We start from the raw sequence: 276,419 nt of genomic DNA, 5'->3' as shown, positions 1-276,419 counted from the left end.
TTAGGGACCATTTAGAATGCTTACGACCTCATTTCACAGATAATGCAATTTTATTTGGCACTCGGTTCTGGTTTTTGGGAATTTATGGATCGTGTACTTGGACTGATTGCAGTTGGGTTTCCCCTGGCATGGGAGCATTTAAAAATCATGTTTTTCAGTTGCAATCAAAGGATTTTTTTTTTTTTCCAGAAGTACTCACTAGACTAAATTTACTTAGAGAATTAAACTCAGAGTTATTTGGAGTCTGATGCCAAGTAGCAAGTGGCAAGGAGCAGTAAGTGCTGTCCAGCCTAGAGGAGAGCATGGACAAACTGAAAAGAAAATAATAAAGAAACGAAACTGAGAAAACATTTCTAGTTTGGTTTGTCCAGGTATGCTGGTGTTTTCACCACCCCTCTGCCACCGAGGCAGTGTTACCTTCAAACAGGAGGGTGATCAGTGCACTGCTTTTTTAAACTGCTGAGACTAAATTCCAAAGAAGGAACAAAAACTCTGCAAGTGTAATGCTTCAGCATTGAAAGACACATTCCCTGCCACAGTGAACTAATAATGTAATTTAAATTACAGTAAAGGATGTAAGAAAGACAAGGCACAAAAGGAAGAGGAGATAAAAATGTCCTAGTAACAACATGTTCTTCCAAACTATGAGCATAATCATGTGATTTAAATTTCAACTAGATTTGGGGAATTTTTTTCATGTCATTGTTCTTCTCTTTCTGCAATTATGTGGTTGTATTTCACTGCATGGTGGTAAGCAAATAACACTAATTGTTATTCTTATTGGAGGGTAGTGGACTGAAACCATGAATTCTGTTTATCAGCTCCAAGTAATAAAAATTGTATGAAAAGATCTATTTCAGGCAGCTTTCGCATCTTTCTTCTCCCTCTCTTTTTATACAAAAGAAGCAGGTCTGACAAGCAACATGACAGTGAAATCCTTCTGCTGAGTCTGCTGCTCAGTTTCAAACTTACATAATTGGGGTGTATTTCCATATTCCTTCCCTCCTTTCCTGTGCTCGAGGCACAGACAGAGGGAATGTCTGCTCCAAGGCTGCTCACAGTAGCTGAGAGTGGAAGCCTCAATCTTGCAATTTATTTAAAATATCATAACATCTCCACAGCAGGATAATTAAACACTGTACTAAGTCAGCACAGCAGGGTCTGCTGCCCAGTGACACTGGAGCCCATATGCTGCATAGGAGCAGGTGAAACTTTTTTGTTTCAGGGAACACTGAGTAAATGAGAATTTGGTCAAACAGTATGTATGTCATTTCCTCATTTTCAGAAAAGCAGTTCTAAAAACACGCAGGAAAGAAAATTTAATTATTCAAGGAAATCTGATTATTGCAGTGTTCCAATGCAATTTTCTGACTCTGGTACATTCTGTGATTTCTCAGGCTGTTATTTTTTGCAGTGTTATGGTGAAACTGTCTGCTAAAATCCCAGGGCCCTATCACACAAAACTAATTTACTAGAAATGTCATCTGGCATGTAAGCATTTTTGTCCGTAGCAGAAATTTCAGTGGTGTATTTGGAAAGAAGTGCCAAGAAAAGAAAGCTTCGTGCTCACAGATGGCATGTTCCTCATTGACTGTTTCAACCACAAGAGATGTGTGCACAGCTCCAGCCCTGTGGGCTGTGTGCTCTCAGAGTTGCAAGGGTTTTTTTTTTTTTGTCTTTTTTGTTTGTTTGTTTGTTTTGGGTTTTTTTTTGTTTTATTGTTTTTTTTGATTTTTTTAAAATAAAAATAGGTACAAGTATAAGAAATACTGAAAGGAAAACACAAACTAAAAAACAAAGACCAAAGAGAAAACAAGAAGGCGAGAAACACAGCAAGCTGTAAGTGCTTGCAGAGGAGATGATGAGATGAGCTATCTCAGAGATGCAAATGGGAAACTGAACCTCCTCCAACTTCTTGGAGAAGTGCCTTTATTACTGTGTTTCAGGATAACTGAAAATGAGTAAACAGCACACCATTTGCTTTCCTTTCTAGCTCAGAAAACTAACAAGCACCATTTCAGATTGAACAACGTTTTATCTGATACAAGTGGCGGGGGGGGGTTACTTTTTCTTACTTTTTCCCCATACTCACAGCAAAGGAAGAAGAAAATATTATTTATTTTGGCTGTCTTCTGAATTATTTCCCTCCCTCTTATGGCTGCTCAACTGAAAAAGCAATCCTATACCCATTCTCCATTGATCTACTTCCAGCAGGGTTCCCTCCACATCCCTCTGGGTTTGGCAGCCACAGAAACGAATTCAGCTAGGAAGTCCTGTAAGCCACTTACTACACTGTAAATCTTCTCACTCTGCTTCCACTGATGAGGAAGCCTTCCTTCTCTTGGACTAAGTGGCAAGACACAGACTGTGTTTTGCAAGGTGGTTTGCAAGATGGGTAGAAAATTGGCCAAGAGGCTGCACTCAGAGGGTCGTGACCAATGTTTTTAACTCAGGGTGGCAGCCTGCTGCAAGTGGGGTCTCCCTGGGATTGCCACTGGGCTCCATGCTGTTCATCTTCACAAGGATTTGAGTGATGGATTTGAAAGCACCTTCAGCTAGGCTGCTGATACCACACAACAGGGTGGTGAGGACAACCTGCCCTGTGAGGAAAGACCAAAGGAGTTACATCTTATCTCCCTGGAGGAGAGAAGGCTTGGAGGCTGGAGGCTAATCTCAATATACCAGAGTGCTATAAAGAGGGTGGAGGCTCTCCTCAAAGGACCGCATGGAGAAAACAAGGCACAACATAAATTTTCTTATGGTGAGAACAACCAGTGACTGAAACACGGGGATGTGGTGGTATGGTCCCCGTCACCCTAGGGAGGTTTCCAAGCTGCCAGGGTGCTCGATAATCTCATCTAGTCTCCCTCCCACAAAAGTCGGACCAATGATCTTGCCAGCTCCCTTCCAGCCCGGGTTGTTCCATGGCTCTGATTCTGTGCAGACAGGCAGGGGCTCCTGTAGCCACCTTCACCAACATCGCTCTGAAGAAGGAACCTGCCCAGCCCCACCATTTGCCAGCAAGCAGACGTGCATGCACTGCAGTGCCAGCTGTCCAGACAGGGCTCCAGCCCACCGAGCTCGCAGGGACCACGCCATGGCCGCTGCTGTTTCTCACCCGCTGGACACCGGCCCCCATCGGCCCACGTGAACCAGCACCGGCTTCTTGCTCGGGGCCGAGGGCCAGGTGTGGGTGGTGAGGAGCGGTCCCACGGCTCACCGAGGCCTCTGTGACCTTGCTAACTCACGGCTGCCGTGGCCCTCGCAGCCGGGACACACCGGCCGCGCCGCTCGGGGCGGACCGAAGCGCCGGGGTCCGCGTCCCGCGCTGCCCCATCAGCCGGTGGCTCTAGGAAGGAGACAAAGGCGGCGGGGACAGCCGGAGGCGGTGATCGGCAAGGAAGAGGCCCCGGGGCCGGGGGCGCAGGGCGGGCGCTGTGGGACCCTCCGAGCGTCTCCCGCCGCCTCCCCCCGACCGAGTCCTCAGGCACCGCGGCGAGGGGGCTGGGCCGAGGCGGCCCCACAGCGCGGTGACGGGCACGCTCCCCGTCCAATCGAACAGCGCTGTTGCCTGATGGACACGCCTACTGACCAATCATCGTGGCGCGCCCGTTCCCTCCTCTGTTTAGAGCCAATCGCGACGCCTGCTGCGGGGCGGGAAGGCGGGGCCGTGTGCCGGCGCGGGGCGGGCCGTGAGCGGGGGCCGGGGCTCAGAGCATCGCTCGGGCTCGGTGCCGCCGCCGGCTCCGTCTCGGCTCCCGCGTCCTCTCCCTCGCCGGCAGTCCCTTCTCTCCCGCGGACATGTCGTCGCCGTCGTCCGGAGAGCGGTACGAGGAGGAAGAGGAGGAGGAGGAGGAAGACGGCGCCTACGAGAGCCAGGCCAAGCGGCTGAAGCCCAGCGCCGCTGCCGAGGAAGGCGAGATCGAGTACAGCGGCGCGGAGGAGAGCGAGGGCCGGCGGGACAAGCCCCCCGCATCGCGCGGCGGCGGCAGCTTCTCGGGCGGGGTGAGGGACGCGGGACTGGCGGGCAGGGGGCGGCTCCCCTCAGGCTGCCGGCGGGGGGAGGGGACCCGTCCTGCCCCGCCCCTACCGCGGGCGAGGCCGCGACCGCCCCCGCCGCTGTTCCCGGGCAGGGGGCTTCCCACGGCCGCGAGGCCTTCCTGGGGTCGGGGCCCTGCGCCCGCTTCCCAGGCATGGAGGCGCTTCCGGCGGGTGGGAGTGGCGGGGGCTCCGGGCCGGGTCCGCGCTGCCCGCCGCCGGCGTGCGCTCGTTCCTCACGGCCCGCGGTCACGGGCCGGGCCGGCAGCCCGAGGGAGGGATGGGGGTGAGGGGTGCGGGTTCGGGGGCTCGCGGATTGCCCCCGTTCCGCGGGCAGCTGGGCGCCTCTCGGGGTATCGCCATTGCAAGTTTAGCGCCGGCCCTGTTGCTGAGTGTAACTATAGAAACACCGGGCGGGGGAGCGGCGGCGGGGGCTGAAACCGCGGCCGAGCGATCCTTTCATCCCCCGTTCTACCTTTGTGTCTGGCACCACACGGCGATAAGGCTGATCTTAAACCTTTGCCTCCTTTTAAAATTAATTTCTAATTCTACTTTCTCCCTCCCCACTGCTATGAGCACGATGGTTCACTTCGGAGTTGTTGTTTGTTTGGTTTTTTTTTTGGTTGTTTTTTTTTTTTTTTTTTTTTTTTGCTACGTACCTTTTTCTCGTGAATTTGCATCAAGGTAGTCCTTGACCCATAAATTTGAGCTAAGGAGACTTTTCTGTCTACTCTTTGATTCCTTATCTAACTAATTGTCCATCTAATTACAACCATTTTTCTCCTTGATGGCTCTTTCTGTTTCTTACTTGAATAAGCCAAATCAAGAAAACATTGATTTAATGTCAAAGCTTGTTTTGTGATTTGTTAACATGAACTTGCTTATCACTGGGATGAGTTAATGAGGGAGCATTTGCTGCTACCATTTCTCTATCAGTTAAATCTACTGATAGAGAAGGTGCCTGCTAAATTTATTGTCGTGGTTTAACCCTCTCCTGCAACCAAGCGCTGCGCAGCTGACTCCTGCCCGGGCTGATGGGGGAGGGAATCAAAAGGATACAAGTGAGGAAAATCCTGCTCTCCTTTCTTCTTCCCCCACTTTATATGCTGAGTGGGATTTCATAGGGTCTGGGATATCCCTTAGGTCGCTTGGGGTCACTGTCTCAGCTGTGGTCACATGTGGAGCCACAGGAGAAGCAAAGAAAGCCTTGATTCTTACTCAGCAGGAAGGAAAACCTCTGTATTATCAACACTGTTTTGAGCATGTATCCAAAATATTGCCCATACTACTATGGAGAAAATTAATTTTGCCCTAGCCCAAAGCAGCACATTATTACAAAAGTTTCCTGATAAACTGTAACAGAATAAATTTCCGGAGAGAAGTGTTTTAACTCTCAAGTTTCTTGTGACAGAGCATCATCTCTGTTGCAGTCAAGACTTAGTAATGTGCTCTGTCTTCAAGGCCAGTGCTGAAAGAAATCCTTACACTTGCTTAAGTTATTTGGGAAGTTTGTCATGTAGGAGAGCTGAACGCCATGCAGTGAGTGTTTCAAGTAGAAAGGAAATTCTGCTTTTACCTTTCCTCTTTTCTGCATCTTTACGAAATCAGCTGGCTCTTACATGTCTCCTTTTCCTTCTTTCTGGGCTCTGGCTCAGAGTGTCTTCATGATGTCTCAATGTCTCAGTTTATTCAAGTTTACCCTTCATGGTAATGACACCATGGGGAATCTGATTTCACCTTTTGCATCTTGAGTATGGCATGTGCTGAGGCTTGTGAGTAAAGAAACTGAAACAAATGTGCAGCAATTGGAGAACATGAGGGGTTTTCGGCAGCTGGTTGTGTCAGTGGCAGTGTCATTGACAATTTATTGGCAAAACTGTATTCACAGATTCAGTGTTGGAGAGGCAGGAGTTGTCTTGATGGAACTGGTTTCTTAAGCATAAGCTGTAACATCAAATGGAGATATGAAAAGTGAATGACCAAATGCTTTTGTTAGTAATTTTATGTGAAGCTTTTAATAACAAAATGCCAACTTCTATTAAGTTGAGTTAGTTAATGTGAATTTTCATGGTTTTTTCCTCTCTAACAGATACAAAAATGTGCAGGAAACTTACGTATTCTGTGATGTATCTTACTGATTCCTCTGCAGGGAAATGTTCTCAGCTTATAAAAGTTGTATGTGGTTCAGACATACAAGATGAAGAAGGTAGGCTGAGAGGAGGGAAGAAGTGTCAGTGTCCTGGATTCCTCAGAAGAGAGCAGAATAAGTAGGAGGAACTATAGCGAATGGGGAATTAGGAGGAGAAATGGGAAATGATGGTGAAATGATGATAGGGAGTGGATGATCAGGGTAAAGAGTGATATGAGTCTGGCAGCCATATGAGTTGTTGGGTAGGGGTTTTTTGTCCTAATTATTTTTTATTTTATTTTAATTTATTTTTCCCTCACTTATGCACTGAAATATCAGTCAACTGTACACTCATATGGATTATATGCCCTTGTATAAAAGCTCTTTTGTGCTAGGACTCCTCTGGCAGGTTGGTGGGGTCATCCTCCTGGGCTGTATTTATTATTGTGGCAGTTTCCTGTTCTGGGATTGTTGCATTTGGCTGAAGAATCCCTTCATGCCTCTATTTTTTTTGTTTTGTTTTGTGTCTTTTGTTGTTGTGGGGCTTGTTTTGGTTTGATTTTTTGAAAAGGGTACCTAGAAATCTCTATGTGAGATCCAGAGGGAATCCAACATTTATTTTGCTCTTTGATTTTCTGTTTCCCACTTGTGGGGAGACTTCTCATAAGCCAGAGGTGTACCCTTTCCTTCATGGCTCATCTCCAGGCTGAGGAGCCAGGAGAGCCAGGAACAGGCCAGGATGTTGACCAGGGAAGGAGCAGGATGTGTTCCTGCAGAAGTATTCAGTGGGAGAGAGTGTGATTTGGAAGAATGACCTTTACAGAAGCACTGTTGAGTGGTGGTAAAGCCCTGTCAGAGGAATCAGAATTGCAGTGTAGCAGAGGGTCAGGACACTGGGATAATGTCGGCTGAGAGCTGTGTTTAAGGGAATTTTGAGGGCCTTTCAGCTCCATCCCCTGTTCCTCCCTTAAATGCTGGTTTTATGGATTAATGTCATATTTGTACCACCTGTAGCATTCACTTCCCTCACTGTCTCTGGCATACTCCTAAGCATTCTTGTGAAGTCAGGAAGATCTGTTATCTCTGTTCTTACAGCTGGGGAAGTGAGATGTGGTGTCTGAATACACAAACAGAGCTATCAGCTGCTGCAAGGTAAAACAGGGATGTGATCTTGCAGCTTCTCAGACACTCTGTTGAAACCTCCTGGGTGCTAAATGAAAAGCAGCTCTCTTTGCAACTGTGAAAAACGCCAATCACTTGTTTTTAAAATTTTAAAGTTTTATAATAATAAAATGGTTATAAAAATAGCAATATAATTAGAGTAATAATAATTTGGACAGTTTGGATTTGGACAATATGAGACAACAGAAACAAAGAATTACAGACATCCGGGTACCTCTTTCTGGGCAAAATAAGCCTGAAAAAGGACACACACGTTAACAGAGGATTAACCCTTAAAAACAGCAGCCTGTTGCATATTCATACACCTCATACATGATGCATAAATTCCATTCAAACACAGGATTCTGTCTGGTCAGTGTCAGCTTCTTCCTCTGAATCCTGACGGCATCTTCAGGGCTGAGTGAGGCAGGAAGAAGTTCCCAGTTTTTTCTGATAATGGGGCAATAAATTCTCTTTCTCTGAAAGATTTAGGTGTCCCATGGCTGCTATCTTGGTGTGAGTTCTTTCTTTAAAAGAAGTATCTTACATAGCATAGTTTCTATTTTAACCTTATGTTATAACCTAAAATTATATTTAACACACTACTTAAGAGAAGTATTACAGCATAACTTTCTAACACAACACATACAATATTCATTTTAATATTTGCAAAAAGCCAATCATAAAATACGTATTTTTCACACAACTCAGTTGCTTCGTGTCTAACACAGGCAGTGTGGTAACAGCAGCTAAATGCAATGAGTTCAGATCTTCACCTACGTTGTACTGACTTGTCCATTTCTTCAATGAACTCCATCCTAGGAGCTATTTTTGAGTAAATGTAAATAATTTTCCCTCGTTTGTCCTCCCTCAAAAAAAAAAAAAAAAATCCAAACTATTACCTTCAGGCTGGTTCTTCTCCCAGTATCTCGGGCTGAATCTCCTGATGGTGTTGTGTTGTGTAGGGTTTTCGTCTGGGATGATGTTTGCTTGGTTTTATTTATTTATATATTTTTAAGGATATTGAGATTGTCATGAGCAGAGATGAAAATAGAATAGACTGTTTCAGTTGGAAGGGACTTGGGACAATGATATGGTCCAAATACCTGAGCATTTTAGGTCAAATTCAGAGGTAACAGGAGGGGTGATAGTGCAGGCATTCTTTCTGTAGCAGTTGAAATAGTTGAAAGGACACACTGGTAGAGAACAAAGAGAAATGATACCTAAACCATCCAAAACAAAACTAAATTGCCAGGTAATTTTCCAGAGTATGGGTATGCATAATCTTAACCCCCTTCTGTGTAGCCCTGCCCCCCATGTCCCTAAACCAACCAACAACAATTAAAAAAGCAAAATCCAGGATATACAAAACCAATAGATTCTTCCACTGCTGTGGAACCTTAACGTAGTCTTGTCTGCTTGGTTCTTCTGAGACACTTCCCCCCACCCACCACCATTTCGGTTGTATCTGTAAAACAAATTTCAGACCAGTTAAGAGGGATACAGAGAGGGGAGAAAGTTGAGAGTGAATAAGATAATCTAAGTGAGAAACTAAATAAGAGTATATTTAGGTACTTGGCAGAGGGAATATGAAGGAGAAGTGCCATCCTTTTGCAGCGAGGGGAAAAAAGAGAGATGGAGGAGGTAAATAGTGAATGACAAAGAAGCAGATACTCAAGAAAAGGTAGTACAAATTAATGGGGCTAATATGAGTATACTGACTGGAAAGTGTCTGACTGGAGAAAGGATAAAGGACACGTTTTTGTGCAAACAGTTGGTGAGAAAATTCTAATCTGGAGTTGATGAGCAAGATAGGCATCATCCTACAGCCCATGATGATTTTCTTCCTTTTTGGAATGGCAAACTGTAATTAGTTGGCAAGAAACCATTGATACGTTTCAAATGTTGTCTAGAGGTATGTAGGTCACAAAAAAATGGATGTTAAAATGCCACAGCCATTCTCTGTTGCAGTCTTAGGTATGTGAAGTCACTTGTTTGTACTTCATCTGCTTGGATATGTCAGTGCTTCCCTTTGTGCCTCAGCCTTGTTTCAGGGTAAGGATTTTTATGCTCCTGGTTTCTTTCTTGAGGGAAACCTTTTCTGTCCTTGTTACTGGTCTTGAGCAGGAAGTCTGTTCCATTATTTATTTAAATTAACTGTGTTTTCTGTCCAGCCTAATGATTCTTCAATAAATCATTGCTGAGGTTTCAAATCCCCTTAAGATATATATATACACATATATATATGTATACATTAATGGTACAGTTGTAATATTGGCTACTCTGTTCTGGCTTTGGTGGAGTGCAAGTGTGGTGTTGGAGTTTTGCATGGGGCTTTTGTGCTCTGGTGGGAGCTGAGTTACTGAAAGACTCCTTTGTAGGCAGAGAAATACTGGTGGTTGTTAGTCAGTGTGTGAGCAGATGCTTTGATGTAACCTTTGTCTGTGTGCCAGCAGTAGCACATGTAGCTTTCAAGATACAGTAGCTGTGAGATCTCGGTCAGAATCCTGCATTGTTCTTCTCTGGGGAGAAATTCCATCAGCAGATGGATGAGCTGTGAATGTTCTGACCTTAGCTGTGCACTTTACACTCTGCAGACACATTCGATTTTTCAAGTGGTCTGGTGGTTTTATTTCTCCTCATAGAGGAAATCCAGAGTCATTCTAGATATTCTAGATTTGCTTGATACTGCAGCTTTGTAGCTGCAAAATTTGTTTGACAATAATATGTGTGTCTGCCCCTTGTGAAGACTTTTCTCGCACCTGTGTCCCCATCCTTCACCAGTCCATGTGCTCTGTGAAGGTTAGTTTGAGGCTTTCTGGCCGATTTGTGCTTGGTTCTTGTGCTGCTGTTCACTGCTGCTGGCTAGAAACTATTTGGAGTAAAGCACATCCCCTCTGATTTGGCCGCCTCAGTGGTTTTCTGTGAATAAGAGTGGTTTTGAAATACTCTGTAGGTAAGTCCTTAAGTTCTTAGCAGGTGGCCAAGATACCACTTGTTTGTGTTTGGCATTTTTTTTGGGGGGGTGGGTGGGTTGTTTTTCTGTTGTTTGTTTTGGGGGAGTTTTTTGGGGTTTCTTAATTCCATGCTTCTCAAGCTTCTGTTGGCAGGTTTTGGTTCTTTTTAAATCTCTTGCTAAACCTTGCTAAAAAGAATGTCTTCTGTATGGTGTTTTGTGAGAAGAAAATTTGGTTTGGAAAGCCAAACATTGCTTTAACGATAACAGAAAGCAAAATTTGTATTTGTTAATTTTCTGCAGAAGTGCAGACACTAGTATATGTTCACATAATTCATGGATAAAGGATTTGAAGATGCAAGTTAAAAGTCTTAATTTTTGAGAAAATTTGCACTATTAGAAATATTTGTATCTACTAGTACCTGCTAGTAGATAAAAATACAAAGGGATGTGCATAACAAAGAAACATGAACTGAGACTAAACCAGAAGTTTGAGCTGGGAAGGGAAGGGAGAAATACTCTTCTGAGCATCCATTCTCTGAAAAACTTGATGTGATTTATGGAGATATTAGTTCAAAAAGGTAGTAAGTAGCTAGTAACTCTTCCTTGTGGTGAGTCTGCTTCAATAAGTAAATCATTCACCATGTGATTAGACACACATAATATTGGATGGGATTTCTTGAGTGTATTAAAGGAACCTAAAAGGAAAATGCATCCCCCTAGCACTAACTGGGGTCTTAATATAGTAGCAAGTATGCAAGGCAATGAATAATTGTAGTAATCGTTTTTGATTGTTCTGTAGACTGTAAATAAAGGTGCCTGTTATTTCAACATCTTAGAGTAATAGGGTTTGCAGAAAAAAAGTGGTAGTTATTGTTAGTTTTCTCTTGAAGATTTCCTCAGGTGCATTTTTCAGCTTTGAAAAATGTGTATGTGGGTTAAGAACATGCAATCTGAAAATAAAATCTCTCTGTAGTTCTGTTCCTTCTGCAATTGCCTAAGCATTTGCAGTTCAAAGTATTAACCTTTCCTGACTACTTTGATCACTGCTCCTGCTGTACACTGGAGCTGATTGATTCAGGATACAAGGTAACTTATACAAATATCACCAGTGCTGTTCTCCCAGCATTGCCACAGTTCTTATTCAAAGAAATGTGTTGCCACTTAAAATGCTTTCCTACTGCAAACAAATAAAATGTAAGGTAAGCTTAAAATATTACACAGCTGATTGTTCTGATGTGAGGAAGCCTGAAGTGCTGGTTTTTGATTCAAACAGAATGGTCAAATCCTTGATTTAGAAGAAAAATCTGTAATTGTTCAGTGACAACTGTGCATGGAACCACAGGAGTTAAACACACAAGACTCAATTTGTAGTTATCTGGAATGTTTTTTCCTGGCATCTGTAGTTCAAATGGACAGAGAAGAGAGGAATGTCTAACAGTAATAGCAATCATTGTGGTTACTTAATTATTGGAGCTCAATGCTCCTTTGTGCTACAAATGAGAATCTCTCTCATGTTCCAGAAGATGTGCTGCCTGCTTAAGTGAAAAATCAACAAGACTTGATCTGTTAGATGGGAACACATTGATGTAGTCACTAAATTTGAGTACGTCAACTTCACACTGCTGTTACGAATATGAAATTTGGGTGCTGGGTATTTGCAGTATATTTTAGTGTGCCCTTTATTATCTCTGATCTTTTTTTGACCATCTCTCATTATTGGCTTTTTTTTTTCCCCTCTGTGTCCTAGAATATTTAAGGTAAAATTCAGCCTTACTTCAGGGTTTTCATGGAAAGATAAGCTGATTCCAGCCCAAATTCTTCAGCTGCATAGAATTGAGCCTGTCTGAAAGTAGCTCTGAAAAATATTTATGGTGGGAACTCTGTGTGCTAATGTATGATGTCTGGATCCATTAATAATAGTCAGCCGTGGGGTGAAAAGAGCCCCATATGTACAGAAACTGTGAGTTTTTAAAAATGTGTGTTCAGAATTAGAAGGGAGGTTGGGTTTATTTCAACTGTAATCCAGAGCTGGCATTTTCTTGCATTGTGGAGCATTGGAAAAATTCTCAATTTGTGTTCAGTTTACAATGGGGGGATGGCCCTTGTTTGTTCTTGCTTTTTTATTCTCCTAGCCTGTCTCAAAAAAATTACCAGCATCAGTAAGCAGAGTGTCAGAAATATTTTAGCTGTTGGAGATGTCCTAATTTTTTTTTTAATGCTTCTAATGAATAGGGTGTATGTAAGACCCCCTGCAATTCAATCAGTGTTAAATGGCTGCTTTTTTTTTTAATCCAAGAAAAATCCAGTGTGTGCAAACAGATTAATTAAGTCTGAAAAGCTTTTTATTTTAAGTAGACTTCAGCAAGTGAACTTGGCAATCCGTTTGGAAAGGAAAGTTAAATTATTTAACACTTGCTTAGATTGTGCATTTAGATGGCTGCTTCTGGACCCAGTGTAGTGTCTACCAAGTATTTAATTTTAATTAATGATAGGAGTGTTTCTTGCTCTGTGTTGAATTTTAAAATGTCATTTTGTTGCTAGGATGCCGGGGGAAGTCATCACAAAGTCTCTGTTTCTCCTGTCGTCCATGTCCGAGGGCTGTGTGAATCTGTCGTGGAAGCAGATCTCGTGGAAGCTCTTGAGAAGTTTGGAACCATATGGTATGTCTTTGTTGGGAATGGTTTGGAGAAAAACATGTCATAAATGACCATCATGGGGCCTGGCAGTTGTTTTGGGTGAGCAGGAAACCTTAGTGTGATGTTTCCCTCACCAGCTATGTCATGATGATGCCGTTCAAGCGCCAGGCTCTGGTGGAGTTTGAAAACGTGGAGAGTGCAAAGAAATGTGTGACCTTTGCAGCAGATGAGCCTGTGTACATTGCTGGGCAGCAGGCCTTCTTCAACTACTCCACAAGCAAGAGGATCACTCGGCCAGGGAACACTGATGACCCATCTGGTGGGAATAAAGTTCTCCTGTTGTCAATTCAGAATCCTCTCTACCCAATTACAGTGGTATGTTTTGTCTTCTTCTTTTGTTTACTTTTTTTGTATATTCACACAGGTAGCACACATATTCTTAAATAAAGACAATTCAGTCTCATACAGATGTTTTGCACTACATTTGAAGACTTTGGAAGTGAGGATTTTGAAATGTTTAAGTTGCTGCATGCTTCTGGAATACCTCCAAATGTGTTGCTACAACATCAAGATTGTTATTGAGCCTTTAGGCTCTGAGTGGTGTATGTTTAAAGAGCAAGGATTTTTTACAGTAGGGAGGGGTTATTTTACTGCAGTCCTTCTTAAGTATTTCCTTTGCAGAAAGGTGAAACCTTTATCTTCTGCTGATCAGCTCCAGCTTGATGGAATCTTCCTCACTTTTATTTGGGCCAACATATTTTCCTTTTTAGTATTTCAGGTTGTACCATTTATACAGTTGCATCCTAATTTATTGCCATTTATTAATGGCACGTGTACATGGTTTTTTAAGACACAGGGGTCTTTGTTGTTGTTGTTGTTATTATTATTTAAGTATTTATGTTTTATCATGCATTAAATGCTTATATTTTTCATAGGAGATTTTATAGTAGATGTTAAATTGCACAGAAATATTTCAGGAAAAAAAATTAAATTGTGTACTATGATACAAGTATGAGTCACTTTTCTTAGGGATGTAGGATGGTGTGGATCAGTCATAGTGTTTGGGGTGTGTGGAACCAAGTAACTTAATGCAAGCATTAAGTTTTATTTAATGTGCTGTATATTATGAGAGCAAATTGACTGCAACTTAGTATTCCTGAAATTACCTCAAGTAGTCAGTTCCAGTCGTGCTTTCTGCTTCACTCTCTTGTGAGTATCGGTACCTTTTTGTCTGTTGATTCATCAGTGAATGATGAATTTTGTTTTTCCTGTCAATTTTCTTTATAGAAAAGCATGCCATGGTATGAGTTGCTTTTTAGTGTTTAAAAACAAACCTGCTCTGAGCTGTGTGAACAAATCCACTGAGTTAAAGTACTCTTTGCGCATCACTGTAATACAAATTTTGGAAACTCTGTTTCATTCACACATTTTAAATTTGCCTTGCATAAGCTGCTCAGTTAAAGGTGGATGCTTGAAGAAACTGGGAGCAGAAGCCTGGTTCTGGGCTAGGAGAATTCCATGGGAATTCTGAGGATGAAGCCTCTGGCACAGTAGCTCCCTTTTAAAAACAAACAACCCACCCCTAACCTCTTCCTTCCCACTGCCCCTAGCTGTTTCTTTAGCATATACAAATGAGTGCTGGGAGCAGGCACATTTCCAGAATTACTGGCAAGCAGCAGAGCTCATTGAAGGCAGCATAGTCACAGCAACTGGGGAGAGCAGCTGTGCCCATAACAGCTAAAAATGTGATGAGAAAAATACAAATTTTGCACTTGTCCAGTGGGTTAAAAACTAGTTAAATTTAAGAATGCCTCAGGCAAAGTCTGCATTATTTAAAAAACCCACCCCCAACAAAAAACAAAAATCAGCAAAACATCATTCCCTCTCAAAAAAAAAAAAAAACCCACAAAGCCCAATACTGCTTCTTCCTCTTCAACACTCTTCTTAAATTTGAACTAGAGTTAGAAAAAAGAGATGAAAAATTGCAACCAGTTTTAAGTGGTAAGTCTGAATATCTGCAGTAAACTGTTGTAAAGTTTTTACGAGCTTTAATTTAAAAACAAGATTGAGTTTTTGGAGAGAAATTGGTCTGTTTAGAGGCCTCTTGTGGCAGAAGCAAAATAGTCCTAAAATTACAATTGTGATCAGCTTGTCTCTCTCACAGAACATTTTTGGGTTTTTTTGAGGGCTGTAACAGCAAAGGGCAAGAAGGGAAAACTAACTGTAATTAATTCCTAATTGCTTTTCATCCCTATGTGATAGTGGGTGTTGGTGTTTTGAAGAGTTTTGCCCAAGATGTCATGTACAGGTCTTTGAAGTTCAGTTTCCTTTTTTCCTTACCTGTGGGCAGAAGTTTTTCTGAGATTTGTCTATTCAAAGAGACTTTCCCACATTCATGAGGAAGGTGTGATGTACCTTGGAACTGAATTATGAAATTCTAGTGTGTATATAATACAAGTGCTTAAATTCTTAATAAATAGCCCTCGTTACTGTGTCTGGGTGAACCACTTGATTGATTTGGTAATACAAAGTAGCTGAATTATGAAACATAATTTAAAAAATCCAGCTGTGTGTGTGACTGCTGGCTAGTGACACTGATAGGGTTTTGAGTAGACCTTATGTTTTGAAAGACAATTTTTTTGGTTTTAATTAAGTGGCTGTGAAGAAATTTTTTGAGGGACAAACTGTGAAGGAAAGTCATATGAAAATTATTGTCACCTGGAGCTGAAAAGTTTCTAGGAATCTTTTCTCCCAAACAGGAGAGATGGTGGGTAGCCTTTTGTGCTGCCAAGAGTGCTGTAAGCGATGTCACAGGTCTAATTTTTTATGGGTTCAGGCTGTGTGGGCTGTGTTTGTTTTAGTTTTAAGAAATCCACATGCCCTCTATTCCTTTGCCTCCCACTTGCTCCTCTACTCTGAAAAACATAATAATAAATATTATACCTACTTCCTTTGCCACTTCTCCCTCTGGACCCCCAAATAAACTTGAGGATGTACACCAAAATCTCGGAATGATAATTCTGGAGGTATTTGGGTTAGATAAAAAGAAAGGAAGGAGCATAGCACCCACGTGCTTCAGGTGGATGAAAACTGTTGAAATGCTCATTTTGATAAGCTAAGTTTACATTTTGAACTATTTCTGGTTACTCTCTGAAAAAGAACATGAGCTCAGCTGCTGGAAACCTACGAAATGTGTTACAACTACAAGTGTCACTTTGTCTCTCTGCTGTGGTAGAACTACTGCAGGGCAGTGCTTCAAAGGTAGCAGAGCTTGAGACGTGGATGCAGTTACTGGGTTTTGACACACTTGAAGATACTTGTTAAACCAGTATTTGCTTGAGTACTTCTTATGGAAGTCTTTTCCTGGTTTTCAGATTTGATTGCCTGTAGTATGATTGATAAAAATGCCAATCATGAATGTATTAATTGTAGAGGGGGAAATAAGAAATAGAAAGTTAACAAGCCTTTTCTTTGCTCTTTGGCACTTAAATGCCACTGCAGGAGAATGTTCTGTGGACCATAAGTGATTGGAATTTCACATCTGACTAAAATTTTTTTCCCTTCTTCCTTAGGATGTTTTGTACACTGTGTGCAACCCTGTTGGGAAAGTTCAGCGCATTGTTATATTCAAGAGAAATGGAATACAAGCCATGGTTGAATATCCTTTTTGAGTGTGATTTTTTTTTTTCTGTAGGTTCTTGACTCCAAATTGGTTTAACGTGCAAATGTCAGAAAAATGTGATTTTGCCAAATAATTTCTTAATTTCTGTCTAAGATATGGTAACTTCTAATTTTTGTATGTCTATAAGACAAAGTAGTAGTTGCACATACCATCTTTTTAGGAAAATGGCATTGTCAACAGTGGTTGATAACCATGTTTATAGTCCCTCAGGCCTAATAATTACAGACATGACTTATATCATAGATTTGACAACCCCTTATATGCACTTTTCTACACAAAAGTTTCATGGCTTCTGCCTGTGTTGATACTCAAGGAATGGGTAAGGGATTGCAGAGTTGCCTTTTGTCTTCTTCAGACTCTTCTAAAATAGTCCCAGTATGTACTGCTTGTCTTGCTATTTTGACTTCATAAAGCAAATGCTAACTTAGGCATCCTTGACCTTGATTCTTGGGCATCATGTGTTGAAGAAATTCCCTGCTCTATTATCCTACTGTTTACTCTATTTGCAGTCTTAAGTCATTCTTGGATTGAATGTTCAGAATTGTGGTGTGTTGCTGTGGTTTGTGAAGTCCAAAGTCTGATATGATTAGGCCTTAATTTATGAAACTCTGTCAGTCCTCTTCCTAAAGCTTTATTTACATCCATTTTTGAACTGTTATCTGGACAGAATTTGCCAAATTATTTGGCATTATTTTGTGATTTCAGATGCTATCAATGTGATGGCTCCTGTGATGATTTTCCAGGCAAGGGGAACTACCTAACTTATATTAAATCAAACTAATTGCTATTTGTCTATGTGGAAAACTTAAACTGTGTGTCCTAACAGACAATAATTTGACTTACTGTATATGTTAAGTTTGTCATAAATGGAATTGTCCCATCAGATGACTTGCACAACTGGGGGTTATTCTTCATCTTGTGAGAGATTAGGGAAGTTTGGGGAGGGTCCTGCACACACTCAGAAACTACCATCCTTATGTTCTGTGAATTAAATTCTGTAACATGCCTTTTATTGAAAATGAAACCAGCCAGCAATTGAAAGAAAACTCACAAATGTGAGTGAAGTAATGCAGCAGCAAGGTAAACAGTTGGGGGTGGTAAGGAAAGTGAGCTTCAAGACAAGCCTTATCTGAAAAGTTCAAAAATTTGCTCAAATTTAAATGGTACTTGAAGTACCCATTATTTCTCCAGTTCTGGCCAGTGTCAGTTCCTTATAGGTCTGGGAAGCTTAATTTTCCTAATTTTTAAGTTCCCCAGTGAACCTGCGTCACTTTGGAAGAAGCTAGGCAGCAGGAATGTGGTAAAACCAAGGCACATCCTGTTGTTTCAGACTTTTTCTAAAATGTCACAAAATGATATCAAGACATGGTGCAAAAGGTCTGTTCTGCTGCAAAGTTCAGGCTTTCTGACACCATATGTTATTGAGTATGGGTGAGGTCATGGGTTGTGATGTGCCAAGGCTCAGGCACATTTTTCTGCTAATCACAAAACTAATCTTGGAGTATGAGCAGCATATGAAATAACCTGGGTGTTGGAGCCTGGTACATGCATCTGCCTGTTGTATTTTTTTTTAGGCAAGATGAGTATTTGTTCACTCCAAGTTTCTCTTTTAGTTATGTGGGGTTTTTTTGGCTAATGAGTTAAAAAGGGTGTACACTTAATCCTTTTTGATGTAAAGTTACTGTGATGAGCCTCTGTGGAGTTCTTGTAGTGTATACACTAGTGAAATACCTGCAGGCTACAAAAGTAAAAAGGCCCTATCAGATAAAAGGGACGTGAATGAGATACCTGGGGAAAAAGATCCTTAACATGGTGTGTATGTTTGAATCAGTGTTTTGTGCCCAGAAGGCGAAGGCTGCACTCAATGGAGCAGATATCTATGCAGGATGCTGCACACTAAAAATTGAATATGCAAGGGTAATGCTTGGACCTTCTCTTTTAATTTTACTAAAAAAAATACATATAGTCAAGGCTTAACCTCTTTCACTTTTACTTTATTTGAACAGCCAACTCGACTTAATGTCATTAGGAACGACAACGATAGTTGGGACTACACTAAGCCATATCTGGGCCGCCGAGGTAGGTTCTGATCCATTCTCCCTGTAGCTCTTTGACTGTACTAATGCCAGCCCTTCACACGTGTCAGGCCGTGTGGCAGCAGTCCTTCCAAAGCAGGCCAGTGCTGCTGGAGGCTGTGCCACCGCAGGGAATTAACCCTGAGCCCTAGTGCCCCCTACTGCCGTGTGCTTGAGCCACTTAGTGCAACAAGGAGCCCACACCTCCAAGCACCTTCGCAGTTCTCAAGGACTTGCATTTCTCCAAGCAGCTCTCTCTCTTTGGAGGAGAGGAAACCTGGCACAGACTATTCCTTATAAACTACAAACTTGCACACTGCTTCTCCTTCGAAAGGACTCTTTTCCCCTATGTTGGACAAGGCATTAAGAAGGATAGAGGACTTCAGCAGGCTGACTCTACACTTCATCATGCACCACATCGGCATCAGCAAAAAAACCCCAAACAAACAAAAAAAACCCTCTGAAAAACCTCAGACTTGCAGTTCACCTTGTCTGCATACTGCATGCACCACCACCACAAGTTTTTAAAGGAGGACATTTTCAGTACTTCAGATTTGTGTGGGATGAATAACATGATAGACTGTACCCATTCTGTTGAAGTTTGTATGTATGCTGGTCTTATTTCCCTTAAAATTACCACTGAAAATCGAGAACCTACAACATTAAGAACCTTTTGTTGATATCATTGACGTTGTAATCTTTTTATTACTTGCTGTATATGAGAGTTGCATTCAGACTTAACAGTGTAAATATTGTTTAGTAGTAGGGAAATTCAATCCTTTTATGCAGATAATTGGAACTGAGCAGTGCAATGCCAATAAGTCCCCTCAGCTATACTTAAGTAATAAAATAGGGAAATTCATAATTGGTACAGGCATACTGTCTCTTGAGTACTCAGCTGTAAAATTCTCAGGGCTTAACTCATGTCAGTGGAAACTATGATTATATATGTACAGTCAAACTGCTGTCTAGCCTAACTCCTGTTAAGTGTTTATTTAAAAATAACCAAAAATCTGTAACTACTGAGTGCAGTGTTCAGTAACCTATGTACAATAATATGTTCAATGTAAAGTTAGAAAAGTGAAGACAATGTGACCAAGATAGAATATCTACTTATCAAAGGCTACATGAAAACCAGGGCTTTGGCTGTCTCAAGAGATTTGCACTTTCAGAGTAATTCTGCAGAGACACTGGGCTTGTGAAACTGTTGTACAACTAAAAACTTAGGGCTTGGCTTTTCAAAATGAAGTTCTTGTAAAAAGTTAACAAGGGAGCTACAGTATTGGTTGCAGCTTCTAGATTATGACTATTTGTATTGGGATTAAATTTTTTTTATCAAATTTTTGAGCCAAAGAAAAGGGATTCTGAAGAAATCCAAGGGCAAGAAAAAAAAATCTAAGGGTATGATTTTGAAAAATTGAAAGGATTAATTTTACCCTTGTATCCTTTGATAATTGCAGTGTTTGGAGGCTGACTTGTAACACTGTGCATCTAAATGCATTATGTAATTGGCCTGCAGATAGGTATGACTGTATGAACTGAAACGTCCCCAAACTTGAGCAAACAGTGGAAAATGAAAAACTTAGGATAGGTGTGGCTTGTTCTTTTCAAGAACTCTGCTCTTTTGTTTTTCTTTTATTACTGCCTCTATTCTCTATACATAAGCACCCTACTACACATAAGAGGAAAAAAATTAGACTTGTATTTTATATATATATCTATCTCAATCATTACATATTGTATGTAGTATGATTTTTCATTTACTATGATCCACATCCATTTATGTGGACAATGGGAATACAAATTGTTGAATGAACAGTAAAATGTACTTGACAAAACAGGCATCTAGAGCAGTTTTGCTCATAAAGTAATCCAGGAGTTGGGATTTTCTTTGAAAGAGTTTATGTATTTGTCCTTCAACTCACTCTTGCAACAGCACTATTTGGGTTTTGGACATAGAGTGACCTGAGCTGTAGGGCTCTCACTGCAGCAAAGATCTTATCCCAAGGGAATTTCATTCCAAGGACAGACATGCCAATAAATCCTTTCAGAATTTCACACCTGCCCTTCAAATGTTAGGAAGGAAATGCATTTTACTAATGATTTCTTTTAAGAACTGTTTTTAATTTTTTATGGTAATAAATTGCCCATAATCTTTCTCCACTAAAGTAAACTTCCTAACATGTGCCTGCTGCTGTGAACACATATTGCATTAGATCGAATGAAATAAACCCACCTGACTTAGTATTCTACTGGTCTTTAGCCAGAAATCTCTAACTGGCATTTGGAGCATTTCTTTTGGTGCTAATACCAGCTTGCTCAGTGACTCAAGGACCTGATGTAAAAACAAAACTAAAAATCAAGGAACCCAAGCTTAAAGAAGATCATAAAGAACCTTTCCTTTCAAAATTATTTTTAACACAGGTTGGTTCTTGTGTTTCAGTGCTTGTTTACACAAGTATTTGTACTGGCACAATCCAGGGGCTTTGTTCAAAGAAGGAATAAGCATGGGGCAAGGAGAGACTTGCACCACCATGAGGAGGAAATATTTGTCAAACTTTTCTCACAGAATTCTTTATTTGAAGAATGTGATTCTTGACTGTATTTTACTGTGGGCAGTTTCAAAGCATTTAGTTTCATTCCACAGATTGGAATTACAAAACTGATTTTTCTGAAAGATAATTAGTGGATACAGTTTAAATGCTCAGAATACTTGATCTGACTGCTATTTGCTTTTTAGAGCCAAGAACCAGAGCCGTTACCCTGAAAAGCAAGTGGAATAGTAAACTTGACAACAGTAATCTTTCTTCTATAGATTTGAAAGTATTCAGGACTGCTCTCTCTTCAGATTTTATTGCCAAAGTAAATATCTGACTTGGAACCTGGCCTCAAAATCCTGAGCAGAGAGGGCCACATGTGTTTTCATCTACCACTGTTGTGTAATCAAATAGTTCCTGGTTTTTGGGGAAAATACCTCCAAATGCTTTGGGCTGGAGTCACTCTTTTCAGCAGTCATACTCAAATTTCCTGAGAATTGTTGTAAACTGATAAAAACTGATAAATGCCTTGCCCCATCTTTTCAATGTGGCTTTTTTTTTTTTAATTTTAAGAAAAGAATTGTTGCTTACCATAAAGAAATCTGGTAGTTTAGATTTTTTATTTTGTCATGCAGCATGGATCTGATTGGAAAATACAGCTTTGGCTGTGAGGCATTGCTTCCCTCCATTAATGTAGACCCCTTGCTTAACTTTATATCCTAGAGAACTGGGTTTTCTTAAAGGATTGACTGTTGCGTAAGTGCATTACTCAGTGATGCTTTCCCCCAGTTGAACTGTTATGTGCTGCTGGTAATGCCACAATGTACAATCCTTTCAGCACGCCCATACATCAGTAGGTGTTCTGTAAATATATATGTACACATATGTAATGCTCTCTGTTTACTGATTATGAAACCATGTAATACAGGTTGTTGTTGGCTTATGCTGAAACTTCTTGAAAGAAGCCCACTTTGAAAATGTGTTGCTGTTGAAGCTAATATTATGATTCAGGTACTGTCTTTCAAAAGTACTGCATTTCAAATTTGTTTTAAGAGACACATGGGTAAATCCTGCTGTATGGTGTTTTCTATACTAATGTGTGATGTCTGTTTAGGAGAACTATTGGGTATCTCCATAAACTTTAAATGTCTGCACCTCCTCATTGGCCACTGCCCCCAATCAACTTAAGTGCAATTTGTTATACAGATGGCAGTCTTTTAATTTTGGTGTCCCAGGGCTACAGCTTGTATTTTTAGACATAGAGTGAATGAGAAATCGTTTATAAAATTAACAAGGACTCAAATTACTTTTTCACTTCTTAACTAGAAGCTTTGTGTCTTAACTGGAGAAATCAAGTGCCTGGTTGTGCATACTAAACTGATTTCTTTCCCTTCCCACGTTAGACAGAGGGAAGGGCCGGCAGAGACAAGCTATTTTGGGAGAGCACCCATCATCCTTTAGACATGATGGCTATGGTAAGTAACATGGGGTGACAGCTGGTTATGATTTCTTACATGCTCTGTGGAATTCTAAATATTTAATCAATGCTTGGCTGTGGTTCCCTTCAGCATGAGCAGTTCTGCAGTCTGCATACCTGCAGTGCTGTCAGTCTGCCTACTGAAACACTGCTGGTTCAGTGAAATCCATATGCACTCATTGCCTCACCTCTTCTTGTCACCCAAAGCATTCAGTTCTACAGGTTTATTCCTTGGAAGAAAGTTTCCTTTCAGTTGCCATCACTGTGGCAATGGGTAGAAAATGATATCTGGATTGGGAAAGCAGTTTTCTTCTAAAAAATGGCAACATAGTGTGAACAGTGCTTTGGTACAACAGAGAGCTCTGATGTTTTTGCATGCAAAGCTATGAATTGTTGGCATCTGCACCTAATTTAGGTGATTCAGAAAAGGTACAGCTATGTGACTCTAGAGGAATGATGTTTTGGAATCAGTACTATAAAGTACTGTGTTTGTTACCACTACTCTGTAAGGCAAGACCTGCTGTCACTTACATGTGCTGAGCCAAGACCTCAGGGTGGAGAAACAAATGTCCCCACTCACATGTGACTTCTCTAGTTAGTTACTCTCAGCTGTCAGGTGCAATGTGATTTGTCTTGCCTCTTTCTTTGCAAAGGTATTTATGATATTTTACAATCTAGGTTGATATCCTACCTACTCCTTCCAAAGGTTCTTCAAATCTCCAGCATTTCCAAGTCCCACCTTGATTCAGTGGAGTTCTTTTTTCATTCTTCTGATACATCCTTCTACCTTAAGTAATGTGTCCATCTCCTCCTATACCACTCTTTCCCTGTCATTACTGCTTTTTGCTGAAAAAAAAAAGACAAAAGCTTCCTTTTATACTTGGCTTATGTGAGTTTCACATTATTTTTGTCTCAGAAAAACAGGGATCCTCCCCTTGGTCTGTAATACTTACATTTTCTATGAACAGAGGTATTGCTTACTAGTAGTGTCTCATCACTAAAAGGAAAAAAAAAAGAAATTACCTATTTCACTGAAACTTGTCACTTTATCTATAGTGGAAAATAGGACCACTTCATTTTGCATTAGTGTGGAGGTTTAAGTATTCCTGTTTCTTCCAAATGAGCATTTTGTATAAAGGCAGGCTTCTGACTTAATCTCATGTCTCGGGGAAAAAGAGCTGTGTCATCTCCTGACCTTTGTCTCGCTCCTTTTGGTTTGTTATTCTGACTTTGTAATATTCTTTCTTGGTGCCATGTAGCTCTGTAACTAGGTGGGAATATTTCTGAATGTTGATTTTAATTATTTCCTCTGATATGTTTTTATGTTCAAATATTTTGCACACTGCAGGGAAGATAATGATTTTTGTAATTAGTGGAATATCTTTTTTCAGCATTTGCTGTAACCTTCTACCCCTCCTTTAAATATACATTATGTATGTGGGCTTTGATGCATGATTAAGTAGTGCAAATGATTTCAAACAACATAAAAACATGGTCTCTCATCTCCTTAGGCTCCCATGGTCCTTTGTTGCCCTTGCCAAGCCGGTACCGAATGGGATCTCGGGACACTCCCGAACTCGTTGCTTACCCATTGCCACAGGCATCCTCCTCTTACATGCACGGTGGAAATCCTTCTGGGTCAGTTGTCATGGTTAGTGGGTTGCATCAGCTCAAGATGAACTGCTCAAGGGTATTCAACCTGTTCTGCTTGTATGGAAACATTGAGAAGGTAAAGGCATAATTGATTAGAAACTTGGAAACTGCTATAGTTCTTTCAAATGCTTTGGAAAAAGCATGCCTGAGGTTGTCTAAAAATATAATGTTTTATAAAACTATTGGTTGAGTTCTTTGTTGCAATGTATATATATATTTTTTTTACCTTATCTGTCTTAGGTGAAATTTATGAAGACTATTCCGGGCACAGCACTGGTTGAAATGGGTGATGAATATGCTGTAGAAAGAGCGGTCACACATCTCAATAATGTCAAGCTATTTGGAAAGAGACTCAATGTCTGGTAAATATGTTTTATCAGATTAATAGTCCACCAGTGGGCAGATGGAATGAGGTTTCAAAGGGACAATATCACACTACTCTGTTATCATTGTTGGAGTTATGATTTCCAATTTGCAACTGTTTATTTTGGCTTTCAGCTGAAGGAGGTGAATTTAGGTCAGATGTTAGGAAGAAATTCTTTACTGTGAGGGTGGTGAGGCACTGACACAGATTGTCCAGAGAAGCTGAGGATGCACAATCCCTGGAAGTGCTCAAGGCCAGGTTGGAGGGGGATTTGATCAACCTGGTCTAGGAGAAGCTGTTCCTGCTCATGGCAGGGGGGTTGGAAGGAGTTCATCTTTAGGGTCCCTTTCAACCCCAGCCACTCTAAAATTTTTTACTATTTAAAATTTTATTTATTTATTTTATTTATTCATAAAGCATATTGTCATTACATGGATTGGCCACTGATAAACTGTATTCCCTAATGTGTCTTACCCATTCTTTCTGCATTTTTTAAGGAAGGTGTCAAATCCAACCCATCATGTTCTTACTTTATTTATTTCAAATTATTATAAAGAAACATCAGGTCTTTTCTAGTTAGATAATAACCTGCAAAGTATGATAGCCCTAATTATTTAAGAAATTTTATCCTTAAATTCCAGTGTTTCCAAGCAGCACTCAGTAGTTCCAAGCCAGATATTTGAACTGGAGGATGGCACGAGTAGTTACAAGGATTTTGCCATGAGTAAGAACAATCGCTTCACCAGTGCTGGCCAAGCATCCAAGAACATCATCCAGCCACCCTCCTGTGTGCTGCATTATTACAATGTTCCCCTGTGTGTGACTGAGGAAACATTTGTAAAGGTAAGCACTTGGACTGACTGACATGCAGTGCTCTCTGGGCCCTGTCCTGGTTTTTCCTGGTGCTGCTTTTAAAAACAAGTAACTGGGAGGCTTGTAGCAGAGCCACTGGAAGAGAGCTGTTCCTTAAAATATATTTATAGCCCATCTGGATATGTTTACAATTCTGGAGTTACTGTCCTAATTTTATTTATTTATATTTTTTTTAATGTGAGAAACAAAATCTTGAAAATAGAGTTGAGGAGCTTAATTTGGGGGTTTTTTGGAGGAAAGGGAAAAGACACAAAGCCAAATACATGAAAGTTAGGACTACAACTCACAAAGGATTTACTGACTGCCTGTAATGACTGCTAGGATGTTTTGGGATGGAGACAAGCATGCACCTGGGACCCTTGGCACAGTTGTATCCTGAAGGAACTCTGGATGCTTAAAACATGCAATACTGGGCCTCTTTAAGTAGAGGCAGTGGCAAGATTGCTGACAGTTGAGTGAGTTCTTTTTCAGTTCCATAAAATATGTTTTTCCAACTCTATCTGAAAGTGAACTCTGGTTCCCAAGTGGTGTCCTTGTATGAACAACTTCAGAGCTACTATATTGGAGTAGGAGTGCCAAAAAGGAGAACTTGTTATTATATTAATATGTTTTTGGAGATAGCAGTGATATCACAGATACAGTGGCCTTGTTTTACATACTACAGAATGGTATTCTAAAGAGTTACCAATCGAAACATATTTTTTTAATGATTTGCTGTAAATTCTTGCAAACTCTCTTAAAAAGTTAGAATCTTCCTTTTTGTGTGTCTCTTCCAGGAACTTGGAATTTTTGCTAATTTGTTTATGTGCACTTTTGCTGGAGTTTTATATCTTATTTTATTTTTGTGACAGTTATGTGAGGATCATGAAGTTCTCAGCTTTATTAAATACAAAGTGTTTGACCCAAAACGTAAGTAAAATTTGACCTGTTTGGGAAGTGCCTTGATTCCAGTTTTGATCTGAGTATCCACTGTCAGACGTTACTGATCCCCCCCTTTCCGTTTTTGTTTCTCATTTTGACAGCTTCTGCCAAAACACTGTCTGGGCTGTTGGAATGGGAATGTAAGACAGATGCAGTGGAAGCTCTCACTGTACTTAATCACTACCAGATAAGAGTCCCAAGTAAGTAAATTTTCCTGATCTTACTGCTGGAATTTTTTTTCTGTGGAGAAGGAGTTGAGGGTTCTGGTAGCCAGGACAATGATCAGAGGGCTGGAGCACCTCTCCTGTGAGGAAAGGCTGAGAGAGCTGAGGTTGTTCAGCTTGGAGAAGAGAAGGCTCCAGGACGACCTTATGGTGGCCTTTCAGTGCTTTAAAAGTGGGCCTGTAAAAAGAGGGAGAGTGACTTTTGACATGGCCAAGTAGTGATAGGAGAAGGGGTAAGGGTTTTAAACTCAGAGAGATTGAGGTTTTAGATGTTAGGAAGATTTTCCTGACTCTGAGGCTGGTGAGGCACTGGCACAGGTTGTCCAGAGAAGCTGTGGATGCCCCATCCCTTGAAGTGTTCAAGGCCAGGCTGGATGGGGCTCTGAGCAACCTGGTCTAGTGTGTGGCATCCCTGCCCAAGGCAGGAGGTTCGAATGGGATGATCCAATGAGATGATCCCTTCCAACCAAACCCTTCTGTGATTCTTTCACAATAAATACAGAGAAATCTGCAATGTCTTGAACAGAGGATTCTTTAAGTTACTCAGCTCATTGCTCTCAATTTAGTGCTCCTGTAGCACGTTCCCTTTGAAGCCAGAAATTGTGAAGCCAAGCTGAATTTAGGTCCAAACTAGCAAGAATAGAGTGGGGTGAGTTCACCTGCTAAACAAGTACACAACAGGCCAGATTTGCACTGAACAATTAAGATAGTTTACTGAATTAAATGGAATCTTTCCAAGTGTTCCCAGACATAATATTGAATCCAGGCCAGTGTCTAATATTATTTTAAATTACCTCCTCCTAACTGTTATGAATTTGTCTCCCTGTGAAATGTTAACAGGTTAAATCTTTTCTATTCCCCCACACCTTTGGTCCACCTTCTTAATAATGGACCTTAAGGGCAGGATATTTTTGAAGATAGTATGGATAGCACACTGTTCACAATTTCAGTTTTATCTCAGTTTGGAGAGTTGGTAGCAGCAGAAAAGCTTTCTCTTTCAATGTGAAAAGGCAAACCCCAGAGGATGTGTGAGTGTGCAACACACAGAACTGGTGAACGTGCCAGGGTATGGAAGGTGGATCAGCAGGAGAGCTGCGCCCACGGTGTGTTCTGTGTTGTCTCCTCACAGATGGCTCCAACCCTTACACCTTGAAGCTTTGCTTCTCTACTTCATCCCATTTATAGAGAAGAGGACAGCATGTTAAGAGCTACGTTCACCTGGATTTGCAAGTTAAAAACTACACTTCGTTCACAAAGCTCTAAAGTGGTTGTTCTAATGTTGCCTTGTTTCAACTTAATTCTAATATCTTTTATCTTGTTTTATAATAAATGGATGTTCCTTCATAAATACAAACCAGATTTTTTTTTATTTTTGCCTCTGAGAAGTACATGTTGTAAGCTTACTACAAAGTTTGTATTTTGTTAGTGTAGTATCTTCAAATGTCTAAAGAAGCACCAGTAGGATAAACAAGATTGTTTCTTTTCAAAAAATGAAATATATTTGCATTTTCAAAATGTTAAAGATTAGCAAGTATTTTTCCATTTGTAGTCTTAATTGGCAGATAGAACTATTCTAGCAGAATTTTAAATGTAGAACTTGTTTTTCAGTATGTTAAGTAGTGAAGTATGTTGCAATACTAAAAAGGAGCTTGTATTTATAAAATGCTTTGATTGGGTTAATGTTGCACATACTGAACTTTTAGTAGTACAGACTTGATTTATAGTTTCAAACAGAGCTAACGTAGAAAATTATTAAGTATGTACACGTGTATGGTATGAATTCATACTTATTTAAAGTGGTTTTGTTTGGTTTTTTTTTTTTTTATCCTATTTTCCATTTGCATTAGCATGATGCCATCTACAGCTAGTCCCACCGTAGGGGCCTTTTAAAGATTAAAATTGCAAGCCTGTATCAATGTGTTCATCCTCATTTTCCATGATTTAAGCTTAAATCTTTGGTGTTTAACATATCCTTCTGACTCTGTTTTTAAAGCAGTGGTTATGACATACTAAATGGTAAAAGTCATGGGGGAGGTGACAACATGGATCACAATAGAAAACAAGGTGGTAAAAATATTTAAACAAAAAGAAAACCCCCACCATATCCTTTCATACCTGGACAGTTTATTCAACGTTTTCTTCTGTCTGATTTACCTTAACCATTTATTATGACCATGAAAGAATTCATTGAGTGAATAGTCTTGGCTTGTCTGTAGCTTAAGATGAGTTAATCTCAGAGGGATTCAGGTAAAGTAACTGACTGTGTGATGTGAAATTAATGAGGTGAGAAATCTTTCACTTTGGAGAAGATGATTTGTTCTGTCCCAGTACTTTGAAACCTCTCTTCTGGAACTGGAGTTGTCTTGTTTGGGCTAAGCCCCCAGAAAGAGGAATCCAAGCAGTGGAGTCTGGGAGCTGTTGTCCTAGGCTCTGTGTGTGTTCTCCTTTCTGAATTTGCAGTGGATTGCTGAGGGCTTCTTTCAGGTCTGTTCTTAGTCATTGCAGAGAAGTTACTTTATCAGCTATTTTATGCTTTCTCCTACAAGTTCTTTGTTCTGTCTTTATGGATTTATCTATATCCATCCTTTATGCAAGGTGATTTGTGCAGAGTGCTTGTCCTTGAGAGGTTATGTTGTAGGATGTTTACAGGCTGTGAGCATTGCACATCTTTCAATAGACTGGATTTTCCCCATTCTTAATTTCAAGGCAAATATTCCTTATCATACAAGGGAAAATATGTCAGATGTCTTTCAGGTTTTCTCATCAACACTGATTCATTTTTGCCCTGTGTACCTCCATGTTGTTCATGCTTCAGGTAACGAGTGTTTTAGGTATTCCCATCGGGCTTTTCATATGTCTGAACTGGGAACTGAAAACCAGCTGCTCTTTGGCAGGTCTTTCCAGCACAGGGTTTGGAATAATCCCAGCCTCCTGTTTGTGAGCTAGCAATGAGACTTTCATTTTAGGGGTACTGCTGAGACTCTTTCAGCCTCAGTGCTCGTTCCCCAGAAATTGCTTCCAGACAGCTCCAGCGCAGAATCCACGTGCCATAACTTGCTGCTGGTGAAATGCTCTCTGCTGCTTAGTGTTTTAACTGTAAAAGATCTCTCCTAATCTCTCATTTCTCTTTTATCACTTTGAATGTTGTGTGGAACCCTGTTTCTTCTGTCACAATTTCCATTGCTGGTTGTGTTAATGTTTCAGAAGTCGTTTGTAGTTGAGCATTAAAAGCAGTCTGTTTTCAAATTGCAGTGTGGGATGAGTGACCCTTAAAAGATTCAGGTTTCATGAAACAAAAAAAGAAAAAGAAATGCACTTTATTGTTTTGGTTTCCTCAGAGGATCACAGCATTCAGTGCCTAAGATGTTCAGGTGAAAGGCATCTTTCCTGTGTCTTCCCAGATCAAATGGAGCATGGTTCTGGGTGCATCACAGAGAACTTGATAGCAGCTGGAAAGCCCACATGCAAAATGAGTAGCCTGTGACATGTAAGGCAGAAAAGAGAGGAGAGTGAAGAATTGTGCAAGCTTCTTTCTCCACAAAGTAATCATCTTATTCATGTCTTCATGAGAACAAGACAGATTTTTTTGTTGGTGTTTTGCTGTTAAAAGAAAATAATGTTTTCTCTTGGGCCTACAAGAGTGGATGCTTGTCCTCAGGAAGGAATGAGGTTGTTATTCTTCCGCACATGAGATCTGTGTTCACCTTTAATCTTGCTCTTTAGACCAGAGCCCAAACAGTGGGGCAGGTGGGGAATCAGTTGCTCCATAGGGAATGAAGTTTGTCTCTCATTTGGCAGTGGTATTACCATACTTGTTAGATTGAAATTAAACCTTCAAGGTCTCTTAATGCAGGGGTTTTTTCCTGTCTCTTTTGCCTAAGTCACACAAGCAAAACATTGAACATTGCTATGCACGTTCCCTGCTTGGAAGCAGCTGTCATTCACAATGTAATATCTTCATGTCTGTCCCACTGTTTGTTTTGTTGGGTTTTGTTTTTTGACAATGTTTGGTTTGTTTTTCCAATTGATCATCTTTCATTGGGGGTAAAGATGTGTTCAGGTAGAGATATGTTCCTCTTCTCACCATACTCTAATTCTTGTTTATATTTATTTTTCCTTATATGCAAGAAACATAAAGAGTTGTTTTTGACTTTCTATACCACCACAGCAAGATAGAGTGTATTGCTAGGGTGATGAAAGAGAAGAGTTAAAAGAAAACGTGGAGGTCGTGTTTGGGTGTCCCACTTTGTGAAAGGAATGATACAACTGGATGTGGTGTCACTAAGTCCGTCTTTTAGAAAGGGATGTTTGAGGCAAGCTGGCTTGTTACTGCCTGAAACCCTTTTGTTGTAATTAAATGCAACTTGCTCCTTTTCCTGCTGTGTGTTTTCTTGTGAACAGCTCTTGAACTTGTTTGAATGTGCTGGTGGCTTAGCAGGAGATATTCAGTCTCTTCTGTTCAATAATGCATCAAGGTCTGGGAACATGAACACTTTTTGCTTAATTATTTTTTTCATCTCAGGGATGTGTTTAAACATATTTGGGATTCTTTTGTGTGTTCCTTTTTTTTTTTTTTTTGAAAATACCTGGCATTTCCACATCTGTAGCTACATGTGGGTTTTTTAGCCATTCCAGGGTTTTGTGTCTATTTTATGTCAAACCAGTTAGAGAGAAGTATGCTGCATGCCTGATTTGTTGTGAAATTCAAATATCTTCTCAGTTGCACCATTAATATTGACACTTGTGAGGAGAGGTGATCAGATGTGCTTGCTCCTGTGATAATATGATGTTTCTAGGCTGCCATTTGGTTTCCTTAAAACCAGAGTCAGATAAAAATAACCTGAACCAAATAGGTGTTCAGGGTTTTTGGGATGATGAGGCCCCCAAGTTCTACTGCTAAAGCATCTGATTTGATAAAGGGTCAATCCATTTCTAGACAGCTGCATGATCAAGTTAAAAGAGCAAAATATTTGTGTTCTGTTTAGTCTCCTAATGCATAATGGCCTTTCCCTGTTAAAAATAGAGGATTTCTTCCTCCAAGGACTGTAATTCTCACAGGATGTGGAGGAACCTAATGCAGCCAGATTACTTGTGCTGTGCTTTGACCATGGCTCTTTGAAGGAAGTAACCTCCCTCAGTCCCTTTTCTTGTATTCAGAAAGCTTTATCTGCCCTGTGCCAAGCTTTCCTGTCCTGGCCTTTCCCAGCCAGCTCCGTGGGTTGGAGCCATACAACTTCAGATGAGTTCCCTGCTCTTCGTTGTCACTGCTGCAGCTGCTGAAGCGTGGTCTTAATTTCTGGCATGATTTATTTAACTTTTCCTTCTCGGGTGTTCATGAAGCAGCTGCAGCCTCAGTGGGTCTTCATGCAAGGGAGTGAGTCCTGCAGGAATGTGCCAGGAAGCCAGCAACTATGGCATGATAATTAACCCTCTTTTCCAAAGCATCTGGGATCCAGGAAAACAAATTAATCCTGGCAGGGGCAGTATAGCAGTATTCAGAATTAAACACTGGAATGGGATTGTAGGATGGGGGATGGCTGAGGATGGCAGTTGAAGCACAATGCAGGATGTAATTACTCAATTTCATATAAGCCATTATCTGTTTATTTTCTCTTGCCATCTTTTCTTTCCATTTGTGGTTTCATCTTTCTTCAAGCTACTAAAAAAATTAAATTGCTTGTGCTCCATTCAAAATTCAAGTGGGTAGTAGTCAAATAAGCCTCCAGAAGTTATTAGAGTGCTTCTTACTGAAAATCCTAAATTTTCTGTCTCTTAGGCTGTTAATACAATAGACTTTGGATGTTTCAGGAAGCATGGTTTGTATTTTGGTGATGCTTTCTCTATCAGCAAAGTGCAAACTTCTGGGCATTTTAAACTGAATGGCATGGATGCAGGGATTTGTATGTAATATAGATTATGCTTCTATTTTCTCTTCTGTTAACCACAGCACTGTAACTGCTAAATCAGATTAAATCAGCGAGCTTTAGATAACCATCCTGTCAAAAGGCTTCAGAAGTGTCTAAGAAATAGCCTGGTCAGACAGTGACCTGGCAATCTTTTTTTGAAGTTGCTGCATGGCTTCTAATTGAACCACAGTAATTTAAAACTTCAGTAGCTGAAGGTGGGAATCCCACTTACTGAACTTCTCGTTCTCTTATCTTCTTGGGGTGCACTTTAAATCCAAAACAAACTCCTGAATTCTGAGGATAGAGCTCAAACTGGAGTATTTTAGTTACACTTAATTATGTTTCCCTTGCCCAAGATTTCTGTAGTGCTTTTTCCATCTCTTTATTGCTGTATGGGCAAAGACCTGTCTGTGCCTTGATAAGGATCCTTTATATGCTCCTAACTCCTCCTTTTTGTGTCCTTTTAACAGGAAGCAATGAGAGCTAGCCAGAGGATTCCAGATTAGGACTAAGCTATTGGTTTATTTCAAAGTAACATGTTCTCTAGTCTTACTTTTTTCAGCTCTTTCATGTAATAACAACAACAATAATAATAAAAACAACCCTACCTGAAGTAGTCTGAAGGGCAGGCTTCTCTCATGAAGAAAAAAAAGGTGATAACACTTCACCAGGTCTTCAAGTATGTGGTCCCCAAGTTCACAGCTGAGTGCAGCTCCGCTTTTCTTGCTTTCTTCACCACAGGCAAATAACACGTTCATGTTCGAGTGCTGCTTCAATCTGCCCCTGCCATTACCTCCAGTGCTCCCACCTTTGATGACCCTGGCATTGCAGAAAAAAAAACAAAAAGAAGAAGAAATTGAGGCTTTCCTCTTTATCTCCCATAGCTTCAAACGAAGCTTGTTCTTCTGTCTTCTGCACAATTTGAAAACTCCCAAGAAATAGGGCAGGGATATTCAAGGATGCAAGGATAACAGAACCTAATCTTACTCTTTGAAACTGGCAGGAAGAAGCGAGTTGGAGCTCCTGGCCTGAGACTGCCAGCACAGCTGCCATTTTATTTTATTTTAATTTTCTTTTTTTTTAATTTTAATTTTATTTTTTTAATTTTTATTTTATTTATTATTTTTATTTTATTTTTTAATTTTTATTTTATTTTGTTTTCTATTTTATTTAATTTTTTATTTCTATTTAATTTTATTAATTTCTATTTTTATTTTATTTTTATTTACATCTTATTTTTATTTTTAATTTAATTTATTTATTTTTAAAGTTTTTAATTTTTATTTACTTTATTTTATTATTTTTATTTTAATTTATTTTTTAATTTTTATTTCTAGTTTATTTTAATTTCTTATTTTATTTTTTTTTAATGCAATTTTTTTTTTTTTTTTTTTTTTTTTTTAATTACTGAAAGCAGACTCAGCTTTCCAGGAACTCTGCTTTGTGGACCTTTCCAGAGAACATCCAGCCAAGGACAAGGCTCCTTTCACAGGGAGGACAGAGCGGCTCCGAGGCCAGGATGGCACACGTTCATGGGTGGAATGTGTGGGGTGAGGCTCCCTGCTCCAAGGGGACACTTGTTTCTCTCCTGTGGCATGCTGCCATCCCAGCAGCCTTGGCAGGAGCCCTTGCTGCACTAAGCTGCTCATAGCTGACCAATGTTTGAGAGGGGCTCGTCTTTAAACTGCTTAAGCAGCAGTCACTTTCCATGTGAAGCTGCTCTTAAGCCATTTTGCAAGCACTTAACCTGCTTCTATCTTGTAGTCCTCTTGAGATGCTGATATTCCCCATTTCCCCAGTCACTGTGTGACTGCCTGTACCTTGCATTAGCCTGGTTCCTGTTAAGGACTCTAGATCAGTATTCCAAAGAGTCACTCACTGAAGTGCCTGCTTTGAGTTGTGTGTGTGGGGTGAGCTTAGGCTTGCCAGCTGTGAGGTTGGCTCCTGAGCCAAGGAGGGTGGGAGTTTGCTCTTACATTTTAGGGCAAAAGAGCCCTAAAAACAAATTGCCCAGTGCTCCAGGTTTCACTGGGAGCTCAGACACTTGTCCACACCTGTCCTGCAGCTTGCTGAGGAGTCTGTTTGCCTTTAGCCAAACACCCTGCCAAGAACCCTGAATCAGCCTTGTACCCAGGGCTTTGCAACACGGAGGCCAAGCTGATAACAACTGCATTTTGCTTTGTGTCCTTTCCAAGCCCAGACCAAGTTTCCCTGCTGAGATCTGGGGGAAGGGTGGGTGGAGAGGCTGAGCTGTGTTCACCTGGGAGATAGCGTTTTTATCTGCTCTGTGAACAGGCAGTTGAGCAAAGGAGCAGGGGGAACACGAGCACACCTTTGGCTCCTGGTTGTGGCAGCAGCACAGAACTGACACCAGTGCCTGTGCTGCTGGCCTGTAAAGCAGAGAAGCTTTCAGAGCCAGGCTGAGTTTACACACAGGTGGCTGGTAGATTGATTGTGGCAAAATGGATTTTATGTATGCAGTTTAGATAGCTTTGGGTTTGGTACAAGGTAGCTCTGTGGCACCTGGCTTGCACATGGTGAATACATGAGGCCCAGGATCTTTGAGTTCCCTGTTTTCTTGCCAGTTCCTCCTGGTTTCCTGATGAAATGGAGCAGCTTGCCCCTGCAGTGTGCCCATGCAGCTTGCTTGACCTTGGAGATTGCATTGGTCCTCACAGGTACACAGCCAAGTGCCTGTCCTTGTCCTCCCACAAGTCCAGACTTTGCTGGGGAATGTCACTGGACTGGTTGTGCATTGTGTGGAGGTGACACTGAATAACCTACCTGTGCCTGGGTTTTGCCTGCAGGGCTTTGTAAGGCCAGGGGCTGCCAGTTTCTGCCAGGAATCTGGTGAGAGTGAGGACATGAGCTCAGTGAAGTATAAGGCAGCTATTGCTGCCTTATACAAAGACATTTATCAACTACGTCTCCACAGACCTTTCACAACAGACCTCTGCCTCTCCTGCCTCTCCTGGTTCCTTTCATGGCCTGTAGTTCTGCCTAGAAATAAATGATACAATATTTTAAACAAGAACGAAAAAATTGTCTTAGATGATGTGTTGTCAAAAATTCCTTTTATGCCAGGCACAGCCCAGGTGATAAAATCCTGGGTTGCCCTGTTTATCTGAAATACAGAAGGCTGCCGTGGAGGAAAGGGCAGGGTCCTGCAAAACCAAGCACCTGCAGCTCTGCTGTTGTCAGGTTTCTGCAGCATTTTACCTGATTTGCATCGCTGGACCATACACCTGATCATCCGAAATGTGTCCTGGCATCCACTCAACTTACTTTTCTGTCAGTTGAAGCAGGAAACTTACTATCTCAAAGTAGCAGGCATAGATTATGTTGTTGTTGTTATTATTATTGTTGTTATTTCTTCCATGTCTGCAGCGGTCACCTTCCCTCCCTCCCTGTGATGGGCTGAGTTAGGAGGGAGGGAGCTCCCCTGTGGGCCTGTCCTGGCTAAGAGCAAAGGTGGGACACTGTTCCCCAGGGCTGTGTCCTCCAGGGGGAAAATCAGGCACAACTGTAGTTTTGGAGTGTTCTTGTAACCAGGAGAATCAGGACACACAGACCACTGCTTTTGTGTTTCTGTACATATCCAGGCTTTGGGTCTGTCTAGTACTTCCCAGGGAACGGGGCCTGGGGGACAGGCTCAGGGGGTCCTGCTGTTTCCTCCCTGGATCCAGGCGGAGGCTCTGGGGCAGAGCTGGCAGGGAGCAGGGCAGGGCCTGCCCTGCTGATATGGGACAGCAGGTGGCAGCAAGAAATCCACGTCCCTTGGGTCTGAGTTCAGCACCGGGGACTGCTGTGCTGGCTTCTGCTGAACTGGGGACAGTGAAATCTTAGACAAACTCTCTGAAGTAGATCTGGCACGTGCTCGGGGTCTGTGTGAGGTCATGGGATGCTGTCCTGCAGCGTCTGCACTGGATCACCCTCAAGGACCTGCCAAGACGTGCAGAAGGACTCCCAGGTGCTTGAGTTTGGACTCTCATTCACCAGAATGGCCACTCTAGAATTTGCTGAGCTGTCTGTGGGTAAGGAGAGAGACTATGTAGGGCACAGCCAAGGGCAGCAAGCACATGTGGCTGAACACAGCTGTGCTTTGGAGAGGGCAGCGTGTAAGATTGTTTCTGCAGAAACCCATCCTTGACGTCAGAATCTCCTCTGCGTGACCAAGAGGCAGCCAAGGTGGAAAACTCCATGTCTGAATCTCTCCTGCAGTCTTACCAGCTCTGGGGTATGAGCTAAGACATCTCCACAACCCCTGTTCCTAAGAGGAGCATTGCAAAAGAATCCCACTGGATAATCCAGAAACCTGGGTTTGGTTCCACTTGTGTAAGCAATTTATCAGGCAAGAGGTGATATTTCATCCCTCCTCCTTGAGGGAGCTGGTGTGCTTCTGAACATGTGCAAATGCCTTTGATACTTCAATAATAATGGATAAATGGCAGCCTGGCTTAGCAAGAACAGATCTTGCAAGACAAGTGTGATTGCTTCCACTGGGGGGACAGAATGGGAAAGGATCCAACGGCCAAAGGTGTGAGCAATGCTACTCCTGAAGAGTAGTAATTAAATAAATGCAATGAGGCAGTGAAAGGCATGAAAAAGTGACTGCCATGGCAGCATAGGTGCAGCTTGGAGGGTCCCCCGTGGGGTGAGACATCTGTCTCAAAGGGCTCACAAAAGAGATTCAGGGAGAGGGTGGGACTGGGTCCCATCCCTTTCCTTCTGCTTTTCCTTTGGGCTCTGCTTCTCCCACTTCTCACGGTGGGGGCATCAGGGAAATAATGGCAGAGGTGGGGCTGTGACTGTCTCCCTGGCTCCTGCCTGGCTGCTGGAGGGTGCCACTCCTGAGCCATGCCCTGCGGGCTCTGTCTGGAGCTTACCCCCACGCAGGGAGCAGCAAGCCCAGCCTACCTGATGAGGTCTTTGGTGGCTTTTTTCAAGGAGGAGCCTGTTTTCAGATGGTCACGGGGTAGAGACACCCCCTCTCACCACACACACAGCAGGAGGTGAGAGCTGGGTTGGAAGGATGCTGAGACCATAGAGGGTGTGGGGGGTGGGGGGGGGCAGGGGGCCTTCAGGAACTTTACTGCCTCTGACACATCGGCAAAACAAGTGGGAGATTCAAAAGGGAGACTGGGCTGGGAGGGAGAGGCTGTGGGCCTCATATTTCCATAATGATGAGCTGCAGAAGGAAGACATAGGTGAAGGAGAAGCCCTAACACTGGTGGAGGCTGCCATGGGCCAAAGCAGGAGCTGGGCAAAGTCTTGGTCCTGCCAGCCGTGTGCTGTCAAGCTCTGGCTGTTCTCTGGACTCCCTAGTGTTATCTTAACTCCTGGGAGAGGGTGGGGGCAGCTTCAAACTTGGAGACAGTCCACTTCTACCCAGAGCAAAACAGTTGTTTTGATACCACATTAACCACGCTGGTTATTTTGGGAATTTTCCACCTTCTTTTTGGTTTCTGTCCTCATTACATGTAAGAAAAATTTGCTTTAGATGGCATTTCAGAACAGGAATGTTGCAACAGTCGTAGAGCAGTTGCGTAGTTGTGCCTAAAGCTGTTCCTTTGCCCTCCCCTCTTGGCTTCAGCTGGGCTTGTTTCTGCAATGCTTTCCTTCTGGATTTGCTCCTTTTGGGTTCTTCTGTTGTTTATGCTCCTTTCTTTCAGGCTAGGGCACATGTTTCCAAGGGTCTGCCTAGAGCCAGAGGTCACAGTCTCTTCGATGTTTAAACTCAGCCATGGATTTTGTAACACTTGTGGGGAGAAGAACCAACAACCAACCTTGGTTTGGTATTTTTGGCAGCCCTCTCTCTTCAGATTCCAGGCTGCTCTCTGTGCCATCCCTGCTGCCTTGCTGGGGACAGGAGTAGCCTGAAAATGCAGGGCAGCTGCTGGCATTCCCACTCCCACAGCTGTGTCAGGCAGTGAACTCCATGGTACTTGTCCTTCTGGCCTGGGAGAGACCCAGGGCCCGGGATCTCAGCCTGTTCCATTCCAGGACATCCCTGATCCTTGTGCCATGGGGAACACACAGCGTGGCCAGCTCTCCTTGGGCACTGCTGGGTCCATGTGATCCAGATGGCAAAATCCAGTGTGAGCCCCTGCCCTTTGAGCAGGGTAGAAACTCCAGCTGACAGGAAACTGGAGGAGCAGCCTGGTAAACACAGCCCCATGAGTGTGTGATAAGGGAGCACTTGCCCCCAGACACTCCTTGGGCAAACCTTTTGCCCAGAGCTGTCACCCACCCTGCCGTGGGCACTGAGCTCTGGTCCTTCACCCCCAGCCTCCTGCGCTGCCTCCCGGGCGGGTTTGCTGCCAGCTCTGCTTTCCTACTAAGGCGAAGTGCAAAGGCATCTCTTGCATCACTCCAGGGGGGAGAGGGCCAGGCAGGGCTGTCCCTGCCAGCAGCAGCACTGCAGGCACCAGACAGGCACAGGAGGCTTTAAAGATCCACAGACCTGCTCCCATCCAGTTCCCCATTGCCTGTAAATGAAATAGACCAGCTTTGAAAAATAAAAATCCTCCTAGCAAATGGAAGCCGCTGCTTCCAGCTGAGATTTGTCTCCTCCAAGGGGAGGACAATTTGCCTTTGAGACAACCAAAATATTTTCTGCATAAAAGGCCTGGCTCTCCTCTCCATGGAAGCACTGGTATCTTGTGTCACCTGTTTGCAAGGCAGCTTTGAATGTAACTGTTTATGTAACCTATTAAAAATACATTAATGTGCCTTCTTATTCTTTTCTTCCCTGCCAAGGAGTTGGTCAGACAAGGTTTCAGGTGAGTTCTAAGAGCTGGTTGCTGCTGGAGGGTGCAGAGGGGTCAGACATGGTAGCAGTTTCCAGACTCAGAGTGGGCTCTGCAGGAGCATCCCTGTGCCTTGCTGCACACCCTCTCCCAGTGTTGGCACACACAGACCTCAGGCACAGCACCCTGTTTTTTAGAGAGCATCACACCTCTCTAAGCCCCCTGGTTAATGGTTAGACCCACATTGCAGCAGCTGCCTCCCTGGCCCAGCTGTGGAATGAGTCACAGATTTTAAATATTGTATTTTCTGATCTTGCCCTTTGGACTTATTTTTGCTGTGGCTGTTGGTAAACTGTGTGCTTCTAAGCTCAGCCTGCTATGGAATGCTCTCTGCACTGCTCACCCCTGAGCAGGTATATTTTGGTAAGTTGTACAGGAGCAGTGCCTGATGGAAGCTGGCACAAATGGCTCAAGGCAGGAGGCTGATTTTGGCTCAGTTTGGTGTAGAATTGCCTCTCAAAGAAAGTGCTGGTGAGAAGGGGCCTGTGGCAGGCTCAGATTCAGCCAGCCTTTGGAGCAGGATTGTTGCCAAGGCTGGGTCAGAGCACCTAAGGCTGGAAAATTTGAAAGGATGGGAACCCCTCCACTCTGGGTCCATGTCCCAGGGCTGCACCACCCTTCCAGGGAAGGAACTTTTCCTAACACCCTGAACCAACCAGGCTGACTTACCTCCTGGAAAGGCTTCAGCTTAATCCTCCCTTCTAGCTGCCAAGTCACTGTAGACTTCTGCTAAATCACCCCAACCTCCTCTCCTTCCCAACTAGCCAAGCCAGCTGCTTCCACCTCTCCCTGTAGGCAATGTTCCCTGACCTCAACCAGCCTGGTGGCCCTGCTAGTCCTCTCCAGCTTCCAGCAGATCCATGCTCACCCTGGAGGGGCTGTTCACACCCACCCAGTCCTGCTGAAAGGGAATGCCTAGAGCCAGGACATGCTGAAGTCAAGCTCAGAAACAAGCTCCTTGTTGTGTCTGCTCCAGTAAGGCTTCAGGAGAAGCTGGTTTTGATGGATTTCTGGATGAGATGGGTCTGAGCCACCTGGCACGTGCCCAGCGCTGATAAGCAAGGCCTGCCTGTGCCCATCTCCTTGCAACACCACAGCATCCTCCTGGCCACTGAGGGCTATAGACTATTGCCTTGAACTGTCTCCTGAGCCCCATGGAAGAGCAACACAGTTTGGGGATATCACCAGCACAAGGCTGGCATGTCCTGGGTTTTGGACTATTCAGAACAGCAGGCACCTCTCCACTGGCTCCTGGGCACTGTCCACCCCTACTGGAGTACGTCCAAGGGGTTCAGCTGCTCCCAGATTCCAGAGGCTGTGTGGCTGGAACCCAGGGGAGCTGGTGGAGCTGGCTTGCCCTGCTCAAGGCCAGCTCATCCATCTTCACCTTGCTGAAACAGCTCACTCTGAATGGAGAGGCGAGTGTAGTGCTTCATTTAGATGAATAGCTGGGAGCAGAGGGACTTTGCAGTGTCATGTTGGGCGCTTCAGCAGGGTCTGGGCTCCAAACCTGAGCCTTTGTGGAGCATTAGGCTCCCTTCTCTTTTCCCTTTTGTGGGACTGAGAGGTGCTGGGCAGCCCATTCCTGCCCAGAGCTACCTGGTCCCCACTGGTCACTCCTCTCTGAAGGATGGTGTCACATGCCTAAGGCTGCTCCTCTAAGGTCTGAAAGATTAGACTGGAAGTTTTATGGGTGGGAGATGTCCCAGGGCTGAGGTCAGAGACAGAAATGTAATGTCTGCCCTGCTCTGTTATACAATCCGCTATTAAATAATCACTCGGGGTCACTGCGCCTGCCAGGCCACTGCAGCTGGCAGTGGGGCTGCTGGAAAAACAGGATCACTGTCCACTGGACAAGAAGGAGAAGGAAAAGCAGTAACACACTTCTGGGCAGTCCCATGCTCAGACCCTTCCCAGCCTTGGGGTTCCTCATTGCAAGGTGCTTTTCAGTGGCAGAGGCACTCTGTGAGGACACAGCCTGTTTGTAGGATGGTGGCAGTGGGGAGGTGGCTGTGGCTGGTGTTTGTCTGTGGGATGCTGTGGCTGAAGCGTGCTAGCAGGGAACTGTGCCTGTCACAGGGACACTGGTTCTCCGCTGAATCTGGGCAAGGTGAACACCCAGCATCCATCCAGCTCAGCTCTGTGCCCCCCAGCCCATGACTGCTCTCTGCATTTCCTACACCTGCAGTGGAGCCAAGGCTGGGGCAGAGCCATGGCCTGCCATGAGCTGCCAACCAGCACCCAGGGGCTGGGCCAGTGCCACCGTACCAGGTTGTGCTGCCCACCTGGGACTGACACCCATTTAACAGCGCTGCATTAATGATTTCAAAGGTGCTGCAGAAGGAAGTAGCTGAACTGCACACTTGGAGAACATCACGGAACCTGTGGGAATGGCTACTGATGATCTGTGTTGGCTGCAAGTGAGCAGGCTGCAAGGGAGCTGGATCGTTTTCCCTAGGAGATTTTCCCTTTTTCCTGGCCAAATCCAGGAAAAGAAACCACGCTGCTGGGGGAAGCTCACAAAGCAAAGCTGGGAAGCAGCCACACTGCACTCAGAGCCTGAGCATTGCTGTCCTGGGATTCCTGTCCTCCAGCACGCATTTACAGCTAGCTAGCCTACTTCTGCTGGGTAATCTCTTCCTAATAAGGGGTTTTGGCAGGTGGCTGTGCTCCCCTCAGGGTGAGGGAGAGCAGCTCAATACAAGCAACAAACTGGTGTGGAGCAGGGCAAGTTCTTTTTGATTTAACTCACAGGGTGGCACTGAAATAGGAATGCTGGGGGATGACTGAATGGTGCTGAGGAAGCTTGAGCAAATCCCTTACTTGGATTTGCTGCCTATGATCAGGGAGGCATTCTGGCTTAATGCAGCTGTTTTGTTATTTAATGCCACTTGATTTTCCTTTACACTTTCCCAAATGTTTTAAGCTATTCTTTGTTGTGCTTATCCACTTTTTAATCTGAGGTCAAATGATTGGATCTTAATCCCCGGATCTCAAATGAATTTGCCTTTTGGTTTCCAGCCCTCTGCTACAGCCAGGCTTGCTGTCCCCTTTTCCTCCTCTCCTTGTTTCTCTCTTTCTTGCAAGTTAGCATTACTTGAGAAGAACAAAACTGGTGATATCCCCCTGAATAATATTTCCAAACAATTTTATGTTTTTTCTTGTGATTAGTCCCTGGAGCCTTTTTCTGTCAAACTACCTAAATGTGATCATAGCCAGTGCAATACTGTGCTTTTTGAGGCTGACTGGGTACAGAGACAGCTGTCATGGAGTGATCCTACAGGACAGTACTTAAATTAATTTTACAGTCTTCCTGGGGGAGAGGGGGCAGGACAGCTTCTGAATCAGATTCACAAATCCAAAGATGACAGGATGCTGATCTCAGCCCCACCCTCTGGGTTTTGCTAAAACTTGGTTTCTCATTCCATTGCAATTGCCCTGTGCTGCAAGTTTCTTGCTCAAATGTATGCAAAAAGTCTTGGAGGAAGATTAAATACAATTTTTCAACAGCATGTTCTAGATTTTATTGAGAAGAGATGAGATCCAATTAAATTCACACATTAATCCAGCCAGATTAAATGGCACATTCTACTTTGTGTCCTTAGCTTGGCCCAGGGGCCAGACTGAACCTACAAACACAGAGCACAGAACTGGTCTTGTCCTTCATGTCTAGACTCAAACCTAGACTTTGCTTCAATACCTGAGACTAGATCCAGACAGTTTCATTGGTGTGTTAAGGATCACAAGCTACATCCAGGCCTGACTGGGAGCACAGAAGTGATCCCAGCCCTGAAGGGTGCTGCTTCCCCAGGTACCCTCTCATAAGCCCATGGTGCTGCTGGGGGCAGCTCAGGTCCCCACCTCACCTGGCTTTCCTGGGTGCTGCCATCACTGGGTCCTATGCCAGCTCCTGCTGGCAGCTATCCTCTCTTTGAGAAACCCAAGTTAGCAAGGCAGCCTGTGCTAGTCCAAAACTTCTCCTGAGATGGGTACAGTGAGCTGCAACCATGTGGTTTAATTACACCCAAACCCATCCTATCCTGACAGACCCTCATCCAAGGGTGTGTGCGTGACCATGTGCTGGAGGGATTTGCCTTCCAGAAAAGGATAATGAGAGCTGCAGGTGAGATTCTGCTGTGGGAATTCAGCAGGACTCTCTTAAGCACAACTCATCTCTATGCAGCCAGTCTGGACTTGCATGGAAAACAAGCATGTGAAACCCTGGGAATAAACCACCTACTTCCTTGTGAGGACCTGTAAGTCTCACCCAGCAAGCCAGTCATGTAGCTGCAAAGGATGCAAATAAACTCTGCTGTGTAATTAGCACCCTTTGTTTGCCAGGGCAATCATTCCTAACCCCACATGAAACGAGGAGCCAGGTCTGCCTGCACAGGGCTCAATCCCAAACACCCTGCCCAGGTGTAAAGCTGCGCTGCTTCCCTCAAATCAGGATCACATGGTGATGCCTTCCCCCATATGGGAGGAGCTGCCTTGTGATATGGGAAATCAGTTATGCTGAAGGACAAATATCCTCTTCCAAAGCACACAGCCAGTGCTGATAGGAGTGTTTGCTGGTAAACACCTACAGCACGCTGAGCTAATTAGTCTGATTTTATTGCATTAAAGAATGAAATGTCTATGCAGCATTTTTCCTGGTGAGACTCTGAACTGCCACTGAGGCCTCTGTGATGGTGGAGTACTTTCCGTCCCAAATTGTTCCTCTAGCCTGATTTTTGCATTCTGCCCCATGCAAACAAAGCACTGGTAGTATGGGCTGAAACACAGTCACTGATCATATGGGGACTCCTCCTCCCTTGAGCCTTGCTGTTTGTACCAGAAAAACAGACACAGCTCTTGGAAGGAGGCTGTGTGACTTCAGGGGCTGGTGTGATTGTCTCTGCAAGACATTTGATGGGTGTCACAGTGACAGCTGGAGCAATGCTTCTTTTCCTAGGATGAGAAGTTTGGAAAAGAGAGTCTGGGGGTGTGGGAAAGTTCTTTCTCTGTGCTGTTCTTGAAGGCCTAAAGGGTCATTGGGAAATGACACCAATGGGATCCAAACCCAAGAGGTGCTCCTTATTTTTAGAGCTGCAGAGCAGGCAGCAGGTGGGTAAGCAGAGCTGGCCTCCAGATGAGGCTGGGAGCAGTGTGCTGGCTGTAGACCATCTCTGCAGTGGGGCAGCCCTGGGGTTTGCAGGCATACTGGCACTCCAAGCAGCACTGCAGCCTTCACAGGAGTCAGTATCTAAGCCAGACTTTAAAAACAGCCTCGTCTTGTGCTGTCGCTTAAGAGTGAGATGGAAATCTCGCTGTGTTTATACAGACTGAAATGATAGGACTCTGCTTGAGCAAATGCTTGCAATGAGAGATTCAGCTGGCTATGGAGCTTTGCTTCCAGGAGCAGAAGAAAACCACTTAGCCATTTAATCCTTTGAAGACTTCAGTCACCCTGATAAGATGTAGACAGGGCAGGACAAAGGAGATGGCTTTCATGTGCCCCTGCAAGACTGTCACTTCCCCAGGCAGGCTGCATCCCTCCACCCCAGGGAGCCACACAGGCCAGCATGGCTCCTGAGCCTGCCCCCTGCCCTTTCCCCAGCTGTGACACAGTCCCTCGATTTAAACCCTTAATCCTGGGAAGATTGTGCAATAGCTCCTTCAGGCTGAGAACGGATTATGCCCGTTTCAAAGGTATTTGGCACTCTGGCTGCACCAGGAGAGCCCAATCAACCAGCCCAACCTCTCCTGCAAGAGCACCTGCAGGCAATTCTTGCAGCTGGTGCCTAGCAACTTGCTCTGAGTTGCTCTCACTGCTAAAATTCAATGTTATTTCCACCTTCCTCCCCAGAGGAGCAGCTCCTGGGTCAACATCAGGGAAGAATGAGACATTTCCCACTCAGCTTGCTATAAATTAGTGGTATGGGAGGGGCTGCTTTCTCTCTCTCAATCGTGTAGCCAGCTAAAAGGCATCTCCTCTCAGCATGTGGGACAGCTTCAGGTTGAGGAGATTAAGTAAATTGGGTTTTTTCCGTTCCTTCCCAATTTGTTTTCTGCTCCCAAATGCCTCTGCTTTCTTGCAGTTCTCTGCAGAAGAACCAGGCTTAGATTCATGCTGTGTCTCACCTTGGCTTTGCTTGGGTGAACCCCAGGTTATGGCAACACACACAGGTAGCTACAAGCCCGGGGCTGTGCTGAGCACTCTCTAACGACACACAGCGACTTTTAGATCACCTATGTGACAGGTGAAGGCAGCCCTGAATCTGAGAGAGAGGCCCTTGGGAAATGGCGGGCATCAGAAAAAAAAAATGCATAGGAAACCAAGATTGCCTGTTTATGGGACTGAGATGTTTGCCGAGGTAGCGAGGCAAACATCAGCCAGCCCGGGCAGGACCAAGCAGCGTGTTCCTGCTTGTGGGCAGGGCACAGGAATGGGTGCTGGGAAGAGGGAGCCAAAGGGAGGATCCAGCTGCAGAGTGGGCAGGGGCTCAGGGAGCAGCATATCCTCCAGGCGCCTGCTGGCACCGTGCACAGGGAGGAGCGCTCCAGCTGGAAGAGTTGGGAAGCTGTGAGTAGAGAAGTCCATAAGTAGTAGGGCTGTGGTACGGCAGCCTGGGTGTTTTTCAGAGAAAAGCAAAACGAGGTGCCTTGTAGGGCATTTCCAGTCCCTGGGAGGGCACGTGTTTGCCTCTGGCAACAAGCCCGACATCCAGGGGGATTTCCCAGTGGGAGTCCGTTAGGACATCTCAGACTTGCCTGAATGGCACAGCTCCCTTGGTGGGGTCTGGTGGGAGGGCAGCTGAGCACTGCCTGCCCTGGCTGTTCCCAGTGCTAGCACTGGTTCAGTGCTGCAGAGCTCACCTCTCCTTGCCTCCCCAGTTTTATTCCTTGGGAAGCCCTGGGCGGTCCTAGCAACTACAGCCAGAGAGTTAGAGGTGCCTTATTGCTGTGCACAGGGTGGTTTTCAGAAGAGCCACCTTTATCTCACAGCTGTCTGTCCTCAGCTCCTGACTGCCTGCAGCACTGCACAGTCGGGAAGGAGGAGTGGGAATCTCCTGGTCACTCGTTTGGACTCGGCAGCCTGAAGCAGATGAGGAGAGGGGTTGGTAAGTGCAGAAGCACCAATGGAGACGTCTCCAGCTCATCCCAGGACCCTCAGCCCTCCAAGGTGGGACATGGCTCTGTTTCCCAGCCCAGCAGTGGTGCTCAGCGTGCTTCAGGTAGGTGTTTAAGTTAAGGATTTGTCATCATACGGATTACTTTAAACAAGCTCAACTGCATTGCACAGGCTGGCTGATGAGGATTGAGAAACACTTTATAGAGAAATGCATAAAGGACCCAAGTCTGATTCAGCCTTTCCTGGTGTCCAGTGGGTGCCTCTGGCCTGCATGGCTCAGGAACTGGCCAGTCCCCTGCCAGGCTGTGTGATGCCTAAAGGCCAGGAGACACTGTGGTGGCTCTTCCAGCTCAGGAAGGGACAGCTCTCCAAGCAGCATGGCTGAGCAGCCTTTGTCTCACTGCATGGGTGACACTGGTGGTGTTTGTTGGCTGGCCCAAAGTGGGTTTGGGACAAGCTTGGGACAGCAGAGTTTTCAGAGCAGCATGGCCAAATCCAGTGCCTGTAGTACAAAACTGTGACTCTGGTGGCTGAAGGGACTACTGGCCCAGCCAGCACTTGTGGGTCAGGAATCCTTCTGCTCCAGCAATCCCTTCCCACCACAGACTGCCTGTGGCTTGCACAGTTGTTCCCAAGCTCCTTCCAGGCCAAATCCACAGCCAGCTTAAGCAGTTTCAGTCCTAACTCCTTTCCTAGCCTGGCTCAGAGGAATGTAGGTGGGACTGCAGTGGAGATGGGGACCTTTGCAGCCAGGAGAAGAGATGTTGATAGCAAAATCTTCAGCTCAAAAAATGTCTCCTTCCTTCCTGCAAACATAAGGGGACAGAATTAAGGCTGAGCTTTCTGACCTCCAAGTTCTTGACTTCTGCTCTCACATTACACCAGCAGCAAATCCTGTTGCATGAAGCAGAAATCTATCTGTCTGAACACGCACTATTTCAAACTCTTCTCTGTGTAAACTGTTTCAGAGTTGACCAGGAACAAGGCTGTTTACTAACAGCAGAATTAGGAAACTTCTTTAGTATTGTGGTGTTTTCCCTGTTTTTTTTAGTTTGCATATTGAGCTGCTGAAGCTTAAATTTGGCAGCTAACAGTGTCAATGTGTTTTACCTCAAGTTGTTTCCCTTTGCCTGATTGCCTGAATATCTCTGCAATTCCTCTGTGTACAGAGTGTGCTCTGCCTTCCTTCCGATGGAAAGAAAGGTTTTCCTTCACTTGGTATGAGGCTTGAAGGACAAGCAATGGTACGCTCATTTCAGCAAATAAATAGAGGATGTTAAACTGCAAAAGGCCCATGGCAATATTTTTTTTTTTTTTTACAAAAGGGTTGAATCCTGCTTCCATTTATGCTGACGTAAATCTACAATAATAAAGTTATTTTACAGAACTGCCTATTTTATTAATCCAAGTGTAATCAATAACTAGAATTGAATATATGATAATAGTTTGATCATTGTATCCTTCTGCAGTTCTCACTTGCTGTGATTGCAGCATCTTTTGGACATTTTACTTTCTTTTTCATATGTTGTAGATATTAAACTTTCTGGCACAAGGGCTGCCAGCATAAGCATAGCAGGAGGTTCATGAACCCCTGTGTTAGGAAACCCCTAATGTGCTACTTTGATAGTAAAGGAAAGCAAGGTTTGGAAAGCAGTTGTAAGCGCTTCTGTGATAGTTGGTTTTTACTTTGAAAATCTCTTTTGAGCTTTCCCTCCACCTCCATTTTGGCAGAACCAAAGTCTGTTTGCTTTTAGGATTGCTGTCACTCACAAGCTGTCTCTCCAGGACTAAATAAGTTAGCATAGCTAAAAACTGAGAAAACTGAGAAAAATGGTTTCTACAGAGAGCATTGCCAGGGTGAAGTGGGGTTTTGCAAGCCTGTTGCTCACTTCACATGATTTATTGGACATTGTGTTCTTCTAACAAGTGACAAGGTCATACTGACCAATTTGCCTGAGAAAGTTTACACAACCTTTAGCAATAGGAAACCTCACAGACTTAAAAACTTCATGCAGTAAGGGCAGCTCACTTTCACAGCTGGCCTTTTGAAAAGGATGAAGCAAGGTCAGTTCGGATGGAGAGGAGCAAGACTCTTGCAAACCCCAGACACAGCAGGAATGTTTGGTTCCTTGGAAACTTGTGTGGCTTGTTCTGATTTAGAGCAGTCCTGCGTGTTTCCAGCCCCAGTACAGCAGCGGTGCTACGGTGAGGAGTGAGGAGCTGGAGTTAGGGCTGGAAATGCAGAGCGGTCCGGTCGCTCTCCTGGCTGTCCCCAGGGCCCAGCAGGGTGAGGGCGCAGGGGGACACCAGCACACGGGTGACGCTCCGGCTGTGAGCTCTACAGGAGCGAGCTGTGGCCGAGGGAGGGAGGGACCCCTGAAAGATGCGCTGCCTGAGGAGGTGTTTGTATGGCCTGGGGGCCTCCTCGCCCTGTGCCCCGCTGGAGCCCCACTGCTCCACCTCAGCGCACGCGGGTGCCGTGAGGGAGGCACTCAGCCCGGGGGCTGGGCCGGGTAGCTGGGCCTGTGTGCACGTCTGTGTCTCTGTGTGTATGTGTCTGTCTGTCTATTTGTTTGTTTGTCTGTCTCGCTCTCTCTGTCCGCTGCCCTCCCGCCGCCCGGCCCCTCAGCGTTTCCCCCTTCCCGCTGCAGCCCCCGCTCCGGTCCCGCCCCTCCCGGCGCGAGGCCCCGCCCCGCGCGCCGCCGGCGGGCGATAAAGGTCTCGCGGCGGAGCTCTGACGTCACGGGGAGTTAATTTTAAACCCGGACAAGATGGCGGCGAGGGACGCGGCGCGGCGCGCGGGCCCGGCCCGCCACCGGCCCGCCCCGGCAGGTAACGAGGCCCGGGGGCGGCGGCGGGGCTGCGCTCGCGAGGTCGGTCCGGAGCGTGGGGCTGGGCGGCCTGGCGGCTCCGCGCGGCGCCGCGGGAAAGGCCCCCGTGTCTCCCCCCTCCTCAAAATGGCGTGGGCGGCCGCCCGCCCCCGAGGGGCGGCGGGGAAATCGCGGCAGCGGCCCCCGCGCCCGGCCCGCGGTCGCTCCCCGGCGGGGTCACCGCGCTTTCCCCGCTCCGCTGCCGGGGCCTCCCCCGCTGCGGTCGGCGGCCCGTGCCGGAGCGGGGGCGGCCCGGGGGCCACTGTCGGTGACCTTATTCCCCGCTGCGGAGCGGCCGGGCCTCACCGTGGGTGCCTCAGCCCCGGGAGCAGCGGGGGCTGCGGCCCCGGGGCCGCGGGGCGCTGGCGTTGCACAGTGCCGGGAGCAGAGCCAGGCAGCCTGGAGGGCGCCGACTTTCCCGGGGCCGCGTCCGCTCGCGGAGGGAGCAGCCCCGGGCAGCTCGGGGAAGGAGGTGACCGATCCCTGTCGGCACGTCCCCCACACGGAGCTGCTGCGCTCCGCTGTCAGCGCTGCTCCCGCCTGTAATCTATCCCCCGGTGGGGATGGGACATGGCTTTGGCTGGGTGTTCAGCCTCGGGTGTGCTGGAGTCTGCGCAGTGTGCTTCTTAAAGTATGGTTATTTCTCAGGAACGGCTTAAAATCTCAGAGCTCGTAGCAGTCTCCCTGCCGTACGCTTGGCGAGGGGGCACCTGGGACTTGTGAGGCTTGTACTGCCTCGAACGCTGAGTTTGGATCATGTGAGGTTTTTAGCACTGCACTGGAACACTGAACTATTTTAACATCTTTGTTGTGTAACTCTCACTTAATTTGGAAGCAGAAAGATTGGGCTGGGCACAATTAAACAAAACCTAGCAGATGCCATGTGCCACAATTGATTTCAATTGCTTGATTTGCAAGCCAACTTGCGATAGGGAAATCTAGCTGCACTATAAACTGGGAGATACAGAATGACAACTCACCTGGCTTGATTTACAGGGAGGAAAAGGCAGTGGTTCTGAGCATCAGGAAAAGTTTGATTGTGTTTGGGAGCATTGCAATTTGAATAATTTAAAAGAGCCCAAGAGATTGAAGTCGAGGATACAATACTGCTTTACTGCTCAAGGGCTGGTCTCTCTGTCTCCCAACACTGCTCAGTTTTCTTTGATTTCAGTTTTCTGTGTTTTTGCCACTGTGTCATTTAATTATCTCCAAGCATTAGATTATTGCATAGTTTTCTCAAGGTCATAAAAGTTCCAGCACACCTGTAATAAATGGCCTTTAATTAGCTATGTCATCATCAGCAGTGGAAACATGCACATGTCACTCTTAGTTGCATCTGAACTTTAGTCATGGAACAGCTTAGGTGATAGGGTCTGTGTGGATGGTCTGTGCCTGCCTGCAGAAGGGATTTCTGCACAGTGAAATAAAGCAGAGGGATGGGTTGGAATAGTTACAAGAGCAGCAGTGGAACAGGAGAGGCCTTTAACTCCTCCTTTACCATTACTGAGTGTTGCTTAACAGCTGTTATGTCCTAGCTTACCCTAAAATCAATAATCCTGTTACAGCACCTCCTCAAATAATAGCACTAGCACTAGCTTTTTGTTTTTTCTGCTGGAATTATTTTGAAAGCAGGGAGTGGAGTTGAGGAGGGCTGTATTCTCTCCTTTTCACGTTCACTTGCCTGCAGCTCAAAACCTAGCAGAGAAATAGTCCCAGCGCAGAAGAGTTTTACTTGAATTGTTGTTCAAGTAAAAAGCATTGTTTTTAAACATGACAGTCTGTCCTGGTTTAGGACGCTGGGCAGCTCTTGTTTGTGTTGGGTGCACAGGAATACTTGAGCCACGTCTTAAAAGAGTCCTAATACTTCTTAGATACCTTGTGTCAACTGCAGTCTCTGTGGTTTGCTTGAATATCAGTGATTAATATTTGCTTACTGGCTGTACGAATAAAGTAGCACTGACTGGAGTGAGTGCTGTGATAGATGAGGAGTTGTTTTCTCTTCCTGCCCTAATAATGGAAGGTACACTGCCTCGTGCTGGCTAGCCTGGACAGGAGCAGCTCTGCTGGGGGAGAAGGGGTTTTTCTCCAGTGTAATAGAGGAGCACTTCTCTCCTGGTGGCTGCATCGCATTGTCCCCAGCTTTGAGCTTCCCAACTTCCGAACCAGATGAAATAGGCAGATGGGAGTGCAGGTGTGAGTTCTGTGTCCTTGTTGGCTTGGTAGTGAACCATGGTGGTGTTGGTCTCCAGCACCAGCACAGGCTTCACTTCAGCACGGTAATAAAAGTACTTTTAACTTTGTGCCTGTTGTTAGCAGACTGTTGTACATCTTATCACAGTCCATGGGAGTTTCAAGGACATTCATAAAGAAAACTACCAAATTTCACTCAAATGTTACCTTACGTAAGTTAGGCTTGAATTTGCTTTTGTTCTTGTATTGTGATTATGAACAGACCCCATCCCTGGGATGATTTTTGATATTCAAGGCAGTCTTTGAATGGGAAGTTTTAAACTTTAAAATCAGGCTGAGTTGTTGCCTTGTCTTTTAATGTACTTAATTTCTTTTTCTACTGTTGCTGCATGCTGTGCCTACAGTGTGATCTGTGAGCTGCCTGAGTGCATTTTTTCAACTTCTTGCTGAAGGCTGCATTTACTTCATAAACTTACTATACTAGTTGTCAGTATTTTAGGTTTTATCTTTAACCTCAACTATCTAAAGTGAACAAGGCATAAAAAATTTTTCTAAGTTTCTGCATAGGCAGATGTGCTGATTTTGCCATTAGTCAACAACTGAAAAAGTTCAGAAATACTTATGTATGGTGGTTCTTTATACTTTACTCTTGCTGAAGTATGACTGGGTTTCTTTTTTTAAAACATTTTCAGCAACTTGATCTTCCTGAGATGTCCTGGAGGAAAGATAGAAGTAGCTTACCTTGGTTTTGGAAGGTTGTTCTTGATGTGATACAAAGAATTGTTATCTCATCCTGTAGCTGATTTTAAGGTCATGGTGCTGCGTAGGGAGTTGATTTACGTGAATACATTTCTGGGGTTGGGATTTGTGTCTGAAAGACCAGAGCAAGCAGATGAGCAGGTTTTAAAAATATGTGAAAACATGGCTCACATTGATGTCTGCAGTTTCCGTTAACTGCAAAGAAATGACTGATAAGAAATGGGTGATGTCTTTGAGGATAAGAATTACAATCAAGGCATTTTTAGGAGCAAATTAATACATAATAGGAACTTATGTTTTGAGAGCATTGGTAACTAACTTGCCTGACCTTTAGCTTCTGTTCATTTCTGAAATACTATGTTCTGTATAGTGTTCATTGTCAGGAAAACAAGACTTTGTTTGCTTGCCAAGCTTTTTGAAACACTTTGAATATCAAACTTGGAAGGACTGTTGAAGTTCCTTCCTTCAACTGCCCAAGTTGGTGTTTAACTGGAGTTCTTGCTCTGCAGCAAAGCAAGGAGCTCACTGTCTCCCATTGTGTTTGGGAGGGAGCCCACATCCCTGTTCTAGGGCCATAATTATCTCTACAGGATGTGTAAGCCTGTGAACATCCTCCTAAAGTTATCTGTTCAGTTTGTCTGGAATCTGTCGCTGAGAATTTTGGCTGCTCCACGGCAATGTTACTCCTTGAAGTAACAAGACTGCTTTATATCTCAGTGTGAGAATAGTAGATCTTTGAAGCTATATAAGTATCTTCTTCAATTAACTAAACAGGAAAAAAAGAGAAAAACTATGCTAATTTAATTATGGTTTGTAGCTGGCTTCTCTTTAAGGTTGGAAAAACTTAGAGTAGAATGTTTGCCACCAAAGATGGCACTACTGAGCATCCAAGGCAGTCCAGAGGAACTTACAGGAGTAAATGCAGGTAAGATGGATGGTGGGATTCCTGTTTGATGCCCACTTGATGAACTTACGAGGAGGACTAATAGGAAATCAAGTATAGGGTGAAAGAGAAGTCCATTTGAGCCTTTGCAGAAATGATGAATGAAAATACAGCTTATTTGAAGAGTGGCCCTGCTCTTGTCTATAATGGAGTAATAGGTGAAAGGACTGGTAAAAGTCTTTGTAAAAGACTGCGTAGTGTCTTTTGGGGCAGGATTTTTTGTTCATAGCTTGGTTACTGGCCTCTCTTTACCCTTTGTATGGGGAAAATACTGATATGCTTTACTAGGATGAGAGATGTCTCATGTAGTTTGTTGTTTTGTTTTTTTTTTTTCTAAATGTATTTTCAGCTTTATTTTCAGTGCAGATGATGAGTAAATGATGATTGCATTTCCAGCCCTATATATTGGTGATTTTTGCATGGCAAGGTGGGATTTGCTACTGCAGGTCATTGCAGATTTCTTATAAAGGACTGGAATAGAAGCCACAATGTTGAAGACTTGAACTGCTAAGATGTTGCACAGATTGCAGACATGGAATGTAGAATGCAATTCCCACTGAACTGATATTTGAGAGTAGAACCTAATTTGCTCTTACGCAGTTGTTGTTCCAGTGACATCAGAATCAGGTTCCAGTCTGTAGTTCATGTCAAATTATAATGCATTTATTTTTCCACCGTCACCTCAGAGATAAGCATGTTGAATTTACAAATTCTTATTGGTCTCAGTAAAATATTTGGAATGTCTTTCTGAGCAATGTATTGGATAATACCTCCAGGATAACAAGGTGCCTTTTTTTTCACTTGGATTGAAAGTTACAGAAACTTGTTGGAGAACATGTGTCAACCGCTTGTACTGGTGTGTTAGGACTGCTTTCCCTGTGTTGTGCATACTTTGAAAAGTTGTTCTCACCTCTTATCTCCTCCAGCAGGGTGGTACTGCTGAGTGGAAGACTAAGTGCTGTTATTTTAGCTGTTTCTTTAAACCCAATCCTGTGCTAATACTGCCTGCCAACTTGCTGTCTTGTTCCCCTCCTCAACCTCTTCTGTGTGAAAGAAAGGATCTTCTGGCTTTTTCTTGTAGGTGTTCATTTGCCTTGGTCCGTGTGGTGGGATCTACTGGGGGAGCTGTAAACTTCTGGGAAATAAAAGGTTCAATCTGTCAATCCTTTACCTAATATGGGAATCATCACAGCCCTGATTTCAGGGGAGGAACAGCCACTTGAAGTATGTGAACTCCTAGGCATGGAGACAGAAGCTTGGCCTCCTTTAATGTATTGCTTAGACATAAAATAATAGTGAAAATAACTGCTGTAGAAAATGAGGTTAAGGCTCTTGATGTAATCAAATCACTTTCTTAAAGCAAGAAGTCATCTTGCTTTTAAGAGAATTAAGTTTCTTAAATACTTTGTAATCTTGAACTAAGGAACTATGTTTAAGATTTTAAACATTGCCTTGAAGCTGCCCTCAAAGCAGTTAACACTTATCTTTCAGGGAGCAAAGTCTTAAGCTTGTCATTAGGATAGGAAGGGAGAGCAGTTCAAAATTCTTAAAAGGAAATCTTTTGAACTGCTGGTATGTCAGACTTGTTGCTAATAAATTGTTTGGAAAAGTGCAGTAAGTAATGATTTTGAGGGTTAGGACGTAGAACTGGAGTATTTTCTAAAGCTAATAGTACTATGGAAATAGCTGCTGAAGATCTACATGTTATGTGTTGAGATTTAAAAGGCAAAAACCCTTTCAAAATAAAATACTTCTGGTATAAACATTCAGAAATGTGACTTCTGTTTTTAAACTTAATTTTTTTCAATGGAAAAATGAACACGCTGTGAACATTTGGATAGCAAATGTGGTTAAGTGCTTGTAAAACCTTCAGATGCTATGACAAATCTTGCTTGTTTGAGAAGACCCTTGAAATGCAATTTGGTGCTTTTGAAGAGGTTGGAAGTTGGCTTGTGAAAATACTGAATATTATTCTTAGAGTCTTTCTCTAAGTACTTTGAGTGGCAGACGTATCACTGTGTCATTAATCAAATATCAAACTGAGTTGTTCTTTAGTCTAATCTTTTGTTGATTTATTTCTTGGTGCATTAGGACTAGATTAAGCTTTAGTGAGCTTTGAAGAGGAGCACACTGCTATCTTTCTCTGTTTCAGTTCATCTTATAATCCTAGCCTTTTCTCCCCAGAGCTTACTCTGTCTATTTTAAGGAAAGATTTCATGGATCCACCAAATTAGGACAGTAAGTATGATCTACAGAGACTACACTGTTGGTTGGAGGGTTGTGCTAAAATGTACACACTTTTTAGAGTTGTATTTGCCTCTTTCTTCTTCACCTAAGTGGAAGATGTATATTAAACCATTGTGGTCTCAACATAGGGTAGTCCTGCAGGAAAGCAGTTTGATTGTCCAGATGTATTTAGACAAGTTGAGACCTTGATGTGAAGAGAAGTAGTAAGCAGCCCCCTCTGTTTGTTCTTGTTGGGATGATAAGTGTGGCTTGCCTTACACCTGAGGTTGCTGACTTCTTTCACTTCTGTACCTCTAGGCTTGCCTGGCCAGCAGCCATCAATGTACACATGACAATGGCATTTCCTGTCTCAGGAAAATGTGTTTAAAAATTAAAAATGCTCTTGTTGAGACTTGTTTTGTAGCAGTGGCTGATGTTTCTGTGGTGACGAGAGTTGTGAATGATGTTAACAATTGTTAGGTGACTGGGTGAGCCTTGAGCCCTTTGAACATAGAAAGGTGCTTGTATGGAGCTGAGCTGCTGAAGTGTGTGTTATAATGTCCTTGGGACAACTTCACGAGTGATATTGAAATCAGTGTTTTTCTCATCTCCTCTGTAGTAGGCCCAGCTCTCAGCAGGTGCAGTGCATTCCCTAGGTGTGTTCAAGAGAATATTCCTCCTGTGCAGGAAGGACTGTGCCAAGCTCGAGGTCTTCCTAGCAGACATACGTCCTGGCCTGTAACACTGACAAACTGAAACCTGTGGCAGCCTCTATTTGTAAGGGAAGGAAACCTTGTTCTTAAGTGAAGGTTAACAAATGTGTTGGCTACCCCAGCCTAAATCTGGACTTTATTCAGATAGAGACAAGTCTTTGGCAACACACAGTCAGATCCAGTTACAGCCCAGTTGTCTACCCATCTTTGCAGTGTTATCACGTATCACCAAGTCAGTTCTTACATGAATATGCTTCTTAACTGTACTTGTGAGTTTTGGGAGTCTGGAGAAATTTTCCAGCTGAATTGGGTTGTAGTTACAGAGCTGAACTTTTCTTTTGGCACCGGTGCCCAGTGAAGCAGTCTGTGCCTCCCCCTCAGCGGTGCTGTGTGGCTGTTTCAGAGGCTGTGGGGTGCAGAGCACATCTCTTGGTGTCCAGGATAAGCTGGTGCTGGACCTGGGACAGCAGTGCCAGCACGGAGGGCACCAGCCCATGGCTGTTCAACAGTGCAGCTGAAGTGTGCCCTGCAAAGGAGATTGTGTGCCTCTGCTGTTTGTTTGTCTTCAGTTCTAGTGCTGGTTGGATTTCTGTTTGAGGTGATACAGTCTGTAGGAAACTGCTTGTATTGGGTTGCTTTTTCTGCTGGTTTGGCTTCGGTAGCTGACTCGACTCTAAGCAGCGGTGGATGTGTGGCAGAATTAGCAGGAAAGACAGTGTGGTGCTGCATGGTGCTGGGAATGGGAAAGAGTGGGAGAGCCCCTGTGAGTGGGTGGTTAAGACTCAGCTGTGCTATTGAAACAGGCTTGAAGAGGCAGCGGGGAGAGGGGAGGAGGCAGCTACTGGCACTGTCCTGTTGGCAGAATTAATGTACCTTGAGCTGTTGCCTTAACAAGGGATTTGTGTGTAGCAGCAGCAGCAATGATGCCTGGCAGAGACTCAGGAGTTGTGGCAGTACGTGTGGGGCTTTGAAGTGTATGGACTCAGGTACTGTATCAGTTATTATGGGTTAATTGCAGGAAAGGCATATGGCAAGCCAAGGCCTGTTTCTCTACATGCTTAGTAGCAGGGACCCTGATAAAAACTATTTTTGTTATAGCTGTGTGAGAAAAATCTCTTCTTCCTGTGGAGATAAAGTGAAGACATACAAAATGTGATTTAAATTTTTTTTTTGTTTCAATTCTGTTTAACTGTGCCTTGTATGGAACATTTTTCCTGTTTTGATTCCCATTGTTGATCTGGGTGTTGTGTTTCATGTTGTGTTTCTCCTGTTATGCTTCCCTTTCGTCTGATGGGTGCCAGTGGCCCTACCAAGTTAAGAACAGTTAAGAAGGGAGAAGAAGAAGCTGAAATACTTCATGGAGTTGTCTGCAGCTAGTTACTGTATCAGTTTTGCAAACTGTGTGATCTAGAGAAGACAGTTTTTTAAAGAAACCTACGCTCTCTGTACAGTCCTTTGTTCTTTGAAATGAAATGTAGGATTCTGGGGTTCAGTGCTAGAAGAACTGACTGGAAGGCTCTGTTAGCTGCAGGAACTGAGAGATGGGAAGCTGAGTGTGAACTGAGGTTGGGCTGAAAGAGCACCTTTAGTTGGAAGCTGCATTGAATTGTTAAGGTTAGAAAATATCTCTAAGATCAGAGTCCAGCTGTTATCCTGGTGCTGCTGTGTTCACCACTAACAGCATGTCCCCAAGTGCCACATCCACTTGTTCTTTGAACTCTTCCAGGTATGGTGATTCCACCACTTTCTGGGCCAGCCTGTTCCAGTGCCTGACTATCCTTCCCATGAAGAAATGTTTCCCAATATCCAACCTAAACCTTCCTTGGCACCATTTGAGCCCATTTCTTCTCATCTTGTCGCTTGTTACCTGGGAGAAGAGACCACCTCCCACCTCACTACAGCCTCCTTTAAGGGAATTGTAAAGATTGCTGAGGTCACTCCAAGCCTCCTTTTCTCCAGGCTAAACTCCCTCAGCTGCTCCTGATCAGAGTTGTGCTCTGACCCTCCCCCAGCACCTCTGGGTCTTTCTTGCAGTGAGGAGCTCAAAGCTGAACCCAGTACTTGAGGTGTGGCCTCACCAGTGCTGAGTACAGGACATTGATCACCGCCCTCGTCCTGCTGGCCACACTGCTGCTGCCATTCAGCTTGCTAAAAGCAAAAATGAAAGGTTTGAGCCTCTTTGGTTTCCTGTGTTTCCCTACACTGGTGTTTGTGAGTGACAACTTGTTTATGCTGGAGATGAGTAGGACACCTGACCCTCTGGCATACCTTGAGTACAGCGAAAGGAAGCACTCGCTGCTTTCTGCTGAGCTCCTCTGTGGCTGTGGTGCAGATGCACCTCGGTCACTAAACCACCTCTGACTGGCAACTGAGAGACCAAACATGGGGTAATTGCAGTTGGTGTCTCTCACTTCATTCTTTTCTCCCTGTTCTAGCTCAAAATACCAATTTAGGTTAGCTGCTCGTTGTTTAAATTACTGGCTGCTGACATGAGGGTACATACAAGGTACATAGAACAGAAGTTATGGCCTAAACCAATTAGAAAATACTGACTCCTTGAGTGAGCAACAACCTTGAATAAAATCACTCCGAAATACAAGCAGAAGTCTGCCTGGTTTAAATGTGTGTGGCCTGCAAGGATCCAGTTAGCTTTCAGTGTTCATGAGGAGCTGTCACTTGCCATTTCCAGAGTTCATGGTGAACTAGGGCACTGTCAGATCTGGAGTACTCTCATTCTCATCCTCAAGAGCCTGCCTGATGGGTAAGAAAGGGGAGAAAAAGTGAGCAAGAGGCCTTTTAATGCTTTAATCTGCCCTTAGTGTTTTAGTACAGCTTTCTTTGAGGGGGCTGGAAAAGTACTGGTGAATCTTACTGTGGGTAGAGATCCTGTTCGGTCCTTCAGTGAGTGTGCTATTAATAGCTGTGATTTTTGGGCAGAGGGGAAGAAGGATGAGAAGCATGCTTTGCCACTGTCCTTACCCTGCATGATTTTTCTTGTAGCTATGGTGAAACATCTTTCTTACCAAGTTCATGATGTACTTTCTAAAATGCAGTCATTTTATATATTTTTTTAAACTTAATGGGTTTGTACTGCTTCTGTCTAAGCCTCTGCTTATTGGCATTCTCTTACTTGTATTGGTTGAGAAGAGCTGAATTTGAGGGTTGACTTTTTTTGCTACACACTTTCGTTACATGAAGTTTCCTTCTTGCTTTTTTGTCCCCCTAAAGGGAGAACACAAAATGCCAGCTTATCAGTACTTTGTGTAGGGGAGAGCTGTCTGCTCCTGCATGCGGACCATCGAGCAGAGGAGCAATTTAAGGCACTTAGGAGTAGACAAGCCTATTGTTTGATTAGTTGTGGTGCTTCAGAGGTATCTAGGTCATCAGAATATCATCTTTTTCCTCTTTCCTGACAGAATTGTAGCTTCAGGTGCTTTTTGCTTCAGCTCACAGTTATGTAACAGTTCTAGATCTGTCCCTTTAACATCCCATTGCCCTGAAGGAACACAGGGAGTTAAATGTGTCTTTCTCCCTGTACCCTGCCCCCTACTCCTCTATTGGTCTTATTGGATGTCCAAACAAGTCTTTGGAACTTAGCTCACCAGTCCTATTTATAGCTGAAATATTCGAAACATTTAATTATTTCTGGCCTTAAAACTAGCTACTTGGCACTATTTACTAGTCAGCAATAGGAAAGCAGCGATGCATTAAGGTCTGTGGCAGCCCCATAGTTTTGTGTGAGTTTATTGCATGGAGTAGCACTGCTGGAAAAAGGGGAGGACAATTTTGTGGCTTAAATCTAGAGTTTTGTTTTGTTTTGGTTTTTTTTTTTTCCCAGAAGATGTGTCCAAATAAGGTTTGAAGGTTAACATATTTTCTTTCTGTGCTCTGGAACTCACTTCACACATGCCTACACTTTCCTTCATTCACTACATCAAAATAAGAAATGTTTAAGCACTTTGTCTCCCTTCTCTCCAAGGAAAATTTCCTACGTGGAGCACTGAGAGAATGTCTTACTTTGAAATACAGTGCAGCAGTTTCCTCATGATAAATTATTTTAAGCTTTTGATTCAAGCCATGAACTCCCTCAGCATGTGGAGGTTGAACAAAATTTCAAGCAGGACAGCTTGAGCTTAGTGTAGCTCACTTCAGCTTGCTTTTCACCGTTCAGGTGATGGTGGGGGAGCCTGTCAAGCATCTGTATTGAAATGTGAACAGGAGATTTGAACTGCTGTTGTAGTGAGGCAAATGTGTGGTGCTGTAGAGCACCAGGAAAAAGAGTTCAGAGATGCTCAAAGCTGAAGGGTCTAGGGGTGCTGGAAGTCTTGATTTGAAGTTGACTTCTAGCAAAGTGCAGGTTTCTGTGCAAGCAAGATATTAAGACTACCAGCTAGAAGATTTATGGCTTTATACTCTTTAAATTCCTTGTGATAGAGCAAATGGAAGTACTGATGAGGGACAGCTACACTGATGAAAGTGGCTTAAAACTAAAAAGCAAATGGGATTTAAAATATTTTAATCTTCTGCTGCATTTGTGGGCAATTGTGTTCAACTCACTGTCCACAGAAGCAATTACTAATTGTGATTCAGTGCTTGTTGATCAAAAATCTTTACTATATCTAAAACCAAATGAGTTTAGCAATTAGTATGTGCTTTTTTTCTTTTTTTTTTCTTTTTTAAATGAAAGGATGTGGATAATATGTTCAAAGAGTTCAAGCTGTATTTAGGTTGAAACTTAAAGGTAACTGTTTGTATTTTCTGTCAACTAAAGTGCTTAAAGGGAAGAACTTGCATTTAAAGCAGGCTGTCTCTTATTTTCATTGTGTGCAGGTGTCTGAGTGTTTTCACGCTCGTGTTCTTACACTGCAGGACAAGTAGGTCAGCTGCTGGCTGTGTACTTAGGGGAAGCAGGAATTGGCTTTTCATTTTACCTCGTGGTTTAAGAAATGGGTTATTTAGTGGGTTTGTTCAGTTGAAATACTGTCTGCATTAACAAGAAGCTACTGTTCTCAAAATCTGGCTTAGTATTTCAACAAATGGTGCTTGTTCTGGGTACTTAGCTGGTGAGAATAAATAGCAGTCCTGCTGTAGTTGTTACTGAGTGAAATGAGGAGTTTATAGGGAAACTGAGTGGTAGTATCTTCTCTTGGCTATATTTGCTCCCATTCAAATCTGTCTACTTCTGTGTCTTGCTGCACAGTGTTGCTTCTCTTGTGTTTCCCAGCCTGTTTGACCTGGGTTAGGAAGTGATCGTGTCAGTCAGAGCCATACATTAGCCCACAGGTTCTAATGGAATAATTCAGGTTGGAAGAAGCCAGAATGACATAGGGACTGATAGGTGAACAGCCACAGTAATAGGTGTGAATGGATGGCAGAGTTCAAGGGCAAGTCCAGTTGATGATCTTTTTGCATCAGCTCCAGACAGAGCAGCAGATCTGACCTTAGTCTGCAGTCTGCTAGGTCAGTACTACAGAAACTTCAAAGGTCAGGTTAACATCCTGAAAAAAGAAAAATATAGCTGTGACTTCCTGGGCCTGCACCACTGTGCTACAAGTTCTAGTGCCATATGGTTTGACAGATGAGGACTCTTATGTATGTACTAAAAGCCTGAGGTTCAGATCTTCTGTGCACATGGGAGTTTCCAACAGCATATGATCAACCCCATGAGTGAGTGAATCGATCAGTCTTTAATCCTGTGGTGGGAGGCAGCATTGCCTCTCTGTTGTGTGTGCAGAACATGGAACATTCCTCTAAAACAACCACTCCCTGTGTGAATGTACTGGGTTGCTAACTCCATTACTGGGGAGAAACTGGGCTTAGCAAAGTGTTAAAATGTACTATAAAAAACAAGCAAAACCCCCAAACCAACAAAATTCTGTTGTTTTGGTTGCCTCTGTAGCAGTACTGAAATGTATTGTTATAGAGACCTATAAAGGGATGCTGCCTTGAACTTTGCAAGTCCAAAGTACAGTCCAGCAGGCTAGAAAGTAGAAGTAGTGTAGTAGTAGAAGTGGCCATTCTGTGAATGCCACCTCTTCTAAAGGTAGTAATCATGTCTTTTATACTTGATTTGCTGGGACTGGACTATTGCAAGAACCTAGAGCATTCTGTGGGATTAGAATAAATCAGATTAAATTCTGAGTTTTAAGTAGTACACTGTGACTGTGCTGGGGCAGGTGAGGAATGGGGGACAGCCAAGGGACGGGGCTTTGAGTTGTGAATTACATAAACTTTTGGCCTGAGCTGACCGGACAGTGCTGTCAGCATGTTTATTATTATTCTACTTTGAGAATTTCCACAGTGCTCTTGCAGAAAACCGGACTTTGAAGGGAGTTGTTTCTTGTCCTGACCTTTGTTTCCAGAGGCTATACTGAAAGTAATTCTTGGAAGTGTAATGTGACCTTTCTGGCCATGATACTGAAGCCTTCTAGAAAGGCTCCCTAAGTGCTGCCTGAGACAGCAACTAGCCAGAGTGACAGGGTAGCAACCCCAAATCAGGATAAAGGATCAAAAAAGGGTGTGACATCTGCCTAGGACACCTGACAGGGTTGCATATGCTGATTATGCTGCTGGGACAAGCAGTGGCACTTGTTCTGTAGTTAACATGTTTGACCTGTGCAATGTGTGTCCTGTTAATTGCCAACTAGTTCAAAATCTTGAAAGGAGGGGTGTTCTCTGCCACTCAAGCACGAAGTTATCAAACCAGCTCTTCTGGATGGATCAAGTTGCTTTCACAGCTGTCAGCACTGTAGGTCTCCACCCTCTAAAGTGCTTGACTGATGGCCATGATGGTCTTTTCTGTAGGTAGGTTGGGAACTTGTAGATATATTAAGCTGGTTAGTCAAAGGGGAAAAAAAAAGCCAACAATCCAACTTGACCCAAACCAACCTAACAAACCCAACTTGGTGCTCTGGACTTGACTCCCAATTTCTGCTGCTAAGTGAAATCTAATAGGAGTTGAGTCTAGGATGAATCTTCTTTCCTGTTCCCTCTGAGCTAATGAGCTTCAGTGGTGCAGAATGCTGTTAACAAGATGGGAGCTTTTAATGGGCATATTTTGTGTAAGCTCTTGATAGTACTATCTCCTTGTGATAGGGAGAATTTGCTTGTTTATAAATAACTATTGATAAAGGTCTATTCCACTTGTTTGTTCTGAAATCTCCTTGGCCTGAAGAGGTTTTGTGTGGCTGCACTCTGCGCTGGCACAAGAATGCTGCTACAGCTTGAGGTCTTTGGGGTCTGACAAGTTTTGATGACTTCCAGGTAGGACAGGGTGGTTAATGTCAGGCTCCAAGTGAATGAAGAGAAGCTGCAGGTGTGGCTTCAAACCATTTTTCAGTCTGCCCCAGTTTACAGACCCAATCCCTTACTGCAGCTGTGTATTTAAGTGAAGTTTGTATTTAAATAAAAGAATAGGAGGCTGTTCCAAGTAACCAAGTCGCACTACCAGGAACATACCTTGAAGCAGAGGCTGTGAAACATTGTGTGAATGTGTTTGCTAAAACACAGGCACCTCTTCTTGGAACTATCTGACTTCAATACTTTTATCAATAGAATATTCCCTTTATGTTTGTAGACTGTGATGCTGGAAGCTTTCTTTCTGATTGTCAAAATCTTTGTCCCTCCATTCCTGGGCTATCCTCTCAAGTTTTCTGGCCTCCAAAGGATCCTATCCTTTGCCTATATGAGGCAACGCCTGTATAGAAACTCTTTCAAAAAAGAGGATAGGGTTTGTTTAATATCTGGGAATACAAAACCTTGAGGCCAAAAGAGAGAGACTTTCCTCTGAAGTGCTGACCAGTCAGTGTCAGTGTAGTTTGTATAGTTTGGTGTCCTGTTGATGGATTTTCTTTTCAAAGTTACTTCTTCCAGTTGTCAAGCCTGCTAGTATAATCAATTTTTTGGCCTGCTGTATTAATCACTTTGAGCTAGGGTGATGCTGGGGACTGTTTTGCACATCCACTTGGATAATGTTGCAGTTTAGTTCTAGCTGCTTAGGATTTAGGCACTCAAGTGTACTTCCTGTTCAAACCAAGCACCATGCAAGCTTAGTATGTTCAAACCAATTTTTTTCAAGATTTAATACCATTGGGCTTTGGGACAGAACAAGATTTGATGTTTGGAAGTGGAAACATTCTCTGTCATTTTGCAATTAAATGAGGTGTTGTCAGAGCTAGGTAAGGAGAAAATTGCTGGAGAAACTTCAGGGTCACTGTGTTAGCAGTTTTTCAGATTTATGGTGATAACTGCAGTGTCTCATTACATCCACAAAACTGGAGCCCTGCTCATAAGTCTTTTGCTGAGAATGGTATCTCACATGCAAAGTCTGACAGGAACGACTTGGCAGGTCCTGTGAGCATTGGCAGGTTCTCTGCCATGAATGAATGAAGCTGTGTGTTCCATGGTGCCTCATGGATGCATCCTGCAGGAGAACACTCCTTGTGGGCTGCTGCCACAGGAAACCTCTCTGTGAGCAACACATCAAGGGATTGGGGGTGGCTGCTGCTGCCTTGGCTGGGAAATGGAAACATGACTAGAAGGACAGTGTACCGAAAATCATATGTGATAATCCCAGATAAGTAACTGGTAGGAAGGTGCCTTGGTCAGGTTTTTGCACATGGGCTTCCAATAGAACATGGCAGAATTTAAATTGGGAGTGGGAGGCAATTCAGTAAGCACAAAGAAGCTTTCCAGATGCTTGTCAGGAATGGTAGAGTTGATTTGTGGGACAAACTTCAGTGTTGTGGTGCCTGAACAAGAGAGGAGACTTCCCCTTGGATAGGGTAGTTTGGTTTTCTTTTAGGCCTCCAATCCAATTAACTCCTGAATTCTAGAAGTCAGGAATATAGGATATTTGCACTGATACAGTGTGTGTCTGAAGGGCTATGTTACCTTACATTCATTAGTAGCTTTAATCTGAGTTATACTTTTTTCAGCTACTGTTTTATCCTGAAAGGGTATTAATTGTTAAATTGTGTATAAAGTAGTCTCTTAACTGTTTTTAAAGACTTGATACTTACTGTTGCTAAATCTTGTTTAATAGTGCATTATGGGAAGAATATGAAGCCAGAAACTGCTTCAATGGGTTTTTTTTGTTTGTTTGTTTTCTTATCCCAGAAGTGTTAGGGCATGCACATGTTCAGTAGTTTATTGTCTTGCAAATAGGGAATAGGTATTCTGAAGTCTGTGCTGTATTGAGACTTGAAACAGTGTTGGAATTAGAGAGGAGTTTATTCATCTGGTGTTTGTTATCCGGGGCTTCCATTCTAGATCCATGGTCTTGCTTGTACCTGTTGGCAAACAAACCTGTTGACAGAAAACATTCATTTCCCCTGACACCCTTACAACAAGAAGGTGGTGATATAAAAATGCCCTTTTTTAGTCCTCTTTCAAGCTTCTTTGAAATGATTCTTTTTTTACCCAGATAAAAGGTCCTTGACTTAAGATGCCTTTAAAAGGGGTTTTGAAGCTGAAAATCAGGGTTGGGTTTTTTTGTGATTCCTTAATACATAAAGAATATCTGAAAGAGAGCAGATCTGAAATACAGGCTAGACACAAAGCTGATGAAAATGGACAGGGAGCTTCTGTTGACCTCTTGGCATTCCCAAGAGCATCACCCTTGCTGCTGGAGATGTAAGCCCAGCTCAAGGCTTCACAATAAAAGAAAAAGTGTTGTTCCCTAAGCTGTGCCTCACTAAAGTGTTCTCACCTGTCAATTTGCAGGTAAGCTTTATGAAGAAGAGGAGGACGATGCCCTGCCGGACTCGGATGCCCTGCCGGACTCAGATGACGAGGTGGAACTGGATAAGCCGCGCCCCATACAGATTGTCCTTGCTCATGAAGATGACCATAACTTTGAATTAGATGAATCAGCTTTGGAAAAAATCTTGCTTCAGGAACATATTAAAGATCTTAACATAGTAGTTGTGTCTGTAGCAGGAGCTTTCCGCAAAGGAAAATCTTTTTTGCTGGACTTCATGCTTAGATACATGTATAACAGGGTGAGTAGTTTGGATTTGTCCTGCAGGAGAAAAGTACTTTGGTATTTTAGTAATTTCTCTTTGTGTTTGTTAAATTGAGCATAAATATAGCAAGTAAAAATTTTCTGATATATTGGGGGAGGGGAAGTCAGCTACTCTGCTTCTACACTTGAAGAAGGGTATTTAAGTGACATGTTTTCAATGTACCCTATCTTGCAGTTATCAAGGGAATTCATTGGTGTCCCAATGTAAGTGGACACAAGAAGAACTTGAATAGGGAAGGGCTTTTCCAGGTGGTGACTTGGAGGAGCCTTCCTGTGACTTTATCTCCTGAAATCATATTATAGCACTCACTTGCCCATTGTTGCAAAAATAAGTCTTACCAGATAGCTAAATCTGCTTAAATATAATGTATGACAAAAAGGAGAGAGTTTCCTTTTTGCTGCTTAGAATACATTTCTGAATGCAGTACAGGAACTTAAAATCCTTTTTAAGTTATTGATTGATTAAAGCCTGATCCAAAATTTAATTTTTTCTTTTAGTTTGTAGCTTTTGGCTAGCATTGTCTTGTTTTGAGCCCTTGGCTTACATGGAGAAGGTCACGTAGGGTGTTCTGTGAACCATACACACTGTTACAGTTTGTGGGGTGTTTCTTTTAATCTGCTTTATGAATATTGACAGGTCAGTGTTTTGTTCCTTTTCGAAGTTCTTAGAAACTCAGAACTGATTCCTTTTTTAAAGTTCACTGTTCTTTGGAGCTAATTTGTGCTAGCTGGGTTGAGGGGAAATGAAGATGAACTCTGCAGTTACAAGAAGTATGAGAGTGCAGCAGAAAAGCTGCTGATAGTCAGCAAATGAAGATTTCCTTCTCTCAGTCCCAGTGGTGCCTGTTATTGAGTTCCTCTCCCTTATTTTGCAAGAGCTGTGGAAGAAGGACTCTGAGGATAGGGTCTCAGGGTAGGAGGAATCCAGAGTAGCAAGCTGGTACTTCTAACTTCTTGAGACTCTTTTAACCTAGGAAGGAAGAAGGTTTCATTTATTATGGATGGTGTTCAAAATTAACCAAACAATAATACCCCCACCACTCCCTGCAAACAAAGAAAAATGCAAACTCCTGCATCCAATGATCTGAGCAAGGTGCTGGGCTGGGCAGAGGTAGTGTGAGTTTCCTTTTGAAAACAGAAGGGCTGGGCTTTAAACAAATACTCTTAATTTTCAGATTGAGAAATAAAACAAACGTTCATATAGCAGAACCGATTGAAATGCTGTTTCAGCCTTGTGTATCAGGCCTCTCTGTTTCTTTTATTGTGCACTTATAGAAAACTTTTCTCAGTTTTCTATAAATGTCCTTCAAAATAGCATTTGTTTCTCTTGAACTGAAGGTGAAAGCAAGCTTGCCCATCTACTCTAACAATTGTTTCTTACCAAGAGCAGAGGAGTCTTGCTCTCCATGTGCTGCTTCTGGCCAGGTATTTCCGTTCTGAAGATGTATGGCTTGCAGACCCTTAGTTGAGCTGATCCAACTCACTGATGCATCAGAAGACACTGCGCTTTGCTGAATTGTTTTTCTGCCAGCTCAGTGACGTAAATTGGCTTAGGGAAGGAGTTTGTCAAGCATCAGAACTGCTGCAAATTGATTGATGGGAACTGGGGGTGATGGAGGATAAATGCAACGCCTCCTCTTTGGAGCACTCTTGAGTTGTATGAAGTCAAATGATATCCTCTGCTTATCCAAATTTAGTACAGCAGGAGAGATCTTGGTACAGTACTTACTCTGAGCCCTCCATCTTTAGTCAGGCTCAATTGCAAGTCTGTATTTTCTGTGAACTAAATATTACACAGAATACTAAAGCGACTGCATTCAGTTCATGGCCAATCAAGCAATTTTGGGCTGTCCTTTTATGTGGACATTAACATTCATAATGAAAAACTCGCCAATAAAACCTTCAGAGTCTCATTTTCTTGTCTTAAACTGAATGCCAGAGGTCATGTGGAAAGTTGCCATTGTAAAAATCTCACTGGTGCCAGCTGAAGTCACAGGTAGGATTTTGGCATGGCAGAGGTTGATCACTGCCTTCAGGGAGGTGGACATGTCATTTCAAGCACTGATCCTTAGTGCTGTGATTACTCTTTTGAAATGGAACAGCAGCACTTGTGTACTCAGCAAGCTGCTGCAAGGATCCTGTGATCTTAAGCTTTAGTAAGAGTTGGGTGCAGCAACACCTGTAAGTTTAGATGTAAAAGTTTATTTTGAATTAATTCTCAAAGTGTACTGTGTATTAATGCACTAGGCAAATAAAGCTGCATTGGGCTTTTCCTTAGTGTGGACTAAAGTTCGAGAAATTACCCTTTAGGGGACTGAGGTAAAATTGTAGAGCAGCTTCTAGCTTGATTTCAGGTAGGAGCCTTTTTTCCCTCCTCCCATCTCCTGAATATCTTTCAAGCCAGCTTGATGGATGGATACTTAAAATACTGAGGTTTAGCTAAGGAACGATGCAGGTAACAAGAGAGGAGTGCTTCAAAGTGATGCAGAGGTCAGTCAGAAGCAGGCTTAAGTACATCATCCATAAGATGAAGCAGCTTCAGGTGAAGCTGAGCCTGTTAAAACACCAAAGTCTCCTGTGATAGGAATCACTTGTGAAATCAAATGAGGTCATATCTAGTGCTCATTGAGGGACTTGTCAAACTGTGTAGTTTTGATCTGATTTGTTACAAATAGGAGGAATACAAATAAGAATAATGTCTGGACCAAAATGGGCTAAAGTATTCTTGTAGAAAAGAAAAATGGAACGTACGGAATAACAGATTCTTTTTGAAAAGTAGAAAGCTGCAGCCCATTGACAGGTACATGAGATATGATACAGATTGTCAAACTGCATCCTGGAGTGTGCTGCAGCACAAAGCAGGCTTGGAGCTTTCATTTCTAGACTGGTCTGTGGAAGCATAAGCATCTTCTGGGATAGAAAAACTACAGGGAAAAGCTGTTCAGGTTTTGCTTAGTGTCTCTGGTAGAGGTGTGTGTGCCTGTCAAAATAAACAAAAGAAAAAAACTCCAAACAGCCAAACCCGAACAACTGTACAGATCTGTAGAAGTCTTTACTTGCATACCTGTGTTCATTTTCTGAATTTTCATCTGCTTATCTCACCTTTGTCTGATCTAAGTAGCAGAGTTGAGTGGTACACTGTTAGCATTTGGAAGAATGCTGGTGCAGAACTGCTAGATTGCCTGCATGCTGCTAGGCATGAAAAAAATGTGAAGGTTTTTTCCCATCCCCCTTTAGAAATAAGCAGTTTTGCTTAGTTGTTTCAAGTATTTTTATTCTGTACAGTCCCTGGGTACTCATGCTGTGTTCTGAAATGTGAAGAAATGTCTTGAGCTGTTATCTGAAAACTGCCAGTGTGGAGTCAGCAAGGTAGAGCCCTGAAGTGAATTGAGAAATCTCCCACTTTGACCTTCTCAGTGGACTCTTTCCTGGCTGGTAGTCTACTCTGGGCAGTTCAAGGCAATTCATTAAATGTCTCTTATGCCAGCTTGCTGTGTTCTAGCCTGTGAAAGAAAGCTTTGTATACACTGAAATCCTCCATGAAAGAAGTGGCAGGCAGACAACAGTTTAACTGATGAGGGGGCTACAGAAAAACCTATCAAAGTGAAACTTCCTTGGGGTGCCTGCTCATCCTCCTTACTTGCCAGTGCATGAGCTGCATTTCTGGGTTAGATATGCTCATATAATGGCTGAATTCTTGTGGGTGAGCTGCTGCTCTGCCTTGTCTGTCCTTGAAGACCTCATTACAATTCCATCAGCCAGGAATGTTAGCTGCCAACTGTACTCACCTCTCAGATAGCTTCTCAGCTCTAATATGGGTGGGTTGTTTGGCATCTATCAAACTCTTAAACTGACCTTTTCTCTGTAACTGGCAAGTATAGACTGTGAATCTTTTGGTTATTGTCTGTTCTCTGTGGTTTCTGCAAGATGGCATTGGGAGTCTGGTGCTGGCTTCTGTTAGTGCAGGGACTTAAATGCTTGGCCAGCTGTTAGTGAGGGGGAAGGGAGAGGATTAGGTTAAGATCAGGTGTTTTGTCTCTTGCTGAAGTTTAGCTGTTCCTGAGTTGAAATATCTGCTGTGACTGTCTTCACAGGGGTTCTTGGATGAGGGAAGAGACGAGAATGTTGACTCTATGATTAGAAGGCTTGATTTATTATTTTATGATATATATATATATATATATATATAACATTATCACTATACTAAAAAGAAATGGAAAGACAGGTTTCTTTAGATGCTAACTAAGCTAAGAATAGAAAAGAAAAAAATGATAACAAAGGCAGCTCTCTTGGACTCTGTCCGAGATAGCTCGGTCCTTGATTGGCCATTAATTATAAACATCTAAGATGAGCCAATCACAGGTGGACCTGTTGCATTCCACAGCAGCAGATAACCATTGCTTACATTCTGTCCTCTGAGGCTTCTTAGCTTCTCAGAAGGAGAAATCCTAAAGAAAAGATTTTTAGTGAAAAGATGTCTGCGACAATCTGCTGTTGTGTTTGAGCAGAGTTTTCTCAGCTGTGAGAGTGGAACTGGTGGACAAAACTGTGCTGTTCTCAATATCTCTGAGTGCTGGAGACTCAAAAAATTTGCACTTATATTCCAGTGACTAAGAAGTTGTGCAGCCACTCTAATACGTGGGGTTGCTTTGTGGATGATCTTGAAACAGCAGAGTAGCACTGTTGTAATATTTTGTGTAGTGTTGTCAGCTGGCTCTGAGGAAAATGAAAAAACAGTGTGAAAGTCTGCTAAAACATAGCATGTTAAAAAAAAAAGAAATCTCCTCCTTGGTTTTACATAAGTTTTTCCTTTTGTTTTGTAGACTTCTCCTTGTTGGATAGGTGGAAACACCGAGCCATTGACCGGGTTTACATGGAGAGGTGGATGTGAACGGGAAACCACTGGCATTCAGATTTGGAGTGAAGTGTTTGTAATTGAAAAACCTAATGGAACAAAGGTGAGTGCTTAACTTACCTTGATTTACTCAAGGTCTCCTTTGCAGGAGTTGTAGGCTTCCTGGTTTGGTTGTGTAGTGGGTTGGGTTTTTTTTTGGTTTGATGTTTTTTGGGTTTTTTTTAATAAACCAGAGAGGCTGTGGATGCCCCATGTGGGAGGTGTTCCTGGTCAGGTGCAGTGGGGCTCCAAGCAACCTGGTCTACTGGAAGGTGTCCCTGCCTTTGGCAGAGAGATTGGAACAAGATTATTCTTAGAGGTCCCTTTCAGCCTAAACTGTTTTTATCATTCTAAAACTTTTAAATAGGATTTTTGCCTCTGTGTATACTTTTAATGTCATGGATTTCATGGCTGCTGTTTGGACATTGGTTGCTTTCCTTTGCACTGAGCAGCTGTGTAACATATCTGGAAACTGTTATCAGTGTAAGGCTGGAGATTGATTCTTACAACCCAGTAGAAAACTTCAACAATAGTCTTATTCTGAGTACTTTGTTTTGGCAAAGTCTGCCCTGTCCAGGCTGCTGGGTGGGTTATCCTGGGGATGTTGTAAATCTGTAATGGCTATAAATACCTTCTACAGGCAAATGCTGGGGGGAAAAGCTCTGTAACACACGCTGTTCTTTGAAGGGTGAGACTATGTTCTAGCTGTGTTCTAGTAAAGTGTAGTGCATGGCTGTAAGTACTTCAGGGTCTGGAAGCTGGTCCTTCCATATAATTTTAGCAAGCAGTCTATAAAAAAAGGACTAAGTCTAACAGTGAGAAAAAAGCACTACCTTGATTCTTTTTTAACTCAAGTCAGTTTGACTGCAAAGTTTACTTGGAGGTGTTTATGCTGAAACCAAGTGTTAATGTCATTAATAAATATTTACTCCACAATAGTGGTGATGATCTTGAACTATTTGTGTTCTGAACCATTGGTTTTAGGTTATTTAAATTTCATACCCTTTGCATTTGCAAAGGAAACATCTGATGCCCAATTTGTGGGACATGGATTTTAAAAATAGTGGCTTAGTGGTGTTTAACAAATTTCACAGCTAACCAAACATTTCTCTGGTTAAAAACCAGTTATGTGTGAATCTGCTTATGCTTTGGGAACAAATCACTCACTTGTTCTTGCTTCTCAATGGGAAGGAGAAGGGAAGTGTAGCAGATCTCAAAGATGGGAGTTCAACTGATAAACTTTTTTCATTAATATCACTTCCTTTCTTGTTGTTCCAGCAGACAGTATCAATTATCTTGTTTTCTGCTGAAAATAATTATCGTTATATATATATATTTATATGTGTGTGTGTGTGTGTGTATTTATAAGTAGCATCTTACTCCTAGCTCTAATAAAGAGAGATCTGCCGCTGAGGCTGGTGTTCTTCCAGTGAAGGAGAGCTGTCAGTTGGTCTGCATGGCATCCCCACTGGGCCAGGGAGGGCTGTTTCTCTGGGAGAAGGTAGCCAGGCAAGGCCAGAGGCTGATGGCAGGGCCCTCTGGCTGCTGCTCACTCAGCTGTGGGTGTGTGTAGTCTTGTGCAGGGAGCTGGCTGAGGTTTCTTCAGCGGGCACAGGAGCAGGGACTTGAAACAGAACTGATCCCAGTGGCCAGGAGTGTGGAAGTGTCCATGATCTGGTTAACTGCTTTCTCTTCTTTCAAACTCTGCAGGTTGCTGTACTACTCATGGATACCCAAGGTGCCTTTGATAGCCAATCCACTATCAAAGACTGTGCAACAGTTTTTGCCCTGAGCACCATGACTAGCTCTGTCCAGGTGAGAATATCCCTGCTGGCAAATAATGGCAGAACCCTCTATCCTGAACATGCCAAGAATATATCCTGAGCCACACTTGGAAAGTTCACCTGCATATCTTCCTCCATCTCTGATTTAAAATTCCATACTTATTTTCAGTGTGGTACATAAACCAGCCAAGTTACTGTGTGGAATCAAGGTTATGCAAGGCCAGGCTGTATTAAATTGCTGACAGAACTGGGAAATCCCCTTCCCCCCAAGATGTCAAAGTAGCAACTGCTTCTTTACAGATGTGTTACAGAATCTTTTTTAAGGCTGTAGATACAGTTTAGGGTGACAGTATGCTATGATCAGCCAAACTTTAAATTGCTGCTTATGTTCAAGTGTCAATTAAACTCCTGAGAATTGTGCTATACTCAAAACTACTTCTAAGTTTGTGCCTTAGAAGTGCCAAAAGTGAGCAGGCTTTTGAGGGGTGACAAGTGACTTTCTTCAGACATGCCACAACCTAAAAGGAGCAGGACTATGTAGAGCGTTACTTCTGTCCCGTGGAGTTGGCTCTGGTGAATCATTTTTGAATAAGGAGGTGACTTTTGTTTGAGATGTGTTCTGTGACACCTTTCTACTTGCTGGCTTTTGGGTAGTTAGACTTTTGCTGGAGGGAGCAAAAATACTCAATGTGAGAAAGAGACTATGAATGTAAGACAGTGGTTTCATGTGACACTGTAATTCTCTGGCTGTCTCTTGCAGGTATACAACTTGTCTCAGAATATTCAGGAAGATGACCTTCAGCACTTGCAGGTAGGAATATGGTGAATTTATGTTAAACTGCTTCCAAACTGATAGTCTTGACAATGTTCTAGAAGTTACTGTTCATGTAACTGACTTGGGAGCTGTTTGTTGCTTCATGTAAAACACTGAATTTGACCTGATACTAAAACTGGTCCAATCTGTAAAAACTGTGTTTGCATCAACTCCATGATGCTTCTACTGTGCCAATGTAGAGGTAAAATAGTATGGGCTTCTAATCTGGCTGATTCTTTTAATGTCTGTTCTCTGTATTGCAAGTTCTGAAATTCCTGAGAAAATGAGAAACAAAAATTATTTATGGAAATCCTTAATGGTGAAATTCCAGTGCTACATGTTTTTCATAAAATAGGAAAATGGATGTTGTTTCATAACCAGTTTGTAAGGAAGTGTTGGAGTTTGGGTCAGGCCAGAAAGAGTCTTCTGCCCAGAAGCCATCTCTGTTTTTTCAGCTGAGAAACTTCTGCAGAGTTTTATTCTGCTTAGAAATAAAAGCAGGAGAATGTCTTCTCTTCACCATGGGGTTTTTATCCTCTAATGCAACATCATGTCATGGTCAAAGGCCACTGAATTATGGCTTCATGTGAATGGTGCAAGAACATTATCTCCTTAACTTAAAACCTGTAGCTTTAGAGAGTAGCTTGTGTGTTACCAAATGCCAAGGCCATGACCTTGTCACAGCTTAAAACTGTTCTGTGTGTCTTCAGTGCTGCAGCAGAGTGGCTGCCAATACTGGAAGTAAAAGAGCACTAACTAAAAGTAGTCTTATGCAGGTGTTCTCAATTAGCAAGGTTGTATCACTGGGCCCATACCCCCCACACCCCCCAAAAAACCCAACTGAGCTGTGAAAACAAAAAAAAAAATCTGTAGATCATTATTTGAAAGCCAGGCTTCCCTTGAGGCTTTGGTCCTTTAAGAGGCTCGGTGTAATCTGAATAAAACAGTGTATCTCTGTTCTCCTGGAGGGTGAGATTTGAAGGAAGGAAGGGAAGAGAAGGATGATAAAAACAAGCCCTGGGTAGGGGACACCCATGCATTTAGAGTTGCAGCAGGCAATCATGATCTAAGGGAAGGAAAGTCTGAATTTCTGTTTTAACAGGAATTTATGTAATTGTAAAATACTGTTAGTCTCTGACTGCCTTTTGCAGGGAGAGACTGCAAAAAGCAGTCAGAGACTGCTCATTTACCTCATTCCCTTCCTTTAGCAGGGAAGTGAATGAGGTAAAGAGTTTGGGTCAAAGAAGCCAGACTCTTGTGGATGCTTGGCCACTTCACAACTGCTTTTGCTCAGGGTAACAAGGGCTTGGAAATTAAGCTGTGTTAAATTAGTCTTGTAAGTTCCCAGGTGCTCTTGTTATCAACACCAGAACTGCCCTTTGAGCCATAATTTGCCTGAGGCCCTCCAGGAGTTAGTTTAATGCAGAATAATGATTGCCTGGCACTGGAGAGTTCTGGTGTGCTTCCATTGTCTCAGCCTGCAGGAGGCTGGCATCGATCAAGCCCTGCCAGTATTGACCTGTGCTGAAGCAGGCAGCACAGTCCCTAATTCCTGGTCTTGTGGGTGGTTTGGCCTGCTCAGGCCAGCAAGGAATGCTGCTGCTGCTGGTGTTAAAGATAGTGGAAGCACTCCGAGGAAGACAGCTGATACTTGCCTTTTTACTGGAGGGAAGGAACAATTATTAGTTAAGGTCACGAGCTGAAGCAGAGATCTGAGAAGCTGCTGAACTTGGCTTGTATTTAAATGTCTGATATATTGGCTAGAGCCAAGTTCCCTGGGATTTCCAGGAATAAACCTTTTGTGGGAAGTAAGGGGCAAATGTTAGTCAGGCTTACCTCCTTAGCCTAGGAAGCAAGTGTTGGAAGCTGACTTGGTGAGAAATGCAGCCAGCTTTTCTCTGAGAATAGCCTACAAGCCACCCACTTAAAACAGCAGTGTGTTGACAGTTCAGGAATGGCACTGTGAAGCCTGTGGGAATCATGTCTCCTACCTGAATCTTATTGAGGGTTGGTATACTCCTTATTGAGGTTTGTTTGCCATTCTCAACCTGTAGTAAGATGTAAGATTGAAACCGGTCATAAGATATAAGATTGAATGCTTTATTACTTTTTAGTGACGTAATAGAATATTTCACAGCAGAAAAATGTGTTTTCTATATGGCACATCCTTACACTGTTCTTTCTCTCAGTTGTTTACAGAATATGGAAGACTAGCTATGGAAGAAATCTACCAAAAGCCGTTTCAGGTAACTATGTGTTAAATGGATTTAAGCAGTTTAATGTGTAGAAAATGAGCTCAGGATAATTTCTGCAGATAAATTAGTTGGGCGCTAAAGGTAACCAGTTCTTTGCAAGACTAATTTTCCTTCACTATTGACACATGGCTTTGCAAAAACCCAATAGAAAAATGCTGAAGAGGATCACATTTTGAGCAAGTATAGCTTTGTTCTTGAGTTATAAGGCATAAGAGGAATCAAAATGTCAAGTGATATGCAGGTGTTAAGGAGAAAAATTTTGTGCTGCCTTCTTTTTTATTACTCTGAGATATGGTTGGTCCTTGCTGGTGGTAGATGGTTCTGAGAAAAGGTCCTGTTTGGTGGTGGGTGTTCTGTTTAGTTGGTTTTTTAAGCAAGCGAACACTTGCACCACAGAGCTGCTACATTTAGAGCAACCAAATATACCAAAAAACTTACATAGTATCCTTGCTTGTAATCTATAATACATTTAATTTTAGAGCAGCCAAATACTTAAAATAATCACACATGTGATAGAATATTCAACCTTAGGAATGATGCAAACCATTCACTGCTGTTTTCTTCCTGTTGCAGACATTAATGTTCTTAATTAGAGATTGGAGTTATCCTTATGAACATGCATATGGCTTGGAAGGAGGAAAAAAGTTCCTAGAGAAAAGATTGCAGGTAAGTTATCTCCAGTAGTCCTGTTCTGATCTTCTAAGTGACACTTTGCTGTCAAGACAATGATGCATCATGAGCTGGCTCCTTGTGCTAATAAAATACATTTGTGGTATTTCTACTTACAGGCAAAGTTGACATTATTAGGTTCAGAAATAAAAGCTTAAACACACTTTTGTGCTCTTATTGCTTTTAAGAAGATGGTTGATCTTAACTGCAGTGCTGTAAAACTGGTAGCAGTTCTTAATGCCTCTTTTTTCCTTCAGGTAAAGCAAAACCAACATGAAGAGCTACAGAATGTAAGGAAGCATATTCACTCCTGTTTCAGTAATCTTGGGTGTTTCCTGTTGCCCCACCCTGGTCTTAAAGTTGCAACAAATCCAAATTTTGATGGGAGATTGAATGGTAGGAAGCTTTTCATTTTGTGTTTCTTGATTCAGATCACTGAGTTTGTTTTCTTACATGATGAAAGTTAAGCACTGTAATGGTTAGCTATTGAAATGCCTGACTGGAAAATTTAAGGCTAAAAGGTGAAGCTGCAGAATTTAGAAATGTGCATTGTGTGCTCTTTTTAGTGGTTAAAACTAGAGGAATTAAAGCAGGGAGAGGGAATGGATATCTTTGTGTATAGCTGTTCATTGTAATCTGATAAGTTGAGACATGCTTAAAGGTCATTAAATGGAGATTCCAAAGATAACTAAGGGCTCCAGAGGGCAGAATTCCCAAGATTAAAGACTTTACTTTCTGGAAAGGCTTTTCTCTAAAAACTTGCTAAACCACAGGTCAGCTCTGAAATGGCTGAAATAAAAGCCACAGGGTTCTGCTGCTGCAGAATGAGAGGCAGTCAGGATTCCTCCAGGGGATGTGTGTTCCCCAACAGAGGTAATGCATCAGGATGGCAAAAGCTGTAACAGTGAGTTACAGTGGTGGGGTGCCAGCCCCTGCTGTGCTGAGGGCACACACCTGGGAGGTCATTGTGCATTGGTGTAATTGGGGAAATGCACTTGAAAGGACAGTGACACCTTGTTCTCCCAGTTAAGATTGGTACATTAGGAGTAGTTGGAATTTACTAAAGCTATATTATGTATGTAAGCCTTTAAATACCTTAAAAATGCAGTTCAGAGTTTTGATGTTGTAGATTTAGAAGGATTGTGGGCTATCAGTGTTCCTTTAGGATATACAAGATTGAAAACTAACCACCTTTTTCTTGAAATTGATTGAATTTTACTAGATATAGATGAAGATTTTAAGAATGAACTGCGGAATTTGATACCGTTACTGCTTGCCCCTGAAAACTTGGTAGAAAAAGAGATTAGTGGATCCAAGGTGACCTGTAGAGATCTTGTAGAATACTTCAAGGTAAGCAAACTCATACTAATTATTTCTGTTAATAGCTTAAAAGTCAGTATTCTAATTTTAGGCCATGTTGTTCCCAGAGAAGATAAGGTATCTAGGCTGACACTCACTGATCAGCTCGCTTTTATTTTCATTTCATTACTCTGACTTTCCAGAACTGGCACACTACTTCCTAACAGTACAGCTCTTTGCAAGCTACTGTTAGCCAAATTTGTGGGTTGGTGGCTTTTATTTTCCTCTCTGTGAGTAGGCTGAAATAGCTCAAGCTTTATTAGGTTTTTTTTTCCTACTTTGAAATCCCAGTTGGGTTTTTTTTTTGTTTTGGTTATTTTGAATTAAAATAGGTCTCATGTAGTTTTTACAGATAGAAAAAGAGCTCTTAAACTGCTAGGTATGCAATGAAAATTTCAGATACTCCCTTTCTGGATTTTTAATATGCAAGGAAGGTGCTTTCTAAACACTTGCATGTGTAGCACCACTGTGCTCTGTAATATTTATGCAGGATACTCACAGCTGTTAGTCTTGAACTTTTTTGGTATCATGGTGACACCAGCAGAAATGTGATAACATAATCTCTGCATCACCTGGGATTGGTCTGGTGTGTGTAGCCTTATTTTTTTTTTTCTTTGGAATTTGAACGACTTAGACAGTTGCCTTGGTGGGAATGATGCCACTGTCTCCTAAAGACAGGAATTTTGCATTGCTACTTTGGGGGTAGAAAAATTGGGCTGATGTTATGAAACGAGCTATGCAAGGAAGGAATTTGAGACCAGAGCTCATTTAACTTCACTTGTAAAACAAAGTAACTTTTTGAAGGAAAGACATGGTATGGGATGCAGAAGTGATGGCTGTTCTGGCAAGTGTAAAATCAGCACGGCAGCACAGAGGTTCACTCTCTGTTTACATGCTTGCACTCTGCTTTTTGCTCCAGTTTTTCTCTAGTAGGACCCACTCAGGTACAGTGCAGGGAGGGCATGTTCAGAAGCAGTTTAGAAAGGAATGCATCCTAAAAACCCAAGTGTAAAACCTCTACTGGAAAGCTGATTTGCATCCTGTATCCATCTGGGGAGCAGTGCTGTGGGGTGCTGCAGAAATGCCATGCTTATGTAACTAAAGAGGACTGCTCCCTTGGGACTGTGCATCTGAAGCTGAGATTGTGAGGCCTGAGTTGGGAACTGTATGGCTTTTACTTGGAGGAAATAGCTACAGAAGCAAGGAGGGTGTCAAGGGAGCAGAGTCCTGTAGAACTCTATATGTTTTTGTAGGTTGTTCTCCAACCTAGAGCATTGCGTACATGGGGACCCTGATAACCTTGTTCTCTCCTCCCTTGGAGCAGGAAATCCTCAGGCCTGAGGCTTGCAGCCAGGGCAGGGAGGGAAGGCAGCAGTGGTGAGAAGAGAGTGAGGACAGACCCCCCCTCAAGGGGCTGAGAGTGGCCTTGCTGGTGTAGCTTGCACAGCTTGTCCAAGGCCCTGGAATGGCTGCTGCTGCCTGCTGTGCCCCACTTCCCTGTCCCCAGGAGCTGTGCCAGGGGCCAGCTTATGGGGGCTGGACAAGAAATGAAGTGTGTGTTCTCTTCCAACCCCCTGAAACCCGGGGGAAAGAAAGGACCCCTGAGGATAAGTGGGGTGGGGCACAGTGGGATAGGCTGCCTGCTTAGCTTCTGGAAGTGTTTTGTCTGCTCAGCTCTGTCTGTACAAAGTGCCTTGATCTGTTTTTTTTTTTCCTCCTACGCTTCAGTAGATCAAGGCATGTGGGGAAATGTAAATATTGGTTCTCCCAGCACAGGGGTAAATTTGAGCCGACCTCTTGCCAGAAAGGCTGGGATAGTCATCTCCACTCTTTTGTTATGGGTGAAGATTCCCTGTATAGCAAAGACCTTATGTATTTGAGGGAGTAGAAACCTGCTGTCAAAACCTGTCACATCCTGGGACAGTGGTGATGTCTCCTCAGGGTGCTCTGCTGCCCTGCTGGGCCCCAGTCTCAGGCATAGGAAAGTGAGGGGGGAAAATTGCCAGACTTCTGTGAAGAAAATTGCATAATTTAGTATTCAGCACTATTACAGAGAAATAATCTGTGCTCTTTGTATCATCCCTCATTTCTTATTCTCCTCAAACATAAATGTTTAGAAAAATAAACTCTTTTTTCCCCCTCCCATTTAGGCTTACATTAAAATCTATCAAGGAGAGGAGCTACCTCATCCAAAATCTATGCTGCAGGTATTTTATTTTCTTTCACATAATCTAATTAGATGATGTGTACTTTATAAGTTCTTTTCAACTGAAGAACCATGACTGCTGTGGGCCTGAGTCTCTCCCCCGCAGCTGTAGTTCTGGAATGATTTGTGTGCTTTGAAAAGCCCCCTGAACTGTGATGGTTGGGTACTTTTCCCTCAGTTTCATCAACCAAATGAAATTAAATCACCAAATAGAGCTGGAGTCTGTCTGGTTGGTTGGGTTTTTTAGCTGCTTTACTGTCTAAGCATTGTTTTCCTGTAACTTGCTGTTTGGCTGAGAGATATCCAGAAAAGGACATCTTGCAGCTTTAACTACAATAATTGTCCCTGATATGATACAGGTAGAAAATAAGACTTAAATTCTTGACAAACTTGACAATTACCATTTACACCAAAACTGTACATCTGTAATGTAGAAATAATCCCAGATTCCTTCTTTCCTCTTGGGTACTGGAAGTAATCCAGTACCAGGATTAAAATATAATAGTTTAGTGACCCTTATGTATTTATTAACAGTAGAGCATTCAGAGGAGATTGCTCATGATGAAAAGCCTGTAGGAGCAAGCTGAGGTTTGTTTGCAGCTGTGCTAGAAAGCTGAAGAACGGCAGCAATATGTTTTAATGTCTGTTGCTAAACTTCTCTTATTTTTGTGTGGCCTTTTCCTGGCCATCAGGAGCTCTGGAGGTTTTGGGGGTATGTTTGGAGTGCAGTGCTGTGTAAAACCTGGGAATGCTGTGAATGACACAGGATGCTCCATGTTTTCTAGGCAACAGCTGAGGCGAACAATCTTGCTGCTGTGGCAGGAGCAAAAGACTTGTACAGCAAAGGCATGGAGCAGGTATGATGGCACAACCTTTCCTAAACACCTACATGCAAACACAGGCCTTCAGCTTCCATGGTGCCCTCTCTGTGTGAGCACTTCAGTGGGGGAAGGTGATTCAGGACCAGGACTTGTGTGTTTTCTGCACTCTGAGCCTGGGTGTGATGCTGGGGAGGTCTGAGAATGGTTGTGTGTGCAGGATTCCCACCTGTTAGTTCCCTCTGTGGCTCTTGACAGGCATCTCAAAACCCTGTGGCACGAAATGCACAAGCAGGTGAGCAGACATTTGTTGTGTCAGGCTTGCACAGGGGTGGAATTCTAGTTCTGTAGTCTCATGCTTCTGAATTGTGGCCATTCATTAGCTGTAAAATGCAAGCATTGAAGCGATTCAAAAGTTTAAAGAAACCCCTTTGAATACAAGAATTACTTTGAAAAACCTGTGTATGTAATTTCCCACTTGCTTCTTCTCTTGAAGATAGTGATCTGATATGATTCTAGGCTGAATGCTGGATGGATTTCATACTTTGATGTAGTGGTAGGCAAGGTTTTATCATAGGAAATTCTGAAAACCATTACCTGTCTCATAAAGCTTAACAGGACTGTGCTTATTGTGAAACTGTTCAACCAGAAAGACCAGTAGGTGTGAGAACATGCTACAAACATAGCTCCCCATTAATTAGGCTAATTGTGGTCTTAATTGCTGAAGTAGTTGTTTTGAAATTAAAGTAAGACCTAGTGCTAGTGGCAGACAAGCCAGTTCCATTTGTTAGCAGGCTGTTTGGAGAATGCTCTGCTGGTTTAAGGGAACTCCTCTATTTCCATTTTGGAAAATGTCTTGAAATAGTAAATGTGTTGTTTATAATAAGTGCCAAGTCTGCCTTCCAAACTTGAATCTTCGATGGTTGTTGAGACTCTGTAGCTGTAAGGTTTCTAACTTGGAGCAGGGAATAAACAGAAACAGATGTTCTTTTAAACAGACTGTTTCCATAGTAATGTTCCCCAGTACTGTATATTTTTATATCACTGTAGAGATATGCACAAATTATGGAATAGTTTTTTATCCAGATGTCTCATATGATGTTCTTTATCTGACACAGCTCTGAAACTTCTATTTTTAAGAACAGAAGTGGGAACTCTTTGGATTTAAAACTCGATTATGTAAAGGTAGTTCTTGCTGCAGCTTCTGAGTTGTCCTCATGAACCAAAGCCCTCCTTTGCTGAGTGTGCATAACCAAAATACTGTCCCCCTAATGACCTGAAATGTAAGGAACAACAGGTGCAGTGTCACAGAGTATAAGAAAACAGTGGCAGTTATTTGTGTGGTGGCCTCTTGATCCCTCAGCAGCTCCTGGTGTTTAACATGCTCTGGGCAATGTGAAAAATCTGTTCTGAAGGGTGAGACTGGTAGGCATTTTCCAGGGAGTTTTGGTGGATGTCCAGGACTTCATTTTGGGAAAAAGCAGGGATGTGTGTGTGGCTGTTGTCCTGTCCTTCTGGGCTTGCCTGAAGAGAACAGTGGAAGCATGAGTTCAGTCCTGTGTTGTGGGTCTGGGTGTGGTTGGATGGGTGAGGCTCCTGCCCTGCCAGGATCCAAAATACCTTTGGATGGGCCTGGGGCTCCCAGAGCCGAGGGGGGCAGTGAGGGGCAGGTGCTCTCTCAGGGTGTGATTCCATGGTGTCTGCTTCTCCCTCAGGTGTGTGGGGGAGATAAGCCTTACATTGCCCCGTCGGACCTGGAGCAGAAGCACCAGGATTTCCGCGAGAGCGCCATCCGCCAGTTCCGCTCCGTCAAGAAGATGGGAGGGGAGGAGTTCTGCCGGCGCTACCAGGAGCAACTGGAAGTGGAAATCGAAGAGATCTATGCAAACTTTGTGAAGCACAACGATGGCAAAAACATCTTTTATGCTGCTCGTACCCCTGCCACTCTATTTGCAGTCATGTTTGCCATGTACATAATCTCAGGACTGACTGGGTTCCTTGGCATGAACTCCATAGCTGCCCTGTGTAATCTCGTGCTGGGGATGGCTCTTATATCGTTTTGTACTTGGGCATACGTTAAGTACTCTGGGGAATTCAGAGAAGTTGGAACAGCCATTGATCAGATCGCTGAAGCTATATGGGAACAGGTTGGTATCTGTCTTTATTGCAAAATCTTGCTGTCTTGAGCAGACATATCAAACAGCTTCTGTTCAGTGCTGAGAGGGAAAAGCTGCTCTAGACCTAATAGAGAATGCTAGTGCTGCCAAAGGGAAAATCTGCTCAATAGTGTGACTGCTCTCTTCAGGAACAGATGCTGCACACAAGGAACGTTAAATAAGCTTAGGATATTATCAGAGAAGTGCTGCTTAAGGTGCAGAAGGTTATTTAGGCGGTAAAGGGGACTCTTCAAAACTCTCTTTCCTTATTCAGAGCAAGGAATTGATTAGTCCTTGGAGAGAACTGGCTGAGTGATGGGTTTCAGCAGCTGCTACCAGAGAGTGCACAGCAGGTTTCGTCCATCAGGGAGACTTGTGCTGTCTGTGACAGCTTCAGTGGCTGCAACTGCTGTTTGCAAGGAATACTCAACAAATTCCTAAAAGAAAAGATGTGAGTGTAAGGACAGCAGAGATGGAGGACAAAACTTTCTGCATAGAGATTTTGCTGCCTGAACTCAGTTGTTACAGTAAGGCAAATGTAGAGAATTCCTGACCAGTGGTTTTTGGAGCATTCTGACTAGCTCTGTCCCGTGCCAGCAGAAGGAAAGCACTTTCCTGCTGTTGTTATTGGAAATAAAGGGTGCACTGAGCTTATCTGGGGTGACATTAAAGTGTGTCCTGTGAGGCATGAGCAGATAACTAACTGGAGCCTTCTGCACAGATGCTTGCTTCCACAGCTGGAAAATTCCTGTGTTCAAGGCTGATCCTAGGCACTGGTACACTAGGCCTGTCTGAGCAACCTGCTGAGGGTCCCAGTCAGGTTTTGAGTTACACTGGAGCAGAAAAAATGGATTCTTAAAACTAGGGAAATGAGCATCAGTAAATAAATTGGTAGCTAAATCTTGAGTAAGCACCACTCATTAGTGATTAAAATTGAGGCTCTCCAGTAGTAATGGAGCTGCTGCTGCACTGAAGGCTTGGTTTGGCTGCTACCTTCCCTGGGAGGGGGAGAGCTTGGCTTATGCTGGCAGGAGCTTGCCACTTGGGGGCTGGAGGAAGGTGGTCTCCAAAAGCCCTCAGCAGTGTTGCTGTTAGAGCTGCACATCACCAGCAATATGCAAAGCACTGCAGGTCCTGTCTGAGTCACTCTGATTAAATACTCATTCTTGCTGTTGATTTTTCTGAATCTCTGCCTTTCTTTTCCCTCCTTGCTTCAGAGGAATCCCAGGAAGGTGAGAAGTTACTGGCAATCAGGTTTTTTTTTGTTTTTCTGAACTTGATTGAGTTTCTGCTATGTTGCGAGAGCCATTTTTCCTAACAGCTGAATTCGTGTTTTAGGTGTTTTCCAAACTCTTTGAAGTCCTTAGACGCCGAACGGTTCGTCGTGCTCTCACATCAGTGCCGCGACAGCGACTCTCATCCAACAATAACAAGAAGAAAAACTAGCCAGTATTTTTAACTTTCTTTCTGTATCTGAAGTGTTCACACTTACACATATAGGACAATAAGCTGGACCGTCTGGGCCGGTCTGCATAAATGCTGTAACCATACCAGACTGATGCTGCATATGGGGTATGGAATTGCACATCCATCTTCTAGGAACTGTAAAGTGGTTTGAATTCAGTGAAATACTGCTGTGTAGGAGGGGTATCACTTGTGTCCATAGCATGTGACTGCTTTAACCTCATTACTCTAGCAGCAAAATTCATTTCTCTTTCAGTTCATGCCACTTTGTGTCAGACTTCATCATTCTAAATTTTTTCATGATTTCAAGTCTCATCTCTTTATATGATTTTATATCTTCTTTTCCTTGGTTACCTCATTTTCTTGTTTCTTTTGCACATCTCTCATTCCACAGGTGTTGAAGCCCATGAGTGATAATTTGATGGAGGATCATATGAGGCAGTCTGTAAAAAACTCTATCAAAGCAGGCCTGACCGAGCAGGTGGCTCACCATGCCAGACTAAAGACAGACTGACAGTTCGTCTCCTCTTCAACTCTGCCCTCTCATCCTAGACGTGCTTGCTGTACCATGAGAACTCAATAATAAAAAAAATAAAAATAAACCAAAGTTTACAATCAACTGTAGAAGTAGTTTAGTGTGATTGGCTTCACAGATTGCTGCCATCACTGGGGAAGAGTTACATTTGTCAGTGCTCAGCTTCTCAGACAAACTGGTGCCATGGAGCCCGCTTGGGTGGGAGGGAGTGGGTCAGCTTTACGCAGTCTTGGTGCCCCGCGTTTGGGGGAGGGAGGGGGAGCTTCCCCAGCGTTGTGAGTCCGTGCAGGCTCTGTCTTACAGGGCGAGCCTGTCCCCTGCAGCAGCTGACTTCAGGGAAGTGTCATGATCAGCCCCATCCAGCTGTGCTCTCCCCGAGAGCACCACCCCCGCCAGCTCCCGCGAGTGTTTCTGTGCGCGGCCGGTGCAGCCATTGGAGCAGCCCCTCCATTACAACATGTCTCCTGCTTTCTTGCCTTGTCCCAGTGTTACACAGATGCATGTGCTGGTTCCTCACGCAGAACTGGGCTGTCAGGGAGGCAGTGGCTCAGCACAGAGGGTGTCTCGCCTTGAACTCGCAGACCTGGTCCCGAGGGAGGTGCATATCGGAACTGAGCTGTCTTTTTCTGCAGTTTAGCCTTCATGTATATAATATTGCCATTAATTCTACTGGGGAAGAAATTCCATCCAAAAATGTTGCCTACAGCTACCAAGCAATGAGTTAGGATTGTCTGTACAGTGTGTTTAGTTTTTATTTTTTAAGAAATCACAGATAGGGCATGTATATGAAATATAAATATATAAATACGATTTTGTATCAAAGTTTTGTAGTTTATGGCAAAACCTGGTTCTGTGGTAGCTAAGTGCAGTTCCTGTAAAGGAATGTTTGTGGCTCATGTAAATGTGTGAATGCATCAACAATTTGAAGTTTTTTGATATATTTGTGATATTTACCTGCCTTGAGCACTGCAATCTCTCACCCCCTTGGAAAAATCAATGGGAATGTTTGTTGTGAAACTCTTGTCTTCTGTTGCATTTTAAAGTTATTTCCTGTAATTTATTTTCAGTACATTATTAAAATCAGTTGTGTATATATTAAATGAAATCCGTGCTTATTTTTAAAAAATGTTCAAGAATTGTATTCTACTACATAAACTATGTCAAATACTTATCCTGACAATTATATGAACAGATTTGTTCTATTGTACTTCATAGCTTTCTATTGAAGCCGATGTTCCTCTCATGCTTGTCTCTGGAAGGTGACCTCTGTCCAGCTCATACCCCCTCCCTGTATAGGAAAACCTCCTGCTGTTCTTAAGCACGCTTTTGACTTGTGGAGTTGCTTGTCAGATTCTGCCCTCCGACAATTGTATCACTCTGAAATCTTGTTACTGGCTTTACTTTCATTCTTGGCTAAATCAGTATCAACTGTGTGGAATGTAAAGGCAGCTAAACAATTAACTGCTGTAGTTTCAGCTGGAAATGGCTGTGTGCAATAGCTGGGTTGTTTGCATTCCTAAATGGTAACAATTTTCATCAACATTTGAGCTTTAACATCTCCCCTCTCTTGAGTGAGGGAAATCATCTGTCTAGGACTAAAGCAATTGCACTGTGACTTTTGCACTGCAAAGAACTGCTGGGGAGTGGTGGTTACCTGCCCTCTGCAGGTGAGGGCTCAGCTCCAGGGGAATGATGCTAAAGATGAGGTAGGAATGTCGCATTTTATGATATCTCAACCTGTACAGATTAAATACTGTTATTCAAACAAGCCCGTGCTCTGGTGATTAATCTCTTATGAACCAAATGAGTCACACGGGGGCTCGCAGGGCCAGGCCTGCCCTTGCTGCTCGTGGTCTCCAGGAAGGTGCAGGTCAGATTTGAGGCTGTGCCCTGCGGAGATGGCAAAAGCAGAACTCTTCATAGCATGTTGTCAAGGAGTTGGGAGGCTTCATACGGACTCTTCTTCAAGGCTTGTGGGGGCAGAGTTCCTGAACACTGTACCAGCCACCAAGTTGCAGCACGAATACAAAATCCCCTCGAGCTTGTGGGAGGGATCGAAGGGAGAGAAGGGGAAGGGTCAAGATGACTTTTAATGAGGTGGGGGAAGGGGCTGGTTCATGTCCTTGTTTGGCCGTGTTGACTGTTAACCCCATCTCACCCTTCCCTGGAAAAAGGGACTCCATTCTGTGGGCATGGAAGTCAAAGTGCCAGGGACTGGAATGGGACCTGGGGTCCCAGGGGCTGCACGTTTGGAGTGGCAGCAGCCTGGAGTGAGGTTGTGTCACTTGAACAGCGAGCTGGATTTAGCCAGCAAGGAGGGTAAGGGAGCCAGGTGTGGCAGCAGTTCTAGGTCTGGGCTGGACACATCTGTTTTTGCAAGAGGGACAAGGTCTGGGCTGGTTTGGAGGGTAGGGCTCCATTTTCATGTGTGACTCCCTCTGTGGGGGCAAGAGAGGCTCTGCAAGGGCCACTTGAGGACAGACTTGTCTCAAGACCAGCTGCTGAGGGCAGGCACCGTGGGGATGTGCAGGGGTGCAGCTGGCTACTGGAACAGACTGGTGATCCCCAGGCTGGAGACTGGATCAGCTGAGCCTCTTTGCCCAGTTCCTGGAGGGATCCAGAGCCTGTGTGTGTATTGTCCCCCACAGCCCTTCACGGTGACTGGGTGCCCGGGCAGGTGAGGGTGTTGGTGCTGTTGTGCCAGTGCTGAAGACTGATCTGGAAGGATGGTGTGAGCACATTCCCTGTGTGTGCCCAGTGGGAATGCTGGCTCAGCCTTGTTGCTGGTGGCACATGGGGACATGAAGCTGTAGTGGCCTCACCTCCATGGGCAACCCCTTAGAGTCAGTATTCCTAGTAGAACAAGGTTAGCATTTCTCAACTTCTGTGTACTGTTAAGAACATCAGGTTGGTGCACGGAGTGGGTTCCTCAGGGAACTGAGGAGTGTCACAGGGCTTTAAAGGAGGTGACAGCTGCTTTCTCTACCCTGGGCTATTCCACTGCTACTCAGGAAAGGAGTTCTGAGAGCTGACCCAATTCTGTGCAAACCACATTCTGTGGTGTACTCAGGCCTTGCTTGCCTTGTCCTCCCTGAGCATGCAAAAAGCTGAATTTAGCAGGAAAGGCTGAGAGCAGAAGATGGTAACTGACCTGTGGCCAACTCCTGCCTCACAGAGGGACATGGCAGAGTGAGGTAGGAAAGTTACATGGAAGATCCTACAGGTGGCAAAGTACACCATCCTGCAAGAGAGAGACACAGGAGCAGAGGTGACAGGGCAGATCTAACAAGGTACAGCAGCAGAAAGAGGTGGAGAAGGTGACAAGACAGAATACTTGCTCCTTCTGTTCTGGAGTGTGTGCCCAAGTTCCTTAGGATAGGAAATTTCTGGCTATCTCCTAACTTAATTTTCCTACAGCAGACTAGGGCGAGGTCACAGATTTTTCCTGTAGATGTCTGATCCTAAGGTTAAGTTAAGGAAACTAAAAGTACATCAGGTGGCGTGGCACAACAATAACAAAAGGGTAGAGAACAGGAAGCCCTGTGTTCTATGAACCCAGATATGGGGAATGTCCAGTGTTTTGTTTCATTATGCTAGCCAAGTACGGCAGTATCTCAAAACTCCCTGCCTGTTACCGTGCTGCATTAAAGTAATTAAGCACAGGTTATGGTAAAACCTCCTTTTTTAATTGAAAAACATGGGTGGGAGTACAGACAATATTTACACAAGTTCTCAAGTGCAGCTCAACTCAAGAACATACGACAAAAAATACGATATAAGGATGCGGGTCCAAAAGATAATTGTGGAGGGTACCAAAAGGTACAACTTCCTGCTAACCACGGACCTTCATATCAGATCAGCAACTGAAAGGAGAGAAAAGGAAAGGCTTAGTGAGTGTGTGGAGAGCCCCAGCCCAGCGGGACAGCCCAGCACTGCTGCCCCGTGCTCTCTGCAGAGGAAGGGCCAGCAGCACGCACCGTTCATGGGCATCTCGTCGATCTGGGTGGAGTAGTACTGCTCGATGTCCCGCAGGATGCGGATGTCGTCGTTCTTCACAAAGTTGATGGCGACGCCTTTCCGGCCGTACCTGCCTGAGCGGCCGATTCTGCAGAGGCACGAGGGAAGAGGGAATGGAGCCACTGTGGGAGACTTCCCCCAGCCCCAGTGGCCCGTGGGAAGCCCCAGCCTACCTGTGGATGTAGAGCTCTCTGTTGTTGGGCAGGTCGTAGTTAATGATCAGCGACACCTGAGGCACATCCAGGCCTCGAGCCCACACGTCTGTGGAAATAAGAACTCGGCTGCAAAGAGAAGGGCACAGTCAGGACTTTTCTGGGAACCCCCAGTCTCCAGCACAGAGCATCCCCTGCTATTCCATGCTCCCCCCTGCCCACAGCACACCAGCAGCACCCACACTTCTGCTGCATGGAAAGCTGTCCCTTGCACTATCACCAAACTTCAGCCAAGACAGGACCAACACAGCTTGGATCTTTCAGAAGGAATAATGCTCTCAAGTGTTTAAAATACTGAGGATGGAGCACAAACATTTTTCCTTGAATTTTAAGTGCAGCAACTCCCAACATCTTCAGCAAAACAGAACAGACTAATTCTACACCCAGAGGTATGAGTGTCCCTCCTTGGAAGATGGCAAGCTCTCAACCCTTCCGCACCACAGGAGAGAGATGGAAATCAGAGTTCTCCTTAATCTGAGCTGAACAAAGCCTTGAGACAGAGGCATTAGGGTTTTCCTGCCCTGAGGCAGCACTGATCTAAGCAACATTTGGGGCATTTACCTTGCACCAGATCTGAACTCTTTCATGATGGACTCTCTCTCCTTCTGGGGCATGTCCCCATGCATGGAGGAAACGGTGAAGTTGGCTTCCCTCATCTTCTCTGTGAGCCAGTCGACCTGTGAACATAGCCTGGGTTAGTTATTTGCTCAGACAGCCAAGCACAGCAGCTGAGCTCCAGAATGTTTGCTGAGATGGGCTGGTATGAACTGAGACACCTCCACAAGCATTTTGAGACTAAGGGAAGTAAATAATCCTTACAAAGCATCAGCTGTGTGATACAAGGCTCCACAAGCCATGAGAGGAAAGGAACTAAGAGCATTTATTCAGGAACTGTGGGTTTGCTCCAGGAATTATAAGCAGTTAGATTGAGCACATTCTTAATTCTCTAAAAAGGCAGCTCCTGTCAGCTGTATCAGGTCTGCCTCTGTTGTTTTAAGTTAGGCACATCCCAAAGGTTTAACCTATAGTCCTACTGAACTATTTCCAAATGGGGGAGCAACCAGACCTCTTAACTAATCCAGCATTGCTGGAGTCACCCTCAGGAAGCACCATGCCTCCCCGATGGCCCCTGTACCTTTCTCTTGGTGTTACAGAAGATGACAGCCTGGGTGATGGTCAGCGTGTCGTAGAGATCACACAAGGTATCAAACTTCCACTCTTCCCTCTCCACAGCCACGAAAAACTGCTTGATTCCTTCGAGGGTCAACTCATCACTGCAGGGAAGAGCACCACAAGCAGTTAGAGGGGCTGGGTGTGCTGCACCAGAGACCACCCCTCTGCCCCATGTGCTGTGGGCTGCTGGGTCCAGATAGAATCCAAGTTGTTCCAGAAAGTCCTGGGAAAACTCAGCTTTAAGAAGGGCCCTGAATATGACCCATGCAGCAAAGACTGGAACTGCTCTGCTCCAGCCAGACAGCTCCAAAGGGGAACATTTCTGTTCTCATCTTTTTTACATTCCAGCTTCTTGACAAGAGAGACTGAAGAAAGTCTCAAGAAGCTCAAATGTACGAAATGGGGCAGTGTAAGAGCTCAGGGAAGAGGGAGACTCCTCCCAAGTCCCAGTGCACAAGGACCCGTGACACCACCAGATGTAAACTGTTCCTCCAAGAACACCCGGGATCAGTTGGCTGAAGGGGCTTTTTACCTGCCATGTAATAGGAAATTTTAACAGGAAGCCTAAAAAACAATCCTCTGGGGGAGCCCAGGAATTGGAGAAGTGTGAAGGATAGATTTCCATGAGGAGAAACTGTTATCCATGGGGAGAATGAGGGGACATCCAGGCTGAGCAGCAGCACACAAACTGGACAAGGATAAAGTCAGGGAGATAAGCCAGCCCCTGCTGGGAAACAGGACATGAGCACATCTGTGGACACTCGGAATGATGAGAAGGAACACAGAGACTCCCTGTACATTTAAATCAGTGAATATTGTGACCTGCCCAGGGCTGCACCAACTCAGAGTCCCTGTTCTCTCCAAAGAAACTCACTGACCGTTTCACCAGGATGCGGATGGGGTCTGTCATGAACTTGTTGGTCATTTCCAAGATTTCATGCGGCAAAGTGGCGCTGATCAGAACAACCTGTGTGGCTGGAGGCAGGTATCTGTACACATCATAAATCTGCTCCTTGAAGCCTGCAGTGCAAGTCAAGCCACACACAACAGTTAGCACATCCTTCTCCCAAATATCCTTTTCTTTCACAATCTGATCTGGAATTCAGTACTGGGTCTATACTATGGGATGAACATAAATGTGTGAATCAGTAACATCAGACAAGGCTTGTTGTGTAGCTTAACCTACTACAGCCTATAACTAACTGTAATAGTCTAACCTTTTAAACTTTAACTTCTAACTTTTTATAAGTGGGCCTGCCAGCTGGGACACCCTAGAATCTCAAAGAAGCAAGGAGAAAGCAAGCAGAAGGGAGACAAATGTTTTACCTTTATTGAGCATTTCATCTGCTTCATCCAAAACCAGCATTTTGATGGCACGAGTTCTCAGACTTCTGCGACGAATCATATCTGTAAGATTTCACTTTGTGAGATGAGAATGCTCTGAAAGCAAGTGAGCCCCACCACTGTCAGGGCATTTTGGTGGAGGAGGGACAGATGTGAGAAATACAAAATGCCAGATGAATGTTATGTCAACAGAATCCACAAATCCTGTTTGAGAGTCAGCCCAGTTTGACAGCTGCTAAGTTTTGGTGGGCTTTTTTTCCACTTCTTGGGACCAGTTCATGTTCTCCCAGTGACAGGAGCTTGTGTAAGTGCTATGTGTTCCTCAGACATGCAGAAGATGGGAGCTTGAAGGCCAACACTACCCCTGTGGTAACTGCCACGAGCAGTAAATGTTAAACTCCTCACGCAGTGAAACCAGAAAGTACCAGCTGCAAGTGCACCTGATTTAACAAAGAAAGAGCAACCACCAGGACATAGAAAATGTGGGCCTGATTCTGGCATTCATGTAGGCCTGGCTCCTATCCCCTTGAAGATTCAGGGACTACAATACTTTCTCCTTTTTCCAAAGCCACCACATAAAGAGTCACCTCAAGAATGGAAAGCAAAGCATAAACAGAGAGAATGAAAATACCATCACCACTGATTTCCCCGTAGTCTTTTCCAGGCACAAGAGCAGTAAGTTGTTACCTTGTTACACTTCCCCTCAATGTTACATTAAAGGTGTTACACTGAATGCCAGGATTTCCTTACCGAACACCCGGCCAGGAGTGCCAGCCACCACATGCTGCCCATAATCCAGTTTGCGGATGTCCTCGCCCACGTTGGTGCCCCCGATGCAGGCGTGGCACTGCACATTCATGTAGTCTCCCAGGGCGAGAAGGCCCTGTGTGGGTACAAAGGAAGGGATTCACCACGCCAGCTCTCCCCAGGCTGCCTGTGTCAGGAGATGCAGGCCTGTGCAGCCATGCTGTGGGCTTTTTAAAGAGATGTCAGCACAAGGAGTTAGGATTTTTAATGTCTGTTACCCAAACCTCCGCAACAGCAGGCCTTAAAACACTGGGGACTCATTTCCTCAGGGATCACAACTGCTTTAGATGGGCTGGCCTTAAAAACTCAGTTAGGGCTCTGCAAAACCTCAGACTACCAAAGCAATGGATATAATGCAGAGGAGCAAATGGCCCTGTATCAGATCATGCTTCTGTTATTTCCCTCAGGAACAGAAGAAAAAGTGGAAGCTGTGCTTTGAGCTCTGCTAGAGAATCAGCAGAGCACTGGCCCCAGGCCTTGCAAGGTTTCCCAGACAAGGACTGCAATGCTCCTACCTTCTGGATCTGCACAGCCAGCTCCCGAGTCGGTGCCAGGATCAAGGCTTGGGTCTCACGGACCTGGTTAAAGCACAGAATCACATGGAAGTTAACCACAGGCCAGAGCCAGGCATGCAAGAGGTGATGGAGCTCACAGAATCAAAGCTGTGAAATGCCACAGCTGAAGGATTTAGAACAGAATTTTGTGCTAAAAAAAAAAAAAAAAAGGTGTGTACATTTCTTGCTAAATAGAACCAAATTTCAAGTCCTTCAGTTCTGTGTGTTTGGTTCAGATAAACACCTTGCATTGCTCAAGAACTCCAAGACAAAGTTTTGAAGTGTCACCTTTAGAAGTATTACGAGCACTTTACAGAAATAAATCAAAAGCTTTCCTTTCTACTTAGAACATGCAACCTTAATTTTTATGCCCCCAGACAGTGACAGGTGAGTAACAATCCCAGCCCACTGAAACCCACCCTTTTATTCAATTGAATCTGCACATCCAATTATACCCCAAAACTATTGGATGGACACAATGCCTCTGAGCAGAACAAGAACAAAACAGCTGTTGGTCAATAACCTAGGTTTGAGTCTGTGCAATGAATCAGATCACCTATCACCAGATAGGCTGATGATGCTATTAGGACTGTCTGAAGACAATTCTGCTTGCTGAGAGATTAACTTAGCCCTAACAGGTGAAAGAGATCAGCTGTTAAAGACAACTTTATCATTACAAGATCATCTGAACTTACTTTGCCAGAATGGCTTTAACAGTTAAATTGTTACAGAGTCTGGTGAAGCTCTCAGTCAGAATTCTGTCTGAGGTTCACTGCTCATAATTATAAGATTTCAAAGTAAAACTTAATTTATTCACTCTTAAAGAACACACTTTTACAATGAAGACCAGCGTTTTGGTAAAATTTTTTTTTAGCATGTGCTGCTCTCAGATTACCTGTATATCCAGGCATTGTAGAACAGATATGGAGAATGTTGCTGTCTTCCCTGTTCCCGACTGTGACCTGAGAAACAGATGTTTGGTGAATACTCTGCATGTCTGGACCAACAGCACAGGCAATTCAACACATTCCACCCCTGTGCTCTCTCCCACCCCCCAGTGCAAAGAACTCAACAGTGTCAACAAAGGTTTGCTATGATCAGAGCCTGATCTGCTGTCAGGCAGATTTGAAAGCTGCAGTATCAGGGACAGAACACTCCAGGGTCCCCAGCTCTGGCACCTTTGCTCCTTATCAGACCAGCATTTTAACTTTTTGCCATCTGCCATACATTCACTTTTTTCAAGTAAATGACAGATAAACCAATGCAATTTGCAAGACCAGTAATTTGCACTGGTGACCAAGAAAGGATTCTTTCAGTGGGATGCATATCCTTCTTTGTCTCTAAGGCATATTTTTTACAGTAACTAAACCTAATAAACTTTGGCATTAACTGGCAGAGGATCACAACAAGTTAATCAATTTCACTGTTTGCTTGTCGCACCGTAAAACCACAGAGTAGTTTGAATTGGAAGGGAATTAAACAACATCCAGCTCCATCCCCCACCCTGCCAAGGGAAGGCACACCTCCCACTAGACCAGGTTGCCCAGAGCCCCATCCAGCCTGGCTTTGAGCACTTCCAGGGATGGGACATCCACAGCTGCTCTGACCAACCTGTCCCCGTGTCCCACCAATTTCAGGTCATTCCCCACACCCTGCCAGGCACCAGCCCAGGCCCACGGGTAGCCGATCCCGCTTCCAGCCTCAAGGCAGGGAATGTGCCCGACATCCCCCTTGCACTCACTGGGCGATCACGTCTCTGCCCTTGATGATCTGCTTGATGGCTCGCTGCTGGATGGCCGACGGCTTCTCGAACCCTGCGGCGCCAAGAGACACCGTCAGGCCAGGCCAGGCCCGGCCTCAGGGCGCAGGCGCGGCCGGGCGCACATCCGGGCCCTGCCGCGGCCCCCGCACCGCTCCGAGCCCTCAGCCCGAGCCCCGGCCCCGCGGCCCTTCCCCTCCGGCCCCGCCGCCCACCGTAGGCGTAGATGCCACGCAGCAGGTCCTCCCGCAGGCCCATGGTGTCGAAGGTGGGCGTCACGTCCACCTCCTCGCTGGTCTCGAACTCCACCTTGGTCATGTCCTCCTCCTTCATGAGGCGCTTCCGCGCCGAGCCGCCCGCGGATCCCGCGGACCCCGCCATGGCCGCGCCGCCGCCGCCTGCGCCGCACAACGCCCGCCGCGCGCGCCCCGCTCCGCCACTGCGCCTGCGCGGGGGGCGGGCGGGAGCGGCGCGCGCCTGCGCGGGGACGGGCCGGGAGAGGCGCGGGGCGGGTCGCGCGCGTGCGCCTGAGCGGGACGTGCGCGTGAGGGCACGGGGCGCGCGCGAGCGGGACCACGGGAGGGGGGGGCTTGGAAGGGCCCTGACGGGATCGGCCCCGCTGGGTGCGGAGTGTCCCCAGAGAGGGAGATCCCGCGACCTCCCTTCCCTGAGCAGCCCGTTCCAGTGCCCTGCCACGCTCTGTGCAAAGAAGTTGTTGCTCATGCTGAGGTGGAACTTCGTGTTTTAGTTTATGGCCACTGCTCCTCGTCCTGCCGCTGGGCGCCACTGGAAAGGGCCTGGCACCATCCTCTTGGCACCTGCCTTTGGGATATTTGTATGTACTGACGAGATCCCCGCTCAGTCCTCTCCTCTCCAGACTAAGCAGGCCCGGAAAGCCCCCTCAGCCTCTCAGGAGAGGTGCACCAGTCCCGTCATCACCTCTGTGCCCCCCTCCGCTGGAGCCTCTCCAGGAGCTCCTTGCCTTTCCTGCCCTGAGGAGCCCAGAACTGGACACAGCACTGCGGAAAGAGCCGAGTAAAAAAGCGGCATCAGCTCCCTCCGCCTCCTGCCACTGCTCCTCCCGATTCACCCGGGAAATGCATCCAGGGCGCTGGACCGGGATGTGCGCGCGGCCTGCGCATGCGCGGGGTGTAAGGGCCGGGCCGAGCCGATGCTGCAGTGCCTCCGTCCCGCGGATGCATAACCCCGTTTTCCACGGTATGTCAATGTCTCTTAAGCAGCCAAGACTCAGCAACTCCATGGGATGGGGTTTGTAAAAAGGATCCTGGTTATGGCCTTGATCTGCAGCTCCATGAGGGGATTTCCACAAACCTTGGGCAAGGAGCAATTAAGTCCTTGCCAGTTCCTTACACAGGACAGTTCGTTTGTGTTCGATGTTTTAAAACGATCTTGTAGGGAATCCAGACACGAGTCCAGACATCACACACTTAAAAAGGTTTCTTCATCCATTTCCCGTGTTCCCCACCCCAAACAAAAAACAAACAAAAAGACCCAAAGCAAACAAAAAAAAAAACAAACCAAAAAAAAAAAAAAAGGAGGCTAAAGATCAGGGTTTACTGTGAACAATTCAGGCCAAGATACTTTTCACAACTAGGTGATTCCATAGGATTCAGTCAGGCATCTGAGGGTGGTGATCTGGGGGAGGGTTCTTCACTTGCAGGACAATTTTTAGATATGGTCTGTACTGCAGCCACTGAAAGGCTCCCTTGGGAGCTGCCTGAGTAGAAGCAATGCCTGCCTGGGTGGTATGGGATTGTAATGCACAACAACAGGGGGCTGTTGAGCCTGATCTTTTTATGGGAGGGAGAGGGTTGCACATCCTAGGAGAAGAAAAACATCACCCCAGTTCTAACATTGACCTCAGAAGTGCTGATGTCTCTGCACCTCACATGTGACACAGATTGTCCTCTTTTTAGTGCATGAACAAGCTTCATCCACGTTTATTTTTGTTTGATGTAAAATACTTCTTTCTCCTTAGTGCATTCAGTTCCAAGGACTGGCAAGACATTTGCTTTTGAAGTAACACCACGTGAATGTGCTAAGGTGGAAGTGAATCTCTGCTTGCCTTGACAGCCAGGACAGCTCAATCCAGGATCTTGAGAAAAAAAAAAAGAAAAAAGAATCGTTCTTTTGGCTTCAGACTTTGAGGTAACAGCTCTCTGAAGACAGGCTTCTTCCAAACCTGGTACAAAATCGGTGCTTTTGGAAATGTTCTGAGTTCTGTATCAGCTTTCTGGGCTCTGCTCTTTGTCAAATAAAATGTTGGCTGTCAGTGCCCCTTTGACAGTTTTCCCAAGACCCTGTAAGTGATACAACTTTCAGTGCTGGTCTTTCTGTGGACTCTGGGTGTTGATGGGTCAGCAGGGAGACCAAACTGAATGGTCTGTGCCTGCAGACCTGCTCTTGTGGCTGCCATGAGGGCAGCTCAGGACATCTCCCTCCTGGCAGCCTGGGGTTGTTTTTAAAATGTTCTTTAGTATTGATCTGGTCTCTGAAGTTTCCCTTTGATATTGAAAACCATCAGTTTTCTTCTGCCAGTTTGGCCCCACTGACTTATTCCTGCTGTTTTTTCCTCAGCATCAGAGGGGAGCACTCAGGGAAGCAGCCTGTCCTTCTGGCCAAGCTACCTGGGCCCACATCACTTCTCCAGCCTCAGCAAAGACACTGGATTTGCCAAGCCTCAACTTGTCACTGCCACCTGAGCCCTGGAAGAGCTCAGAGGAGATCCTCAGGGTCCCTGGTTGTGCCTGGATTGGTGCTGGTGGGTGAAGTGAGCAACTGCCCAGGGTGAGGGGAGCGCTTGCAGCCAGGTTCAGGATGGGTTTGGTCACCCCAGGGCTGGAGGAACGTGGAGGTGGATGTGATCTAGGCTTATCTGTGAGATGGGGGAGGCATCCCTGAAAGACTGGAGGGTGGTCAGATGGTGTGACAACAGGAATCCTGTTGGAGCTGTTAGAAGAGGGAGGAGGTGATCTCAGTCTGTGCTTTTCTTGCAGAGGAGGAGCATCCGCACGGAGCAGCAGGTGAGCCTGGCAGGGCTGCCTGCAGCTTGGGACAGCACACTCATGGTCCCCAGGAGTGGCCTCCAGCCTGCAGCTGACACCTCCTACAGATACAAACTGCAGTGCCTCTGGTAAGGGCTCTGCTCCCTGTGAGGGCCTTCTTTGGGCTGCCTGAGGGTTGTCCTCATGCCCTGCTCCGCTGTGTCTGCAGGACCCAGGTGAGGCAGATCGCCAGGGAGAGGGACAAGGCGAGGCTCAGTTTGGAGAAGGCAGAGAGACATTGCCTGCAGCTGGGCAGGGAGCTGGATGAGCAGTACATTGCTCTTGAGCACACCCAGAGCAAGCTCAGGTAGGAGGGGTTCTTTTGGTGGGGTGGAGAAAATGTGCTCACACATCCCTTTTGAATCTCCCACTTGTTTTGCCAATGTGTAGTGGCAGGAAAGTCCTTGAAGACCCCTCTCCACCACTATGATCTCAGCATCCTTCCGACAAAGCTCTCATCTCCTGCTTGTGGCCATCCAGGAACATGCTCTGTCTGTCCCAACCATGTTGCTTTTTTATCCCCAGGAATGTTCAGGCAGAAATAGAGGCAAAAGAGCTGCTTTTGCAGCAAGCAGTGAGTCACCAGGCAAAGCTGGAGGCTGCTACACAGCTCCTCCAGGGGAAAGAGGCCAACCTGCAAGGGAGACTGAACCATGTGATGAATGTAAGTACAGCTGCCTTGGATGAAACACCTTCGCTCTTTCAGAGGTGGCAAAGCAGAGGTGGTGACAAATATAGATGGTTCACTTTGCTCTTGTTGGGAAGAACAGGAATTTTATGGAGAAGAATCATCAGCCACATCCATCCAGTTGTATTAAATACAGAACTTGTTACCTTGCCATGCCATTACTAAACTGCTGTGTTGTCTGTTGGCAGTGGTTTGGCCCTTGGTAACACCTGAAAACACAATGGCCAAAGCTAAAATTGTGCCAGGGGCCATGTCAAAGGCAGAGATGATGGTGTCTGCATGCCTGGGATTACCCCAGCTCAGTGTAGAAGTACAGATGGAGATAGCTCAGGACTTGCTGCCTTTGTTAACTGTGAGGGAACCACAATTTTGGGGAGCAGAGGTGGAGCTGATCCTGTCTAGCTCTTACTGTGCAAAACCCACTCCTGTCCTTTGGAGACATGAGCCCATGTGGTATCAGCAGTATGCTCTCCTGTCATGGGTTAAGAATGATGCTCCCCAGTTTTTTACCAAGACTCCCCAAACCACGCTGCCGCTTGCTCGCTCCCCACTTTTCAGTGGCAGGAGAATGGGAGGCACAAAAGGCAAAGACCATGGGTTGAGATAAGAACAATTTAGTGGAAACAGCAATGAGATAAGAAACAACCAGTGACAGCAACAGTATTAACAACAAAAGTGTATAAAAGGGAGGGTGATTTACATGCTGAATGCTCATTGCAGAGCAGCCACATTTTCTCTGGAAGGCACCTCCTTCTCCCTGGAATTGAGAGAGAGTGCCTTCCCTCTGACCCCAATGAATGAGGTGGTTCAGAATAACATCTGGGCTTTAGCCACATCCCCTTCTGGTTACTGCAAAAATCAGCCCTGTCCTGGCTAAAACCAGGCCATGTCCAGGGTCTCCTGGGAGCTGTGGTTGTCCTGCTGATATGCCAGTTGTTTTACAGCTCCCTGCTGAGTACCTGTGGCTGATAAACCCATCCTGCCATGTCAGGACTCACTGCAGCAGGGAAATCTCCATTTTACTTGCAGGAGAACACACAGCTACAAAACAAGGTCACAGAGATGGCTGAGAAACTGTCAGCCTCTGAGGAAATGGTGTTGGACCTGCAAAAAGAACTCAACCACATTGTGAAGGATAAGGTAACCTTTCTCTATTGCAGTCAAATAAAAACTTTTCAGGAATTCATAAAAAAATTGATCTTGCTTATTTTTGTCAGTTGCTATGGTCTCCCCCTGTGTGAGCTCTCCTGTGCTTTAATGACAACCTGGAAGCTGGGAAAGAAAAAAGGGTGTGAGGAAAGTTTCCAGTTGTAGAGAATTCTGCAAATCTGCAGTCTTCCAAGGGAAAACTTATAGAGTTTGGTTTCCAGAAAAGTTTTATTTTTTCTAGTATTGAAGTAAAGGGCTTGTTTTAGTATCTTCCACTCCTAAAATGAATCTGGGGAAAGAAGTGAGTCTGTGATCTTGTTAGCCAGGAAATCCTGCCTTTGCTGTCTCATATGTGGAGAAAATTGTTTTTCCTCCTCTTTCTAACCCATCCCACAGGTGATGGGCCCTTTAGGGAGCCTTCTGTTGAATGTACGGGTGTGCCCTGTGACCCCAGGGACTTAGCAGAGCTTTTGACTCTCGATTTGGAGCTGATTTTTCTGATGAGAAGTGTTTCTTTGTGCAGCTGGAGCAGGGGGAGCCCCACAGCCCAGAGTTCCTGAAGCAGAGCGAGTGCTTTGCCGAGATTGTCCTGGAGTACGAGCGGCAGTGCCAGGTACGTGTGGGCAGCCCTGCCAGTGTCACACTGCTGCTCTCTGCAGCACATCTCTGGGCCACTTGGGCCTGAGGGAGTGGAAGGAGACAGATCTGATCTTAGGGCAGAGAGATCCCTGTTACCTTGCGCAGAGTGCTGTCTTCTCACTCCTGAAGCCCTCCATGGGTTGTTTGCCTTGCAGGGATTTTGGCAGGAGAGAGTAGGGGTGGATCATAAATTCCTTCCTGCTTGTAGCCATGGACTATTTTGTTGGAACCATGTACCTCTGTTGTTAAGGACAGGCCCTGGGCTCTGTTGGATTTCTTCTTGAGCACGAGGAGAAAGCTGTTCTCCTAATTTGGAAACCAAATTAACAGCTAAAGTCTTCTATCTTTTTGTTTTTCCTTCCTTCTTGCCCCCACTTTAAAAAAACCCTAAAAATCTTGTTGCTGCTGAACTCTGCTAGAGAGTCAAGGTAAGCCAGTCCAGATATCTGATGTGTGTGTGTGGTCCAAGAATTGGTGCTGTGTGTATTGCAACTCCTGCAGGGTGCTGTGCTCCTTCCCAGAGCTTGGGGCTCTCTGAGGCATGAGCAAAAACTGTTTCCCTTCTCCCATTTTTAACGTGTGTCTCTTGCATTTTTAACTAGTGTATCTTTAACTGGTGCTGGGTGCTCTGTTCTTTGAGTCCTGTGCTTGTCACATTGCCTCTTTGTTCCCAGAGTCTGTGTGTGGCTGGGGAGCACCCCTGAGCAGGGACAGGGACAGTCACATCCCCCCAGCAAGGGCTGAAATGCAGCAAAGCCATTCTGTGGATGCATCAGGCAGCCCTTCTCCAAGCTGTAATTAAAGGCAACATTCTCAAACACTATCCAGTGCAGCATTGCTCCAGGTGGCACTAGAGGGTTGAATATGCTCAATGCTGCAATTTTTCCTCTCGTTGAGCAGCCCCAGAGTTGTCCATGGGAATGCTGATGGGTGGAAAGATTTGACCTTCAGGCTTCACCTGCCCCTATGAAGGCACCCACTGGGGTTTATCCTTTACCCTCGTTGAATGCTCTCAGCCCCCCTTTCCTGTTTAGAATGGAGATGAAACAAACTGGGTTTGCATTTGTCTACATCTGCTCAGTAATATTTGTTACCTGGAAGTGTCCTAGTTCATAGTGTCTCACAGCACATCAGTTTCCTGGGTGGCAGGATATGGGATGGAATTGGATGTCTGCTCAAAGTGAACAGTCCAGAAGAAGGCAGGATGCCTTGTATGCTGTTGCTTCCAGTACAGGATAGAGGATGTGAAGTGAAGCAAGCAGCTGCCCCTCTCCAGACCCCTCCATGGAAGTGGCTCATGGCACTGGTGTGGTGGCTCATTACTTGGTGTTCAGCTCTGGGACTCCTGCTGATGGAGATGGGATAAACTCCTATACTGGCCTTGGGGTGTCTCTGGCACCAGGACCTGCCTCATGCTGTGCTTCCCATGGGATCAGCATCTTCTTCCCTTGTTTTATTCCTTCTGCAACCTGGAAAAGTTTCCTCCCAGAGGCCTGTGGGCTTTGCTTCCCTGTGAATCCTGCTGGTTGCCTTCTCTGCATAGAGTAGTGCTTGTTGGCCAGCCCGTGTGCCCACAACAGAGCCTTGAGGATGTAAACACAAACCCCTGGGCGTGTGCTGGGATCATGATGTTTCTTCTGTGTTGGATTCCACCAGTGGTTATTTAGGTCAGGAGGGTCTCAGGAGGCCCAGCCCCCTGAGGTGTTGGCAAACCCCTGGTTTTGTGTGCTTTTGCGCTTTACAATGTGTAGTGATGGTGGTCTTGGAAATCTGGGGTTATATTTCTTCTTTGACTCCTCCAAATTATCTTATGTGTTCCTTTGTTTGGGAAGGCTGTGCTGGGGCCGGGGGAGGCCCTGCCAGGAGCTTTGCAGGAGCTTTGTCCTGAGCAGTGTTTGTTCCAGGTGCTGTACGAGCAGAACGGAGCGCTGCGGAGGGAGCTGCAGGGGCTGCGCCTCCAGCTGCAGGAGAGCAGGGCTGAGGGAGGGCTGCCAGCAGCAGGTAACGTGCAGGAGGGCTCAGTGCCCGTCCTCTTAGCAATGACAAAGTTCCCTCTGCCTCCAAGTCTGCATGGGAGTGTGGGGAGGCTTGTTGTGCCTGAACTACTGCTGCCAGTTGTGATACTGGGTAGCCATGGGAGGGAAGAAGGAGAGGATGGGTGGTGGGGAGGAGGGGGATGGAGGAGAGGAGGGTTTTCCAGCTTCAGAGTTGCTGATGGAACCTGTGAGCTGGCAGATTCTCACTGTTGAACATGCTGAGGAAACAATGCAATAAAGAGGAAGTAGCCCCAAACTGTGGGTTGGAAAATTCAAGTTGAGCATTAGATGAAAGCTTCTGGCCAAGAGGGGTGATGCAGCCCTGGGACTAGTTGCCAGGTAGATGGGGAATGTTCATATTTTGGGGTTGTATGCAACCCCCCAAACCCCTTATGGACTGGATGAAGCTGCAGCCAATCCTGATTGGTCCTGTCTTGTAGGCCTCCCCTCACAGGGCTCCTCTCTGACATCACACCCTTCTCCAAGCCCTCTTGTTCTACTTCTGTGTTTCCAGAAATGTCACTCCCAGTGGAGCAGCTCCAAGAGCAGCTGCAGGACCTGAAGGCGCAGCTGGAAACCAAGGTGAGTGGGATGGGGGGAGATGTCCTGACTGCTTGTCACACAGCTGCTGCTACAGTGTGACTGATGAGATATCTGCTCCAGTAGGGCTGCTGGAGGGAGAGTTCAGGCTGGGGAGCAGGGTGGTGCCTCATCACTCTGTGGGGTCATTTACTGTGCTTGTCCAGCTTGTCTTGGCTGGCAGGAGGATTTGGAGCCTTTGCCTCACTGGCTGGCAAAGGCTCTCTGGAAATCACTGTCACCTTGTGAAATGTTTGTGTGGGTCTTATGAGGAACCAGAGATCACTCAGTGTTGTTGTCACAGTAAAAGCAGGGACAGGACCAAGAGGAGAAGCAGCCAGGTGTCTCCTGATGGTAGGGGCTGTATCAGAGCCTTGTCACCCTTGGCTTGCAGCACACTTCTAACCTGCTGCTCTGAGGTAACAGTGTGAGCCCAGCCTCCTCTTCAGACAGCTGTGAATGCTCATGGGAGAGGCCTCAGTTTCCACATTTACTCCTTTTGCTGCTGAACTGACAGGTCTGTGATGCTTGCTGGGTTTTGTGTTGCAGCAATGCAAGAGAAAATCCTAAACTGCCCTGCAGGTGACAGAACAGTTCAAGGAGCACAAAGCTGCCTACAGATCTTCTGTCTGCTTTATAGTCCTGCCTTTGTGCACACCAAATCCCGGAGTTTCTGGTGTTCACAGGGGAGTTGTGGGGAGCAGCAGCTTCTTACCAGCACATCCTGACAAGGAACCACTCTGCAGTGGAGGAGGGATATGAGGAGCCAGTGGCAGATGATGCCCTGGCCTTTCCCTTCTCCTCTCTGGGGCTCCTTGCAAAACAAGGAGAATGGGGAGAACTGTGCTGCTTGCTGGCAGCAGCCTGAAAGAAAAAGAATTGGGACCCACTGTTTTTTGCTTGTTAGACACTAATGCATGAGACTGATAGTTCAGCAGGGACCAGAACTGCCTGAAGAGAGTCCTCTGTTGAGTGGGACCAATAGATCAATCTGAATTGGAGTTATTGGAGGAGAGGAAAGCTCTCAGAAGCATGGTGCTGATATCCCAATCCTATCTCCTTCCAACAGATAAACTGTTATGAGGATGAAATAGAGTTAATGTGGAAAAACTTTGAGAGGGAGAGGAAGGACAGTGAGGAAAGTTTCAAGGCTGAGATGTGCAAGATGGGATACCAGAAAAGAGATCTTGAAGAAACAGTTGCAAAGTACTGGGCTATAATTAATGGGCTGGAAGAGCAAAAATGGGAATGGAGCTGGAGGAGAGGTTTGAGATGGAGCAGGCCAGGGTGGGACTGCAGCATACTGAAGACATTTGCCATCCAGGGCAGCAGCTGGACCAGGAAGAGAAGAAATAAAGACACAGCACAGGGACAGAGTGAGCCTGGGGTCTGCCACTGTTCTCTTTCTGGGGCTAAGGAGGAAATTAGGGGTGCATGTCCTGCTCATACCTGAGTAGGTTGGGCTGATTTTTCACAGGGCTGATTTTTCACAGGAGAGCTGCTTTAATTTGGAAGAAAACCTGGGCAGAATTGCAGGGCTGCAATTGTTTGAAGTGAGACATCCAACTCCCCTTACATGAATGCTTTTATTTCAGGACTCTAAGTTTCCCTGCATGTTCTACAAGGCTGTGTTAGAGGCAGTGCCCAGCAAAGACTGTATCTTAACATAGTGAGAGATATAAAAGAGCTTTCATTAGTGTTTTCTTATTACCTCTTTCTTGGTCCTTCAGCAAACCTGCCTCTACTTGCTAGATGATCACAACTTGCTATCTTAAAAGCAGTAAAAAATGTCTTCAGTTTCTCCATATAGGTAAAAGAGACTGGTTTGTGAAAGAAAGAGGTTGTCACTGAATAACTGCTTATGTTCCCTTCCTCCTGCCTCTGCCCTGCTGTGTCTCCCTTTGGGATCAGGGTTCCCCTTGGCAATATGCCAGCAGAGAATTTTGCTAGGTCATTGTCACTGTTTTAGGGTTGAGATATGGGGTAGGTGAGGGAGAAGGGAGGTGATTTGGCTGAAGTCTGTGGTAGACCAGGGAAACAAACCCAAATAACAGGAATACAAGGCATTTAAGCTGTTTTATCTCTGGTGAATGGCAGATGGACTGTCTGCAGTGGGGAGCTTTCAGAGTTGCTGGAAAAGATGTAATTGGATGTCTTTAAGAAGTGCAAAAGGTGTGGGAACTTTCTGTGAAGTTTAACAAATTGCCTTAACTTTGCAACATAGAAAACCCTTTGTATTGCATCTCCAGCAAATGTACATTCAGAGACTGGCTGAGCATTTCAGGCTGTGATATCAAACCCAGGTCAGCAAGATGGTTTTTGTCTTTAGGAAAGATGCAGAGGCTGAGCATAGCAAGAGCTGTCATGGAGTGAATGCCAGCATGAGGACAACTGTAAGACTTCATTGCAGCAGCACTGGTGTGAGAGGAGGTGATTTCCCAACAATGAAGGCTCCAAGGTGAGGCCTTCCAGAGCAGGGCACCCATGAGAGGCAGCAGTGGAAGCAGAAGAAAAAGACCAAGTCTCTGTGGAAGCAGAGGCAGCTCAAGTTGTAAGAAAAGGTTAATGATGAACACGCCAAGATGTGAAAAATGCTGGGTGTTGGGTATGACAAGATTAAAAAGGCACCAGGATGAAATGGGAGTAATGCAGAGACAGTGAAGCTGAGGGCTCTGCTGTTGGAAGGGACAAGGTGACTGGAGAGCTGTCCTCTGCGGGAAAATGAGCTGATCCTCTAAGACTCAGATGAGCAGGTAGACCAAAATCTTCTGTTGCAACTTCATCACTGAGGGAACAGAGAAGAAATGAGCAATTGTATGATGGACACACCAGTGCAAACAGTGCAGATGTTTGTTGTAACAAATGGCCTGTTCAATCTAGCAGCTGGAGACAAAGTGGAAGGCATTTGTTAGGGAGAAATTGAATCTTGATAGACAAGGGGATGTGCTTGGGAAGGAGGCAGAGTTAAATGCCTTCAAAGAGCAGACATCTCAGGACATAAACCTGACCTGCAGGGCAAGAAGAGAAGGAAAAAAGCTCTGGGAGACAGTGGTGTAACAGCATAGGAGGAAACCTGACATTCAGGCTGTCAATACAGAGCTGAAGAGGAAGAGGAACAGGTTGAAACTGGAGCTGATGCAGCTCAAAGATATTGTGCAGTACTTGGAAAATGAACCCAGAGCTCAAGAGAGTGTCAGGTTTGAGTGCAAAGGTAGTTTGAAGATCTAACATGCTGCTGCAAAGAAAAAGCAGAGGCTTTGTGAGACACAAGGCTGCTGAACACTGTAACAGCAGCTGTGTTCTCTTGGATGTTCCAACAGCAGCTTTGTTCTGCTGCTCTCATGAAGTGGGCTATGAGCTAGGATACTTCCAATTAATAAATATTACTGAGCACATGTGGACAAAAGCAATATTATGCACATGTAGACAAAAGCTATATTATGTCTTTTACTGATGGTGGGAGTGTGGTCAGGGAGCTGGGATGTGCTCCTGTGGCTGTGGCTGACTGCACACTCATCTCCTCTGCCACATGGATGTTGGAGATGCCACAGGAAGCACAGCATGTGAATCCAATGTAAAGTTCCCAAAAGCAACTGCACTGAGGTGAGCAAACACCACATAGCCCATGGATTGGTCCTTGTGCTTCAAGGAGAGAGGAAGAACTTCCTCACACAGCTCTCTGCATGCCACAGGCACTGCCACAAACTGCAGTGCTGTCCTTCCTGCCAGGATGGATGGTCTGTTATCCTGCACCTTCCCTTGAGGGATTTGGGTCCTGTATGGCTCTGGTGTTTAGCAGCAGTTGTTGGATAGGAGTGTCCAACACAGGACTAAGGTTCATTCCCACATGTGCCAGTATTCATGGCCTCCTGGGAGACTGGGAGTACCCACAGAAGGATAATGAAGCCACCTTGATTTGGAGTCCCAGCTTTGTGTCCAGCACTGTGAAATCACAGAGGCCTCACAAACAAGCTGATTTCTCCAGACCTGGCTTTATTGCAGTTGAGGGGTTGGCCTCACCACCTGTCACCCTGTAATGAAGTCTTGGTGTGTCTGGATGAGTCAAATCACTTTGTATCCACAGGACTGCCAAATAATTTTAGCCAGCTGGAAGCCACATCAATTCAGTCTGATGCTCTTTGTCCTTATTCCCCTTTATTTCCCTTCCCTTGAAGATCTGCTCCTTCTCTAGTCTTGTCTCTTGATTGTCCCCACATATTTTGCCTGAGCTATGGGAAAGTTTTTTCTCAGTTTTTCTTAGTCCTTAGCTGTCATTGGAAACCAAATTGGAAGAAATCAGGGAGCCAGCACAGAATGCCAGCCCCCAAATGGGGCTTGTGCATGTTTTTCTAACTCTGCTGTCTCTCCCTGCACAGGAGACCCATGTTGGCTGCTGGAGAACAGCTTGCTGAAGAGTTAACATGGGATGGATTTCCTCCTTAGAAAGCTTTAGATAGGTACTGGGGTCACCCACTGAGCCATAAATCTGGGGAGAGGCAGGTTTCTGGTGTGGATGATCCCCATCTGCTAAACTGTCCCTCCCATTGTTCTTCATTCCTTGGTTTTAGGTCTCTGATAGCATTGCAGGACTTTGGATGTCCCCAGGCTGTCTGCCCTGGGCTGGGCTGGGCTGAGTCACCTGCTGGGGCAGAGGCACCTGACTCACTCCTACATTGATTCAGGGCCATATCTGTTTTGGCTTGGCTTTGCTTCCTGTTGCAGGCCAAACCCGGATGTGCGACTACCCAAAACAGGGCTCTCTGGGGGCTGTTCTTTGCTGCTCTGTGGCCTGAAGCTGATCCTATCCCTCTTCCCAGCAGCAAGAACAGGAGTGAGTTGGGTAGAGAGAAGCTGGAGGAGCTGAGAGGCTGAAACAGCAGAGTTAACAGCATTGGTAGGAAGCCATCAACCCCAACTGCCAGGCTCTTGGCTGAAGGATTTAGAAGGGCAAAAACTGCACATGTTCATAGAGGAAAGCAAAAATATTTGTTTCAAACATTCAAACGCAGTCTTCCTTTGAGGGACCAGCTTCATCTTATAACTTGTAAAGCAGTGAAAACTTGTGTGACATTGTAAGTCTTACAGAAGGGGAAAGTCTGTAACGACTTAATGACTTTCACTACTTTCACTCTTTCTCCCTGAGCTTTCTCTCCCTCCCAGTCTCACACCCACATGGCTCAGTCAGTCTTTGTTGCCTGTGTTCCCACCCCAAGCATCCTGTGCATGATTTGTTGTTTCTTTTCTCCACCTTTTCCAGAGTGATGAGGGCAAGGAGGGGCTCTCTCACCAGGATGTCAAGAGGCCTCAGCTGGGCTGTGAGCCCCCTGAGCACAAGGCTGGTTACAGTGCTGGCCCTGGCACTGCCCAGCTGCACAGCCAGAGCCTTCTGGAGGCTGAGTGGCTACCAGGGGCAGAGATTGCTGCCAGGCTGGAGCACCACCAGAGGCATGCAGCATGCTGGATGGAGATGGAGCTGCTCCAACAGCAGCTCCAGGCCTCACAGGAAAAGGTGAGTGTCCTTCATTCAGTAGCAGGCTGCTGATGAACTCTTGATGTTGGTGTTGTCCTGCCTGGGGCTGTGCTGGACACTTTCCCCAGAAGGGAGGGTGTCCAAGTTTTCAGAAAAATGTTGTACTCTTCCTCTTTGTGGAGGACAAAGGATTCTCCCTCCTGCTCAGCCATGGCTGAATCCAGTTCAGGTGCAGCTGGGGAGAGCTCCTTGCTTGCTTGTCCCTGTGATGCCCCCCTGTCCTTGTCCTGTGCAGGCTGGCTGGGCAGAGGGGAGGTGGCTCTCACAGGGGTGCCAGGAGCTGTGGTTCCCCATGGCTCAGCTGATAGAGGAGCTGGAGCAGTGGCAGAATTGGATAAGGGTTGGGAAGGGATGACAGCAGCCAGGCAGGGCTTGTTGCGGGATGGGAAATGAGGTGGTTAGAGCAGAGCAATGTGGATCACCAGGACAGAGGGAGGAAAGCCAATGTGAGAAACCTTCCAATGTGTTATTAATCCTCTCCTGCATTCTACCCTGGGGACTGGCTTTCCAAAGTACAGCTTACCCATGCCAGCCATCCCAAAGTTGGACCAGATCTGCTTCCCATTACCAGTTTTGCCCTTTGCTGGTGACAGGAAGCAGAGGACATGTAATACAGGACATTCAGTACATCACAGCTAGCCTGGGATGTATCCAAAAACCCAAGTGAGCAGCCCCCTCTGTCTCTTGCTCTTGTGGCCCTTGGTCCTGGGACTCCCTCCCAGAGAATCCTCCTGCTCCTCACTGCTCAGCAGGGGGAAGCATCTCTCAGCAAGGGGTCTCTGTGTCTCCTCCTGCAGCTCTCAGTGCTCTCACTCCCTTGCTTTGCAGGCTGCCCAGTGAGCACTACTGCCATGGTGCTGCAGCTCTGCTGTGCCTGTGCTGGGGTGAGAGCTGAGGCGAGGGCTGAGGGCACTGTCTGACCTCTCCTCTGCCCCAAAACACAGCCTGGCCTGTTGTGGGCTCAAAGCTGTAACCAGCTGTCAACCTTTCTGTGTTACAGCTTTTGGAAGCCAAAGCTAGCCTGAGCCTCGCCCAGGCCCAGCACACTCTGCAGTTGCAGCAGGCCAAGGCTCAGATAAACAGCATGGTGCCAAAGAAGCAGTTTGAGCAGCTGCAAAACACCCTGAGAGAGGAACAGTGCAAGACTCAGCAGCTCCAGGAAAGCCTCCAGCTGCAGGCTGAGCAGACATGCAGGCAGCTGGTCAGGATCCAGGTAAGCAGGGAATTGCAGGAGCTCAGTCAAGGGTACTGTGAAGGGAACACTGGAAGGCAGCTGTGATTGAAGCCACCAGAGGTTTGGGTGGAAGATGGTAAAGAACCCACAAAGAAAATGCACTTACCTTCAAATTCAGCTGCAACTTTAATTCTTCATGAATCCTCCAGTCACCAGCTTGCACTCAAACAGGTGAATTTATCTCTAGGGCACTGAGCAACCAGGTGCTGGGTTCTTGTGAGTTTGTCTTCTGGGCAAAGATAGGGCAAATTATAACCTAAGGAATTGTAATGAGCAGGCACAAGGAGACTTTGTCCCTCCCTGAGCTTTACTGGATGTGGCTGGGAAAGGGGAGGCCAATGGCTTATTTTTTATAGAAAAAACTGCTGGAAAATCTGTGCCTTGTCTTAAACTGGTTGGTGCAGACCTAGGGAAGGTTGTGCTGCTCTAGACCCCTGTCGCACTGCTCTTTGTATCCTGCCCCTCTGATGGACCCCCCTGCTCTGCCTCAAGGAGCATGAGGGTCCATGAACAGGGCCTGTTGGGGAAATGTACATTCCAGAGTTGCCAGAGGCCAGGAGAGTGCAGGGACAACCCACACACAGACTTTCTTGCCCTCTGCAGGAGGAACACGAGCAGCTGCTGCAGGCAGCTGTGGAGCAGGCAGAGGGGCTGGAGCAGAGTCTGAGGAATGCTGAAGCTGTGCTGGCAGAGAGGGCAGCTCAGCTCAGAGATGCCCAGGTGAGTGCAGAGGGGCTGGTGCTGTGTGTCCCTGCCCATCTGGTGCCCCTGCATGGGATGCTGAACCTGAAGCCTCCTGTCCCTGCTTTAGGCCCAACTCTCCAGGAACAAGCTCTTGATTGAAGAGCTCCGTGGAGAGAACAGGAGGTTTGCAATGGCCCTGCAGGCTGCTGAGCTGAAGCAGAAGAGCATGGAGGAGAAGAACCAGTTGTTGGAGGAACAAGCCTCAGCTCTGAAGCAGCTTATTGGAAAAATCACACCAGCATCTCTGAGTGGGTGATGGAACATCTGCAGTGGCAGCCCCTGCTCCTGGCTGAGGCTGGTCAGGTGCAGAATGGGAGATATCGCTGGGTTGGGAAATCAGCCTCGTCCTCTCTGGTCTTGCCACAGGATTTTCCTGTGCAGAAAATAGCAGATGGGGAGCCTAGAGTCCTTTGAGGAAACTGGTCTTATGGATAGCTGAATTTTCCAACGAAAGCAACAGCCTTGGTGCCTTTCCCAGTGGCAGTGTGCTGTTATGTCATGTTTGTCTCAGGACAGCCAGCTCACAGGATTTCCTTTGGCAGTGTTTGGGGGTGGTGCAGGTGCTCCCTCTCTGCAGAAGTCTGATGTTGGAGCCACACTTACATCTCAAAAGTCAGGGCAGAAGGGCTTGCAGGACCCTGTGCTTGGTCACTCCTGAGTTGTGGCATTAAAAAATTTGTAATGTTACAGCACCTCCTGCTATTTCCAGTCTGCTCTGTATTTCAGTCACCTTCCCCAACTGCTGCTGAACATTTATTGCCAACAGCTCCTCCTACAGCCTGAGCCTAGGATCCAAACCCAACCAGACTGTGGCCTCTGCAGTGAGCACGACAGAGCAATGCTGTAATGTCCCAGGCATTTATCCTGTTCCTGCATTTTCCCTCAGCTGTTTGCTTTTTCAGCTCCAGTCTGAGATGGAGGCCAAGCAAACCTCCAGTCTTACCTAGGGCTGATGTTTTTGCAAGTGTTTTCCCAGACACAGTGCAAGAGCCTGTGTTTTCGCTCCATTAGGAAAACCAGACAGGGAAAGCAACTCTTCAGCCTTGTTCTGGTTTTGTGCTAACCAGAATCCTTAAAACCCTCTCCCACTCCTACTCCAACTAGCCCATAGGCCCAGCCAGATCAGTGCTCTGGGATAAGAGATTCTTCACAGGAACAGAGGCACAGGCCAAGCACACTGGGAAAAACCCAGGCCCATGACCCAGACTGCAATGATCATTTACACAGCACCTCAAGAAACCACATTTATGGGTCTCTGATGGGGACAAGGCTTCATGTGTAATCCTGGAAGGAACCTTGTGCAGCCTTATCTGACACTTGGAGGAGCAGTTCCACTGAGATACTTAAATAACCATCACATTGCAGGGTCAGGATGTGTTTGGCTGGAGAGCCAGATCAGTGCTGAATGAACACCACATTAACTCTTAAAAACCCAGGAGACTGAAGGAATTCTTTATTTTGCAACCATGGAGTTTTTCTGGCTTCTAGAGCCCAGCCAGTTGGTGTCTTAGATGCACAGTGTGAACAAAGAACTACTCCAAACAAAAATGCATTCACAAACCCTGGGTGTAGCTGTGGGGCTTGGATAATGCCCCCTCACTATCCTGGATTCCCAGGACTGCTGTATTACCAGCATGCACCCTTTGCTGATGAAGAGCTGTGGTTTTAAGGCATCAAAGGCTGTTAGGAGGAGTGGCAGGGTGCCACTGCAGAAATACTGAGGTCTCTGAAGTCCTGCACACACCAGATCTCAGTCCCCATCGTGGGCAGGTCACCAAGCAAGAGCTGTCCCTCCTGTCCTGCACACTTAGGACAGAACGTGCTCCAGGATTCCTTGTCTGATCAACTGCTCACATTTCCAGCGGGGTAAAAAGTGCTGCACAGAAACACAGAAAAACCCTCCTTGAATTTGTTGGATTTGTTGCTGCACACAACCAGCTCTGTTTCTTGTGGTGTACATCCAGTGCCTCATGGTACCAGATCAGGCAGAGCTGCACTCTGGACCATGCAGACAGCACATGCAAGGAGCTGTGTGTGCAGGGACTGGGACATGCTGCAAGGCCAGCATGAGCAGGGGGCATGTCATGGGAGTGAAAGGGAAGGAAGAGAACAGACCACACTCCTGCCACAGGTACCTGGCTGTTCTTCTTTAACAGGATGGTAGTGCCATCATCGATCTCAAACTCCCCATGGTCTTTTAAACACCTCACCTGCAAAGTGGAAACACAGCTCTGTAAGAGTCCAATAAAAACCAACCACCCCCTCCAGGTAACAGTCCTTGGCATGGGAACATGGTTTCTAGTTGGTCTAGTTAAAGTTGCTGCAAAAAGCTGCAAAAATCTCCTACTGGATAACTTGCCCCACCACAAACTCCCTGCAGACCAGAAGTGCCATCTCTCAACATACTTTGTGCTCTCAGTAGAAGGAGTAAAATGCTGCCGGGCAGAGTAAAACACAGAAACCTGTGAAAGCTTTGGAACTCTGAAAGGTTTTGCTTGATGAACTGACTTGGGATGGGGATGAAATGCTCAAAAAGAGATAGTCATGGAAATGTTTATTCATGGATAGAAGGCAGAAACCTTGCACTTACTTCAATGTACAGGCTTTTAGGAGGTTTGATGTCCTGTGTGAGGTCCAGCCCCTCCTCTCCTCCTACTGACCTCATGTAGGTAGCCAGAGACTTTTTGTACCGATTGAACCACTCCACCTGTGGGCATGTACCCACAGACAATGAATACACACAAGTAAGTATTTGCAGAAAGACGTGTTAAATGTCATGTTTATAGTGGGGGGAAGACTACCCTATTTTGATTGTATTAAATAATCCATCAGGAGGAATATGTAGGAAGGGGGGAAGAGTTTGAAACGAGGCTGACTCACTTCCTCAGCTGACATGTGGAACTGGATGGTGTTGGGGAGAACGCTGCCATACTCCCACCTCAGTGCTCGGATCCGTAGCAACCGGTCATACCTAGGGGAAGAAATGGGGCAAACCCAACACCTCTGCTGAGGTGAGTGCTGGCAACATCCCCAGACCACAGTGACATCCACTAATCTAAACTTTTAAAGAGCAGCAGGAAGCAGAGCCTTCTCTTTGCGGTGATACCAGCAACGAACACAAGGAGAACCAGCTCCACAGCTGCCTTGCTGCTCGTGGAGAAGCCACCTGCCCGGGCCGAGAGTCCCGCCACCCTGCCCCTGGGGACGCTGTGCCGGCAGGGATGAGCCCAGGGGACTCACAGGTATGCCAGGAGGCAGCGCTGGTTCCGGAGCAGGCAGCAGTGCCGGAACCGGATGAGGAAAATCAGGTCCGTCCGTCCCGCCTTCGCTTCGGACCTGGGGGATGAGGGGAAGGAGAAAGAGGAGTAGGAGCAGAGCTGCGGGCCGGGGAGCGCCGCCCGTGCTGTGCGGGACGCGCCGGGGGCAGCGCCCAACTCACACATCCGCCTGGTTCCGCTCGTACAGCGCCCGCATCTCCTCCAGCGCCTGCCGCAGCTCCTCCGTCTGCAACAGCGGCACAGGCAGTGAGCGCGGGCCGCCGGCCGGGCCCGCCCGCTGCTCCCGGGGCTCACCCGGAGGGGCGGTAGGTGCCCGCCGGCGGGGCCCACCCGGTGCTCCCGGTGCTCACCCGGAAGGGCGGGAGGTGCCCGCCGGCGGCGCGGTGCAGCTCCCGCACCAGCTCCATGCCCCGCTCCGCCGCCATCGCGCCCGACCGCGCGCGCGGGAAATCCGCCCGCGCACCAGCCAATGGCGGCAGGGGAGGGGCCGACGGCAGCCAATGGGAATCAGAGGGCTTAGAGACGGAACCACGCCTCCCCGGGCCCCACCCCAGCCCCCGCCCCCGCCGTTGCCTGCGCTGAGCTGCGCCGGTCTCGGCGGCCGCAGTGGCGCCGCTGCGGCTCTCGGCGGCCGCCGTGACACTCTTGGGGTCACACTGAGAGCCCCCGAGGGGTTGGAGCGAAAACTGGAATTTCTACCGCACACTCGCCTCTAGCAAGCCTGTTTCCCCTACTCCTCTGGGCGGTTCGCGGGCTGCCGCACCGCGCTGCCTCTGGCAGCCTCCTCCCCATGCTCCCCCAGCCCTTCCCCGCGCATTTTTCCCTTTTGACAGCCTTCCGACCCGGAGCATGCCAGAAGTAAAAGGAGAAAAAGAAAAAAGGAGATGGGTACGTTTGTGGATGGGATAGGAATTTTTTTAGCACTCGAAGCCCTGGATAGAGATTCAATAACCCAGGACCACCACAGCTTGTCCTGCTCCAGGAATTTCTTTTTCTCTGGCCATGTGTTTCTCATGGTTACTGACATAAAAAGAGAGCAGCGTTTCCTGTACAACTGCGGTCCGGGCTGGAAGAGTGGGGAGAGCACAGTGGGGCTCTCACACCACGGCTGAGACGCCTGGGCGTGGTTCGTGTGCCCGAGCCACCTCTGCTCCTTCTGCTCAGGACACTGTGGCACCCGCACAGCTGAGCAGGGACCGCGACTGACTCCGGCCAGAGTGTTTAATGATCCCAACCACTGCTCTACTGGGGATTTTAGGCATGGAATTGCCCAGAAATGCTCCAGTGGTCTGCCAGCTGGAGGTGGGCTCCTGGGGGTCTGCTCTCCGAGCTGTTTCCTGTCTGCAGGGACCCCTCCCCTCCCATCCTCCCTCCCAGCCCGGGCCCGCAGAGCTGCGGGGCTGAGGAAGGCGCTGAGGAGCGCCTGGGGTCCCCCGAGCGCTGTCACTGCAGGAGCCGCACGTCTGGCTCGTCATTCATCATCGCGGTCTGCCGTGATAATGGCCCATCCGAGCCAGGAGAGATAACAGCAATAAACAGACATCCCCAATGCCAATTGTCCCTGCTGAAAATTGCTTGTTGCCTCTTGCCGAGGGATAGAAATGTAGCTGAGCCTTGATTGAAAAATTCCGGGAAAGCTGCCTTATCTTATTGCTTTGCCAGATTAAAAAAGCCTCATACATAAAAATAGACCAAATGAATGAAGAATTTACAAACATCTATATTTTGTGTTAGGAATTGTGTTAAAATTAGGAAAACAGCTGAAGACACTGATTTATACAACTGTGACTATTTCAGGCAATGAAGGTTTACATATCACAGTTTAACAAGATAAAAGATCTCCCACGAAATACATAGATGACAGACAACTCATCTGAATTTGACATAACACAGCATCAAGTACACATGTAATGTGATGAACAGTGCCAGGTCATTCCCCAGTTAGGTAACATACAACCTCTTGAATAAGGCAATTCAAATATAACTCTTAATTCAAATCACAACATACCCAGGCAGCATGCAGGGAAAAGTCATTTATTTTGTATATTGAAATGACACAACTTGCAACATGTTTCCATTTTATGTAGTTGGAACAACAGGATATAAACCATTCAAATAATATATATATATTTATATATATCTCAAGTCAACAGTTGTCTTTACTGGAATAAAGATTATCTGTTTTTGGTAAAAATAAAACTATTTGAATTCACTAATTAACAAAATGCACAGTGATCAGAAACCCAATTCTTCTCACCATTGTCTTCCCTGGCTCACTCTGTTTCCCTGTAACGCAGCAGCTGCAGAGCCCCGGGTTCAGAGAGCCCGGGGGAACAAACGCTCCCTGGCAGTGCTCCCCAGGGCTGCAGAGTGCCACCCACGGACAGCAGTCCTCCCACCACACCCTATGGCTTGGAAACTGCTTTTCCCACCTCCCTTCCCAATAAAACACGTGCCTGACCTTGGGGGAGTCAAAAGTTGAATTGCTTGTGGAAACACATTCACTGGAACAGGGCTTTAATTTCTTTTTTTACCCATTAATTCCTGCAGACCTTTATGACCAAGATATTTAAGAAATTGTGAATCTGCTCAGAAGGGAAAAAATCTGAGCCAAAAATCTCTTTGAAGTGGTGGAGCCTAACAGACGTGGCTGAGGATTTATTTCCACTGCAGCAGACCTGGGGATCACAGAAGATAGTGAAGGCTTTCCCTAGTATTGAAAAGTCATTTCAAAAGGGAGAAATGAAGAAGGGAAAGATTTTTCTCCACAATAATAATAATAAAAAAAATAGTAATTTCTCAAAGGCTAATCTAGGCAGCTTCTCCATGGGAAAAGGCTGTACTTCCCCCTGTTTTAAGTGGATACCTGCAGGGATGGATCCTCTTGCCAAAGTGTCCCCTGGTGGCTGGCTGTCCCTTGTCCTGTCCCCACGTGAGGAAGGGGACAGGTCTGGATGCCAGCAGGATTCCCTGTGCCAGGGGTTCAGGGCTGCTGGCAGGTGTGTGAGGGAATGGCTTTGGGCTGAAGCCCCACAAGCTCTGGGTGAGGGTTCCCCATGTGCCACAGGGCCTATTAAGGGATAGTAAATAAATCATGCCCATAAATAATGGAGAGGCTAAGATTGGATGCAAGGGGATCCAAATGCCCCAAGCCTGGGGATGGGATTCTTGGGAGATTTCTCTCATTTGGGGAAACTACACACCAGCCACAGCAGCAGCAGCAGCAGCAGCCAAGGTCTTCCTGCTGGACAGCTGTCCCAGGCTTCTAACCCCATCTGTCAGCCAGAGGAACCATGGGAAAAAACGGATTTTCAGAGTGATTGTTTCTGGATCCTGTTTGTCACCTTTGCAGAGTTGTCTCGTGCCTCCCTACTACTCTATTTACTGCTCTAGTAAAAAATCATTGGAATATTTCTTTGCCCTTAAAGATACAAAAAAAAAAAAAAAAAGAAATCTTCAAAAGATATGGGGAGAAAGGTCCTTTCACAATGACATTCAGAGCAAAAAGAGAGAAACGACATCTTACAGATCATTAGAGAGCTATCTTTGGCAGAATATTTAAAATAAATTATTTTTACAAATATTTTCTGCAGTCATATATTTATTTTGAATAGTTCACTTTCAGCTATAGGGTTCACTACTCTCTATTGATAGGAAAACACCACAAATATAAAAATATATGAGCTCAGCACAACTTTTAGGCTACCACGACTGTGTCCAATAATTTCAAAAGTTGTAGATCAATACCACGGAAAATATGAAACAGGTTTTCTAGGAGCGTGTGTCGGGTTAGAAGGTCACAGCTCGTGGCTGCTGTAGGACACGCCAGGGAGGGCGGCTGGCTTGGCTGGGAAGGAGCTGGAGAAGCTGGACGCTCGGAGCCAGTCTCTGCCTTCCCGCGGGGAATCGTCTCTCTGGGACCCCCAAGGCTTACAGATGTCCTGCTGGGCGCTGGCTGCGGGCTGGGGAGCAGCTGGGTGACCCTGGGCTCCGGATGGGTCCGGCCGTGCCCGGCCCCTGCTGTGCCCCGGGAAGGAGGGAGGGAAAGCGCGGCTGCTCCCGCTCCCAAAGCTGCCCCTTCCACCTTCGTGCACCGAGGGAGCCGCACACAGGGCCAGACCTTGCCCCAGACCGTGTCAGAGCCCATCAGGACGGGGACTCTGCTGGGAGCCCCCAGCCCGAGCCGTGGTGGCCCCAGAAGGGGCCTCGCCTGGTGCCAGTCTCCCCCTGCAGCACCGAGTCCACCAAACATTGAGATTTACATATTTTGCTTTGTTTATACAGCATGTACAGAATATACAGCATCGGACAATTATTTCCCAGTAGACTGGAAGTGTCTCCCAAGATGACCTCTTTTATCAACAAATATATATATAAATTGACAGTAATAAAAGAGTTGTACCAACAAATATTATGGCTTTTCAAATAGTGTAGCTGCATTGTGCCATTGAATTTGTGAGGAACTGTGACAGAGACAGAGAGACTGGGGGCCTCCAGCTGCTGAGCCTGGGGGTGACCCTCAGCTTGGGGCACAAGCTGGGGCAGGGCCAGCTTGTGGCGCCAAGCACGGCTCAGGTGGCAGAGGGAAGGTGGAGCTCAATTTATGACCCAGGCTCTGGTTTCTGTCTCCAGGCAAACCAGCTCTCCTGCAAACTCTCAGCCCAGCTTTGGAATAATTTGGCTCTGTCCAGCTGGGGTCTGCCTGCCCTGTCCCTGCTGGGGGGACCAGGGGGCTGGTTGGGCTGTCAGAGATCTCTCCCTCTCTCTCTCCCTCTCTCTCTGTCAAGGTTTGCACAAGATGTCTGTCTGCCCTAGAGTGCCTTGTGGTTGTGAGAGGGGACACACACAGGGTGATGGGTGACAGGATGGCGGTGGCAGGTGGCTTTGGGTGCATCAGGAAGGGTGGTCACAGCCTCCTCCCTGCCTGCCTGCCCCGTGCTGCTCCGGGGGAGCTGCCCTCGGGCTGAGCAGGGGCAAATTGGTGCCTGTCAGAGACTGGCGCCTGTTAGAGGAGAGCAGGAAAGTGAGAGCCATTCTTTCTGGAGCACATCCAAAATTCCAGAGGACAACTTGCCTTGGCAGTGCTGTCCCCAGCCACCACCCTGGCATGGGGTGCCCGTGAGGAGACTCACCACACGCCTGCTGCATGCCTCCTCCCATGGGCTGCATCCAGCCACCAGCTGTCCCCACCGCTTCTCAGACCCACTTTGAGCTCCTTCCCTCCTGCATCCCACTATTCCAGGGGACCCTTGCTGTGGGCAGTGTCCAGCAGCCCTTGCACAGGCTGTGCAGGCAGATCCCTGCCCGAGTGTCCCTCTGCTCCTGAGAGGGACAGTGGGAGGAGCTGCTGACATGGATTACATCTCTGCCAAGAAAGATGTCCTCTTTTCTGAGATGGTTTCTCTAGAAGGAGAAGCAGCAATTCAAGTGTGCAGAAATGACTTTTGAGAACTGGAGTGGTCATTTAAGCATCAAGATAATTTGGCCACTTCATTACAGCAGAAAATAAGTGATGGATCTAAATTACCCCTACTGTAGGGGTTTTTAACTAATTCCCATCTCATTTATCTCTCCTTTGGAATATTATGGCCACTCCTTGCAGGCATCTCTGGCTGATGCTCCCACGAGGAAGCCCAGGGAGCCCAGGTGTCTCCTTTGGCTGTGCCTGCAGGATGCTGAGCAGGGAGCAGCCCCTCCCTCAGGGCAGCGATATGGGGAGTGAGTACCATGGGGAACCTGCTGCCTTTGAGATGGGGAGGTTTCCCAAGCACTGCCTGGCAGTCTGGCTGCTTTTTGCTGGGTTTGTATTTGGGGTGGGAGGTAGGATGTGGTCTGTCTACTCCGTGTCCTCTTCTCGCTTGATCAGCAGTGATGCTCTCACGTGGTGAGCACCGGGTGTGCCAGAGACCTCTCTGGGCAGCCTGGAGACAGCAGGAGGGATAAAGGTGCCCATCACTGCTGAGTGGCCTTCAGGAAGTTCACGATTTGGATTTTACAACCTCATGTCAGGTCTTCTTGTCACAGAGACCCAGGATGCAAAGGGCTGCATTTCACAGAACCCTGTGTTTTGTGGGTTTTGCCAGCATGGCTGTGTGTCTTCCAGCAGGAGCTAGGAATCCCTAGGAGAATTCACCACCTTCTGCCCTTCATCCACAAATAAAACTGCTGGATTGCTGAGCAATGTCCTCAACAGGTAGTCTTGAGAGCTGGACTGTGTGCAGAGCTGTGCCTCCTAATGCTTAATGCATTATGGAAAAAAAGAAGTAGGACAAGTATTGTCAGGGAAAAAATAAATAACATTTTCCTCCTTGCTAACACAGTGCCTGCAATGTAAGAGATATTATTGCCATCTTTTGTTCTCTTGAGCTGCAGAAAGTAGTGTAAGCTGCCTGATTAAAGAGCAAGACAAGCAGGGCTCCTGCAAGGCTCCCTGCATGGGCACATTTTCCTCAAGAGCTCGCAAGATGAAGGAGGCAACATGGGGGCAGCAAATGAAGACACAAACAGTCATGAGTTTGTTCTCATTTGAGCAGGAGGAGTTCAGCCAAGGGCCAGCTCATCACAGCTCCTACTGCAAGGCAGGGCAGGGCACAGGGCTGGAGCTGAAGCCAAGGGAGGCATCTCAGCATTACATGAAACAAGGAGAAATCCACTTGTGCACCTCCCTGCGTCCCTGGGAGTCACAAAGCTGCCAGTTTGTGAAACCTTTCAATAAAGTTCCCAAACAAGCTCTGGGACACTTTTGCACCACCAGGATCCAGCCTTGCCTGTGCCAGCACAGCAATTTCACAGGGACTTAGAAATTCTGCATGTTTCTAAGTATCTGTGCAAAGCAGCTCATCTGACAGAATCTCACACTTCTGTGAGCGAGGAGCCTGCCAGGGGCTGTGGGCTGGGGCAGAGGGGCACACACTCCTGGGGATGGCAGTGCCATGGACAGGCAATTTCCATCAGGAAAGCAGAGCAAGGCTGTGCTCCATGCAGGTCTCAGCCTCCCATCTGTCAAGAGACTCCTCTGAGCTGGAAGAAATGGAGGAGAAATAAATCCCACCTCCACAAAGAGGTTGGGAGGTACAGGGAGAGAGCCCTGTGGCAGTTTCCCACATGCTGCAAGGGTTTAGGAGCTCCAAGTGTGGATAAGCATCCCAAGCCATTGCAACTTGCTCTACTTCAACTGCCCATTTCAAGAGAGGGCAGGAAAGCCTTCAACACCCAGATAAAGCAAATTAGTTTGTTTTGGAAGCATAGAGGATGTTTGGCTTGGGGGATGGAGTTGGAGCATCTGTGGGACTCGATAATGATGGAAATTCAGCAAAAAATCTTCCACAGACTAATGAGTGAAGGACAATGGCACAATAAAAACTGTGCCTGTGGGCAGTGGCTGTGATGGTGCCTGGGTGATGAGCAGGAGGGTTTGTGGGGTTTGTGTGGAAGTTTGCCTGCTCCTTGGTTTGTTGGACCTGCTCCAGGTCCATGATGTGGGGTGGTTCATCTTTGCCTTGAGACACAAACAGCAAGGCTGAGCTAACAAGTGCTGTTGTTCAGTGCAGTGAGGAAGGAATTCTGTCCCACACAGGAAACCCCCAGCTGTGGGATGCTCCTCTGCAGGGAGCTTGGGAGAAAATGGAATGTGAAGAGGTTTCACAGGGGAGGCAAGCACAGAGCAGGCTGCAGGCTGGATTGTCACTGAGTGTAGATTTTGGGACCTTGAGATGGCTCGAGGCAGAATGTGGAGGACCCTGGCATCAGGTGGGGTCACTAATGGTGGGTCACTAATGGTCCTTCCCACTGCCCCCCAAACCTGGGTGGGGCTGTGTACTGGAGGGGCAGAAAGCTTTCCAGGCCAAGGGCTGTTTTGACTCAAAGAGATAAAAATCCTGTCTGCGGTTGGTGCCCATGGGCAGCCAGAGAAGCTGGAGGCTGTGCTGTGTCTGTGCAGAAATCCAGGTGCATGCCCGTGCCCGTGGCAGCCGGGACATGCTGTGGCAGTGCTTGAACAAGGTTTCCAGGTCTGGGTGGGAGCCCTTGGCACTTGTCCCTTCCCTGTGCCCTCTGGTGCTGGGCATCCCACTGGCACACCCAGCTCCAGCAGGGCTCCACAGCACTGCTCTGGGAACACTGGGTGCCCCAGTGCCCTTTCCCCACTTGTGGTGAGGGCAGCCCCAAGCTGGCATTCGCTTTGGGAAAGGGGAAGGAGCCAAGAGAGGGTGCAGAGCCTGCAGGAGGGGGTGCTGAACCACCCTGGGGGCACTGAGTCCCAGGGGCAGGACTGGCTGCTCTCGAGATGCTCCAGAGAGATCAAGGCCCTGTGGAGACTCCTTGGATGCTCTCAGGGGCATCCCACAGGCAGAAAACCCTGCTGGTAGCAGCAAGCTCCTGCCTGTCTTTGCTGATAACAGCTCCTATGTGGCCAGGCAGACCCCTTTCCCTTGCAGTGTCCCTTCCCTCCATGTGAGGGGTGCTGCTGGCTGGCAAGAGGTACTTGGCACCTCCAGTTCCAACAGCAGAAAGGCTCACGTCCTTAAAAGGTGAGGAATCTCTCTGTATTTATTGTCCCTCGGCGCTTTTTGCAAGAATATGGATGCCTCTGGATGCTTTCCTGTGCAAGCCAGTGTTTTACAAGATAAACAGGCTTTTCCACAGCTGTGCTGAGCACGGGTATCGGCATCAGTAGTTGGTCATTGTGTGCTCAGAGAGGCCAGAAAGGTTCCAGGTGCTCTGCAAACACATTTCTCCAGGTGGGCTTGGGTGCCAAAGCCTACAGAAAATAATGCAAGGCTTTGTCCTGGAATTACACCATCCAGCATTCAGTTTTCCTCACTTTCTGGCTCTGCTCAGCTCTGTCCCTCCAGGAATGTAGTTGAACTTCCTCCTGAGTTATGTATACGGCCACCAACGCCGCCGATTCTTACGCGAGAATTTAAAAATAGCTGTAACAATAACACAGGGGCTCTGCCTCCCCAGTCCCTGCCCACAGCAGAAATAGAGCAGAGAGTTCACAGCCAGGCTCGTGACCACGGCGAGCTCCAGGCCTCCCTTCTCCCCCCTGTCCCTCCAGGGAGCAGGGATGAAGATGCACAAAGGAGTCTTGTGATGGTCCCTCAGCCCAGAGGCACCAGGGGCTGCCTGGCAGGGGTGACACAGGGACAGGAGCCTTGTTTGGCTGGAGATGAGGGGTTCACACCTTGGGATGGAGCAGTCCATGTGCTACCCTGGCACAGGTGGCAGTTGGGGTGGGCTCAGCCATGAGGCACTGCAGATCTGTGGCTCTTTCCTTTTTTCTTGTGCCTTCTCCCAGTGTTCAGGTTGTGGCCGGGATTTGCCTCCACGCCCGCTGAGCCCTGAAGAGCTGGAAATAGTTTGTCCAAGATGGCTGGGGCTATCACTGGTGTGCTCCTTCTGCTTGTCCCCACGTGCTTGGCAGTAGCCTGTGGAGTTATTTGGGTGTCTCCTGTCTCTGAATGTCCTTTGGATATGTGCTGCATCCTTTTCCATGGAAAAGTTTGCCTTTGGCTGGTGGGGTGATGAGAGGGGGTGAGAGCAAATGGGGCAGGGAAATGGACGAAGGCTGAGGGTTTGAACTGCTGCTTCTGGCAACATCCATAAACCCAGGCCTTTACCAGAGGTGCTCCATGCTCTCCCTGTGCAGGCAAGGGTGGGAGGCTGGACGAGGAAGAGATGGGAGAGTTCTGGCATTGGGCAGGTGATCCAGGGAGCTGAGCTGTGACAAGGCGTGACTGTGCCGGGGATGTGCTGCCTCCCAGCACTGCCAGCCAGTGTCTTCTCAGGGAGGACAGTTCTCTTCTGCCTCTGGAGAGTGTGGTTGGAAGAGGAGACTGTGCAGAAGAGCAGGCCTGGCACCCTTGGGAACACTGCTTCCCCTGGCTGCTCCCCCGGGACCTCTCCATGAGCCACTGGGCACACTCAGGTCACACTGGGCACACTCAGGTCACACTGCACAGCCTTGGTAAAGATGCCCAAAAGCACACGGCTGGCAGAGAGCAACTGCAGGAACAGCCTTGTCCTCAGCAAGCACTGCTCCATCATTCCCTTTGGAAAGCTCCATGAGCACAAGAGTTATTTACTGCCTGCTAACCTGAGTGGCCACACAAGTCCCATTTGACTTGTTAATTACTTCAGCAAAGGCAATTCATTCTGAAGAAGCAAATGATGAGGGGAAAACACCTACATCACCTTTCAGCAGATGCAATTACTGGGTCAGAAGAGCTGCTTTGCTTTCACAATCCACTGCCTGGGACAAGCACAGGGACACTGCTGGCCATGCTCTCTGCTGGGGAGTGTTGAAGGCAGTGCTTGCCTGGGGCCCATCTCCAGGGCTGGTGTTTGAGTTCAGCTGTCAGAGCAGGACCTCCCAAGCGTTGCAGGGAGAGTTTATCTGGGGACAGCTCAACAGACGCTGGATGAAACACAGGGAGGAGCAACATCCCTGGCCATGGGGAGACTTTTCTCCTCCTCAGTGCTGGCTGAGCTGTGTCGAGGCACAGATGGGTCTGAAATGGCCCACGGCACCTGGGCTGGGGCATGGGCAGGCACCTCCTGAGAGCAGCCCAGCCTCGTGGGGGACCTCAGGTCTGCTTTGGCATCCATGGACCCTGCCCTGCTAATGCACCTCTTGCATTCTCCCTCATAGTTAGCTCATGGTTTAACCCTCACAGGTCTCTGTGAGGCTGTAGTGAGAGCAGTTCTATACAGGTCACAAGCAGAAAGAGCTGCTTGGTACCTTGGGGGCACATCCACGGCTCTCCCCAAGCCTAGGGCAAGCCAGCACTGGCCAGGGAGGCAGCACAGGGGCAGCTCCTGGCCCCAGGAGGGTGGGCTGCCCTGCAGTTTTGTCCCTGGGTGGTTTCCTGCATCCCCCTGAGAGTGGAGCAGGTTGTGAGCCCTGGCTGTAGCACAGCACACACCGAGCCTGAGGCACCATGGAGATGGAGAGGGAGGAAGGGCATGGGATGGGGCAGGGGCGGCCGTGCCAAGGCACCACTGCCCCTGCCAGAGGCAGAAACACGGGGAAGGCAAACCAATGAGTCAAGGAAAGATGGCTACGATGGAACAGCTGGAGGGGAGAGAAGGGTTTTCCATAGAGAATATGCAGGAGCAGTACTGGATCCATCAGGAATCATTACAAACTTTATTTCTCTGTGCATTGTGTACCATTGATAAGGATTATCACAATTAGTGGACTCACTGCCTATAGTGGTGGGCAATACACACAAAGAAAAAAATGAAGCCAAACAGATGAAAATGAAATCATTGTACATAAAGGTAATCATAAACCTGAACAACCTGCACCTGTGTTTGATTTTTCCCCCAAAACAATGAGAAACAAAAAAGAAAAACCCCAAAACAAATCAAAAGTGAAAAAAGGCTCGAGAACAAAAAAAACCCCACAACTTCATATTCCTAGAGAAAATCTTACAGCAGGTTAATTAAAATTTCCACAGATAGTTCAAGATGAGTACAAATACCCCCAGCCAGCTGGTTATGGTACAAGCATCAGACATGGTTTTCAGCTGAGTGGGAAGAGCTCACCATGGGCATGCAGGCTGGGAGTTTGCCTGGCTGGAATGTCTGGAAGCCTGGCAAAGGGCAGCGGGTCAGGAGACATCTCTCAACACCAGTGCCCAGTGTCTGCCCCGTGCTGCGCCCTGGGGAGCTCTACACCCACATTTCCCTGGCTCAGCTCTCTATCCCAGCCTGCATTCCTGGCACCTGGGGGTGATGCTGAGTCACACCTCCCTGTCTCATCCTGTCCAGTGACTTGGAGAGTGCAAAACACGACCTTTTCCTGGGGGGATGCGTCCTGGTCACCGCTCAGTGGAGTGGGAGATCTCGTACTGCCCTTCAGCCCTGCCTCCAAATGGCTGTGGGGAAGGACCAGCTTTGGGGACTGGTCCTGATGGCTTAACACTCAGAAACAGGGGCTGTCACTACACCTCTGGGGGTACAGGCAATAGCAGGGGGCCAAGGGCTTTGAGGCAGCCATCGACTCGAAAGGCAGAAGCATGTGAGGTGCTGGGAGTCAGCCAAGCTTGTTCCCCTCAGACTGCTCACCCCACTCCCTGGGACCCTGTGTAACACCTCCTGTGGGCAGAGGAGGCCTCACACTGGCTTCAGCACGTCAGAGGACCCCATCCACGCAGCTGCACAGAGCCTGAAGTCTCTGGAGTGTGGGTTTTCCTCCCCTGAAAACCTACAACTGCATGGCTGTTATTGCTTCTCATGGAGCCATGCCACGAGCAGTAAGTGGGGACAGCTTTCCCTCCTTTCCACCCCCGCTAAAAGTAAACAAACAAACAAACGAGCAAAACCCTATGGCAAAACTGAACTAACTAAAAATAAATAAAACCCAGTGAAAAGAAAATGCTTGTAATCTGCAATGCTCAACCCACATGGTTGGAAGGACTATCGCTATAGGATGCTATATACAGATAGATTTCATTTCATTCATGCAAATGTTACAAGTACCACGACAGCATGCCCGAGGAGGCGGAGGAGTGGGAGGAAGGCTCCCGCCGCTCCGCACGGCCTCGGCTTGGGACACGGGACACGAGGCTGCGGCTGTGCACCCCCAAAGCATGGACAGGGAAAGGTGAGGGGCATGTGGGTGGGAAATGCTAGTTGTACACACGCCAAAACGAAACAAAAAAACCAACCCCAAAGCAATGACGAAAACGGTTTGTGTTCTATCCTTAGAAAGCTCCCAGTTTCCCCTTGTCTTCAGTTCGGTCTCTCGCTCCTCTCCAGCAGGGCCAGAGGGCCTGTTCCCGGGTGGTGAAGGCAGCTGGATGGCGGTGGGAGATCAGAACCCTTGCTCTCCTCTCCTTCCCTTGCCCACTGCTCTGTTTCTCACCAGCTACTCTGGCCTTGCTCACACCGACGCACCCCGGTCGCCTTCTCATCCATCTTCCCGGGGCCAGCGGGTGAGAGTCAGCGATGGAAGGGGCTCGGTGGCCATCGGCCGCTCCTGTTGGTCGAGTTGCAGAAAGGGCCCTGCCCCTGGCTCCTGGCTGGGGCCGCTGCCTGGGGAGGGGTCCTGCTGGCTTTGGGGTCCTGCCTAGTTCAAAGGATGCTCCAAAGCCGCTTTCCATCAGCAGGTGTGTGAACATGGCAAATCTCTTTTATTCTTTCTCTGTTCATTATACACAGCTTTATATCTATATCTATACCTATATATCACTCTATATAGATATATATAGATATACACATATTTACTATCTCTGATTGTCCCTTTAGAAGCCCTTTATGTGGCAGTAGGCTTCCAGAGATGAGAAGAATATGTACAAGAGCCAGAGGAGGATAAAGAGTGAGGATGTGAGCAGCTTGGAAGTCCGCGGCCCGCCCAGCTCACCTCCGATCTCGGGTCTCCGCCGGTAGAGCAGCACTCCCACACTGATAAAAGCAAAAATGGTGAAGAGGGTGACGGAGAAGGCCAGTGTGCCAGGGGAGACTTGGAAGGCTTGTCCGTGTGCCGCGTGGTAGATGGCTGCGATGGACCAGGCCACCCCGATGCCCAGGAAAACGTTCACAGCGTTGCTCCCGGTGACGTTCCCGATGGACGCGTCCGCATACTGGTCCTGCGTTGCTGCTACTTTGCTGGCAAATGTGTCTGCAAAGGAAAGACGGGGAGAAACCCTCAGGAAACACCCAGGAAAAGAGGGCAGCTTGGGGACAAATGTCAATGGCAACACCTGGGGAAAGAAAATAATGGGTAAGGGGATAGAGTACAGCCCCTTCTAATGGAAATTCCAGGGAATCAGGGGACCATCTGGCTCTTCCTGGACCATCAGGGTCTGGAAATGCACAGGGGGGAATCTCAATGGTCAGAAATACAGGGCTTCCCCCAGTATGGCCTCTAGCACCTTTTGCCTCCCTGAAGCCTTGTGCAGGCCCTGACACCTTGGTAAACCAGGTCATCCTCCAACCCTTGGGAAGTAAAACTGTGTGGGTGGGTGCATGCTTGCCCAGGTGCTCTGCCAGCTTTAGTACCAGTGAGAAAACTTGGCTGGCCATTTTAATAGAAAACCTTGTGTCAGGCAGACCAGCCTGATCTGCTCTGCGCCACAGGGAAGTGCTGATTTTACATCCAAACCCACTCTGGATCTGCAGAGGGAAGGAAAAGCAGGAGGGATTAGCCCGTGGGTTGGTTCAGGTGAGCACTCTCAGCTAACAATGAGAAGGTGAGTCCTGAGCATATCTGCACTCCCAGATTCCCTTGAGTACAGTCAGCCCAGTGTGGCTCAGGAAAAGAAAACAATGAGGTCATATTTCACATTTTTATATTCTACAGAATTTCCTTTCTGTTCCTCCCCAATGAGCTCCAAGGTGTGATGGCAAAGTGCAGCCTGGCACAAAGATCCAGCTCCATGGAACAGGAGGGGATGGGCACATAGAAGCACAGTGAGAGGGTCCATTTGCAGCAAAGAAATCAAAAGTCTGCTTTATTAAAAAAAAAAAAAAAAAAAAAAGCTGCCATGGAAATGCACCTAAGGGAAGGAAAAGGCCTTGATCATGGTGCAGTGACAGAGTTGTGGGACAGTGCTGATGCCTTTGTGGCTCTGCAGCTGCCACTGGGGGAGAAGGGATGAGTGTAGAAACAACCACGTGCACTTCTGCAAGTTTGAGCAGTGCTTTCAATACAGAGAAAGTCCCTGTCAGTGTTGATTTCTGTGTGCCCTCCTCTGGTGCCTGCCCATCTCCTGGAAAGCAGGGCTGAACCAGCACCCAGCTAACACAGCAAGGCCTGGGAGCCAACCGAAACAAGAGTAGCCCAATGTATTCTAAAAAAGAACTTCTTAAATGCCACCTTATGCCAGCCAAAGCAGGAGGGAAGACTTTCACTGTCAAACATGTGAAGAAGCTCTGCAAACCTTCTGCTAAAGCCTCTGCTGCCAGAGGTCTAAAAAATGCTCCTTCTTCTGTTCCTTGCCCCAGATCTGCTCTCTTTTGGTTCTGCTGCTTCTTCTCTTTGCCTTTGCTAGCAGTAGGACAATTTCAGGATCTCTGAGCATCTAGGTGCTGATAACTCTAAGTTTGAAGGTGGTGAGGGAAGGGGTGACTGATGCAAAGGATGGTTGGGGTGGGTCAGAGCCCCTTGTCCAGAAATCAGGCTCTGCCTGCCCAGCACAGCCCATGGGAGAAGGTGAGTGAAAGGCACAGACTCTCTTACACAAGCTGACATGGGAATCCACAGAGCTTCACAAGTTGCATTTCAAGAGTTCCCCCAGCTCAGCAACCTCACCTTGATCCATCTGAACCTTGTCTCACACAAAGGTGTCCATGCTGGAAAGTGTGCCCTGAGTACAGACTCACACTTAATTCACCCAGGAGCAAAGTGAAAGCAGCAGATGCTTAAGATGCAGGACTGCCAATGCTGGCAGCATTTTAACTGAAGGCAAATTCCAAAGTGGATACCAGGGAGGCTGCCCACAGAAACAGATATTTCACAGTCTTTACAGTGGGATGGGCCTTGAAATAATTCCCACGGGACTGAATCCACATCCTGGTTCTATCCTTCAGCCCATCTGAGACTGAAAACCAATTTCCATCTGTATCTCAAACCTGTGCTTTGGGATCCTGCAGAGCACAGCCCTCCCCAGCCCCAGCCCCAGCCCCAGCCTGGGTGGAGATGGAGCTTCACAGCAAACCCCGTGGCTCTGCTTACCTGGCACCGATGTCCCCAGGGCGACAAACACGACGGCAGTGACGGAGTCCTTCAAGCCAATGGTGCAGCCAAAGTGGGATGCCAGGTCACCAATGAAAGCTGTCAGGAGCCCAATCATGAGGATGGAGACAACGAAGCAAGCCCAGCCATTCCAGTAGTCTGTCGGGGGCACGAAGGCAAAAAGGACCTTCCAGAAGACGGTCAGAAAGTGCATCACGTAGTCAAAGCAGGAGGGCAGCTTCTCCTCCCCACATTCATCGTCATCGTCATCTTCTCCTGGAGAACACAGCAGTGCCTGATCAGATTTGCTTATCCTGGGGGAGGTTGGGCAAAGCTCCTGTGCAAACTGCAGTTCCTAAAATGCTGTGTCTCATGATTTGGGCCCTGGAAGGCCTTGACTTCCAAATGTCTTATTTTCTGAGCAATCATCAGAGTGGCTCGATGACCTTTCCTTACCCTTTCCACAGCACAGAGATAGACCCCAGAGGCAATGGTTTAAAAAAACAACCTGCACTTCAGAAAATGCAGACCCTTGTGCCAGCACCTCTGCCTGAATTTAACCATCAGTTGCTTTCTGGGACTCAGCTCCTGCTCAAGAGCTCTTCCTCCAGAAGAAGTGGGAAAAAGCCAAGCTTGTGCTGGCTGGAGCTGACTGGGGCAGGCAAACCCACTGAGAGCAACTCCTGCCTTGAGGAGACTCCCACAGGGAAGCCCCTTCTGGGCTGCTCTGAGCTGCTTTCCACAAGTGCCTGCAATTGCTTTCAGCTCTCTGGAAAGGCAGCTGGCTTTGATGGTTGCTGAGCTGCTCTGGTGCTTCACCTTACCTTTGCTGCAAACCAGGATCAAGTGATGGATTTTTGCCTGCCCTAAAGCCTCCCCGCTCAATCACTGCTGGCTGTCGTTCCCTGCTGCACTTCCCTGCCCCTTCACATGCTTCCCTATAAGCTCTGGTTGCCCATTCCTTGATGTCTGGTCTGTCCTAGGTCAGTGGGAATTCCCTTTCCTGCTCCAGGCATTGGCACCTCACCTGTCTCTGCAAAAGCACTTGGCATCCAGCCTACAGGGAGTCCCCACGGGGTGGGGGTGACCCCACCAGGGAGCCCCCTGGGGCTGGTGGCCCCTTGCCTGGCTCCTGCAGCTCTGAGGAGCTGTCTGGAGAGCCTGCTGGCCAGCCTGTACCTCAGGCAAGCTGCACGGCAAATGTGGGGCCTCCCCAGCCTGGCACAGTGCACAACATCACTGTTGTGGCATAGTCAAAATCTCCTCCTGCTCACATGGAACCACTCCCAGACTTGAAGGGGAGGTGACACTTTTCCAACTAAGCCAGTGGGAGCTTTCCTGCTGCCCTTAAGAAACAAGGATGAGTTTCTAAGTCACAAATGTTCGGGATTCCAAGGCTAAGTCATGCTAAAGACATCTCTTGCATTTTGTCTGGTGATTTTCCATGTCTTTGATGCTTTTTGTTTTCCCACCAAGTATGTGGACCACGAGGTCTCCCTGCATGGCTGTTGAAAGAAGCCCCTTAGCAAGGGGAAGATGCAAGCTTTGGAGCTTCAAACTCACTATGGCAGAAACAGCAGCTAATCAGTGTTATTATTTTGGCAGATATAAATACCCATTCCTGTGCATTGTTGTGAAGATAAGGAGCAGTTTTCCAGCCTGGAAAGCCTATGTTGGCCTGTGTTTTCCCTCAATGTGCAAAGGCTGCTAATGGCAGGATAGACCATGCTGTGCTCGAGCTGTAATTCTGCAGCAGGTACTTCAATCCTCTGCCAAGCTCAGGGAGGCATCAGGACTGCTATGGACCTGAATCTTTATGGAGATGGTAAAACAGACTGAAAAATGAACATCTATGCCACTGTCATAACACTCATCCAGATCTGCCTATCATTGTGTTAAGCAGCCATGATGTCTCTGTTTTGAAGAGCTGGCCAGATCTTGTGGAGGTGACTTGAAACACAGAGTGGTGACCCAGGGGTGCATTCATAAACAGGCCTGCAAGCCCCAGTATGTTTTTGCTGTGGAAGAAACTTTATAGCTTTTGGGCGCAGACTAAAGGAGCTGAGTGACAGGCTCTGGACAGCCCAGAATGGCACAGCACAGTGTGGCACAGCCTTGTCTGTGCACGGCCCTTCCACAGACCTCACCTTCTGCTGCTCCATCCCCCAGTAAACACTGCCCTGAGTTGATCATTGGGTGGGAAATGGGGGTTTAAAGTTTCTTTTCTCAGCTGGGATGTTACATTTTGAAGTGGTGATGGGTGACTTTTACCTGGTATCCAGAGTGAGCTGTGGGGGAAAAACTCAAACCCAATCTCCAGTGCTTAAGGCATTTTAACTTATCTGGCACAAAGCTTGAGGAGCTAAAGCCAGGGTACCTCCAGAGCTCAGAGACAAACTACCACTGAGATCCACAACTGCAAGGGACAGCTCATGTCCACCAAAATACATCCCATTTATTAAATGCTTGTTAATCATCTGTTAGCTCTGATCATGGCTGTATATTCCAGATATGAGGGCAACAGGGCATCCACATAACTGCAGTCTTTACGTGTGTCACAGAAATGGGATCCAACCGTCAGGGACTATCTTTGCTTTAACATGGGATGCAATTACATAATTGGTTCTGGCATAGATTAGTTTAGCCATATTAGCTACAAAACCTGCAGCAAGGATTGTCTTGCATGATAAGTTCATGCTGAATCCAAAATAATGGGAGGCTCTTGCCTGGAGGCTCTGAGAAGAACTGTGCTACAAGAGGAGGGATCACAATCTGAGGAGAAAGCTGCTGCACAGTGTCCTGCCCTTGTTTTCCAGAGGCAGAGGGCAAATGGTACTGCCATCATTTTTAATTATATGGTGCTGGGCAGAGGTTACGTTGTATAGCAGAGTTAGAGGTAGGAAGCTGAGCACTCCCCCATGCACTTCAGCGCACAATTAGCCAGATGAGAGGTAATTGCCTTCCCCAGGGATTTAATTTAAACTGGTTGATTTTGCCCTAATGTGTGCACACACAGCCCAGGCTGGGCTCTGGGATTGTAACATCCAGACAGTAAGTAACAGTGTTTCCAGCTGTTAAAACAGCATCTGGAGGAGACCTTTTCTTCCTTCTTCCACATATATGGGAATAATATCCTGTACTGGTAAACATGGCAGTGGCACCTGCGAGAATGGCACAACAAGGCATTTGAGGGAAAGGCAATTCTCCAAGGGAGGGAAGATAAGATCACACAGAATCTGGATCAGCCACAGATATGATGTGCTGCTGCAGCTATTGGGCTGCTGAGCCATAATCCTCCAGCCACAGCTGGCTGGGGCAGCAGGAGTTCCAGAAAGCAGGGTGTGTCAAGGGAGAGTTTTGGCTCAGAGAGAGTGACTGCCTTCAGGATTTGCACCCTCACTACTGCGTTGTCCTCACCACAGAGGTACAGGGAGAACCAGGGAAGGGGAGCATTGTTGCTTCACACCAGCCTTATTTATGCCACTCTGAATTTCCACACTGTGTTCTCCTCCCAGATCTCTCCCACTGAACTGACTTTTCCCCCTCTGCCGTCTGCTACCAGCCAAGGTGTTGCTCTGCCTGGTGCTACAGACACGCTTCATGCAGAAGGTTTCCTACACATGAGACAAGGTGCCCTCACAAAAGGCTTTAATCAGCTGCCTTATTTATGCAGAAGCTGTAAATAACTCTGCCACCTGCTTTGCCTCCTGCTGCTCCACTACAGCCTGTGTTAGTGATGCTGCCGAGGCGAGGCGAGGGTGATCGTAATTCACCTGGAGCTGCAGCCCAAACTCACCCGCGCTGACAGTAATGGCCTCAATAAACTGCTCCCTCCAGCTGTTTGTGCCAACCACCAGGGCCAAGTTCGTCTTCTTAATGAGCTTGTCCACCGTGTTCTGTGGAGAGAGATGCAGAGCAGAGAATTAGGGGCTGGAGATACAGGGCTAAAGCCCACCAATGCCACTGTTTATGGGTATGTGTTTATGGAGCAAGCTCATTAGATTTTAAGCTCAAGAGACCCAAATGTAAGTACTTGCAATTCCTTTCGCTGCTGCTAAAAAAGACCTTAGGAAACCTGCTCATGGATGGGAGTTTAAACCATCTCAGAGCCATAGTAAGGGTTGCCTGTTATATTTTTATACTACAGAAAAATGGAGAAGATAATGAAATGGCCGGTTTTCAGCTCTTGGCCTGGCACATGCATTCACGGCAGCTGAGCCACACAACCATTACTTGCATTTGGGGTTATCAGCCCTTTGCACTGGGAGTGCCAGGCTTGGGGCTCACTCAAGGCTGCCTGTAAGTAGGAGCAGTGTGTAGAACTCACTGTGAGAACAGGGTCATGTTTTAAAGCAACCTGCAGCATTTGGGACCTCAGTTCCTGTTTCCTATGTGATTCCATGCACTGCCTTGCTTTGCTCCAATACCATCACCATGTGCCTCCCAGCACTGCACAAACCCAAAAGGAGGAGGGGGGAAGAAGAAGAGGGATTCAGGATGTGAACAGTACCTTGAACTCATAGGATTCCTCAATGATGATCTCGAGTTTGGTGTGCTCCCCCAGGACTGGGCGCCCCATCTCTGCGATTCGACGCTCTTCCTCCTCCTTGCTGGTCAGGGGCTGCTTTTCCTCATTCTCCTCTGCAAAGCAAAGAGCCCGTGGGTGAAGCAGGCCGCAGCTGGGCACTCTGGATCTGGCCTCTTGTCAGAGGGGGAGGTCAGGAGTCCTCCAGATGGGAGCATGAGCGACAGAAGCGACAGAACAGCAGAGAAGGAGTTCATGGAGCAACAGACAGGATAGTTCTATGGAATGCTACCAAGAGGTCTGCAACTCATCCAACCTCAGGAGGAGTCCTGCTCATCCTGGGGCTGAGGAATAGCTTATTGCTTGGTAATTACTTGGTTATTAATTGCTGCCTCTGCCACTGGGCTGCTGGGAAGGGGAAAGATCAGCACTAAGGCTGCTCCATTCCCCAGCACTCCAGGTCAGCACTGAGGTACAGTCAGGGCAATTCCACCAGCCTGTTACAGCAAGAGAGCTCTGTCAGCAGCCCCTGGGCTGAGACAGAGATGGAATCTTGGCTCTGCCTCCTTCTGAGCAGGGCTTTGCCTTGGAGAGGGGGCTGGCAGCCAATGCCTGCTGTGATGGTGGGGCTGGAGGGAAGAGCACAGATGTAAGAAACCATCCACAGGCCAATGCCTGGCTCCAAACCCTAAAAGAGGAGGCAGCAGAGGGAGTACAAGATCAGTGAAGCAGGTCTGCATCTCCACTGTCATCTGTGTGACCTCTGGGGCATGGGGACTGTAGGCAGCGCACCCTTTGTCACTGTCCTTTATGCAGACCCCACTGAACTCCCTTCCAGTCCACCTGAGGGATGGGCAGGAGAACATTAGGGCTACAGAAGACTGGAGTTAATCTGTCAGTAGGCAAACACCCCAGTCAGTCCATGTGAGACTGACATGGTGCCACACCACAGGTACCTTGGATGGAGACCACGGTGCAAGGAAGAGGATGATCTCTAGCCTGGACCTTCCTGAAGACAGGTTTGCCTATTAAAGTGATCAGCAGGAGATCAGCAGGGGGGACTGCACACCCTCTACAAGCTGTCTCTGTGCAGTTAGTAAACTCCACTCTTATGTCACACGGGGTTAGTGCTGCTCCCTTGCTGGATGCCCCTTGTCTGCTCAGGTGGCATGGAGCTGAGGGAAAGCCCTTCTCCTCCTGCAGGCCAAAGAGACCCACCTTGGAGCCAGAGCCTCCTAAATCTGAACTATGTTTCCAGGGCTCCTGAGGGGCAATGTAGGGGACCCAGGACCTCCTTGTCCCGTGCTGTTCAGCTGAAGGAGGGAAGCTTGGCTGGCTCATGCCAGAGGAGCCATGGGTCCTGCCCCTCCCGCAGCGCTCGGGCCTGGGACGCGAGGAAAGAGCCCTGTGCGCAGGGAGGGGACAACTGGACCAAATGGAGAAGGCCACCCTGCTCCAAGACACGGAGAGGAGTTGTTTGTGGCTTGGGGGGTGACAAGTGACCGTCCCCAAGGGGAGGTTAGGTGTGTGAGGCAGGCAGAGCACTCTGTGGGAGCACACGGAGTTAGCGGGACCAGCCGGGCTGGGCAGGCCGCGCCTGCTTACCATGGCAGAGTTTCCCTCCAGGACAGAACAAAAGCAAAGAGGAAACCAAGAGGAAAGAGCAGGGTGAGCATATGGCCATTAAGAGAAAGGAACAGGGGGACAGGGGAAGAGTAGAAATCCATACCTGTGATGGTGAAGCCACCTAGATGAAACAAAAAATGAGAAAAAGGGAGAGAGAGAGAGAGAGAATTAATGAGGATTCGCATTTGCACGTCAACACAGACATGGTGGTCCTTCCCTGCCCCACTATGGACATGGGGTCTGCTCCCCAGCACACACCTCAGGGATAGTGTGGGGAAACCTGGACACAGGCTTTTCAACCCACATGTGCAAGCTGCCACCCCTTGGTGTCTGATATATGCTGTGGAAGGGGTGAAATCTGTGGGTGCATGGGGAATGAGGATGCCCACTCCCCAGCTGCCCTACCCTGGAGGTGGCCAGCAAGGAAATTCAAAGGTTGCTTAGGCTCTAAGTCTCCCCAAGACAGGAGGTAAGGTTTGTACTGTCTCTTCAAAAAGGATTGGCCAACTTTCCTGTCCAGCCACAAGCATCTCTCAGTCACCAGGAAATCCTGTATTGCCACACCACTTTAGAGGTGATGGGTTCATTTGTGTGGCACAGGTTTGTATCTCGGGGTGCTGGCAGATTTACTCTGGCTGTAACAGCACCACCCCCTCCAAAAATGCTCCTTGCACCACCTCTTAATATTGGTGACTTTGGGGCTCTACTCTAAGGAAAGATGGGGCATTAGGTACTTGAGCTTGCTTAAACAGTGCTGACCACCCTAAAAGAGAATGCTGTGAGCAAAGAAAAACATCAAGCAAAATCGACTGTCTTCCAAAGATATGCAAACCAGAAAAATGGAAAGGAAAAATGAATGCGCTTACCAAGCTCATTCAACAACAGGGCTGTGAAGGAGACAGAGACAAACACAGAAGAAGAAAAGTAAATGAATAATGAAATCAAAAGGGATATCCACAGAAAGACACCAGATCCCAGGGCAGAGATTTCAGATCTGTAAAGCTGCAGGATACCATTAGTGTTAAGAGAAAGACACTGAACAGAAATGTTTCATGGGATTGTGAATTTAAAATAAAAACCACTGCAAACATGGGGTGGATATGGGATTAGAAGACATACTCCCAAAAATTCATTTTTCCCCTTTGAATTGTATGTGCAAGATCTTCCATTGGTCTCAGAGGCAGTTCTGCCCCGGGGTGGGACACAAGATGTCCCATATGCAGCAGCTACTGGCTTTGACTCCTCCAGCTGCCTGATGGGGAGCAATGGCTCCGGTGGCAGCTGCACTTTTGGCACAGACAATGAGAGAAGAAAAGTCTGTGGCAAGGCTTGGCTCAAGGGTCTTCTTGGTCAACATTTTAGATCTCCAAAATGAAAGAAAAAGCCTCTCCCTTGGTGCCCTGGTGGCTCTTTGGCCCCACCACAGCCCAGGGGTGACATTTTAGAGATGCCCTCGTCTCTCTGAGCACACTGCTCCTCCTGCCTTGCTGCTTCTTGTACCAAATCAAGTACAAAGAAACAAGTTTAAAAGAAAAAAGAAATTTAAAATTGCATGGCCAAAGCAGCAAATAGCTGCTTTAAATAGTCCTTTAAAGTTTTGTCTTGCCTTCCACTTAGTGAGCTCACAAGCCTGAGCTTCTCTCAGGTTTTCCCAGTTATCTTTGTGACCAAAAGAATTCTTTTTCCTTTTCTTTTTATTTTTAGATAAAAATTTCATCTGGGATCTTCAGAGCTGGGACCACAACTTTTAAGCCTTGGATCTGGAAAGCATGTTTGCGCCTGCTGGACTTGCAAGGCTGAGCCCACACTGGCCCCTGTGGGCAAGGACAGAGATGCTGAGTTAAGTTGTCCATGTGTAACTTTATCCTGGCTGTACAGTCCATGCTCCACAGATGCCACCAGCGCCATTTAATGACACAGACCCCACCTGCAGTGCCTGAGTCATGCCAGTGGCTGATTTTTTAGCCCAGCTTTTGTTAGATAGTCACGTAAACCATCAGGAAAGCTGATGGAGGGGATGATGCAGCTGACTTAGCACCTGAGCGGAAGAGGAACGTGGCATGGTCCCACTCAGTGTGGGGACCACTGAGGGCCCTCTCTGTTCTGATCAAAGAAATATTACAGCTTAATGCCTGCTGGAAGGAGAGCTGATGTCCCAGAAACTAGAAAGCAGCTCCAAGGCACACAGACCAAATCTTCTGCAGAGGCTTTAATAATGGTCCATCTCTTAAGTAACTCTAAAACTGCTTCTTGCTCAGCCACCAGTAGTGTGCAGAACCAGCTGTTGCCATTAATCCTCATTTAATTTTCTAGTAGAAAAAAAAAAGCATGGGAAAATAGGTGAACTCTGTCTTTTTGGGAAGTTTGGCATTTGGTTTAGAAATGTGATGAAAGAGGAAATTGTTTTTATTATTCCTGTGAGAAGCTATTATCCAATGCAGAGCCATGAAACTTCATTTGAGCATAACCTGATTTACCTAAACTGATTGCATCTCATGATATTACCTACTTGGGCTGTGATTTTCATCTATTTTCAGATCCTAGTGCCAGTATAAAAAGGCTAAAATTACTGCTCTGGCCATGCATTTTATCTCAAGTGAAAGCTGTTTTATCTTCTGATAAAAATGATGCAGCGCTGCCCTTTTCACTTGTCGAGGCTGGATGTTCTCTTGGATTAAATGAAGGCACAGCAGGGCAGCACTCCCAAAATGTCTCTGGGGGCTGGTGACTCCTGCTCTGGGGTGGTGCCAGGAGCACTCCTCGCTCCCTGGGCTGGGATGGAGTCCTCTCCAAACGAAAGAGGGAAGAAATCAGAGCAAAAAGGTGCAGCGGCCAAGCTTCAGAGGAGGGAGGGCAAAACGGCCAGGAGCCAAAGTGCGAGGAGAAAGGAGTGTGAGAGTAGGGAGACACAGAGAAAGCGGCAGCGCCTCGAGAGCTGGTCTGGTTTTACTCTCACACCTTTCACTCCTCGTCGTAGCCACACCGGGTCCCCAAGCACAAGGAAGAAACTGCACTCTTTCTCATACTCCTCACGGTCAAGTACTCTAAGGGTAATGAATTTCCTGTGGGAACACAAGACAAAGGCAAACACATGATTGGCATCGCACACACATGCAGGTCACGTCCGCCCGGGTGCTGTAGTGACAGAGATGGTTGGCTGGGGGGAAGGGGCTGCACATCCCCGCTTTGGGGCATATGGGGAAGGGCAGGAGCATCCTCACCACCTGGCCCAGGTCATGCCTTGCTGGCCTGGGGACAGGGCTGTGCTCAGGGGGGACAGGGAGTGGCCTTGCTCCTGCCCTTTTCCATAGGCACTGGGGATGTGAGCTCGGTGTTGCAGGTGCCAGACACGAGTGAGCCAGACAGGGACACACAGGCTGGGCTCAGCCCTGGAGCACATCCCCCACCTTTCTTCTCACTCATCTCCACCAGCCGGGGCTCCCCGATCTCTAGGTAGAAGGTCTTGTTTTTCTCATACTCCTCATCATCTATCACCTTGATTGATATCGTTTTGCTGGAACAGAGAAGAAGAAATAGAGATTCAAGAGTAAGGAGGGAAAAGGGAGGAGGAAAAACAGGGAGCAGAACAGGAGAAGGAGAAGAAGGTAGAGAAGGAAGGTGGAAAGAGCAGGAAAAGGGGGCTGTGGACAGAAAACAGTGGTTTTGGTGGCACAGGCTGGAGGGACAGCACAGTCAAAAGCAAAGGGCAGGAGCCAATGGGCCAAGCTTGCCTCAGTATGGGCATGGACCACAGAACACCAGGCGCCTGCAGGTGCCATCCTCCCTGGCATGGCCAGGCTGGGCCAATCTTCCCCAGAGGTGTCTTGGCAAGACAAGTCCCTTTCCAAAAACCTGTGGTACAGAACAGCCCCTTGGCACCTTGCACACATTGCATGAGCACAAGCACTGGGACCAGCACAGACCAAGCCCCTGGAAGCATGATGCTCAAGCTTGGGCTTGGGAGAGGCTCTGTCTCCCCAGGCTCAGCAGATTCACGAACAACATCATGATCAGCTGCTTAGTTTGGGCTTTGGAGGCTCTGATTTACAAGCTTGAAAGGGATGTTGGAGTTAGGACTTTTACTGTGAAGGGAGTGCAAAGGAAAAATGGCCTTTCTGGTTAGGGCAGGCACATGGAAAGCTTCACCGACAGGTGGGATTTTGCTTCTTAAATTTTACTTTACAAGCAGCACACCCTTTCCCAAGCCTTCAAGGTTTAGTCCTCTCCCATTAGAGAGCTGAGCATCAATGCCCTCTCACATGACCCAGGGGTTACTGAATTTGCCCCTGGAACATCATCAGGACATGTCTGAAGGCAGAGTCACCTCTCAGAGCAGAGCTACAAGCACACACCACAGAAGCTGAAAGCCTCACAGGAGGCTGGGGCCACCAGGAGAGAGATTTGCTCCTTGAGCCACCCAATGAAGTAAAAATTGCTCTTTCAGAGGAAGAAAATTAGCACAGAGGTGTTTCAGCTCTTTTCAGGGACTCACAGAAACAGCTGGCTGAAAGCTGCTCACCAGAAGGTGGCCAAACCTGGGGTATAAACATGGGGTGGTGGACCTGTGCTACTGTGGTCCCTCCTACAGCAAAGCCATTGCAAAGACAACACAGACAGAAATCCAGCAGCCTCTGCTCCTCCCTGGAGGCTCTGCTCACTGTCCTGGCACTGCTGTGGGGACAGGACCTCCTCCTGGCTCTCATCTTGATCCAGACAAGGAACAGCACCAAACAAAAAGCCAAGGCAGTGATTGTAGTCCTGTGTTTGCTTCTGGCTGGGTTTGCTTTCCCCCCACACTCACCTGACAGCACTGCCCTCCTGTGAATGCTTTTACCTAAACCAGCTTTCCCACTGTTCCCTCCCTGCCCAAGCCTGAATGCCCTGTCCTTCAAAGAAATGTTTCCCATCCCACCCCTGGCTCCTCTGCACTTTCCACGGGCACCCAGCACAAGCTGAAGCAGCCCCAAGGCTGCTCCAAGATATGATGAAGGAGGTTCTGCTGTTCCTGGCAGGTCCCAGCACTGAAAACCCATAAACATGGAAGAAAGCCACGCTCTAGGGGAGTGAAATTGAGGCCACACTGCCATGATTTCTGGCTTTCTCCTCTCCCTGCACATCTGCACTGGCCACCCAGAGCCCCTCTGCTAAGCTGACAAGTATTTGGCAGCAGAGTCAACATTTTCTACTCATTCAGGGTAAACACCTCAAGCACTCAGAGGAACAGCCAGGATGATTTCTTGTGCTGTTTGCTGTGAGTCAGAAGTGTATTAAGTTTGCCCTTCATGCTTTTAATGAAACCATTTACTCAAGAGCAAGTGATGGCTGTGAAAAGTGTAACAATGCAGCACGGCTCAGTGTAATTGTATTTTATAATGAATATCTGTAATAATTTGTTCACTTTGTAATTATTGCTGCAATAGGTTTGTACACAGGAAAAATGGTTACATGGCAGGCAGCTGATCTCGCTTTGCATTGATGAGTTAGGGGAAATTATCATGTATTAAAAAACTAATGAAGGATATAAAAATGCTCTCAGTTAAGCTTTCAAAGAGAACCTGATAGAATTACCAGAATGGCACAATTTCAGAAACATTACTAACCAAATCAATAATTTTTCTGACAGCTCCCATTAAAATGTACACTGCATCCTGGCCTCATGCAGGAAAAATCCCCTCAGGAAAGTTAATTAAGAGAGGTGCCTTTTTAAATTCCGAGGACAGCAGAGACATCAAGACATAAACTTTCTATGGGTGTACTCTGGCTTGCCATGTGTGGCACTCCTCAAAGCCCCACCAAATAATTCTCCCTCACAAAAAGAAATCTGTGTGCCAATTAAAAAAAAAAAAAAAATCTGATGCTTAGGTACAACAGCAATAAGGCTTCACAGAATAAAGCAGAATAATGGGGCTTTAAGTGCCACTGCCAGGAGGTGGTGGTGTTATGCAGTTTTCCAAGTGATCATTCCAGGGTCTGAACAAGTGCCCTGTGCTGGGCAGACTTGTGTGCTGCTGCTGTTTCTGCTGCACAAGGCTGCTGGGAAAATGGGTAGGCAGAACAAATGGCAAGTCTGCTCTCTGGGTGAATTTCCCATCAGCAAAAATTGCTGAGGCAAATTTGTCCCTAGGATGAGACTGCAATCCTGGAGGAAAGGATTACCTCCTAATGGTGTTTGAGAAACAGCAAGGATGTGAAAAGAACACAGGCTATTGTTAGAGCGTGCCTGATCTCCATCCCAGCCTTCTGCCTGCTACAGAGCGCATGGCAGGGCTTGGGCAGTGCAGAGGAGGAGGGCCAGGCAACTGCACCTTTTATCCTGCATTACAGTAAGGACTGCTGGCTACAGCAATCTAGGACAGACACTGGTGTCCCCCTGCTCCTGCTGGACCCTTCCACGTGGTCCCTGCTTCTCACTCCTCTCCCAGGATGTGGTGGGAATGAGGTGGGGCAGAGCCAGGATGGCTGACTGAGGCTCCCAGAGCAGCCACAGCACTGCCTGCAGCTTCTGTCTCTGCACTTTCCCAGCTGGACACAGCAGGATGGGGAGACCAGAGTCCCCACAGCACAAGTACCTGCTGAAATTTGTATTTTAGATCTCTGTCTCCTGTGCCTCAGGGGCTCTTCCAGAAAAAGCTGTGATAGTGCATAACAGAAAACCACGGGGACACTTATTAGCACCCTGAAACCCCTCATGCTGTGTCACTGCAGGGCCAGGATCCAGGAGTCCCAAAGCCACAAGATAGAGGGAGAAAAACAAGGGATAAAAGCAGCCTCTAAACCATTACACATTTTCTTCACCTCGTGGGAATCTGGGGTCAATACAGAAGGTGCTTCCAAGCTGCCTCTTCTAGACAGAGGCCAAGAATCAGCTTTGATTTGGGGCTGACAGTGGTGTTTTTGCCACAACCTAATGTCTGCAGGATTTCAGGATATTTAAGCCAAACACTCAAGATCCTATGAATGCACAACACCACAGCCCTTTAAACAGCTGGATTAGTTTTCCCTCTTTTAACCCTCAGTCACACTGCAGGTGGGAAAGAACAATTTCTGAAGAATCACAGGGATAGAGGTCCTGTGTTGACATAAATCACCAGTCTTGACATACCTCCCTGTTCCTTCCTCCAGTGACATCATGGGGCAAGTTAGCAGCAAACCAGGGCTGATGTTGCTGGGTTTTCCTTGCACTGGTGCTGAGTCCATCTCACCTGAGCTAAGGAGCTGCTCTGCCATGAAGACCATGACCCATCTGACTGCCGGCATTTCTATGCCAGAAACTTCCCTGAGTCTGCAGCCCAAGCAATTGCTGAGGGAATGAATTTCATCCCATTTCCATATACTGGAAATCAAAGAGTAAACAGGTCTTGCTGAATTTCAGCTCCAGCTCTTCTCCTCTTGCAGACACCCAGCAGCAACAGGAGAGGGGTGGTGACTTTGTGGAGGTGTCATACAAAGCTCTGCCCTTGCTCCAAGTCCAATGCTCTCCATCAGGACTTACTTTTCATTTCAAACCACACTATTTCATTCAAACTGAAGAGGTCTTTTATCACAGCATTCCCACACATAACCCTTAGTTACCACAGCCCATAGAAAAGTCCTCTTGGCTGGTGATGCTCTAGGGAAGAGCTGCTAAAACAATGTACAATGGCAAAAGCAGGACAAGAAGAGAAGCAAAGCTTAGAGCAAAATGCCAGCTGGGGAAGGCACCCTGAGAGCAATCCCATGAGTGGTGCAGGGACAGGTACAGGTGTAAAGAGCTAGAACAGTCTGGCACAGGGTGCCAGGAGCAGGACAGAGATCAACAGCAAAATATTTCTCTGTGAGTATTTTTTTGACCACAGGAGAGAAGATGAGCACAGCACAGGGCAAAGATATAAGGATCTGGGACTCCCAGCTCTCCTGTCTGCACTGGCCTTTTCCCTCAAGGGATCAAATGGCATCAGAAATGATTGGTGAGGATCTCCATGGACCTTTGCATTCCTTTTGAACCCAAACATCTGCAGTCATGACACACCTGTGGAAATCCTGAGTGTATTTGCAAAAATCCTGCCATTCCCCAATCTACACTGCACTGCTTAGCTCAATGAAATGCCAGAAACCCCTCTCCTGGCTCAGACAAGCAACCAGCATTGCAAGGAGCACGGGAGGCTGGAGAGCATCAGCAGCCAGCTCTGGAAAGATTCAGGCAGGACATGCTGGAGGACAGGGGACATCATGCAGGGCACTGCTTGGCAGGGCCAGATCTCCAGGAGCAGAGATGTCCCAAGTCCAGCTCTCACTTCCTCAGCTTTCTTTCAGAACCACAAGTCATGCCAGAGCTGGAATGGCACAGAAGTTCTGCACACAGTCAGTAGTGGTGTCTTCAGTGGGCCAGGAAAACAACACACACACAACGAGCTGTCAGAGCAGTCAGTAACAAACCTGCCCATGAGAATGTGGCACGCTGCTGCTGTCTGCACAGACACTTGTTCCTGAATCAACAGAGGGAATGATGCACTTCTGCAGCTTGTCACCCATCCAGCTTCCACTGATTGCCCAGGAGAGCCACAGGAGTAGCTTGGAGGATGTTCAGCTGCAGATTCACAGCTACAGCATCCAGGCTGGGCAGCCAGGAGTGGGTTGTGCTGCCGAAGCCTGGTGCTGCCAGCCCTGATGTCCCAGCAGACCAGCACTTCCCACCCAGAGGGCCATCAATTAACTGAGGAATAGCCATGAGGGACAGATGTTCTGGAGGTGACATTGCAAAGCCACATCCATCGGTGCTGCCTGTCCTAGCACGGGCTCCCAGACTCCCACAGAACCCTGCCACATTGATTTCTCATACATCTGCCTGTCAGCCACTCAATAATTAGCTGAAGTTAGAGCTTGCCATGGGAGATGGGCTTGGGAAGCTCCCAGCCTCGTACAGGTTACTGGGCAGTGCCTGTGCAGAGGGGCTTCAGGGCAAGAAAACTCCCAAATCATCATCATCATCATCATCATCATCATCATCATCATCATCATCATCACCATCACAGCTGGGCACCACCTGAGCCACTGAGCCAGAGGGCAGGGCCACATAAATGGCCCCCAGTCACAGTGAGGAGCCTGGATCAGACCCCCGGGCATGGTTGGAACCAAGCACCAAGAGCAGCTTTCCTGCTCAAATTCCTGACAGATACTCGAGGAAGGAAGTTGCTTGTTGCTGGGAAGAAAAGGAGGGGATGGGGCTTTTCTTTCACCAGTTGACAACAAAATTGCACCTTATGGTGAGGAGGTGGCAGCCTCATGTACAGAGAGGCACCCAGGTCCACAGTGGAGGTGTTTGTGCCAGCCACAGGGCGTGTGTGTGTGTGTGTGTGGGGACACAGGTGAGGACAACGTGACACCTGCTCAGCCAGCACAGGGACAAACCTTCCTGAGGGACAGAAGAGGGGCAGAAATGGGCCAGATTAATTGAAAGACCTCGTGCCACACCTTGTGCTTTCAGCTGCTCAACAGTGGTCCTTGGCAGAGGAGAGGGGCTGTCAGGGTTTCTGTTCCTGCTGATGGGTTCCCATCTGTGTAAGATGTCCCATGAGTCACCCATGCAGGATCCTTTGCCAAACCAAGCCTTGCTGACACGAAATGTCTGTACTTAATGAAAATTCTGCCTGCAGCACAGTGCAAACATGACAGGGAGGGAAAAGGAAAACCTGCCTGAAACGAAGCATGACGCATGTTTTGGGAAGTATGGATGTGAGCTGATCTGATGTGGCAGCTTGGTTTGCTGGTCCAGCAGCCCAGGTCTGCATGGGGCTTCACACTCCAATGCCTCCCAAAATGAATGAGCAAACCAGCCTGGACACAGCAAACAAGGGGAGGGGGAAGTGGAAATGGTCCCTCTGTACCTTCCCCCCACCTCTGGAGCCAAAATTCATCTGGCTACTCTCATTTTCTTGTATGCCCTCCACCTCCTTCCCCAAAGTCTCCTGAATCCATCAGGCCGCAGGGCTGTGTTGTCATTTCCATGTCTGCATAAACCAACTGCTCCCCTGGCCTGGGGATGTGCTGAGTTTAAATGACAACATAAGGCTCAAATACATAACACTGTCCTGCTCCAGAGCATCACCACCAGGAAAACCCTGGAAAAAGACCCAGCCTGCTCTTCTCTGGCCTTGCAGAAACACAAGGCATGAGAGGTGGTCTGCAGAGACAGGAAGACTGAGGGCTGTTGCTGCTCGAATAGCTGGGAGATGACAGGCACAGCTGATGCTCAGTGTCTCAGAAAATACTTCTTAGAAGCAACGATTGCCAGGTAAGATGATTTCACATGCCAGACTGAATGCTGCTTGACTCTCCTCCTAGGAAGACCATATTGAGAAGGATTTGTCAGATCAGAAATGTTTTTCTGGCAAATCCTCAATGTTTGCTCTGATGTGACTGTGAATTCTGTGCTCTGACTAATGCACTTCTTCATCCATCTGCCACTGTCACATCTTGCAAGGGACCAGCTGGGTGAATGGGACTCTCTTGATCTGCCCCAAACCAGTGCCTGAGCCTTGGTCATGCTTAAATGTTTCCACAGCTCCAGCTGTGGCCTCCTCTTCCATGGCTCTGGATGTGGTGACACCAGGAAAAAGCTGTTTTCCTGCTTTTTCCCAATCTCATTGCCATGCATGTCTAGTGATTATGATCCACAGCTCTTAAAGCTCCCAGAGTGCCTGCTAGAGGCAGGATCCCTGAGGAATCAAACAGAAGAGACCCATCTAGATCAGTGTCTGCAGGTCCAAGGACAGCTTGCCCAAAGAGTGCAATAGCACTGATGACTAGGAGGGAAAACACATTTGATGTGAATTTGATCAAAAACACCCCCAGCAGCAATTACTTAAGGTACCCAGGAAAGCTGACAGAGTAGAAATAACTTCTCCCCTGGCTGTGCACAGCCCTGCCCATGCCAGCTGAAAACTGCATTAGTCCTGAAAAATCCAGCCTGTGCTGCAAGCAAAGGATTGACTGCCCAGGGCTCAGCCCAGCCCAGCCCAGCATCCTTGCTCAGAATAAAAGCCTGCAAATCCCACTGCTAAGCCTACAGGGTTAAGAGCCAAAATCTGGCATTTCCCCTAGTCTGCCTTTCTGGGATTTTCTCTTGACTGACCTGGCTGGGCAGTCAGGTCTGTGGGTAGTGCAGGCAGGTAAATTAGGAGACAGAAACTTGGCACACAATTGCTTCTTGCACCCAAATACACATCCAGCTTTTCTTTGCAGCCAGGTTCCCCCTCATGACAATAATTGCTCTCACCTTTCAAATAAATATGACTTGCTCTTCCCTGTGTGCACCTGGATAGTTGCCATGACAACGCTCCTCAAACAGAAGACATCACTCTTATTTATATGGCTTTTGGCCTCCACAAAATGAATTTCAATGAGCAACTGCCAGCAAAAAAGGGCATTTTTGCAGTTCTGTAAATCATTTAGCAAACTTTGCCGAGTTAAACCTGACTAAACAAGACAGTGGGGACCACCAGAAATAATAGGTCAATGTCTAACAGCATGGCTTCAGCATCAGGAATCAGGATTCAAGGAACCCAAAATAACATGTGCTGTGCATGAACTGCTCCAGCACCGCCATTACAGCAAGACTTTGTATCAATCCTGGCAGTGTTTCCCTCCCAGGGAAAGCACATTTCCATTCCTGCTTGCCTGGGTTTCAGGGCAAGGGACAATTTCCCTTCTTATTTGGGAAGACACTTGACAAGGAGTCATGGTTGTGCCCTGCCACTCTGCCAGGGCTGCTGACAGCCAGCTCTGCTGCTGAAAAAGCAGTTGTACATGGGAAAAGAAGGAGAAGACGAGGAATTCTCAGTGACAGCAGAGGGCATGCCACAAAAATTCAAACGGCAAACATCAATACAGAATGTGCAGGTCTGCTTTCAAGAGCAGCATCCACCTCATTTCAGCTCCATGCTCAGCCAGGCATGAGTCTGACTCCTCTTATTTGATGGCTGGCCCCAAAGATCAGGCCCTGCTTTTCCAGACACTCCTCTGAAATCCTTGGCATGGTGACCCAGCAGCAGGATCAAAGCCTCCTGATGATGTGGCAGGAATAAACACTTGGCCATCACTACATTCATCATCCCCTGCCCAGTGAAGGATTTCAAGACTTGGAAAGTAGACTCACACTGAACTTTTATTAGAAGAAGTTGTAAGTTATCCTCTGCCAGGGTTCTAGGGAGGCTCAAGTGGAAGGTTCACAATTTAGCATTTTAAGTGACTGAATGCAGAGTTCACCCCTGGTCCAGGCTCCCTTTGGCAAGTTCCCTGTGCTGGGACAGTATCAGAGGTTACCTGATGGTATAAAAGACCAAGTGAAGTGTCTGGGTACCAGCACATGAAATGCTGCCATTATATAGGCTTGAATCATGATGCTGGGATGCTGTGCAGGGATTTCTGAAGACCTTGATCCAAGCTGAGAGCTACACCCCAGTGCCTTGCCGTGCTGTCACTATGCCACAAGGAAAGCCCTATGAGGGAGGTGATGCAGGTCCTGCATTCTTGTCCTTTCTATCCAGGGATAAGGCCAGCAAGCTCAGACAATGTCCCATAAAGCATCAGCCTCCCCCAGAGAGGGGCTGCTTCTGGGACAATGCTGCCTTAAGCAGGGACACTGTTTGGACCATTAAGTCAACAGATGACCCCAAAATCTCAAGTCTGCACTAATGGTGCTGGCCTCACGTATTCACACTGCTAATTTCATCCTTTGGGGATGGCTCTGGCCAAGGAAAAGCATGTGGTAGGGTTGAGTACCAGCAGTGGGGTTCTTTGTCTCCAGCCCAGCAAATCTGCAGACAGCTTAGTAGTTGTTTGGTTTGTTGGTTTTCCCCCCTCTTCCTTTTCAAGGACTTCCATCTCCAGAGCTGAGATGAAAAAAGTATGTCAGTAGAGAGAGGATTTTTCCCCTGCCTTTTCAAACACCTCCGGGTCTTTAGGAATTGCCAGGGATTCATGCCTTTACCCCACAGAGACTGCTCCAAAAAGACCAAAGGATCCCAATGTCCTCAGGCAGGAGTGTGCAGGGCTGTGGGACATGGCTGGAGGGTGCTGCCACAGCAGGAGCCAGTCCCTGCCCCTGCTGAAGGGTTTTGCCACTCTGGTGGCTGCAGCATCCTGACAAGGGCCATTCCAGTGAAGCTTCCCTGCTGCTGGACACTCTGGAGGTCAGGAGCATGTAGGCAACTTCAGGAGTCACCATCATTCACACTGTGACTGACACACCACCTGTTCACTGCCAAATAAATTCAGTTGTGAATACACCCCTCTCAGCTGAAACTCTGGGCACAAAAACCCTTTGAAAGAGACACCAGATATCCTGAAGTCCCCAGTGATCCATGGGGTTAAAGCCTGTGGTGGGAACAAAAATGCAAACACAGGTTTGCCAAGGATCCCTCCCAATGCCGAGATAGGCAGGAGACCAATCCAGTGAGGAGAATGAAAAAATTCTGCTTCTGTCTCCAGTTACCAAGGAGATTGTTCAAAGCTAAAATAAGAGGAACCAAGTGGCCAAGAGAAACGTGAGAGTGGAAGAGCCACTTGAATGCTTTGTGATGACTTTGCCGGGCAGGGTGCCTGTGATGGGCTCAGCCTTGGCCAGCAGCTCTTCCCCTTTTCCCAGGGGAAAATTTCCACATTTTGGTTTGCAGGTACCTGCTTGAAAGTGGCCAAGAGCTTTTAAAAATGGCAATTCAGAAAAGCCCCTGCCCACAGAGGTTTCAGCCATGTGCCAGCCCCATTTATGGCAATTGTGGCAGCAGGACACAGCACTCAGTGGCCTCAGCCTGGACCTGGGTGTTCAGGTTCTCAGAGGAGATCTCCCTGTGGGAGCAAACTAAATCCAGCTCTGTGTGGGGCTAAAAATTCCACACTTTGTGGCCAGCTCAGCAGCTCCAGCGTCTGTCTGTAAGATCAGAGGGCTGGTAGATACATGGAATATGGGATGAAAAAATCCTGCTGCAGAGCCCCATGGAGACACATGTGCCGGATTTGCTCCTGTAACAGCCACAGGATCAGAGAATCATTTAGGTTGGAGAAGACATTTAAGATCATTAAGACCCACCATTAAAGATCAGAAGACAAGCATCACCACACTGTACAAGAAGGTAGGGCTCTCTCCAGCCCCACCTCATGCCAGGGCTGCACAGGGGCTGCCTCAGGTCCAGCAGCACATTTCTCTTGTGCTGGGAACTGCAGATGTTACATGGAAGTGGCAATTCCCACACAAACCCCAGAGCCTGTAAGCTGCTTTCCATCCTTCTGCAACCCTTAGTTAAGACAAGGAGAGGGAAAAGTTCCCAGATGCTGTTTCTCCAGCAGATCCTCATATCTTACACATGCTCATCCAGATGCCTGATGCAGTCAAAGGCTGTGAGTTAAAGGCAGTGCCTGTTGTTGAGCCTGCCCACGACTTTCCACTATTTTAGAGTCTGTCTCAGCTGCTTGGTGCTTTGCCAGACTTTAGCCATTCAGAATGAAACTTTCCATGCAGAGTGGCCACTGCTGAGAGAGTAATGAAAAGCACCACCGTCTCAGCTTTGGGAAAAAAAAGAAATGCTGCACTGCCCATGCAAACATTTTTTTCCCAATCACTATATTGAGTAATTCTCTCTTCCTTATGCTTTGCTGCAGAGGATGAAACTTAGCAGAAGGATCTCTCTCTAGTGCTCAGGATGTGCCAATTTGCTTAAATTAGACCAAGTCCTAAGACTCTAAAAACTTGCAAAATGCGTAGGCTTCTTCAAACTGGCAGCTCAAAGTCTTGGAAGATTTAATCTGCTCTGGAAATGCTCCATTCTTTCCCAGTGCCAAACCTGTTTTTGCACAGGCTGTGCCCTCAGCAGGGCTTTTCCTGTGCCTTGGAGCTGCTGGGGAGCTGGGAGCTCTGGCAGCAGCAGGAAAGCTGGCTGGCCTGGGTACCCATGGCAGGGGCAACCACAGGGCCTGAGAAATTCCACAGCCATGCCTCCCCTCCTCCTCCTCCTCCTCCTTCAGTGCTGGCCTCTGAGCTGCCAGTGTCTCCAGGCACATGGACTCTGCACCACAGACCCTGCATCTTTGCTGGGAGGATGACAGGCTCTCTGCAGTGTTTTTACCAGCTTGTGGAGGGAAATGAAGCTTGCTGGGACACGGACACTTGCCCCCTCATACTCAGACTGGGATCTGCAGGGGCTGATTCTCCTTTTCTGTCCTTTTCTGTCCTGATCCTGAGTTTGACCTAGTGAGCCAGGGCTGCTGGCAAAGCTAGTCTATCTGTGTCCCAAGTCCTTGGCTGGGTCAGTAGAGCCTGCTCCCTGTGCTGTGTGCTCTGGCTGCAGGTGCAGTGATGCTAGCAAAAAAACCCTGCTGCTCCTGGGGAGGGCAATTTAATACCAGGAGACTTAGAAGCATTTAAAGCATGAAGAAGTGGAAACTCACCTCAGTATTGTGTTCAGGAGTTTCTCCCTAGTGTGGGCCTGGTGGGGAACCACTGGGATGGTTTAGGAGTTGTTGGGTGCAAGGAAGGCAGGAGGGAGGCCAAGGGGAAAATGGTTTCCCAAAAAGTCCTCCCAGTGCAAAGCTGGGGAGGGGGAGAGAGAGAGATAAAAGCAAAGCCAGCATGAGCTGCCTTTGGCTCCAGAAAGCCTCCCTAGGGATGGCAACTGCAGTATTGTAAAAGTAAAAGTAGCTTTTAAGAAGTGCTCTGAAGACACTGTCAGGATTCAAGGAAACCATAGTAAAGTGGAGTAAGAGGAAACCAAATTGACCAAACCAACCAGCCAGGAAACACAAGCTGTCTTTTGTATCTTGCCCCTTTTCCTCTCTGAAACTCATTTGCTTTTCCTTCAAGCATGGACAAGTGCTGTTGTGGGGCTATTAATGCTTTCAAAGAAGAGAATGAAATCTCAGCTGGAGACTGCATTCAAAGACAGGCTGAGGTGCCCTTCCAAATGCTCTGCAATGCAGCCCCCCTGCTGTCCTTCATCACATCAATTCACTTCATCTCATCATGATACCTAGCCTCCCATTGAATATCAAGATGTCAAACTGACCATGAGCATATTTACTTATTTACTACAGTCAGGTAGGGATCCTCTAGTAGCCACACACAGTTAAGTTTTATTTCCTCACCAGTGTTCACATTTTAAAGCTATTTAGGTTAAATTAAACCCTAACCTCAGCAGGGCTCAAGCATAGTGAGTCAGGGTTCCTGGCCATGTGCTGGAGTGTGATGGGCCAGAAGCTGCAAGTGCACCCAAAGACTCAGCCTTTGTGCAGCAAAATGAGTGGGGACCCCAACCAAAGCTGAAGAGAGGGGCTGTGAGCCCACACAACCCAGTCAAATTTCCCCCTGCTTCAATCTGCAGCAGGTTTTTACTGCGTTTCAAAATGAATGGGGAAAATCTCAGCAGCAAGCAGGGGACGAAGCTCCAGAAGGGCTCTGAGTGTGGCAGCACCAGGAAAGCCGGGGTGAGCCCCAGCTCTGAAGGCACAGGGCTCGTGTTCAGCTGAGCCTTGGGGCCAGGGGCAGCTGCAGCAGCCTTGAGCTCTCCCTGGGAGTGAACATTTGCCCATGGCTGCTGTTTCCCCAGAGGCACCTGCACAGAGCACGTTAGAAAAAGTCTCTAATTTTATTGGCTCTCCTCAGGGAAGACGTCATGGCATGGAAAAAAAACAAACCCCAAAACCATAAGAATTTGGAATGGTGCTGCACGCATTTTCTGAGAGAGATTTTCAATTTGCTGCCTCCTTTTCTGAGAGCTAGACAATATATCAAAGAACATATTTGGGGTGGGGTTTTTTGTGGCTTTTTCTGGTCTTGTTTTGTTTTGTTTATTTGTTTTTGGTTTTTGTTTTTTTTAAGAACCCTGTAGCAATGGTCTTTATTGTTTTCCAATTCATAGCTGCCAGAGAGCCTGGAGGATTATTCTGCACAGAGCTATAAATGATGCCCCATATTAATGATTGCTTTCACTGATCTTTGGAGGAAAATTCCAGAGTGACTCGTGAAGATGAGATTTCCATTTCTATGTCTCAAATAAACAGCTGCATGTCAAAATCCTAGAAACAGGCAGAAAAACATGTTTCCCAGCTCCCAGAAACCCAGATAAAAATGCCCAAGGTATATTCCAAGTGGACAAGGATCTGCGAGCAGTGGGCCCTGCCAGGAAAGCAGGAAACAGAAATGATTTCCACCTGAAGAGCAGAGAACCCTGCACCACATACTCGGGCAAGGGGGACACCACAGCTTTTTCAGAGGGGCAGAAAATGCCATTGTTTCCCACCTGAAACAGCTGTGCCATGAAAAACATCAGAGGGAGGCTGGTTTGAAAGCTGAAGATGGTGAGATTTACATCTGATTTGTAGAAGATCTGGGTACAGGCACCGATTCCTCTGGGTTTGCCATGGGGCAGAGCCACTCCCACATCATCCCAGTGACTCCCCTGGCACCCACCCTGTCTGTGTCCCACAAATAGCAGGGCCATGTATATTTAATAGGCACACACACACACAGAGGCACAGCCTGGAGGCACTCAGCCCCAGCACTTGCAGCTTCCTTGCTGGGTCGGGCTGCTTTTGTCTTTTTAAGTCCGGAGCAGCCCTGTTTCCCTCCTGCAATTCATGACCAGCAGCCAGGCACAGGTAAGGGGGTGGTTTCCCAGCACACTCAAACCCTGTGAACACGGTGTGTGGAGAAGGGCAGTGCCACAAGCAGCACAAACCTGTTTGCTGACCTGATGGGACTTACACACACCAGGAATTTTGTCCTTTATTAGGTCTCCTCTATCCACTCTATTATTCATGATTCCAGCCTCAAACTGGAAGGGAAAGCCGTTTTCTCAAACTGCAGGGAAAGCCAAGAGCTAATCAGGACAAATAATTTTTGGGCTGGCAGCTTTCACCCACCAGCACACCATGGAGATACACTGGGTGCCAGGGGAGCCAGGATTTCCATTCCAGGGTTGTTACGAGCTCTAGAAAAATGAGCAATATCCAGGCAAATCAGGACCAGCTGGGAAAGCTACAGCCATTGGGAAAAATTTGACAAGCCTGTAAGGCTTCCCCTTTTCCAGCATGTTGATAGCTACAGGAAACAGACACTTTTAAAGTTTTCACAACCGGGTTTCAGGAGGACCCATCAGCCTTCCTAAATATAATATTTCACTCTGTGAGCCATTATTTATTTATTTCTTGGCCCTGCTGTCCCCACAAAGCTGCCTGGAAGTGAGGAAACTTGGCCTCACTGCATTTCAGGCTGAAGCAATGCTCTGGATCTGCAAGCCAAAGGAAAACAGGAATCAAGTTAAAAATATGCACATATTTTTGTGTATATATATTTGTGATTATTCTTTGTGGCAAGGGGTTGGGACTTTTTTTGCTTTTGACAGAACTGCAGGGAGGCCCTGGCAAACAAGAGAAAGAAGGCTGGGAAGTGAGGGATGTGCAAGGCCTGTTTGAGCTATTTAATAAGCTGCTTGTTTAATAAAGATCTTTGCACAAGATCCATGTACTGATGGACCCAAACTAGGTGCCACCCAAATTTGGTGAGTGTATTCAGGTGCCAGTTGATTTCCTACACTCTCCACACTGTTTGCTTCAGCTACGTGCTTGGATCACAAGTAGGTTTGTCCAGCTCCTCCACGTGAACATTAAAGTGTCCAAATGCCTCAGAGGAAAGAAAAATGCCTGACTTTGGAGCTGGCTGTGCACACCAGCCATTTGCACCAATTTACATGAAATTTGCATTTCATCACTAATCACTACTCAAATGTGTGGAAAATATGGCTTTAATCAGTTGTCTGTGGGCAAAGTAATCTTTCTCCCAGTTTTAAGTCAGTGACCTACTGTCCTGGCATCAGAAATGACATAAATTGCCACTTGGATGGCCCAGGCTTCTCCCAGGCAAGCCAAGCCAGCCTGAAGACACCAGGACATGCTGCTCTGCCCATTCACTCTCCTCTGGTTCCCTCTCCCTTGCAGTGATAATTTCTTCTAGGACAAGAGGCACAGGACTCATCCCAGTGCTTCCAGAGCCAATGGATTTGCTCTCAGCAGCATTTGCTCTCAGCAGCCTCCTCCATCACTGGACAGTCCAGAATGTCCAGGGAACAACATTCAGGCTGTCATGAAGCCAAACACAGTGGATCACCAATGCACACTTGTTTTCCTGCCTTGCCTCCCTCTCTCCCCTCTCCTTGGGATGTCCATGATGGCCTGGACTTTTTAGCCACATTCAAAAATGCATTTTGGCATAGTGCTCTTATTAGACATTAGAAAGCTCTGGCCTGCCAGCAGAGTTCAGGGGACAGAAGTGGATGTTCGTGAGCCTGGGGCTCCAGCAGAGAAATCCCAGCTCTGCTTGTGACGGACTCTGTGAGGTCTCAGGAGAATGAGCCAGGCCAATATTTTGTTGCAGCCTTTAGAGGAGGATGCTGAAGTCACCCAGTCAAGCTGGCCCAGTGCCCAGTGGCCAGTGTCACCCTAGTGGGCAACGGGCCAGTCCGGCAGCGCTGCAAATGCAGCCTTTTAACAAAAGTATTGAACTGGATTGGGATGTCTGGCCTTAACAAGCCCAGATTAACCAAGGACTGACTCCACTCTGCTGCTATTTTTAGCTTCCAAAAACAGTCTGACCATGTGCTGATCTACTACAGCCTGTGAAGGCTCTCAGCCTGAACTGACTCAGAAAGGGGCTTGACATGAGTGTTCCTGTCTCTGTCACTCATCCCCAATGTCCCCACGGTGCTGACCTGCCATCTCTCCCCATGCCATGCCCACCTCAGGCTGTGTTTCCATCCACGCCATTGAGTGGGTGTCTCCAAACGTTGGTGGAGTGCTTCCCCAGAGCTGCCTTGGAGCAATGGTGCTGCCAGGTCCAGTGGGATGCTGCTCAACAAAACCACCCTGACACGCCGGTGGGGTCTCCTCCGAGCCTCGGGGGCTTTGCTGATCTAACAAACTGCTGTATATGCTGCCTCTCAGCTTCCTCTTGCTGAAAAAATGACAAGACACACCTCTGCAAGCAGCAGCTGCTTGGGCTTATGCACCAAAACACCTCACCAGGCAGGAGACCCAATGGGACTGAAGTGGCTGTGAGGCAGGAGTGGCGTGGCCATGTTGGATCTGACCAAGCAGCCTTGGCAGGTGCCAAGTGAAATGTCCCAGCCAGCTGGTGGCATGGGGAGGGCTGCTGGCACATCAAGATGTCCATATCTGCCTGGAACACACTGGAGAAGTGATGTCCCTCTGGGTCGAAGCCAAACAGCTCCAGCTCCAGCTGCCTTTCTCTCAACACCTCCAGGGCTGAGTGCTGGCACACCAGGCAGGAATGCCATGTGCCTCTTCCCAAATAGGTAAGGCACTGCACAGGCAGAAACTCTCTGATAGTGAGGTGTGAAATCCAGCATTCAGCCCCTGTTTAAAAAGCAAAGGTCCTGAAGGGGTCCTTATCTCTGCTGCTCCATGAAATGCAGTCAGATGAAGATGTGAAAAAGAAGCCGTGTGTTTTTTTTCCCCCCCCACTTGTGATTCTCAGAGGAAGGCAGGGTTTTTAAAAGCATAGGCAATTACTAGTGGTCTGCCTCTAGTTTTTCCCAAATCTCAGTCCATCAGAAGAAGACAATTAAGTTTGGATCTAGATGTCAAAATCTACTTGAAAAAAACACTCTACGTGAAAAAAACATGCTCAACCCAACCCTGAAACTCTTCAGTGTGAACTTAAATTCCTGCTGGACTGGGAGCTGCTCTAGCTACTGGATTTTATAAGTGGAAGGAGAAAGTTTTTTCCACTTGAATTCAGCAGGGTTGGTGGGGTTTTTTTATGGTTTTTTTTTTTTTTTTTTTTTTTTGTCAGAAGGTATAAGATGTTAATTTATTACAAGTATGCACTTCCTGCAGAACAGATGGGGCCCTGTTGTGCAGATCTGAGCACTAAGCCTTTTCTGCACCTCCCTTTGCAGCTGTTGACTGTAACTCCCCAAGGAGCAGTATAACACACAGCCCACACTTGGACACATCTGGACTCCTCCTGCTCAGGACTGTGGTCAGCAGTGGGCTGCACACAGAGAAGCTCTGCTCTGGCTCAGCCTGGCAGTGGCTGTCCCCAGCTCTGGGGTTTGGCAGTACAAGTGACAATGCCCTCACTGACACTAAAGGCTGAACTGGCTCTGTTACCCCTCCCATCCTCAAAACCTTCTTGCTCTGGAGGAAAAAGATGCTGAAGGATGGGAGATCACCAGAGATTCATCTTCTCAAATATGGTATTTGTGACCCAAAATACGTAGATGCCTCTTTTATTAAAAATGACGCATTTCCCTGTGTCTGAGGATCCATTTAATGTACCTTATGCTATTGGTATTGCATAAGCTGAATGCAATATTTATATTGCATTTGCATTAATATTGAGCTTATGCAATATTGGTATTGCATAAGCCTGAATGCTTATGCATTTAGTTGATTCATTTACAATCTTACTTTCCATGTTTGTAATCATATAGAGGCAACAACATTCCTATGAACACACTCACAAGATCCTCAAAATGACTGAAACTCTCACGTCTATGAAAGCAACTTCCCAGCCCTAAATCCAGCTGTCCTTATATCCTCATTAAACCACACACCAGCCTAGCAGATCACAAAAACTGCTTGGCCCAAATGACAGATCTGCAATGCCTATGCTCACATCCAAGGCACACTCTGGGACTCCCATTTGTGTTGCACCACTCATCCTGGTGGTTTCCAGCTCCACCCCTCTTACATCACTCACTAATCACAGATGGACTCAGCAATCCCAGCCAACAGACATGAACTGAACTCCCTGATATGACCAATCCTCTAAAAATACTGCTGTTTCACAAGGGGGAGGGCCTGGATGGGAAAGTGCCAGCAGTTCTGCTCTGGCACATTTTGGTCTGGCCCTGCTTGGTTTTCAGCCTGTTCAGCACTGTGGAACAGTAATCCTGCATCCCACAATTAAAGAGGAACCACGCCTTCCTGCCGTGGGGAGAGCGTGTGTGAGATGGATTTCCTCCATGCTTGCCATCTCCAGGGCACCTGCAAAAACACTCAGAAAATCCCTTTTTCTCCCCTGCTCCTCCCTGCTGACAGCCTGGCTTTCAGGTGGGATTTGTGTGCAGGAGGCTGGGGGACACCAGGCAGGAATTTCATGCCCCTGTGAAACCGGAGGGAAATGTGCTGCCAGTGCCAGGTGTGGCAGTGCTCCCAAGCCCTTCCTCACAGCCTGTTCCTGCCAAGCACACCCATGCCATTTGGCTCTTCATTCCATGTCAAAAGCAGGCAGGCAAAGGCTGCTGGTGCTCCAGGGCTGTGGGCAGCAGGCAGCACCCGTGGGTGTCTCAGACCTTGATAAACTGGTCATGATTTCCCCTGAGTGAGCAGGATCAGCCATCTCACAGAGTGCTCATCCCCTTGAGTAAAACCTTGGTTTGTTATCCCTGTAATCCAGGCACAGGGCAGTGCCATTTGCCAGGTATCATTCCACAAGAAGCAGGAATGACAGGGGAGGGGGAGCCCCTCTTTGTACTCCCTTCTCGAGTGTGTTCACTACCGAGCACCGCGAGCTGCTCCCTGCATTTCTCCTGCCCTCCCTCATCACTCCCTCTGTCATAGCAGGAGCTGCAGGGCAGCCCTGACTCCTCTCCCAGGAGGGGATGCTGAATTGTGCCAGAGTCAGCAGTGAGTGCTGCCTCCTTGGCTCATCCCTGAGTCTTGAGCTGCCAAGACAAACCCAGGCTGGTCACAGAGGGCTCCTGGAAATGTGTCCAGGTGCTCCTCTCGCTTAAGTTTCTTTCCTCTGAGCCCACACCTGATGGAAATGAAGTAAGGAAGCCACACCCTCTCTGCAGGTACATCCCACATGCTGGCCCTCCACAGAAAGAATAATGAAATGAAATTAACACCTGTCCCTTTCTCCAGGGTTGGAAAAGGGCCTTTTCCTTTTTGGAAGAAAAGGGGAAGAGAGAAGAGAAAAAGAAAAAGAAAAAGAAAAAGAAAAAGAAAACTTTTCCTTCTTGGGAGAAAGGGGAAGGGGAGTTGAGTGATAGCAGCAGCCCTGCCGAGGCAGTGAAGGTGCTGTGACACAGCTGAGCCTGGGGACATGGCAGGAGCTGGCCCAGGCTGGCCGAGCAGGGAGCAGTGCCTGTTAGCCAGATATTGTAACTGTGCTGTGCCACACTTAGCCAGATGTTCTGCCTTCCCTCCCTGCTTTCCCCCCATTGCTCCAACACTTTTCCTGCAGCAAGGAAAACCCTTCCTGCACCTGCACCAGTTGTGAAGAAGAAGCAGAACTGCCCCCAGGAGCAGATGAAGGCCAGAGTGGGCTCTGTGCTGCTGCAGGTTTTGGCACAGTAAACACACAGGAGGAAACCATCAGGCCACAGAGCAGCCCCAAGGAGAGGATTACAGAGCTCCTGTTGCACGCGGGACTTGACATCCAACATAGTTAATGCCTTCTTAATCACTCATAAGCCATTCTGCTCTGAAAGAAAAATAATGATAAAAACCCCCCTCTTTAGTCTCTTTGCTTTTTATTTTTCTGTTTGTAAATCCCAAGGCCTTCAAAACACTGTCCCTGATGAGAGAACTTAACCATTAACCTACAAAGAGCCAACAATGATTATGCCTCTGAAAATAGATTTTATCCATTCCCTCCACTTGCCTCTACTGATCTAGACACAAATGCTTAGTGATTGTTACTTGGCAACCATGGTAAAAATGTACTGAGCCACACGTGGCTACAAAGGATGAAATCACTGTCATGAAATTTCCAAAATAAGTACTGTAATACCAGAACACTTATTCCTAAGAGGAACAAACAAACCTCTGCCTTATATATTGTTGTTGCTGGTGTGTTTTTTTTTTTTTTTAATAATTCATTTTTTTTATGAGCAAGGCACAGTTTTTATTCTTGCTTCTTTGTGACTTCATTCAGCTTGTTTTGCTGTAGTGAGCATCACATATGTGCATATATGGACACACAGCATTCAGGGAAGCACAGATACTCTCTGCTGAAGCCTGGACAGAAATACAGAGCTGTAGGAGGGCTCAGAGGTCAGGGCAGGGACCTCCAGAGGTCTTTGGTCAAAGCAAGGCCCACCCCAAGCAAGGTCAGGGTGCTCACATGGGTTTCTGTATGGATGCATGCAGGTGCACACTTTCCAGGCTCTCAGAGCACATAATAAAAGGTGAATCCATCTGAGACTGCTTTAAACTAGAAATCACTAGTGCAGTGAAAAGCTGGGGTGGATACCAGTTATTGATTAATCAGCTGCTTGGACCTACAGTTGTCAAATGTCCAAGTCAAGTCCCTATAAATCCATTTTTCTGCTATGGCTAAGCTCCTGTATCCAAAGCAAGATAGTTCCAGACCACCAAAACCAAGATGCTACTTGCAGGAGATAGATACTTCTCCACATAACAAACATCTGAGCTTTAAACTTTGATCAAATATTTCCCAATGGGAAAAATGGGAAAATGTTTGTGTCATGGCTCTCCCAAGGAGGAACTCTGTGCCTTTAGATCTGATTGAAAGCTGTCCTGGGTAGCCTTTGATTAATACATGTTTCTCTCTTGGTCTCTGAATGAAGGAGGGAAGAAATGGATGGTATTGCTTTGCTCAGAGACCCAGGGGCTGGGCCAGCTTCTGGACAGACTGAGCTCCACACAATCAGAAAGATCCGAACCCAACGCACACCAAGCTGAATCTTTCAAACACGAGCCCCTTGAAGTTGTCTAACTTCTCACCAGGGAAATTTTTAATTTCAGAGATTAAACACTGTGTTTGGAGATTCAGAAGCAAGATGCAATGCTGATTAGCATTTGTCTCAAAGCCTGATTATTCACACTGTTCCTCTTTTAGGGAACATACTTCTTTCAAGCTCACACATAAATTTGTGCCCACAGATCCACTTTCTCCTCTGATCAATACCCATTAGTTGCAACTTTTCCTAGATTTGAGCAGCAAGGGCATCTCCTTCTTCTCCCCAGACCAGTGATAGATTGGATCAGCAGCCTGAAATCAGATTCACCCTAGTTTTCAACACAGCTCATCCCCTGAGCCCTGCATGCTGCACTGGTGCTGCTGAGGACAAGGAGCACAGAGACGTGCTTGTCCCTCTCTACCATGGGAAAGGCTGCAAGGGGCTCTCAGCTCCTGCAGTGGGAATATCTGCTCAGCTCCCTTCTGCCTCTTTGAGTGGAATTTTATTGGCAGTGGAGAGACCTGCACCATCTCTCCCTGCAAGAAAGGGCTTAGTGAACAGGGTCTGTCACCTCCCTGGGATATTTCCAGACTGATGAAGGCAGCATGGCTTGCAGCATGCCATGGGTTGAATGCTTTGGTTTGCAACAGAAAAAGCCTTTCCCTGCTCTGCTGCTGCAAAGGAGTGAGAAGCCCTGGTGGCAAACACTGGGCTGTGAGCCCCACAGGGGTCCAGTGTGATATCCATGGAGGATGCTCCCCAGGCACAGGCAGCAGGGCTGGCTCAGCCCATCACAGCTGGGGCTCTCTCCCTGAGCCCTCTGCACCTTCCATGGCTGAGCCTGGTCCCTCTGAGCCCTGCCTTGGTGATGTGGGCTACACAAGGAAACCCGTGAGCCCTGGACAGATCCTTGCTGACATCTCCAATCCACTCTCAAATGTTGCTTCCCTGGTTTTCTGTCTATAATGCAAGCACAAACCTACAAAATACCCTCCCAGCCTTCCCTCTGCAAGGGTTTGGGAAGAGCACTTTGAAATCTCTGTGAGGCCCTTGCAGACCATGAAATGGTGGTGACAGCAGCTTAACCAAGTGAAATGAGATGATGCCAAGTAAAAATCACCTTCCCTCTTTTCTGGGTTCATCCTCCCCACCAACCTAAGCCTTCCACCTTACACCTGGCCAGCAGGCTCAGGCTTTTGGGTCAGGACCTCCCTGATGGATGCAGGGTCCATCTTGCTGGGATGTTTTCCTAGACAAAGCCAAGAAGGAGGCTTCCCAGCTCCCCCTGGTTATTTCATGCCCTCTCTCCAAAGCCTTTGAGAAGAAACCAGCCAGAAATCCCACAGACATAGGGAAGAGCTCTGGGGCTCCCTAGCTCAGAGGAAGATGCTTTCATCTGTAAAGTGAAATGAAACAACACTAAGAAGGGAAAAAGATCCATGCAAAGAGTTTTAACTTCCCTGCCCTGACCAGTGACACAAAACCAGCCTTAGACAACAGCATACCACAAAACCACACACAGCATTTTGCATCTGTTTCCTGAAGCTGGGCTCAGGGTTAAGCTGGGCTCTAAACTCTGGCAGGAATCATTTCTTTTTCCTACTGGCACTTTAGAAATGGGTTTGAGCACTGGCTTTTTAATGGGTGAGAGCTGCCAAACCGTATCAAGTTTTCCATACTTAAAAGCTGATTTTTCCCAAGTGCACTTTTAAGAGATTCTTCATAAAGAAAATTAAAAAAAAATAAATACCCTGACCTTCTAAATTGCATCTGCTTTCTAAACTCACAATGCAGACATGCAGAGCTATGGGTGACTAATAGGTATTTAAGCTAGTTATTATTTTCTTCTGCAAACAGTGGCAAACCACAAAAGCTAATAATCTTGGATTTTATTATCTTGTGTGCTGAAAACTTGGTGCTCCAGACAGCTGAAAGCAAAGGGAAAAATTCAAACTCTGTATCTCAAAAATGCAAACTGTACAAGAGCTGCTTGGAAGAATGATGACCTCAGCCCATTTCAGCAGGGTTAACCTGTTTGCATCCGCTTGCTGAGAGATTCCTGATGAGTGATTTGTGGGAATTTAATGCTTTGATTGCCCAGCAGCAGGGCAGTGTGACCATGCAGACACAGCATTGCCCCCATGGCCTTCTCAAGTGCTGTCTTGCCTCAAGCAAGTGTCCTGATGATTTCACACAATATTCTCAGTGGCCTGGCAGTCACTGCACTGCATGGAGTGTGCTGAGAGCTACCTGTGCACACAAATGCCCACGGGCAGGAAAGCAAAGCTTGTCCCTACAACCTTAATTCTGTAAAAATTCACCATAAATCTGATGTTCAGTGTTCCCATACCACACCTCCAGCAGTCAGGTGTGATGGTGTTGCCTGCCCAAACCTCTCTGAGCACACAGCAGGGCCAGCACGAGCAACTGAGTGCTCCTGGGAGAGCAGGAGGGTAACAGTCCCTCATTTCCATTCTGAGCTGCCATCACTGGGAGCATTCCCAGCTCAGCATCACTTCCAAGATTCAGCCACCACTAAAACACATTTTTCTGGCTGACAATATTGGCATAAAAGCTGAGCCCTGCCTACCCCTGCTCTGCATGGACAAAGAGCAGGGGGAAGGAAATATTCCTTCTGCCTTACAGAAGCCATTTCTGTACGATTTTAGATGTTTAGGTTGTGTTTTCCCCAACACTTGGAATGAAAAAGAAGGTTTCCTATTTTAATTCCCCCAAAAGCTGATGACCTCCCTGTCTCTGGTCAGCCCATTCCCCCACCTGCCAGCAAGTGACAGATTAAAACATCCACTTTCACTGCAGCTCTCCAGTCTGGGAGCTTTTTGAATCAAAATGAGACAGGCCATTTGCCAATTCACTTCTACATAAAATGTGGCTTTCAGCAGGGCAGGAGGACAGCTGGGAAAATGGCAGCTCTCCTGGCTCCTGTGCTGTGCTGGCAGCCTGTGGCTTGGGCACATCACCCTGGGGAGAGAGGCACAGCAGGCATGTGGCAAAGAGGTGGCTGAGCTATGAGTTTTGCGAGGGTCCTGTGTCCACCTTCTTCAACACATCCATCCTGCTCCCCCTTGGTTCCTCTCTGCCTGCCTCAGCTTCCAGCTCTCTCAGGCACCAAAATCCCAGCAGGCAGCCCAGGCAAGCAGTGCAGCAGCAGCCATGGGCAGGAGGGGACACCTGCTTAGCTTGGACAAGTGAGGACCAAATCTCCTCTGCAATGGGACATGGATACAAAAGCCTGACCAAACACTTCTGTGCAGATGCCCTTCTCCATTGGGCCACTTCTCTGTCCACCCTTTTCCCTCTTCCCATCCACTGGAGACAGCATCAGTCCATGCAGGGAGCCTAATAACCCATCCCCAGCCTGTGTGTGTATCCAGCAGAGGAACCCTTATATATCCATTAGCTGAGCCAAAAGAAGGCTGCCAGAGGAAATTGGTTATAATTTAATATGGTTTATGATTTCCTCATGCACCTGGGACCCCAGAGGCTCTGCTCAAGGCTGGCTTAGCAATTTATCTTTGTGTATGGGACAACATCCTACAACAGGTGATGAGCTGCCCCCATCCCCACAGGCATCCTGAGACACACACAGACAATAGACTAAAAATATATGTAGCCTCAATGGCTCTAAAACTGCTCAGAGATAAAGAAAGATATGAAGGCAGTAGGTGTTGGGAAGGCAGCAGCTGCTGGAGGAGCCAAGGGACAGATTAGTTTGCATAATTCATTCCTGCACTTCAAGGGGAGGCTCAGGAGCCAAGGTCTCCTCTTGCTGAAGTCGCTCTCCTCCGTCAGCATGCAGCAGAGACACGATCAATCATGGCCACTGCAGCTCCCCAGTGACATTTCCAAGTGCTCCACTGAGCAGGGATGATTAGAGATGGCCATGATGCAGCTGTGGGGTGTCCAGGGCTCTCTCCCAGACCCCTGCAGCCACTGAGCTCCACCCTTGCTCTCCCCTCAACCACATTTCCTGAGACAGATGGGATCAAGGAGATAAGGCTTGTACATAGCTGCAGCAGTCCTGATAACAAGCCATTAACAAGAGGCATTTTGGTACTGCACTGCTCTTCACAGGAGACTGACAACTGCAGAGTAAATACCAGCCTGCAGATAAGCCCCAAGTGCTTCTGTGGCTGCACGAGGTGCTGCTCACAGCCCAGGGCAGTGCTCAGCCTGCCAGCCCCGTGCTGGGGAGCTCACATCACCTCTGTGCCAGCCTCACCATGACTGTCCCCCTACCTCTGGGACAGCACGAGGCCAGCCAGGCTCTGGGAAGCACCTGGGCACCTCTAGCCTGGAAGTGCTGCATGAGACTCTGGATGTTGCTGCAAATTGCTGAGCTACTGCAGATTGGCATTGATGGCATCCTTGGGTGGTGTATGGGACATAGATGGCACCATGACCAACTGGGATTTGGCCTCCTGAGCCTAAAGAAGCTCAGGATTTCTTGTGTGACCATTTCAGCCCTGTTGGTATCAGATGTTCCTCAGTCAACACAAGAGAAATCCTTTGCCAGGCACAGTGCACTCCCCAGGGCTGCAGCTGCTCTTCACCCTCTGCCTGTCCAAGCATCTTGACCTCAAGAAGAAAGCCCTGGGCTATGACACATTCCCTCCCAGCCCTCCTTGGAGCCTCAGCTCCTGCAAGGAAAGAGCTGGAGAGCCACAAGTTCTTTTGCTCCAACAAGGGCAAGGACAGCTCCATCCTGCTTGTGGCATTCTAGCCTCTGCCTGCAGGGATGTGACCCTGCTGGGGCCATGCTCCCAGAGCCAGGCACAGCTCCCAGCTACAGCTGCCTTTTCTTACTGGGTGATGCCTCTGCAGGTCACACAACCTTCCACTCTGTCTCTGCCCAAGGAGCCATCAGTGTGCTGGGCAGCTGTTTCCACATGTGGGAGGGAGGCAGGAAGGATTCCAGGAAAGAAGGATTCCAGAAAGAAAGAAAAGAAAGGAAAGAAGGATGGATTCCAGGAAGGATGGATTCCAGGAAGGAAGGAAGGAAGGAAGGAAGGAAGGAAGGAAGGAAGGAAGGAAGGAAGGAAGGAAGGAAGGAAGGAAGGAAGGAAGGAAGGAAGGAAGGAAGGAAGGAAGGAAGGAAGGAAGGAAGGAAGGAAGGAAGGAAGGAAGGAAGGAAGGAAGGAAGGAAGGAAGGAAGGAAGGAAGGAAGGAAGGAAGGAAGGAAGGAAGGAAGGAAGGAAGGAAGGAAGGAAGGAAGGAAGGAAGGAAGGAAGGAAGGAAGGAAGGAAGGAAGGAAGGAAGGAAGGAAGGAAGGAAGGAAGGAAGGAAGGAAGGAAGGAAGGAAGGAAGGAAGAAGAAAAGAAAGAAAGAAAGAAGAAAGAAAGAAAGAAAGAAAGAAAGAAAGAAAGAAAGAAAGAAAGAAAGAAAGAAAGAAAGAAAGAAAGAAAGAAAGAAAGAAAGAAAGAAAGAAAGAAAGAAAGAAAGAAAGAAAGAAAGAAAGAAAAAGAAAGAAAGAAAGAAAAGTGCTAGGACAGCACAGTTTGAATGTGGTGGTTTCCCTTCATCACCTGCTACCTCCATTCCCTCAGCAGCCTGAGTTCCCACCATCATTACTAGGGTCACAAATCTCCTGCATGAGGCCCAGAGCACCTGAGGTGGGCAAAGGGGTGATCTGGCACTGCAGATGTGATGGCTGGAGCCAGCTGTGATCCCCTTATCACCCAAGCTCAGAACAAGCACAGACTTCCTCCAGCTGATGCCAAAGTCACCCCCCAACAATTCAGGTGCCAGTGAGTCCCTGAACATGCTGGGCTGGGTCAGAGGGTCAGCATGCCAGGGTGAGTGAGAAGGCAGACAGGATCTCAGACTGCAGGGTGAGTACAAGTGGCTCTCTGAAGCTGACAGAGGGAATGTGCTCCTGCAAGAGACAGCAAGGTGTGAGAGAATGAAGCTGCTGAGTGAGGAGGAGATGGTGGTGCTTGTGCCTGCAGTGGAGGGCAGCAGCTGCAGTGGGAACAGGCAGTTCCCAGGGATCCATGGACACCTGGCCCCGGCACCAAGAGCTAAAAATACCCCACTCCCAGCAGAGGCCTGGGAAAGAGCGGGTTTCCCATGGCACAGCCAAAAAAGCAGAGGGCATGCAGGGTGGCACAGTGGCACTAGGGCTGCTGTGCAGACCCACCACCATCCCTGTGAGGGAGCTGGGCTGGGAAATGGATAAAGCAGGAGGAAAATGTGCAAATGATTAGTGACTCCCATCCAGTGGAGAGTCCAGATGCTTCAAAGACAGGTCTAGCCCTGACACCACAGCCTCAGGTGATGGCTAAAGTTTGAGCTTTTGTTTATTTCCCATTGGAAGACCCTGTCTGTTACCAAACTTTTACGACCATGGCTGGAATCTGTCCAGGCTCAGTGTCAGCCCTGCATGGGTGCTGCTGGTCACTTGGCTGGAGCAGTGCTCCAACCCTGCCCAAAACCAGACCCATGGCACACTGTGGGGTCACAGAACAGCCCCCTGCAGCTCTGCTCTCAGCCCTGTTTGAGGGGGCGAGTCTTTGCCAATTCACAGAGCCACCTGCCAGGTGGGGGATTTAAATAGATTGTGTGCCTTCAACAGGGGAAGGGGGTGTTGCTTATCAGTGCAGCATGTGAGATCTAGTTTGTCAGTTGGAGAAGTGCAGGTTTAAGTCACAGGCGGTGGCACTTTTGAGGTTGCTCACCCGCCTGCTTGGCGTGAAGGCACGCATGCTATCTACGCTCACTTTGTTCAGAGGCAATGTTCTTGCCAATCTCAGCAATACAGGGTGATGTAAGGGTATCATCCATTATTACTATTTTCATTCTTGACACATGGAAAAATTAATTTTCTTTTTAGAAGTGATGTATGAAAAACCCAGATTTGCCTGAATAATATACGAACCTATAATCTGGCTGCTACCCTTTGTCTGAAGCATTAATATTAGCAGAAGGCAATTTAGGATGATTGCTTTTAAGTTGTAAAGCCAATGTTCAATTAGAGCATGAAATGAAAGACTTATCACTAGTACTGGCATAGAGATTTATTCGCAGAGTATTTATTTTCAGCCACAAAGATGCTGGTTTTGTCAAAAGTGACATGTTTAGAACAAGCTACTTTTGTCTAATATTACTATGAAAAATGGTTTGGAATCAAACATTTTTATATTTAGGATAATGACAGCATTTTGTTAAAAAAATTCAATGCCATGCTTTGAATTTCAGTCACTGAGTTTGGTTTGAGGAGCTTTCCATTCCTCTGCAGGCTGCAGAGGATACTGCTCACATTCTCCAGCACCTTCTGCTTGGGTGAGGGTAGTGGAAGCGATACCAGTATTATTTTAATAACTAGCCAGAGCTCCCAGCAGTCTCCCACAAATCTGAAGCTTTGTTGGACCCCAAACTGAACTGTGAATGAAGCCTTTGTGAAATGCTGGGGACCAGAACCATAGGCAGCCTTCCCTCCAGCAAGCAAAGAAGTAAATGTAAGTCCCTGGCTGGTAAAAAACCCCAAACATGGTTTGGTACCTGCCAGCACTGCCAGTGGTGCATGGCAGCCCAGGAGCTGGGGAGGCCTTGTCTGTGTGCAACCCCTGGGGCTTTCAGGCTGCTTCAAAATGGAAATTCCCATTTTGTCTGCACCTTTGGATGGCCAAGACTCCAGACTTTCTAGTGAGATCTCAAGAGAGGCATGGGGAGGGATGGGTTTGTGAAGATCCAGCAGCTCCATCAGGGAAATCCACGTACACAGTGCAGGAGGTTCCCCATGGGAGATAAAAGGGAAGGCAGGGACAAACAGCCTGCTGGCCTGTGACATCAGCACACAGCAGCTGCTCTATGAGCTGCAAGTGACTGCTTTGTCCCAGGTATTGCTGATTTTCTACACACAGTGCTTCTCAGGCCCCCCTGGAGTCCATTTGTCCCTGTGCTTTCCAAAGGGGAAGTGGTTTGTGGTTGCAGACGGGGGGCTTGAACTGGATTTCTGCAAGAATAGTGAAAAGAGAGGGACTTTGGTGCTTGCTGTGCCATGAGTGCTTGGAAATATCTGGAGGGAATGAAGCACATGCAGGGGACAGCCATGGTTGGGAGGGTTTGTGCCACCCAGGGCCGGTGGTGGGGGATGGAGAAGGTGCACATCTCTGCACATCTCTGCACATCTCTGTAAGCTGCCTGTCCCTAACTCCAACATGACCAATCAATGCAACCCTTAAGTGGAGCTTAAGGGAGCTGGGGATGCTGTGAGAGAGCAAGGCCATCGGGGCTGAGCTCTGCCTGGGAGAGGGGAGCCTGTTCCTCCCCTGGCTCCCCTGGAGGGATAGCCAGGACCCACCTGGTCCCAGGGAAACTCGCCAGTACATCTTGTTCCTGCTTGGCACTACTAATTTGGCTAAGCAGCCAGACCTGGCACAGGGTCTTGCACTGAATAAAAAGCCCCAGTGCTGAGACTCAATTCAGGGCCAGGATAGTGACCTGCTCCTCTCCTGGCACTCTCCATGCCTGTGGCTCTGCCACTAGCACACTCCTTGTCCCTCCAAAATGCACCACTACCTCCCAGTTTCTTCCCCATTTAGAAGCTGTGATCCAGCCTAGAGGTGCAGAGCAGAGTTTAACCTCTGGAGGTGTCAGCTCCCATTGCTCTCTGATCCTCTTGCAGCATTTGTGTAAACAATTTGCATTCAAGCAGCAGCACACACAGCAGCTCTCTGCCAGCACAAGATGGCCAAGTGTGCTCAACAGAGAGGCACTGATTTTTTGCAAGGCAAAGGTCTGAACCTGAATTGCCACCAGGACTTTTTCTTTTCAGTGGATGAAGAATGGCAATTAGAAATGTTATTCATGCATGCTTTCAGATGGGTTGGAAGTTGTTTAGTTTAATGGTATGAGATGGTTAGTTAGAGCAGGACAGCTGGGTATCTGCAATTAATCTGTGCTCAAAACACACTGAAAATAAGCAATACAGTCTGGCTGGGTCTTAGGTTGCTGATATGGAAATCCCAGTGGAAAGATTAAAGGAGTGAAAGGACATATCTCCAAGAGAGTTTATTCCCACAAAAGAAATCTCTTGGTTCATTTACACAAAGCTGTTTCTCAAGGCTGTAGTGATTATCTCCTTCCTGAGATATTTTCCAGCTGCACTTTGCAGAGGTCTGGATGGATCTGAATTACACCTTGGTTCTGAGCAGCCTCTGGCATAAGTTTACAGTGTCAAGAAATGGAAAAAAAAGAAGTACTAGAAAGTTTCTTGCAGTGGGAACATTTGTCACTGAGATGTTTCATGGAATAAACCCTGGGCACGAGACCAAGAGAAGTAATTGGACTGGCCATGCTCCACGTTTTAGATACTTGTCTTGGGCTTTTCAAATGTGCAAAGAATATCACTTCTTTCTCCCAGAGAGAAAGGATGAGAGGGGTTGATGGCATTTGTTTCTTCAGCTTCCATATTCTCTAGGCCTTTACCCCAAAGTCACGCTGCTTTGTCCCTTGAAACGCTGCCAGCGTGAAAACCTGCTTTTTATTGCTGTCCTGAAAGCCCTGTGATGCCCTGAGCTGCCTGCACAGGCTGCCAGAGCAGGCAGGAGCAGGCAGGAGCTGCCACGTGGGAGTCACACTGCAGCACGTGGTGAATCAGCCCCGGAGTCGTGCAAGGACAGCGTCCCCAGAGAGGCACCTTGCCACATGCCTCAGCTCAGGAGGGCCAGAGGAGATGTTTCCAGTGTGCTTTCTGCTGGCATCTCCCCCAGGCCATCCATCTGCGACCTCGCTCCCAAGGGTGCCTCCAGGCTGCTGAGGAGCAGATAAATCCCTGCCCTTTGTGCACAGCCCCCATCCCTCCCCACACTCCTGACAGCTGGGAAAGGGAGGGGACGGTGTGAAATGCAGTGGGAATGCTGGCAGGGTAGAGGAGGCTGTGGATGGAGATCTCCCCTGAGCTCTCACACAGCCTGGAAAGGTGTTTGCTTCCCCACTCCATGCTGTGGATGAAGCTGGCATGTGTGATGGGCCCTGCTGCCTCCTGAGCTGGCACCCAATGGTCTCATCTCAGAAATTACTCTTGTGAGGAGCTCGGGCCATATGCATGGGTCCAGCAAGAAGAGGAGGAAAAAAAAGAGAGAGAAAAACAGCAAATCCCCAGCGTCAGGATTCACCTGGGACAGCCCTGAATTTATCCTTGTGCAGGCAGCCCCTCTTGGTCTGCTCAGCTTGTGCCTGGTTTTGGGAATGCAGCTCCTGTTAAAGGTGTGAGAAGGCCTGGAGGTGGCAGGGGCAGGATCCACCCGGGAAATGCAGGGTCCTACAGTTCTTTGGAAAGACTGTCTGGGCAGGAATGCAGCTCCCCCTGCACCTGGGAAGCTGCTCCTCACTGAGCTAGTCCCTCAACACAGCAGCTCCCAAATCTCCAAATCTCCTCTGGCATCACACCATCTTTCTCAGCAGGGATTTGCTTTTTAATTTTTTTTTTTTTTTTTTTTTTTTTTTTTTTTTTTTTTTTTTAGTTAATCCTCCATACGAATGTGTGCCTGGCAGGTTTAGAAGTGGAAGAAGAGCAGCAGAAGGCAGCAGCTATTGAAGCAGCTCCGCAGAGGGAACGGCAGCCCTGCGATTCTAGCCGTGCTGCAGTCCCTGCTGAGGTGGCCCAGCTTCTGAGGGATGTTCTAAGGATCAGCTTAATAAACACTGCAGCTCCCTGTGTTGCCACCTAGGTGAGTACTCAGGCACAGATTAATTGCCATCTTCAGGAGGTAATTAAAGGGACTGTGAGCCCCCTCTCCATCCCAGGCAGCACAGACCACACGGCTTGGCCAGGGCTGCAGCTCTGCCTCCAAAGCGTGGCAGCGAGAGGAGATGGATGGATTTACACAATCTCTGTTTGCCAACAGGCCATCCACCATCAATATTTAAAGCTGAATGAGTCTCTAGAGTGGGATGAGGAGCACTTGATAAGGCAGCATCCATCATTTTGGTTTTTAATTTTATGCCTGCTCACTCAGTGCACAGCATTATACACATATTGAGTAAATGAATAATGGATAAATAATTCACCAAATGGCTCAGCCTCTTGGTTCTCCCAGCCATCATGGAGCTTGGGTGCCTGGCACAGGGATCCTGGAAGCACCAAGTGCAGGGAGGTACTTTTGGGGGGTAGTACCACAGTGATACATTACCCAGCACTTGTGGAGTCCCTCTGCCAACAGCTGTGACTCCACAGCTGCCCAGCTGCTTTATAAAGATGCTTCAAAGCCTTCACTCACCCAAAACTTCTCAGGAGCTCACTGGAGTCTCAGCAGCCCCACAGCCATATCCCTGTTGACTCTGCCCATGCAGTGGGTGCTGGACACCCATCCCTGGTATTCCCAGTGTGCTGCAAGGGTGCCCATGGGCAAAGTGCCCGGGACCTCCTGCTGTCCCATCTTTATGCTCTAGGGCAGCCAGAGAAATCCTGGCCCTCCTGAAGCTTGTGCTGAAACTCTGCTGGTCAGGCAGAAACTCCAGCCTCTGCTGCCATCACTGAATAGGGAGGACAGGCTTTTGTCACCCCAAGGGGCTGTTTGGCACAAGCACTGGGACACTGCATGCCACAGCTCTCAGCAGCACCTTTAAAAGTGGCACTTTAGTTGAGGGAAAAAGGGACAATGATGGCAGTCTCTGCTCTAGGAAAGGCAATGAAACCAAGGATGCCACAATTTCAGGAAGCCCTCCCCACACTCTTGTGAGGCCACAAGCTGGCTGCACCCCACTCCACATTTATTCCTCCTGTCCCTTCCCTGTAGGTACAGGGGAGCAGAGAGCTGCATTGGAGCAGAAGGGACCTGCCAAACCTTGGTCAGCAGCTCTCTGCTGACCCTCCACTTCCCAGAAAAAGCATCAAGGTCTGCAGGACATGCATGCCTAGTTCAGATATTGCAGGATCATTTGCTGAAGCACCCAGGAAATGCTGACAAATGCCTAGCTGGATGGTAAGAGCATGGCAGGCATGGGAGGGGCTGTGCAGCAGGGATTTATCACATGTAACTTTTCTGCCAGGCTTCTTCAGGGAGCAGACATTGGCCCTTAGCTGTCCCACAAGTCACACTGTGAAAGACTTTCATCCAAGAGACTTTCATCTGCTTCCACTCGGTCTCAGCACCAACCTCTCAGTGCCCAGCTGCCCACAGCTCTCCTGCCACTGGACTGGGGCATTGTGATCTCTGGGGATGGACAGTCAGGGCTGGGCTACCCAACAGGCCCTGCAAGCTGCTGGTGGCCAAAGGCAGAGCTGTGAAACCCCCAGAACCCTGCCATGGCTAGAAGGGCTCACCCTGGGGAGTCTCCAAACCTCAGGTTTGCTGGGTGTTGCCATTCTTGCAGCAGGGACTCTGCCACAGCACTGACCTTCTGCAGTGATGGCATGGCCAAAGCAGCAGCCCAGCTCTGGCTGCAGCTCTGTTTTGTGGTTTTAGGCTCAGGCTGGCCAGCCTGCCCCAGTGCACCACCAGAGAAACTCAGCTCTGCTGGGAGAGTCCCTCAGGGCCCTGGGGGAGAGGGACCTGTCAGCAGTGCTGCAAAGCTTCCTTGGTCAGCTTCTCCTTCTGGCTACCAGGCACACAACTCAGCTGCTTGGGACAAACTTAGGAAACACCAAGTCTTAATTTATGGTGGCAAACAGAAAATCATCTCCAAGTGTTTGGTACAAAAGGCTTGGCAGTTCCTGCTGGAAGATGCTGGAGTGGATTCTCTCCAGTGGCAATCAGCAGGCTCTGAACCTCTGCAGAGCAGTTTGCTTTGTGCTGAAAGCTTTTCAGATTCACCAGGACTTCTGCAAATTCTGGCCCCAGAGGGGTGTGCAGGCAGTGTCACCTGTTCCAGAGCAATCTCAGCCCCTCTCTGCCTGCAGATGTCCTGACCTGATGTGATGTGATCCAGGTCTGCTCTGGTTTCAGACCTGTGTTGTGAGAGAGCTGCCTCCTCATAGCTCTGTGCATTTCTGGTCTCCACATGAGAAGTTAGAGCAAGCCAGTATTCATGGATCTAAGGCATGCCTTAAAATTCAGCAACCATGTTCCTAAAACATGGATCCTGAAACATGGAAAACAGGTTTGGCTTTCCTGCCACATGGTTGCAGTGAGCAGGCATTTCCCAATGCTCAACCACTTCAGCCCATGCCTGGGAATGCTTGGCAGGGTCTGGCTGAAGCCACATACACCCACGGGTCACAAGCACCCTGTGACATGAGGCAGCAAAGGGACACACAGAAATGCCTTTGGCTTCCTCAGGCAGCTCTCTGCTCCTCTCCTCACTCCTCTTCTCCTGTATTTCTCCCAACTGCAGCTGCCACACAGAAAAGTGCAGGAAAACTCATCGAGGCAGTGGAAGTGTTGCTCAGGCTCAGCAGGAAGCACATGCAGGAAATCCCTGGCACACCATGCACATCCAGGCAGTGGCAGGGGATGGGAGCAAGCCTTTCCAAAGCACCTCACCAGAAAAAGGCTCCACCTCACCCCAGTTCCTGCTGTGCCCCTGCAGTTTCAGCACCAGTGCTTGCAGGGGACACAGAGGTGGAGTACCCAAGGGGTCAGCACTGGGATCTCTCAAGCTCTGGCAAAGCCTGGCAATAAAATTTGACATTCTGGGGGGGAGACAGTTTTTATTACTTTTTTTTTTAATAGCAACAATAAAAGTCAGTCTTTTGGCAGGTGCCTGGAGCTGTGTTTTGCCATATGAGAAATGGTTCAGCATGTGATAGCTGAGTTCATGGGTTGGAAGAGCTTGCCAGAGCAGTGGGACAGTCTCTTTTATACACTTCTTTTAAGAGGAAAATTCAGGAAGGGGCGAATGAGCAGAAAGCCAAAGGAAGTGGTGTAGGAGACCCTTTGCAAGCCCCAAGGCTCCCAGGACTGGCAGGGTCCAGGTCTCTGGCCAGCTCTGTGCCCAGAGTGAGGAAACAGGAGCACAAGGGGAGAAGAGCACTTTGCTTCCATTCCTGCCCCCACCCCCAGTCCAAGGAAGAGAAATAAGAGCCCAGTATCAAAGCAAAAAGCAACCAGATCCCTCCCCTTCCCTGGTTCATTTTGAGCTGACCTTTAATAATTGCAGACAGGAAAATGGGCTGGTCAGTTTGCATTAGAAATTCACTGGAGTGGCTGGTGCATTCTCCTGCTCATCAAATCCCAGACACTTGGATAAGCCCTGTGAGCAATCAGTGCTGCAACCTACAGCCAAAAAATTTTACAAGTCCATATGCATATAGTTAGGAAAATGTTGATTAATTTGTTCTGATACACTTCAGAAAAAAACCCCTCAAATAGCATCAGGGAGCTCAGGCAGATTATAAATTGCCTTGCTCAAGATTGTAAATATTGCATCCATGCCTCCCTGTGTGTTTTAAAGACATTTCCATGGGCTGTGCCTGTGTGGAAGAGATTTGTTTTAATATTTTACTAAGGAAAGCATATTTCATCTGTGTGGTGCTTGCAAGAGAGGGAATTTTTATTTTGAAAAGCTTCTTCAGCTGCGAAGAGAGCAAGTGTGGACGACACACAGACATATCACTGCAATAAGGCAGGATGCTGCAGCTGGCCTGAGATGTGATTTAAAATGCACAGGGCAGATGTGAGAAAAAGAGAGAAAAAAAAATGGAGATGAGGAAAAATAGAGCAGGCACTGAGCTTTGAGCCTCTCATCCCCCAATTCCAGGTGTGCAAGGGGCCAGCCCAGCCTGGGCAGAGAGGAATCTTGGAACACTGACTGCTGCTAATTCAGGGCAATCACCTCTTGCCATCAACAGCCAGGCATCTACTGATCAGGGCTGGCATGGCATTACCATCAAGGGATCTTATTTGCATCAGGGGATGCCCAGCACAAAAAAGCTACTCTATTTTTTTGCAAACATAAATTTCACCTTGTACACTCGCAGAGGAAAAGCTGGAAGTGTGGACTGGGTACAATGTGGCAGCTGCCCTGACCTATACAAGTACCCTCCTAAACCAAATGTTTAATTCAGGGCTGCTCTGACCCTTGCAGCACTGGGGCTGCCTGGACTGATTCTCCTCTACTGTGCCATGCAAGCTCCCCCCTGGAAAGCTCTCTCTCCTGCCATGAGGGGCTGCAGCTGCACCTGTGTGCACACACAGCTCCCTGTAAGACATTTTATGGGGGAAGCAACGAGGCTGAAGTCTGATGCATTTGAAGAGCAGAGAGGATTTCCTTCCCACCTCCCAGCCCCACCTCACCAAAGCCAAGGATCTACCTGATCAGAGGGTTCCTCTTCTCAAACTGACTGAAGAAACATCCCTGGCTTGGCACTCCCAGGGAGACCATCACACTTGAACTGGAGGGTGACATAACCCCAGGAGACCCTGCCACAGAGACAGCTCCAAATGCCAGCAAAGCTGCAGACAGCTGCAGGACTGAGGAGGGAGAAAACAGGGCCCATTCTGTGCAACAAGCAGGATTTTAGGGAGAAAGTCAGGAGGATAGACTGAAAGAGCTGCTGTTCAAAGAGCTGCTAACATTTCCAGTTTGCCTTGAAGAATTTTGTCTATTTTTGTACCGTGAGCTGAGCTCTGCTGATCTAAATCCAGATCAGCTCCGCTTCACAAACGCAGCAGCTCTGAATTCAGCCTGGTTTAGCTCTGGTCTTTTATCCTTGGGAAACATGGCTCGCTCTGAAGATGGGAGGAAGCACAATGCTATGAAAAGCACCAGGAATTCAGCCTTTGGAGCCAAAGAAGCAGGCACATGCTGCAGGGGGTGAGAGCCACGTGCAGCCAGCCGCAGTTATCCTGAGACACCGCGAGCGAGCGAGCTCAGCAGCCAGCCCGGCCATCCAAGGCAGCCAAGACATGGAAAGACCTCACAGAAATAAGGGCAACTCTCTCCCAGTGCTCCCAGGGGTGGGTTTGGCTTGCATGGTGCTAAAAGTTTGCCAATGACAATCTGCCACTAACAGCAAGATGCAGGACATGCCGAAGACCTGGACCAGAAAAAGTTCTGCTTTGTGCCTCTGAGACCTCTTCAGCTTCCAGCACCTGATCCTGTGTGCCCCTTCTGCAGGGCTGCACTGGGCACTGGCAAGGTTTCAGAGCAGCACAAGCACTGAGCAAAGCCTGTGTGCAGCTGCAAAGAGCCTGGCACGTTGCTCCTTGGTGCATACTCAGGCCCTCCTCTAAAAACCCTCCATGGTTTTTACAGTACACTGCCGTGAGTTGGAGAAATGCTGTTAAACAGAGAGGAGACGTGAAACACTGCTAATAATTGTCTTCTGCAGGGGTCAGGAGAGACCTCAACACCCTCAGAGCTCTGTCCTGACATATGCCAGGACATCCCTCTGATGACTTGCTCCTGGTGGAGCTGCTGGCCTGCCTTTCATTTCTCTCCTTCCAGCTGCAGGACACCAAGCAAGGCAGAGTGTTGCTCCATGGTGGAGTGTCTCCAGTATGCACTGCAAAACAGCATTCAGAATGCTCAAAAGGCACCTAAACCCAACTGCTGATGCGGGAGTGGCAGGAAAAGGAAACATCTTCCACTGCTGCACAGCAGCTGTCCCTCAATGACTCTTCCAGGTACTGGCAGCTCCTTTAGCACACATAATCTGCCTGAAATTGTCTGCATTTATCACTTTTGCCATGGTGTTTGAGCACCTTGCAAGCTTTCCCAGCTCTCTGCAATACAGGGAGCTGCTGCTGGCTGCTGGAGCAGGTGGGGAGCTGGTGTGGATGGCATGTGTGAGTCCTGGGGAGGGGAGATGTCCCCCTCAGCCCTCTCTGCCAGGCTGCACAAAGCCTGCTCCCCTTGCCTGCAGAGAATGACTCCAGAGCACGAGCATCTGCCTTACTCTGGGGTAAGTAGCAAAGACCATGAGCTCGATTTCTGCTCCTCTTTTAATCTATATTTAAAAAAGCCTTCCAAAGCTCCCTCTTCAGCCTCCTTTTCTTGGCTGCAAGCAAAAAGCCTGCAGGCACAGGAAGGACAGCAAGCAAGCACCCCGAGGCACCCACAGCAGCCCTTGGGGGACACCAGCAATGCCCCCAGCGCGATGGGTGACAGTGACCAAGCCTGCCCCTGCCTCTGCTGAGCGTGGCCGCCCCGAGCTGTGCCACCGCCGCTCTCCCTTCTGTGAGAAATCCTGCATGGCATCTGGCCACAGCTGCTTGGGCAGCCACACACCCTGCCTGGCCTGCAGCAGCCAGCCCTGAGGAGACAGAGAGGAGAATTGCTCCCCCAAACACATAACCTCGTGCCTGGATGCACAAGGGACGTCTCCAGCAAAGGCCAGGCACCACGGGCAGGGTGCTGCAGTGACCCAGGATTTAGTTGTTGCATCTGCCTCTGGTTTCATCCCTGTCAAGTGGAATAAACAGTCAAATCAGCATTAATAAGGGCATTTGGTGGAGGCTTTTAGGTTCTTATATTGCTTTTAATGATTCATTCAGCTTCCCTCAGCTCTTGCAACCCAAGCCCTCTCCATTCTTCCTGATCAAAACCTGCTGGGAGCCACTCCAGCACAGGCTGGATAAATTAAAGGGACTTGGGCTGCGAGGACTAAAGGACTCATAAGGGGAGGATGAGCTCTCTGTTGAGGCACACAGAAATAAGCCACATTTGCTTGAGCTTATGATCCCTAATTAGCAGCTCCACGGCCGTGTAACCACAATACTGCTGCTGCCACACGTTCATCCAGGCTGCATTTCCTGATGGAATCATCCCTGGCAGCCCCCAGCCCTGTTCTGCCACTCTGCTCTGGCCCCATGACCACACCAACGCTCTGCTGTGGAGGTGCCCACCACAGAGGGGACAGGAGAGCAGAGAGGGGATATTTTTTCCCCACACTCCACCGTTTTCATGTCCCATTTTCATGCCCCACACCTGTGTATCAAGCAGCCTGAGCAGCTCTCAAGCAGGGCAGAGAAAGCCTCCAGCACATCTCACATCCATCAGGCAGCTCTCCCTGCCCCTTGATGCTATGTATGGTCTCCTTGTCCAGCTGCCAGAGGAACCCCTTATATCAGATAGCTTTTATCTCAAAATAAGCCCTGGAAAAATAACACAGGCTTTATTTGTCATTCACTCTGGGAAAGTTTTGAGATAATAAATAAAGTGAAGTTATTTCAAAGAGCAATAGCTTTCTTAAAAACTTCAGCTCAGGGCTCTGACAGAAATAACAATACCTCTGTTGCCTAAATACCCATCAGCTCAGCTTCTGCAAAATTTGGTTTCTTTGGCCGCAAAGAGCAAAACTTTGCAAATGAATTTGCATCACACTCATGTAATTAGCAATTATCTCCCTGGTGGAAAATGATTCCCCCACACAATATTTGGGTGAATCACACCCAAGTGGGGTTTTTGTAACTTGCTTTGTGCAGTGCACATTCATAAACACAGAGGCACATCAGAATCTTGGCCAAATTCTTCCCTTTGATCTGCTCTTCATTTCAGTGCAATTGAGACCAGAGGTCTCGGCTCTTAAACCACAGGAGACTTCAAGTGTTAATGTTGGTATTAGCAACCCCCTGCCCCACTGGCACTGAAAGTCAGAGATGGGCTCCTGCTTCCTGGTGTCAGGCCAGGACTCCTGAGGACAGCTCAAGAATTGCTGCACAGTTTTGGGGAGCTATTCACAGTGCTTGAGTAAAGAGGTGAGAGTGTAACTCCCCAGTGGAGTGCAGACATGTGAGAAGCACAGCACCATGCAGGACAAGAACCCTTTGCCCTAAGCTGGATTTTGGAGCCTCATTTTCACATCAGGGCTTGTCTTCCTCTCCTGCCCCCAGCTCACATGTGGGACAAAAAGTTCCCAACTATTTTTTCAGGGTACAAAGTGGCTTTGTGCAGTAACTGAATTAAATTTTACTCACTTCTGCCTAAACCTCATGCAGCAAGCTTGGGAGATACCCCTCCAGCAACAACCATATTTCTCAACATTCTCCTTTTCCTGTGGTGGTAAACATGGCCTTTCATCACTTGCCCAGCTGGGAAGATTGGCAGGATGATGAAAAAATGAGAGAAATCTCAGTAAATTCAGTCAGTGATGTCGGCCAAGCTTGATTGAGGCCCCCCTGCCAAGGACACTGACACAACCCAGTCACTCAAAGGAGCCATTACCATCCATGCCTGTATAAGTATTTTCATAGAATAGTTCAGTGTTGGAAAATTATCTAATTCCAACACCCCTGCCATGGGCAGGGATGCCACCCACTAGAGCATGTTGCCCAGGGCCACTTCCAACCTGGCCTTCAACAATTCCAGAGGTGGGGCATCCACAGCTTCTCTGGGCAGCCTGTTCCAGTGTCTCACTCGAGGTTATGAGGGCAGGTCACATGAAGATGGGCTTCAAAGCCATTTAAACCCTTGGGTAGGTTCAGTTCCCAAATGAGCCTTAAGGCTTTGCCCTGATAGAGAAGGTTTATGCACAATTTGGGTCTAATCCAGGAGTTCCTATTCACCTCTTAAAGATACAGAAATCCCTGTGGCCTTGCAAAGCAGCAAGGCATCTGCACCCATGAAGAAAATGCAGGATGGGAGCCACAGGGAGGTTTTTGCCTCCTTTTCAGCCAGAGACAGGACCTGTGGGAGCAGTGGAAAGCCACCTGCACCCAGTGGGGAAAGCAAACACCACCCTGGCAGGATGATCAGTTATGTGCAGAGCTGTCCCCGGGCTTCACTCGTGTGCAGCCTGCACCAGCCCATCTCCTGTGTTGTTTCAGTACACAGCTCAACCAGAGCTGCTGACTTTAGGCCTCTGCTGGTATTTCTCCTTGCAAAGTTCACAGGGCAGCAAGTGCTTTTCTGCTGGGACTGGTTTCCCTGTCTGAAGGGAAATGAGACTTCACTGAAAAACAACAATTCTGAATTCTGCCCTCCCCTACACACATTGCAGTGCTGCTTGGGGATAAAAAAAGCTCAAGGATTGTTTTTATGCTTTCTTTCTCCTCTATACTGTTTAACATTGTTTCACAGAGACTCAATAACAGCATGCATGATATGCTCCATTTCTCCCATCATGGTGAACCCGAATTTTATGTATCAGAGAGCCACTCCCTGTGCTGAATGAGACCCCAGACCTCACTAGAGTGGAACACTCCCCCCTTGAATTGTCACTGGGAAATTTGTCACAAAGAGACTCAGTGAATGTAAGGCTAGCTTAAATTTAAAATAATAAAAAAAAAGCCCTTCATAAAATTAAGGAATCTGGCTCCTTCTAAGGTGGTCTAAAGCTGAAAGGCTACAGCAAAAGCAAGCAGGGCAGTAGCTCTCCTCATGTTCACCCAAGAGGATGCACCACTCATGTTAATTCAGGATGGAGAGGGGCCAGATAGCCTCACTGCCCTATGTAAAACTTGATCATGTTGTTCCTGGCCTCCTGAAGGATTCCCAAAGGAGCTGTCCATCCTCCGCTGCTGAGGGAGGCTGCCTGGATCTGCAGCAGTGATACCGTTTCATGGCCCACCTGGAAAACACAGAGCCTGGCCCAGGTCCTGCATGGACTCTTCACTGGCTTCAGCAGGCTGTGGTGATTGACCCTCTGTGAGGACCTGGCTGCATTTCTGGATGGGAATTAGATTTGATTATGTGCTGGCTTATTTGGGTTTCAGTGCACCAAGTGGGGTGAGTGGCCAGTGGCCATGGATCTGCCTTGCTGGTTTGCTGGCAGAGCTAAGAAAAGGCCTTTGACGTTTTGTCTTCCTCTCTTGCCCCCAGCTCACGTGCGGCACGAAAAGTTTCCAACCTCTTTTTCAGGGCACAAAGTGGCTTTGTGCAGTAACTGAATTAAATTTGAAGAGAAAGTGAGCCATCAACCAGAGGTGTCTGGTGTCAGAGCAGGAAATTTCAGGATAAGCATCTAAGAGCGCTCTGTGCGTATCTTGTGCGTAGTTCAGATGGCTTCAGCCTGGCCCAGCTCCCATGAAAGGACAGCAGTGAAAGCCACTGACAATGGCTAAGGGATCTGAGAGAGGCTGAGGCTTTGAAAATACCTCAGAAGTGGAAAACAAGGAGGAAGAATAAGTGGTCAGTTTTCAAAGGAATGAGCTCACCTGTGGGGTGCGTGGGAGGATGTACAGGGCTGCAGAAGGCCTTGAACAGGCTGAGAAAAATGTATGGATGTGTCCATGGATGTACACATATACAGAATCACAGAATCACAGAATAATGAGGTTGGAAGAGACCTCTAAGATCATCAAGTCCAACCTATGCCCTAGCACCTCAACTAGACTCTAGCACCAAGTGCCATGTCCAGTCTTTTTTTAAACACATCCAGAGATGGGGATTCTACCACCTCCCTGGAAAGAGCATTCCACTTCTTTATTATTCTTTTGCTGAAATTTTTTTCCTAATATCCAGCCTATACCTTCCCTGACATAGCTTAGATTGTGTCCTCTGGTTCTGTCAGTGCTGCCCGTGGAAGAGACCGACCTCAGGTACCTGAGGCTAACACACGTGGATGCATATTTAACTCCAGCTTAGAGAGAACTGTGAGAACCTCCAAAGGCACCCGAGGAGGACAAGGGAGTGGGAAGATGAAGTCTGAAGAAACTAATGCAGAGCAGCACACATACCAATGGCAAAAGACCCAAACTACTCCTACATGCCCTACATTGTAAATCAGCTGAAGCTGCTCCTGAAAACATCTTCCCAGCAGCCAGCCCGGCGAAGAACTCTGACATCATAAAAACAAAATACAACCTTTTGCTGTGCAAACAGTAGATTGAAAAAAATAGTATCCAACCAGCACAATAACATTCAGTAAAGCAGATGCAAAGGCACATATGAGGTTTCTGTTATTCTACTTCAGAAAGGGAGAACATCAAGTAACAGGGTGACAACTGATAAAGGAGTGCAGAGATTTCCATACTAAGCCAGGCTGCTGCACACAGGGGATTTGTTTAGCTTAAAGATAAAGCAATATATAAAAGGTCTGCCTGACACTTCTCATTTATTCTTCCTTGACACAAGAATAAATCATCTCGGTGAAATGAAAAAGCAACGTATTTCAAAGAAACAAAAGGATTTTTATATTCTTACCTACAGTGCACCAAATTGTGGCACTGACACGTTGTTGAGATCAGGAAATTAGCATGATTAAAGACAGAATCAGATGTTTAGGAGGAAAATACAGTTACTTTAAAAGAAAGTTTAGGAAAAAAAACATGCAAGCCCCTGTGCTTTTATGAGAAAATACTAACAAATATGCTTTCTCATTCAGTCCAGGCCAAACAACTAGGAACAAAGAATTGGTCCAAAGATGCTGGAAGGTAGCCCCAAACCAGTGATTCTGGAAATGGTGCAGCTCTCCCTCCACCTTTCTCTGTATCCTGAGCTGGGTGCATCAGAAAGGGAGAGGATGGTGGGCACAGGGAGTCAGGGACATCACAGCCCAACACCAGTGAGGCCACCAAAAGGTCCTTCAACTCCCATGGCCACCTCTCAACTTGGTTGTTTGAGGCCCTGGTAAAGGCTGAAGAGCAGCTCACCTGACAAGTGTGGACCCAGAGCAGTGGTTCTGGGCAGGTTCTGCTCCTTTGGGAGAGTCTGACCTAACCTGCATGGCCAACACCACAGTAATAATGGGATCCTAAGAAATCCAGATGATTATTCTGAAACATTTAACTGCATGCAGTAAGATGAACAAAAAAAAATTTGCTGTGTCTGTAGAAAGCAAAAAGGGTTGAATTTACTGGGTAAGGGGAGTAATTTAACTCCCTTTTCTCTGAGCCATGTAGGACTCAGCAGAACCGAGGACGAAGGTTTCCCCTGGCTCTCAGTGGATAGGATTTCAGCCATCAGCTGTTTTTATCCTACAGCAGCCTTACTTCCCCATGCTCCCTCCCTGGCCTGACTCCTTTCAACCTTGTGCCTCACAGCTGAGTGCCTGGTTGGAAGAGAAGGGTATGGAAATGAAATCACTGCAAGATGCAGAGGGCAAACAGGCAGCCCAGGGTGCAGCTCCAGAGGTCACATCCTCCTGTCCTTTCCTATGGGAAAGTGCTCTCTAGATCTGCTCACACCCTTCCCCAACAGTTTCAGAGGCCAAAGCTGACCACCCAGTCACAACCCTGCGATGTCTTTCTCCAGCTGGGGCACCCTGGGCAGGGCTGCTTTGCTGCAGGAACAAAAGGCTTTTTCCTCTCTCTGTCTTTGCTGGCACCTTGATGGTGTCCCCCAGAATCAGAAATTACTCTCCCTGAGAAAAGAGTGAGTAAAGGGGCTGCTCCTAATCAGTGCTAGGGTACAGAAAGGGATGAGATCTTCCCACAGTGGGCTCAGCTTTGTGGTGGGAATGAAACCACAGCTCCTGGCAAGATCCACAAACCAAGCCCAATCAAACCACTCACCATGGTAGGGGGATGCTTGCAGAGTGAAACAGCTTAATTGCTGATCCTTGTGTACACCCTTGGACATGCTGATATTTTCTTCTTGTGCCATAGAGCACTGACATCTTCCATGTGGAACAGCTCTGGGATGATGGAGAGGGAGGAGAAGCCACACAGGAACAATGTGACTCTGCCAAGGTCCTGCTCAGCACCTGCCCTGGGCACAGCACTGAGTCTGCTGGGGGGCTCTGCCCATCTGGTCCCCTAAGAGCACTCTCCAGCAGTGACTACTTCTGGCTCAGGGCTTCCCAGTCACAGGAAAACATGGAGCTTTGCCTGGAATTGAGCAAGTGCAGCCAGGGCCTGGGCATGGTGCTGCCTGCAGCAAAAGCAGGGGTGCACAGAGGCCTGCTGGTCACTAGAACTGGTTGCTACTTCCCTTTCAGTGGTCCCACCAAGGGGAAAAAAATACCCTAATGCTATTCCCAGCCCTGCTCTGACCTTGGTGAGCCCGGTAGGCCACCATCTCTTGTCCTGTTTGCTACAGGGTGGTGAAGATGGGTGACATGTACAAGCCAGCCTTCTGGGACTGCTTGAGCACACAGGCCCACAGGAAATCTCCACTGCAGATCTCCCCACAATCTCTATAGGGAGGCTGGAAAGGTAAAACCCATCATTTTCAGCTGTTGCATTGCTCCCAGAGGCAGCATGGTCTACCAGAATGAGAAGATCTACATTTGCCCAGGTTCTCTGCAGTGTTGGACTTGTTGGACTCTCTTCATCCTGTTTGCCATCAGCAGGCTTAGACTGGCTTTCAGACAATGTAAGTTTGTGATTTTCTTCTAAAGGCATCACATGAGAAATGTTCAGAGGTGTTTAGCCCCAGGCAGTGCTGCAGAGGGGCTGGGGGGTTTCCTTGCTCCCCATGGGGGCTTATGGAATAAGATCCCAATATTACCGGGTGGAACGTGCCTGGGCTCTTCTGGCCCTTGCTGCTTGACCAGAGGCGGCAACTGTGGTGTTTCACCTCAGAGACACCCCTGGCTGGCTGGATGTTGCAGCTAGGCACTTGGAACAAGTCCAGACAAGCAGGAATTCAGTTTTTACCTCTAATGGAAGGGCTTTAGGTGAGGTGAAGAGGAAAAGGAGACAGATTCTGCCGGAGGGTTAATCCAGAGTTTTATTCCATGGTCACAGATCTCCAAATCTTGGTAATAGCCCCAACAGAATCCAGACTGCATGGTCCCTGTCTTTTTAAGCCCGGGGAAAGGGGGAAGAGAAGGGGTAGGTGTGCCACCAACCAGGTGGAAAGGGGGGCAGTCTCAGGGGACAATGACACCTAGACTGGCCTATGACCCCAGGGCTGAGAAGCATCTTTTGAACTTGACCAACCAGAGGACGCCCTTGCTGGAATGTTAAGATTGACGGACAGCACTTAGCAAGGGGGCAAGGGGGAGGGGAAGGGAGAGGTTGGCACACCTGTGGGACGGGAAGGGTGAAACAGGATATTGCTTCACACCACAACAGGGGCTGTCTCACCAAGGGGTAGTGGGAAAGTCTCCAAGTCCCTTCACTCCCCTTCCATTGTCCCTGTGAAACAAACAACCTCTTGGTATGGGACCACACAAGGGGAGTCATGTCTGGCCAAGACCCAGTTCCACCACGGCACCAGGGCCAGGAGAATGGATGCAATGGATGCATTTAATATCCCCGTGCAATTTAATGGGGCTTGGGAGCTCACCTGGAGGATCCATGGAGAGAAACTGGACTTGGCTCCTGGTAAAGGGAAACTCAGAGCTGGACCACCACCAATACAGAGCAAAGGCTGTGGGTTCTGCATGGGCAGAGAGGAGGTGCCCAGACACACATCCAAGGAGGTCAGTAGGGCAATCACACATCAGGGAATGGCCAGAGAAATCATTGCCAGCAGTGGCTTCGGAGTGTCCTCCCCACCCCTAAAACCCCGTCAGAAAAGCAGGAAAAGGGGGTGGATGGCAGCAGCTGGTAGGAGGAAAGTGCCAACAGTGAGAGTCTAAGACTCATCTGGGATGTACAGAAATGCAGCTGGGCCTGTCTCTGGCACCTCCCCAGCAATTCCCCAAAGCTGGAGATCAGACAGCTTTAATGTAAGGAATCTTGATCCTTATAGATCCTTATAGAAGCTCCCACCCTACACCGGCGTCCTTTGGGAAATAAAACCAAGGATGACAAGTCCCTTCCCTTTGGAGCAGGAGCAGGAGCAGGAGAAGGAGCAGGAGCTGTGGCTTTGCATCACTAAGCACGTCAACACACATTGGACATGCTCTCCTGCAGTCCCAGCTACTATTTCTGTCCCTGGGTTTCCACAACTTCTTCCAGAGATGCCAGTGTGGTATCCAATTAACTCATCAGTCACAGCTCCCCAAGCTTTGCTGGGTGCAGACTCTCAACCACATAAATAATAAATAGGAAAACTAACATCTTGCTTCTGTTCCTCTGCTCCTTTCAATTGCTAATCTGGAGCAGCCACCTTAGTGCATGCTCACACACACACACACACACACACACACACACACATGCACACAGAGACACCAAGTGCCTGCACTTGACTTTGATTAATTGTGCATTTGGTGACGAGTTCAGCTTGTGGCAAGGCTGTACACACGACTAGAAAACAAGGCTGGCTTTAATAGACCTAATTTTCATTAATCTTGTTGCCTCTCTCTGCCTCACTGCTGAAAGGAACTGAGGTTAATCAGAAAAAAGGAGTCTCTTTTGTAGAGCTGGTGGGAGGTTGCAACAGGGCTGCATTGGTTATTTTCCATACTCCCCTGAGGCTCATGTAGGAACAGACATTTAGTCCAAACTATATTACTTGGCTAACAAGATTTACAAGCAGTTTGAGATAATGCAATCATTTCCAAAATTAAGGAAGGGCATTCTCTAAAAAGTAAAGCTTGGGAGGAGGGAGCTGAGGGCTCATTTTCTCAAAATTCATTATCTGCAGCCTGGGTTTTGCACATGTGTGTGTGTGTGCTGCTTTCAGACTATGATGACTGAATTAAAGGCCAGCTCTATAGATTTAGAGCTAGCTTTATGTGCAGCATCATTTTTCATCTTCATCCTGATTTTTTCCCCTCCCTCTGCTTCCCATGAATTTTACACAAACAAACAACAGCACCTAAAAAAACAGAGTGCCCAGCCTTGTCTCATCACCTTGTGTGTGTTACCCCACGCAGCCTTTGCTTGCAAGGAGCAGCACAGGAGCAGAACATGCATCAATACCAACAGGAATGCTGAGCTAATGCAATAATGCTCTCCCAGATGGATGCCTGCTTCACAGTGTGCCAGGTCCCCAGGGAGTCTGCCTGCTTCCTTATTCACCTGAAGCTGTGGAGTAATGTGGTTAGCTTTCCAAAATGATCAATGGTCATTGGGCCACAGAAGTCAGAGATGGAAAAGCCAAGTGCATCATGCTGCTGTCCACCACCTCACCTATGGATGCATCCATGCCCATACACACAAGCTCCCTGCTGCCAGCAGGATCCCTCCCTATGGATGAGAACATTTGGATTTTAATCGCTCCAGAGGAGGGGTTCCTAGCATGTCCCTGGAAGGCTGTGAGCTAACCATGCACACGTCACCCACTGTACTGACAGTCCTTCCTTCCCAAATGACTAATTTTCTCTTGCTCCATCTCCCTTGCTCAGCTCCAGCACCCTGCTGAGCTTCCTGCCAGTAAACAGTCTTGTCTTGGTTCCACCAGGCTCTGCACACACACTTCTGCTGTTTCACCATAAGCAAATCCCTCAGGCTTTCTCTGCCTGTGTCTGTGGTCCTCCTGGGCTGTGCGCTGAACCATGCCCATGTAGGCAGCTGGGGTTTCAATGCAGAAGGATGAGGAGATGTGGGTAGTTGTGGTTGAAAGGGCAGGATGGCCAAGGCAGAGGAACTCTGAGGACTCTGCTCAGCACAGTGGAAGATGCACTGAGGAGTGACTGGAGCAGCAGAAGGAAGAGCAAAGGACCAAACCTTGCTCCCCCCAAAAAAAGAATGGGGCACATTAGGAATCCTGCATGGCTGTGAAGACAAACCACCTTCACGCACTTCTTCTGTCAAATTTCACGTGCACAGCAAGGTCTGGTAAGTGCACAGGATGTTTAATATTAAATGTACAATTCATTATTTACACCATAAAAAAAAGCACACTGAGGAAGCTCTTCTGAGGTGAGCAATGTTCCGAGCCTGGCCCCAAAAAACATCCCAGGCTCCTCCCAGCAAGGCCAAGGGGAACAAACTCTTTAGAAGTCTGGGAATGCATCCACCAGCAGCAGGGGTGTATGTAGGTCATGGTGATGCAGTGGAGCCTGGGGCTGGGGCCAGCCTGGCCAACACTGCCTGGGGCCAGCACTGTGGCTGGGGCTCTCTCCCCACTCTCCTCCTGCCAGCTAGCTCTGCCCACGGAATGGTGCCCTCCATGCCCTCCCCTCCTCACCCAGCCCATGGGGAAAATGTCCTGCCCTTGGTCTTTTCTGATTCCACAAGGTGAAGGTAGCAAGGGGGGAAATAAACAATTTCAGAAGAGGACTGTGACATCAACACAGAAAAGGGATGAGAGAGGCTGCGCAGGGAGCTCAGCAACCCAGGGTGTGAGTGCAGGGGAACCTTGGACTCTGGGAAGGGAACAGGACTGTGAGGCTGCAGGGAGGGATTCTTGCTAGAGCTAGTGGGGAAAACTCCAGATCTCTTTGGAAATCCCTCTCATTTCACATGGATACAAAACAGAGCTGGGTTGCCAAATAAATACAAGTGAGTCAAAGCTAAACATACCTACCAAAGCCTTAGATCCAACTCCAGGCAGTGCTTCTTTCAAAGAAGAAAGCATTTTTCTCTTAACTGGTTAATAGTTCAGACCCTGTTCAAATTTGTAGGAGCCTACAGAGAACCTGAGGGTCAGCTCACATTGTTAATGTCTGCCCATTGTCCTTGTGCTGCTGCTGGAAGCATAGATAGACCCTTCCTCCTGTGGCAGCTTTCTCTGGGGGTTGTGCCAGGCTGCCTCAAATCCAGCCCTGCCATGCCCAAAACCACCCATAGCTTGGGGCTAGGCAGGCAGGCTGCCCCCCTGGCCCCCCCCCCCATATCTCTGGAAGTCCTGGCTGTTTTATTTTGGAAATATTGATAGCAGGAATCATGTTCTAAAGCAGCGAGTGAGCTCCTGAATTATGCCACCAGCAAGGCTTGTCTCCAGCATGCCAGCAGGATGGCTGGGACATAAACAATGTTTTCCAGGGGGTTTCATGTTGATGCATCCAGAGCACCTCATTGCCTGCCTCCCCGACTCAGGAGCTGTTTAGGAGACATGACTTTTCAGAGAAAGCAGCTGTGGTATTTTCCCCTTGCACGCATCAAGGAAAAAAACAAAAAAACAACAACAAAAAAACGGGGAAGAAGTTTCCAGCAAGAGCCAGCAGCACACAGTGTAAGAGACTTTCAGCTGATCCCTTTATTTCCACCACACTGTGATGAGCCAAAGTTGGACACTTTCATATCAGTGTTTCTTCCATAGAGCTTCCATCAGAACCTTCTCCAGCACTTCAGCACTTTCCATTCCTGCACAGACTTGTATTTGTTGATGAGGAAATGAAACTCAAAACTCCAGAAAATGTGTGTAAAATCCTATTGCACCCAAACTCCATGCAGATCAGACAGAGAACGTGCCTCCTCGAGACCAGTGGCTGTGTGCTTAGCAGCGAAACACAGAGAGCTGGAGAAAGTTCCTTACCCAAATGCCACCATGCTGAATATTTCCAAGTGTACCTGTTGGAAGCCCTCACCCTTCAGCTTCCAGGTTCCAGTGGATTGCACAGTGTAGTTCCAAGCCACTCACAGTTCCTCAGCAGGGCTGAGTGGCTCTGAGTCAGCAGAAGCTGCCTGAGACACTAAAGCTGCTCAGAGTTGAATGTGATGGAAGAAGTAGCAGGCAAAATCCTGTAACTCATCAGACAATGTAAGATATCATAAGTAATAAGCAGCAGTGGCAGTCTACAAAGTGGTTTATAAAGGGCTTGATGAGTAACTCAGCTGAGCCTCTGGATTACACACAAGAGGAATCATTTCATTTCTGTCATGCAGCAGCCCATCTGCAGTGTGCAAGGAACCATCCCTGCTTCTCACATCTCAAGGGCTTCAGATAAAAGGGTTAGAATCACTGCCAAAGCCAGGAAACACGAGGCAAATTTTTCCCTTGCTCCTGAAAGACGAGTGATTCTGTATGCCAGATTTCTGTAACTGGGGAGCACTTGATATGCACAGGTGTGCAAAGCCTGACATGGACACACAACTGTGAAAAGTTCAAGAAGGGGGCCATGCTGGTTGATTGCTGCTCCCGAATTCAAAACCAGATTTGGCTGGAGCCACTGTCTAACATCCTATAAAACTGCACTGATTTCTGCCCTGTGCAATACTGCTGAAATTCAGGGGACAGAATGCCTGCAAAGGGGACCCAGAGTGAAACTGCACTCTGTCAGGTGCAGGAGCTACAAGCACCCACTTCTCTGCTACAATCACCACCTCCAGCATCAGCAGTCCTGCTGCCTCAGCAGAGCCTCCCTGGCTATCTGCCCAGGGGATCCTACTGCTTCAGCTCTCCTAATCTCCCTGCATTTTTCACCAGACTGTCTCCATTCTGGCTGTTCACAGAGGGTCCCTGAGTAACCTACTCTCTACTTTGAATTGCTTGAATAATTCAGAGACATGGAGAAACCAGCAAAGAGCTTGCCTAATTCTCCTGAGAGGTTTGAGTCAGCATCTTTGCATCTACCTGTAACAAGGAAACTTCCTGCACGTGCAGCATGTGTGTTACATCCTAGGCATGTGCTTCCTTGCAGGTTTGCCTGGAAATGCACAGCAAGGTTGATGTGGCCAAAAGGCACTTGGCTCTTTGCAGAGCACTCACAGGGTCAGACTGATAGTGAGCATTCACCCAGGACTAACAGGACTTCAGCCCTGACACTTCTCTGAGACAGTGTGGGATGGATGGAGTGGCAGCTGAGCATGAGCCAGCTCATCCCCACATTCCTTGTCAGGTGAGTCCTGCTTGCTGTTACTGAGCGTCTGCTGGGGGGGCAGGAAGGCTCTGCAGAAGGATCTGGACAGGCTGAGGGGTCAAGGCCAATGGTAGAAGGTTCAAAACCACCTACAGCACTACAGGCTGGGGGAAGAGTGGCTGCAAAACTGCCTGGCAAGGAATGACCTGGGGGTGCTGGTTCACAGCACCTGAAAATGAGCCAGCAATGTGCCCAGGTGGCCAAGACAGCTAATGGCAGCCTGGCCTGGATCAGGAATAGTGTGGCCAGCAGGGCAGTGATTCTTCCCCTGTGCTTGGCACCTGTGAGGTCACAGCTTGAGTGTCCAATTCTGGACCCCTCAATTCAGAACAGACACCAAGGTGCTGGAGCGAGTCCAGAGGACAATGGAGCTGCTGAAAGGTCTGGAGCACAAGTCCTGTGAGGAGCAGCTGAGGGAGCTGGGGGTGTTTAGCTGGGAGGAAAGAGGCTCAGGGGAGACCTTATCATTCTCTACAAATCCCTGACAGGAGATTTGACTCATGGTGGGGGTTGGCCTCTTCTCCCAGGTAGCTAGTGACAGGACAAGAGAAAATGGCCTCAAACTGTTCAGATTGGACATCAGGAAGAATTTTTCCACTGAAAGGGTGGTCAGGCATTGGAATAGGCTGCTCAGGGAAGTGGTGGAGTCACCATCACTGGAAATGTGAAGGTGGCACTCAGTGCTGTGGTTTAGCTGACATGGTGGTGGTTTGGTCAAAGGCTGGACTCAATGATACCAGAGGTATCTTTGGAAGAGAATGATGATACCAGATGGAATCATCTCTGGTATCATCCTCAATGATACCAGAGGTATCTGGGAAGAGGTCTCTTCTAATCTTAATGGTTCTGTGATTCTCAGCAACAATGCACTCCTGGGCTCTTGCCAGCAGAGTTGGGTTCATGCCAAATGGAAAGACATCAGGAGAAAACATCTTCAAAATGCTTCAGATCACTGCCTTGCACTTCAGTCCACTGTGCTGAGGGACAGCCACCCCAGCCACCCTCCCTTCTGCATCCCTGTGTGCAATGGCACCACTGCCACTGCCTGAGAAATCCCCTGGCTGGACTTTGGCACAGTGATATGCCTCAGGCACGGTGACAGTGGTCCTAGCTTACCCCAAGGACGGCCATTTCCTGAAACTCGTCCATCTCTCACAGCTCTCTGCTGCTTGATGCAGCACAGACAGCACCCTCCAGCCCCCACAAGCTCATCTGCTCCTGCTCAGCAGCAGCAGGCTGCTGGCTGCAGATTCCACCACCAGCAGCCCCAAATACAGCTCTCCATTCTCTGACATTTGCAGGCAGCCCTGCTGTTCCAGCACCTCTTGCTCTGTCTGGTTTGGCACTACCCAGAGCTGATTTTAAACCCTGAAGGGTTGGTTTTCACCATAGAGCTGGGTGAGGCACAGTTGTGCAAGCCAGGCTGGCTGGGTGTGAACCAGGAGCACACCAAGCTGGCTTGGGGAGCAATCTGGCTTCCCAAAGCATGGTGAGATAAGCACAGTCCAGCCTTCCCCCAAATGCACGAGCAATGCCTGTGCTTTGCTGCCTTTGTCCATCTGCTCCAAAACAAAGATCCACATCTCTGATGGCAAAAAACAAGGCAAGAACAGCTGCCCTTCACCCAAGAACACAAAAACTACCCAGGGGAGTGTGCAAACCCTGGTTTCCCCTGCTCTACAGCTGGGGGACTGTCAGTAAGGAGATGGGAACAAGCCCCTTCTGGCTGAGAGACGGCTTCCAAGAGGGCTGTGCTGAGGCAGAGCGTTTCTATTCTGAGCCACATCTCATAAGGTCTCCAGCACACGGCTGCTTTCCCAGACCTTGCTTTAACTTCTCTGGAATGATGGGAGGGGAGGGGCAGCCATGGAGCCCTCCTTTCTGGGCGTCTGCTTTTTGGCACCATGACAGCAGGCTTTCAGTTTCAAGGGGGCACACAAATATGCCAAAGTGCTGAGGGCTTTGCTGTTAATCAGTTCAGTACACCTAATTCTGCACATCAAATGTGTCAGGCTCTCCAGTTCTCCTTTCCTAATTTATTCTCCCAGGCTGAGATGCTTGATTTGTGCCTGTGCAGCTCCTCTACAAGGCAGATTCAGAGACTATCCCAGCTGGGTAGTAAACCAGGATAACAGTGCTTTGCAGCAGAGGAATTAGCAAATGGAGAGGAAAGCAGAGCAAGGGGATGAGCGTGGATGAGAGCTGGCATGAGCCATCACATCTGCAGTGATTTATTTCCAATTTCACTTATGAAAACCTCGCTGGGTACAGACTGCCTTTCCCCATGTTGTCTTCATTATCACTCCACCTTGAGACCCGGTGATGTGGGCGTTTGACAGACTACCTGGAAGCCTTGTTTATTTCCCTGGTGTTTCCCCGTGGTGTGATGAAACCTCTGCTTCAGAGAGCTGTGCCAGCCACGCCAGGCAAAGCCCTTGCTGTCCCCAAGGCAGGCCTGTGCTGCAGGGCCCTGAAGAACAACTGTGTCCCCCCCTTTGAGGGCACATCCCAGTTCCTCACAAGCAGAGAGTCTGCACACCAGCCAGCACAGGATCTCTTGGTGTGGGAAGCTGAATCAAGCAGGGAGTTTCCCTGTCTCACGCTGACAGAGACCACAAACATCTCCCTTGCAGGTGGCAAGCTGCCGATGACTCCCAGATGTGCTGTGGCCTGGACCATGCTCAAGAAAGCATCTCATCACATTACCAGCATTATCAGTTATCAACCAGCTTTTTTTCTCTCCTGCCTTCTTGGTCATTAAAGTGTTCAGAGGTGGTGCTGCTCCAAAGAATTGGGTTCCTTCTGCAAGAGTTTTGCACCCATCTCTTCTTCCCAAATTGCTCGTGTCCTCCACATCCCTATGGGTTTGTGAGACCTAATCAGCTAGACACAGCAGCACCTGCCATCCTGCATTTTTGACCCTGGACAGGACAAACTGCAGCAAAATTAAACAGAAGGCACTAATTTCACAAGTGAAATGCTTCTTTGGAGCAATGGAAAAACACCTACTTCCCCTGTTAAACCAGGATTTGTACATCTGCCTTCAGCGTCTCGCATAAGGAATTATGGCTGCCTCATCGGCAGGATTTAGAGCTGCAACCAGCTCAGGAAGATCACGAGGCTGTGTTTACTTTCTGACAGATGTATGGGTTTATCACATCCTCTCCTTTGAACACATATCCCCTCCAGTACGTAGACCCAAGGTGTCTTTGGGCAGAACTCCAACAATATGAGAGAGAGAAGATCCTGGCTTTTTCCTGGTTAAGCTCCCTGTCCAAGCACAGCAGGACTGATGGTACCAGGCGTGCTGGAGAACATGTTTCCTCACTTGTGCATGTACCATTTTGGGTCTAATTCATCCTGGCTGACAGCTACTAATTTGACAAGTACTTTAACCAGACATGTTTTTAGAGTGCTTCCCTTGCTCATGCGTGCTGGGCTACACGGTTGCACACTGTGATTGTGCATCTAAAATTATGGTAGCTGATAAACTGAAGGCAGAAAAGGCAGTTAGAGCTCAAGCAGAAGCCTGCCAAGTTTCTAATAAAATTCAAAACACAGCAATATTTAAGAGCGTATACGAAGCCAGCATTTGTCTGTGTTTCAGTCTGCCTTGAAATCCCCTGAGCAATCAGCCCACATGGAGGCAGCTTAAGGAATGGAAAAATCAGTCACTTCTATTTCTCATGTCTTTTTTGTCTGCAAAGTACAATATGCAGTGGGAAAATAGGATCCAAACCACTTACTCTGCAACAAAAGCTATTTTGGTTGTTTTCAGCTTGAGAAAACCAATGATAGCACTTCCTAAGGCCTGTCATGACAGAAGTCCATATGGATGCCTGATCAATCACCTGTCCTCAAATACGATGTTTCTTAGCAGAAACCCCAAGTCCCCAAATGATCCTTTAGTTCCATGGGCACTAAAGAAACTTGCTTACAAGTCTAAGTAACAAAAAAAAATCAATTCCTCCCACTATTACTACTGCAATTCTTAGCTATTTAGTGCCCCACTGCCAAGCACAGGTTTTTAGTCACTTCTTGTTAAATATCCAGAAGGAAAGAGGCACTTGTGCTGCATCTGTGGTTGTGTCCTCCATCTCTTACAGACTGGGTTTGGGAGATCTCAACAGCCAAGGTTTCTGGTCCCCCCTAGTCCTACAGTGAAAACAGAAGAAACAGCTCTCTGCTGCCAGAAATGCCCCTGAGGTCTTATCCAGGCCTAGATGGATAGCTGAAGAAATCTTTATGAAAGCTTTCAATAAACAATGCCAATGGCCTTGGGTTGCAGGTGATATTTCCTGAGCTCTGACAGTGTTAAGATGCACGCTGGTGTTTGGCATAACCCCTTAAAATCACCACCTTGTGCAATAAGATCATTTTTATAAATATCATAGGTGACATTTTAGCTGCTTGTTTTACCTACTGGAATTCCAGCTCACATGGTATGAGAAGTAGTGCCCTACAATGAGAAATAGCTTTGTTTGTGAAAATTTTAGCTCTAGATTTCACATCTGAAGTATTAATTGCCCTTATGGTTGGAGTCTTTCCCAGTTTTCTTTTTGAATATAAGGGATCTCAGATCCTTAAACAAGGCAGCATGAATCACTACATTTGAGTGGAGGCCACTTGCAGCTCTGGCTTAAGGAAAATCACTTTATTTCCTCTAAATGTCCACAATTCTCGTTAGAATAATAATATTTACTATCAGACCTTCCCAAAAATGTCTTGCTTGAAGTTTTTTCCCCACCCAAAATTTATCTTGGAACTACTTTCTGAAAATGTCAAGCCCTCTCTATTCCTCAAACAAAATGTTTGAGTACCACATTCCCTCTGACTATTTTTTACAGTATTATTTTAGTGTTCTTTTTAATTCCTATTATTATTATACTTATTTCTCTGCCATCACTTTACATCCTCACTGTTGCTGAGTCCTACCAATTTCTTTGACTTTCAGCATTTCATTAATTTTTCAAAACTGTCAAAAATTGGAGGGGAAGAATTACTGTTGACTTAATTTTCTTTGCTAAACAGTTTTCTACATTATGAAATGCTACAAGTTACCGTTGCTGTGGTTTTACTTTTCATTTGCCATAGCAGAGATTTCTTCCCATAAACTCAGGGAATTCTGGGAAAGATGGAGGGTAGAAAAAGAGATATTTAAAGAAGAAAGTAAATGAAGAATTTCTTCCCAACCCCTCCCAGGGCCTTGACAGTCACATATGGTCCTATTTGAAAAGATTGAATAAGAGCCAGAAAAGAAAGAAAAGGCAATGATTCTAGGTTTTGGGTTGGTTTAGGGATTTTTCCTGGATTAATCCAGCATTTTCTTATTTCAATACTCTGAGGTTTTGTATTTTTCCAGTTAAATTTCTTTTCGCCCTCTTCAATGAGAGACTATTCAATTCAAACGATGCAATAACTTTTCCTATTTAATATTTCACCAGCTCACCTGGCATTTGCCTCCAAAAATAGGGCTCAGCACTGATTATCTCTGGTTATGGGAATCATTAACTCCCCACAGGCAAACCTGTGTTGTGTATTGTGTCCGAACACAGTTCTGGGATCCTTTGTGAACAGAGACCTGCAAGGCACAGGTGACATCCCCTGTCCTGGTGCTGCTCAGGGGGCACCCCAAGGCTGTGTCCTGGGGAAATGCTGTCCCTAAGGTCAGTGCAGCCCCAGGAAGCCCAGGAACAGGCAGTTTCCAGGTTACAAGGTATTTGTCTGGTGAGATGGCACAAAGACTCTGGGGCTTTATCAGCCTCAGTCAACACACACTATTAATAATCATTACTGCTGCACTGCATATTGCCTGGCACCCTCGGCCAGATTTAGCTCTGCTTTCTGCATCACAGCTCTACACATGCTCATTACCACACAGTTTACAAACAATGCAATTACTTGGGTGATTATTAAAGCTATAGATTATGGCAGAAAGGCTTTTTTTAATCTCTTGAACCATCAGAAAACTTCCAGGCAAAAAAAAACCCCATGGCCATAAACCAAAAGCCAAACCCAACAATAAAGTGATTGTTACGGGGATTAAATTATTTTTCCCCCATACTTGCTTGAGTGTTTGCCTTTTTCCTGGTTACTGGTTATTAAGGATATAATATACTTGCCCTATCCATTCTGGCCCTGTTTTCTGTGGTGAGAAGGGGAGCAGAGTGTGAGCAGGTGGGTGCTGCTGAGCTGGGGAAAAGCAATTCAGGGCAAGTGACCAGCTCAGACAGGGACAGAGGGAATCACTGCCCCATAATTGCAAAGTTTCAGCTATTTTCAGAGCACAACTAAGACTGTCTGCTTTTAATTCTGAAGCATAACTCTTGGAGTCCTTTAAACTGTCAGAATTAAGAGAGGAAAAAAAACCAAAACCAAAACCTGGAATAAGGACAAAGCAAACAGAAATTAACATTCAGAGAACACTCCTGATACCTTTCAATTTCTCATTCTGGAGAGAAAGATAAATGCTAAAATCTTAAGCTCTCCTACTTGCAGCAAATCCTGGCTTTGCAGGGGAACACCATGGACCCACACTGTTTTGGACAATAACGCCATGCTCCTGCTGCCCAGTATCCTGTCCATCCAGCCTGACCAGATGTGCCCTTGTTTGGGCCATCAAATCAATGCTCTTACATTTTTGGAAAGCCTTGAGTCTCTCAGGTACACAGATCAGGACCTCCAAGCCATGAGCAGCTGCCCTGCTCTTCCCTCATAATGCACATTAAGGGACACAGAGTGACCAGGAGGTAGAAGCCAAGGAATATGAAAGACCTCAAGAATTTTTAAAATAAAATAAAATTTAAAAAAAGCAACCAAACAACAAAAAAACTGTGTCCCAAACCCATGAGATTCTAGTCCAGTTTGAAATGCAGGGTGTAGAGCTGAAGCCAGCCTTTCAGCCCAGTGAATGCTAAAGCACATCAGAAACCCTGGGAAGGTCTGGTGATTTCCCCCAGGAGACACTCGACTGAAGCCAGCAAGAGGAGGCTCTGACCAGGACACAGCTGCTGTTTTTCTCCTCCCAGCAGACTCAGGTCCCACCTGTGGGCTGCTGAATTTCTGAGAGCTCACCCCAAAGGCCCTGGGCTGGCAGGGGAGCTGCTGCAATGCTGCAGGCTGCTCCCAGACCCCGCTGCCTCCATTCCTCATCTGCAAGGACAAGATTTGTGGGGGGTTTAGGTTTGTAGAAAGTCTGCAATGTCCTGTGAATGGGATGGTGCTGGCATGGCATTGGATGTGGAAATGCTGCTCCATCACCTGAAGGAATAAGCTACAGTGGGTGCTGGGAGGAGAAGTGACCCAGGCAAGCTGGAGATGCTGGATGCCACACGCAGCAGGGCAAACATTTCCCCCACTGGCCTCAGACACCTATTTTTAAACTATTGCATATGTTTCCTTTCATTACCAGTCATACTCATTTGCTTTGAAGGGAGGTTACAAATAAGGAGAAAGTCCCTGGTTAATTGACTGGATGATTTATTGCATCCTCCCTCTCTTAGCAGCCACACAGGCTTAAAAGCTGCATGAGGAATGGCTGCTCAGCTTTTGTTTGGAAATGAGCAGGGTGAAGGCTAACGTGGAGGAGATGGGAATAACCCCAGGCACTGCCTGCCTGGTTTTTAACTGTAGACAGCTCTTTGCTGGGGAGGGGTCCCCAAAAAGGAGGTCCTCCCTGCACTGTGCTGCTCACAGGTCAAAATCTGTCACTCTGTTGGCAACGTGTCTGGTGTTTACTCTGCAGCATCAGAACTTGCCCTCGCTTAGCACTTCTGAAAGATGTAAATACAGACAGGACAAGTGGGCAGAGATTTTCTGAAATCTCATTTACAGGCACTTTTTCAATGCACAGAAGCACCCTTACTCTCTGCTAACCCAGAGGGCAATTTGTGATGTCCTTAAAGTCAGTTCCAGCAAGTAATTTAGCAAACAGCTTTCAGAAAGGCCAGAAAGTACCACGGAGAATTGGGCTTCCCTGGCAATGAGAGAGAGGGAGGAAAAAGGTAAAAAAAGTCTCAAGGAAAAGGAAAAACAGTATAATGAGTAACATAATGGAATGGAGAAGGGACTAAAGAAGAGAAAGTGGAAACAAAGTTTAAAACAAGCTTAAAAAGCCATCCAGGGAACAGAAAATAAAACGAACCCCTGCTTTCCAACAAGGTGTTCAAATGTCTTGGTTCTGGGTATGAACAGAGGAGCTTGGACAGGCAGGCCAGAGCAATGCTATTTGGAGCAGCTTGCTGGCTTTCCCTAGAGTTTAATAATAGCAACTGTATTTATACGACTAAAATGTTTTTGTTAAAAGGCTAAGTACTGGTATGTCATGCTAGTCACTTTAATTTAAAATAAATTCTAAAAGTTCTCACTGGAAAGGCTTGCAGCTAACTATAAATATATGCAATATGCTGATGGATTTTTTTTTTTAAAGCAAATTTATTCTTCTTCAGAGGCACTAAATTGCACAACTGTGCAGCATTTCTGTGGCACAAATTTCCAGGGGCCCCGGGAGTCAGGATTTCTAACTGATCTAGCTGCATTTTTTTTTTTTTTTTTTTTTAGCCCTACTGCATGTAGTGGCAGCTCTGGCTGGTTTGATGTGGGTTTCTGATACATGAAGAGATTCAAAGAGATAGGTGAGATGGAGAGATAAAGGGAAAAATGAAAAAGGAAGAGTCCTGGGCAGGGTGACAGCACTTTTCATCCCTATTACTCTGAGCACTTGGATGACAAAAGTCCACACTTTACACTTCCTTCCCTTCCTTCCACTGGGAACTCACTGCTGGTGGCCAACAGGGAGCAGAGCCCAGGTGAATCCTTTGGCTCCTGCAAAGTGAAGAGTGCCAGTCCCACCTCCTGTGCCCTGTGTGGCCACAGCAGCAGGCTGCCCTTGGCACTGAGCACTCCCATCTCCTTTGCAAGCCTCAGGATGCCTCTCAAGCCCCAGCTCCTGTAAACCAGCCCAGCCCTGGTCACTCTGGCCAGCAAGGAGAAAGCAGCCAGGCAGGGTGAGGGCTGCACAAGCAGTCCTGGTGAGCCCCTCAGCCAGCAGTCCAGCCCCCAGTGAGCTCTCTGGTTCATGGTGTCCCTCCATCCATCCTCCTGGGGCAGCAGGAGGACGTGCTCCAGTCACCGGCCTCCGCCAGCAGCGGTGGTTTCACTGCAGTTTGGTAAAGGATAATTATGGCAAATTCCTTAGAAGGGGCTGAAGTCAGCCTGCTACCAGATAGCAGGAAATATTTATAACAATCACTTCCAACTGCAGCCTTTCATCTGAAATCTAAACAGAAAGCTGAAATCCCAGGCCTGTAAGTTGATACCTTGGCTATATATGGTCAAAGAACTCCATGGGGGAGAAAAAGATGCTAAGTCCCCAGCACTGCTCACACACAGGGCTCCAAGAAGATCCATTAACCTCTGTAAAATTAGCAAGCCCGTTTCGTCAATTAGCTTTGAAGTATGATTGTCACGCTGTTGCATTAAGAGCTCTGCTCTCCCAGGGATGTCTCAGCATGTCACACTCACAGCCACGTGTACGGCAGGGCGCAGCATTCTCTGAATGCTGAGACGTCCCCCGGCCTCGTGTGCCTGTGACAGCAGCTGGGAATTAAAAAGCAAAAGTTATGGGGTGACCCCCTGCACTCCTGCAGGAAAGCACTGCCAGGCAGAGGCAGGGCGTTCTACAAGACACAGGAACAGAGGAATGGTGCTTTCTGGTATTCAGGCTGGCAAAAAACGAGAAAACCAACTCCTGCATGGAAAGGGACCAAGAAAATCACAAGGCATTGAAACGCATTGCTTCAGACTTTACTAGTGTTTATGACTTATCCTTTTTGAAGGAGTTCTTCTGATAGCAAAAGTCCACATTTTACACTTTTGGGGTTTTTTTTAAGAACTCCCACCACACCTCCTTCTGCACCAGCAGAAAATGAACTGCAGGGCTTTACTCACATTGTGTCCCCCCTGGTGCAGAGCACAAAGTCCTTCTTTCCACCCTGGAGCGTGGGTGGGATTGAGGCATTTCCACTTTGCCCTCCTCTGCTTTTTCCTAAGCATTTGCTGACAGGGACAGGTTGCCCAGGGAAGCTGTGGCTGCCCATCCCTGGAAGTGTTCAAGGCCAGGCTGGATGGGGCTCTGAGCTACCTGCTCTAGTGGTAGGAGACCCTGCCCACAGCAGGAGAGTAGGACTGAGGTGATCTTTAAGGTCCCTTCCAAAGTAAATAATTCTATGATTCTATGGTTCTATGATGTATGTTCAAAACCAGACAGGCCTGAAAAACAGCACTGCAGGCTTTTCTTACAGGGGGAGGATCAGGTTCGTGGCCCCTGAAGAATCAACAGCTCTGACCCTGTGATATTAAAAGCTTTTTCTTGCCTAGACACTGTTGTTCCAGCACAGAGATGGCACCGTGCTCAAAAGCAAGGAGCTGGCATTCCTGCTCTCAGCCTGCTGCATGCAGGCTTGTAACAGCTCACCCATAATGTTAATCTCAAACCAGTCAAGTGAGTTTGCCAACATGTCTAAGCCTTGAGCTGGAGCTCACAACGCTTGGTCCTCATCAAGACATCAGCCTCTGCACTGGACATCTCATAGAGCATTCTGACAGGCATGTGCCCCTGGGGCAGCCTTTCCTTTTCATTGCAGTTGAATGCCTTCCCACTACTCGCAGCTGAATTTCAAGAAAACAGCAGTGAACATCTCAATTAAAAAGCAGAGATTAGAACCAAAAAGTCACGTTTCCTTTCTGAGATCTAACATACTGTCTCAACCTGCTTATTGTTATTAAGCAAACAGCAGCAAATCCATTTCTGCATATGTCCCTGCCATATGGGGTGTCAAAACCATGAGAACCACTTCTATTTCAATACCAACCCTTCTTTGTTTCTCCTTCTGTAACTCATGCTGCATCTCACAGGGTGTGATCATGAAACCACCGACCAACCAACCATATTTTGGTCTGTCTCAGTGCCAAAGCAGCAGTAACACCAGCCAGCTGTGACACAGCAAAGGGTGAGTTCCCAGGGTGGAAACAACCCCTGGATACAGCAAACCTCTCTGCAGTGACTGCAAATAAGGATATGCAGGCTTGAGAGCTACACTTTGAAACAGAACCCTCCCCAGCAGGGGGGGTGTGCTGGTAGTTGTTATTTGTGCTAGTTTTTATTGTGTGGGCTGCATCAGAGGGCACTATTGGGCTCATCCAAGCAGTGCTGGTGCATTCCCAGCAGAAGCTCATCCTGCAGGCAGCACCAGGCTGGACGCACATGCACCACCGCACATCCCACTGCGGCCCGGGGCACCCGAGGGCACCGGGGTATCCTGAATTCTATCCCAGGAAAATACAGCTCATTTGTGACCTCTGAGGACTGGGCCTGACAGACACCAGTCCTCTCTGCAGGGAGCCTGCAAGGCCAAGCCAGGAGAGCAGCATTTCACCTGCCTGGGTAGGCACAGCACATTGTAAGGCAGGATGAGGCAGAGCACAAGACTCCTAACCCTGGGATCATCACACAGAAGTTGAGCAGAGGAAGCTGGAATGGCAGGACAGAGATAAGAGCTTGAAACAGGGGCTCTCTGATGAAAGCCAAGAGGTCTCTGTGGGAAGAAGGGGTTTTCCAGCCTCAGAGGAGGATTAGGTGTAGTGAGGAGTGACCTTGATGCCTGCTGCCTTATGTGAGAGCCCCTTTGCTGCCAACCTTCACTCCACATGCCTGGGAAGCCTGGCCACCTCTGTCCCCAGTGCACACTGCTCCCCCTGCCTTTCGTGCCACAGCCCAACACGTGCTGCTCCAAACACTGCACAGGGACAAATCTGAAAGAAAGGCCATTTTTTGGAGACATCTGCCAGATATGCCCAAGCACAAGGCTGGAAAGGAAAAGGAGCTGTCCCCAAAAGAGCACAGTGATATTTGCATGCAGGCTCACTCTCCCCAGCTGCAGGAGCAGCCGTCTCCACTCTTTCATGTGAATATGCAGCGTCCTCGGTAGAAATCTGGTACAAATATTTGTTGGATCTTCTCTTGGCAATCTCAACAGATATAACCCAGGGGTTTAGCTACTGGGGAAAACTCTGCAGTCTTTTATACTCCTCTAGACTTCAGAGATGCATTGCCTTTGCAGCTGGGATTTTTGAGATTTCAGAAGAGCTCCTTTGCCAAAAGAGCGGCCATGGAGCCTCCCAACAGGAGCAGTGGCCAGGGGATTAGCCCTCCTGCTCCGAGGCATTTTCAGCCCCAGTTGGAGCTCAGCTGGCTTCCCTTCACAAGGCTGCAGCCACCCTTACAGCTCTTCTGGCAGAAAGGGGAATTATCCTCCCTTCACCTGGCAGAGGCTGCTCCCCAGGCCCCAGTGCCCACATCCCCAAGGCAAAGGCACACCGTGCACCCTGCCAGTACATTCCCCTTCCTCCTCTTGGCCCAGTCAGACCTATTAACAGGATAATGAGAAGAAAGAAGTACAAGCCTGAAAAAAGCATCTCTGATGGGAGCATTTCAAAAGGCAGCCAGTTTCCAGAAGGCAAGAACTATTCTCCATGTCAATTATCTACAGAGATGCAAGAAACTGGATGACAATGAGAAATTAGATAATAAAAGCTCTGATTTAACTCATTAAGTTATGGCTCCAGGTATGTGTAGTCCCAGTGCATGCCAAATTTTATTTATGCCTGCATTGCAACCACCGCTGGAGAGCATTGCTACAAGGCACAGAGCGACTGAGGAAGAAATTGAAGGTAATTTTGTTCTGCAGCTCAAGAAATGTGAGCCATTTCCACTGTCACAGCACGCAAGCAAACCTCCACCTCCCTCTCAATGGAACCTGGAGCAATGTGACTGCATCTCCACAGCAGGACAACGGCCCAGGGCCCTCCCAGCATTGTAAATCTCTGCAGGTCACTCATCCTTAGTGTTGCAATGCAGGTTTCTGTCATCAGGGACAGAAGTAGGCAAAAAAGACATTTTCTTTCATACCAGGTGTTTACTCTAAAATACAAGCAAACAACACCTCTAAATCTATATGGTTTCTCCTCCTCCAGCTTTTTAAATGAAAATCAGGTGTGCTTCTGTGGAGTTTCCAATTTTCCTAAATTTCCCTGAGGGGAGAAAATGCAGCAAGGTACTTGTGGGGGAAATCCTCAATCTAACATTTCCTCAGTTTCTGCTGTTGTAGGAATGACAACCAACAAACATATACAACCTCTGTCCCACAGGGAGGTAAGCCAAATTATCTTCAGAGGCCATCCCCAGCTGCTTTGGCGTATGTAGCTATGTTGCATTTGCACTTTAGACAAATTTGAGATGAAGCCTTTCTCCACAGCCTTTTATGTTATAAACTGATGGCCTCCATCTCAACCAAAACCAGCCTGCAGCCAGCAGAGACATCCCACAGAACAATGAAGAAAGCCTTGCTCAAATACCAAGGTCACCCAGGCTGCTTGGACTCACCAGCAGGCAGAAGAGGCCCCCAGCAGACCCACTTCCCTCCCCCTGCAGCGTGCCCACACCCCTGGGAGCATGGCCCCGAGGGAAGGGCTTCCCCTTATGGTACCTTCCAGCCTCCTAAGGGTTTAAACTCAGCCTGCTGGTGCCAGCTTTGTTACAGGTGTGACATAAACTGCTCTGTCCCAGATCCTGCTTTGCCTGCAGCAGATTCCCACCACCCTGTTGCGTTAATGACATGCTGCTCTTTCTGTGCTGGCAGTCATTAGTGCAGTGGTGTTGGGGAGATAACTGCTGCCAAACCAAGGCCCCTGCTCACAATAGCTGGTGCAAAGAGAACATCATTTTACTTCATTTTTAATGACCCAAATGCAAGCCTAAAGCTACCAGTGTTCAAATGCGTTAGCTGAGCTCACCAGTTCTCCTCTAATTAGTCCATGAGCCTAAGCTCAGAAAGAAATAAATGAATAAAACTTATGCCACAAATCAAAGTGCCTGCACCCAGGCAGGGCTGGAGGGCAGGCACTGCTCCCCACTCCCCGAGGGGGTTGGGGGAGGTCACTGTCATGTTGAGTTCCAGGTCCAAAACTGGCACGTGGCTTTGCCACTTCCACCTGCTCCTCTGCAGGATTTCCCACCACATAACTGGGGTGCTAGAAGTAAATCCTTACTTGCAAAGAGCTGTTGCACAAGCTGCCTGACAATCTATACCTTCCCAATGTATGGGCTTTCACAGAGAGGCTGAGGTGCTGAAGTGTTGTTGCTTCACCTTCTGTCACAGTTGCTGTTAGCAGGGTTTCCCAAAACACTTGGCCTGAAATGTAACCCCCCTGCTTCAGTTTCCCAAGTCAATAGAGGAAAGTTTGGGTCAAAATGCAAAATGAATCTTCTGTGAAGCAAGAAATAACTAAAAAAAAAAAATCTGACCACCCCAAATGTCAATTAATTTCTTTAGACTTCCAAATTGGGTTATTCAGGTTGCAGATTTCCCAAAAGGTAAATCTTCCTTCCCTAAACAATAACACACAGATCAGTACATTTTCCTTCACGTACAGGAAAGGTATTTTAAACCTCTGCTCTAGCTGGGAGGGAAGAGATTAACACAATATTAAATATGGAGCTCTTCATCTTATCCTTTTTCTTTCCTCTCTTACATGCACTGCGTTGGCACCAAAACGCTGATGAATAGCAGGAAAATTCAGATCAATTTAGTTCTTCCTTTCCCAGACAAGTGATTTTTCTTGGCAAGGCTAGAAGTACTCTCTTTTCCTCATTGCTTTTACCTTTGATGCCTAGTGCCAAGCCAGGGTTCTCCCTGCAAACACACTGAACGTGACACTTGACAGCTTTTTCAAAGTACCTGTTGCCAACCTGAGCAGCACAACCTTGCTCTAAGGTTTGATGGGACAGGGGGTTCTGAGGGGAACCAAGCACTTTGCAGCTCTCAAGTGCTCAGCAGCAGCTAAGAGGAGGCATTCATAAAAACCATTGTGATTTTGGCTCCTCTTTCACTTTTTCCTTTCACTCCTTTTCCAGTTATTCATATTTTACCTCAGCCCACCTCATCCCCACAGATGCATTTCCCCCGTTATCCTTTCACTTCCCTAATTGCTGAGGCATGGGCAGGTGCAGCCCTCAGGTACACGTGCACCTTGAGGTATTTGCATCCCTTTTGGGTGCAAATGGCTGCAGCTGCTGCCTGAGCCCATCTACTCACACCAGAGGAAAGGCAGTGCTGTGGATTAGCTGGCTGAACTGTGCAGCAGCTGCAGGTGACAAATGAACTGTGCCCATGAGGCAGAGCAGTGGCTGAGCAGTGCCACACTCCCTCTGATATATAGGATTTATAGGATTAAGTGCCGGTTTTTCAAGCCCTGGGAGTGTGGCTGTGTTTTCCAGAAGGCCTCTGGTTTATACCATGTGTGTGGTTAAGCAGGTTGCTGTGGCTCTCCCTTGTTGCTGGCGCTGACTCTGCTTTTCTCCATTTCACACCAGAAACCCCAGCACAGTATCAGTGTGCCTGGCCCTGAGATTACAGTGACTGGGGGAGGAAATCAGCCCCTCTTGTGCCCCACAACCACAGAAAGAGAAATTATTCTCATTGTGAGCTAGCCCTGTGCCTGTGCCCACAAAGGCAAAGGCCATCTCCTCTCCCAGGCTTCCTCCCAGCACTGCCAAGCCTCTGGCCCTGCCTCACAGCTGGCAGCTAACAGCTTCCCAGCATCTCCCCTCAAAATGCACTCCTTCAGCAGGGTAATGAGCTCCCCAGGTTGAGTCTTTTACTGACTCCCCACAAATCACTGAAAGGACAGACTGCTGGTTTGCCTCATTAGCAAGTGTTTTGTGGAAATCTGTTTGTGTATTTGCAAGACACCAACATGCTCATTCATACTAATGCAGGAATGCTTGAACTGAGAAGCAACTTAAGCCTTCCACCTTTCCTTCCAGCTCTAGAGGACTGGCAATTAAGAGCAATTCTTCTCCCAAAGCATGGCAGCTTCTTCCCTGGCACACCAAGGACCAGACAGGGCACACTAGATATTAGTCAGCATTTTTCTTATGACCACAGCTCTTGGAGCCCTGGGATTCAACAACAAATTCAATTTTCACCTAAAACACAATGAGTGAAGGATGCCCTGAGGTTTTTAGCTCTTGGCACAGCAGAGGAAAACATCACCAGAAAGGCTCAGACAAATAAAATGAGCCTCAATGGCACAGGCATCACTTTTGGGTCTTGTAACATTTTAAGCAGCTGTATCACCAGGGAAGGAGGCTGTTTGTGACAACATCACAGATGTGACTCATGGGCTTTGCACATTGAAAGAGCAAGGCTCTTCATGGGCAGAATGTGGGGGCAAAGGCCAGGCAAGAGATTGTTAAGGAATCTCTGCTGTGTGACCATTCAGGAGCCACTCTGGGAGTCACAAGTGCAGCACCCAAGGCTTCCCCTGCTGGGACCAAAGCCCCTTGGCAGCAGGAGGCTCCAGTGAACCCAGCTTGGTTCCCACCCCACACCCCACTCACACTGTCAGATTCTCTCACTGTCTCAGTCCCAGGTTTCCTGCAGATGTCTGGTTCTTTTCATTTAATCGAGGTGCAGTCACACAGTAACAGCCTGAGCTGATGCCTCCAGGGTCAGTGAAGGGATCCCTGGGCTTCTGCACCCCTACGGTCTGTGCCCCCATTCCCCTCGTGCTCTTTATGCCCCTTACACTTGATATCTGTTTGGGGTCTTCTGCTTGTTTATTTGGGTTCTGTAGAGTCTCCAGGGGACTGGCCACCCCCAGGCAGTGCTGCAGGTCCCTGTCCCCTTTGTCAGACAAAGGGTTGGTGCCAGGTCACGGCCCCTTGCCTGAAGTTCCAGTTCTTTCCCCCACCCCAGGCACAACGTGCAGCTCCCACTGCAGCTGCACAACAAGAGACCTGCACTAGGTGTGCTCCTCAACAAGAACAGGCGTCAAGGATGCAGGAAAAGGAGCCCTAGGCTTTCACCTGTGCTTTTCAAAGCTGCTGCCTTCAGAAGGCAGAAGCCCTCTGGCACTTTATATTTACAAATTAAAACAGGAACCACTTCATTCGGCAGCCAAGGCTGAACTAAAAGCCTTCCTTAAGGGTTTGAAGTTGCTGAGGAAGAAGAATTTTGGATAACTTGAGGCTGGTTCTGCAGTTCTAATCTGTCAGATGACATGAATCCATCCAAGCTTTCCCTCGTCATGATTCTGCATTAACACCCAGCAGCAGCCATGGGATGAGAGCTGCTGCTGCAGTCCATGGAGCTTTCAGCTGGCTCAGCTGGCTCAGCTGACAGGGAATGTTTGAGCACAAGGCAGGCACTCTGCAGGGGAAGCAAACTGCCCTCCTGGCTTGAAGAGGACAGGTGAAAGGATCAGAAGTCAGGGACTGTATATGGGATGCAGCAAAGGAGCAGGGAGGGGAAGTGGTTGCTTTAGTGGCTGAAGGGAACTTGTAGGAAAATAACCTAGATAACTTTGCAGGATTTGTGGAGCAAAGGGGAACACTGGCATGGTGCTCCCTGGAGATTCTAGGATACCCCTGGCTGGCAGGCACAGGGGCAGGAGATTTTTCTCCTGCACAATGGGAGAAAAGGGCACAAAGGTTGTTTCTCAGACCAAGTATTTACAACCCTCTCTGACTTCCCCTGCATTCTCAGGTCTGCCTTTCCTTAGGTAGGTGCCTGCAATGGCCTTGCTCAGCTGCATGTAAGAGCAGAGCAATCTCCCTTTCTGTTCCCAAGACCTGGGTTCCCATTACCTGCTCTAGGAGAGGAGGGACATGGTGCAGCAATAAAGAGGTGGTGGTCCAAGGGAATTTTCCTAGTTAGTTCTTCTCTTTAGGTGTGTTTCCCAGGTAAAGTCTGATAAGCATAGCCCCTAGCCTACCTCTGCCTTCAGATCTGTTCATTAGCACCTTTGGGAGGGCTTTCCAGGAGTGCCGGTTCTCAGGGGGCTGAGATACAGTGCTTTAATTGTATATAATTAAATACTGCTCCCTTATCTAGATTTCAAAGTTTACTGTTGGGGTTTCAGTACCAATGCTCTCTTCTCCTCTAATTAGCTTCCTTAATGTGTGCAGCCTTGCTTTTTCCCCCACGGGGACAGGGCTCTCCTGCAGGGAACCTTGGATTGCATCTAATTATTAGCAAAGGAGACAGACAGTGACACTGCCCCTGCCCCAGGTGTCCCTTGAGAGCAAGGAGCTCAGAATGGGTGGCCACAGGGAAGCTGTGCCATGTGTGCATGTGGTCTTTCTGCTCCATCTGTAGGTTGCTTTGCATGTTATCCCATCACAGGTTCATGGCAGAAGATCCTGCTGGATAAGGGGCCACCTGACTGAAGTGCAGCTCACACGAGGAGCACTTTTGCCTGGCTAGCACATAGCAAGAGGAGAGAAGGAGTTCCCAAGGCCTCATCTGACCCAAGGTGTATTGAAAGAGACAATACACCTGATACCTTCAGTCAGTTTTTGGGCAGTGCCTTCTAAGCTGTCTTCTGCTGTTGATAGAGGCCACCCACTCCCCCAGGAGAGAGCCACAAGGATGGTTACCCTCCTCTTGAATATCTTCAGGATATATAATCTGTCTCATTCATTGCAAGAGCACAGTGTTCTGAGCTCAGATTTGGCTGGCAGGTCATAATGGCACCTCCTGACTTAGTTGTTCCCCTCCCACTTGAATTTGTGTTTATGACTGCTCTTACACAAGCACTTTACAGTGTCTTGCTTCTGTTCAGGCTAATTCACATCTCTGTAAAGCCCCATCCTACCTCTGATAACACTTTCAAACTATTCTATCTGCAAGCTAAAACACCAATTTTCTCTTTCCCATGCCCAACAAGCTCAATTTCAAGACAAGCACCTACTGAACACCTTTTCACCCCCCTCCAGTGACACATTTCTCTTTCCAGACAGATTAGCCCCCTTCACCCCAGTGGCCCATTTAGCCAGGGCTTGCTTATGACAGTGCTAAACAAGACAACATTAAAAGCCCTTCTGAAGCTCAGTGATATGACAACACTGCTTCTCCTTTACCCAAAAGGCTGGCATAAAAGGAAATTAGGTTGGCTTGATAAGATTTGTTCTTGACAAATATATGCTGGCTGTTATTCATCTCCTTGTTATCTTTGAGGTACTTACAAATAACGTGTTGATTTATTCTAGGCTCTTTTAGGTACAAAAGCAGACCTAATCTGGCTGAGCTGCTTTTGAAGGCAGCTTCTGAGCCTGCCTGCACATGTCACCTATTGGCCAGGAAACCTTCCAGAGGGACTGCTAAGAGCCCCCCATGCACTCCCCTTACAGCACGAGGCCAGAATTCCCTGTGCCTCCTGTTCTGGGGACAGGGCATGCTGTGTCATCTCTGTCCTACACCTCAGGCCTCATGATCACAGACATCACAGAGGGGCCTGCTTCTTGGCAGAAGCTGTTGTTCAGCTCCCTTCTCCTTTTCCCACTGCATTGCTAAGGCATGAATGTCCACAATATCTCCTTCCCATCTAATTCTTGTCCAGTTCATGCTCTGCCTGATTCTGACCCAACCCTCCCACACTTTTCTGTTACAATCCTCCCTACTAAACTGACCCATTTTCAGATTTTTGTAGGAGTCTTTCTGAGTTCCAGGTCACCAGAGAGCTCATGAGTCAGGTAAATCTCGTGCTACACTTCCCTCCTTATTCCCAGGATGATATATGCCTGGGGCATTGATACAGACTATGTTTACATTATTTTTGCCCTGTGTAGGGGTGATATCTTATTCCCCTTGGTCCTGTAACATACCCAGTCACTGAGGAGGAAGATAAATTTCAATAACCAAACCTAAAGTGTGAATGGAAATCTACTGAACCAAGCGAGCACTTGGCTCCTGTGCAGGTAAAACCTGCTCCCTACCTGCCTGAGCCAAAGTAACAGGTTTTGTTTCAGATCAATCCTCCTCTTCTCAATGAAACCAGGGCGTCTCTCCCTTGCTCTCTGCAGCTCAATTCATTCCAGACTCCCTGCAGAACTGGCTTTTTTCCTGCCTTACACGCTGTGACAGGGCTGTGAATTTCAGTGAGGGCTGTGCAGCGTGAGCACAGTGGCACTGCCGAGGGCCGAGCGTGGCTGTGGCCAAGGACAGACACACAGCTCCTGGGAGCACAGTGTCCACAGGCTCCAGACAGGAGTGCTGCCTGCCCTGGTCCTAAGGCATGCCAGAAGAACTCATCTGCTGCCTGCCCTGATCCCAAGGCATGCCAGAATAAGGCATCTGTCACAAGGCTGCTGCTCAGGATGCACGGGGGAGGTTTGGGGGCAGAGGGTGGCACAGCCATGGCCACATGAGCAGTACAGAGATGGGAGGGCAAGCACCAGGGAGAGGGCCAGGCAGGGGGATGCTGAGAGCCTGCTTGGCAGTTTTGAGGGCTGCTGAGTGCTCATGGATCCATAGTTTTCTACTCCAAATTGTTTGCAAAAACCCACGCGTAACTATTTTGTTCTTTAGGATCACGTGTACTGACAAATTAAACCAGGAGCACACAAGCACATCTCAAAGGAAGGAAGCAACCAAGTTTGGAAAAGAACTCTGAGCAAATCAATCCCTTTTTGCCTTCATGTCCTTCCTATGTCCCAGCCAGCGAGACAACAGCTTTGCCACCTGGTGACAGTGCATCTAGCCCTTGGGACAAGGGTCTCCTGCAGGGTGTACTGGGCTTGTGGTTGAATTAGAGCCATATTGCATGGCCCCAAAATAGCACAGTGTGTGACAAGCACACATCAGTGTTTTAATGGGAGCAAATAACCAGAGAAATCACTCAAGCCCTCAAAAGAAGGTTCCTGATAACAATGCCATAGAATTTAAACCATTGCTTGAAAAACTCCAAAGGTAGTGTCTCTGCACTGGACTCCACTCACTTGTGCCCTATCCCTGCACCCAGCCATCTGCACTCAGGGGACCTTTCCCTGGAAAATACTTTGCTCTGAGGGGGCAGGAATATGTCATCAGTTCCATCTCTCTCCTTCCAGCACCCAGCTGACAGGGATCCAGCCATGCCCCCCATTCTTTGTTATTGCTTTGTTTCTCACTGCCAGACACATTTGATTGTTACTTTGATTGTGTAGGAAGCAGTCCAGACATTATGGAAATGGAACCATATAGGGACTGGGCAGAGGAGGCTCATGCTGGTCACCCTCTTACTTACACAGCAATGGGAATATTTTCTCTCTTACACTAAGATATTTTTAAAACAGAGAATGTTGTTACTGTTTGTTGTCACGCAGGATCCAGCACTGCCATTCTTGGAAACCAGCACAGTGCTTCTAATGTCATTGTCAGAAACTTTATTAGTAGAGTTTTTGATATCTCCCAAGATGTCCTCAGGCTAAGTGGCATTTATGACTTGGAGAGGACTGACCCTAACTCCAGCCATGCTCAGGACTGCAAAGAGGAACACATACCCCATAGTACCAGTGCAGCGAGGCCATGCACACACCATGGCAAACACTGTGGCTGTGAGACGTTGCTAACCAAAGCTCCTCATCCAAGAGTATTGGGAAAACACAGGTGGGTCAGCAAGACCAGACTGTGAAGGTTAAGCTAAAACAGTTCCCCTATGGTGCTGGAGAACAGGGGAAGGAGCAGACACAAGGGATAGGATAGGTGACTTTCCCCTTGCATGGCAGTGATGTGCATGTCCTTGCTAGTGGACACATGATTTTGTCCCTGGTGTGAGCAGAGTCAGTGGAGACACACAGAAACCAGCTCCAGACATGGAAGACTGGGTCTGGCAAGGGCAGGGCAGCATCACATCCCCCTGAGAGCAGAGAGCTGGCTGATCACACTCACTTGCCTGCAGCATGCGGGATGCTGCCTCCAGGCTCAGCCTCTCCTTCTGAGGAGGGGCTGCTTCTGACTCACTCTGCCAGGTCCAGCTTCTCCTCTCTGTTTGGCTTTGGATGGCAGCAGATGTTTCTCTGCCTATCTGTACAGATGCTTGGATGCTGGCTGTGGTCAGCTGTCTGCTTTTTGTCCTGTCACTCTCATTTTGAGCCCACGGATTCAGCCCTGCTGCTGGAAGAATACCGAGTGCCATCCTCTGAGTTCAAACCCAAGGGCAAAGTGTCACAGCAAAGAAGTCTACTCCCAAGGCAAATGCCCAACTTGAACTCCAGTTCCATTGGGATCCTGTGCAACAATGAATTACCTCTCCCTGCTCAAGGGCTTGCCACAGCCATGGATTTTGTTTGCACAGCTGGGAGAGGGAGAGATGCCTGTTCTCTTGTAAAAACCTGCTGGTGCCAATGCTGCTCCCAGTGGTGCTCAAACACAGGCCAGGGAGAGAAGGGTCTGCAAAAAGGAATAGGACTCCTCCTACCTCCTATTCTTGTCTCCCCATCAGGGAGCTGTGGAGCAATGCTTCACTCTGAGATAACTTTCCTGTGCCAACAAGCTTTGCTAGGGCTGTTGTTTTAACTTCTTAAAACAAGACTAGATCCCACATTTTGTGAATCACTACAATGCATTTAATAGGTAGCCTTTTCATAAGGGAGCGCGGCGGATGTGTGCACAGGCCCTGATGAAGCTAATAACTACCTCTCAATGGCTTTCAGGGAGTTATTACATATTTAAGATCCAAGCTCCCTTAATCAACCACAGAGATGCAGCTGGCAGCAGTAAATTGCCAACAACAGTTCATTACAAATAAGGAAACATTGTTTTTCCAAGGACAAAAACTGTGTCAGTTCCTCAGCTAACTCCTGTCCTCACCCTTCTCCCCCAGCCACTCACCCCCAGTGATGTGCTGGCGCAACTTGCTTTGTCCAATAACATGACTTCACTGCCTAATCCCCTCCACAGGGGACATCATGCAATCAAGTTCCTGGATTTCCTGACTTATTTGGGCAAACAGCACAGTCTGCATCCCGTGCTCTGTACCCTCCCTGAGGGAGCCAGGGGCAGGAATTGTCCCACACTACCATGATGAGTGCCACAGGAGTGCCCGCAGTGGCTTCACCCTGGTGAGGAAATGAAGTCATGGGACACTCAGAGACACAGCTGTGAGTTTGCCCTTCAGGGGCCTGAGACCTGATGGGGCACTTGGGAATGAGTTTTTCAGCACCTGCCATGTCCTGGGCACAGCACAAAGGGGAAGGTCTGTGGACATCACATGGCCTTATTCCCTTGCTGTCTCCTAACAGCGATGTGGTTGACCATGCAGCTGAGGCAGGAGCACAGCACTTTAAGAGAGATGCCCATGCCTGGGAGATATTAAGACCAATATTTTAAGAGTCTTCAGGAAAGACTAAACATTGTTTGAACAAAGAGGAGAAAAAGAAAAGACAGTTGACCCTGTTAGAGCTGTATCTTCCCCTCTGAAGAGGCAACAACCAGCTTTTGGTCTTCAGGAACCAAAGAAATTATGCATTTCAGGCCCAGAGAACTTCTCCTCCTCAAAAGGGAAGCAGGCCCCATCCATGTCCCAGTGTGGTGCAACACCCCTGCTGTGGGCCTCGGCCGGGGCCAGCTCCCCAAGAGGGATCCGTACTGGATGGGCAAGGAAAACTGGGTGCTTCTGCCAAGGATCCAAGCTGGCCATATCTGTACTGCCTGCAAATCCCACTGGACCAAGGATCCAAGCCCTAGATCCAGCTGGCCATGTCTGTACTGCCTGCAAATCCCACTGGGCCAGGCAAGACTTCCAGTGGTGAGGGGAGAATACTCTGCAAAGCCCATGCTGGGCCCTGGAAGCAGGCCAAGCAAGAGTTTAATCTTTGTTTGGTCTCCTTTGATATCTCACAGTGTGCTGCCAGACATTAACCCTGTGCAAGCTGGGCCTGTGGAGTCAGGGGATGCACATTGGCCCAGAGGAACAGAGTGGGACCACAAAGAGGAAGAGAATGTGCTCAACAGTGAAACCTGAAAAAGGGAATGTTTCTTTGCTTCCCTTCCAGCCTGGTTCACAGCATTCTCTCTGCCACATCAGAAGACATCCTGCTCTTCAACTGCATCCTACTGCAGGGCTGCTCATGCTGGAGGCTTTACTTTTTTCCTCTGAAGCTGCAAGCCACAGATGAAAAACTGATATAGAGGGGTTCCAGGGCTGAGTCAGGATATTATTTTTGCTGTTTCTTTAGAAATTCCTGACCCAACTTCTTTTTGGAGAAGAAAAGAAAAGGGGCACTTAAAAAAGCAGTACCCCTTGGTTCCCTCCTGCCACCATCTCTATTTATTGACACTGACATTTTTAAAGGGCTCTTGGGAAGGAGCCTATGTGGTTTCGGAGGACACTTTCCCAAAAAAAATCAGAGAATGTAACTGATGGTTTGTGTCTCTTTTAGTATTCAGCTCCTAAATTTATGCTTCCAGAGAAATGCCAAAACTGACTTGGACAAGTAAAATTCAGTGGGCAAAGAGTGTCATTTCCTAAATCTGCAGCAGACATGTTTTATGAAAACAACTAAACTGCATATTATGAACAGCAAGACCATTTGACATAAGATTTTCCAGGCATTTACAGGTGTGAGTGCATAGGTGAAATATGAGTTTAATTGGTTGTCCATATGTACCATCTTCTTCACTGACGTTAATGCAGTAAAATCTTTTCTTTTGGGGTGTGTGTACAGACATCTGGAGTGCAGATTGTAACAGATCTCTAGTTACAATGTTATCCCTAGAAAAATGGTGTTTTTTGAACATGAAAGAACACGCTGCTTTCAAAGGGCTTTGCAGTCACATCTGGAAGAAGTGCTCCTCCTGATGCTGAGACAGAAAGGAGAAGAGCTGATGGGATATCAGCTGAGGGAAAGCTTGCTTCCTTCTCTAATATAGGAAGCTGGACTTCTTTTGAATTATTTAGCATTCAGTCAGCAGATAAAAATACACTGCCTGGATGAACCAGTGACCTCTTCTATGATCACAATAGCTGTAGTAGCTGGGGGGGCAGGAAGGGCTACAAGTGCACATCTTCCCCATGTTCTCCTGCAGAAAGCTTCAATCATTAATGGAGGTGCAAGACAAGGCTGGAGCCACCTTGTTGAGGCTGGGCTCAGAGGAAAGGCTCTCTTACACTTTAAATCACAGCACTCACACTGATATCTCAGAGCCCCAGGTACCTGTGCAGCATCACTGAGAGTGACCTTGCTCAGACCCCAGCCAGACACCTTTTTCCACGAAGCTTGGAACAATGGGCCATGCAAACCCCATCTAAAAGCTGTTTATTTAACCTAACATGCATCCATTGAACACACAAGCTGTGCTCCAGGAACAAGGAGCAGAAAAGCACCACTCCAAGAGGCAGTGCTGGGTTGAAATGTTCCACAGGAGGACCAACATCTTCTCCACTACACATCTTTTTTTGGTAGCATCAGAATGAGATGTTTGATTAAATGCACAGGAGCAGCATGGCTTCAGCAGTTAAACTGCTATTTTGTGTATTCTGGGAAGGGGGGACATCAACAGATTGCAAAATGGGAAAGTCTCTCTGGACACTGCAAACAAACAACATGTTACATAATTAGGCCTTTTGGGAACCAGAGGAAGGTCTCCAGAAGATCAGGGCCCTCCCAGCGCTTTCTAATTTTACTGGGACTTACCAGCAAGCCAGCCCTCTACTAATAGAGGCTTGTGCATGCTTTTCTTTCATCTTCATGTCTCCCTGTACTGCCCTACCTTTGTTATTACTGCCCCAGAAAAACACATCTTACTTTTATCAAGCTGATTCATTCAGACTTGAATGGCAGAACTGAAGAGGCACTAAAGACCTTTAGAAAGGGCAGCAAAGACATCTGTTGGCCATCAAAGCATGAGAAAACCCAGAATTTTAAAACTTTATTGAATCCAGTATGCTAGGGAATTGCACCATTCCATTTAACCATGGCTTAACTGAAGTACAGCACTATCAAGCGATGACAGAGCAAAAAGTCTTTAGCTCCATAATCCACATATTGTGCTAGTATATATTTATTGGAGCAAATTCTTCCAGGGGAGCATGCCTCTAAGCAGCAGCTCAGCATCAGGAACCCTCTGCCTCTGTGTTGTCCTAAACTCGTGTCCAGGCAAAACATGGACCTGGCAGGAAATCTGCCAGTGAGATTGTACCACCCAGCACCTGAGCATGGACTGTGGCAGCTGAGTTTTAGATTAATAGCTGAGCTTTAGATTAATACTGCCTTTGAGCCCATGGATAGATTGGAATATGTACCATTGGTTTCATTCTGCCAGTGTCCTCTCCCACCTGAATGGAGAGAGCCCCTTGGTCAACATCTGTCCCTGCAGTCACCACCTCCTTACACTTCTGAGGTGCCGTCACTCACTGTGATTCCTGGGAGGGACAGTTTAAAGACAATAAGAGATACAGTGGCAGGCTTGGGTTTCTGAGAAAGCTCCTTTCCCCTGCTTCTTGCTGGCTGTGCACATTCTGGCAGCTGGTAAGAAGAGGAAGGAGGAGGCTTGCAGCCCTGGTGAGGGCACACCAGCACAGATCCCACAGGATGTGGTCAGCTGGCTTCCAGCACACCCCTTGGTTACTGGGCTGTTGGCAAAAGTCAGCAGTGAACAGCTCAGAGGAGGGAAGGCCACACCAGGCATAGCAGTACTGGGAAGAGCACCTTGCCTCATCACAGCCCAAGCACCAAGGGGCAGCACAGACACAGGTCTTGGATGAAGGACAGCACAGAGATCCTGGCCACAGTGCTGGATCCAAGGCAAGGCATATTCCAAGCCTCTCTGAGCACTGTTACAGAGCCTGTGGCCGTGTGTTTGGCCTGCCATGTAAACATGTCACATCCCATGGGAGCTGGGAACAAATGGCAAAGGCTAACTGCCACTAGCCCAGTTTTGGTAGTGCTGAGTGACCTGGATAAAAAGCAAAGAGCCTTTGGGAGATATCCTTATAGCCTAGTTCATTGGATCTTTGCAGACAACTCCCTGCTTCTCCCAAAATGATAAAAAAAATTCAAATAAATGCATTCCTCTCTACTACATTTATCATTCAGGAGTCAGGAGCCATGTGCTCTCGACCCTTGTGTGAGCAGCATGTCTGTTGCAGCCTCCAGAGCTACAACATGGTAGAGCTGTGAACTTTTTGCTCAGTTTTTCCTGGGAAGTCAAAATCCCAACTGGTATAAATTCTGCCTGAGAACTACAAATCACCTTTTCCCCCCTGCCATCTACTTCAAGAAGTTTTATGAAGAAGTTTCATTCTCCCTCTGCAGACACAGCAGACACAGGTGACAGACAGAACACAAGGACCACTCTGGGCACACACCATGGTTTGTTTCAGCTCCTGGGAGACCAGCAGCACAATAAATAACACCCAAGCCAAAATTTCGCTCTCCCTTTACACAGCAGTGCCCTTTACCAGTTACTTCTTTCAGTTCTACACAGTGTTTTTGTGCTACAGAACTTAGTCCCTGTTGTCTGCAAACACAGAATTCACTGTAGGAAGAGCCTCAGACTGGAAAAACACAGCTCCCAAACCTTACTCCTTCCAGAGCACCAGCTGGGCAAGGAAATGTCTTCATGACATACCCAAGGATAGATGTTTTCTACTGTGATTTATTGAGCAAATTTATGCTCTCCACATATTGTAATAAGGCTACAGCACTAATAATTTCCCCACCATCCAAATAGCAACACTCAAGAGCAGCCTCCAACAGCTTTCAGCCTCCTTTTTTACTTGCAAGCAGCTGAATGTGGCTGCAGTTACATCCTTACCATGAGGCTTCCCTGCATGACAGCATTTTTTCAAGACGCATATTGGAGAATGACCCAGGCCTGCACTCTTTAGAACAGGAAGAGGTGAAGCAACCTTCACCAAAGCCCTGAGCAGAGCATCAGTAGGACAGCTGAGACCCAGTACTGGATGATCTGAGCCTCAACAGGAAACAGGAAGCAGGTACCACAATTCACACACTCAGTTCAAGCCCTTTGCAGTTCAGGCCCTCATGCCTGGGTGGGGTTTGTTCTCTGCTCTACTGCAGAGCTGTAGAAGCTGCAGCAGAGGCTGTAGAGATCTGCTCAGTGCATGGCTACAGCTCCCAATCAGCTCCACCTCCCTGCTGCTGGAGGGCTGCAGTGCCCCTGACCAGGCATCACTCTCCAGTCTGCTGGCAAAGCAGGGACACAGCAGTGTTTCAGGCTCCCCACAGCACCTGAGGCCATTCATGGCTTATTGCAATGCACTGGCACCCAAACACCTCCAGTGCAGCTCTGGGAGATAAGTGCATTTTATTTCAGGAGAAACAGGGACTGTAAGAAACAAATAAAACCTTGACTTACACTATCTCATCATTCTGGAACTCCAGCTCCCCGCAGGTGTCTTCAAAGTCCTCTCCTCCACCTTTGGCCGTGCCTTCAATGGTTTTGTAGGGCACAATAACATTTCCTCGTGCTCCAGAGGTTCGCAACACTTTCACTTCCATGGTTCCTACACTTTCACTGATGTGTGTTACTGGCTCCTCGAAGGTGAAGATGCCGGCGTGGTCATCATCAAAAATGGTGACGGTGGCAGTAGACGGTGATCCCAAGCAGGCGAGTGTTGAGACACGGCTGGCCTCAAGAACGCCCTCATCTGAGGCCTCGGTGCTCACACGGACGTTGCTGAGATGGACCAGGAAGTTCTCATCCTCCTCAAATATGTCGTCGTCGATGATGCCAACGCGGATTTCCTTCTGGGTCTCTCCAGGCTTGAAGACCACCGTCCCCTCAGTGAACTCGTAGTCAGAGCCGGCGTTGGCCGTGCCGTCCTCTGTCCGGAAGTCAACGTACACCGTGTTGGTCAGGTCTCCTCCCCGGCGGACGATGGTCAGGGCCACGGTGCCGCAGTTCTCCAAGCACTGGTAGGTGCCCTGCTCGAAGTAGAGCTTGCTGACGGGATCGTTTTCGGTCACCTCGCTGTTGACCTCGTGCATGCTGACAGCCTTGCGGGCCTGGTCTGCGGCGTGTCTCTTCAGGATGTTGCCAGCGCCGGTCATGAGCCGGGTGGCCTGGATGCGGTAGAAGGCCCTGCTCTTCTGCTGCTGGCTCAGGACCTGGTAGTTGGCCAACTCTATGAGCTGCTCAATTTCCTTGTCTGGGTGCTTTTGTTTCAGCTCCTTCAGGATCCGAGCCATTTCCCTCCTGGCTTCCTCGTCATCCTGGTCTTTCTCATCCACCTCCAACACCAGTGTCCCATCCAAAAAGTTCTCCACGTGAGAATTAGCAACCTTTCCGTCCATCTCAATGTCGGCCTTGGAGGAGGGCCGGTCACCCTCATGCTCAATGATCATGCCTCTCTGCTTGCCAGCTCGGTATTTCTTGTAGACGTACTTGTAAAATAAAAGCCTCCTGTCAGCTATCCAGGCAAACACCACACAGATGGGGAAGAAGAAGAAGGTGAGCAAGCCTTCCCAAACCTCCACAATCCCAGGAGAAGACACAGATAAAATAATGTAAAGCCAAGTGTAGGCAAAGATGCTCCAGGCCGCTGTAACAAAAAACACTCGCAAGTGCTTGATCTTCCTTATCTCTCCATCTGGCACCACGTACACACAGATTGCAATGATGACAAACATGTTGAAGGCAGCACTCCCCACGATCGTGCTCGGCCCCAGGTCCCCCGCCGTGAAGCCATGGCCGCACACCTCGATGACAGACAGGAGGATCTCCGGAGCAGACGAGCCCAAGGCCATCAGTGTGAGGTTGGAAACAGTCTCGTTCCAGATCCTCACGGTGGTTTTGCTGGTCTCGCCGTTGGGCTTCTTGATGGTTATTTCCCGCTCTTGGGACGTAATGACTTCGATGGAGGACATGAAGCGGTCGGCTATGATGGACACTCCCAGGAACATGTACACCATGGCTACAAAATACACCGTTGCCCGAGCAATTTTGTCCCCAAACGAGGGGTCCTGGGGTTCCCATATTGGTAAAATCACTCCCTTCTTACAGATGTAGGAGCCAGCACACTCCTCGGTGTCGTTGGCGGGCAGTTCACTGGGGCTCTCCGCACGTGTGCCCTCTGCATGGAGGAGCAGCACCAGGACAAGGCTCAGCAGAGGGAAGCTCCCTGAGGAGGCGTGTGCGGGAGTTACTCGTGACATGGCCGCTTCCACCAGACGGGTCCTGAACATCCTCAACCTGAAGAGGCAAAAAGCAAAGATTAAGTGAGGCCAACCAGAGATAACAGATTTTCCTCTCTGAAGATAGGATCAAGTTATCCTGTTACTCAAGAAGATGCAGCAGATGAGCCCATTTTGTTATGATTGGTGATGTTTTCCCTGTAGAAATCCTCTAGTTCAGTCATCTGAACCAGGATGGATTCAGATGGCACCAGCGAGCTAGCACCTACCCCCTTTAGCTACCATGATGTTTCTTTCTCTTTGTTGAAAACCTATTTGTTCAATTGCATTTTCTTGTTACTCTAATCTAATTAAAGCCCATCGTTCTGCTTCACAGCTGGCAGAAGTGTTTCCCATTTCAAAATTACAGTGCACTCACTTCACTGGAATTCAGGGTAAGAGCAGGAGAGGACAGGGAAATCTACTATCTCCTCATCATGCTTAAAAAGTATTTTTATACTTTTTTAATCACTGTAAGGTATGTATTTCACAGTCTTTTCTTGCTCACAGTCCTCCCAAGCATCTACTCCACACTGGAAATCTGCACAAAGTGAGCTTGAGCCCTGGCAAAACCTTACTCTTAACAGTAACTTGGTCATAAGGTGCACCAGAAGGGCAGCCTGTAATTAATGATTTTGGAGCCATTCCTTCTACAGTGCATCACTTTGCACCTTCCCAAAACTGGAAAGAGCCGCATATGCATCGAAGCCCGGCTCTCTTGGCATGCTTCTAGAGGAAACGTGTCCCTACGCTCTTTTCCCACTAGGTCAGCTTTGACGGCTTCCCCTTCAAGGGCCTTTCTCACTCCATTTACAACATCAGTCATCAGGCATGACAGCCGTTCTTGCCTTTGTCCTGCCTCAGGATTTTCCAGCAATGTAGAGGAGCTGTAAAAGAGGTTTGCAGTTAGTTAACAGTGCATAAACCGACAGAACAGATGCCTTTAAGTACAAAGAGATGCTCAGTGAAAAAAAAAAAAAAAAAAAAAAAAAGCCTGGGCATGCTCAGTGTTACATTCTCAAATTTACTAGCCAATAAAGCTAGATCCCTAGTTATTAAAGCTGTATTTTCTCCTCAAGGAGAGCCTTTGCTATATCACGCTTCTCCAATCCAAGTTAATTTAATCAGATGGTACTTAAAAATGTTTCAATGAAGAGAGGAAAATGAGCACGTCAATACCTCGACTGCATTGGGAAATACAAAAAGCTGAGCTGATTTTCCTCAGAAAAACCCCAAACCCCTGAAAGAAAAAACCAACAAAGCTCAGCCATGAAAGGTTTTAACTCCTCGTTAGGGCAGGGGCACATCATGCAGGGACAGAGCTGTGTGCAAGGGAACAACTGGCTGGAGGAATCAAGGAGTACCATCCCACACCACAGTATGGGATCTGCTCCACAAAGAGACACTGTAATGGTGGATCAAAGCCCTCTCCTCCGTTTGCTTTTATTTATTGATGCTGTAGCACTGTTATTGGTCTGGGAAGGTAATACTGAGAATTTACCAAGACAGTTTCATATAAATGGCATTTTCTCACCAGGAACTGTTGGTCTGCCTCCAACCCCCCACTCCCTGGTATTGCAATTAAGAAAATAAAAAGATACATAGTGGAGGAAGTGAGCAAATCAGAAAGCTGGGTGATAAGAACAGATGAATTGAACAAGAAAAAGCAAGTCTCTTGCAGGAAGCCAGATTTAAAATAAAGTCGTTTGCATTAGGAATCTTGCTAATGCCACAAAAAAGCTCTTACTACCAGACTCATTGCCCCCCTGATCATAGTGCCTGGGTATCTTCTGCTTTCCCAAATGTGAGCTGTGACCACTGCTTACAAGCCCAAAGTGAAAAAAATGCAAGCATGATGTTTGCAAAGAGGAGCACCTTGTTGCACACCCTTCAGTGGATGGCTAAGCTGAAACAGATGTGCATTCATGGTCATTGAAATTTAGCTGAAGCATGAATTAGTCACCCAACATCTGTACTCCTGTGTTTCACACTGCTCCAAACCAAGTCATGGAGACATTTGATAAAGGGCCTGTCAAACACAGGCTGACTTGGTACCTACTCTGTTAATCCCAGATAGCTTCTAAGTGTAGTTTTGTTTCCTTTTTAAATATGTAGGCTTAAAAAAAGTCGTGGTAGGCATAAAATATTACTCAGTTGCATGGTTCTTCACCCTCTCCTTCTAAAGGGTAGTAGTTTCTTCAGAAAACTCAAGAACATCCACCTGTCCTTGTTCAGTTAATTTTTCTCCCTGTGGCAAGTCATATCCCTGCACATGTACAATTATTCAGAGCAATCAGGCATTGTGAAATCCCCTTGGCAAGAAGAGAAAACAGATGGTTCTAGAAAAAATATTATGCTTTGGGTCACTGATTTAGGTCATGAAGAATAGGAGAGTCCCATCACACTTTGGACCAACTCTCCAGTCTTAAAAGGATTTGGATACTGGAAGTCTCATTCAGGAAAAAAAAGACACCCACGAAATCAAATTAATAAGTAATTTAAACTTTATTTATCATGTGTTTCCCCTTTCAAACATTGTAATGTAAGCTGGGTTTTGTTCTGGTTTGTTTATTTTGTTTGTTTGTTTGTTTGAAATCAAGTCCCATACTACTTTAAACAGGAGGAAAAAAGGCCTAGAGGCTTGCATCTGAGCAATCCGTATTTCTGGCATTCCCAACTAGCACTCCATGTACAAATAATATTTTTCCCTCAGATGTCAAGAGGTAAGAAATGTGGAGCTTTTCTGGAGAGGGATAAGAAATGGCTGGAACTTTGGAAGAGACATCCACCAGGCATGCCAATGTGCATCCTTTGGGCAGCAGCAGCAGCCTCCCCCAACTCTGCTGTACTTCCTCCAGCATTTTGTGGTGTAGTCATCAAGCGAGGTTCATACATCATGACCAGCTTTCCTACTTAAACCAATTCACAATGAGGCTCAGGAATTATGAAGGGCTAGAAAATGCTTGGCCACAACATGCTAGTTACACACATGCAACCAGAGCCTGGCACTCAAAATATCTCTGAGAAGCACCTGCTATTAAATCATCAGCATTTCTTTATTTGTACAATCCAAAATAAACAGCTTGGTCCCCAGAGACCCTCTTGCTCTGCATTTGCCTACAGTCTCAGCTCACAGTCAGCACACTGTGGCATAGTGTAGGAATATTCCCAGAAAAATCATTTCCAACATGCTGCAAAGGGAAGCAAGGCCACCTGAATAGCAGCCCTCCCTCCAAACCCAACTTTGTTAGCTTTTCATTAAGGTCTCAATTGCATTTCCCATCCTGGCCATCAGCAATAACAGCGTGTGCAGCAGCTGATGCACAGTGCCAGGCTGGCAGTCCTGGCAAACCCTGCCTGCCCCGGTGTTCATGGCCTTGGTGGCACTGTCCCAGAGCCTCTGGGGACAGAGGGATCAGGGCAGCACAGGGCAGGGGCTCAGGCTGCCCTCAGGCTGGGTGCTGGCCATACACGTGTGGTGAAAAATCCCAGCACTGCCCTGCCCGCAAGCACCACCTGACACCCAGGGACAGCACCCTGAGCCCTTTTTACCACTGCAGCAGGGGAACTGTCCTGGTGCTGCTGGAGAGCTCTCAGGGACAGCCAAAACTAACCAGGAGAGACAGAGCCCAGCCTGGATTCTCCTGAGCCCCTTTCCCTTTCCAGACAAGCTCCACAGGGGTGCCAGCAGGTGTTTCTGCACAGTCAGGGAGGAAAGCCTGGGAGAGGCTCCAGAACAAGCTCAGCTTAGATGGAGCTCTGGCCAAGGGTTGTCAGTCCAGCCTTTCTTCCACCCCTTGATGCTGTCAAACACCAGGAGGGCACTGCTGCCCACAGCAGGGCTGGGAGGGTTGTAGAGATATTTGCCTTCCTGCTGGACATGGGAGCTCTAGGTTTTACAAATTGGTAGGAGAGAGCTCCTGCTGCCAGCTCATGCTCCTGCCCCCCAGCTGAGGAGCTGCCAGATGGGGAGGAAACAGCCTTTTAGACTCTGCTCTGATCTTTCCCTGGCAGCATCAATCCTTCAGGCTGACTGGCTGCTGCATGCAAAGCCAGCCTAAGAGCTGCTCTGCATTTCAACAAAGCACAGCTTTTTCTTTGCAGCAGCCTCCCAAAAGTCCCATCTCCATCGAGGCACTTCAGCTCTGAAATATCCCCTGTAAGACCCTCCCTGTTATTTTCCTAAAGCTTGGTATCACACAGGGGTCTATGACCATTTGCACCACACTAGAAGCACCATTATTTTTAAGAGCACTAAAAAACCACTGCTGGTCCAGACACTTTAATTACAGAAGGACTGGGCAAGGAAGGAAATGGCTTGGGCTCAGGAGGAATCAGTGGCCACACAAAGAAAGACTGAGAGGCTTTCCACATGGAAATTTTCTCCCAGCATCCCACAGAAAACGTGCACAGAGCAGCTGGCACACAGCAGTGTTCACACCATTACAGCCCCCAACGGTGCCCACCCCACTGCGACACCATCATCTTCATCATGAGCATCATTCCTGCCAATTTACTGCCAGCTGGGATGGGAGGTGTCGCCACAGCTGTGTCACCAGTGTGCAGGAGGCTGGAGCAGCACCCTCTCCCCACAGGGTGCCTGGTTGCTTGCTGGGACCAGTAAAAGTTTGTTATTCACAGGAAAGTGGTTGCTTTGCAGCTCGATGTGGGAGCACAACCAGGAGCATGTTGCAACACCACAGGGATTCCCATCCGACAGTCAGAGCTAGACAAGAGAGGACCTTTTCCTAGCAAGAGTGCACTAGGGAGAGACAGGGAAGGCAGCTCAAGCCAACCTTTTCTGGTGTCACAGGCTGGAGAAAGACGGTGTTCCTTCAACCAGAGGGGCCAAAAACTGAGGAGGAAGCAGCTAGTGGTCACTGCAAAGTACAGCCAGCCTGCACGACAGAGAACAGAGGCACAAAGCAGCTCAGCTGCTCCCCACCCTGTTCCAGGGGAAAAGACAGCAAGCCCCAAAAAGACTGACTCTCTCCTACCCCATGGTCAAACCTGAAGTCCCCAGGTTACAGCACCTGTCCCCCGTTTTCTCTTGCAGGAGAAGAAGAATCTACTGCAATCTTCCTGGGAAGAAGCACTGCATGCCTTGCCTCCGTGCAGGGCACTTACAGCCATGGCCCCATCTCTGGAGGAACAGTGAACTTCTCCTCTGCTGCTGGCCCTGCCTGGCTGTGCCCAAGCCTGTACACCTGTGCAGACTCACTGTAATCAGCAGCCTGCCCTCCAGCAGACAGCTTGGGCAGAGCCTGGTCTGGAAAAAGATATGGCTGTAGGGAAAAAAATAACCCAAACAAACCATCTGGTCTCTGACCATCACAGGTCCAGCTTCATGCAGCCAAGGGACACAAAAGGGATGCCAAGAGCCCTGCAAGGAGGTACAGGGTGCTTGGAGATCTGTCTGGGCAGACACAGGCTCCGCTGGCTTTGCTTTTGATCTTGGTGCTGACCCTGTGGCGCAGCTTTGGTAAAACTGAGCTCCTGACAGCTGTGAGATTCACCCACCAGGACAGGAAAAGGACCCTTCTGCTGCACTGGCACATCCAAACCGTGCAGGAGAGCTGCTAAGTCCAAAGGCTGTGCTGCCACTCAGGGCAGCATAGCGTGATGGCTCTTTAAACACTGCTTGGAAAACCCTTGGCTCACTTCCCTGCTCTGGCTCTGCCTGGCTCCTGCTCCCTTTCACCCAGCTCTACCACTCCAAAACAGGCACAGCCTGTTGGCATCCCCTACCCATGACCCTGGAGATCTCCGCATCAGGAAAATGATTTCCAGGCCATCAGCATCCTGATTGCATCAGTACAAAAAACATCAAAACCTTTCCAAATATAGTCAGAGGCACAAGCCCTCCATGAAGCCGATCAAGTAAAACACACATCAGGCCACCCTGGGTTTCTGTAAAGGACATTAAAAAGTAAGAATAATTATCAGTCTGAAACTGATTTTTCCGAGTATCCTATCTCTTCAATGAAACATCCAATCTCCTTCCACAATTTCCCCAGCAACTCTCCAAAATAAACGGACAAATAGAGAAAATAAAACATCCCTGATAGACAATTTCAACCGCATTGGTTGAATTTGGGGGCAGCTTGCAGAAAATGAGCTTGGAACTGTTTGTTAGGGAGATTGCAGTCTTGCTTTTCACACATGGAGACCAAGTGTCAAGTTGTCCCTTTCTCCCACGACTCAAGATCTCAGCAAGGAATATACCAGGAAATAAGAAGCAAGGGGGAAATACCACATTTCTCTGGGACTGGGGTTTTTTGTTTGTTTGTTTGTCTGCTTCTCAAACAACTGTCTTCCTACTTGCTGCTGTCTTCAGACCATTTCTTTACCCTTACCACCTGCCTTTGGTCTCTTCTTTATCAAGCAGCATCAGGCTCTTTCCTGTGATTCCTCTTGAGTTGCTGATGCCTTCCTCTGTGCCTGTGCATCTCCCTTGCTGATTTTAGCACAGTCTGCCTGTTCTCCATGAGCTGGCCCTGAGGCTGCCTGGCTGGCAGACTCCCTGTGTGATCTCAGGGCAGGCCAGCATCTCCCTGTGCTCCATGGCTCTGTGTAACATGGGCAGAGCATCTCCCGTGAGTGCTGGGGGAGTAAAACACTGCTAATAAGCCTGAGGCTCTTGGGCAGCCTGGGGAGGAAGTATCTGCCCAGAGGTGCTCCAAAGAGGCCAGAAGGGAGGAATTAACAGGCCTCTTGCTTTCCCCTGTGCTTGTGTCCTCTCTTCCCTCTGGGACTGTTTTTGCACTGGGTTTTGTAGCTGTGTATGTGTCTTCTGTGCAGCGGGATGCTCCCCTGGGCAGGAACAGAAAGCTTCAAGGGAGAGGAGATAAATCCCCATCCCCAGGTCCCTGTGAACATCCAGGGATGAAGAGGGGGAGATGTCCATGGGGATGGCTGTGGGGGAAGACTGATGGAGATGCAGGTTGTTGACCTGAGCAATTCAGGCACGGTACTAGGCAGGAGCTGGGCAGGCTGGGCTGGGCTGGGGCTCACCCTGGCATGCTCCATCCATCTGTGTGGCTGCTCCTGCCTGGGGAAAGGTGGTAGCACCTCCCAGCAGAGGCACGTCCAGAGGCACAGCTCTGGCACGGCTGACTCTAGAGGGAGCTGGATGCTAGTGCCGAGCAGAGGGCCAGCTATTAGACCCCCAGACCTCAGGCAAGGGATTCTAAGCCCGGGTGTGTGCCAGCCTTTCTTTACCTACCTCACACACTAGGTTAGCCACCCTTCCTTCTCCTCAGACTCCCCCGCCTTCTCTGTCTCCTCAGGAGCTCTTTGCAGCACCAAATCTCACTTCTATTTGTAGCCAGGTTTCCTTAGGAAGCCAGGCACATGAAATCACAGTTTCCATGTCTGTCTGTTCACATGGCTCCCCCCTCTTTCCAATTTCAGTTAAAATCACCAGAGGGATAGAGATAACAGCAAAAGCCAAGTTCCTCCAAGGTTCCTGAAAGCAGCTGGAGAGATCCCACTCACACCCTTGGCAAGGGAAAGCCCAGCCAGGGAGTTCAGCCCACAGTGGATGCCAGAGCACAGCAGCCTGCAGCAGCCCCAGGTGCAGCCAGGATTTGCACAGCTGTGTGCACTGAAGTCCAGGAGCTGGGAGCACATGCAGATCCCAGCACTCTGAGCTTGGACAGAGCTCCAGGTTGTTCCCGTGCCAGTCACAAGGAGAGCCACTGTCACTTGTGTTGTCTATGACCAACCTGTTGGTTGATTGCCCAGTGATGCTTGTATCTTGCAGGGCACTGGGCTTTATTACAGGATCTAAGTTTCATTAGGATGCTGGAGAACAGGGCTTTTTTTCCCCAGTGAGCAATCAAGACTGTGTCCCCTCAAAGCCACAGCAAAAATCCAAATTCTGTCCCAGATGTAACACCTGAAAATCGCAACCCTGAATGCCCTGAGAGTATCAGGGCACTACAAAAGGCAGAGAAGTGGCTGTGCCTATACAGCATCCTTTTAGGTGCTGTAGAGACTCCCAACAGTGAGGACATAAATCAAAGTTTGTGCCATGTCATGTGCAGTAGTGCCAGGTGAGAAGACAAGGCACAGCCTGGGCAGGTACAGGACAGTGAACATTTAAGTTTCAGGAGCCATTCACAGCCAAGAGATTGCAAAAACCTTAGAGAAAGTGAGGGAAGGAGAAGCAAGCCAAGTTTCATCAGGTTAGAACTGTGCTGCTGCTGACACTCAGGGGTGCTGGACACAGAGAGTGTGTCCAACCTCCTCAGGTATCTGGAATGCAAAGTCTGGTAGAGAGGAAGCTTTGACCAATGTGGCTCCTCAGCACTGACTTAGGAGTTGTCCATGTCAGCTGGTGAGGTGAGCTGGTGGGGGTGTAAGAGGAGTCAGACAGCTTTCCTAGGAGTTGGTGGTGGGGGCTCATGGCTTGGCTGGCAGGTGGTGGTCCTAGAAATGTCACATTATTTCCCTATTTGGCCTTAATGTCTGTGCTGGACAATAGGCAAACTACTATTGCAGAACCAATCAGAAGGAAAAGGGGAGAAAGGAACAGCTAAGAGACGTTCCCAAATGATCACAAATGCCAATGCCTTTCTTTGATGATAGCCAGGTCCCCAACCAAAGCCATATGTCACAGCTCTTTTTTTCCTGGATGCCACCATCACATCAAGACACAAGTGTCCCAGCTTCCCTTTTCTAAACAAAAGCACACCCCTTCCCTTTGCGATGGCGATGGCGACAAACAGCATGTGAATTCCTAGGCAGGTGCCAGGGGAGCACACAGAGAACCCCAGCCTCTCTCAGCCTTCATTTCAATTGCCTGACTTGCGAATTTGCAACATCTGGGACTGGAGGAATGAACAGGTTCCTGCAAAGCGCAGGGGAAAAGGAGCCCTGAAAGCACACGCTCGCACCCTCACACCCGTGACCTTGTGATTTTACTACAGCTTTCATTTTCAGACTCCAGTCCTCCCTAGTGCTTGCTGCATTTCTGCAACATTTTGGCAGTTTGCTCTCGCCTTGGAGACAGAGCAGAGTGTGGAGTTGTTTTGCATGGCTCGGCGGGGAGGGAAGCAACAAGGCTGTGAATAAAGAATTAAACTCAAGATGACGGAAGAGCCCCAGCCATGCTTCCACCTAGACAAAGCCTACGTGATGAGCGCTGCTTAATGCCAGCCCTTCATACCGCACGCTGCTCGAGAGGAAAATGGGAATTTCGGCGCGGCTGCAGGTGCCTCTGAGCACTCCCCTCGGGCAGCGTTTCGAGGCAGGGAGAGCAGCGCTGCCCGGAGGCTCGCACAGCCCCGCCAGGCGGAGGCACCGCGCCCCGCCGCGCACGGGGGATGCGCCCCGAGCCCCCCGGCAAGGAGATGTGCCTCAGCCCCTGCCCGACCCCACCTGCCCGGCAATGCCCGGCAATGCCCGGCAATGCCCGGCTCCCGGAATAGTGGGGGAGCGACCCCCGCCGCAGCCGCGCCTCCCGTCGCGACATGTCGCGATTGGCCGCCGGGGGAGGGCGGCGAGCCCCTCCGCCCGCCCGGAGGTGCCGCGGCGGGGTTGTAGGGAGCGTTCCCGGGCGTGTGTGCCGAGTGCGAGCATCCCACCCCCGCCTCCCCATCGCTCCCGCACGGCTCCGGTGCCCCATGCCGCCCCCCGGCAGCCTCCGCCGGCACTCGGATCGCGCTCTGGGAAGCAGCGTGAGGCTGGGCAGGGTCGGGGCGGGGGCCGGCCGCTCTCTCGGTCCTACCTGGCGGGCTGCGGGAGCGGGCGGCGCCGGGGCCGGCTCAGCAGCGGCGGGGCATCGCGGCGGGGCGGGCGGCGGAGCCCCGGTGCGCGGCTGCGGCGGCGGGCGGGAGGCAGAGAGAGAGAGAGGGAGGGAGGGAGGGAGGGAGAAGGGAGGGAGGAAGGAAGGGAGGGATGGAGGGATGGATGGAGGGAGCGCGCGCGCACACACTCTCCCAGGCGCGCCCCCGGGATGCGCTCAGCCGGCCCGCCCCGCAGGCTGCCTCCCCTCCCTCCGCATCCCTCGGCCGCCGGCCCTGCCGTTCCTGGGGAGCAGCTCCAGCCCTCCTCCTCGTCCACCCGCTGCTGGAAATATTTCCCGAATTCCTCCTCGGATCGAGGGACTTTGAAAGGCAGGGCTGGTTGCGGACCCACCCCCAGCAGCCCTGCCCTCCCTGCTTGGGGCAGTCCCCAGCCCTGCCCTGCCTGCCCCTAGCCCTGCCCGGCCTGCCCGGGACAGTCCCCATCCATGCCCTGCCTGCCTCCAGCACAGCCCTGGTCGGTCAGCTCCTGCCCGCATCCCCCCGGCCGACCTGCAGCCTGCCAGGGCGATCCTGAACCCTTCTGCACCCTTCAGGAGGGAGAGAGCCCTGGGGAAGATGGAGAGAAAGGAAACGTGTGTGTGTCCGTGTCCGTGTGTGTGTGTGTGTGTGTGTGTGTGTGTCCGTGTGTCCGTGTGTGTGTCTGTGTGTGTGCAAGGAGTGCCTTGCTGTGTCTGACCCCGTGCCCCACAGTGTTGCCCATGGCAGCTGTGGGGAGGCAGGAGGTCAGGAGCATCCCAAGGGGCCCTGGGTTGACGTTCACCCCCCTCTCACATCCTCAGAGTTGTGGCCAGGCTCAACAGGGGACGTGGGGTGACAGACAAGGAGCATATGGGTCAGCTGGGACCCTCCTGGGAGCTGGCCTCACATCTGGCAGCTGGCTCAGCCCCTGAACCCACAGAGTCTCCTGTCCCCACAGGAGGGTCCTGCAGGAAGGCAGCAGCCTGGCACAGAAGGACTTGCTGCACCTCAGGCTGACCAAAGTGTCCTTCCTGTGGGCAATTCCCCTTTCACCATGCCTGAATGACTCCTCCACCCTTCGCTGGCTCCAGCAAGGAGCAGATGAACCCATTGTCCCACCCTCCAGGCAAAACTCTGTGACTTTGGGAACTTAAAATAGGAGCAGAGCTAATAGCTCACACACTGGTGTGCAAGTACCCAGCGACCTTGATGAACCCTCTGTGCCCAGATCCCCCAGTGCAACAAGAACTGTGGGGAAGCAGAGACATTGTTTTAGCTCCTGCACCCTCTTGCATCCTCTCCCTCTTACCATGTCAGCCCTGCCTGTAATTTTGGTCACCACTGGCAAGACAGCAACCCAGAATTTTACCTGTCAATTTCATTTGTGCTTTTCTTACTTGCTTTCAAAAAAAATTTTTTTGGAAGATTTTTGCACCACCGTGTCTTTCAGCAGAGTTGGAAAATTAAATTTCTCTGTTCAACATGAGGGGTAGGACATGGACACTGTCACAAAACTCCTTTGTGAAGCACTTTGTGATGAGCTGGCCAACCAACAAACCAGCTACTTAAAATTAGTGTTGCAGCAGTTATGGGTGTTATTTTATTTTGGTCTCACTTTAAGAGCTTATTGCCTGTATATGGAATGAAAGGCATTTCCATATAAGAATTTGGTTTAGAAAAAACCAGGATTTTGTGTCAAATAGCTAACTCTGACTTTCTGCCTCACCTCTTTTGATTTAAAACTCTTTAGAGGAGGGATAAGTCTGCATCTGGCCATGTGTGGTACTTTGATGGTACTCAATTCTCCCAGCAGGGCCATTGATATAAAATGAGCCCAGCTAAATGTGTGCAGCATGCCCAGTGCTGTGCTGGGCTCAGGAGCTGAGCAGAGCAGTGGATGTGGCTCAGTGGCATTTGGTTTGGCAGGGGCTGCAGGATGCAAGGCACTGCACAAGCTGGCATGGCAAAAGGATAGTGTGAGCAGCAGAAATTGGCATGGGTGCATCAAACACAATCCCTGCTGGTGCTTTTCACCCTGCACACTGAAATCCAATCACTGCACCAGTAAGCAGTGAAACTCAAATTTTAGTCATGGAGTTCTCCCTAAAACTCCCTAATTCCCTCAGTAATGTTGCTGACCTACTTCCCAGCTCTTTCAGTGAATGCAGTACCCAGCTCCTCTGGATCACCAAGGCTGTGCTGATGGGCATCCACTGGTGAGCTGCCCTCTGAAGAGCCAGGCACACCCACAGCTCCTCCAAACTCACCTCTCTCTGCAGCTTGCAGTGGTGTTCCTGTCTCCAGTGCCTCCTGCTGAGCCCCTCAGAAAGGCTGCTTCAGCTGCGGGATTTTTGTGACATTCCAGGGGACCTGGAGAAAACAAAGAGTTTGTCAGTGCTGGTGGTGATGCTCATCAGTCCAGGAGCCCTTTGTACCCACCCAGCCCTAATGGCACTGGGACAGAAAAGGTGAAGCATCCCTTTCCCATCTGAACATGGGAGCAGCTTTGATCTGGCTGCTTCAAAAGTGACTGGTTAGGAAGAACATGAGGCTGGGAGGTTTGGAGAAGATGTGTCCCACTCCCTGGTCCCTCACACATCCCTTTCCAGGAACATTTAGATCTTCATTTCTTACAGTCTCCAAGAGAAAGGTGGAGATGGGCTCTGAAGGAAAGGGTGGAAGTCAGGGGGTGGGAGAGACAGTGAGTCCACTTGCTGAGAGGAGGTGCTGTGTTCCAGGACTGCTCCCCACTGCAGTGGCCATGCTTCACTCTGCTCTTTCTCAGCCAAGCTAGCTGAAGTGGTGGCTGTGACAGAATGGAGCTCTGCATGGGCTGTGAGATCTGCTGGGCGAGCTGAGCAAATGCTCCTGCGCTCTGCCTGGTGCTCCAGGCAAAAACCCAACAGGACTGCTCATGTCCTGACACAGCAAGTTCTGTCACCGTGTGGGCACATCCATGCTTCAGCATTCCAGACTGCAGCCTGCACTGGGCTGGGAGAGGCAGCTGTTTGCTCCAGCTACTTCTACCTGCCTGTGACTCCTTGCAGCCATGCAAGAGAGCACCTGCCACTGCAGCCATGCTTACAGCACGGATTCCTCGTCTCCAAATCATGGAGATTCTCATGCCAGTAGTAGGGAACAGCTCATTCATTCCCTCATTCATTCATGCCCACCCACAGCTCTCCCGACAGCAGCCTGCATCTCTCTGCAGTTGCTGGAGGAGGTTTCTGGGTATTGTCTGCATGTGCAGAGCACAAAGGCAATTCCTCCTGGCGAAGAATGGGGTTAGTGGGCTGTGGAGCCTTGAGCACAGGACAGAACGGTGCAGGCCAATTCTCTGTGCTGTGGCCTTGTGAAAAAAGACATCTGAACTGCTGCACAGTTTAGAGGAGGGGGGCACAAAGCCTCAGGCACTTTTTGCTTGAAAAATTTCTGCCTTGTATTCCGTGTAAGAGAGAAGAGGTCAGGACAATGCTCAGCCCAGCCAAAGCATGTTCATCTCTGAGGAGCTGTCCTACCACCCTTTCTTGTCCCTCTTTGGAACATCTCCTCAGTGGAATGCTTTGGTCTCAGATGATGCTGGGGATAACCAGTGAGTCTGCTTTGGCTGGTTATCTCTGGTCATGGTTTTCCTCGAGTCCCTTGGGAGATGCCAGAGAGGTCCTGCAGAAGCAGATGGGTTGTCACCTCTGCTTGCCATCCATCTGTCTTTGCTCCTTGCTGCAGCAGGCTTGAGCATGCGCTCCCTGAACATTCTCTGGCTCTCCTATGCATGTTCTTGGCAGAGACCTGGAGATCCCTGGAGAGTGGTGTTTCTAAAAAAGATGCTTAGAAACATCATTTCCAGCAATTTGAGCACTTCCTTTCACTGACACCTTCAAACCAGCCTTTGCTGTTGGGAGGATAAATCAGGGATTTAGAAATGTGGCAGATGGAGTGGGACACAGCAGTGAGTAGGAAGGGCAATTTCATGTGCTGGACATCAATATATTTCTCTTTGAGCTCTCTAGGCAGTGCCTCTGTAGCTGTTTCCAAGTGCCTGGTGCAGTCTGAGCCCTGATGATCCTGTGGAGGTCTGATTGCACCACAGTTGTCCATCAGCCAGCCAGGGGGCTTGGATGTGAAAGGTATCTTCTGCCCTGGAAAGCTGAGAGTACAGACTGCACCCTGGGGAGGAGGCAGTGTTTGATGGAATGTTTGGGCACACCTGTGAAAAATGGGCAGTGTGTGATTTGCTGTCCCTCCCCTGCTTTGAGAGCGTGCAGGGGTAAATGGAGAAACCAAGCTTGTGCCCCTTTAGAGCTTCCCCCCAGATATTTGCTCTGTGCTGTGTTTTATGCATGTTTAAACAATAAATCCAGAACAGTAATTCATGAGCATAGCATTTAACAGCTTGGGAGAGAGCTTTCCTGGAAGAAGCATTGACTGGCCAAATTTTGCAGAGCACTGCTTATGTATAACAGACACAAAAGTACATTTGCACTGGAAACCACCTGCTGCATGAGGACTGAAAGAAGGGGTGGTTAGAGGGGCTGAACTTGAATTTAGGAAGCTTGGAAATGAGGAGAGTTGCACATATTTTGCAAAACATCTAGGCTGAAAAACAAGATGCACATTCTTCTCTTCAAGTTCTGCTTCACAGTCGTACTTTACTTTGTGGAAAAAACTCATTTTCTGGTCACCAGGAATGTACAGGAAAACTTCAATATGTGCACAGAATGACTTCAGCAGCTGGGCTTATTGTGAGAGATGTACAAGGTGCAAACTGTCTCCTCACTCTTCTCAAAGGGGTGGAAACAAAAAAGCCTTCTGGCAGCAGCCAGTTGTCTCACCAGCAGTGCATGCTAACACCAGCATCTCACTCCCACTTCTCAGGCAAAACCCAGCTCCTAGCTGGAGTCACTGAATCACTGGAAAATGAAGGGCCAGATGTCCCCTGCTGAACTGGCTGTCCCTTAGCATCTTTCCCTAGCAAAACCATGACACCAATGGAGCTTTGTTTTGCTGTTTCAAGACTTCAGAGAGCAGGGACTCAAAATGCAGATGCAAGGTTGACAGAAATTTGTTTCCCAGTGAAAGCCACAGCCCAGTGACTCTGCTGCTTCCCTGCAAAGGGCCATGGAAGTGCAGTGTGCCAGCCCTGGCGTAGCACTGCCATCAGATAGGCATTAGCACTCTCCAGCTGACGCTCCTGCCCCCTTCACCACCATTCCAAGGCCTGGAAAAATTTTGGTTGGAAAAAAAAAAAAATCCCCCATAAGTACAGAATTATAAAGTAACAAATAATGTGTTCTCTTCTGCTCTTGAGCCCTAGAGTTTGGTGCTTTCCAATTTACTTGGCAACCAGAAGCAAGTTTAAAAAACCATAAGAGTGTTGAAATAGTAATCACATGACTGCAGGAGCTGGGACTTCCAGAAAAACAGAAGTGCAAGTACAATGTGGCACAGTCTGGGAGCCGTGTCCTGCAAACTGGGGATTGTGAGGCTTCCCCAGCAGCTCTGGCCCTATTCCTTCTTTGATCCATGAGCAAGGTTCCCATAGTTACCAGTGGGAGCACAAGGCAAATCAGATGTAGTGCATGGTTCTGGCTGTGGCCCCTGGTTGTGAAAGTGATTTGGCCTCCTCTGTATATTCTGTTTGCCAGCCTCAGCAAGGCTGGGTATTCCAGGGAAAATGGCCTTTTTTATTAAAAGTGGGATGTGACTGGCCTCAGCTGCACAAAGCACTGTATTGATATTTTATTTATGTCTTCTAGATGAAGAAGGCTGGAGGAACACCTTGCGAGAGCCAGGCCCATTAGGTGAGAGGTTGTGCAACGATTTCTCCTAAAGGGAAATTTTCTTCTCTGTAGTGGGCTCTGATCTGCTGTCCTTGGGGGTGGTCAGAAATGCTCCCTGACTCCTTGCTGCTTTGAGAGTGGTCAGAAATGCTCCCTGACTCCTTGCTGCTTTGACTTTACCAAGCTCTGCTTTGTTTCACCTCCAAGTGGCCTTGCCTGGTGAGGTGTCCCTCCAGCACAGAAAAGCTCTGCCAGAGTCCTCGAGTCCTGGGGAGAGAGGAACATGTTGTCTGCTGTTATCAGTCAATTTTAGCCACAAGGACCCATGTGGTTGGAATTTCTGTGCTCCTTAGCTTTTCCAAGGCACCTTGCAGAAATCCTGTGTCCTTGCTCCTGGTTGACTTTCCCCCTGGGACAGCTGAGACAGCAGCTGGGTTCTTTTCCCAGTTTCCTTCCCCACAGTTTAGTCTGCTGGCCAGGGACTCACACTGGTGCACAGATCTTGCTGTTTGGGCACAGTCTGCTCCAGTTCTTCTGTTTTTGTCTGAAGATGTATGAACCAAAAATGCTCATCCTCTCTGTGCTGCCTGCTCCAGCAGTGCTGAGCAGAAATCACTGCTGCATGCCCTAAATGTAGGAATTGAAGCCTTGCATGTAATGAGAATTTACAAAAAAAAAAAAAAAAAAAAAAAAAAAAAAAAAAAGAAGAAGAAGAAAGAAGCAAGAAACAAGAAAAACAGACTAACTTCCTGATTGCTTAGTGGTTATGGGGTTGGGGGTTTTGCTGGACACTTTGGAGATATGAAACTGCTCCATTTGTAAGACTGGATTGGATTCTCCTTTCAAATTTCCATGCTCTCATGTGCTAATCTGTTTCCCCCTTGAAATTTCAAACATGGCCTGTTTAAAAGCTGCCCTGAGCTAAATGTTTTTATCATGCCTTTCTGGATTGTGATGATTCTTTAAAATGATTGAAGATGCTTCTTTGCCACCTGCCTCATGGTTAGAAATCCCCAAGTCCCTTAAGGAAATCTGCTGCTCTGGGGAAGCTGTACCCAGCTTCTCTGAGATCTGTTTTGGTTCTGAGGCTGTAGGACCAGTTTGCTGGTGTGTTTGGTAGGGCAGTGTCTTACAGGCCTGATGGGAACACAGCCTGTCTCTTTTCACTCAGCTCCCTTCCACATGCACCTCAGTCACTCAGAAACTTTCTGCCCCCTGCACCTCAAGATACCAGCGTGGTGTTTTGGTCATTGTGCCAGGGCTACTAAGAGTACCTGGATTTTATTTGCCATCAGTGGATTCCAGAGTTAACAGCTGTATTTATATGGCCAGTGGCATCAGGGAAGCAGACAACAGCTGCATAAGAAATAAGAGGGGTGAGAGGTCTCGAAGACATGATTCAAGAGGAAACATTGCAGGAATGCAAACTGACAAGTCAAGAGGAGACATATATCCTTGCACATCTGAAAGAGCGGATGCTTTCCATTCCTCCTGTGGACATGATAAGAAGTCAGGGGGTTAAACTATAGGCAGGGACACTGAAGTTTGGCACAAGGAAAAACTTTCCATAGCCATGAGAGGAATGGTGTAGGCAGTTGGGTTGTCTGTAAAGAGGGAGAAGTGTGTATTTTATCACTGAAAAGTTTTAAGATCAGGATGAGCAAACCTCAGATTGAGTGTAGGTGACCTAGTTCTCAACATCATTACACCAGAAAATTTGAGATGAACAATCAGAAGACAGTGAGCACATCACAAAGAGAGCACCAAGGTTGTGATTAGGCTGAAAGGAAAGAAGACGTGCCTTAGGCTTGGGACAAAAATTTGGTGTTGTTGAAGAGTCAGAACTTTGGAAATTAGGCCATGCTGGGAGAGCATAGCAAAGTCTAAGTGGCAATACTATCCAATTTCACACAACCTGGGAGCAGACTGACCTTCAGTCCAGGCTGGCAGCCAATTTCCTGGGTGGATGAGCCATGTAGCTCACAGGACACCAGGGAAGAGAGCTGACTGCTGCTCTGAAGCCCATGGTGTATCCCAGTTATGTTTTGTCCTGTCAAGGTTTGTCCAGGCTATTGTGTTTTAGTAATGGTATTCCCCAGTTTAATGATCCACTAAAACCACGTGCTGCTCCCACTCCCCCTTCCAACAAAAATGGCACAGATCATGGGCTGAGATGAGAACAATTTACTGGAAACAGCAGAGAGATAAGAAAATGAATGGTAACAGCAACACTATTAATTTTAAAAGTGTACAAAAGAGAGAGAGTGATTCATATGCCAATGTGCTCATGAGACAGCCATTTTTTTGCACAGGCAGGTAGTGATAGAACAATGCTGGTTGTTTTAAACTAAAAGAGAGGAGATTTAGATTAGATGTTAATAAGAAATTCTTTACTGTGAGGGTGGTGAGGCACTGGAACATGTTGCCCAGAGAAGCTGCGGATGCCCCATCCTTGGAAGTGTTCCTGGCCATGTTGGATGAGGCTCTGAGCCAACTGGTTTTGTGGAAGGTGTCCCTACCCACAGCAGGGGGGTTGGAACTGGATGATCTTTAAACTCCCTTCTAACCCAAACCATGCTGTGATTCTATGATTCTATGAAAATAATATCTTTGGTTAACCCTGACTTGTGGCAGTCTAACAACATGAAATAAAGATATGAGAAGCTACCAGAACCTGCAGATTATAAGAAGAGGGGTGATGCACGTGCAGCTGACCGTGCGTGATCAGTAGCTGCACTGACTAGACAGCAGCAGGAAAAATGGCAGGAAAGAGAAACATTGCTGATAACAAAGGCAGGGCACCAGCTTAATCACTGGCTTGTCTGGGGGAGAGGGACTGGATAAAGAAGCAGAATCCAGGAAAGAAAAAAGAGGCAAAACCAAAATGTGAGGTAAAGGAAGTGACACAGCCAGACTGATCTCGGGCCTTTGGTCAGCTGCATGCTTGATTATGGCAACGTGATAAATGAGCAAGTGTGGCGGGTTGGGTGTTGGCCAGTTGCTATTGTATTTACTAGAATGTACTTGCTCATTTCTTGTTGTGGGATAGGACTGGGAGAAAGGTAAAAGGTTTAAAATTTTAAAAGGGTATAAAGAAAAATTTATTAATAGTAACTAAGAGAAAGAGTCATAAGAATTAGAACAAAACTCTTAGGACACTTTTCTTCTCCTTCTTCTCTTTTTCTTTCCTAATGACAATGTAAAGAGATGATGCCTAAAGTTTCAGTTAGTTTACTACTTTTAGAATAGACTTTCTTCAGCTTGCTTAGGGAGAGAAGTCTCTTTTGTTAATGTTATGAACACTTCTCCACAAGAAAACAGTTCTTTTGTGGCTCTTTTTCTGTAATTTTCTGTAATTTTCATGAATAGCAGCTGCCCAGGGAGATTTGTAATCATGAAATCCCTCCCATTTTCTATAAGCTTTTCTTACAACTGTGTTTATGGGGTATTTCAACTTACAGGGTATTGTTTTAGTGTTTAAAGGTAAAACTTCTCATTATCTATCTCTGAAATAATTTTCATCTTTAGGAACAGAGATCTTCTTCTCTTTCTTGGGGTTACAGGACCTTCATTACTCTTCTCTCTTTCTTCGTTCAAACTTCTCATAGGATTCCACTTAGCTTAATATTTGCTTGCTTTAGCATGAAGACCTTTGTTTGATACCTATAATTTGAACACTTTTATTTCCTTATACCTTCATGCATTGTAGGGAAAAAGAGTCTTTCTTCCCGTTTTTACAAGAGGATTTTACCTTAAAACTAAAGGCATTTCTTCATCCTTCTTATCTGGGACTTGACTTCTTCTTTACTGACTTCAGTGTTTTTATGTTGTTCTTCCACATGTCTAGATTTTATTATTTTCTCTCACTCAAAAGAAAATTAAAGCACTAAAAAAAGTTAATGTCTCACCCAGGGCTTACAAATAGTCACTTAACCCTAGCTGGGCTCAGTACCTTACAGATCAAAGTTATAACTAAAGAAAAGTAACAAAGATCTCAGGAACTAAACTAAAACTCAGCAGTAACACGCTAAAGTAAGAAGCTAATAACTTCTCCTCTCCCTTTAATCAGCAGCTAATAAGAAAAACCCAGCAAGTGCCCACAGCAGGGGCAGCCCAGCCTAACCTAACCAAAACAAGGGCTGGGCCAGCCATGTTACTTCTTTACCAACCAGAAGAAAAAAAAAAAAAAAAAAAGAAAAATTCACATGTTTCTTCCATCTGTAACATGTATTTTTCACAAAAGCATTTATAACTTTTTAGTAGTTCAAACATATTGTCAATTGCATAAAAACTTTACATCATAATCCATAAATACCTCCTATACAAAACCACCACGGCAATGTAGGTGTGAGGCTGTACCTGAAGTCAGCCAGGTCTCGAACATCTTCCACATCCAGCACACCCCCAGCTCCTCAGAGAGCCTGACTCAGCACAGGGCTTTCCTGCAGATGGCTTTGTGTGCCCAAGACCCTGCTGAAGTGCAGTGTCTGCATAAGACACTGCCACAAAAGAAGGGACATGCATCAAATGACATGCACGCCAAAGGCAAGAAATGAAGTTACAACTCAGGATGAAGGCAGGGTGTCTGTGCTGGAGAAACATCAACTTTATTAAGGTTAGAGCCTTCAAACTTGTCTTGCTGTGTGATTTTCTGTAAGCTGCGTACATCAAGGCACGTTTCAAGATAACCAGAATGTGTTTCAAAGAGAAGGATGTTAAAATTTGGCATGTTCTTATCAACAGGGACAGAAAATGTCTAGAAAACATCGGTAGTGGCACAGCTTGTAATGCCTACAAACTTGTCTTGTTTTGTAGCAATCTTCTAGGTCGTGCCTCAAGGCATGCTCAAAATAGTTTGCCTGGTTAGTTTTAAGGTAAGAACATTGAAATTAAGGGTAAAAGGCTGAATACTTTTTTAAGTTCATTATTGTAGAGGTAAATCTTCAGGCATTTTAACATCTTCAGGCATTTTAACACCTTAAGGCCCTTTCCAGGTTCACATGAAGATGGTGCACATATAGACAGACTTGCCCTGGCCTCTAAAAATGCAATGACTCTCACCAAATTATGGATCCTCAGGTGGGTCTTTGGTGATTTATTTTGGAGGTTTTAAGCATCTAGAAAAGGTCTGAGTAATTTTTCTAAAATAGTCATTATTTGTCCTGAATCCTAACTGGTGATTGACAACTTAACAGACAAACCATTGCCTACTAAGCAGATTGTCAGTGGCAAGCAGTACAAAGATTTCTCCTCTCTGACGATGAGAGGTTCACATCCCACACACACCATTCTCCTTCACATGATCCCCATACACATCTCCATGGTCCTTGTATGCACTCACAGCAGAGAACCTTCAAGATTAACTCTTTTGTCAAGATTAATTTGGACACATGTCACACTTCAGGGGAAGGGTGAGGTTATCAGCAAGGCTCTAAAAAACTCTAAGTGTCAGTTACTCTTGCTCTCAAAACTTCACTTTGGATCACATCAACTCAAGCCAAAAGGCAAATCTCTCAGTTATCAAGAAAGATGCTTTGTGGAGCATCTCTTTTCTTCAACCAGTGGCTAAAAAAGTAGGGTCACAGAATGTTTTAGGTTGAAAAGGCCTCTAGGATCATGAGTCCAGTTGTTAACCTAACACACCAATGTCCACCACTAAACCATGTTCCCCAGCTGCCAGGTCTACACATCTTTTCAATACCTTCAGGAATGGTGATTCCACCATTTCCTAAATAAATAAACAGGACTTATCCTGATACTGAGGCCTGGGGAACACCCCTAGTGACAAGACAAACTTTTTAATGTGTTTGTTTTCCAAGCAGTGCTGTGGGCTAAGTCCAGGACAGAACATGGCAGGAGCACAAGGACACTGTGGTGCTGGATCTTGTTGGGTTAAACTTTTGAGTGATGTAGCCAGAGAGTGAAGCGAGGACACCTCTCACAGCTGCATGTCTCTCTTTTTGCAGTATTTTTCTCATGAATTAAGGCTACCAAGGAGATTTGGAAAACATACTAGGATTCCACAGATAATTGGTTCATCAGCGACTTGGAAAAACATGCATAAGAGGTAAATGCTAGAAATTAAACTTATTTCCTTGGTCAGGATATGGCTTCTGCCCTGTGCATGTAGCTTACATCTGAAAGATGTCATAGCAGGCAGCAGAGCAGCAGTAAACATCACTATTGTGGCCACTCAATAAAAGTGGAGACCTGGTTATCCAGATAAAGAGAGGGCAATCCCCAACATCTGTCTTGCTCCCGAACTGGGCATTTTTCCTGGACAGAGAATACTTTCAGAGCCTTGCTTCAAGTAGCTATGTTCTAGATCTGTGAGTTCATCTTGAAATAATAGTTGGCAGCCCAAAGCCATGTAACGTTTAGCATGCTTTAAAGGACCATATGGAATAAGTTACACTGGAATAAAACAAACACCAGTCTCTCACATCCAGTGTTATTGTTAACAACTTACTGGGCTGTGTGTATTTTTCAGCAGCAAGGATGACTCACTAAATAACAGGATAATACCACGGATCACTAGCATGTTGTGGTCTGTGGCCACAGGAAGGCTTTACTTTTATTGTGTACATGTTGGCAGTCTCAGCACAGCAGCAGCAAATCCAGAAGTTTATTGCTGCGTCTCGGGCAGAAGCATAAGATCTCCGCTTGGAGCCTTTCTGTAAGCCAAAAAAATAACACAGGATAATTCTCCTGTCCTCCTTGCCAGGCTGCAGCTAAAGCAGTGAGCTGGGAATCAGAGGCTGGGAAAGGAGTCGTCAACTTGGATTTGCTTCCTTGCTCCAGTGTGTGGATGTGGCAAGTGCTGATGCTGGGAAGGTGCTCTTTAAAGGAAATGGGATCCCCGTTCCCACACTAAAGCCTGGATGCGTGGTTCCCTCTTAGAAACAGGTGTCAAACCAAGAAGGTTTGGATGGGTGAAGGGGTTGTAGAGCAAGAGATACATTCCACAAAACCCTAGGCCCCTGCAGAAACCCTGAGGGTGCTGAGGGATGCCTTAGGTGGACATGCACAACCCACCAGCTGCTTCCTGACTTCTCCATGACTTCTCTGCCTGAGGCTGAAAACATGTCCAAGTCACTGTGGGCCCCTTCATCACCTCCACTGAGCTCATGTGCTGTCCCTTTCTTCCTAAGGCTTGTTGAGATGGGAGATCTCCTTGTAGCATGGGAGACCTCGGTACCTGCAGGGGTGTAGTAGCCAGAAGGGGACATGGTTGGGACTGGAAGGTTATTCCATAGCCCCTCGTGCTATTTCCAGGAGTAAGGGGAAGGGAACTGTCCTGGGCAGAAGGGGTTCCTCCTGATGGAGAAAATGTGGCTGGGGGAGCCATCAGATACTGCTGTTATCAGGGGGGTAATTCTATGTGAATTGTTTCTTTTCTTTATCTCCACTGACATTCAGTATTATTGATGTTACTGTTAATTTTCTTATCCCATTGCTGTTCCCAGTAAATTGTTCTTATCTCGACCCGTGATCTTTGCCTTTTGTGCCTCCAATTGGAGGGGAGAGGGAGCAGCATAGAGTGATTTTAGTGGCTGTATTAAACTGGGGAATACCATTCCTAAATCACAACAAGGGAGCATTTCCTGTGCCATTTCCAAGAGGGACTCAAGGAAACCTTTGCCTGGGGGGACATAGAAAGGCAGCAATTGTTTTGCAGGCCCCATTCCTGCACTTTCCATGCTTTCTTATTTTTACATTTTCCTCTATTTTCCTGTTTTTTCTTATATTAGAGAGTAAAAAACTCCAAACTGATGTTCCAATGAAAGAAGGAACATTTCTCTGGAAGAGCAGGAAATGATGTGTGGTGGTGTCATGCAGGATTAGTCTGCAACCTCCAGGGCACACTGTGGTCTGTGGGATAACCTGGGAAATACCACAGGGACAAAACTTCTGGTGAAACTCATCCTGAGCAGAGCTTGAGAGCTCTGGGGGACTGATGGCAAGAAAAGGATTTTATATACTATTCAGTGCACTTTCTTCCTGTGGAGAGTAAAGCAACACAAGTGCTGAATCTCCTGCCTGGCAGGGGAAAATCTATACCTGAACAGTTCTCTGTGGCAGAAGTAGTTTCTGAGCATTCATCCTTTTTGGTTATTTAGAGAAAAGTCATTATTCCTTGTTAAGCTGAGTGGAATCCAAACTGGTCTTCACACTGTACCTTTACCCAATAGTCACATTTTGCAGAATACCCATTCTGTTAGCATTTTCCTTCTCCTTTGCCCACCTTTCTCCATAAATAAACTGATGTGGAATCCTCCAGAGTGAAATGTTCTTCTCTTCTCTTCTCTTCTCTTCTCTTCTCTTCTCTTCTCTTCTCTTCTCTTCTCTTCTCTTCTCTTCTCTTCTCTTCTCTTCTCTTCTCTTCTCTTCTCTTCTCTTCTCTTCTCTTCTTTTCCCTTTCCCTCTCCCTCATGTCTCTGGAAAAGACTCTGCTAGAGACATCACACATGGAAACCTGAATTTTACGATAGCAATGTCAGAGTTCAGCATTCCAAGGATTTGGGAAAGATCCTAAAAACAAACATCTCAAACTCAGGAGAAAGTTCAGCATTAAATATAAGAGAAATCCAAATATATTGAGGAATGGAAGTCAAAATAACTTAAGTTTTGCCCTGCAGTGACCCCATGCAATGCAAATACATTTATGATTAGATAACAGTGATGGCTGGAGCCCTAAATAGGAATAAACTGAGTTTTGAAGACCTCTAGGTTTACTGCATTGTTGCTGTTTTTCCCCTATATGCTGCCAGAATAATAGTGAGTTCCCCAAAGGATCAGCTCTGGAATGAATGTCCACTCATATATTCCCTGCTTTACTTGTAAATTGTCAGAAAACACCACCACTACTAAAAGCTGTCATGTTGTTTCCTCTTCCTGTAAGAATAGGAAGATTATGTTTTTGTGAGAAAACCAAAGAAGAGAGCTGGACATTTTCAGATTTTTTTTTGAAGAGGCCTCAATTCTTGGGCCAAATCAGATTTCAATTGGCAAATGGGTCTGCAGGTTTTGAGGCTGGGAGCAGGCAGAACCACTGCACAAAGGCCATTTTGCTGGGACATAGGCAGGAATGTGTATCTGGCCAGAGAGGTGGATCAGTCTGTCAGCGTGTCCTCAGAATGTGCTCCAGTCTTCTGACTTCCTAGAGAAAATACAGAGATGGTGTCCAAACACCATCCTTCCACAAAAACATTGAGGTGTCTGGAGGAGGAGAATGTGCAGTGGGCTTACTTCAAGTCAGAGCCAGTTTGCAAAATCCTTACTGAGTGAATTCAGGGTTGTAGCCCTCCTTGCTGATTTCTTTTTGGGGATGCTCTCTTCCTGGGCACCCTGTAAACCACAAAGGTGGTTTTGCCTTCTCACACAAAAGTCTGAATTCAGGGACTAACTGTGGATGCCTGGTGCAAAGACTTTCTTCAGATGTATTATCTGAAATCCAGGTGTGTTTGGCTTTGTTTTTTTAAAGCCACCAAGGTTTGGGAGCACAAGCCACCAGTGCATCTAGAAGTCCTGTGTGCCTTGACTCCTTTCATGAGACACAGAACATATTCCTGCTCCCTCCAGGTGCCACCAGGGCGAGGAAAGCAGGAATAGGCACAGGGCTCAGCTTCGCCCTTGATCCTTCACTCCATGTGTATGCGCTGCCCTGAGTGAGCCTTGCTGCTGAGGCTGATGGTGAGGAAGAGCAGAGCTCTCCCTTCCCCCTCTCCTGCCTGCACTCTGGCAGAGAATGGAGCGTGGGAGGACCTGGCGGTGGATGCTCGGAGACTGCAGCGCTCCTAATGACGAGTCACTGCTAAAAGATATTAGTGATACTATCACTGATGCTCCTGGGGCTCTTTGTGCTCACGGCTGGGGTCTCTCAGTGAGATCCCACCCGCTGCACACAAGGGGCCGAACAGATCCCAGCGGTACCCTGGCTAATCAATAGTAAATATTAACAGCAGCCAGCACACTGATAATAGCAATAAGTATTAGTGATAACACTAATGCCTGAAAATGCTCCTGCTAGAGGGAGGGGGGCACAAAGGGCAGTCTGCCTTGGGGCTGGCAACCAAGAGATGATTCATGCCACCAGGGCTTTGTCTACCAGGCCTCACTGCCCCAGGCCCTGCACCAAATGGAAACAGCAAATTAAATAAGTCCCAGCTTTTCCAGCCCCATCCTGCCATCCTGTTCCTGACCTACCCAGCACAGCTGTCGGGTAACGCCCTGCTCAAGGGACCACACACTATCAGCTGCTCTTAGTGTCTCTTGGGGAAGGGAAAGCTCACAATCTGGGGAAGGGGGGTGGGGAGAAAAAAGAAAAATTGAGGAAGAAATTTTTTATATCAGCAGGTTCACAGCAACCTATGAACCAGGACCATATTCAATAGAAACAATCTGAGTAAGAATGAAATGCAGAAATTTTATTTCATAGCGTTAGCAGCTAAAAGGTTTCTTTGTTAGTGACTCACTAGCAATTTAAAAGCTATCTATTGACCCCAATTATTTAAAGATTGATTTCTGCATCTGCATTCCTGTAGGCAGGTGGCGTGTGTTTAAAAGGTACCTGTCAAAAGAATCAAAGTTTGCCTAGCACAGACAAGGGAAACCAGACAAAGACAAGATGTGTATTTCAGTGAGGGTGAAAGCTGAGGAAAGTGGGAATATCTGTGGAGATGCTGGCCAAATAAGGGAAGATGAGGGCATCGGCCCTTTCAACTGCAGACTCTACTATGGGGTTACAAGCAAACACTTCCATTATGTTCCTCTTATGTAAGGACAAGGGAAGGCATTTTCATTCACGAATGGAAATGTTTATGACATTTGTGGCCGAGTGATTTCCCTTTACAATCATCCTTCATATCTCTGGAAATCTCTTACAATTTCAATCATACTCCTGATATTATTTTCAGTTCTTTCTGTATAATTTCACTTCACCTGCTCTGATGGTTTTTTTTCCAGTCTATTAACCACCTGAAAAATGACAATGCTTTACCTAGAACTTTGCAGTAGGACTATGAATACAATATTATAACATCTGAAAACACATGAAATGTTAACCCAAAGCCATTCACTAGCATTTAAAGAAAAACCTCATGTTTAACTGTGCCACCATATACAAACCAGATTTTAAGCCAAGGCTATAAAAAGCTTTTTTTGTGTTCTTTTTAACAAAACACTTGGTGAAGAAAGCCTCTCTGCCAAGGCTATGCTCTGTTTTTGTGACAGTGCCCAATTCCCAGAGCTGACACATTTCTGTGCTAGTTTGAAGGAGACTTATTACTTCAGTACTTTGGAAATATTCACGACAGCACACAGCTGTTTTTGCTGGAGCTGGCTTTCACAACACTGTAATGGCAGTTAAGCTGAACCAAAAATCCTTGCACAGGATGTAATCAACCTCAAATCTACAGAGAAACATTGGGAAACTGCCTTTAAGTGCCAAGAAAAACAACAGTCGTTTACCACGAGCTCTTCCTAATGTCCAGTCATCTCAACCCAAGTGAAACATGTTTCTCAAAACGAAAGTAGCGCAGAGCAGGAAAGAAAAAGCCCTTGACTTTTGAAAGGAATTTTTTTTAAATAGAAACACAGAGAGACTCTGACACTGGCAACCACCACTGATCCTTCCTGCCCACTGAAGCTCTATCATCACTCAGTCTGTGAATCCACTTCTTGAGTGATAAAACTCTTGTTTTCCAACATTTTTCTCTTGCCTCCTTCAGACACTTGGAAAGTTCCTGTCCCTCCAGCGGCAGAGCTGTTATATGTCATGTTTCCTACTCAGAGAGCTTAACCATTATCCAGCTCTTGGAGCCGTCCCATTGCCCCAGATTTACGGCTTTTCCCAGGATGTCAGTCCAACCGAATCCCCAGGTGTTCCCAAGAAATGCCTGAGTTGCTCTTCACTTACCCCAGCCGAGGCTCAGCAGTTGTGGGTCATGCAGAATGGAAAAAAGCCCTCATATGATAGTGTCTCTATATTTACCAGAAAGAAAGGAGCTGGGGTGCTTGTCCTTTAAGTGTCTCTGAAGATGGTTTGCATAGCTGGATCTCAGCTTATCTATGCTTTTCTGCTTTCGCTTCCATACATGGATCTGTTCCCAACAGTAACTCCAAGCTGTCGAAAAGAAGCTATCTGGCAGCTTTCAGCTTCATCTGACACGTAAATGAGCGCGAATAAATAATTACATTTGCTGCCGTCTCTCCTTTTTTTTTTTTTTTTTGATTTGCACCTCAGGACACCTTTTCTTTTTTTCCTTCTCCCCAGATTAACATTTTGCTGTTTTTCCCAAAGTTATTCCTAGGGGAAAACAAACAGAAATGACCCAGGCAGATTTTTCTCTCCCCTTCCCGCAGGCTCACATAATTTTATTCTCATAAATATCTTTTTTTTTTTCCATTTGCTTTGCTTATAGGTCAGAGTTTTGCATGTTTGCTACTTGGAATCATGTCAAAGCAATATACATCATGTCTGTAGCAAAGGAAGGTTAAAAGTCAAATTTTTGGAGAGAGAGAATACAGCTGAGCCACGTGACTGCTCCCAGATTAGCAGCAGTAGCAGGAGTAAGCATTCCTCTGATATTACAGTAGCCACCGTGGGACATGCCTGAAACTCTGAAGAGAGAAGCTGCAGTTTGGAAGCTTCCTGCAGATCTATTTATGAATAAATCACTCCTTGCTCTTTTCCCTATCTTTCTAGGTACTTTCCTGCTTCCTCGATTTCAGTTTCAGAAAGGGATGATAAAGAACAAACATGGGAGAGAGCCCTGTGGCACAGGTCAGGAAATAAGTCATATAATTACCCTTAACTCTGCCCTTTGTAATCTTTGCTGTGCAAATGGAAACGTTAAGGGCTCCAATGAAAGGGAAACACTAAATAGATGTCTTTATTATTGTTTGTTATAGTGGCAGCTGGGAGTAGAAGAGATATTAGTGAGCTAATCAATTGCTTCATACTGGGCTCTCTGGATGAACGAAATCTGGTGAAAGTCATATTCAGAGAGACTTAAGATGTCTAAGGCTGAATGTAAGTGTCCCTGTTCAGGCACTTGCATGGAAAATGGCATCCTCAAACATGGTGGCTTTGATTCATTGCAGGAGATGGAAATTCCTTGTATATTCCCACACACCAATGACCTTGACTGAGATTTTTCCTAAACATCTATTGAACACCAGGCGGAAGAAAAGTTTTTAAAAGAGCTCACCAGGTCCACCTTTACAATTAATGATAAACTACATTTTCTACATTAACAAATTGCCCAAGTAGAAGTGCCTCTTCAAGTGGCATATTTGACTCCTGCTGTTTGCTGTCTCAGAAACTGGAGGGAATATGCATGGGAGTGTGCGTATAAATGGGGATATGGGGAGATTCCCAGCATCTCCCCAGCATCCAGAGCACAGCCTCCCTGGGAGCACATCCCAGAGCAAACTGAAGGCCAACGGAAGCATGCAACAGGCAGCAAAAGGAGTCTTCTGGAAAAGATAAGTAGTTATGAAGGAGACCCTCCAGTTTTCAGTACATTTTCCAATGTAGCCCCCTGTTGTTTGGGGTTATGCAGAGGAATGAGAAAAATTCCTTCTGGAAATTTGCCCTGGAGTTTCTCCAGCCTTTCAAGAGCAGGAGCCAAGCTGATCCTAGGAAGGTGCTTGAACAGAAATATCACCATTGCATGTTAGACACACCTGGTGACTCAGGAGGTCTGTGCTCTAATGCAAATAAGAACATGATTCAGCAAAGTGTTTAAATTCCTGCTTAGTTTTAAATATTGAACAATGCTTCTGATTCCTCCGGGGTTATTCATGCGATTTCCATTCTATGCTTTACTAGGTTGCCCACAAATGGGCATGAAGCAGCACAAGAAATAAACAAGGTTTGGCACTCACATGTGAGTGTATTTGCATCTCACAAGTATCTTGACTTTAGGTATTGCTCCTAGGAAGTCTAAGGACCAACAAAAATGGGCTGAGAAAAATCTCAGTTCATTGCATGTGTCTTCCTTTCCATGAGGGAAATGTTGAAAACCACAGGTGTCTGTGGTTTTCAGTGCCAAAGAAAAACCTAGGTGGCTTTGAGAATAACATGACAAAGCTGCACTCAGAATTTCAGTAGCTACAAGGACAAGGGAGTAGGCTGTTTTCTGGCTTTGATCTGCCTTTTGGCACAGTGGCCGTGTCACCCTCTAGATGGGTGACACCACCCCCTTTAAACTCTGCTCCCCACAGAGAGTGGCCAAAGAGCTTCTCAGATTTTCTGTTGAGAGGTTTTTCCATTCTTCCATGCTGGGAGAGGTGAAGTCTGTATCAGGGTGGTGATAAGGTGAAAGGCATTTTCCTAAAGCAAAAGAAAGAGCAGACAGCAGTGTTGCCAAGCACCGAGAGGGCCTCAGGGAGATGGAAATAAAGCACCTTTGACCTTTGTGCCCACTGACTTCTCTCCTCCTCCCCAGAACAAGCAGACCAGGAGGATAAAGTCCATCTTTGTGGTGAGACATGCAGGGGACATCAGCAGCTCTGCCAGGCTTGGCACCAGCTGGACTTGCAGGAGTGCTGGTGGATGCAGGGCTGGACCAGGACCCATGTCTGTGCCAGGTGAGGGTGGTGGGGCTTCATCTGCTGAAGCCTGGCCCTCCTGGAGAGCCCCCCAACACCTGAGTCCCATCCCAGAGCCAAACACCTTCCTGGAGAAAATTCTCCCCAGGCTCTCCCACAGCATTTAGATGCTGATTGTCCCGGACTGTGCTCCAGGAGGCTGAGCTTTTTTGTGCTCTTTGTCCTCCCTGCCTGCCACTATCAATGCTGTAGCCACAAAATGAAAGCAGGCCTTGGTCTTCAGAACCATGTGTGCTCTTCCCCAGGCTGTGTGCTGCAGTTTGGAGCCACCAAAGAGGTGTTGAAGTGTCTTTTATGAATATCAATGTGGATTTCGTAAGAGTGATTTAAATATAGCAGCCTGCTTTCCTGGGAGACCCTGTAGCTGTATTCTCACTGCAGCAAAGGCTGCACCATCTGCCCAGCATTCGCAGCCGCTTCCCAGAGACCACCAGGGACTTGTCATTCTGCATTTGGCTTGCACAGGGCTCCAAAATGAAGGCTTTCTGGAGAAAAAGGATGGATGGGCAGGCTTCAACACATTCAGATGTGTAGCTCAGGTGCATTTATGTGGCATTATGTGCTAGGAAAGCTGGACACAGCTCTGAGCAATCTGATCTAATGTGGAAGCAGCCCAGCCCTGAGCAGGGGCTGGACCTCCAGAGGTCCCTCACAGCCTTAATTATCCTGTGAGAAATTCAGTTTAGGATATAACCACATGGTAGAGGAATAGCAAGAAAATCTGAACTGCTAGGGCACCTGTGACATTTTCTGTCTTCCTCTTGTTTCTTGTGACTACCTTCAAGCTCTTTGAGTGAGGTTCAGCTCTTGTTCCACATCCATGGCTTTTTTCCAGTGTTGCTTGAACCTTACTGCTCTGCAAGTGAAAATCCACTACTTACCCCTTTTTTTTTAAAAGCGAAGTGATTAAAATGCAGTTGGGCCTGTGCCCAGGTAAAGCACAAGAAAGTCAGGCAGTCATTCTTTCCTTGTGTTAAGTATGTAAAGTTTTGCAAGCAAATAAGACTTTTTCGTTTAGGGTAAGCAAATATGCCTTGAACCTGGGGAGTGTCCAATTCTTAGTGATTGTTTATTTCACCAAGGCATAAATTACTGTGCCTTCAGGACAAAGCTAATAGAAAAAATGCTAATTAGTGCTGGTCAAAAATTTTCCAGTGGAACATTTTTCTGTCAGAAACTCTCCTGATTAGTCAAAGTTGAAATGTTCCAGAAGAACATGTTGATTTTGCTGAGCCTCAAATGCCACGGGGTGAGCTGAGGTGGGGTGGGAGTGAGGAAAGAAGGAATCCATCAAAACCCTCTTGCTGATTCCCTGACAATTCATCTGCTTGGCTGCCAGCCTTGTGGCACTGCTGAGGATCAGAGTTTGGGGCAATCTGCCATGCAGAAAACGTGCTGATGAACAAGTTGTGAAAATTCCCATTTCCTGGATGGGAGCTGTAAATACAGAAGTCAGGGAGCCTGTCTCATCTCCCCAGCTCCCTTCCACTGGACACCAGCCTGGGAACGTGCATGCAGAATGGCATATCAGCATTCCCAGATGAGATACTTCAGGCAGCTGAGTCAGACCTTCTCCTCAGCTTATAAAAGAGAAGACATGAATTTTGTTCTGGGGTTTCTGCTGGGAGGAAAGGACGAGCTGCTCTGATATTATCAGTGTTCATTGGAACTCGGGCTTCTGCAGGTGCAGCTTTCCAGCTGTGACATGCCCAATACACATGCAGTGCTTTTTTATATCTTCCTTGTCTTCTGACAGAGCTGCCTCTGCAGGAGGAGAGATGAGGATCACAGCACTGTGATAGTCATGAATTCAGAAACAGCTACATGGGCTTCAATTTGCATGGAACTTTGAGGGCTCTATGGCCAAACAGGAGCTGAAAAGCCCACGAGCTTGGGTCTGGTGGTACCAGCCCGCTCCAGACCTGATCTGCTGGCCTTGGGGACCAGACATGCCACCAGCAGCATGTTTGGATGGTGCCTGCACTAGTCCATGCTTGCTCCTGGCTCTGCTTGTGCCTGCTCACTCCTTGGCTTCACTCCTGCTGAAACCAGCCCAGATCTTTGGCCTTCCCCATTTCCCCCTTCCAAAAACACCCCTGGGGCAGGGCACCAGCTTCTGAGGGTGGTGGTCATGACCTTCCCTTAGGTAGGACCCCCTCTTCAGACCCCAGAGCTGGCAGAACGTGGCTCTAATGCTGATCAGAATGTTGCAGGAACCAGGACTAAGGATACTCTGAATTGCTAAGCATTAATATTTGATGCATTTCAATATTTAAAGAGCTAAGGTAATTTAAGAAACACTGTCACTTTTTAAAATTATTTGCAGGCAACTTATAATGGAGCAAATCCACTTGGAATGAACAAAATTTTGGCTAGGGGAGATGTATGGCTCAGACAGCTGCCTACATTTATTTAAAACATCAGAGAAATGACAATTTTGAAAATCTCTACTAGAAACCTCAGGTCTCAACAGGCCAGGCTCCCAGCTAGCAGAAGCAAGCAGAGGATCCAGACAATGTTTTAACACTGGATGTGCTCAACAATTTTGTTGAAAGTTTTGCCTTTGGAAAAAAAAAAGTAAAAGAGACAGAGGGTTTCCCTGAGAGTTTTGCTTTCAGTGAAAATATTTGGGTTGTCATCTGAAACTCGAAAACCACAGCTGGAAAAAAAATGAACTGCTGGTTGCCAAGCAAGGAGAAAAAATCCTCCTACCTTTTTCCTTTATTTTTTATTTTATTTTATTTTATTTTTAATTTGTTTGCCTAGAGCAGCCTGTCATGAGGGGCTGCACCATTTACACCTGATCAGGTGCTGATAGCCCCGTCATTTGCCTGATAAAAGCCCTCTGAGGCTGCTCGGAGCTGGCTGTGACAGGAGCATCATCTCTCTCTCATATCACATCGCTGCCCGGAGCACAGGGCAGGGGGACGGCGGCACCATTCATACGCCACTAAACCGAGCTGCTTTATGTAACACAATCTGCTTCAAAAGAACCCAACGCACCACGGAAACTATGCGAGGCAAGCCAAGAAACCGTGGTACAATAGCACAAACAGAGACAAACAGTCTGTAAAGGACAGCACACTTGGTTACCAGCGAGGGAACATTCTGCATTACACAGTCCCTTTGTTTCTCATTTTCTCATCGTGATCATCAAGGGAGATCTGCAAACATGACATCAAAAGATCAGCCTAGGAGCAAAAATTCATACCTGCAGTGGGTCTTGGCAAACAGGAGTTGCTGGTTGTACAGTGCACAGGAATTTTGTCCAGCTGCCCCTGAGGGACCTGGGGAGAATCACCACACTTTTATTTTCTTCCCTAACCACCACTGTGGTCCAAGCCACTTCTTCACCTTCCTCCTCTCTGGTTCTCCTGTGTGCTGCCCAAACACCACCCTGTTTTCTTAAATTCATAGAACCATGGAGTCACAGAATATGTGGAGCTGGAAGGGACCCATCAGGGTCATCGAGTCAGCTCCTGGCTCCATGCAGGACACTCCAGGAGTCACACCCTGTGCTTGAGATTGTTGTCCAATGCTTCTTGAACTCTGTCAGGCTTGGTGCTGTGACCACTGCCCTGGGGAGCCTGTTCCAGTGCCCAGCCACCCTCCAGGTGAAGAAACTTTTCCTGATATCCAACACAAACCTCCCCTGACTCAGCTGCATGTCTTTTCCTCAAGTCCTGTCACTGGTCACCAGAGAGAAGAAATCAGTACCTGCCCCTCCACCTGCTTCAGTGAGGATGTTGAAGACCCCACTGAGGTTTCCACTCAGTCTCCTTCTCTTCAGGCTGAACAGACCAAGTGACCTCAGCCACTCCTCACACGGCTTCCTTGACCATCCTTGTGGCCTCCCTTGGACACTCTCTAACAGCTTTATATCTTTTTTATGTTTCTAGTGTCCAAAGCTGCCCCCAGCACTCGAGGTGAGGCTGCCCCAGTGCAGAGCAGAGCAGGACAATCCCCTCCCTTGCCCAGCTGGCCATGCTGTCCCTGATGCCCCCCCAGGACACAGGTCGCCCTCCTGGCTGCCAGGGCACTGCTGGCTCATGTTCAACTTGCCATGGACCAGGACCCCCAGGTTCCTTTCCATGGCACTGCTCTCCAGCCTCTCATTCCCCAGGCTGTACATCCAGGGCTGCCCCATCCCAGGTGCAGAATCCATCACTTGCCTTTGCTAAACTTCACATGGTTGGTGATTGCCCATCTCTCTAATCTGTGTGATTTGTATGAGTCTGGGTAATTAAAGAAAATCATTCTCAACCTGCAAAAAGTGGCAAGATCAAGGTTCTGCTCTGCATGGCTTTCCTGCTGAATTGCTGGCTTGGTCCAATTCACTGCCTCTGGCTACAAACCCTGCCCAGCTCATAGCCTCAGGCCCTGGCTGATCCTGCAGTCCAGTTGTTTATACAGCCAGCACACAAGGACAGTGCAGGGAAAGGGTTTCCTATGGAAATCACCCCATATCTTCACCGCTGCCTGGTGCATAAGCATCTGGAACCTCAGCCTGCAAGCAGAAACTGGGTTTGATCTTGTTCTGTTCTTGTTCATTCCTGTGCAAAGCAGAAATGGAGTGAGTTTGTTTTCTGCTGCTGTGTCTGTTTGGACTGATGGGGCAACTTCTGTCTGTCACTGGAGGTACGGAGGCACTTATGACAGAAGTGTCGGATTCTGCTGGGTTCTGGGTACAGCTATAATGCAGTGAGGGAAAGCAGTTATTTTTCTCACTAGTGATGCACATGGCAAAACTGCAATGGCAAAAAAGAAACAGCACCTGTCCCAGAAAACAGAAGCAAACATGACAGAAGTGTAGTAACACAACAGTTGAAGGTTTCAAAATGTTCACAGTCTTATGATGGATGAAGGCAAGAGAAAGGCAGACAGAAAGGAGATTCACACTTCTAATCACAGCAAACCACCCAGAGGAAGGTCTGGTTCAGCCACAACTGAATGTCACTAGCATAGCTCTGCCAATCTTCCTTGCAGCCAGACGGGATTTTGGAGCCCTGAATGGTTGAATATTGTGAATTTCAGAAATTTTTCATCTTTACAGTTTGCTTATGGTCTGATACTCCTTTGTCCTGACTAGAAAGGAGATCCCATATTTTGGTTTCTTCCCCTGCTGTGAAACCATGACCAGATTCACCCAGGCCAGTGGAGCTGCCAGGATAAAAGCAGTGCTTTATCTGAAGAAAGCTTGGTCACAGAATTCTGCCTGAAGGTATCTGTCATCCAGGGAATCACAGAGATCATCTTTAGCCCTCTGGGATTAGGAAGGAGTTCCCATCCTGGAGCTCAGGGGTTCCCTTGCATCTGCAGTCATGTCGAGGTGATGAGATTTTGACAACTTTTCTCCAGAGTGTTTTCATTTCTGAAACCTTGTTGGTGTGATAACATTAATCAGCACTTCTGTGGAAATAGTGCTTTTGGAGATGAACATTGTAATCAGGATGAAGAGCCTCTGATGAGTATTGCTGAAATTAAAGAGTCTAAATTCAGCAAAATTGCTTTCACTGGGAACATGCATTTTGATCCAAAGCCACCATTATCCACTAGCTCCATGCTAGCTTGACAAAGCCAGGGATGCCCACAGTCTGAGGGGCTGGCCCCTCTGTGGAGCCCCAGCAGAGATGGTCCTCATCCCCCACATTTTCCAGTCTTGCTTTCCTCAGTGTGCCAGGGGTGTCCCCCTTGTGCTGTCCTCTGGCCAGCCTCTCTGGCATCTTTGGCTCCTGGAAGGCAGTGCAGAAGCAGAAATCCTGGCCCATGCCTGTGCTGGAGAAACTGGAAGCTGCCCATTTCTTGCTGCAAGGCCCCTCATTCCAGATCCTGTTGCCCTGCTGAAGAGATGCAGAACTTTCTCCCTTTTTTTTGTGTGGTCCATAGATGTTCCAGGGCTCTCAGGGACCTGCAGGGTCAGGAGAGAAGTCCAGGGGTGACAATGATGATGTCCTTTATTGGTCTCCCTGTGGAAGGGGTTGTCTCCAGACTCTCCTGGATATGTTGAAGCCTTGCTGAAGGCAGCAGCTTCTCCCATGGGGGCTGGGGAAAGGCAGTTCTTTGCACCTCCCTGTTGCAACCTCCAGTATAAACTAGAGTAGATAAATATTCAAAGCCAGAGAGCAAAGCAAGGGTGTAATGTTGGTGTGACTGGAATTAGGTAATTTGTGCATGAACATGACTAAATATGAAAGAAAGATGTCAGGTCTGTAAACCTGTCAAGGGTGAAACATTTCAGAAAGTCTGGCCTATAAAACAGAAATACAAAGACTAAAAGTATCACTTCCCTCCAAAAAGCATGAAATTACTCACACTGCCAGTGCTGGGGCCATAAAGCTGCAAGTGCACAGCTCTGAGGCAACCCAAAATTCTCTTTTCCTACCTTCAGCCTCCATGAATGGCTTCCTTCTTTACCACCTCCCTGGAAAGAGAGAGGAAAGCAGAGGAGAAAGCAGAAGTTCTTACTGCTGGCTATGGCTGCTTATACTTCACAAGCTGCTCCTTAATGCTGTTAATGCATTTCATACAACACAGGAGAGATTTAATATGCAATTAAAATAATTACTAGCTAATCATTAATAATTTCCTGCATGTTCTCAGGGGTCTGAAAGTGAGCTCCAGGCTGGCAGATCTGCAGTCCTGCATGTCCTGTCCCATCATTGATTAAGTGTCCTCATTTTTTTCCCCTTCCTCAAGATTATCTGCCCAGAATAATAGAATCACAGAAGCACAGCATGGTTTGGGTTAGAAGGGACCTTAAAGATCATCCAGTCCCAAACCCTCTGCCATGGGCATGGGCACCCCCACTAGACCACCTTGCTCAAAGCTCCATCCGGCCTGTCCTTGAACACTTCCAGGGATGGTGTATCCACAATGTCCCTCTAAAATTTCTTCCTTATATCTGATCTAAATCTACCCCCTGTTTGGTGGTAGTTGGAGGGCAGAAAGAAGAAGAGAGAAGCTGATTTTGCCTGCTGCTTCCTTTTGTACTGTCAGAAACATCCCCATTCTTCTTGAGGCATAGGAAAGGGGACAGTGTCAGCAGCCAGAAGAAGACAGGAAGATTTGCCAGGAAATCTTCTTTCTCTGTGATGTTCAAACATAGGCATGGAAGCCCAGAGAGGCTGTAGGATGTCCCTGCTTGGAACCCTCAAATTTCAGCCAGACATGGCCCTGAGCAACCTAATCTGAGCCTGACCACAGTCCCTTCCCACCTCGATTATCCTGTAATTCCCTGTATTTCCAAGAAGTTGAGCAGAGGAACTTTTCTGGCACTGATGACTGCTGTTTACCCAGCAGGAGGCCTAGAGCAGAGAGCCAAGTGCTCCTTTCATGGGTGTGGGCTGGCTCCAGATTTACCTCCCCATCAGACACCCTAACCTTCGCACTGTGTTTCATCTTCTGCTAATTAAATATTCAGGACTGGAAGGCAATGGAGACAGAGATTGATCACTTGATATTTCAGCTGTGATTACTATGAATTCATTCATTTAAACCAATTTGGAATTTATTTTTCTTGCTTTTGAAGGCTGCCTTTGGATAGTCTAATAACATTACTTCTATTGACTGCAAAAATAAATATCTGACAGCTCTAGTTTAGCAATGTCTCATTTGTATGGATGCTTTCTGATGTATAATAATAAATACATCCTTGTTAGGAATATATGATCTATAAATCAAAATTTCCAAGGTCTTTGATTAATCTGTGTGAGTGGTGTGAGGAAGATTGCTTTCAGCCTGTCACAAGCAATCCCTGCTCTGGGCTCTCTTAGCAACCACTGGCACTGAGGTCACGAGTCAGATTCTATTCAATCCCATTTGTTTTCATTTCCCCATAACCTTCAGAGACATTCACCTCTGGGGCTAAAATTTTCTGTGCTGTGCCTCTGCCCGAGGAGGGTTTTAGACAGCTGTATTTTGGGAGGAGGGGCAGTAAGAGGCACTATTTTCCCCTCCTTCCTATGGCAAGGACAGTGGGATAACATTTGCAAAGTAGCAGGAAAGTTCTCCTTTTCTCCAAAGAGGTGGATACAACCCACAGCTGGAAGTGGCTGGCTGAGGCACATTTACAAGCACTGTGAGAGGGCAGGGCACTGGGATATCTCCAAAAGAGGCAAAATTTTCAGGAAAATGCCTGGGCCTTCCTGATACCAGTAGGTTTTCTGTTTTAGTGTAGGCCATGGGTATCCATGCCCTGTTCACAGCACTTGAAAAACCTTTTAACTGAGACTTTTGCATCAGTGAGTTCTTGTGTAAGTGTCCTGGCCTCCCTTTCCCTCGATATGCTGTTTCCACTAATGAAAGTGATGTTATTTAAGAAAATCTCTTTGTAAAATTAGCCCTAGGTTTAGAAATAGCCCACCTTACCTGCCTGTCCACTCCCCACAGTCAGCCCTGGTCAACAGTCCTGCAGGTGTATGGCCATGGGATGGCTCTCCTGGAAACCTGAGTGACCACATAACATGGTTTTTTCTACAGCAGCAGGTTTGCCAGTTCAGAGTAGGAGATGTGGTATCTTGTGATGTGGATTTAGTAATACAATTTAAAAATTTGCATAAACCCCAACAGGATTTTTTTGCAACAAGATTACTTAACTCTAGCCTTAACTTGAACTCTAGCTAGATCTTATAGATTAAACTTGTTCTTTTCAAGCCCACACAGTTATTCTTAATGGTCTAAGATCTCAAGGTTGCCAGAAGTGCAAGGATTCTGCTTTTAGAATATCCAAGCATTTTCAAGCCTGTGCTTCCAGTGTATCTGGAAGCAGTGAGAGATTCTTAATAATTCCGACTCCACTGCAGAGTGGAACTGCAGTGTGGTGGTGCTAAGGTTCCCTCTCTGCCTGGAACTGAGTCAACAGGAGCTAAGATAAGCCTGGGAGCAGCCGGTGCTCTGCTGGCGTCAGCTGGGGTGTCTCTGCAGAACGAACATATGTTCTCCAGAGCAGCCCCTTCATTTGCTTTTCCCTCATAAACTTTTATGGTATGATTTCCTTCCCCCCTTCCTTGCCTAAATTAAGAACTTCAGCTTTTTTTTCTTTTTTTTCTTTTTTTTTTTTTTTTTTGAGGGTTTTTTAAATTTCCCCTTCCTTGCTGGGGGCAGGGAAGGGCTGATGCTGGGTGACAGAAGCTTTCATTGATTAAACCAATGAGATCTTTCATGTCCTACCTAAGAAGAGAACTTGAATAACTGGTAACTTGAGCAGTGCTCTGAAGGATCTTAATGATTGTCAGGTTGTTAAATTGGCATCCATGCTGCATGGTAAAAAGGGAGAAAAATTAGATGGAGCTACATTAGGCTGGTGAAGATATCTCTAAAGGCTGCAGAGACCTCAGAAATGTTCTGCAGAGTTGGTGGTTGTGCAGGGGATTAGATCTGCCAAGCACATTCATAGGAAATCATGAGTAAGAAAAGACTTAGAGGGGACATAGAAATAAGAAATGGAGCTGTGTAGGAAAGCATAATAGCAAGTGTTTCAAAAGGCAAAGGAGGAATGAATGCTTGTTTTCTCCATGGAGAGAATTTGCCTGTGGAATCTCCTACACAGCATCCAGGAGGATATGGCCAAGCTTGCTGCTGATACAGACCTGTTCTGGATTGTCTAAACTAACTTAGAAGCTTCAGAAAAAATGAAAGACTTTGCCAATAAAATTCATTTTGTTAAACTGCAAAATTGTATCTGTGCATGCAGGGGAGCCTTCAATTTGCATATATGCTGTTTGTCTCTAAATTATCATGTACCAATTACAAAGAGGGTGTGATGATCTGTGAGACTCTGCAAATCACTGTGAAAATGTCAATTTCCAGCTCAGCATGCTCAAAAATTGAAAATGGGATGTGAGAAACTATTAGGAACGATATCCAGGGAAAAGCAGATGACATGGTTATCCTGCTGCATAAACCCCACATGTGCCTCAGACTTGCACATGGCATGAAGCTTTGTGCACTCTGCCTCAGAGAATTCCATGGAAGCAGTGGAGGGACAGGAAGAAGCAATCTGGGAACCGAGGTATGGGTGAATGGTCTTTAAGAAGAGTTTAAATATAAGATTAAATATAAATATAAAGTTTAAATACAAATATAAAAGAAAACAACTGAAAGGGCTGTGATCAGGTCCTCCATGAATAAGGGTAAGAGCAGAGAAACAGCAGCTGCTGCTTTTCATCACTGAAAAACCTTAGAAAATTTTTAAAGAGATGTTAAAAGAGACTGAAGAGAAGACCCTCTTCCATGGATCCCGTGTTGCACAGTGAAGCCATGGTGTTCCTGCCAGAAAGCGCTGCACAAGCTAAAGATCTAAATGAGAGAAAGCTTAAGAAAATAGTTAGAAAACTGTTCCAGAGATTATCTGTCAAAGGTTGTCTAACAGGACAATAACTCCAATGGCCTGCACTCTGACCAATATGCTGGGCAAATATGGCAAGGAAAAGGTGTTTGTGTGTCTCCCCTAGAATTCGTCCCCAGCATGTGATGATCACACAAGGTGCAGACAGAGATATAATGACTGTGTCTGGTCCATGTATCTGCTGGAAAAATAACTCTTTGCCTCCCTCCTGTATTCTCCTCCCTGCCACTGAGTTTTCAGGCTGTGCTACTTTATGAATTTACAGAAATAAGTATGGGGAACTCTGTTTGGGTTGGATTCCTCCAAAGGATAACAACAGTTTAGTGTGCAAGGACAGGCGAGAGTCAGATTCTGCAGTATATTTGAGACAATGAATCTGTTCTGTTCTACATAATCTCCAGAGCCCAAGTACAAGGTGCCTTGCAGTCAGCATTTTCCATGTGCCCCTGAATGACTTGGAACAAGAATGTGAAATGTGTTTTAACAGTTTCAATGCTTGTTCTCAGAAGTGGCAGCATTTTGGTAGCATGGGATCCCATCCCATATATTTTTTTTCCTCAGTCTTGGTATCTTTTATAGTGAAAGCACTTTGCACATTTTGAGTTACTCTAGCAGTGACTGCTTTCACTGCTAGAGTGAAAGTGTGAAAATTTCTTTTTATTTCTACCACTTGCTAATCCTGTTTTGGCTGGTGCAGCCCCTGCAAAGAGCTCTCTCCATGGGATGTGTTACTCAGAAATGATCCGTACTATTGCTGAGATTCGGGGAGTGCTTTGATCTGTTTTATGATCTGCTTCACTTGCAAAGCAAACTTGTTTACTGTTTGCCCATTTGGTGGAAAGGGGAAAAAACCTTGCTTTCTTTATTTTATCCCTTTGCTTGACACGGACAATTTTGCCTTTAGATATTCACCAGATTTTTAAAAGGTGATGTTTCTGGGTACAAGGCAGCTTAGGGAGGCAGGTAGCATATCCTGATACACTGGGCATGAGCATGGGTGTGGGAGGTAGGGATAACAAATTCCCTGCAGACCCCTAGGGAAAGGGAGACTGTTTTACAAAAGGTAGATGCTACAGATGGGGGGATAGGCTGGGAAAGGATGGGAAAAGGATTTTGGTGGGAAGAAAAGGAAGGGTCTGGCTTTGAGGTGCAGGTGAGGAGAGAGAGCTGGGAAAAGGGCATATGGGTAGAGGAAGAGACTGGCATACCCCAGCTAGGTGGGAGGGAGGTTAGGATGGCTTGAGAAAAAAGAGTGAATCAAAGTATCACAGACAGAGATCAAATAAGAAGAGACAAGGCATGTGAGCCTGTGCCACTTCAAATGTGTTTTTTCTCTGTTAGCCTGAGAGGAAATCCCTAATCCCTGTTTCATTCTCCGGAGCCAATGCCTATTACAGCTTTCATTTGATAATTTGGGAATAGCATCACCTCAGTGTTGTGGTGAAAACAGGTGTATTCATGTGACAAAATTAATGCTTTATTTAAAAAAAAAAGTAATGCACACAGGAGGTGGTGAATTAGTGATGGACAGTCTTGCAGATTCATTTCTGGGGCCTTTTTTATTCGTACTTTGAACTGGGGGAGACACCAAGGACCATAACACCTATTTCCACAAGATGTGATAGAAATTTAGCTTAAAAGATGCTCTAGATGTAAGAAAGGTTAAACACTTTAGAATATCTAAATACCTCCTCTTATCTTCATGGTACAGTAATTTACTATCAAGTCCTGTGCCTGAAGACAGAGGAACAAATTGTGTTGTTTCTGCTTTTCTTTTGATGGACTGATTTCTGCCTGGTAACTCCTCCATGTGGCTTCTTACTTTTACTACTTTTTTCCATATTAATAACATCCTTGCCTTTCTGACATGTATTTCTTATGAGAGCTATCAATTCCTCTTACCCTCATCAGTGAAGAAGTCTGGCAAACATATTTATGCACTGGATCAGATGCCAGTTCTCCAGAGCAAAATGAAACTAAAGTTACCACAGCTGGTGTCTAAATCTGCTGACGCTGCATTCCCTTGGGAACAAACTGATTTACTCAGTCTCTACTGAGCAAGTGAAGCAGAGAGGTGAGCCCAGGTCAGGAAATGGGCAGGGCAGAACCAAAGCATGATGCTGTGTGGTAGGTAGAATAAAGGCTTTAAATAAGAGCACAATCTCACTGGCATGAGGGAAAGAATTCCCCTCTTCCCCTTTGGAGGTAGCAGGTGAAATGTGGCCAAGGACAAAGACAATCATTCCAAGACATTTGGATTTTAGACTACTCTTACACTTTGTTAATAGCCCAGGCTCTTCCTAGCACTGAATTGTGAAATCTTTGCAGACATAATTCTAATAGACTTCCTTTACAATACAGCAATTATGGTGATTGATATGGACAAATGTGATCTTGAAACAGCAATAACGAGACAATATAGCTCAATACTGAAGCAAATGCATTTTGAAAATCAATTTTTGAGATGAAAATTGCGGGAAAAATCATGCAAGTGTGTGCTTGACTCTCTCAGTCTTGTCTGGCTTTTGTCCCGCAAAACTTTTAGCAGTGACCTCAACCACATTGATGTGGATTATTACTCCCTCAGAAGGCTGTGCTGTGACAAATGACCTTACCTGCTTATACCAAAAGGCTGGAAGTTAAGGTATATTTTGCTGCATAGTATCTTTTTAGAGGAAGAGAAAATGTTCTGGAACATGCTTAGCAGTATCGAAGAGGAAAATGTGAATCCATTACAGCTCACACATAAAAACTCACTAAAAATGTGTCCAAGTGCAAGAGTAGAGAGCAGATACTTAATGGAAAAGTAAAATGGGCAGAGTCAGCTTGAATGGTGGGTCTGACCCAGCAAACAAGTTTACAAATGCACTTCAGTGTTCACTTGGTGCTGTGGAAATATGTGAGCAGTTGTTTGAAAATCCTTGTGCACAGGGAACTCATCTGTAGCAATATTCTCATTTATCACCAACTTCCTTCCAAACTTGACTACCTGTGGAAGCAGACTAACCTCAGCCTGCTTTTCCTGCAGCTCTAGTTACACGAGAAGGAGGAACACGGTGCTTTTCACTGATATTTGCGCAAGATGAAGTCATCGCTCCAGGCTGGTTGAAAATGCCAAGCTCTTCCCTTCTCCTGGAGCTTCTGACAGCTCCTGCAGAACAGGCTGCACTCCCCTCTGCTGGAGGGAAGCTCGGTGGGCGACATTCCTTGGGTTGCAGTGGAAGGCAGAAGCCATGCTCTTTCTCCAGCCAGGGAGGTTTTCCTTCCTTCCACTGACGGGTGAAAGGTTCAGTGGGAGGTGAAAGATGCTGTGGCCTGTCCCTGGGGGATGCTTTAATGGCTGTATTTCCTTTGTCATGCCGCTGCAAGGTTTTTTTCTCTCAAATACCACATTTAACCTGGTGCTTTGTCATGCTGCTGTCTCCGAGCACAAGCATGCATCTTTCGAGAGCTAGCTGGAGTATTTCCCAGATCTGTGCCGTTGGTAAACTTGCTGGATTTCTCTTGCTTAGCATGGATGATTATAACAATTTTATCCAAATGATGGAACATAGATTTTATATGATTTCCATATCCTCATGTGTTTGGAGCTGCAGTGCTTCAGGATTTGAGCTAGCACGGGTCAGTGATAGAGGAGGTGTACACAGGAAATAGGAGCATTTTTAAAATTCTAAATGCTCAAGAAAGTTGTGTGTACATCAGAAAAAAAGCAATGCAATCCAAGCCACCAAAATTTACCCTTTTACCAAATACTGGCCTCACAACAGCTCTGTGTGATTCCCCCAAGACAGACCAGGTAGTTTTGAGGGTGCCAGACACTGTAGATTTACCTGTTACTCTGACATTACCAGCTGCTAGGGTGCAGGAATACAAAAAAAAAAAACCACAACCCAAAAAAAACCTCAAACCCCAAAGAGACAGCATCAGTTTTTGTTTCCATTCAGCCCAGTGGAAGAAAGAGCACATTAATCACTGTCTTCTGGTGAGAGTCACACCTCTAACCAGTAAGGGTGGGGACCACTTGCATAGCCTGTCTTCCCCAGTTTCTAGGAGCTGCAATTGCTGATTCATCCCTCACTGTTTCCTTTTCTGTGAATACAGCTGATCAGTGACCATCTGAGCATGGCCAAATTTCTGAGCAGGGATTAATGCTGAAGGGGAAGGGGTTGGGTTGTACCCACTTGTGCTAAAGGCAAAGGCCTGTAGGGCAAGGGGAATGGCTTTAGTTGGAAGAGGACAGGTTCAGATTAAATGAAGGGAAGAAAATTCTTCACTGTGAGGGTGGTGAGGCACTGGCACAGCTTGCCCAGAGCAGCTGTGGATGCCCCATCCCTGGAGGTGTTCCTGGAGAGTTTGAGCAAGCAGGTCTAGACAAGATGCCCCTGCCCATGGCAGAGGGGTTGGAGCCTGATGATCTTTAAGGTAATTTCCCACTCAAAGCATTGTATGGTTCTGTGGTTCTAGAAAGCTGCACTTTCTCTTGGTTCAGACCACAAAGCTCTGCCTCTTCCCTCTGGGATAAAAAGGGAAAGTCACTGTAGGACCAGTGTATTTGGGATTTGTCTTTGCAAACTGAGTCAGGTGAATGTGGCCTTAATGATCAGATTTCTTGCTGTTGTGTGAACAGCTCTAATAATTGATTTTATCTGAATGCTGATGTTTGTTATTAATGTTGTGCCAAAGTCAGCAAAGCAAACTGTGCTGGAATCTGTTGTCCTTGGATCACCCCTCTGAGTTCAGGTGTTAGAAAGGACAGACACAACAAATAGGAAAAAGGTGTCTTTTCACCAAAGTGTTGAGCTGTAGCCTGGCACTGAGAATTCCTGGAACTTTCCTTAATGCACAGTAAAAACTGTGGCATTGCAATAATTACTGTGGAATTTCTTTAACCTGTGTTTTTGCTCTAGTGTTGGAAACTCACCTGACACACATTGATTCATCTTGGAATATTGCCATTACTTACTGAAAACTGAATTGGACACTTTTCCCTTAATATCCATTTTGATAATAGTAAATAATCCTAGAAATTGAGAAATGGGAGCATTATATGACTAATTACAAATGAATCAGCATATTTTACAGGGTCAGTGATTTACAGGCTGGGATTTAGCTGCCTGTTCTGCTTAGTTACACCACATTAGTGAGAAATGGCCTGAGAAATTCCTGCATTCAAACAAAATAAGGGGGAAAAGCAGAAGAGGACAGTAACCATTGAATGTTTTCAGAATTTGACTGGACAAGTGCATGATCAATCAATCTGGTTTGAAGTTTCCCTGCTTTGAGCAGAGAGCTGGCCTTGGTATTCTTGAGGCTGAGTTACTCAATGATTCTGCAAATTTCCATAAATGACTTCCCAGGTTGGGTCAAAGTTGTGCAGGATCCATGGTTGGCATGAAGACAGCAGTGCTCCTGCTTCCAAATGATCCACAGACCTTGCAAATAAAGAACACCCCAACCTGAACACCAAACCTTATTCACCTGATATCATCAGAACTACATTGATAATGGAGTTGTCAAAGCTAAGATAAAGAAGGTCCTAAGAAAAAGTAATTTCTGGAATTTCTGACATTGGAAATGAAATGTACCTATTAACATACACATTAATTTTGACTTGGCTATCAAAAGTGTTCCTTTGTGAACAGCCCACAATAGATGTTAATAGTTCTTAATATCTGTTGGAGGTTGCACAGGGAATTTGTAAAATACCTGGGAGCAGATCTCAGGGAATGTGGGCCACACAACATGTGGCTTTAAAATTCTTTCAGTCTTTTTCCTTCTAAATCCTCCCAAAACCTATGCTGTTTTGAAGACTGTCTATAGGAAGGAAAGGCTGAGCTAAATTCTCGTTTTTTGGTGGCACTGATGCCTTCAGGAACTTGGATGGCCTTACCTGAGCAGGTGTGATAGCTCATCAGCACACTGGAGCACCTTTGCTTTTCTAATTTACTTCTCAGGATTTTTTATCTTATTTTTACAGAGAAGATATAGGATTATGATCTCTAAATACAATGCAGTGTTGGAAGGATCACATGGCACCAAAAGACAAAGGATGTGTTCCAAGGATTTGAAGCAGTGAGTGTTGACTATCCACAGGGCTGTGCAGAAAGTGGTGAGAGGCCACTTGCTGTCAGAGGAGCATTTGGAGGTAGAGGGCAAAGGCATGAGAACACAGCCTGGCTGAATAGATTTTCAGGCCTAAGAATATATTTATACCAGTTTAACAATCAAGATGTGAAAATTCATTTTTAGGCAAAGCATACCCAGAAACTCCAGCAGTTCCAGGAAAGGCCTCTGATGCCTTTGGGGTGGGTCATGTTTTTCAAACAGCTTCAGCCCAGTCAAAGTGTGATGTCTGGGTGACCAATAGAGGTATGGCCTGCTCAGCTGTGCAAGGCTGGAAAAGCCCTGTTTGGGATGTGGAAGTGAAAGAAGAACCATGACAAGGCCACCACGTTATGCAGAGCAGCCTTCAAACATTAGGGAGCAATTCCTCCTGCCACATCCTCAAATCCTTCACACTTTGTTTCCTCCACTGAATACCAGCCACCCCTATTTTCCTTTGTTACTTCTCTGCTCATTTCAGGGAGTTGAAGAGAAGTCCCACTGAATGAACAAAAGCACAACTTTTTCAAAACAGTTAATCCCAAATAAAGTCAGATTTTGAGACTTGCTCTATGAAACGGAACACTTCCTAATTTTCTTGAAAATTTGGGCTTGTTCCCCATAAAGAAAAAGAGACTTTCAATTTACTGAATAATCTGAATTAGTTTATTTAATTCCTCTTATCATTTCAAAGGCTCAAAGTAAGCTTGGTTTGTGGATTTTTACTTTTTTTTTTGGCACACTTGAGAAGTATTCTGGAAATACTTTACCTACTAAGTGTCAGTCTTGCATTTTAATGGCATTTTGCAGAGCATTTACACATACCCTTTTCCATCTCTGATGTATACCTTTTCCCAGAGCAGGAATATGGGATGCTTTCCTGCCCTTCCTGTGCTGTCTTCTTCAAGGGGTTCTGCTGGGACTTGCAAACTTAACACAATAGTGTGTCCTTTCCTCAAATTCCTGGTTTCCTGCAGCTGATATAATTCCCTTGAATTTTGCCCAGGATCACTCAAGCGGTTCCTAAAATAAAAATATGGAAGGATTTTTGAAAGCCTTCCCTCCTGTGCCGGATGCTGCCTGCATCAAGTCATCAGGTCTAGAAGAGAGCCTCAGATGTTGTGCCAAGACATGAAAATGTGTCACCATCTGCAATATCTGCACTTCAAACTCAGTATCTGTAGCTCAGAAAGAACTGGTGCTGGTGTGGCAATAAGTTATCTGCTGGTGTCTGCACGGTCCTTTGCTCCTGAGCCTTGCTCCTGATGCTGCCTTGCAAAGGGTTACTTTGAAAAAGGTGGCAAATTGAATTAATCCTGTGAGGAAACCACATTTTGAGTGATCATTCACTTATTAAAGCAGAGCCAGTGTTTAACATTTCTTCAACACAGTATTAGAGGGAAGTGAATGAATTATTGAATGAACTATCTTCAAAAGTTCCCTAAGGCTTATATCATCTTGCACTTACCAAAAGCATGATGCCTGCTGTGCTCAGATAATCCATTTACAAAGCTTTTAAATATATTTAAGGGTGAGCTTTGTAGGTTTCCTATTTCCAATTAAACAAAGCGTCGACTTCTTTTAGAGAAGCCTTTAAGAAGCACAAAATCTCATTGTTTAAAATAATTTTGCAAACTTGTTCCCAGTTCCCAACAGGCCTCTCTAGTCTTTGAACTTTTTTTTTCCCCATAGTGTCATTTTGAATTAAGTAGGTTTATCTTGAGTTTGCCATCTCTGATTTCCTCATAGTACTGAGGGTGTAGAAGTCTCCTCTGCCTCTTTCCTGATTGCTAAAATGCAGCTTTCAATGTTTTCCTGCTTGGCCACCACAATGGATGGGGTTGTGAGTGTTGCCTGCTCCAGGAGGTTTTATTATTTTTCTGCAGCTGTTTAATTTCACACTTGTTTTGAGAAAGGTCAGCCCCAAAAACTGGCAATAAGGTTTAGCTCAAAGTCCCCAGTTATGTAACCAAACACTGCATGTGCAGTTTTAGAGTCTGATGTTCGAGACAAGATGTTGCTCCTTGGTGAAATTTGGAATCAATTCTGTGGCAGTGAATAAAAAATGTTAGTGGTTTCATTAATATTGGTGTAAAACACAGAAAACTTACTGCTTGATCCTGGATTTTTGTTTAAATGGATATGTTTCAAACATTGCAAAGCAATACCTTTTTTGATGGATTCAGGCTTTCCTCCCTTTTTGCCTTGTTTTCACAGAATGAGGTGTAAGCACTTGAAAGTACAAAGTTGGAACTGCTTTGCCAGAAAGGTTGAAAATGTGGTCCTGGAAGCAGCAATCTACAGCAGCTGTGGTGCTGTGCAATGGGAACTTTTGCCTTTGTGATAATTCCAGGAAGAGCTTCCCTGTGCAGTGCCTGAGCACTGGGACAGATTCATGTGACTCCCAGAGGCTGTGGAGTCTCCCTCACTGGGGATAGCCAAGAACCACCTGGACACCATCCTGTGCCCTGTGCTCTGGGATGGCCCTGCTTGAGCAGGGAGGTTGGAGCAGATGATCCACAGTGGTCCCTTCCAGCCTGACCCATCCTGGGGTTTTGTTACTCTGCAATGTCCCAGGTTTTTTTTCCAGGAGGAGCAGTGTGACAACAAAAATGTCTCTTATTGCACAGTGATCAGCACTGATATTGGAGCACGTAAAATTACACTTACAAAGGGTAATTGTGACTTTTAAGATGCTCAAAATAATCTCAGTTCCTAAGGACTATGACTAAATGACTGCATAACTAACAAATAATTTTTCAATCTAAATTAAATAATAAATCCCACCACATGAAAGCTTATTTTTTGTTCTAGATATATTTTGCAGTCACTCCAGTTCTTGCTATGGTCCATCAAGTCCCAAAGACATCCGATACAAAGAGCTAAGAGTAATTTGCCTTGATTTAGGGTTTTCATCTGCTGCACAAGCTGGGAAATTAATTGGAATGGGTGTTCACACTTCAGGAAAAGCAGATCTGAGCTGACTGAGACACATAATGACAACTTCTAATATGCACAGGGCAGCCTTCAGATGACTATGGCTTTTGGTTCCTTGAGTGAGCAGCCCAATCTCATTTTCATAGCCTCTGTTCAATATTTTGCTTCTGGGATCAGTGGAGAAAGAGGGAAAAAAAAAAAGTTCTTTATACACATGCATTTTTCAGTGCTCTTGGGTACTGTTGTAATTTAATTCCTAAAGGAATAGTTAATGAGTCCTGAAGGTGAACAGGATCAGGAACATCTATGGGAAAGGCTCCAACAGCCAGGATGTTAATTCTAGAAACATCCATGATAGTGTGATGGATCCTGAGCTCTCCTCAGACTCTGGTTCTGCTTGTGGACACACAGGTTTGCCAGTCTTGCAGAGGATGTCAGTCAGCACTTCTTCAAACTTTGAGAGCGTTGGCATCGCAATCTCCAAAGATCCTGAGGTAAAAGTGCAAGAAGGGATCTCCACAAGGCTGGTGCTGAAGCTGATTTTCACACGAGGGAAAGATGTCTTCATGATGTCTTGGTGTCTGTATCTTCAGAGGAAGGAGGTGGAAAGCAGTGCATGGTAGATCATGTGGATGCCTTTGAATATGTGAAAAACCCTTCAGTGCTTTCTCATATCAGGTTCCTGAGTGGGTACAGCTGAAACTGGAAGCCATGTTCAAGCAGAAAAACCTGCTGAGGGAGGTATAAAACATCCCAATCTGTAATACTCTGAGTGGATAAGCCACTCAAATTGCCTTCCTCTTGGGATTCAGGAGGTCTTGGTTTAAAATGAAGTCATAGTACAATCTGTCCAAAACAAGTCTCAATGTTTTGTTACCAACTTTTGGCTCTCATTTAGCTTTCAGAAATTAGGCTTTGGCTTTGGTTGAAAACTCAATGCGTTTAGCTGAAAACCAGACTTTTTTTTGCGAAACATCACTTAACTGAAACCCCACTTTTTCAGTGCAAATCAATTAATGCTTGACTGTGCCAAGGCAAGCACTTCTGCTGTCCCACTCTGCCTGTTTCATTAGTGACCCACAGGGTTCCTCAGAGGGCTGAATATCTTCTGAGTCATCCACATCTACTCCTGGAGCCTTGCAAATCCAACCAGGAGCATCCACAGATACTTTGCAAATAAAACACAGGGACTCATTCCAAAGGCTCTCTGCAGACTCCCTGCCAGCTTTGGGGTAGTGAGGAATGTTAGCTGAAAGCTGAGCCACCGCTGTTGCTCAAGACAGACGTGTTTGTACCATCTATTGTGGAGGATTTTTGAGCTGTAATTTGAAAGTGTGAGGAAGGCAGTGCTAAGGGAGAAGCAGGGAGGGCAAAACTCTCATGGCAAACAACTCCAGAAGTGTCAATTGATCTGAGCAGTGGGTGGGTGAGGTAGAAGTCTTGAGTGTTCACAAATCATCTGGTAACTCAGCAGCTGAATGGCACGCGAGAATGGAACATCCACACCCGTGGAGGAGCAATGAGTGCAGGGAGGGTCTTTTGATCCACAGGCATCTCTCAGGCTGATCATCATGCGCACTGTCTGGAAGATGAGGGTGATTTGTGGTTGTAGGTCCTCTGCTAAAGCTGTCCCCCAGGGGTTGTCAGAGGGTGAGGCACAGCAAGGTGAATGTGAACCCAGACATCAGGCCCCATGAGTTTTTCCAGTCCAGCACCACTTTTTCCCTCCATCGTGTTTTGGATGTGCTCTTGTCCATCTACATGTGCATCCCTGTGGTCTTTCTTGTTACTGCTCTAAGGTCCTGTCTTGCTAGCTTGATCTGTCCTCAATATGCCCCATGATGAGCAAAATCCTGCCTTTCTTGAAGGCAAAAATTGCTTTTCCCTTGGCCTGAGTGCTGTCAGAGTTTAACCTAAGGGGCTGTGCTTATCTCTGGGGGGATTTTCCCATCCAGTGATGGGACCCAGGTAATGCAGGAGAGAATTGCTGGTCTCAGGTGGGAGCTGGGCTGCAAACCTACATCCATCAGTCTGTCCTGCAGTCTGCAGTCTGTCTGCAACTTGCTGCTGTGATAGCAAAGTCCATCACAGGAGAAGCACAATCTCTCTCTCTTCAGACAGAAACATTCAGATATCTGCTCCCGACAGCTACTGCAGTGAGGCTGGAGCCATACATCACAAACGAGATCCTGTGATGACTCTGTTTGCTCTGATGGAGAACTTTGCCAGACCTGTCAATGCTAAAGGAAGCAGGGAAATGAACATATCTGTGCTGACTGAGGCTGTTTTGAATTAACTTTCTGTTTCTTTTTCTTTCCCCGAGGCAAGGTCACATGAAGGTATTGGAAAATTTCAAGGCAAAGAAACTCAACACCTTAAACTTTGTATAAAATAGTTTTAGATATATGAAACCCTGGGATATTTGGCAGTCTAAGGTTTTAAGTGTTTTCTCAGAAAATCTAAAGGTTTTAATTCTGGCAAAATTATGTCAACACGCTGTCAGTTGCCTCTTGGTAAGTAATTACAGAGAGCTATAAATGTTTTTGAACTCTGAAACGTGGGCTACATCAAGGGGAGAAGGATGAAGCACTGAAGTTGTTAAAGGCAATCCATCTCCTTGCTTGGAAAGACCTGAACCTGGAAGGCATTTCAGCTGCCAGGTCACACATTAGCAGAGAGCCTTGGAGCAGCTCTAAGCTTTGTGCAAGTGCCTTGTCCCCATATTGCGAAGCTCAGGTGGTTTGGCCAAAGTCTTGGAAGGGACACAACGTTTGTGACACTGAGATCTGGCCTCTTGAAGCTCCTCTGCACTTCTCCTGGCAGGGTGAGAGGATTGCAAACTTATAGATGAGAGAGTTGTTGAGAAGACAGAGTGGACCTTTTAACTAAAATATCTGCATAAATGTGGCAAAAATAAAGTGCTGTGGTCAGGAATATTAATTGTGACTTAGCTGGAAGTCAGTGCATTCCATGAGGTGTGATGGAGAAGACAGCACTGTGCAGAGAATGGATTTCAAGAAGTACTCTAGACACATTTAAGTTATAGTTTTTACTTTTATATATTATTAAACATTTTTTATGACATACAGAAAGTTCAAGGAACTCAAACAGGGATGACTGATCTTTCTAAATACTATTTAACATTTTCAGTACAGTTTTTGGTGGGTGGAAGCAAGAGGACATAATGACTTTTTTCTTCCTGTTCACCTGCAAGTTCACAGCTCTTGAATCCATTTGCCAAATTCAATGAGATCTGACCAAAGGGAAGAGATTTCAAAGCTGTCAGCTTGAATTATATCCTAGTTACTTCATAGCTGCTACACTACTTTCTGTTTGCTTAATGAAAATTGGCATTTACATAGAGGTAATAGCTCCTTTTGGGCTCGTACTCAGTCGAAAAAAGGCTCAGAGCAGTGCTTACCCCTCCCACTTAATCTGAGTTGTCTGTCCTACAGAAGCTATTCAGAACATTTTTTTAATGAATATAAATTCTTTTCAGCATTGAAAATTTCTAAATTAGCTTTTGTAATTGACTGCTCTTAATCATAGATGGGACTGTTCCACCCTGATGATGTGAGAGGGAAGAAAAGCCTTTTTTTGGCTGAATGCTGATTTCCTTCCCAGAGCTCCATTTATTGTGTGTACTGTCAGCAATGTAAGCTAGAGAAACAGACACACAAGAAAACAGTGAGCACAGGAGGAACAGAAAACAATGTTGCCAAGGCAACTTTCTCTTGGTTTCCAGAGATACTTTAAAAAAATTCTGAAAACATTAGTCATACTTTTTTTTTAATGCATTATTTTTATCTATTAATTTGGAGTTTGCTTTGCCAGAGCATGGGAGGCATGGAGGTAGAAGACAATCTCTCCAGGAGAAGAGTTGGTTTCTTGGTGAGGTCTCAGGGCTGAGCTTGCAGCCAGCCAGGACTGCAGCATCCTGAAGTGCCCACATGGAATGTACATGTTGCTATGCACCAGGAGGGGCTGCTTCATTGTGACCCTAGTCAGAAAGGCACTTGGGTGTAACTGAGGTACAATTTAAATTTTTAGCTGTAAAGGAGAGGATGGTGGAGATGATGCCATGTCCCTTCAGGCCCTGGGAGCCCCCACCTGTGTGGCACTAAGCTGGTCTCTGATGAGGGCACTGAAACCAGGGCAGACCCCACCCATGGAGAGCTTCCATCAGCTCAGCCATGTGAGCTATTACACAATTTCCTTACAGGAGAACAACTCCATTCATCACCTACTCTCAAACAGAACTCATGTTGCCACGAGAACTTCTTTTAGGCAAGGGCAGGTTCACCCCGCTGCAGAGCAGCAAGCTCCTCCATTGTCCTGGGGCTGAGAGCCAGGCACAGCACATCCAGGGCATGTGGGAATGCCATCTGGGAAGGGCCCTTCCATCACAGAGTCTCCAGGGAGACTCTGCAGACCAGCAATGTTAGCTTCTCATGCTGAAAGCAGTCCAGAATGTGCCACTCACAGACATCTTTGCACTCTGGCATTGCAAAAGGAGCTGTGATACTTTCTGTATCACAGTGCAGCACAGTGGCTGCAATAAAGCTTTACCACTTATTTATTTATTGTCCTCCCAGATACTTAATCTAAAACAGAGTAACTCCAGCCTACCTCACGAGCAGTGCAATTTTTGTGATGAAAATTTTCATCTTATCCTAGCAGGGTTAAGTGCCGTTAGGAAATCACTTAGGAATCAGTGCTCCTTCTAGTGCTGTGTGAAATGGGGTTTTTTTTCCCCCAAAATGAAAGATTTTAAAGCCATAAAAGAAGGAAAACTGGAAAATAGAAAATTGAAATTATACTTTCATTGGTAAAATAAGAATTTTTTTGCTTTGATAGCAAGTGATTTCTTTACTTGAAACAATTAGCTCAAAGGAAAAATAGAGAAAAAATTGTTGTGACCAGACACATTTAATCCTGAAAATGCAGAGAAGGGAGCTTGGCATTTATCTGAATTATGTAACCAATCCCTCAGTGGAACTGACAAGATTTTCAGGAGCACGTCAATCCCCAAATTCCTTGTAAATCCTCGTTCCATGCATAGGGTCCCAGAAATTTTCCAAGACACTGAAGGTGATGTGTACATCCAGTGTCTCTCTGCTCTGACCTGGAGATGTTTTGAGGAGTTTGCAGTGACAGAAGCCCAGGCTGTGACTGATGGGAGCAAATCCCCTGCTGCAGCCAGGATGTTGCAGCAGGAGCTGAGCTCCCTCCTCTCGCTGCCTCCCTGCACCTGGAATGCAGAACTGGTCATTTCCCAAGCCCATTGGGAACACAGGAGTGTGCAGCCAAACTAGCTGTGAGCCCACAGGAGAAGAGAGACTTGCCCACCTTGCTCTGAAGTTTTGTGTCCAAATTTTGACCATCCCCTTCCTAAAAACAGCCTGGCATAGTCAGGAAGAAATGCTGAAACCAGGGAGATTTGCTTTTGTGATGGAGACCATCCCCAGCCTAAACTGTGTGTCTGTGAGAGCACTTCCAGCTGCAGAGCACCAGGAGCTGAAGGCAAACACTGCACGAGGTTTCAGAGTGGAAAAGGCAGACAAGATTGATGCACAGAATAGCAACTGGAATTATTGTGAAATGAAAGGAAGAATAGGTCACAAATTGGCCTCTTGCTCACAGCATTTCTGAAATAAAAATTGAAGTAGTCCTTGCAAAGCCCTGGTGATTCAGGGTTGCCAGCTGCCCAAAGCTCTGTGTGCTTGCTTTGGAGTGGTGGTGGGCTTAGGTTTTGTTCCCTGCTAGGAAGAAGTGTGAATGTGTCACCCAAACAGTGCAAGGTTGAATTTCCTGCTCTGTAATGGATGCTGTGAATTCAGGACCTCCATGTGGCCTCATCTCTTAATGGTGTTAGCACAGAAAACACCTGCAAAAAGCAGATGAA

General features: G+C 47.0%; 6 protein-coding genes across 11 annotated transcripts; 3 read left to right on the top strand and 3 right to left on the bottom strand.

The window, feature by feature from the left end:
- The first annotated feature begins 3,711 nt into the window (after nt 1-3,711).
- HNRNPLL (heterogeneous nuclear ribonucleoprotein L like) lies at nt 3,712-31,103 on the top strand. Its single transcript, XM_036379756.1, has 13 exons — nt 3,712-4,005; nt 12,828-12,946; nt 13,060-13,297; nt 16,495-16,580; nt 18,425-18,521; nt 18,611-18,683; nt 22,620-22,691; nt 24,205-24,422; nt 24,587-24,708; nt 25,352-25,553; nt 26,435-26,492; nt 26,606-26,704; nt 27,858-31,103. Exons 1-13 carry the CDS (start codon nt 3,802-3,804, stop codon nt 27,911-27,913), a joined length of 1,644 nt encoding a protein of 547 aa, XP_036235649.1. The 5' UTR covers nt 3,712-3,801; the 3' UTR covers nt 27,914-31,103.
- An 18,211-nt stretch (nt 31,104-49,314) lies between these two features.
- On the top strand, nt 49,315-87,004 carry ATL2 (atlastin GTPase 2). 4 transcript variants are annotated; one of them, XM_036379558.1, is made up of 15 exons: nt 49,315-49,389; nt 65,982-66,259; nt 71,106-71,240; nt 72,887-72,991; nt 73,721-73,771; nt 75,964-76,020; nt 76,603-76,695; nt 76,956-77,094; nt 77,921-78,048; nt 80,208-80,264; nt 81,049-81,120; nt 82,797-83,228; nt 84,455-84,469; nt 84,576-84,686; nt 85,096-85,209. In XM_036379558.1, the coding sequence occupies exons 1-14, from the start codon at nt 49,329-49,331 to the stop codon at nt 84,681-84,683; spliced, it is 1,731 nt and encodes a 576-aa protein (XP_036235451.1). In that variant the 5' UTR covers nt 49,315-49,328; the 3' UTR covers nt 84,684-84,686; nt 85,096-85,209. The 4 variants fall into 4 exon arrangements, with proteins under 4 accessions (XP_036235451.1, XP_036235450.1, XP_036235452.1 ...); XM_036379557.2 differs by lacking the exon at nt 85,096-85,209 and having other exon boundaries at nt 84,576-84,787; XM_036379559.1 differs by lacking the exons at nt 84,455-84,469; nt 84,576-84,686 and having other exon boundaries at nt 85,096-87,004.
- A 1,896-nt stretch (nt 87,005-88,900) lies between these two features.
- EIF4A3 (eukaryotic translation initiation factor 4A3) lies at nt 88,901-95,529 on the bottom strand. The gene is made up of 12 exons (XM_036379562.2): nt 95,318-95,529; nt 95,085-95,157; nt 94,239-94,305; nt 93,305-93,367; nt 92,733-92,865; nt 91,965-92,045; nt 91,517-91,658; nt 90,601-90,739; nt 90,027-90,142; nt 89,427-89,534; nt 89,214-89,341; nt 88,901-89,099 (listed from the first exon to the last, which is right to left on the bottom strand). The coding sequence occupies exons 1-12, from the start codon at nt 95,481-95,483 to the stop codon at nt 89,083-89,085; spliced, it is 1,233 nt and encodes a 410-aa protein (XP_036235455.1). The 5' UTR covers nt 95,484-95,529; the 3' UTR covers nt 88,901-89,082.
- A 1,659-nt stretch (nt 95,530-97,188) lies between these two features.
- Nucleotides 97,189-111,555, top strand: LOC118685111 (ninein-like protein). Its single transcript, XM_054514332.1, has 13 exons — nt 97,189-97,271; nt 97,701-97,884; nt 98,120-98,256; nt 98,337-98,474; nt 98,693-98,831; nt 99,885-99,995; nt 100,528-100,617; nt 102,548-102,644; nt 103,194-103,261; nt 108,516-108,767; nt 109,789-110,001; nt 110,626-110,742; nt 110,834-111,555. Exons 3-13 carry the CDS (start codon nt 98,189-98,191, stop codon nt 111,020-111,022), a joined length of 1,482 nt encoding a protein of 493 aa, XP_054370307.1. The 5' UTR covers nt 97,189-97,271; nt 97,701-97,884; nt 98,120-98,188; the 3' UTR covers nt 111,023-111,555.
- Nucleotides 111,556-112,188: 633 nt separating this feature from the next.
- GINS1 (GINS complex subunit 1) lies at nt 112,189-114,469 on the bottom strand. The gene is made up of 7 exons (XM_036380335.2): nt 114,395-114,469; nt 114,206-114,270; nt 114,007-114,102; nt 113,647-113,737; nt 113,357-113,473; nt 112,902-112,976; nt 112,189-112,642 (listed from the first exon to the last, which is right to left on the bottom strand). Exons 1-7 carry the CDS (start codon nt 114,467-114,469, stop codon nt 112,574-112,576), a joined length of 588 nt encoding a protein of 195 aa, XP_036236228.1. The 3' UTR covers nt 112,189-112,573.
- A 1,275-nt stretch (nt 114,470-115,744) lies between these two features.
- On the bottom strand, nt 115,745-230,942 carry SLC8A1 (solute carrier family 8 member A1). 3 transcript variants are annotated; one of them, XM_054514442.1, is made up of 11 exons: nt 230,698-230,942; nt 219,148-220,983; nt 139,285-139,391; nt 136,744-136,764; nt 135,981-135,998; nt 135,857-135,871; nt 135,208-135,276; nt 134,237-134,367; nt 133,523-133,622; nt 129,727-130,002; nt 115,745-127,671 (listed from the first exon to the last, which is right to left on the bottom strand). In XM_054514442.1, exons 2-11 carry the CDS (start codon nt 220,974-220,976, stop codon nt 127,295-127,297), a joined length of 2,943 nt encoding a protein of 980 aa, XP_054370417.1. In that variant the 5' UTR covers nt 220,977-220,983; nt 230,698-230,942; the 3' UTR covers nt 115,745-127,294. The 3 variants fall into 3 exon arrangements, with proteins under 3 accessions (XP_054370417.1, XP_036237127.1, XP_036237126.1); XM_036381234.2 differs by lacking the exons at nt 135,208-135,276; nt 135,857-135,871; nt 136,744-136,764; nt 139,285-139,391 and adding an exon at nt 138,836-138,939; XM_036381233.2 differs by lacking the exons at nt 135,208-135,276; nt 135,857-135,871; nt 136,744-136,764 and having other exon boundaries at nt 230,698-230,940.
- Between the last annotated feature and the right edge of the window lie 45,477 nt (nt 230,943-276,419).

This window comes from Molothrus ater, chromosome 3, assembly GCF_012460135.2.
Source record: "Molothrus ater isolate BHLD 08-10-18 breed brown headed cowbird chromosome 3, BPBGC_Mater_1.1, whole genome shotgun sequence".
Classification (NCBI taxonomy): domain Eukaryota; kingdom Metazoa; phylum Chordata; class Aves; order Passeriformes; family Icteridae; genus Molothrus; species Molothrus ater.
The sequence above is the reverse complement of the archived record's forward strand: the minus strand, read 5'-3'. Positions and strand labels throughout refer to the sequence as shown.

Coding starts and splice junctions, on each gene's coding strand:
- ATL2 (XM_036379558.1), top strand. CDS start 49,329: ATGGCGGCGAGGGACGCGGCGCGGCGCGCGGGCCCGGCCCGCCACCGG. Junction 76,021..76,602: donor TCTACCAAAAGCCGTTTCAG/GTAACTATGTGT, acceptor TTCCTGTTGCAG/ACATTAATGTTCTTAATTAG. Junction 81,121..82,796: donor ACAGCAAAGGCATGGAGCAG/GTATGATGGCAC, acceptor CTTCTCCCTCAG/GTGTGTGGGGGAGATAAGCC.
- SLC8A1 (XM_054514442.1), bottom strand. CDS start 220,976: ATGTTCAGGACCCGTCTGGTGGAAGCGGCCATGTCACGAGTAACTCCC. Junction 134,368..135,207: donor CACCGTGGTCTCCATCCAAG/GTACCTGTGGTG, acceptor TTTGCTTTGCAG/AGGAGAATGAGGAAAAGCAG. Junction 127,672..129,726: donor CCTGGGGACATCGGTGCCAG/GTAAGCAGAGCC, acceptor TTTCCTTTGCAG/ACACATTTGCCAGCAAAGTA.
- LOC118685111 (XM_054514332.1), top strand. CDS start 98,189: ATGGTCCCCAGGAGTGGCCTCCAGCCTGCAGCTGACACCTCCTACAGA. Junction 99,996..100,527: donor ACCACATTGTGAAGGATAAG/GTAACCTTTCTC, acceptor TTCTTTGTGCAG/CTGGAGCAGGGGGAGCCCCA. Junction 108,768..109,788: donor TCCAGGCCTCACAGGAAAAG/GTGAGTGTCCTT, acceptor TCTGTGTTACAG/CTTTTGGAAGCCAAAGCTAG.
- EIF4A3 (XM_036379562.2), bottom strand. CDS start 95,483: ATGGCGGGGTCCGCGGGATCCGCGGGCGGCTCGGCGCGGAAGCGCCTC. Junction 93,368..94,238: donor TACAATGCCTGGATATACAG/GTAATCTGAGAG, acceptor TGCTTTAACCAG/GTCCGTGAGACCCAAGCCTT. Junction 89,342..89,426: donor AGAGAGCTCTACATCCACAG/GTAGGCTGGGGC, acceptor GTGCCTCTGCAG/AATCGGCCGCTCAGGCAGGT.
- GINS1 (XM_036380335.2), bottom strand. CDS start 114,469: ATGGCGGCGGAGCGGGGCATGGAGCTGGTGCGGGAGCTGCACCGCGCC. Junction 113,738..114,006: donor CGCTGCCTCCTGGCATACCT/GTGAGTCCCCTG, acceptor TTCTTCCCCTAG/GTATGACCGGTTGCTACGGA. Junction 112,643..112,901: donor TGTTAAAGAAGAACAGCCAG/GTACCTGTGGCA, acceptor GTTTCTGTGCAG/CACTTTTTACCCCGCTGGAA.
- HNRNPLL (XM_036379756.1), top strand. CDS start 3,802: ATGTCGTCGCCGTCGTCCGGAGAGCGGTACGAGGAGGAAGAGGAGGAG. Junction 24,709..25,351: donor GGAAAGAGACTCAATGTCTG/GTAAATATGTTT, acceptor CTTAAATTCCAG/TGTTTCCAAGCAGCACTCAG. Junction 26,705..27,857: donor CTACCAGATAAGAGTCCCAA/GTAAGTAAATTT, acceptor GTCTCCTCACAG/ATGGCTCCAACCCTTACACC.